The sequence below is a fragment of the Vipera ursinii genome (genome assembly GCF_947247035.1).
Source record: "Vipera ursinii genome assembly, chromosome: 1".
In the NCBI taxonomy this organism is placed as follows: domain Eukaryota; kingdom Metazoa; phylum Chordata; class Lepidosauria; order Squamata; family Viperidae; genus Vipera; species Vipera ursinii.
Genome location: NC_139512.1, coordinates 293893174 through 294131488, shown reverse-complemented (window position 1 = coordinate 294131488; position 238315 = coordinate 293893174). Strand labels below are relative to the sequence as shown.

The 238315-nt window shown below is 38.6% G+C and overlaps 1 protein-coding gene across 1 annotated transcript; it reads right to left on the bottom strand.

Moving 5' to 3' along the window:
• Positions 1-6298: 6298 nt before the first annotated feature.
• On the bottom strand, positions 6299-213861 carry LTBP1 (latent transforming growth factor beta binding protein 1). Its single transcript, XM_083349128.1, has 31 exons — positions 213263-213861; positions 208766-208836; positions 186199-186484; positions 151127-151302; positions 128821-128988; positions 112156-112380; positions 110157-110440; positions 96602-96704; positions 95717-95788; positions 88502-88624; positions 83752-83919; positions 82591-82824; positions 69486-69581; positions 68039-68164; positions 67185-67310; positions 66284-66406; positions 62151-62270; positions 56438-56560; positions 54048-54173; positions 51446-51568; positions 49828-49953; positions 45529-45654; positions 42650-42793; positions 36195-36374; positions 32394-32480; positions 30188-30316; positions 26785-26925; positions 24575-24745; positions 11979-12101; positions 8607-8756; positions 6299-7280 (listed from the first exon to the last, which is right to left on the bottom strand). Exons 1-31 carry the CDS (start codon positions 213727-213729, stop codon positions 7111-7113), a joined length of 4887 nt encoding a protein of 1628 aa, XP_083205254.1. The 5' UTR covers positions 213730-213861; the 3' UTR covers positions 6299-7110.
• Between the last annotated feature and the right edge of the window lie 24454 nt (positions 213862-238315).

Sequence of the window (238315 nt, the reverse complement as noted above, 5' to 3'; positions counted from 1 at the left end):
AAGAACTACCTGGACTAAATGGGTTTCTGTGGCTTCCTGGTTGACTAACCAGGTAAACATTTCTTTTCATGTCTGACACCTCTTTGCTTCTTGATAGTGCTTAATATCACGGCCTGAATATAGGTCTGTCATCTTTTAATAAGGGACTTTAAAGCACTGGTTGAACTCTGAACAAATTAAGCAGGTTCTCTTGCTTGCTTGTTTGAGCACTTTCTTCCTCGCTGGAGCTCAAGAGAAGTTCCTCCCCAGTGGTTCTTCTTCCTGACCTGAGGCCATCAGATATCTCTAACTGATCTCCTATATAAAGCTTTTCTCCCTCTTTTTTTAACTTTACCTTTTAAGGTAATATTTTTCAGCAGTCTTTGGCTAATGGGAAGGAATGTATCCCAGAGGACTAGCAGCACAATGCATTTTATGTTGCATTAGTCTCCTGTAGAATTTTCCACTCTGAAAATACAGTATGTAAAACAGGTACAATATTCGTAATATGCTTCAAATGCCTAATACAGGATTGGTTTTAATTCAGCCTATGATTCCCTAATGCCCTCATTATTTGCAGGCATTAAATGCTTTCAGAATAGTGTCTGTCTGAATGCTTTTAGTCATCAAGATGATCTTCAGTCACTCAGTGCTCATGCTTTGGCAGTTTATCCTAATGGCGGCCAATCCTGCTCACTTTTGTATCAAGTTGGCCATTCAGTGGCATTCTGCATAAAGCTTCAAGTGTTTTCCACATTAACTAGGATTGCTTTGCCCTCCTTTCACATAACTCAAAACAAATACAACTTCCAACATTTGTTTAGTGACTGTTTGAAGTTACAATGGCACTGACAAAGTGATGCGTGACCCTTGCACCATCCCCATGGTCCCACGATCCAAATGTGGGCACTTGACAGCTGACATGTATTTATGACAGTTGCATTTCCCAGCCAGTTTCCAATAAGCAAAGTCAATCGGGGGAAGCCAGATTCACTTAACAATTGCAGTGACTTGCTTTACAAACATGGCAAAAGGTTTGGAAAATGGAATGCAACTCACTTGGCAGCTGTCTTGCTTAGCAATGGAAATTTTGGGCTCAGTTGGAATCATATGCTGAGGACTACCTGTAGTATTTTAGCATTAACAATAGCACTCAGACTTATATACCTCTTCACAGTGCTTTACAGCCCTCTCTAAGTGGTTTACAAAGTCAGCCTATTGCCCCCAACAATCTGGGTCCTCATTTTACCGACCTCAGAAGGATGGGAAGCTGAGTCAACCTCGAGCCGTTCAATCGAACTCCTGGGAGTTGGCAGTCAGCCTGCAATACTGCATTCTAACCACTGCGCCACCACAGCACAGCACATTTTAGTGTTCTTCTCTGCGGTATGTAGTCACAGTGCATACATTTGGGTGTACATGTGTGTTTGTGTGTGTGCGCACGTGTATAAACAAATGTACAATGAAGTCTCAGCCTACACTAGTATATTGAAGCCTGAAATGTTTCCTGCCGCTACCAAATTTGAGTGGTATAAACCCATGAAAGGTGCATTCCAGAAAGCCTTGTAAAGCAGGATGCCATAGTAAACTTTGTGAGAGTTTGCACAAAAAACCCCCTCTCTACTGCCTTTCCCCAATACAGTAGCAATGACCACAATGGCATGGGTATGAAGCAGATTAAATAACTTCCTGTTCTAGAAACCCTTTGGAAACATTCTGGCCTTCCCCAGGATTTGTGAGTTAATGCCCCACCCACTTAGAGAATGGTAGGACCCCTGTTCTCACAGTGCGTTGGGAACCTTCAGTCCCCAAATCCATTCGAATGGCACCCTCAGTTTAGGCAATTGGGCAAAGGTGGCTTCCCACGCATCAGCGGTGAGGGTTGGAGGTGGCTTTTCTCAGGGCAGTGGTGGGGCTGAAATAGAGACCTGAGGATGGTGGGAGCCGGCTGAGACTGCTGAAGGCACCGGGCTCCTACTTTATCCCCACCTCCAGCATTGCTCTTGAGTGTCACCGTGCAGGGTGGCCAAAAAGGCATAGATGTGTATGTGTGTGTGTGTGTGTGTGGGGAATAGGCAGGGGAAGTTGCAATGCCTCCACGGTTGTAAATATGGTTGGACTGCCTGGCACCTGAATACGGGAGCACTGCAAGGGCCATAACGTCAGAGATGGGTCCATTTTTGTCACTGTCATTTCAAACTGACAATGAATGAAGGCTCTAAGCCTGCAATTGAGCCCAGAATTTCAGTTATATGTCATGCCGTCATTAAGCGGGTCACATGACCGCAGTTCAATTTGATGCTTCTTTCTTTCTTTCTCTTTCTTTCTTTCTTTCTTTCTTTCTTTCTTTCTTTCTTTCTTTCTTTCTTTCTTTCTTTTGCTTTCTTTCTTTCTTTCTTTCTTTCTTTCTTTCTTTCTTTCTTTCTTTCTTTCTTTCTTTCTTTCTTTCTTTCTTTCTTTCTTTCTTCCTTCCCTTCCTTCCTTCCTTCCTTCCTTCCTTCCTTCCTTTCTTTCTTTCTTTCTTTCTTTCTTTCTTTCTTTCTTTCTTTCTTTCTTTCTTTCTTTCTTTCTTTCGCAGCAGTCATTAAGCAAACACTGTGATTGTTAAGCAAGTGCTACGGTTGTTAAGCAAATCCATTGTTCACAATGGGCACTTTTTTGCCAGAAACCAGAAATAAACGGCGGTTTAAGGGGAAAGGTTATAAGTCATGGTCACATGACTGCAAGACACTGCAAACAGCTGTAAATGTGGGTTGGTTGCCGAGCACCCAAAATGTGATCACATGACTGGGGGACGGGGCTGGCTGGTGGAACTTTAAGTCTAGGTCATAAGTAGCCCTGGGCACGTCTGCCATAACTTTGAATAGTCGCTAAGTGGAAATTCTATTTATAAGACAGCCTGGAACATGCTGCCCAAATTTCTAGGATGTCTACTGCAGAAGAGAAGGATAGAAGAATACAGAGATGATCTTGAAGAAAATATGTGGTGTGCATTAGGAAAAAAGGACTTAGCTCAGGAAAAACAGAAGAGGAGGTGAGAAGGAAACTTAAGATAGGCCCACTTTGAGTCTGTTCTGTATAAGAGGACGGGCAGGGAAAAGACAGTCAGGCTTCAGGATTCTGTTTTTATAGCCTAGGGCAGATTTCTAGGGTTTCTTGTGGCATCTGTTTCCTGACATGGCCTTCCTCAAAGGGCTGACAATGGTGTTTTTATTTTTAGGTGATTCTTGCAATGGCAATACCTCCATTTATTGGGTGGAAGAAGCACAATTCCATTGCACAATTATATTCAGTTTTCTGGATGACAAAAGCATATTACTTTGCTTTTAAGAGAAGGAATGGCTGGCCAGGGAGTGTAATAAAGGTTTGATTTGATTTAAAAACTTTCCAGCCATTCTCTAGCCAGCTGCAGACCTGATAGCAGACATCACATTTACCCACTAAGAAATAAATGAAGGGTAATCAGTGTCTGAAAGTGGAGAGTTGGCACAGCGATAGAAGTCTGCATCCCTGTTTTCAACCGAATCTTTTGGCAGCTGTAAGTAACTACGGAGCAGACATTAAAGGGCAATATAAAAAGGAAACAGACAAGCCAAAGTTAAATTGTCTTGCTTGCAAAGGCACAATGCTTTGTGTTCAGATTTCAAGAAATAAAAACAATGAATGCCTCTGGTGAATGGAAAGCAGCCAGATCCATGCAACAGGTTCGGCACTGGCAAATGCTGTGAAAGGAGTACGGGTGGAACCATCCTTCTCACTTGACTATAAACCAGAGTCTGGATTTTGTTAAAAGACCACTAAGCATTATGCAGGGACCAGGAGACTGGGAGGTTTCTTTTCATGATATGTACATTTTGGAAGAAAATGCAAAGGATTCTTTCGGATAAATCCGTAAGTTTATGGTGACTACATGATTAGGCGTGACGTAAGAAGAGAGAGGAATTAGTGGGATCCAAAGTAGATGCGTCTGGAGCTTCAGAATGTTTTTTCCCCCCTAAGAATTTGACGACACATGAATGTTTACTTGATTTTTTTGAAGCATCTAATTCTAATGGAAGTTATGGTTTTGCCTGTCCTATTCACCCGTATTTATTCTTTGATGATGCTTTTCCTTCCTGTCTAATTAACTTGGTTAATTATGAATATGGACCTAAATATGTGGCAAAATTTCTGCTCTCTCTTTTTTTCCTTCTCTGTAATCAGGATAGAGAGAGTGGGGATTTTGCCATGTCAGTTCAAGTACTATGGTAATTGGATCTCAAACACTACGTGCTCACAGGCACCTCCTGCCAATTTTACAATTTATGAAAGAATCCTAAAGCAGTAGGTAACTCTGCAAATACACCAATGCCAGTTTAATATGCTGTTCTTCACTTAAGGAGAGTCAGGAAATTGGAGCATATGTATGAACATACAACACTATTCATTCATGAAACTGTGTGCCACACACTTTGCCATTTAATATCAGGCTGTAATGGCCGCTCAAGGCAGTGCTGACACAGTGAAGGAACAAGCGGAATATAAATCAACCTGTTTTCTTAAACCTTTCTTAAACCTTAAACCTTTCATATATGAAGGAATAGATGATCTCATTCTGTATCATGACATCTGGTTTTATAAACCACTGTATATGATCATCCTTTATTTTTTTAATGTAACTATTTGCTACTACTGAATACTATTATCATTAAACCTAGGAAACAAAAATGAATGCACATTCTTTCATTAAACCCACCTTTATATCCCTCTCTTATCTTTTATGTGCTTTAAAGATCAATATAAAACTGGATATCAGTCATATTAATCAATTTCTGAATATCAGTACAAATTAATGCATGTTTCTTATCTTACAGGATTGGGATACATGCTCAGTATTACCCAGCCTGAAATGTTATCAAGCCAGTTCTTTGTTCACTTCCAGTATTGTGTTTTCATGTCTTTCTGTCTGACTAGCATCTGTGGCTTTCTATCCTAGCTTAGTGTCAAAAATTGGAGGTCTGAGCAGGAGAAACATTTATGAATACTCTGGCCAGTTTGGCATAGATGAAGGGCTTACTGAGGAACAATAGAAACCTGTTATTCATTGTTGCATTACTCCACCAAGACAATACTGTAAAGGTCTAACATAAAACAATGTCCTTTTTGTATGCTGCCTTTCATCTGCTGATTGGACTTTTTGTTTATTATTCTCAATAAATGTAACATCCAATTCCCCATTCATGGGGTAGTGTGAAAATAAAATCAAAGCACTGCAGCTAAAGAATCTGACTTCAGTTGAAGTCACATCAATGTTACTAAACTGACTAGTACTTGATATTTTGATTGGAGAGAAATCTTTTTCAAATATTTAAATATAGCACAAATATAGACTTTACAGCAGCCAGGTATCTATTTGGCATTGCCCCTTTCTCTCTCTACTTCCAAGGTAGAAAGAGATTTAAATGCTAGATTTTTTTTTTATGGGATTGAGGCTGGAACTGTAAATGTTTCTATTGGAAAAATGCCTTATTAACTACGCATACCAAATTTGCTCATCTGAAACTGAGCATTTTTAAAATGAATAGAATTTATTCTTAAATAAGGGAAACAGCCTATGTTTGGGCAGTAAAACCTAGCTTTCTCTTTGGCAAACTGTTTTATTTATTGATTTTTTTTACAAACTATCTGGTATCTGTATTCTTATGTTTTTCAAATTGGGTAGTCTTTCTAAATCTGCTGCTTTGGGAAATGGGTTACTTTTAAAAATCTAGATAGGTCTGAAGATGAGCTGTTCATGAAGTGGATGAATTTGCAGGCTATAATGTGCCTTTTTTGTAATACGTTGTGTGAATTCAGCCTATGTAGCTTACTTATAAACCATTATTTGTGGTTTAATGGATGTACCTAATTGTGACTTACTTGGCAATCACACTTGAAACAAAACATGGTTTACTATTTTTGATCTCAGTGATAGTTTGCTTTTTACTTACTGAATATTAGGGTTATTCTAATAATGAATGAGTCATCCATTTCAATGCCCAATTGTAGAGTCTGTAATTGTGCATGAAACAACTCATCATACGCGAAGGTCTGCAGACTGCCCAATTTTCTGTATAGTGAATGAATCAGAATTCCTTTGAAAAACAACTGCAGCCCACTTTTCCATCCAAATAGATTGGCAAGGGATTAAATCTGCCATGGTCATGAAAGTATCAAGAAAGACAAACCCTACAATAACAAACTGCAGAACTTGAATAATGATTGTCACTTATGTCACGTTAATTGCAATAAAAACAGAGGGAATAAAAGGACACTTTAGAAACAGGGCACACTTTTTTTCCTTAAAAAACAGATTTTATTGAGCTTTAATATGTTAGGGTAACCAATGCAAGATCTGTGTTCAATTTATATATTACAATAAAAACAGGAACTCCTCTAGCAGCTTTGAAACTTGGCAAGTTTGGCTGTAATGCATGGTAAGTGCAGTAAAAGGCCTTGTGAAGTACAAAAGGAATACAAAAAGACATTTCTCTCCATGGACTGTACATTCTTTTAAAGAACAGTGCCTGCTCCACAGGGCAGTCATTTAGCAATTTTTAAAAGTCACTGGCCAATGTTCCAGACAAAGATGAACATTACTTTGTTTGTGTTTGGAAAATTGCTTATCTTGCCATAGCTGGATCGAAAGAGAAAAAAAAAAGCTTTGAAAGGAACATTAGGCAAAGATTTGCTAAATGAAGAAGGACTATAACATATTTTCACAACTAATTATATACCAAATAAATCAAGCAAGAGTAAAAAAAAAAAATCAACCCTCCCCAAAACAAAACAGAAACAAATCCCCAAACCCTTCTGTTCAAAATAACAGCATTTATTGCTTATTCCCATGAATTTCATTTATGAACACATAGTATATTTAATTACTTCTTCCACACAGGGAAATGTGTCCATTTGGTCTGCTGCTTTAGTGAAGATGGTATCTATTAAACCATCACGTTTCACTTTTAAGAAGATATTTTATTGCTTGTTTTTCATATATAGCCAGCCTCTGGATTAGGCACATCCTTAACACAAGTTAAATATGCTTTTCTCTCTGTTGCCTTTTGTTTATACAGTGCAGAATATACGGACTTAAAATCACAGGGCAGCTGCTCACTCCAGGTCACTTTCTGGGTCTGAGTTCAAAGGTGTGCAGTAGTTTGGCCTGTTCGAAGGGACGAAGCCCGGAAGACACACACACTTATAAGATCCTTCAGTGTTGATGCATTTGGCGTTCTTACACAGAGACATCCTATTATTCAGTTCATTGCATTCATTCACATCTGGAAGAAAATGTGAATAGGATCAAGTTTAGCACATTACCTCCAACCAGAGGACAGGTACAAGAAAAAAAATGACCTAGCAAATAAAATTAATCTAACTGAATTATTGCAATTTATCTACATACAAATTATGACACTTACAGTAAATACCACTGGTGGCAGGAAAAATGCTACTGAATATATCCCAACCATCCTTAATGTAGATGATTGAGTCTCTAACACAGGGGTCCCCAACCCCCAGTCTGGGGACCGGGACTGGGCCACGGTATGCCAGCAAACAAGCAAAGCCCCATCCGTGGGATGCAGGCAGCACACAAAACCACGCACTCTCCGGTCCATGGAAAAACCTTTCTCCATGCATTACTGGTCCATGGTGCCCAAAAGGTTGGGGACCTCTGCTCTAACAGATACTGATAGTATAAACATTTAAGTCATACATGCTTGGCATCCAAAGCACAGCAATATTCGGAAGACCTGAAGGCATAACAGGGAATACTTTGGGTTCCTTAAATTAAGGAATGCTGCCATATGGGACCTAGGAAGCATGCCTTTGGAATACCTGACCACTGGAGATTAAATTAATTCCAACCTATTGGCCTTCTGAAAAGACCTAGTTGTTTGCAGTGGCATGGGATTGGAAGTTAGCAATCCTCAGGTTTTTGTTTTGCTTTAAAATTTATTTTCAGCTGCAGTTTTTAATTTTTTGTCATTTAATGTTACATTTATAGTTATTTCTATGGTTTTAATTCTAAATTCTATTTGCTGTTGAGAGTTGCTTTGGCAAAAGGGCAGGCATACAATGGGGAATATACCAGACAGTTTGCATAGTGCAGGGGTAGGCAACCTTGGCTCTTTTATGACTTGTGGGCTTCAACTCCCAGAATTCCTCAGCCAGCATGGCTGGCTCAGGAATTCTGGGAGTTGAAGTCCACGAGTCATAAAAGAGCCAAGGTTGCCTACCCCTGGCATAGTGCATTCAGAGATACTGGGGCTAGCACATTGCTTTCAATGTGTATTCTACACTGTATGCCTACTTCCTCTCTTGTAACCCCTTCCTCTCCAATCTCTCTGCTCTGCAAGGGTTAAAAATAGAAAAACTTCAGGTCAAGTATAGGACAATATATAATGACTGTAATGGCGATCATGTGACTGAGGGACATTGCAAAGGTTGTAAATGCAGGTCTTGAACACTTGGAAAAGGACAAGCTATTTTTTTTACAACCAGTTGTCTGGGCCATCTGACACTCACTCTGAAAGATAGTGTAATTTTCTATCTTTGAATGTTATGGGGATTGCCTGGATGTGAATAGTGGAATACATTCTTACCAACACATGTCATTTTGGTCATGTCCAAATGGTAGCCATCAAAACAGTCACAGGTATATCCTTCCTGCACCCTGACACAACGTCCATTTTCACATCCATTCAGAATTCCACATTCTTCAGCTTGTAATTCCTCAAAGCTATTCAGGAAACCTGGATTTTTTAAAAAAAAAGGATTATGGAGGTAAACACACAAATTAGTACTCGTGCTGGTTCAAAGAACTAAGCGCTTCTCTAGTACAAAGTCAGAAGTTATGAGGTTGGGCTTGCAAGATTGATTTTAGCCTTTCCAAATAGACCAGACAGGAAACACAAACTGATAAACTAATTTTGCTTTACTGTAAAGCTATGTTAACAGAACCTTGCAAATCTAAAAGTACAATTCTCCCCCCTCACTTTTGTAGCCTGAGAACTAAGGGATCATCCCTTCTGAGTCTCTTGCTTCTCCCACTATGCAATGGTGGGCTTGTTGTGTCTTATCTGACTATTCCTTAGGTAGCAAGTCTTCCCCAAGATCTCCAAAGATCTTTCCCACATACCATTACAACCATATATTAGAGACACTGACTGGAAGTTAATGATGAGAGGACAAATAAAGTGGAGGAAATGGATTAACGTAGCCAGAAATAAGTAGATAAAAACAGCACCAATTGATAGATGACCATTTATGCCGCATACTTTTTTGCTGGTTCAAGATTGGCAGAAGGCATTTTAACTCAGCTATGAGGAAGCTGATCTTTGTGTAGATCTTTTCCAAAAAAAAATACCATAACTAAAGAGAACTGTAGGTGGCAGCCAAGCACAAGCTAAAAGTACAATGGGGAGAAACCTAAGATCTAAGGGCTTTGTAGAATTTGATTGGTCAAAGAAGGAATAATTCCATGAGGTCATTTTTGAAGATTACTTTCTGAATATGGGTGATTTCTAAGCCTGGCTGGGGGACACCACCCTTTTGTCTGCTGATCAGGAGGGGAACAGCAGTTGGTATTTTAAATACTAAACCTTTTATTTTATTTTATTTAAAAAAAAGTTACCACAGCTGGTTAATATATACAAAATCATTTTGATAACATGCAGCTGATTACTAAGATAAACATACGCATGGAAAATATAATGAGTTTCTATACTACAGGATTTTATAGGAGAATAATATGTGTAAGATTGTATTTATTCCTCTAACTATGTACGAATTAATGTTCCTTATATTTCTGGAAAGCAAACTGTAGCAATTATAGTATAGGATTTTTAAAAACATCAGTGAATGATGTTGACTGAAAGAAATGTAATTCTAATTGTTGAAAGATACGGATCTTACTGAAACGTGAGCAATTGCTCATTCGGTCTGTGAAAGTACACTGACAGTTGTTTAGAATAATAGTGATGAAAGGCAGGAGTAGGCAGGAACAAAGATGCAACTGAAGGTCTCTTGTACATATAGAATAGTCCAAAGTCCTTAGCAAATAATGGTATATAACAGAACAACAGAATAATAGAGTTGGAAGGGACCTTGGAGGTCTTCTAGTCCAACCCACTGCTCAAGCAGGAGAACCTATACCATTGCAGACAAGTGGCTATCCCGTCTCTTCTTAAAAGCCTCCAGTGATGGGGCACCCATAACTTCTGAAGGCAAGCTGTTCCATTGGTTCATTGTTCTCATTGTCAGGAAGTTTCTCCTTAATTCCAGGTTGCTTCTCTCCTTGATTAGTTTCCATCCATTGCTTCTCCTCTTAGCATGGTGATTCCCCCCACCACAAATGTTTGTACAGCACACACACACACACACACACACACACACACAAATACTAAACAAGAGATGCCTAGGATAATCTTCAGGAAAGCTCTGACAAGTTATGTTTTCTTCTGTTTTCAGGTTTAAAGTTCCAGAAGTGATCACATAAGGTAAAATCAGTTGTGCAAGTCCAGCCCTGGACAAAAACTGCAGTGCAGTCAACAATCCTGGATAGAATGTCATTTTAGCAAGATGTCATCTTTTCTGATGCAAGAGAAATTCTCCTACACAGACATTATTTTGGTGGCTCTTGTCAAAATGAAAACATTGGATGTTACTACATTCCATGGTCACTAATTCAACAGATTAATTGTGCTCTGAGATGAAAAGGCTGCTCCTAAGGATGCTGCTGGTATGTGAGAGATAACTGTTCTTTTACAGTTTCCGCAGCTCTTGTAAAGTATCTATGATAGCTAGCTGGATAGTACTCCTTGGGCCAAACATTCAAGAAATGTTAATGTAACTTCTGTGCTACCTTGCCACCCATCACTGCCAGGGGTAGTCTATCAGACCAGGATATGTAAGCCACAGGTTAGAAATATAGTGGAAAATGTGGTCAATTTTGATGAGATTTTTTCCTTATACAAATTGTTCATCATAGCTTGATACCAATGCCAATATTGTACATTCTGTCTCGTAAAATTGTTTTATTATTGTCCCAATCTTCTCTTTCTAGGTTTGAGCAAAGGCCAACTGTGATTTGGGTGCTTTTCTCATAAGATATTTCAGTTTGCAGGCCACAGACAGCTATTCTCTGGCTGAAATCTAGCAAATGTGGTAATCCAGTCTGTTTCATTATATCGCATTAGACTGCATTGCTTTATGCAGTGGCTCATCTTGAACTTTCTTTTAAAAGCTGAAGAGGTAAATTTGAGCCTTTGCACTTAAGTGTTTAAAATTGGCACTAGGGAGGGCTAGGTTCAACTTTAGAAAGAAAGTCATTGAGTAACCTTGGGCTAGTTTTGCCTCTCAGCCGAACGTAACAACCTAAAGTATTTTTGTGGGGATAAAGGGGAGGAGGGTCTGTTATTTATTTTGCTTCAAACAAAAAGCAGGATATAAATCCAACAAATAAATAGGTAAACAGATGTCAAGTTATCAACCACAGTGAAGCCAGCCTCTTCAGAATATCTCCTTTTAACTCTGAAAATAATTCAGTTATTGCTACAGAATCTCAGAGGTGTATCATAGCCTAAAAGAGATCTGGCAGGGTTTCTAAGCCTTTTATTTCACAGCTGTGTACTAGACCACATATTAAATCTGAATTAACGGCATTGGGGAAAAAAATCTGCACTTGCATAGTACATTAGAAAGCATGTTTCTTTACAATAGCTAACACTGTTCCAAAGGGACAGCTGTCTGATAACAACTACACTGAATATTCATTTAAGTGCTTGGACTGTCACGCTTATCTGCTTACTTCACTTTACAGAAATGAAAAATGTTATAATTTGAATATCCTTTCAAAAAAAAAGTATCACCCACAATAAGCATAGAAAGCATGCAACTCTTTGAATATTGTGAACTCCCAGGAGAAAGAAATAACTGATACATTCTTAGATTTAAGGAGTAAAAAAGTTGCTTACGGTCTTCCATGAAATATGGATCAGTTTCCGAAGTGTAGTGTTCCTGTTCAAAGTCAACCAAGGCGTCTTGTCCGTATGGCCGGGATCCAGGTACAGGAATGTTGCATAACTGGGCATAGTCCTCTGGAAAGAAACACATAAAAGTAGAATGTACTTTTAGTCCTCGACTTACAACAGTTTGCTTAGTGACTGTCTGAAGTTACAATGGCACTGGAAAAAGTGACTGACCATTTTTCACACGTATGGCCATTGCAGCATTCCTGTGATCACGTGATTTACGTTTGGATCCTTGACAACTGACTCACATTTATGACACTGCGTCCCGGGAGTCATGGGACCACCTTTTGTGACCATCTGACAAGCAAAGGCAATGGGGAATCCAGTTTCACTTAACAACCTTGTTGCTAATTTAACAACTGCAGTGATTCACTTAACAAGTGTGGCAAGAAAAGTCGTAAAATGGGGCAAAGCTCAACAAATTTCTCACTTAGCGACATAAATTTGGGGCTCAGTTTGTGGTCATAAGCTGAGGATTTGCATTTTGAACACAAATGATCCTATGCTCATTTTCCATCTTTACCCATACTGTATATGTTGCTTTCTTTTCTTAAAGATTAAAGTTGCTTAAACACCTCGCTGCCATGCCCCAACTCCACTGAACTGGAGCAATTCTGTTTTTCATTTGTTTCAAAATCACACAGAACAATTCCATGTGAATGTCTAAAGCCAATTAAATTGTGCTATTTAAAATTGGGGGGGGGGGGCACAGAGCAAAAGCTTGAATGTTTGGCCAGAGGTTTCTCATTTTGTTGCTAGATAGAGGATATACATGCAGAATGCTTTTTGTTTCACCAGATAATTGGAAGATGGGTTGAGCAAATCAAACATGCATTTTTTTTATCAGGCACCTCCTTTTCATTACAAATATAATATATTGTGGAGCGAAGCCATAAGTCTAACTATCTTGTGGCTTTTTCAGTTCTGTAGGAAAGGAAACACCACAGCATGCTTAAGGCTGAGTTGACAAGCACCTCCTCACTGAAATCTTGCTTTTAATATCAACTACAAAGCCTTCGGCATGTCACTATTTCACAGCCTCAACCCTCTATTCCTAATGAGGATATAGTAATATTGATCCACAGGGACATGGGATAAACACTAAGGATAATATGTTCAAACTACTTGTTCACAACCAAAAAGTAAGATTTTCACAGAATTTGAGTAGGCAGGTTTATTGCAAGCGAAAAGGCAGTTAGGTTACAGTATCTCTCACTCTGGATATCAATCTCATGGCTGTCATTAAAAGAATACATTAAGGTTATGAAGTTTTATTGCTTTGATTCTCTTTTTGAAAGAAACACAATTTCAGTTGCTAGGCACAAGGCAGTTGTTAAGTGGCTTTGGCCCATTTTACGACCTTTTCTTTTGCTGCAGTTGTTAAGCTAATCACAGCGTTGTTAAGTGAATCGTGGTTATTAAGTCAACTAGATTCCCTCGTTGACTTAGCTTGTCAGAAGTCAGCTGGGAAGGTTATAAAGGGTGATCACAGGATCCTGGCACACTGCAACTGTCATAAATATATTCCAGTCGTCTAGCGCCTGAATTTTGATTATTATCTTATGATATGGAGATGCTGCAACACGTGGGAAACAGTCATAAGTCACTTTTTTCAGCACGGTTGTAACTTCAAATGGTCACTGAATGAATGGTTGTAAGTCAAGGACTGCCTCTATACTCTCTATCTCCCTTTACCAATTCAACTCTTTAGTTCTTACTGATTTGACATCCTTCCCCACTCCCTCCCCCCTCCCCCCCCAAAAAAATTGCTGGTATATCTGACAACAGCCTCTGATTTTTAGGCAACTATAAACATACATTGCTGATTCAAATAAATGGCAAACTATGATTTGCCAAAGACTAAAAAAAACACCAACTAATTAAGCAGACTATATAAAAGGAAAACGACTACATTACATATGAAACAGCCCAGTCTATTAGAAACGTGGTCTACTAGGAAAGAAAAAGATCTTGATGGATGTTTCTAAGTACCATTTAAAAAAAAAACCTGTGTGATTATCCAGCCAAATATTTTATCAATACAATACAGTTTTGCATGGAATACTTTACCAAGGGAATTGCATACATTTAAAAAGAACCTTCAGCGCAGAAGAGCAGCCAGTATAAAGGAAAACTGGAATGAAAACATCTGAATGAAAGCCAAGAACAAGCTCATTTTGTAATTTTGGGATCAAAAGCAGAGAAATACATTGGTACTTTCCTAATCATGCATGATTTTCAGTAAAACAACTTTTGCTCCAAATACTTTTCTGTTTGCACAACTGGCTTTTGTGTTTCTCAAGGCTGGACATTTATAATGATTGATTTTGCTGTTTTTGTCTCTTACTAACTTAAAGAACATAACCTGCAGCAATATAAGCAAGGAACTATTCCAATAAAATAAACTGAGTATAAATATTTTCACAATAACTGAAGTGGGTATAACTTTTTGCAGCTTTTCCTTCTACATGGACTAGCCTAAATTATCTAACCTGGATGACGAAGAAACTGATTTGTAAGATTCATGAAACAGGAGATGTTGGTGGGGGGGGGGGAATTGGATGTAAAAATATCAGAAGAAAAATAAAAAATGTAAGCAATTTTTTTTAATTCACCCCTTTTCTCTTCCCAAATCCCAGAATATATTTTGTAAGAATTCCTGTAATTTAGTATCTTATTTGGAAGAAATGCCAACTATTTTTTTAAAGTAATTCAATAATAATCCTTTCCCATGAAAGGATTCTTTACAATTAATTCCAAACATTTATTTCAAAATTATTTGGACCCTTAATTCCTTTGCACTTTCAAAAATCAGAGTTTTAATCATATTTTTGCTCTTTATTCCCATTTTTTAAAGTCTTTAAACATATTTAAAACATCTTCCACTAAGGTTTAAAGGAATCTACAGTTAATGTTACTACGGTAGTACTGAACTCTGCAGGTAGTCCTCAATTCTCAACTTAGGACCATTCCTTTAACAGTGTGAAGCTATGACAGAGGTGAAAGAAGTGACCCATCCTCAAAATTATGACCATAGCATCATCTCCCCAGTCATGTGATCATAATCTGGGCACTTGGTAACTGGCTCACATATATAACCGTTTCAGAAGTGTCTTCTGATCACATGATCACATGACCTTTCCAGCTAGCTTCTGAGAAGCAAAGTTAATGGAGGAAGCCAGATATGCCATGTGATTCACTTAAGAATAGTACGATTCACTTAACAACCATGGTGATTTGCTTAATGACTGTGATAAAAATAGCTGTAAAATTTGGTCTGGCTATACCAGGGGTCAACAACCTAAAACAGTGAAAGAGCCACTCGGAAACGGTTCCCTCACAAAAGGAAAAACTTGGAGCCACAAAAAATGTGTACATGCGCGCATGTGCAGAACAGGGTTTGACTAAAGAGTGGAGCCAAGGCAAGATATGCACCTACCTTGCATATTTGAATTGATTGGTTGAACTTTTTTAGTCCCACTTTTTTTTTTGGACTGCACATGGCAGAGGACTGGGAGCCGCAGGAGACAGCTGAAAGAGCTGCATGCGGCTCCGGAGCCGTGGGTTGCAGACCTGTGGGCTATACGATGACTTGCTTAACAACTGCATTATTTAGTGACAGAACTTCTAGTCGTAAGGGTGGCTGTAAGTCAAGGACTACTGATGTAGACTAATGGTCTGATTTGGCAGTTTTCTGTAATTATGTGTTGAGTTTGTATTGTTTATCTGTTTCCTGCAGGATCTCTTAAGCTGTTGCCTGACTTTCTTCTCAACAATCTTCCATCCTTTGCAAGCTGAATGAAAATTGTCCAGAACTTTTGGGTCCAGTGCTGGTTTGTGGATGGGGTACACCACCATCTACTTTAAGGCTGGAGGGATGACTCCTTCCTTAGACAAGCTGATGTTACTATATGGAGCCAACCACATATCACTTCCTGAGCAGTTCCAGTAGGGACATGCAGCTTATCTTCAGATATATAGGGACCTTGCCTTTCATCAGAAGTCACTTCTTCAGGTAACCCCAGAAGACCATGCCCCAGGCATCTCAATTGAACTTGCCCGTTTAGAGCTCAATCTGAATGTATGGGAGTGATTTAATTCACCAGGTAGGTAGAATATTCTTCAGCACCCCTGAAGATGGTCCTGAACATTCTACATGATCAGCCATGGACAAATATAAGGGTAGAGAAAGAGTTATTATTTTTTCTGAACCAAATCTATTTTATTTATCTGTTGTGGGAAAATATTATTTTCTAACAAAGACATTAGAAGAATACCCACAATTCATACAATATGAATAGCAAAATCATCTGGATTTTCTTAATTTTTCCTGTCTTATGTTGCTTCAGTTGCTTAAGTGTGAAATGTAGTTAAGTGCATGATCCTAAGTACGGTTACTGGAAACAACTGGAAATAAATTTATTTAAAGAACAAGATAATTTCATTTGGCAATAAATTAAAAGTTGTAATACAGCATTTGAAAAAAAAGAATCCAAATGCTTATTCAATTGATTAACGCAATGTGGGTGATACCACCCAACCCTGTCAGTGTAAAAATAACTTCAAGCATCTTTGATTTCTCTCTCTTAAGTGCCACCTGCTTGTTTCTTATTTTACTTAGTGACAAATGAATTCAGTGAAGGTACAAAAAATGTCAAAACTTCATTGTACTTGATGTTATAAACTATCTTGGGCTACTGCTTTTTTTTAAAACAGGCATTGTAAGGATTATCAAAAGAACAGTGGGAAATTGCACTAATATTTATTGAGCCACTTTTTCAAATATGCTGCAGCAAATGTGACTGTTTACATTTTAGAAATAACATATTTTGATTGCTAAATGCACTAGATTTATGCTAAAAAATATGTGTTGTCACTGAAAATAAATCTTTAAACTCTAGCTATAAATCTTTTGTATTTTTTTGCAACCTGGTAGTCTTATGCAAAGAAAAGCAGAATTTACATTTTTAAACATTATTTATTTTCCTCCAACAATTGCAATGTAACTGTCTTAACAAAAGAGCCAAGTAATTCTTTAACAGCATTTCCACTGCCAACAGTTTAATTGCAAATGTAATATGGCATAATAAAGCATTTGCTGAGCCAGTTGCATCTATCATCCTGATCAAAGATTTTGGATCTCAAGTATTTATTTATTCAGCTGTGCTTATGTGGAATTGCATCATCTAGAACAAAAAACTATTAAAGGTTTTTCTTTTTCATTGAAACAAGCAAAGACGCTACTCAAGGGATGGAATATGTTCTTTTATGTGATTATTTTTCAGAAGCATCTATTATTTTGGCCCGTCAGACTATCACTATATTCAACTAGAAAGGCTTGTTTATTAGGTATCTCTGCCAAGATTTTAGCAGGTAAGGGCACCCAGCCAACTTTGGAAACCAAGTAAAGCTGATCCTGGTTAATAGGTGGCTCTCCATGACTGGGGCAGAGTCTTTGACCAGCTTTAATTGGTGTGCCAGCTGTTGCCCTTCCTGGTGCACCCCTTAATCATTTTGTATTAGCTATTGCAATTAAGTGGAACTTCATTTGAAGACTATGTGGCAATGTAATAAAAATTTCCTAGAATTTCTTAGACTCATTTATAGCCAGTTAGCTAAGATGGACTCTGTTTGTAATGCTTTTTCCCAGATGACTCCCAACTTTGAATGAATTGCCTTTTAGATATAATTTGTCAACTCATTTCCCCCAGCTTTCCCACAATCTCTCACAAAAAGTGACCCAATCAATAGGTCAAGACAGAAGGAATCTTTTAAAAATCCTACTCCAAATGAGATCAGCAACGGAAGATAAAAGAACATAATTCTTCCCAAGATTAATCTGACAATCTCACTGACAATTTTCTAGACTGTTTTGAAGGTTGAACAGTTTTGTAGAGTTTTTAAGGAGGATAATGATGACTTTCGTCGGGCTGGGCTGATTTTTCTTAATATTTGCATTATTTTGTAAGCTGTGGTAAGTTTTTGAAAGTCAGTATACAGTATATAATATAAATAAATAAATACATTTATCAGACATTCTTCTGTCTATCTATGTATCTACTATCTTTATAAAATGACACAATCTGGGCTACTCTGGAGAGTGTGTATGATGTTTCCCAAGCAGTGTATATGATGTTTCCTGGGCTAAGAATGCAGTAAGAAATAAAATTATGAATAACTTATTGCCTTTAACAATATTCCAAATCAAGTACTGTGGTAGCCACCTCAATTTGTGTAATAATATGGTCAAGTCTGCTCAGAAGATAATTTCACATCTATGATATTAGCAGACATTACTTTATTATGTTCTGCCCCTAATACAGGAATCTCCCCAGCCTAGCAGCTCTCCCTTGAGAACAATTAGATAAGGTTCCAAGGAATTGGGGAGGGCTGGTTCTGGCTCTTTTAGAGTTACGTAGTGACTCTAGACTCCTTCCTCCTCAGCAGGCTAGATGTTTCCCAACATCAACATTCATAAGAAATATCTTGGGTTTTTTCACATCTAACCTTCATAGACTATATGAACATATCTTTTCTTCTTCATGTGAAAAACAAACATCTTCCTGTGGCCTTTCTATAGATATTTATTTGCTTCCCAAATAAATATATGTTAACATATATTCACCAGCTTAATAATAGTTGATAATGTTTACATATATTAACTGTGAAGCATTAGTCCCTGTTCTGATAATTCTTGGATTTCTAACCAAAGGTTTCCTGGAAACATGTAAATGACAAGTGATTTCTTGGTAGATTATTTTACAGATGGAAAATTCCACTGATTCACTTTAACTGAGACAGGGCAACAAACAAAATACATTTCCAAATCACAATCTGATTTGTAATGTGCCATGGGTTTGCATGTTACTGGTATAATCTTCTTCTGGCATGTCTTCTTTTACACTTCCTGTTTAGCAGCATTCCACTGATGCAATAAAATTCCATTTAAAATGCTATATCTTGGCCTGCCGAATAAATTCAAGTCTGTAAACTATAATTTAGAGGCAAAAGGCTAACTGGGGAGAGCTGATGTAAATGTAAAAGAAAGTTACAGGCAATGATAAAGGCAAATCTCACACAAATAAACATTATTTAGTATTAAAAATAATTATTTAAGCATTATTTAGCTTTAAAATGATTAGTAAAAATAATTTACTAATTATTTTTAAGCTTTAATTCAAAGCATAGTTTAAAACACTGTGAGAGTTAAGTAAAAATGAACACAAGGGTTTAATTACAACTCTAAAGATAGAAGAAATGTTAATACTTTTTAAAATTATGTATGCTGTTCAAAGGCCCTGTTTTCTTTTATATGTAGAATTTGTATTTCTAAATATGAGAAAGTCAGACTGGAAAACAGATAATGCTATTCTGTAATAATACTAGTGTCATGGTTCTGACATGTTTTGGGAAATTTCAAAATATATTGCTTAAAATGGAATATCATCTTTAGCACCTGCTTTCCTGATACCATAATCATATGTTTAAAGTAACATGTCAAAGTGAGGTTCTAGTAGTAAATGAAGTCTAATCAATATACTGTATAAATCTAAAATTCAATTAGAGAGTAACTGTAGTTTCTCTAGACAGGAACTGAGCATATGATCTAGTGATTGAGAACTTTTAAAATTCTGTTTTGAGCCAAAATTACTACTTGAAATATTTGAACTTAAAAATTGGGTACTTTGTTCTTTCAGGCACCATTTCATCATTATTTGTCTTGGGGAAAGAATATATTCCAATGTTTGAATACTGTTTACTAAGCTATCCCTTTACTGCAATATTAGTTATGTAGGGAAAAGTAACTAACAAAACAAAATCAAGTAATAAAAGATCAAATTGCCTTGCATTAACTTGTGGTTCATCATTTAGAGTTTGATAAACTTCTTCTCTCCAAATTTAAATTAAAAACTAAAAGTAAGAGGCAATATCTTTCCATTTATGCTATAATCAAGCCTACTTCTTCTTAATGCAAATGTTAAATAAGAACTACAAAAACTGGAGCATTACATGGCTGTAGAACACACTGCAAGGTCTAAGTGATACAATATGTCCTCGCCAGGAGTGACAGATTTGTGGATTACACTTTCCATTGTGACGAGATAAAAGCCACAAGTTCCTTCTATAGCTGTGGTGGCGAACCTATGGCACAGGTGCCACAGGTGGCACACAGAGCCCTCTCTGTGGGCATGCGCACCGTCGCCCCAGTCCTAGGCCTTCAGCTGGGTTTTATAAAACCTTTTCGCTTTAGGCCTCCACTGCCTGTGCAAAAAAAGAGGTTCAATCAATCAATTTCAACTTCTCGCGGGAAGAAAAAATCTTGCAAAGTTGGAATTGACTGAACATTTTAGTCCCACCCAGTCTGCCATTACCACCACAGCCACGCCCACCCAATGGGCCACACCCACCCATCACCTGACGATACATAAGTGGGTTTTGGGTTGCAGTTTGGGCACTCAGTCTCTAAACGGTTTGCCATCACTGTTCTATAGAAAGACTAAGATCTCGGGCAGTGTTTTTCAAACTTGAAAACTTTAAGAGGTGTGGACTTCAGCTCCCAGAATTCACCAGGTAGCAAAAAGTTTGTTAGAGAAGTCTATATTATCTTTAATGCTTTTTATCTCATTTCTACGTCAATCAGCCACAAAGAGAAGGCAGTATAAGAAATCCTATTTCATAATGAGAGAAATCAAACTGAGATTGCTTTTCAGCCAAGCTAAAAAAATCAGAACTGATGATACCTGTATGCACCATGTTTCTGTATAAACTACAGTCACATCAAAGCAGTCACTACAGTTAATAAATTCTACGAACCTAATCAGAAACAAGCCCATCTTTGCTTTATTTTAAACAAAGCTGTATTTTTCTTTAAAGCTACATTCTGGAAACAACTTCTAAATCAACTTCCCTAGATGAGTTTGATTACATTTCCCATCTAATATCTGAAAGGGAACTACTTTAGAGAATACTTGGCCAACAGAAAATGCAAAACTCATAAAAAAATCAATAAATTCTTCTCATCAGAAAACATTATGTCAGAGATTAATATTTAAAAGGAAAATGATTAAAACAACTGCTTAAGACGCAGTCGGCCCAGGTTCGAATCTCAGAAGGGTATGGCTGACTGATGAGAACAAATAAGTTTGAAATGATCATATCGGTCTCCCTTTATTCTTTGTTAGCAAGCCCCCCCCCAAAAAATTTACATATATCTCTATCTCTATCTATCTATCATCTATCTATCTATCTATCTATCTATCTATCTATCTATCTATCTATCTATCTATCTATCTATCTGTATATATATATGTATATGGATCCTTGGTTTTTCGGGTTTTTCCCCGCGTAGAATTAAAGGTGTAGGCGCAACGTTTCGACGGAATCCCATCCGTCATCATCAGGCTTCTGCTTCCTTCTTCTGGGAGAAGCATGTGGCTGTTTGTTCCTCTTTTTTAAACTGCCAGAGGGGGTGTGTTCTGTGGAGGTGTGCTCTGATTGGGTAGGGGACCAAGTGTGTTCTGATTGGGTGGGAGTGTGTTTTGAATGGTGGGTGTGTTCTGATTGGGTGGGGGTGTGTTCTGAGTGGATGGGCTGGTCTCAGCTGCCAGCTCCAGACCTGAGCTGGTGAGTTGTGCTGCTTTTGTTCGGTTTCGTGTTTGTGGTGGTGCCATGTTTTTATAGTGGGTGTCAGTTTGTTTATTGTGTGGTTTGGAGGGGTTTAAAGTGGCTGATGTTGCAGCTGTTGCAGCTGTAGTTAGGTTTCTGTTTTGTGGTTGTGTGTCTTTATCGTTGTGGGTTCGGATTTGCTTTTTGAATGGTTGTGTGGTGGTGATGTCATGTGATGTTATCATGAGTTTGGGTCTGGTATCATTCTTGGTGGTTGAGCTTCGTCTGTCAATCAAGGCGGGTTTCCAAATGGCTGGTAGACGAGAGGTATCATCTCGTTTATTCATGCTGTGAATATTCAAGCAGAAGCCTGATGATGACGGATGGGATTCCGTCGAAACGTTGCGCCTACACCTTTAATTCTACGCGGGGAAAAACCCGAAAAACCAAGGATCCACATACAGGCACCCGCGAAAACCTCAGAAAACATATATGTATATGTATGTATATGTATGTATGTGTAAAGCATACAATGTATAAATCAACCCCTGCCATGAAGAAAAACAGCTACCATTCCTATTACTACTTGAAAGTATTAATCCCCATTCTCAAGTTTTATTTAAGGAGCCAGATAAGTGATTTTTCAATCAGAGGAACTAAGGAAAAAAAATCTATACAAATCTGATATTGGAACTAGAAAATAAAAGATATATTTGCGAAACATATTCAACTGAATATAAGCCTAAGATACATTTAAATCATCAAAGATAAATCATGTCCATTAGTCAGAGCTTAGTATTTGGTATACTATCTTTTTAAAATACATCAAAATAATATTCTACAAGAATTAGGTGGCATCACTGTTTTGAATCTAAATTTAGGGGTATGGATTCAGAGAAATAAATATTTTCTTTATCCAGAAGCGCAGTCATAGCACTGCTATCCTGTGTAGGTTCACAAGTCATTTGCCGATTAAATGGAACCTACACCATAATTAAGTTGGTTGGAACTACATAACAAATCCATTAATGAGATATTACATTAATGTTTACTAAAGTCCTATATATTTCAGTGGAATTAAAGCATATTGGGATCTAAACTTAAATATTTAGGACTGCCTAAATAATGCTTTAGAAAATATCAATACATTCACTCATCATATTACTGAGATACATTAAGTAATAAGTATATATTATTAGTTATAGCATATTAATTGTTTAATATCCCCCATCTGCAATTTTGGCAACTACTACATCTTTAAGTAAATTCACCTGCCATCCTTTTACCATGTTTTCCCGAAAATAAGACCTGGTCTTATATTTTTTTTGCCTCCAAAAGTGGCAGGTCTTATTTTCGGCGGAAGTCTTATTTTTCCCTGCCACCTCCCTCATCTTGCGGCATCCCTGTCCAGCCCACGTGGCCACTGGGCCACTTCTGTGGCCACTTGCGGAAGGACCCATGGCCTGATGTGCTGCCGCCACAAGGCGAGGCAGGTGGGGGAGGGGGTGGAACTGCCCAAGTGCTCCATAGGAGTTCAAACCCTTTTTGCCCAGAGGGAGACTGGAAGCGTTGTCTGCTCGCAAATGGGGCACTTAGAAACCAAGCGATTCGCTCAGTCTTCAAGCACCCCATTTACAAGCAGATGAAGATTCCAGTCTCTGTCATTTCTCCATCTGGGCAAAAAGTGTTTCTGCACCTATGGGGTGCTTGGAAACATAGGCGCCCAATCACTTTTCACCCAGAGGGTGACTGGAAGCTTCGTCTGCTTGCAATGGGGCACTTGGAAACGGAGCGATTTGCTCCGTTTCCAAGCACCCTGTTTGTAAGAAGATGAAGTTTCCAGTCTCCCTCTGGGCAAAGGTTTGCAGAGCGTCCGTATCACCTGCCTCCCTGCCCCACTTCTGCCTCCATGGTCAGATTTACCTGCACCACACCAAAGGGCCGGCAGGCTGAGGCTGCTGCTGGACACCATTGGCCCCTGAACGATCACCGCTGTTTGTGCTGTTTGCCACGCCCAACTCCCCGAGCTTATTTTTGGGGTAGGGCTTATATTAGGCCCACCCGAAAAAATCAGACTTATTTTCAGAGTGGGTCTTATTTTTGGGGAAACACAGTACTATGAATTATATCATGGATACCTGTATTTTATTCTTCCCATAATTAAAGCTCAAGATTACCTTACAAAATCAGCAATTTCCCTTCATTGTTTCAAATGTACTCTGATGCACTAACACTGATAGCTAAATTCAAAAACTGCAGCACTGATTTTGAATTACAGAATTTCTCAGTGCTAACTGCTTTATACTATTAATTTTTTTCAAATCACAATTGAAATAAATTATATTACAGCAAGATGGTCTGTGAATGCTACTGGGACACCTGCTTCTAACATTCCAAACCAATACGGATAATTTCAGAGGTAAGAGGAATGTAATTCAACAAGGAAATATGTCTTTACTGTAGAGGAATAGTGAAGAAATGGTTGGGCATATAAATTTAGATCTATTAGAACGATAGCACCTGGTGCCTTCTAAAATGATGAAATCAGCATCAAGATATCATGTAAGCCCTGATCCTTTAACACACGTGTGTGACATCATGATGCACATACAAAAATATGTGTAATGTGGGTGCAACGTTAGCTTTTGCATTTACCACCCAGGTACCTTTTGATAAGAGATCTGAAGTAATTCAGTACGTGGAATGATGCAGAAGATTCAACAATTCTGTTACTATGCAGATGACATTATGAAATAGCTAATCTGTGATCTTATCTGAAGATAATTTGAGTTCAGACTGTGCATAATGAAAGTCAAAATATTGCTGTCATCTGAACAGCAATGAAAATGTTTTGTCTTTTCACTAACTAAAGCTTTTGAATCGGTATTACTAAAAATATTAAATATTTCTCAACCTATGAATATGTGTCCTACCTGAGTTTTTCATGGGGCACAGGGCACATTGCATGCCCCATGCATCACCGTATAAACAACAGCATTCAGTATAAGTAGTCTGCTTCCCAACAAGAGGTTGACTGCAAACAAAATCTTCATTCAGATGTTGCCAGCAAAGATCCTGATAGACATCACTTTCTTCAGTTTGCTCTGAAACAAAACCCCAAAAGTATTTGTTTATTATGACATCCCTATCTGTAAAATAAAAATGCAATTCAAATGTGTGGAATTACACTGCAAAGATGTTTATTTTCTGCCAAATCAAATGAGATAAATTTTTGAGTACAAATATTTTTTTAAATTAACAAATAAGGCAGTTGGAATTATTATATCCATTTTATTGAATCAATACTCAGGTCTCTCTAGAACAATCTCTGATATTGGACAATTCTTCTGTTATTATTATTATTATCAAAAATTGATTAGTGTGGGGGAAAAACAATCACTTTTTTACATTACTCAGTAGCATGGAGAGAATTTGCAATTTTAGGATTCTTATACTGTTTTCATAGGGACGTGGTGGCTCAGTGGATTAGGGCGCTGAGCTTGTCGATCAGAAGGTCGGCAGTTAGGCGGGTCGAATCCCGAGTGCCGCGTAACAGAGTGAGCGCCTGTTACTCGTCTCAGCTTCTGCCAACCTAGCAGTTCGAAAGCACGTAAAAATGCAAGTAGAAAAATAGGGACCACTCCGGTGGGAAGGTAACAGCGTTCCGTGCGCCTTTGGCGTCTAGTCATGCCGGCCACATGACCACGGAGATGTCCTTGGACAAGCGCTGGCTCTTCGGCTTTGAAACGGAGATGAGCACCGGCCCCTAGAGTCGGGGGAACCTTTACCTTTACCTATACTGTTTTCGGATTTTATTAAAAATCTCAAGATTTTCACAATTCTCAAACTACCCAGCTGATGATACCTAGTCTAGTAACAAAATGTCTGTGGAAAACAGCCAAACTCAAGAGAGCATCAAACCCCTGAGTTATTTATATCTTCTGTGGTATGTGTTTACTTTCATGTGTGGAATGTAAATTTGAATGTCTTATTCTGGACATGTCAGGGTTCAGCCAAATTGGAGTCTGGAACATTTTGGTTGTTCTGGTGTTTCTCAACTCAGCAAGTTTAAGATGTGTGGACTTCAACTCCCGGAATTCTCCAGCCAGCATTCTAGGACCTGAAGTCCACATAACTTAAATTTGCTGAGTTTGAGAAACACCAATCTAAATAAATTCTGGAGGGGTCTGGTGGAATAAATAGGATGTGATGTCTTCTTCTGTATAGCTTGGGTGTCAGACAACACCCTAATTTTCTTAGCACATTCTTTTGCCCAAAAGGCCTGTTCCTCACTGCTTCCCTAAATCTTTCCAGTGCTTTATTTTCTTTATCATTCCTTACTCACCACCATCCTTAAATGTTGGGAGGCACAACCCAAGCAGCCCACTTGCTCATGTTCCCAGAACATTTCTTTCCTTTACCTCTATTTAGCCACTACTGTGCATCGCTGCTGCTGTGTTTGGTGTTTCCCCTCTATACCCCACTCGAGAACACCTATGCCTGAAACTCACATATTCTGTATCTGGGCCTGGCTGTAACACATGTTTTGGGGTAGTACCTGTATAGAACACACATTTTTGTTGGGCACAAACCATGTGAACTTGGCCATTCTGTATATAGAATGTTTTCTGTTGCAATGAATGTTTTGCACATCCACAGTAATTATCTTTGCAGAAAATTAGTTTTCCTATGTTTTGCAGATCTCTGCAACCCCAGGCTCTACTAAATAAAATGAGATAGGACTTAGCAATTATAAATTAAAACCACATTTAATACTATAATAATAATGATAATTCTATAATATTCTTTTTGATTCATGTATTTTGGGCTTCAACTTGAACACAGCCCACCTGTGTTGAACACCAGCTGCCTGCAATTAGTGCAGGTTCGAGTCCCACCAGGCTCAAGGTTGACTCAGCCTTCCATCCTTCCGAGGTAGGTAAAATGAGGACCCAGATCGTTGGGGGCAATTAAGCTGACTTTGTAATAATGCCGCTTGGGGTGTGTGTGAAAGCCCTAATAAGCAGGCATATACATAGAATGAAGGCTACTGCTAAGCTTGTAAGCCGCCCTGAGTCTTCGGAGAAGGGCGGGATATAAATGGAATTAAAATAAATAAATAAATAAATAAAATAATGCACACCACTAGATTCTGCTGGTCTGATGCACTGCTTTCCTGTAGAATCCAGAACCATTGGTTGTGTGCAGAAACAACTGTAGGAGCCTTCAGTATTGATGCACTGGCCATCAATACAGCTGCTGATGTCCTGACATTCATCTGTATCTGTTCAAATGCAAATGAAAAGTATTTCAAAGGAAATCTTTTCCTGGAAAATAGCTTGAACAGAACATCTGCAGTGATGTTCTGCACCAGCTTCTGGTCTGTATTTTTCATTAGCAAATATTTAAAATCAGGATAATCGTACTGAACATATTTGCAAATAGGAGAACTATAAAACAGATGTTTCTTCCTGAAACACCCAAATAAAATGTTGTTCTTGTGGATTTATTTAATAATAATAATAATAATAATAATAATAATAATAATAATAATAATAATAATAATAATAATAATAATAAAGTTGGAAGGGACCTTGGAGGTCATCTAGTCCAACCCCCTGCTCAGGCAGGAAACCTTATACCATTTCAGGCAAATGGCTGTCCAGTCTCTTCTTAAAAACCTCCAGTGTTGGAGCATTCACCACCTCTGGAGGCAGGTTGTTCCACTGGTTAATTGTTCTAACTGTCAGGAAGTTTCTCCTTAGTTCTAGGTTGCTTCTCTCCTTGACTAGTTTCCATCTGTTGCTTCTTGTCCTGCTTTCAGGTGCTTTGGAGAATAGCTTGACTCCCTCTTCTTTGTGGTAGCCCCTGAGATATTGGAACACTGCTATTATGTCACCCCTCACCCTTCTCTTCATTAAACTACACATACCCAATTCCAGCAACCGTTCCCTATGTTTTAGCCTCCAGCCCCCTAATCATTTTTGTTGCTCTTCTCTGTACCCTTTCTAGAGTCTCGACATCTTTTTTACATCGAGGTGACCAAAACTGGATGCAGTATTCCAGGTGTGGCCTTACCAAGGCATTGTAAAGTGGTATTAGTACTTCACTTGATCTTGATTCTATCCCTCTGTTAATGCAGCCTAGCACTGTGTTGGCTTTTTTGGCAGCTGCAGCACACTGCTGGCTCATATTGAAGTGATTGTCTACTAAGACTCCAAGATCCCTCTCACCTTTACTACTATTGAGCAAGGTACCACCTATACTATACCTATGCATTTGATTTTTCCTGCCTAAATGTAGAACCTTACTTTTTTCACCATTGAATTTCATTTTGTTAGATAGTGCCCAGTGTTCGAGTCTGTCCAGATCCTTCTGTATCCTAAGCCTATCTTCTGGAGTGTTGGCTATTCCTGCCAGCTTGGTGTCGTCTGCAAATTTGATGAGTTCCCCATCTATCCCCTCATCCAAATCTTTAATGAAGATATTGAAGAGCACTGGGCCCAGAACAGAGCCCTGGGGCACCCCACTACACACTTCCTTCCATGTAGATGCGGTTCCATTGAGGACCACACGCTGAGTACGGCCTGTCAGCCAGCTACGAATCTATCTGGTGGTAATGCTATCTAACCCACATTTTTCTATCTTATCAAGTAGTAGGTTGTGATCTACTTTATCAAATGCCTTACTGAAGTCCAAGTAAATTATATCTACATTTCCTTTTACAGTCCTGATTTATCAGTACAGCAAATATATTTTCAATAAATTATATGTATGTTCCCTCGCTAGAATAACAAGACTATTAGTACTACTGGATAAAATTAACCTGATCTTCATGAATATTCACACAAAAACTGACTCTTATCCAGACAGTTCATTTTATAGAAAAGAAACTACAATACCAGTTCAAGAAATTAAATGGTTTTATATCAGAAAAGTTATTTGGGCCCAAGATAATTAAACCTTTCAGTGTGATTTCCTTTCATTCTGTTATTCTATACAGAATGGCTTTTCTCTTTAGATTGCAAAAGACAAGACCATGACTAGGAATAATTTTCAGTTAAATGGCAAAAAGTGAATAAGTAGGCAATTCAGTGGATTAATGGGAATACATTTATGATAATCACAAATGTGAATTGCTATTCCATACTTAGGGAGGTAGTAGTATGCAAAAAATACTCATCTTCTCAAATGAATTTTTTATAAGCAGAATGTAACTCTCACTAAAAAAGAATCCAAGAGTATATTTGTGCATTATGCATAAAAAATAGGACTCTAGCTGCACAGAAGTCAAATTGGGTAGAAATGTAAAACCTGTAACTATAAAACCTGTTTCCTCCCAATTATCTTATTAATTCTGCCAGCTTCAGCTTTCTGGTATTGTTGACAAACTGTATCTTATAAAAACATAAGAAATATTCTGCTAGATCACATCAAAATCTCACTCAGCCTAGCAATTTTTACAGTAACCTTCTAGAACAGATGTGTCAAACTCGCGATGTCACGTGACATCGCACAACGTATCAGGACAGCTTTGCCATTGCTGGCAATGGGGTGGGCGCAGCTTCCGTGTGATGCGTCCGGCCATAGGCCGGCAGTTTGACACCTCTGTTCTAGAAGATTCCTGGGAAGACTACAAACTTAAATTAGAACGCTATGCTGTTTCGCATTTTATTTCCCAGCTGCTGTAACAGTAATATAAAATGCATCTATCTTTTATTATGCAAATCAGAAATTATTCTCCAAGTTAATTATATACTGTGTAATAAGGTCTCAGTAAAACCTTTACCACAGCAAGATGAAATTGAATATGATTGGGACTATTGTATATACCCTACCACAGAAATAATCATGTATTTTATTTCTTTGTAATGTTGTCTCCATGTTTTTCTTCCTCTGATTGTCTTAAGAGACCAAAGAATCTAGCAAAATTTCTGCGGCCACAACATTCTTTCTGGCAATTGCAATCAAGCAAATTGATGCTAGCTATTGTTCTATATTTCTCCAAATAAAAATTAGTCGCAGAATTTCGAAGGAATATTTGAGGAATACAGGTAGTCCTTGACTTATGACATACTTGAGCCCAAAATTTATGTTGCTAAGTGAGAAATTTGTTAAGTGAGCTTTGACCCATTGTACGACCTTCTTTGCCACATTTGTTAAGTGAATCACTGCAGATGTTAAATTAGTAACACCGTTGTTATGTGAATCTGGCTTTCCCCATTGACTTTGTTTGTCAGAAGGTCACAAAAGGTAATCACATGATCCTGGAACACTGCAACAGTCCTAAATATGAGCCATCCGAATTTTGACCACATGACTGTGGGGGAAACTGCAACAGTCATACATGTGAAAAATGGTCATAAGTCACTTTTTTCAGCGCTGTTGGTCAAATGGTCACTAAATGAACTGTTGTAAGTCAAGGACTACCTGTACAAGCAATCAGGTTCCATGTATCAACTACTTATATAATCGGTCAAGAATTAGATCTTGATCTTGCTGTCTTTCCCCAGCGAGAGGAATAGGATGCTAGCCTGAATACTTACCAAAGCAGTGAAGTTTTATAGGATCATAATATGTGCCCTGTTTGCAGTAACATTCATAACCTGGCTGTGTGTTTAAACAGAAGCCATTTTTACATATTTCTTGGCCAAAGAGCTGGCATTCATCAGCATCTGAAAAGGAAGCATCGACATTCTAAAACATTATTTGTTTAATTATATATGTGGAGTATGAATTTTCAGATCAAAGTTTTAGGAGAGATATTGTTATTCCTTATATATAAAAACAATAAATAAGAGAGCAGCGTTGAATAGTACCCAGTATGATGGACCCCAAAAAAGTATATATTTCTATAAAGTTATTCTAGAAGAGTTGCATTTTCTTCAGATCAATTTTTTTATTTATTTTATTTTAAAAAAAATTTCTATACCTCCCATTTCACCAAAGTGGCTCTGGGCAATTTACAACAACTTAATAAAACAATATAAACACATGAGTAAAAGCATAAATGAAAAGCAGAGTTCAGAACAAGTTAAAACTTACAAGTAAAAAGTAATGAACTGAGAACCATTTTTGTTTATTTTTTTTTTTTTTAAAAAATGTTATTTTCCACAAAGAATCAATTGCAGAACTTTGTCATGGGAAGTTGCATGATTAAAATGTTAAACAATCAAGAGCTCGTCTTTTTAGACCAACAGCCTCATCTGGAATGTTGGTAACTTATTCTTGTTGTTTATTTAGTATAGAAATAATATGTGCCAAACAATTTATTCAATTGAGCATGTTCTGCTTTTGCATTGGCAATTCCATTACATGTAGCAATCCTATTATGTGCGTATTGCCTTAAGTATAAGTTTTGCAAAAGCCAGCTAATGTTAACGTTTGGAGGACAGTTTGATCAAGTGTAATTTATGTCAAAATTTAGAAAAGTCTCAATGTTTACCCTATTTGTTGAATTATTTCTGAAATATCAATTTGCTATTTACACAAGGCAAAATAAAATTGGGTCCAATTACTCAGATATAAGATGTTTTGAACAGGATGATATCCATTCATATTATGGTAACAGTACCATACTAAGAAAACAATGCTTTCTATATGCTGAATACTGTAAAGATAAAATACTAGCATACTTCTCCAGAAAGAAATAATTGGCTATTCTAATATTTTTAAAGCATTTTTCCAGAAATTGAGCAGTACAGTAAAAAAGAAATTCTGGATGAAAAGTAGATACCCACATAATAAAGCAAAGTTTTTAAAAGATCAGATATCTGAAGAATGGCATGTCTAGAATTGCTGAAAGAGAATTATATGTTTGCAAAGGGAAATGAGCAGATCTAAGTAAAAAAAAACCAGTTATATTCCTATAAACCACGGGTCGGTAACCCGCGGCTCCGGAGCCGCATGCAGCTCTTTGAGCTGTCTCCTGCGGCTCCCAGTCGCCCGGTGCGCGCGCACCACTCCGAACGGGAGGAGGTGCACGCGCACCACTCCGAACGGGAGGAGGTGCGCGCGCACCACTCCGAACCTTTGGAGAGGTGCGCACGCACCTCCGCCCGAACACCCGTGTCGAGACCTGCTGGTTTTCGGGTGGAGGTCGGGCGGCAGTTTGGAGGTCCCGGGGGTGGCTCCGGCGACGCCCTGGCTGAAGGCAGCGCCGCAACCCAGCTCCTGTCACCACGGAGACCCGTCGCCGCTGGCGTGCAGGTGCGTCCACATAAAAAAAAGTGTAACCGTGCGCGTGTATCCACGCGTGCGCATGCGCAAAAACCAACATTTTGCACATGCGCAAAACATTTTGTTTTATGCGCATGCGCGTGCGTGGATGCACGCGCGCAGCTCCCACTTTTTTTTATGTGTGATGGAACCGGTTCCCAGTGGCTCTTTTGCTTTTTCAGGTTGCCGACCCCTGCTATAAACAAAGAAATTCAAGGGAAAACAAAAGCAAAACCAGCCATGATATTTCTTAGTTGATCTGGTTAAATAGTCCAACGGATACAACTTTACATTTTGAAACACTGTGTCACATACATCATAGAAATTTTAAAATATTTTCAGCAGTACCAAACCAACACATCACTTATCATCTATCTGCATTGACACTTTGGGGGAATTAAAGAATTAGTGAGTTTTTAAAAAAGGACAAATTAATTCAAATAAGCAGCAGTTGAAGGAAAACAATAATTATGAACAAATATTAAAACCATGGCATTAATTTGAGGTTATATTCAAGTCAATATCAAGGCTGACCTTTGTAACCATGTGCAACATCTCCATAATGTGGTTCTTCAGATGGTATGAACCCTTTCCCTTCAGGACACAGTTCAATAAATTCAGCTAGCCGGAAGATAAAATCAAGAATCCATTTAGAACTATATTTGTGCATTACATTCTGAAATCAATAGCAACATTTCTATAACAGGTATGTGTTAATGTATTTGTAAATACCACATTTCAGATTTTAGATCTCTAATGGTACATATATATGGATACTTGAAATAATGAGAACTCAGCTTTTTTCCTTTTAGTATCCATGGTTGTAAGATTTAAGTGCATGGTTTGCTATTGATGCACACAACTTAAGATTCTATGACCATGATAGATTTTCAAGATGAATATTTTGATTTTATTTTTATATTATATTGTATACTACATGTGTAACTTTATTTTGGCTTGTAATCTGAACTGTAATCAATCTAAGTTTAAATTTGGTTGCAGGGCTCAGCTTCTTCTCTTTAGCAGTTTTCTGCTACCCAAACTAATTTACAACTATTTATTGATTGATTTATATAGCTGCCCTTCTCACTTACATGTGACTCTGGGCAGAGTAGAGAATTAAAAGAAAAACTAAACAGTCAGTATAATGTATCCATTAAAGTGAATTAGAAACAATTGAAAATCGTAATAACATAAGGACAGGGAAGAATGCAATCAAACCTATGCTAACCATTTAAGGAGCTCCAGACTTCCATGGGATTCCCAGGCCCAATGGCAAAATCAAATTTTGAGGGCCTTCCGGAAGGCCAACATAGTTGGGGCCAATTTCATCTTGGGGGAAATGATAGTACAAAGGGCTGGTGCCATGGCAGAAAAGGCTCTTCCCGTCAAATAAAGCTCCTTGGCTGATGGACTGAAGGGATCTGATGAGACAGGTGGATCTAATTAGGGTGAGGTGGACCCTTAAATAAGGCATCCAATGCCATGTAGGCTTTAAAGGTCTTTACCACCTGGACCTGGAAGCAAATTGGTAACCAATGTGTCATTGTTGGGGCACACATAACTGAAGCATAACAGATATTCTTTTTTTTAATAAAAGTTTTATTATTACTTTAAAAATACAGTCTTTAGTGCTTAGTAAACAACATGTTGTCTGGGTTCAAATATTTAACATTAACCTTTTCAATATAAATCTGTTCAATACTACACAATCCAGTATTTTTTCCCTGATTCTCCTTTCCTCTCCATATTTTTTCCATTTTTCCTTCATTACACCATTACAATTTTTGGTACTGTTAATGTATATGAAGTTAGATATAAACATCTTCATCATATTTTACTAATATCATACAAATAACCACAATATCAATTCATAAGTCAATAATATCAATTCATTAATCAATATCTTGTTTTTTGTACTCTTTTTCAAGTTTGATTTCCCATCAGTATTTGAAATACCTTTATCAATTATGATTTCCTCAGTATTAATTACATTTATGTAGCTGAAAGTTTTATTCAAATCAATCCTCCTATCTTCATATTTCCCATATCAATAAAAAGAAAAAATGCTATCTTAATTCTAAATCATATCTTTCATTGTAAAAGTAATTATATCTAAAAGGCTTCCATTCTTTTAATCTTATTCAAAAAGGTATTTAAACATATAATGCCCCTTCTAGAAGGTCAAGTCTTCTGTTTTTTAAATCCGACTCTCGCTTTCTTTCTTTGCCAAGTCACTTTCCAAGCCAGGGCAATTAGATCAACCAGGAATTTTCTTTCTATTTTTGTGAAAATTGTTTGGCATGAGGAAAACAATTTGGGTAGGGTATTTTTTGGGGGGAATTCCACCCATTTATATTCCTTAAACAACTTCCAGTTCCTTTCTCTCCTTTCTCTTTTCATTTCCTGTCTCTCAAGTTGTGACATTTCCCTTAGCAACTCTATATTACCTTTTTAAAAATCTTTTTCTTTGCAATCAGATATATTTTGCAGACCTAAGGGGTAAAAGGTCTTTTGCATTTTCATTGTTATAGCTAAGTCTTGCAGTTCTTTTATCTCTTCCATCTCTAAATCCATTTCCTCTGTTTTGTCTTCTGATTTCTGGATTATTTGTTCATACTTTGTGGTCGTTAGCTGGAAGCTTTCTAGTTGTAGATTTAATTTGGAGATTTGCTCATTTATCTTGTCTAAATTGTTTTTAGTCTCATTATGATTTCTTTTTATATCCTCTGCATTTTCAAAGAGAAAATCTTAACAGTTATCTCAGTTCTCAAATTTATCAAAACTGTAGCTTTATGTTACTTCCACTTCAATATTGTATGTTTCTGTCCCCCATAAAATTAAAATGCCACTTCCATTTACATTTGGAGGTTTTTTTGCTTCTTGGGAGACTTTCCCAGGAAATTCAGTTGCAAAATAGCAAAGAAAGGATCAATATTCTCACCCAGTTCCAGACATGCTGTTTACTATGTATTAAGTAGTGCTTTTTTCCTCTTCGGTTGTCACCAGTTAATGGCCGGCCACAGAAATGTAGCCAGTGTTTCTTCTGTCAGTTTGGAGGGCTTTCCTTGGATTCAACGGAAAGACTGCCATCTCTCCATGATCAACAAGGCACCCGTCCTCTTCATCACCTTTTCAGGGTGATTTTAGGCCCTTTTCAGGGCCTACAGCAGGGCAAAATTGGGCGCAGAAGGCAGAACCCTGCCTTCCAAGTCCCATTGCGCTGCAACGCAAACCAGAAGTCGCAACATAGCAGATATTCTTTAAAGGCAGCCCATGTTAGAGGAGTCCATTTGGGGAGTAGCTACAGCATGAGTGACTGAGAGTAGGGTCTCCTGATCCAGTAAAATGTGCAACTGGCACACAACACAAACTGCACAATTCAAAGGAAATGCAAAAACTGAAATAATATTTCTTTTAGAAAGGAAGGATGAGTTGAACAATGCCAATTTTTCAGTATGTGATGGACTTCAGTTGGTAAGGGTGTGTGTGTGTGGGGGGGGGAAGTGATAAAAAAATAAACCTGAAACATCTTTTTTGGCCCTTGTAAAGCGTTTTCCAACCAAATATTCACATGAATACAAGTTACTCTGTAAAGCAAGTTTGTCGCAACAATTCTATGGGTTTGGAGTTGAAAATCTGACAACGTTTTTAATATACTTGTGAAGGATTACTTGCAGAGCAATCACATTCATTTCCTTGCCTCACCCCTGACAAATTACATACTGGAATAAATCAGAAACCTTTATCTTATTACTTCTAGCAAAACACTATTAGATTTTTTTTAAAGGAAATGCAGTAATCTTTCAATAAAATAATAAACAACTCAGAGTTATGAAAAGAACTAACAACTTGCAAACTGTTACTGGCACTTGTGTTCTGGGGCAGAGGTTTTGTATATTTAACTAATATTAGGCAAACAGAATTACTATCTTACACTATAGGTAGCACAAGGAAAATTTGAATCATGTAGTCTTTACAGTCACACGAGAGAGAGAGAAATTCTACAAAACTTCTAGCACTATTTAAAATATATATAAAAATATTTCTGAGATTTAGGTTTCCCTTTAGCACAAAAATGCAATAGGAAACAATACTTTCTTGATTCCAATTTAGATATCTTTCATGCAAGTAAAACTTTCATTTTATAGAAGAGCTCAAATATTCCAGTTTGCTATTCACATCTCTTTTACCCTATTAATATTATCCTTAACGATCCACATTGTTTAGGAAAGTAGGACTGCTAAGAACAAGAACTTCTTAGTTATGTAACCCCTGAGCCTCCTTGTAATGTTATGCACAATAATTGCCACTGAATGGAAAAGGATAACTCACCACTTCCAAGCACAGGACATGGGAATATTTCACAATTGTCACCCCAGCCGGCGCCCAAAGTACAACAGCATTCTTGCTTTGTAACATTGGATGTTAATACATTATCACAAAAATTTGCGTCATTTAGATTGTAGTAACATTCTTTCTTTTCCACTGTTTCTTTGGTTCTGTCTGGAACCTCTATGAAAAAAATAAAAAATAAAAGATACATTCAATATGTATGCAGAGAAATCATCAATGCAGTGCTTAAAGCAATTCACAATACCTATATAATAATAATAATAATAATAATAATAATAATAATAATAATAATAATAATAATAATAATAATAATAATAATAATAATAATAATATAAAGTTGGAAGGGATCTTGGAGGTCATCTAGTCCAACCCCCTGCTCAGGCAGGAAACCCTATACCATTTCAGGCAAATGGCTGTCCAGTCTCTTCTTAAAAACCTCCAGTGTTGGAGCATTCACCACCTCTGGAGGCAGGTTGTTCCACTGGTTAATTGTTCTAACTCTCAGGAAGTTTCTCCTTAGTTCTAGGTTGCTTCTCTCCTTGACTAGTTTCCATCCGTTGCTTCTTGTCCTGCTTTCAGGTGCTCTGGAGAACAGCTTGGCTCCCTCTTCTTTGTGGCAGCCCCTGAGATATTGGAACACTGCTATCATGTCACCCCTCACTCTTCTCTTCATTAAACTACACTAAACTAAACTACACTTCATTAACCTTATACTAAGCAGATGATGTAGATTCTGTGGGTCAATGTAAATATAATATTGGGCTCTTTGTTGGTTATGTTTCAGAGATCAGAATCAGACTATGAAATTACAACCTCAAGCTCTATCTTTCCCCTATTCAGGAATCCTTTAAAATAAAGATTTGCTCATTTATTTTATCTCCTGACTGAGGTAGCTGTAGTTGAGACTGGTTCCTCGATACAGAGATATATGTCTGTGGAGATTGTCAGTCATCCAGATCGTAGTTGTCTCAAAGGTGCTTTTTTCAAAAGGCAACTGGACTGTTTTTTTTTTCTTTGAGGAGGAAGAAGACGACATTTTGCTTCTCATCTAAGAAGTTTTATTGGTTCTGAACCGATAGTTTGAACTGATGAAACTTCTTGCATGAGAAATGAAATGTCTTCTTTTTACTCAAGGGAAAAAAAAACAGTCCAATTGCCTTTTGAAACAGCACCTTTTAGTATAGAGCAGGGGTGTCAAACTCAATTTCATTGAGGGCCACATCAGCATTGCGGTTGCCCTCAGGGGGCCAGGTGGGTATGACCTGGGTGGGCATGGCCTACTGGGTGGGCATGGCTAGAGTGCGAATGGCCTACTGGGTAGGCGTGGCCAGCTCTACATCGTTCGCATCAAGGGTGCCTATGGGGGCCTGGGCAGGAGTGGGACAGATCTGAGGGTCTCTGGCAGAAGGAGGGTCTCTGGGCCAGGGCCAAGGCAGTGGGGGCCGTTCCCTCACTGTTTCCAGGATGGCTTCATGGGCCGCATGAAACCACTTCGTGGGCCGGATCTGGCCCCCGGGCCTTGTGTTTGACACGTCTGGTATAGAGGAAGTCACTTTGATAGAAAGGTTGGGAAAGAGTAGATGGATGGTGAAGCAAAGTTGCTCTGTGGAAATGTAACAGCAGAAACCAAGAAAATTATGAGACACTTCTCATAAAAGAACAGCACCAGGTTCCCAGACTAGAAAGCTATGGTAGTTCTTAGGTTTCTACTTCTATTCTGACACAGAGTCTGAGCCAGCAGCAACTGTGAGAATCCTGCCTCTTCAACGTGGTCTCATATGGCTTCTGTTTGGCTCCAGTAATTCCCCCAAGATCTGGACATCAATTTCATAAAAATCCCTCAACATGAGCTTGTAAAATTTAATTTCAGCTTCATGCCAATGTGCTTACGTCAATCCAGTTGACAGAGAATCAATTTAATAGCACATTAAGCCTGCTGAACCAAGGCAAGAGATAATTCTTAAATTCAGACAGAACAGGATGGGGACAGATCCAGAATTATTGGGCTTGCCCTACCAACTGACATTTTCCCCACAGTCCTGCTAGTCTAGATGGGCATTAGGTGCTATAGAAATATTGTTTAGCTCAGTTCTTGATCTGCAGGTAACTAGATGTGAGACTTTTTGGTGGAAGTTGAGTTCTAGGGAGAACTGTGTTTGTTGAGGCTGTAGCCTGTTGTATATCAATATCCTTGCCTGAGCTGCTAGCAGTGGTGGGATTCAGCCAGTTCGCATTTTTTTTTGCCCAGGCCCAGAGAACCGGTTGTTTACATATTTGAATCCCACCACTGGCTGTAGGTCCTGTTATCAGGTTAGCGGTTGAGCCCCAAAGGCTGATTGTTCTGAGGGAACTTTCATTTGGTCCCAGGTGATGCAGAATTGGGATAATTAGGGAGCTTGTGGCCATCATGGCAATCTGACTCAGGTGATTTGGGGCTGAAGAAATCAAGGGTTGCATATCAGATCTGGAATAGTTGTGACATGATTTGGTAAGGATGGGGGAATAACTATTAGTTCATTTCCACAGTAATCATTTGTTTGCTGGTGTTGCTGGACTCTGCAGCGACACAGCACCTATTTAGATTGGTCCACTTTAATGATTTAATGAACCCTGATTGGCTCCATCCATGGGATTTTATTTTATTTTTTAGGATCTGAATGCTGGAACGGAGGTATGACAAGGCCTATAGCACCACTAATTAAAAATGAATAGCTCTAAAGAGTCCTCTGAGCTGCCCAAAACATTTAGATGATTGTGATATATAAAATAATATGTCATGTTAGGAAGTTCCATTTCATGTAATGGCTATTATACATTTAGATGTGTATTTTCTGCCTTCAGAAGAACATATGTTTCTATTAGAAGAAACAAATAATTAAAGCATCATGAAGTTTTTCAAATTCAATACACTTGCATTCTCATCTTGCTTTTATACTTTGTAAAATTAATAAATGTGCTGCAGCGTATTAGTACAGTCTGAGGTCTCTCTTTTTCCATTGGGTATGTATAGTTTTCAAAAATGTCTGAATTCATAAAATACATGGCTTGATGGCATTATCCACTGTCTAAGAAGATCAAAATTAAGAATGTTACATATCACACATATGTAGCTGGACTAATTTGGTTTTTCCAAGGTGAGAAAAGGATCTGTACATAATCACCAAAGCATACATTTTCCTTAACAAAAAGCCACTCAGAAGAGCAGGAGAAGCAAAATGGAGGAGGAGGAGGAGGAGGAGGAGGAGGAGGAGGAGGAGGAGGAGGAGGAGGAGGAGGAGGCATAACATGACTTTTGCAAGTGAAATGTGAGATGGTCTCACGAGGTCGATGGATCGTTAAGGTGCTTCCAAGTAAAAGGCATCACGCAGAGATGCAATCATATGAAGCTTTATTCAATGATAGATTAGAGAGAAAGAATTACTTGGCATGAAGGCATTCATGCCTGCATGTGAGAGAGAACAAAAGAAAAGAAAGCAAGCTAGCATAGCATAACTGGAACAGAAGAAGAACAAAACTGAAGAGGAAACTGAACAAAGAGCAGCCCCTTTGAGCAGAGGTATTTATGAGGGTCTCAGACCCTCCCCGACCATAAAACTCTCTCGCCAATGGGGCTGTAGGGATCTGGGACCCCTGACTCATCAGTGGAAGCAAAGAAGCCTCTTTGCTTCCATCTGATGACCTTTTTGGGGAACTGCCAATGGCTGGCACTAAACATCTAACATGAAATCTATCTCAATCACACAAAACAATCACCTATATGGACATAAATAATGAATATTGAGAAGATTAAAATAAAAAAACAAAACAAAATAACAGCTAGACCAAAATATTAGCCAATCGGAGAAATTAAATAAGTTTGGTTCATGTGTTGTGCAGAATAAAAATTAACACAGGCTCAAATTCATTATTTTTGCTGCCACAGAATGTGAAGCTCATGGTGATTTTTACATCCTTTTAAATTCTGTTTCAATTTCTCCTCCGTTTAGTGTCCTGATTTTTAAAACAGTTATTTACACAGCTGTGACTAAAGGTTAGACAGACTTTGTGAAAGTTTGGAAACTGAATGAGACAAAAAAACTTTTATGGAAAGAACAGAAATGTACACAAAATAAACCAGATTTACATATTTATGAGTCTTCTTTGATATTATTAGCATCTACATAGATGTAATAATTTATTTCATGCTGCAAATCTCTGGGGACATTTGAAAGATGTACCAATGTAACCTATTTTACAGATATAGTTATTTTAGGCTTGGTTAGAAGAAAAGTCTTTATGATGTCCAGAATAAATTTGACTATAGGATCTTTACTTGGAAAGGAGGCATAAAGTGTAGTTCTAAGCAAATATTTCAGTAAAGTAAGAAGGCAATGAATATTCACAAAAATAAACCACAATGGCAAATCATTGGCTTTCAGGGCAACAAAAAGATATATTCTTAGGTTTTAAGGCAGATATAAAAATTAAAATATTATTGAAGAGCATGGAGATTAATGCTAGTAAGTGTTTGGATCTGGCAATCAAATTTAAACAAATAACTTTCTTTCCTTCCAGCTGTAACCTTTGCTCTTTTGTTCTTGCCTTAAATTTTGTGTCATATTGAAGGAACGTGACATTATTTTCCTAGATTTCTGAGATATCAGCAGTCTGTGCTATGCTGGTCTCTTGAACAGAATTAAGCAGCCTTTCCAATTTCCAGTTTTCTTTTAATCTGGACATATACATAATCTTTATTCTGTAGACAACTAAGTAAACAAAAGGCATTAGACATCCAGCTTCCTTATTTCCTAGGAGAACCTATCACAAGGATGCTAAAGGTGATATGTCATGATGTTTTGAGCAACACCCCAGCAGAGTCAAGTTAGTCGTTTTCTGAATTTTTCACATGCTGAGCACAAAAGGTTCCCATTCACTGTCCTAAGATGACTTTTCCAAAGGACATAGGGATGTTATACTTGATACCAGAGAACTGGCAGAGCGATCCTACAAAGCATAGTTGTGGAGAATCTGTGACAGAATTGCTCAAGTTATGCTGCTCTGATTTTTCATCACCCAAGGGTTAGCATGTTGTTTCTAGCTGTAGGGAGGTATTGGGAAAAGTAGAAATCTTGCCTCCAAAGCTTCTCTTGTGGGCATCCTTGCTTAGACTGGAACATTAAAGACATGTGGAATGATAGAGGCCTCTTCCAAGTAAATAATTCCCTCAACCTCTGGAGGGAAAGATCTACAGTATCCTTTGGAACCTGCAATATTCTCCCAGGAACAATGAGATTATACCATATTAATCTTGCACACTAGATTTTTTTTCTTAGGTGAGAATAGTCAAATGTGCAAGAGATGGCAAAGATCTAGTCTGGCTGGTTATACATGCCTGCTTGAGAATAGATAATTGAATATATTAGGTTGATATCACAAAGATCTTGTACTTCAACTGCTTGCTCTACTAGACCTAGGTCATTAATTTTTTTATGCAGAGAGATTTTTCCACAGTATGGCTTTAGTTTTAGAATGATTTTATTGAGGCTTGCCTAGCATGCAATTTCAACATTAAATAGTTAGACAATATCCATCATTTAATCTTACACTTATATCAGCCTATGCAAAACTTTTAACAGCCATACTACAGCATTATTATTTTTGCTATTGCTATCTGTAATATATATTATGTGTTTTTTTACTCTACTTTATTCTGAATTATGAATTGGATAAAGAACATTACTGTATGTATATGTTGTAACAAAAATAATTGGTTTAATGTAATGTAAGCCTCTGCTTTTAGCTTCTCTGAAACTTTCACAGTCAATACATTAACAAAGGTGATTTAAGAACCTAATATTGGGATTGCAAGTTTTCATGGATTATATATTCTTATTTGTACTCTTCTATCTTTTTAAACCTGATCATGGTTTATGCATCAGTTTTTTGAAATGTGTAATTTTGAGATGTTTCAAGAATGCAAGCTAGAAAACATAATAAATATATGTATAAATGATATTTAAAGAATGGATAAGCATAAGAAACTGGCAGGAAATTTATACAACTTTCAAACCAATATTTTTTCAAACCATTCACAGTCATTGTTGTTGTTGTTAGTTGCGAAGTTGTGACCGACCCATCGCAACCCCATGGACAACGTTCTTCCAGGCCTTCCTATCCTCTACCATCTTCTGGAGTCCATTTAAGCTCACGCCTACTGCTTCAGGGACTCCATCCAGCCACCTCATTCTCTGTCGTCCCCTTCTTCTATTGCCCTCCACCTTTCCCAGCATTAGGCTCTTCTTCAGTGAACCTAACAGTCATTAGTTCATTATTATCATTAAAATTTGAATATATGACAGAACAATTTGGTACAATTGGCCTTTCTTTTGAGTTATGTCAGGCTAAAGATGTCTACATGTTAACCAACAGATACATTCAGAGTCACTGGACATTACCTGTTGAGGAGCGGAACTGACACAGACCACTCATTGGGTCGTATTCCTGGTTTTCATTGGAACACAGACACAGGAAGGAGCCTTCCACATTTTCACAGAGAGCTTCGCCACATACCCCACTTAGCATTTCACATTCATTCACATCTGAAAAATAAAGTGCAACATCAACCCAAACTTCCTTCATTTTGTTTTGCTCTGTTAAATTTAACATCAATATTAACATCATCATCATCATCATCACCAAAGAAAAGACTTTTATTTCTCTTTACATCAGTGTTATCAGCTGGGAAGCTGAAAATATTTATTTTTAAAAAAATTATTTGCATTTATTATATAACTAACATAATTATTATTGAAAATAACTCATATAATTATTTATTCCAAACTGTCATTAACCTTTCCACAACTGGAATTCAAGAATGCATCCCTAATCAACTTGGCAAACTGTAGGATAATACTAAAAATGTTGCATTTACTAAGGGTGGCTCTAACAGTACTGACTTCAGAACGTTATCAAAAACAAAACAAAAAAATCCCAAAGATGAATTCTTTGAGTGAAATGTAAGGTGTTCCATACTGCAGAATCAAAATGGCATCTCTTTCTGGAGCAAATTTGGAAGGAGCCATCTTGCCTCTTAGACCAAGGAAGAGGAAAAAAACAAAACAAAACTGCCCCTCAAGTCTTAAAAAAAAACACCTAGAAAACAATTAAAATTGTAATAAGTTTCAGTTATCAGTTTAAAGGCTTTTTAATGTATATCAAGGGTAGAAAAGAAAAGGAAATAAGAAACTTGGGGAAAACTCGTATCACCATATAAGCCCAGGGCTGGTAGAACTCCACATAAAAATTCTAATTCTGGAATACAAAGGAGGTTGAATGCCCTCAACTGATTTAGAGAACAGAAATTCATAGTAGGGAATTGTTATTTTTCTTCTGAGGCTGCCTTATGGCCTTTTATAACTCTGGGAGGATTTGAAATAACTGGCATAATGCAGGACTAATATCTCCCAACCATAAAAAATGATTATATAAAAGAAAATGTGTATTGTTTAACAGTTTTGTGGAATTTCTGGAACTTTGAAATTTAAAAATCAGGTTCAAGTCTAGTCATAGCTCATGAGATACATAGCAATGATCTGAGGTTCTATGGCATCATGGTGATGTTTTTTCCCCCTGTCATTCTGCTGGGTAAGTAAGTATGACATAGGATGTCAACAGTAGCCTTGTGGTGAGTTCTGAGTGATCCATATCGCATTGCTCTAAAGCCACTAGACAGAAATTACTTTGACTAAAAAGTTTCCATTGTCTTAAAAGTTTAGACTTAACCAAGCTTTTTCAAAATTATTAGCGTTAGTTTGACTAAGATTTTCTAAAGGTGCTCTCCAAATATGTTTTTCCCTACATGTTAGACCTCTGGATCTCAACCATATATTGGTTATCATGGCCCTGATCTTATATTAATGAAGAAATGAGAGTAGTAGGGCAGAAACTCTTCTTAAAGCTATCATTTACCATTTCATTTTGGAAAACTTTCTTGTTCTGAGATATTTTCAGTCCACACAAATAAACTACTTTGGTGAATGCAGAATTAGCAACTGATGACTTCAGTTGTTCAATGATTCAATTGTTTTCCAAAGAGCTTTAGTTTTGCCCTTTTATCACATGGATCTCTGGGCCCCCAGCCTTTTATCTGGCAGGACTGCAGCAGATAAATTAAACCAGCTAAAGGCACTTCTATCAAATATAATGAAAGCTGCCCCTAACCTTGCTGACAAGGGAATATTGTTTATTTGCTAAATGATTCATTTATTTAGTTTTGGCCAGGGAAAAGCAAAGTAGTGTCTTCAACCCCCTCAGCTTTGTCCTTCAACTATTTCCAGTACACAGAATGTTTTTTGGAGGGAAAAATGTATTTCTAGTGGGTAGGATTTTAATTCATTTTTCTTGTTATCTAATTTATTCTAAATCAAGAAAAACAGACTGGAGAGGACTTTTTGTTTTATTTTGTTCTCTTTATCCTTGGGTTTTTGATCTTGATAGATGCATTTCTTGGGGCCCCCTCCTAACTCTCAAGATTCCTTGTGTATCGGAAGAATGGTAGGAGGAGGGAGGAAAGATAGGGAAAGAACAGAAGGGTAACCTGGAGCAGGAATGCATCAAAGGTGAAACTTGATATTTTCAACAGGACTTAAGAATGACGGCACTAGTGTCACACATATGAATTAAGAAGAGTTTCTTCTTTTACTTGGAAGTTTTCTATTTTAGAGGATTTTCATCTGTTTCCAACTTCAAAATGAAGGGAAAGTATTTGTGCCACCAATGTTCAGGTAGTTCTGATTTCGTTCTCATTTTGTGATCTTGGTCCAAAACAATCCTATTCTAGATCTTGCATATTATTCTCACATCTCCATACAATGTAGCCTCCTTATTGGCGACCCAATTTGGGACAGAGTCAGCACATTGCCTCCAACAATCTGGTTCCTCATTTTACTAATCTCAGAAGAATGGAAGGCTGAGTGAACCTTGAGCCTGTTAAGATCAAACTCCAGGCTATTGGCAGAGTTTGCCTGCAATACTGCATTCTAACTACTGCGCCACTATGGTTCCTTTATCCCATTATCCTAATTGCTCTCTTGGTTTGTCATTTGTATTTCCCTTTTAAATTTTAAAAACTTTAAAAAGTTAAATTATGCCAATAATATTAACAAAATGTATGAACAGTCTGATGTTTTCACAAAAGGATTCTAAAAAGGTAAGATAATGGGTGCCTTATTAAAAAGTTGTTCATAAATTTATTTATTTCTGTACATAATAAAAATAACAAGAAACTTAAGAAAATTGATTTGTTAAGGAAAATTGTTAAAATTTAACAACTTACCCACACAACCCTGCCCGTCCTGCAGATATTGATATCCCTGATAACAAAGACAGCGGTAGGAGCCGGGAGAATTTTCACAGAAACCATGGTCACCGCATATAGTATTGTTTGCACATTCATCCATATCTGAAAATAGCAAATTATACTTGGCGGTTATTATTATTATTATTACTATTATTACTATTACTATTATTATTATTATTATTATTATTATTATTATTATTATTATTATTATTATTATTATTATTTCTGCCTTTACTCTAAGAGCAAGGCAGCCTTTTCCTAACAATAGCCATGTGAGACTGAGTTGGACTGAAAGAAAATGATATTGTTATTGTTTATGTTTTAATTTTGTAAGCTGCCCAGAGCCATGTATGTGAGATGGGTGGCTATAAAAATTGAATGAATAAATGAATGAATGAATGAATAAAGAATGAAAGAAACTTCTGGTCCTGCACAGCAGTCAAGGGGTTCGGGACTCCATGCCCTTCGGCTGAGTTTTTCCCTGTTAGGGGACTCTAAATGGGCCTGAAGCCACCCTGTAGAGGCTGCAAAGAAGGAAGGAAGTCCTGGGGACCTCGGAGAGATGGTGGTTGACCTGATTGGTCCAGGAGAAGCCTTCCAGAAACCAACAGGAGAAAGGCTAGCCTAACTTCAGAGTCTAGCCCAAGCTGCAAGCAATCAAAGTCAAAAGCACTATTTTAAGCTGATTGTAAACAGCACGTTTGAATCTGGGTAAGAACATTGATTTTCTCTATCCTATTTATCAACTTTCCTGAAGAAAAAAAAATCCCAAAAAGCAAAACACCTCTGAAAGTGAAGGAGAGGGGGAGATTTTTGCCCCAACCTTTTACTAATGGAAGTGGTGAATTAAACCTTTTATGGAGGACAAAAATGTATTGAAATGAAATGAAATGACTATAAAACCTAAATTTGGATAAGTTTGAAATCACTGAATGGTTAAGATTCTCATTTTAAAGGCATTTTGTTCATTTTGAAAATTTGAAAAATAAACCAGTGCTGACATCTAGTGGTGGATGAAGACTACGATAAGCTATGGCTTTCATAGAGGACTTGGCAAAATCTGGAAAAAAACTAATCTCTACTTGTGACCTTTAAAGCTCTAACAACAGAGAACAGCTGTGACAAAAAAGAAAACAATCTGGGCTCCAGACAAAGTGAGACTTACAAACATCAGGGAACAAAAAAAAAACTTTTTTGAACTTTCTGGATTACAAGTATCTATTTAACTGAGCTGAGCTTGTCGATCAGAAGGTCGGCAGTTTGGTGGGTCAAATCCTGAGTGCCGTGTAACAGAGTGAGTGCCTGTTACTCGTCCCAGCTTCTGCCAACCTAGCAGTTCGAAAGCACGTAAAAATGCAAGTAGAAAAATAGGGACCACTACGGTGGGAAGGTAACAGCGTTCTGTGCGCCTTTGGCATCTAGTCATGCCGGCCACATGACCACAGAGATGTCCTCGGACAAACGCTGGCTCTTCAGCTTTGAAACAGAGATGAGCACCGGCCCCTAGAGTTGGAAATGACTAGCACGCATGTGCGGGGGATCCTTTACCTTTACCTATTTAACTCTGACCCCAAAGCTATTTGCAGAGAAAAGAAAATTTGGATTCTTCACCATCATGGAAAATCAGAGATTTATAGAAAGAACCTATCAAGAAAAAATAAATACTTTTCAAGAGGAGACATATGATATGTTGCAACTAATTCAAATAACAATGATTTCAAACCACAAAGAAATCCAAAATATGTTAGAAAATATAAACCAATTCATCTCCAATTTAAGTTTACAACAAAAAAATCCCAGGAAACAACAACAGAGAAGGAACAGATAAAACAGACAACTGAATACAAATTTGAGGATAGAGACTTAAAGATAGAACCTAACAAAACAAAGAAGTATGATTTAACCCAAGTGGAAAAATGTTTACAAGAAATACTGGATTTGGAAAAGACAACTTATACTTTAACACCACAAAACAAATTTGAGGATAAGAAAAAATATTGGACAAAATGGACTGCAGACATGAGAGGAAAAACACTAGAACTGGAGAGATAAAAAATGATAAGAGAAGCAGAGAGAAAAAGAAAAAGAAAAAAAAAGATTTTCAACAAAAATGAATGGTCAAATGCCTCTCACAAAGATATTGTACTTGTCTTACCTTTTATATCTACAGTAACACCTACAAGAATATGGAAAGATTCTTTGATTCAGCAGAACATATTGATTAAGAAAGATACTGGGCAAAAGAAAAAGGCTAAACTGAAAGTTAAGAAAATAGATGATGGGGCCTGTTGGAGAGAATATTTAAAAAAGAAACACCTGTTCGAATATGGTTAAAGAAATAGAAAAATTTTGGGTATGAATTTGATTTTAAGAGGGAAGAGCCCCTCAAGTAACATAGTACTTTCTTTTTCTTCTCTCTTTTTATTTTATTTCTTGATATGAGTAATATAAAAGAGTTGGAATGGCTTATATAAAGGAAATGTTTTAGATATTTAAAGGTGATTGACTTTAAGAAAATTACAATGGATTAAAAAAATGTTTTGAATAAGAATTAAAAGACTAGAAGACTAGATTTATTAAATGGAATATTTAAAGATTAAATATATTTTTAATTATGGTAAAAAGAATGAAATTTTTTTGGAAATAAATATGTACTAGCTTATAAGAAATAGGAATTTTAAGTAGCATACTATCTTTTTATTTTTTTATTCTTCTTATTTTTTCTTTTTTTTTGTCTTGTTTATTCTTTAAGAAAGGTAAAAGTATTGGGTTGGCTTACATGAGAAAAAATAGACTTAAATAGGTAAAGGTAATTAACTGTGAGAAAATCTTAACCAGTAAGAATGTTTTGAACATTGTGGGAAAAACAAATATAAACAAGAACTGTAAACAGGATCTATGATGAAACAACCAGAATGACTAGATAGAAAAGGAATATTATATTGATGTATTATCTGTAGAAATATTAGAAAACTTTATACTCAATCATCATTCACTAAAATAACAAGAATTGTATTAACGTAAGGTTGGTAAAAGAGAACATTATGGGAAAAAGAGGAAATCAAGTAAAGTTATTATGTGGATTATAGACAATAGAAATCAACTGTTAGTGAATGTTTCTTAAATGTAAACTCAGAGAACGCACTGTTTACCGAATGTGAAGGTGATTATGTTAAAAAAAATTAATACAACATATGTTTTTTTAAAAAAAGAATAAAGAATGAATGAATCAATGAATGAATGGCCGGCCCAAAGTCAGCCCGACTTCCATGTTTGATAGAAGTTGAAAGTGAATATTCCTAATCCATGCTATCACCTTAACTACCATACAGCAATGACTTTCCTAATATTATATCCAATGCTTTTTTTGTAAAAGAAAAAGGTGCCGGAACTCACACGTCATACAGCCTGCCTTGCCTACCCTACAAGGTTCCATCCAAAAAAGGTGCCGGAACTCCGTTCTGAGCGTTCTATGACAAAAAAAGCCCTGATTATATCCATTGATATTAGTGGATATAATAAGCCAAATTGTACAGAAAAAACATTTAGAAATAAGTATCTGCTTATGTTGGGAATGAAACTGTTGCAAAGCTATCATTCTATGGTCAAAATATGAACCACATATTCTTCTGTAGTTTTCTTGGATTTGTCCAGACCATTTACCCCTTAATAGTGTTAGAAAGACGATGGTATTAACCTGGTTTAATAGAAGAGACAGCAATCTCATTCTTTTCTTCCTGTTGGGCCTCACCTAATAAAACATAACCTCCTAAACCCATATCCATTATCTAAAAGCAGTAGCTTATTCTTATACAGAATTGGGCTAGATTTGATTCTTGAGTGTAAAGAAATAAAAGGCTGGGCTGTTAGTTTGATCTCCAAGTTTGGTGATTTGGCTGCAAGCTCAGAGGTCAAACCAAAAGCCCATCTACCAATCCGAGCTACTAATATTCAAAGACATATTAAATAAAAGGCTTCATATAGATCTATATTTCTGACAAATATTTGGTATTTGTCATTTGGTGCCCTTAGGCAGCTCATACAACGTTATGAGCTGGGAACTACTGTTTGACACCCTGTTAAATTACTTCTTCTGAGAAAACTCAAAAAATTTCACTGTGCTGCTGTTAACTCATCTGAATCATTATGTGGGACAGTGAAATATATTATTCTGTCAATTTTGTAGAGCATGGAGTTCTATGAGAATCTTTTTAGAGAAAGAATGAAAACTAATGATTGGATATAAGAATCAGAGCTCTATCAAACCCATTTCACCTTCACATGTTCGGCCATCTCTAGAAACCGTAAAACCCTGTTCACAAATGCAGCGGAAAGAACCCTCAGTATTTAAACATTTTCCATGGGAGGAGCAGAGGTTGGATCCTGCACATTCATTGATATCTGGAGGGAACACAAAAACAGAAGCCAAACAAATTTATATTAATATGAACCCTGAACTTCTAACATGATCAGCAACATTTAAAATAGCCATTACTATTTCTGAAATACTCATATATGGGAAACTCCAGGAAAGTCTTTATTAACAAGTAATAAAAATTGCATGGTTGATAACTGTGCCATACTAACTAACTAGCCTCCAAGAGTGAAATGGGATTCTTCTCCTTCCCACTAACCTAACAAAGTAATGTTGAATCTTGGAAATGCAGTACACCTTATGCCAATACTTAAAAAAATAACCCGGCTGAATACAAAAAGGCTGCAGTTGTGTATCTTATAGCAGGTATTTCTTAGATGCTATAAGCAGGAACACAAATGTCAAATTGAGTACTGTATGTCCATAAAGATGCTGATTTTCGACAGTGACTTCTTGATGATGCTTGATCTCAGCATAATGCCAGCTGAAGTATACTGGAGACAGTACTGCACCATTTATGATGTTCACTGGCTCCAAAACACGTCTCCAATTCCCTTCTTGCTGCAAGGTTCCTTTCATCACTTGGCACCATTTTAAAAAAGTATTACATTAAATAAATAATTAAATCAGGACTGGCATTCTACCAAGGAAAACGCTAGCCTCTACCTTCATCTTTATTTATGAAAGTGCTCCTGGCTTTCACATAAACCATTAAGGGGGGGTGGAAGGAATATATTTACAGCCCAGTACTTTGAAATTTCAGGAAAAAAAAATACAAAAAAAGGATGGTGAAAGATTTTTCTAAGGAGTTAGAGGAGAAGTGGTAGTGAAACAGTTTACCAGGTTTGGTTTCTGAAAAACTCCTGAAAGCTCGCTCTTTTGTGAGTGTTCTCAACATTGCAATTATGCCCACTATTCTCAAGAACCTGTCTACTCCAGCACTTGTTGGTAAATGTTACAAATGCTAATAAAAGTGGGACAGAAAATTTCCTGGGATCAATTTTCACCACTTCAGGCAATTTTAACTGTTTTGCAGCCTTTTGGTTAAGGTCAAGTAGAGTTTGACATTTTCCACGCTGTATGCCTGCTTTTCAAGGTAACTATTCTAAAATATACAGAAGCAGGTAATTCAGGCTTTCCTTCCATCACACCAAATAACGTTGTCTACATACTTGTGGAGATGATGGATACTAAGATGAATGTACTAATTGGACTCATACTCATTTTCATAGGATTTTTTTCAGTCCATTTTTTTTCTGGAAAACTATCAACTTCCATTATGCAGGAACTTATGCAAATGAAAGGATGTATTAAATTTATAATTATAATATTAATAATTATAATTTTTAATTGTAAAATTTGAACTTATGGGATAATTCTTTTAAAACAATTGTAAATGTCAGGATAGTGCTTGACAAATGCTATGATGTCAAGAATACTCATACAATAATTTCTACTATACAAAATTATGTTTCTTAGCTTTTTTTTTAAAAAAGAAATCCTTTAATGATACTGTACCTTGACAACCTCTAGAAGGAATTAACTGGAAGCCCTCTGGACATGTACACTCATAAGACCCTTTGGTATTAATACAAGTTCCCCCACGACAAACATTCTTGTCTTCTTCGCATTCATTAATATCTGAAACAAATCCAATTTCAGATAGAAGATACTTAACTAACAATATCTCTCTATAGAAAAATCAGAGATAGAGGAATGCTTGAGTGATTCACATAAAAGTACGTTTTGGGGTACCATAAAGGCAACAAAATATTAATCTACCTTCAAATAATGCTAGAATGTTCTAAATTTCAAGCACTAGAAGCGAACAATTGGTGCTAACAATTTTCCAATTTGGGCAACACTGGAGCCCATATGTATATCATCATTGGCTGAACAGACAGTATTAGGATATAAATAGCAGTCTGCTGATAGAAATGGACTTTGTATGGATACGTAAGAAAATATAGGACTCATTTGTGCAAAACACAGTAAGTTAAATAAAGCATGTTAGTGGTATGTTTATTTTATACACACACAGAGACAAATAATATTTGTATTAGATAATTATATATAGAATTGAAATTGTTTATTGTTCTAACAATAAACAATACACATTATACTTTTGTATCTTGTTTTTTGCTGTATTTTTCACTTATTTATTAAACATATGCTACTGTTTTTTGATAATATATGTATTTTTATGTTTTGTTTCTTTTGCTGTTTTCTTTTCTGTTATATTAAAGGCAATAAAAAGGAACAAAAACATGCTCAGTTACTTAAATTGTATAAAGCACTGGCAAAATCCTTTTAAAAAATAGACACAATGTTTTGATAATAAATTGAGAAATTCTTGTACCATATTTATAGAAGCTAAATAATTTAATGTACGGCTCATCATATTACTTGATAATGAAGCTGAATTATGTGGGTGCTTGTATGATTTAGATGCTTTGCCCAGAGACCACTTATAATTTTGGATGAAAAAATTATGAAAGAACAGATTTAACACATATGTAAATGAAGTTCATGTTCATAAATCCAGACACTAAATATATTACAATGATGGTGATCCCATGCAATCCTACAGTTGTTTTACTTGACTTGTCTTGTAATTAAACATGAAGGGGAGGCAAATGTTATTTAATTTGTTAAGGGTTACAATAATATGAACATGGCTATAAGAATGCCAGCAAAATTTTAAAAACTATGACTTACATATAGCTTCCCCCCCCCAAGTATTTTAAAAATTGCTTCAGATTATTTGGAAACCACAGTTGGTAGACAACCAAGTTTAAATAAGAATATAATAGGGGAAAGACTCAGACTAATTCAAGTCTCTTTTTATTCTGGGCAAACCTATATATATAAAATCACTTACCAGCAGTAAAAAATTAAAGAGGCCATATGTAACATGTCTGACAGATGGAATGTCAACAAGAGAAGCATTCCCATAATTGTATTTCCACAGAAAAGAAAGCTTTTGAATGTCTATGTTCCACACAGCTGTTAAATGCTATAACCATTTGTCCCCTTATATAAATCTAAATCATACAAGAACTCAGATTTCATGAATTGCAAAAGCATTTATGTATTTTTTTTCAGCAATTGGTCACTGGCTAACAATACTACATTTAAATCAGGCACAAGTTTCTAAGAATATTTGTTTTAGTTACTAAGTTATAATGTTTGGTACTTTAATCAATTCAAGACCAACAAAATATGTTAGAAATGTGGGTGGAGGCATCAACTAGAGTCCAATGTTTCATATAAAATATATGCCCATGAAAGTGAATCAGCTACCTTCTCTAGTGCTGTGATGTTCCAAAATCACCCACCATGGAAATTAAGGTGAAAAGAAAGAACAATTGACTATATATAACAAGGATGAAATAATTGTGCATTTGTTACACCAGACATGTCAAACACAAGGCCCGGGGGCCGGATCCGGCCCGCAAAGTGGTTTCATGCGGCCCGCGAAGCCATCCTGGAAACAGTGAGGGAACGGCCCCCCACTGCCTTGGCCCTGGCCCAGAGACCACCCTTCTGCCAGAGACCCCCAGATCTGTCCCACTCCTGCCCAGGCCCCCATAGGCACCCTTAATGCCAATGATGTAGAGCTGGCCATGCCCACCCAGTAGGCCACACCCACTCTAGCCACGCCCACCCAGTAGGCCACGCCCACCCAGGCCTCACCTACCTGGCCCCCCGAGGGCAACCACAATACTGATGCGGCCCTCAGTGAAATTGAGTTTGACACCCCTGTGTTACACAATTATTATACTGTAGAAAGGCTGTGGTAGGGTAGCCCCAAAGAGTAAGAATTGGGTGGTTTTTTTTGTAACCTTTGCTTGAAGTTATTATTTAGGATGAGGGAAGGTGTCTTCTGCCCTCAGCAAGAGTTTGGACTACATGGCCGACAAATGTCCCACTCCCCTTGATCATACGCCTATGATTCTAAGTAATAATATTGTTAGGAAGAATGCTTCGCATTGAATGATATCATTTCATGTGTTATCTCACACAAACACACACACAGGGTGTAAAAATTGTAATTCACAAAAAAGCATTTGGCTGAATGGTTAATGAAAACATGGTAAAAATGAAAGTTACAATATACCTTCACAATAGTCTCTTGCATGTGACAACTGATAGCCTTGCTCACAAATACACCTGTAAGATCCAGCTACGTTTCTGCATTGCCCATTTCTGCAGAGCTGCTGCTGTTGCTGACATTCATCTACATCTGCAAATAATCAATAAACATTTAGGTATTTATTTAAACTCTGTTCCCCACAACTAACAGTTTTTAACTCTTTTAAAATACACTCATGTACTTATATTTTCAAAGAGCATTAAGAATTGAATCAAAACATATTAAGTTTATTAGCAATTTCAATATGGTTGCTTGATAGAGTAAGTTGTCTTTCCTGTATTAATTGCCCGTGTTGTAATCCTGGCAGGTTGCCAACAGGGAGAAATTGGATGGATGGATCTGGATACACAATATTATTATAATTTTTTTATTGAAATTGACTCCAATCATATTCAGCTGTTGCTCACCCATGAGCTTACAATAACTTTTTCCTTTCTCATACTTTAAGGATGCTCAGCTGTGCCAACATCTGGATTTCGGCAGGAAAAGTCATTTAAAAGTCACACAAAAAAGTAGAAAAACATATATTGCTACAGTGCTGCAGAATAACTAGTTGCAAATTCATTCCAGAAACAAAATGGCTCACACTCACTCTGAGTTCAGAATCTATAGAGATAACCCAGTGGTTCCCAACCTTTTCTATACCCCGCACCCCTAGAACACTTCTGATATATTCTCGCACCCCTTACAAAAGTTCAAAATAACGGCAACGAATTATGCATATACACTATAATTTTGAAAACCCAAGTTTTTGCACCCCCGGGAGTATCATCTCGCACCCCCAAGGGGTGTGAGCATCCCTCGTTGGGAACCCAAGATAACCAAAGTAATGCACTATGGCATTACCTGAGGTTTTTAAATCCCATGAATCCCATTGGCCATGGTCCTCTGCAATCTCAGCTTTGCCACTTGTGGACTGGATGCTTGCCCCACCTGGCTGAGCTAGAGCAGCTAGAGAGGGACTGCAAATTAGATGTGACTGTTCTCCTTTGAGGAAAGGGAGATGCCAGAGGCCTTTATAAAGCATTGGTTCATCTGCTTCTCAAGAGGAGATGTCTGTATCCAACAGAGTTAAACAGTTTCTATCCTATCTTTAACCATAACTTTCTGGGGGAAAATAATGGGGCTGCAATTGCACAGGGCCTAGCAGAATATGGATTACCTGACTCATGGCACTCCAGGTTTGAACCTGGGCATGGGACAGAAACTTAACTGGTTGCTTTCATAGATGACCTTTGGTAGGACTTGGATGAAGAAAGTAAGACAGTTCTTGCCCACCTAGATCTTTCAGCAGATTTCAGTAGACTACAGCAGGGGTCCCCAACCTAGGCAACTTTAAGACCTGTGGACTTCAACTCCCAGAATTCACCAGCTGTCTGGCTGGTGAATTCTGGGAGTTGAAGTCCACAAGTCTTAAAGTTGCCAAGGTTGGGGACCCCTGGACTACAGTATCTTTCTGGATTACTAGAAAGGCATGGGAATTGAGGGGACAATGTTACGATAGTTCCACTCCAACCTAAGTGGGCAGGTCCAGACAGTGGTTGTGGGATAGAAAAGTCATGGGCTCTTGGTCATGGAAGGTCTTAGGATTTAATTCTTTCCTCTATTTTGTCTAAAAATTACATAAAACTACCAAAGAATTAGGTTTGGGGTGAGGTATGATCAATATGTAGATAGGTAACTGAGTATTGTAACTCACGTCTCCATTCTGGACTTGAGAGAGACAGTGGAAGTCATGATGTACCATTTGGAGGCTATCAAAATCTGGATGGGGGAAATGAAGCTCCACTTAAACAGGATGGAGTGGCTGCTGAGTAAGGAGCTGACTCTAGGACAGTGCCATTTTTGACTCTTGATGGGGTTGCAGTCCCCTAGAAAGAGCAGGGGAAAGTGTAGCTAGGAGAACTTTTGCCTACTCAGAGCCTTATTTGGAACAAGAAGCAATAACGATGCTCATACTCTTGTCATTTTTAGATTATTGTAATTTGCTCTACACGAGGTTGCCTTTGAAAACCATCCAGAAACTTCAGCTAGTCCAGAACATGAAACTGCCATGTTATATCTCCACATACAATTCAAGGTGTTGGCCACTACCTACAGAGTTCAGTGTGGCTCAAAGTCTGAATATCTTAGAATTTCCTAATAGTCTCTGCCTATCCTATTCAATAAATGGTGGGTGCCTGCTAAGGGTCCACTCCTATGAGGAGGCATGGGAGAGGGGACCTGAAAGTGGCTGTTTCCTGTAGAAGTTCATTATCTTTAGAAAGCTTGCCACCCAAAACAAGGATGACTATGCTTAATAAATAGATTTCTTGCCATTAAATAAATCACATAAGTATTAGTCATGTTTTTACCTTCACACTGATCTCCTGCTGGGGAAAGTTGATAACCTTGGCTACAAAGGCATCTGAAAGATCCCTCAAGGTTTTCGCACTGGCCATTTGTGCAAAGACTGCTATACTGACATTCATTTACATCTGTGAATAGAAAAGATATATTTTAAACATTACTTGTTTGCTTACTATGATGCAAACATTTTCCACAGAATCTATCAATAAATTGTCACTGACTTCTTTCAATGCAAACTTTAGTCAAGTTTCCTTTTATTACTCACGTTTGCTTCCCCACTAGGAATGGATGAATCTGTTAATTCCCATTTATCTGACACTTGTTTTTATTCATTATTTTTAAAGAAATCAGAAGAGAAGAAAAGAATTAGAAAACATTTGTGTTATAAAGTTCAACTCTTGGCATGTACAGGGGTCCAAATTAGGGCATCTTTGACAGATGGGTATCAAATTCTGCTTCAGTATGTATATAATAATAATAATAATAATAATAATAATAATAATAATAATAATAATAATAATAATAATAATAATAATAATAATAATAATAATAATAATTTTATTTGTATACCGCCCTTCTCCCGAAGGACTCAGGGCGGTGAACAGGGCAATACATGTTAAAAGACAAGAATACAAAAATTAAAAGAGATTAAACAAGATGCCCAAGAACTATAACTATAAGTTAAAATACATAAAAAGCAATAAAACCAAACCCATCACCCATCAGGCCAGGCCGGCTTGTTCGAACAGGTAGGTCTTTAGGTTGCGCCGGAAGGAGTGAAGGTCGGGCGCCATCCGGAGCTCAACCGGAAGATGGTTTCATAAATCCGGTGCGCCCACAGAGAATGCCCTCCCCCTGGGGGCCACCAGTTGACATTCTTTGACCGGTGGCACCTTGAGGAGGCCCTCTCTGTGGGAGCGCACTGGGCAGAGGGAAATTGATGCCAGCCGCAGGTGCTCCCTGAGGTATTCCGGACCCATGCCATGAAGGGCTTTATAGGTCATTACCAGCACCTTGAATTTCACACGGAAGACAACTGGGAGCCAATGCAGCTCGCGGAGCAGGGGTGTAACATGGGAGTATCGGGAAACTCCCAACACAACTCTCGCGGCTGCATTCTGTACCAGTTGGAGCCTCCGAGTGGTCCTCAAGGGCAGCCCCATGTAGAGAGCGTTGCAGTAGTCCAAACGAGAGGTCACGAGCGCATGGGTGACCGTACGCAAGGCATCCCGGTCTAGATAGGGCCGCAACTGGCGCAGCAGGCGAACCTGGGCGAAAGCCCCCCTAGTCACATTTACATTTATTTAGTGAAAGGGAATGTATAATGTCACTGGTAATTAGTTTTATTCTCAAATATTTTTCATTGTTTTTTTTAATATTCAACTGCAATCTGTCTTCCAGTAATTTAAGTCTGTTATTTAAAGTCTTGTATCCAGGGATAATAGAGAACAGGTCTTGGACTTCTGTGTCATTCTTTCATATTCTTTCTGCTATATTCTGCCTTAAATATCTCTGCTCAAGGCTGCAGTTTCTTCAGTCTCTTCTTACAGATTTCTAATTTCTTTCAGCTTTCTAATTCTCCAATTACTCTTGTTCACTTCTTTAAATCTAAGATATATATGTACTATGGTATATATATATATATATATTTCTCCAAGCAGATGCATCTGTGTTTGCAAAACTCCTTAGTGTACACATATGTTTGCGATTTCGTATAATATAATACAATTGTATACATTATTTTTATACACATATACTAGATTGTTTCCATAATAATTTGTTTTTTAAGCTGGCAAAGCGCATCATGGAGAAATGAAGATTTTAAATTATTCCGAGAAATTCAATCTTGGTTTGTTATGATTTAAAAATATGAAATTGGATGAATTCACTCAAATGCAGAGTAAATAAATTTTTCTTCTATTCTTAATCCTAACTCTAATGCTAATTCTATCATCCAATCCATCTGGAAATGTACTGAGTAATAACTGAGTTGAAATTTATACTGGAAAAATGAATTACAATAGCCTGTACCTTTAGAGAGGCTAGTCTGTAATCTGAAAAGCTGTGTATGAGAAGTGTTGTCTCATAGGAAGGGCCTTGATAGGGCAATCCTGAGCCTTCAAGAAGATGTAGCTGTTATGTATGCAGGCACCTGCATAGCAACAGCCACCAGGGGGCGGTGGCCTGAACGGTTTCAGCGGGAAACCTAGGGCCAACCCCATTGGCTGTCCGCTTACCTGGCTACGTATTTAAGGAGGCCAGGTAACCCTCATTCCCCAGTTCACTACCCCCCTTCAATAAAGAGCTGAACTCACACACCGGCTGGCGTCTCTTCCTTGCGTCGGACCCACTACACAATAGTAGCAACACAGGACTTTTGAGGAAATGGTTCAGTAGGTGCTTTGGCCTTCTGGAAACGGTTCACATAACACTACTGTTTCTCATTAAGTGATATTTGTTTTGTATTGGACAACCATAAGAAAGGCAGGTTTGGGGCAGTATCTATTGCACTCAAAAACATGCTGCACTTTGTATCTGTTAAATGCAACTCTATCATTCCCACCCATGTTGACTTGAAGAATGCTGCTTAAACCACTGTGTTTACTCCTGTAGAAACCAATTAAATGAGTCTACCATTGTTAATGCCTCCTTTTGATATTCCAAGTGAAAACAAGCAAGAAAACTCCATGAAACCACCAGTGGAGGCCATTTTAAGTAGTCTCTATTGTAAAAGACGAAAGGTGTACGATGCAATCTCGGATAGTAGATTCAAAGCCAGCAAAAAGAACTTCAAATTTAACTATGCGTACGTGTTTTTCCCCCATTGAATGCAAGATCCAATTAGTTTTCCAGTGTTTCTCCCCCCCGAAATGTCCCTTATATTTACATTTTATCAATGCATTTTTTATTTTGCTTTTAGGAGAGGGAAAAAGGAAGGTTTTATAATGGATGGAAGTATACCAATAGGTGGAAGTTCAGAAAGACTATAAAAGTATGTCTGCTTAAGATCATAGAAAATGCTGAATAAGTCCCTCAAGGTTTGCCAACAATGACTAGCACAATGAAAGGCTGTACCAAGGAATGCTTGTCTACTCTGGTTGTCATTTTCAAATGTTCCATTTTGCCTTGAAAGCAGACATCACAGGAGAAGATGCCAAAAGGCAGAGTCAAAGCCAACATAATAAAATTATCTCTCCCTGCAGCCAGACGCTAAAAGCCACGCAGTAAGATTCTAGACAATACCGGAAAAATATAATTTCTTTTAGTTGGATTTTTTTCAGAAAACGATTTCTCATATGTTCTAGCTAATTTTATTCAATGATATACATTCTAAAGAAAATTTTAAAAAATAGCTTTATAAAAATAATAAAGGACATTTTCCTCAACTTATAAAAAAATATAGGAGTAGAGTGTTAAACCTATGCCGAGCTGACTACATTTATAATCAATAAGCTTCCACGCTCAGTACAATTCAATTCAATTCAATTCAAGGTGCTGGTTTAAAACAGATGGTTTGGCACTTGTGTACTTGCAGGTTTGTCTCTCCCAAGCAGAATCGAAACCCCATCCCATATAAAGTCTAGAGGTAGGGACTAGGAGGAATATCTTGCACTTTCAAGTATAGGGAGGACTTCTCCTTGCCTGCATTTCACAAAGCGGTGAAAATATCAGCACACCCAGGCTGACAATGAGTTAAGAGATCTTATTTTTCTATTCCACAAACTGCCTTGAGTCATGACAAAAATCTAACAATGTTTGAGATAGATACATAGATAGATAATGCTGTTTATGTAAACAGACTGAAGGAGCCAGGCCAAGCTCTTGAAATATTATTGTTCTTTTACTGTTATATATGAGCCTATGACAGAGCTGTGGAAAACTTGAAATGAAATGGGTGTGGAAAGGAGTCAAAGGCTCAAATATATTTCCTTGGTAAACTACAAATTACACTCTGGTTTTAGTTTATTATTAATGATGTCAAGCAAAGATCTTTTTAGACACACAGGGCCAATGTCAAAAGCATCAACCATGGGTTTTCTCCTCCACTCCTGGATAAACAGTAGCATGACAAGCAAATGACTCGGTGAAAATGCACATCAGATGAAACTGAGCAGGATCAGGGAAATTCAGAATGCAAAAATGCCACGACATTTATTTTGTTATGTCTTGATGTCTGGTTATTATGAAAGATGAGAAAGAGAAACAGTCTGTTATTGTTAGCAGCAGGCCAACATTTCCAAAAATTTAAGACTTATTCTGAGGTGCAGATATAATCTTTGCAAGACTGTCTTACATTTAGCTCTTTATGCATTAAAAATCCAATCATCTGCTAGGCAACTAGCCTTATTCTCCAGACCTTTACTGAAGCCCAAAGTCTGATGTCTGATCGAACATGGAGCAAGACAAGTAGGAGAATTAACTATATAACAGGTCCCAACTCCTATGATGTGACTCCATGCTGCCAGAATCACAATGGATAGATACTGCACATTACCTCAAATTTTACAAACTATTATAGGCTTATGCACAAGCACATGAATAATATGGCAGCTGTCCTTCACATACATGCATACATCATACATATATATGTCCTACTTTATTCACCAATATATTTGGAGACCAGAAAACTAGACAGACTTTACTACAAATTTCCCATCTCCAAACTTTCCATATACATTCTACTGAAAACTTGAAATATTTTCAGTAGGCTGCAGTTACTGTGCTTCTGGAGCATTTTGTGATGTTTGACTGCTAAATGTTATAGAACATAATTTATCTTTTAAAGTTATTTGAAGATTAAACTGTAAAAGTTATTGTTTGTTCCTATTTTTATTTTTGTGTTTCATGCTTATTATTATTGCAACTGTTTTTGTTTATTATGTTATTTTAATATTGTTAAAAGTTTTGCTAAAATGAAGGATACAGATTAAATAAATAAATGTAATTCCTGGTTGCCTCCTATTTTAACAGAAATACAAAAGAATGTATTTGCAAAGCTAAATTCACCACTAAAATGAACAGGAAAGGAGATTATGTAGGTGCAGGCTATGGTTTTTAGAATTTTAACGAAGCAATAAAGCTTTTGCCCACCATTAGCCAATAGCCTCAGAAATAGCATCTCACTAACTTAACAATAATATAGTTTTAATAATATTTTAATCTGTGTCATTTTAATCTTTTAACTATTTTTACTTGTTTTATAACTTGTAAGCAGCCCAATGTCACCTTGTAAACAAACAAACAAAAAATAAAGGCAACTAAGAAGTGGAAAATCTAGGTGACTTAAAACTGAGCTAAATTTTCATGCCAGAAAACTGGCATGAAAGTGTAACAAAATATGTTAAAGATATTCTGCATGACATATTGCAAGTATCTTAATATTAACTGTTTCAATCAGGCTTATACAGTGGAATTCTTGAATGTTCTTTGAGGTAAATATTTAATGAGAAAAGTAGCAAAGTCTACTCTTTTCATATTTTTGCAATATAATTCACAATCCAAACATATGCATAAAACCAAGCATGTTATGGAAAATTATAAGCAAACAACAACAAAACTTTAGGAAAAACAGTCTACCCAAAATGCAAATACCAGGAAAAAGTGCTTATATCCAGGAGAAATATGCACAAAAATCTCTCCCATAAACTGAGTTATGTGTACTTTTTACACTGATTTCAATAGAATTTTAGTGGGGGGAAAATTGAAGAAAACATATACCATGACACTTTCCATTCCATGCTCTGAATCCATCTCTACAAGGGACACATTGGTAAGAACCAGGAGCATTAATGCATTCTGCATCTGGACATGTATGTGGCACTGAGCATTCATCAAGGTCTATAAAAAGAAAACATCAGTGAAATTTTTAATTGTAATTAAAGAATAAATGCACATCAAAGCAATAATAGTATGTAGAAAGGTATCAAAAATTGGCGCTGTAATACAAATTGCATAGATCGGCTGACATATATTATGTCATGTTAAGTAGGCTGAGTTTGGCAGTTTGTAGGAAGTGCAAAACATTTTGAATCTGAACTGAGTCAAATTCAAAATATACCATTGTGAGTTTGAAATGATTCATCTTGATCACGAAACTCTTTTTCAAACAAAGTTCACAGTTAAAGTACCCAGTTAGCATTTGAAATTTCTAAATTCAAAACCAGGGGATTCCTCTTCAAAACAGTTTATATCCAATTTGTGTACTTTTAGTGCTTAAAAATCTCCATTAATCCATACAGTTTTCATGGTGGTGACAGGCAAGGAACTATTTCTTAATTTAATTCCCATACTCTCTAAAAGAATAAAGTTTCTACTTTGACTTCCATTGAAATAGGGTAGTAAATATGTTAATGGCTGAGTTATTTCCATTGATGGATATATTTACTTCTTACTATATTTAAAAGATTTTAATTACTTAAGGCAACAAAAAGATATCAATAGAGATTAATGATTGCATGAAACTAAGGAATAAAGATGCTGTAAATACATTCTTGTCTAAGCAATATTATGTTTGCAAATGTCCTGTTCTAAAAGCAAGCAGAAGTTTGTCCTTGGTGCTTCCTGGGTTTTTTTTTAATTTTGGTTTGTATTAGGAAAAAAACTTGAATCTAAGCCCAGTGGCTTAGCAATAATGCAGAGAAAATACATACCGGTAATAATGTAGTTTTTCCATAAGTATTAAATTATAGCCTTATCAGTTAAACCCTGCTTGCACCTCCCACAAAACTTATCTCCACTAAGATTTTTGTACAAAGCATAACTTACCTTGCAGCTAAGAGACTTATACAATGACACATAATAAAAGAACAGATGTAAGAAGGACAATGGGGAATGTCATGAATGAGAAACACTAATAAGGCACAAGTGGTTACCAGCTAGGATTGAAAAGGCAGATAATTCCAAGCAAAGCTACAGGCAAAGAATATGGTTGATAACTTCACATCTGCAACTTACTGCAAGAAGGATAGCTATCAGCAACTCAGCTTAGCCAATGCAAAGCCAATGGTACATTGTGCCTGACTTCCAGTGTCAGCTTTCCCAAGCAATTAACAGGAAGAGGCTAACCCATCTCTTCACTGATTCATTATTTAATGAATATGATATGTTCCTCCATAAAGCTGCAAGTTGTTTAAGTCTATTTCTTGGTGTCCATCTCTCTACTTCTCCTATTACAACTTTAATGGCAACATGTCCATAATTTTCATATCTACAACACATCTACAAGCTATTTGAACTAGAAATGATAGGTTTAAAAGATTATATTCTTAATAAAAATGATATTTTGTAGATAAGGACAATGAAAATATAAAGACTTGTATTTTAACGTTTCAAGTAAATTTACACTGATTTCCAATTCAAAACCAGAAAACTTCATGCCAAAAACCAATTTCACATTTTTTTCAGTTATATATTCTTTTCTTCGAAACTGATTTTTTTCTGCCAATGTTTTGTTCCAACTACAAATGGATTTTTTTTACTTAAATTCTTGCTGTTACATAACCATAAAGAAATTAACTTCATTGGAAATAGCAACCTTATAAACAATTCCAGGATAGCAGATCAACAAATTAAAAAGATAATATCATTTCTAAGGCAAAGCCATTTAACTGTTTATGGTTTTACAGGATTTGAAGAGTTTGTATGATAAATGAAATCTATCCCCAAAACACAGACATCAGTCTTTTGAAGCACTGAGGCTACTGATCTTGTTGGCTTCCATCCATGTTGATTCTGGAAGATCTGAAACTTGCTTTTGTAGGTGTGTCTCATATTGTCCACTAGGTTCTCAATCCCTCCAGAATTTTAAAAGATTAAAAAAACAAAACAAAAAGAACTCAGAAAATTGGCATGCTTTCAAAAGGAACACTGCTTCCAGAATGACTTTGAAAGAATTGGCCCTGGAAGCATTCTTCAGAAGTAAAAATGGCAGGTAGCTACAACTTAATACTTTATTTTGAACTATCTCCAACAACCCAGGAAAAAAGGAAAGGAAACCTGAGGCTATAGGAGCCAAGGAGCATTCTGATATGGAATATAGCCGTGGTGGCGAACCTATGGCACGCGTGCCACAGATGGCATGCAGAGCCCTCTCTGTTGGCATCCGCGCCATCGCCCCAGTCCTAGGCCTTCAGCTGGGTTTTATAAAACCTTTTCGCTTTTGGCCTCCGCCATCGTGTGCAAAAAAAGGAAAAGAAATGGCGATGTCCATTCTGCTCTATGAGTTCATGGTGAGATAATCCTAACCCTCCAATTTTGGAATTTTCCTCTAAAGGGATTTTCCCATGAATTTTACCAGGAAACATAGATATGGCAGCTTAGAAAACTAAGTGCCCTCCTAACCATACCTAAGCACTCTGAATTCGTCGGTGATGTCCTTTTTTCTCTATGAATTCATGGTAACCTAACCCTAATTCTAACGCTAAGTGGAATTTTCCTCCAATGGGATTTTCCCATGTATTTTACCAGGAAACATAGATAGAGCAGGCTAGAAAAGTAAGTGCCCTCCTAACCATACCCAAGCACTCTGAATTTGTTGGTGATGTCCATTTTGCTCTATGAGTTCATGGTAACCTAACCCTAACCCTAAGTGGAATTTTCCTCCAAAGGGATTTTCCAATGTATTTTATCAGGAAACATACATAGGGCAGCTTAGAAAAGTAAGTGCCCTCCTAACCATACCCAAGCACTCCCAATTTGTTGGCTATGTCCATTTTACTCTATGAATTCATGGTGACCTAACACTAACTTTAAGTGGAATTTTCCTCCTATGGGATTTCCCCATGTATTTTACCCGGAAACATAGATAGGGCAGGCTAGAAAAGTCAGTGCCCTCATAACCATACCCAAGGACTCCGAGTTTGTTGGCATTGTCCATTTTTCTCTATGGGTTCATGCTGACCTAACCCTAACCCTAAGTGGAATTTTACTCCCTATGGGATTTTCCCATGTATTTTACCAGGAAACATATATAGGGCAGGTTATAAAAGTCAGTGCCTTTCTAACCATACCCAAGCACTCTGAATTTGTTGGCAGTCTCCATTTTGCTCTTGGTGTTCATGGTGACCTCCGTGTTGTCCTCCCATGTCCTCCATTCTTGTTTCATGTTTTCCTTATTGTAGATGTGTCAACAAAAATGTTAGCATGTGCCAGAGATTTCTGTAGGTCTTTAGCTGACACTCTAGGATTCTTCTTTACCTCATTAAGCATTATGCGCTGTGTTCTTGCAGTCATTTTTACAGGACGACCACGCCTAGGGAGAGTAGCAACAGTGCTAAACTTTCTCCATTTGTAGACAGTCTGTCTTACCATGGACACATGAACATCAAGGCTTTTGGAGATACTTTTTTAACCCTTTCCAGCTTCATGTAAGTCAACAATTCTTGATCGTAGGTCTTCTGAGAGCTCTTTTCTGCAAGGCATCGTTCACATCAGACAGTGCTTCTTGAGACCAGTAAACCCAAAACAAGTGTGTGTTTTTAAAGGGCAAGACGGCTGTCAGCAACACATCCAATATCATCACACTGATTGGAGTCAAGGTTAGCTCACTCCTGGTTCCAATTAGCTCTTGGAGAAGTTATTAGGCTAGGGGTTCACATACTTTTTCCATCCTGTACTATGAATGTTTACATGTTATGTTCAATTAAAACATGACAACAGCTAATGTTTGTGTAGTATTATTTTAAGCAGACTGTGTTTTTCTATTGTTGTGACTTACATGACGTTTAGAGTGCATTTTATGGCCAATTCATGCAAAACTCCACATAATCCCAAAGGGTTCACATACTTTTTCTTGCAACTGTAGTTAAAGCTTAAGTAGCCAAGAAATTTATTTAGAGGACATTAAAACCTACCTTCACACTGGCCCCTTCTGTTCATCTGGAATCCCCTGTCGCAATATTCACATTTATATGAACCAATGGTGTTTACACAGAGCCCTTCTCCACAGGTATCAGGCCTGGCACATTCATCAACATCTAAAAATCCAATTTTGTGATAACTTTAATACAAACATTAAGTAAAAGATACAGAAATTTAGATAGATAGATAGACAAACAGACAGACACATATCACTCACAGAATACTAAATCCATGTTTTACTTTAGATCTTAATATTTTTAATTCAGAAGACCTAATTCCTTGCAAAAATATCATCATGTATTACCTGTAACCCATGGGTCTGATCTGCAGTATCCCCAATTTGTAAAAGTGTTTTTTATTGCTTGGGTATCAACAGAAGTTGCCATGACTGAGGTCTAGCAGAAATACTTTTATTTATATATATATAGATATACCTCTATATATGTCTATATAATGTATTTAGATGTCAATAACTCTTCAGGGTTTCAGACAAAGACTTTTCCAGCATATCTAGAAATATTTACATTAAACATTGTTCTTACTATTTAGAAATTATATTAACTTCAATGTCAACTTGAAGAAAAAGCTTTGCTTCTAACACTAACCCTTTTTCTATTCTCGTGTGCAGTCATTAGATCTTATACCATATTGTCAAGGAAGTACAAATACGTATTTAAGTCTATATCGTGAACAATAATTTTCCCTCAGTAACTGTGATCAAATATTAACTACCCTTATAGTATGGGGTGCAGCATTGTGCAGTATTTCTATTCAATCAAATTCTTTCCTGAATCAATCTAAATTGTTTTCAATCACACCAATATATTTCAGACTCAGGCTCTTGATCATTGGCTTTAAGGATTAAGAAGCTGCCTCATAAAGGAGAGTAATTACCAACACAATCTGTTCTTTGTTCGTTGGCCATGAACCCGGCCTCACAAATACACAGGAAGCTTCCTTCTGTATTTTCACAACGCCCAAGGGAGCAGAGATGAGGAGTCTCAGAACATTCATTAATATCTGTTAAAGAAATAAAAATATATAAAGACTCAAAAAACCCCTCTGTACTCTAACACTACCATCACTTCACTCCCCCTAATGTACTTAAGTAGCTACTGAAATTTTAAAAAACATTTTCAAATAGGTTTCCATATAAAATTTGATTTAAAAAACATATTTACCAACTTCAAGTTTCAGATGAAATCTACTACATTTGCTGATATTTTAGATGAACATATATATTTATAATAGGAGGATCAAGCATTGTATGCTTGTACAATCTTTTAGAAATCAGGAGAGGTAAAGATTGCTCTATTTTATTTATATAGATTTAATGTGAGATTACTGTATATAAGGAGTTAAATATTGAAGGTTTATTTTGCAAATATCTATCCAGGAAATCTATCATAAAATTGCTTAGGTTTGTATTAGGATTCCACAATTATGAAATTATGAAATTCTTGAGTGATTACTCAAGAAACTTCAATTTTCTTCATTTAAGTGGTTAAATAAAATTATAATTCTGTGTCTATAAAGGAAATAAACAAATCAGGCATTGCACATATAGAAGCTCAGGGAAGGAGAAGGGGAAAATAAATTAAAATTATATTTTGACTTGCATTATGTGCCTCAAAGAGAAGAACCATTCTTATTTGCTATAGTCACAACACAGAAATGAATAGTAGTATTTTTCCAGGACCTCCTCCCATGCATCATGTTAGCAACTGGCAAAAGGGAATGTGGATTACCAGAACATTTTGTTTGTTGATCATTAAGCCTATATCCATCATAGCATAAGCAGGTGTATCCCACAGGCAAGTTAATACAATGTCCTTGTCCACAGATGTCTGGATTTACTGTACACTCATTGATTTCTAAATAAATGGAAAAATACTTGTAGTAAACCATTTGAAACATTTTATGATATCATCAATTTTAAAAGACAGATTAAAAAACACAGAAACTAATTAGGATCAATTCAGTGATTCTACTGAATTCTACTGGTGTTGGAAAGTGGAATATAATGTAAGCATCCAGATAAAATTCCTTCCGGTTGTTGCATTTACACATAATGTACTAATGAATGCACTCAACTGCAGTTATTGTACACTGCTAGAAAATGTCATTGATCAGATTAGAAACAGACTATGCTGGACAAGGTCTAGCTATGATTCGTAACCTGGATCACTACATGACTGGACTCGTTCTTGTGACCCTTTTTTGCAACAGTCATAAAGCAAATGGTATGGTTGTAAAGTGAATGCTGTAGTCATTAAATGAAGCCATTGTTCACTATGGGGTGTTTTTCCCCCCAGAATTCAGAAGTAAACACCGGTTTCCATAAAAAAAATATCAATAATTGCAGTCATGTGGGCCGTTTCAAATGGCCATAAATGCAGATTGGTTGCTGAGCATCCAAAATGCAGTAACATGACTGCACAAGGGGTCTGGCTCATCGTAAGTAGTTTCTGGGGATCTGTTGTAACTTCAAATGTTCACTAAGTGACCAGTCATAAATTAAGGAATACACACACACACTATAATTACATAGGTTTTGAACATGCTTCTCAATGTTCAATTAAGTTCAATTTTTCAGTGAGTGATTTTTTTATACTTCATTTAATTAACCACTGAATTTAGGAAACAATTATCCAGTTGTTCACTTTAGAAGTATGTCTTAGGCATTAGAGGACAGTGAGATTTTGTGAAATCTTAGGACAGAATCACAGAATGGTACAATCACTTTCTGTACCATTTCTTACATGCACATGTTAATAAAATAATTTGGAATAATATGTAAAATGAACAAACTGCATTGCAATGCAAGTCCTAATTCCTTGAGAAAAATATTAAAATAAACTACACTGCTAGGTATGCATTTTTAAAGGACAAACCTGAAACCTCTCATAAACAGAATAATTGCAGGTGATCTAGGCATAACATATAAACTTGTGAAATCACTCCAGAATGTAAGAACTAGCAGAAAACATTCTCTCCCTGTCTACCAAAAATCCTTCACTGTTTTGAAGCACAAAAGCAGACATTTACACAGAGCATTCTCTCCACCCAAAACTGAACCCTGTGGTTTCATTATTTTCTTCTGTTGATCTGTACTTTCTAAGACGCAATAATAACATTCCATTGGTTGTTGTCATATGTGCCAGTTTGTACCACCAATGATTTTTTGCATCATACCTGTAACTTGAGTTGGTGCTATCACTTGACTAGCACTTGAAGTGGAGACATCTGGTCCAACTTCTACGGGCAGCGGAGGAGAGGTTTTCTCCACCACTATTGAGTGAAAGAAAAGTATTTCTGCATGAGATAGGCACCCCTAAAAATATAGACAGCTTACTAAATTAATAACCACTTCACATTTAACAGTTCTAATAATGCATGTTAAAAGCACCATTGAATTTCTTCCAAATCATAAAATTGAAGTGAAGAGGAACCATCTAATCTATCCTGCTAGCTGCATTTACCCTCAGAAATATCCATATAAAATTCCAGATGGGTATTAAAGTTTAAATATGAAAATTCAGGCATAGTTATTAATAGTAAAAAAAATCTAAAAATTGTCTTTAAAGAAATTTATTTTAAATTTGAACCTTTACTATAGTTTACCCATTTGTTATTCTGCCATACATGGAAATATCTTAACTGACGTACAGTACATATAACTGAAGAAAGCATGACAATCAACTTCATTGCTTAAGCATCACTGGAAAAAGATATTTACAGCAGAAATGCTAAGCATTTCTTCATGTTCGCCTTCTAATAACCCTTCCTATTTATTTTGGGGTAACAGACATCCCCCACATTCAAATAGATGTAACTGTGTTTTCTAAGACGTTTACCCCTGTAATACAATATACTTTTAAAATATGCACATGGAGATTTATTTGCCGATACACCTGTCTTGTTCTTGCATATAACATTTTTGGGCATAATCAACCAGGCACAGCACCTGCACAACCTCCACAGATGTCAATGGGCTCATCAGATCTAAGACTACAACCCAAAGCTTCACTGGATATCACAGGTATATTATATGAACACTGAAATATATACATTTTCCAGATCATCTTCCCATTCTAGTGGACAATATTCTTCAAAACATGGAAAAATTGAAAAGGTTTCCTAAAATATAATTCACCTGCGATCTAAGGTGCTTTTCTAGATTGCATAATATATAAACTGTAATGAATTTAAAATTACAAAAACCAAAGTAATACATTGAAGCTGACTAATAAGTGATTAATATTGTCACTGAACAAGAAACTGAAAGAAAGAAAGAATGGGCAAAGTAAATAAATACCCAATTAGATTTTTATGTATAATTCTAGTGATTTTCCTTCTTATCCCCTCAATTGCATGATTTCGCAATTTGCACCTCAACACCTCATCTCCAGTCTCCAAGGTTCCCCAGAGTAGGAAGAAACTCTCATTTATGTTTTATTTTGATGGAATTAGGGATTTTAAGGTAGGGGACCCAACCTCTGGGCTGTGGCCTGGTACCATGCCATGGGCTGTTCGGAACCAGGCTGTACAAGCAGTGGGCGAGCATGTGCACACACCTCTACTTGCATGAGCAGAAGGCAAGCATGTGTATGTGAAAAGCTCCATTTGTGTGAGCAGTGTGCATGTGTGCCCTCCGCCTGCACAAATAGAGCTGTGCGTCTGGGCATGCTTGCCCTCCACTCATGTGGAACCATCCCTTCCCCCCTGCCCCCCCGGTGCACAAAACTGGAAAGGTTGAAAACCGCTGTTTTAAGGAGCAAAACGAGTGCTTAAACACTGAATAAGCTTAAAACATCCCAGATTACCTAAAATCCCTGAAAACCAGGCTGTTTTTAAAAATCTTTTATGGGTTTGAACTAAAACCAGTCAAAATGGGAGAAAAAAAATATTATCCCTGCCTACTTTTGTAATATCACAAGTTCACCATTTGTGCTCATTATTGGCTTGTGGAAAGGTGGGGAGGCACAAACTGCATCTACATGGAGGGAAGTATGCAGTGGGGTGCCCCAGGGCTCTGTTCTGGGCTCAGTGCTCTTCATCAATGATTTGGATGAGGGGATAGATGGGGAACTCATCAAATTTTCAGATGACACCAAGCTGGTAGGAATAGCCAACACTCCAGAAGATAGGCTTAAGATACAGAAAGATATTGACAGACTTGAACATTGGGCGCTATCTAACAAAATTAAATACAATGGTGAAAAAAGTAAGGTTCTACATTTAAGCAAGAAAAACCAAATGCACAGGTATAGTATAGGTCACGGGTCAGCAACCCGTGGCTCCAGAGCCGCATGCGGCTCTTTGAGCCATCTCCTGCGGCTCCCAGCCGCCCGGTGCACGCGCACCTCTTCGAATGGGCAGTGGTGTGCGTGCACCTCTCCAAATGGAGAGTGGCACCGCCTGTTCCGAGAGTAGCGCGCGCACCTTTCCAAAGGGCGGAGGTGCGCGTGCACCTCTCCAAGCCGCCGCCGTCCCGTCCGGAGACCTGCCGCGTTCACGGCAGCTGTGCAAATGGGATGGCGGCAGTTTGGAGAGTGCGCGCGGACTCGCCAAACCGCCGCCATCCCGTCCAGAGACCTGCCGCGTTCGTCAAACATTGACGAACACGGCAGCTGTGCAAATGGGATGGCGGCGGTTTGGAGAGAGCGCGCGCACCTCTCCCAAGCCGCCACCGTCCGGAGACCTCGGAATGGGTAGCGGCTCCGCTTGTTACGAAAGCTGCCGCGGCCCGTCTGCAAAGCTGCCGCTTTCGGCAGCTTTGCAGACGGGCCGTCGCCGTTGCACAACCGGGAACCGGTTCCATCACACATTAAAAAAAAGGCAACCGCGCGCATCCGCGCATCCGCAAGAAACTTTTTTGCACATGCGCGTGCATGGACGCACGCATGCGGCTCCCACTTTTTTTTATGTGTGATGGAACCGGTTCCCAGTGGCTCTTTTCCCTTTTCGGGTTGCCGACCCCTGGTATAGGTGGTACCTTGCTCAATAGTAGCAACTGTGAGAGAGATCTCAGAGTCCTAGTGGACAATCACTTAAATATGAGCCAGCAGTGTGCTGCAGCTGCCAACAAAGCCAAACATAGTGCTAGGCTGTATTAATAGAGAGATAGAATCAAGATCATGTGAAGTGTTAGTTCCGGTTTGCCATCGCAGCCACTGCAGACGTTGGAAGGTGAGCTCCGTCTTCCATGTTCGCTTTCGCTCGGTTGGGGAACCCTGAAAAGGGTCAAAAGTCACTCTGTAGGGGTGACGAGCAAGGAGGGGACCCCTGCTTAATCACGGGAGGGCGGCAGCCCTTCTGCTTGATCTGGGGCAGCCCTCCAAACCAGCGGAGGCAAGATTGGCCATAGTAATATGGCCCGTCACTAGGCTTCAGACAGCCAAAGTCAAACTTACCACCAAGTACTTTGAAAGCAACGCGGATGAAACTGGGTGAGATCCGATCTTCTCTTTGCCCTAAGTACTGTACTTTCTGGCGTATAAGATGACTTTTTAACCCATGAAAATGTTCTCAAAAGTTGGGGGTCATCTTATACGCCGGGGATCATCTTATAAGCGCGCCCTGGCAGAGGAAACGAATGTAGCCCACGCAAGCCAATGAGCTGGACCCAGATGCGATATATCCTCTAGGACAACAACTGCTCTGTTCCTCCTCAGATCCACATGATGCCATTTACTTTTGCTTTTGCGGAGAGATCACCCCGCCTCCTCCGGAAAGGAGAAGAAGGGGGAAAAAAAGAAAGAAAGAAAGAAAGGGAGGGAGAAAAAAAAAGCCAGAGAAGGAGGGGAACGAGGGAGCAGCAGAAAAATGCCGAAGCTCTTAGAGACCAGATCTCAAACCTGATTTTCTGCTTTAAAGATACAAGCAGCAGCAGCAGCAGAAAGAAGCCGCTAGCAATCCCCGCTGATTTTTTTCTCCTCTCCCCTCCCCTTTAAAACAACAGCAACTCCCCCCCTTTTTTTGTAATCAGCAAAGCTGCCTTGGGAGAGAGAGAGGGGGGATAACACGCACTCACGTACAGCACACAAACTCTGAAGAAGCAAGCAAGCAAGCAAGCCACCGACCACTTAAAAAAACAAAAGAAAGAAAAAAGTTACGCTCCCTTACTTTTTCCTATATGGCTTACGACTTGTTATTTTTCCCCTCTGGAAAAGAGTGCAAGCAGAGAAAGAAAGAGGGAGGGGGTGAGCTATTGCCCCCCGTAGATAGGGCACGCAACTTGGGGGTCCTCCTAGACTCACAGCTCTCTCTAGAAGATCATATAGGAGCTGTGACTAGGGGGGCCTTTGCCCAGGTTCGCCTGGTGCGCCAGTTGCGGCCCTATCTGAACCGGGATGCCTTGCGTACAGTCACTCATGCGCTCATGACCTCTTGTTTGGACTACTGTAATGCTCTCTACATGGGGCTGCCCTCGAAGACCACTCGGAGGCTCCAACTGGTGCAGAATGCAGCCGCGTGAGTTGTGTTGGGAGTCTCCCGATACTCCCATGTTACACCTTTGCTCCGTGAGCAGCATTGGCTGCCGGTTGCCCTCTGGGTGAGATTCAAGGTGCTGGTAATGACCTACAAAGCCCTTCATGGCATGGGTTCGGATTACCCATGGCAGCACCTGCTGCCGGCGTCAACTTCCCTCCGTCCAATGCGCTCCCACAGAGAGGGCCACCTCAGGGTGCCTCTGATCAGAGAATGTCGACTGGTGGCCCCCAGGGGGAGGGTGTTCTCTGTGGGCACGCCAGACCTGTGGAACCACTTGCCGGTTGAGCTCCGGATGGCCCCCGAACTTCGCTCCTTCCAGCGGGATCTAAAAACCTATTTATTTGAGCAATCCGGCCTGGTCTGATGGGTTTGGGGTTGGGTTTTTAATATGGTTTTAACTATTGTATATATCGGGCATAAATTATTTAATTGTTTTTTAACTTTTGTACTTTGTTTTTTTAATATTTATTGCCCTGTACACCGCCCTGAGTCCTTCGGGAGAAGGGCGATATAAAAATTTAATAAATTTAATAAATAAATAAATAAATAAATAAATAAATAAATAAATAAATAAATAAATAAATAAATAAGAAAGACTCCCAAGTTTGCAGTGGATTTTTCCCTTCCCACCTTGGTTTAAAAGCAAAACATTTCGATGCTTCTGGCTTACATTCTCGACTCGAAGTGAGTTTGCAAATGGAAGCTTTCCTGTTCTCTTTTTTTTGTACTTATGATATCAGATGACGAACAGGAGGATTTTGAAGGCTTTTAAAGGGAAACTGTCACGCCAACAAATCCTGTAAAAATAGCTTGGAGTTATAATGGGCGTTGCTGACTCACCAGGGACTTGCCCAGCACTTGCTCTCTCTCTATTGTTTGTTATCTTCCTCCTATCATCATCAGTTCCAGTTTGGTTGACAGCTTAGAAAACAAACAGCATGGCAGCTCCCATGGGTTTATTGTCTTATCCTTCCTTTCAGCTTTAGAGTGAATTAGGAAAAGTTTAATCCACTTGCACTGTTTTATGTTTACATGTTTGATGACAAACAGCCTTATGTTTATAAGTGACAGTTTTCCTACTAAGTACCTGCATGTCATAAGCATTTGAATTAAAATTACCATATTAAAATCAAATCTGATGTTTTTTAATTTTTATTTGGTGTGCGTTGGAAGAGGGGTAGTCTTATATGGCGAGTATAGCCCAAACCCTATAATTTAACAGGAAAAGTAGGGGGTCATCTTACATGCCCAGTCGTCTTATACGCCGGAAAATACGGTACTTTCTTTTCCTGTAAAAGCTGCCTGACGTATCTTTCCCCTCATGAGGAGAGAGGGAAGGGAATTTCTATCCCACCCTCTAAGAATAGCGGCGACTGACTACACAGGGGAATTAAAGCACTAAAAGAACAACTTTAATCTAATTGGATTTATATGTTCCTGAAACTTGGGGACCAAAAATTTTCCTATTTTTATTTGAGACTTTTGCTTTTATCCACAAAAAAGAAATAACATTGGAAAAAGGATTATAAAAATTTTGGACTTAAAAAACCTTAAATAGCATCGGTGACATCTTGTGGCGAGGTTTGGTATTACAACTTGTTATTTTCTAAAAGAGACTTGGCTTGAAGCGCAGACCTTAGATAAGACTCTTCTGATCTTGGCACCACCTGTGAGAAACTCAGCTGTAAGAGAACAGCTGGGCAGCATAACTGGCCTACATGAACTGTGAATGTAACCTTTACTGACTTTCAGAGTTTTATGTGGGGAATTTCCTTCCTATCTCTATTAGAGGAATATTGGTTACTATATGAGATGATGAAATATCTTGGACTATAAAATCTTGCTTTCTACTATAAACGATTTCTACTATAAAGACTATTTATAAACACATGAAAGAGATGGATGAAGACCAGGAAAAGATCCTTTCCATGTTGAAAGCAATACATGAAACCATTCTTTCAGCTTGTGATAAAATAAGACCTAACATAAAAGATCAAGATGCCAGCCTAGATACATAAACCCAGACTTTGACTACAACCAAAGAACTAACAATGCAGAAGATAACAGAAAAAGTGGAACAATCAAATATTAAGACAGAGGACTCAATTGACCAACAAATACAGTAAATGGGAAATCCAGAAAAGGGAGTGACAACACTGAAAATGGAAAAGACTTTCTATATAAATCAAAAGAAATTTGAGAAAGAAGACGAACAACAGATTGAATGGAAGATAAACATATCAGGGCAATAATGGGGAATTGGAATAATAGGGAAACAACTTAATGAATACAAATGGGCTAGTCCTTCCAAAAAATGGCAATTAAATGGTCTCCTTTATTTCAGATAACATATATAATAATAGAAGGTGATCTATTTGATGATCTAAAAGCATTGATATGGAAGCCTAGTTGGCAAAGGAAGAAAGCCAGAATAAGGCTGAAGAAAATTGGGGTTTTGATTTATTAGTGGGGATTTCAAATTACTAACTAGAGGGTTAAAGGGAAAAGTTGAGATAAGGGGAATTCTGGTCATTAGATTTAAAATATTTGGAAATTAGTTGAAAATAAGGGTTTTAACTGTTTAACATTTAAAAATTAGACCTAAAATTAAAAAAAATGATGAATATGTTTGATTTATTGATTAACCCAGGTAATATATACAATGGTTTTGATTTATTAAAGGGGACATTGTATTATTAAGTAGATGATTTAATATGGTGGGAAATAGATAACTTTCAGGAAATAGAACAAGATTATATTCAAATAGAAAAAATGTGTATTTTGGATATTAGATTCTGTTATGAATTGAGATAAGGGAAATTTGGTTTCCTAAACCCTGAAAATTATAAATATTAAAGGTTAAATTAGAATATTGATGAGAAACTAAAAATTGGGAAAAAATTAATAATAGGATATGGATTGTTTATGAAGATTGAATGTAAAAAAATTAAGATACGTATAAGCTAAAATTTATTGATAAATGTAATAATGATGTTTTTACTGAGTTGATATAATAAGAACTGTATTAGCTTAAATATGAGACAGTAAGGGAAAAAGAGGAAATATTTGATGTTGTAACTCGAGATTTGTACTAAAGATTTTGTTATCAAACTATTGATTAACCCAGCCACCACATTGCTTTTTAAATACTTAAATGTAAAATTAGAAAATTATTATTATTATTATTATTATTATTATTATTATTATTATTATTAGCCATATAGCAGGTTTTAAGCATTAAATTACAGATAGGAAATATTGCACTATTTCTAATCTTCATTAGATAGTATATCCCAGATGACTTAATATTGTCAATAAAATCCAAATTATCCACTCTAGTGCCTTGCGCAATAAGTGGGATATTTATCACCATCCAATATTTATTTCAATCCACAAGATCTATAATTTGTAGAAATGATAGAGCACTATGGTCACGCTTCCTTTACGAGTAGATACTACTAACTTTTTACATCAAATTTATAATAAAAATGATCTCCATCTTTTAGTACAGAGATAATAACAATACAATCACCTTTATCTAAATTTAAACAACATCAATCTATAAAATATCTTTTTGTCAGTTTTGTTTTGTTACTCCTCTTCCCTTTTATGTTAGTTGTATTCTAACATTTGATATTGAAAATTAATAAAGATATTATTTAAAAAAACCCAAAGCAAGTAGAAAGTAGTAACTTTTTGGACTCAGCTTCTGCAACATAATACAAGCAAGATAAGAGTAGAGTAAATCTGTATTAAAATGACTATTTGGGGACAAACATGTTTATCCAATATGAATTTAAGTTATTTTATATAAATCGCATCAGTTGTCTGGATTAAATTTTAATTTACCATTTACCATCCTTGCCATTGAATGCAGCTGAAGTCAGATTTTGCCAGTTAAATCTGAAAACTGGTCAGTTTTATTGTACTACAAAAAATACATTAAACTACACTACACTAAAAAAAACTACACTAAAAAACATTTTTTGTTTATGGAGCCCTGGTGGCGCAGTGGTTAGAATGCTGTATTTCAGGCTAACTCTGCCCACAGTCTGGAGTTTGATCCCGATGGGCTCAAGGTTGATTCAATCTTCCATTCTTCCAAGGTTGGTAAAATGAGGACCCAAATTGTTGGGGGCAATATGCTGACTTGGTAAACTATTCAGAGAATCCTGTAAAGCACTATATGGTACTATATAAACTCCAAATGCTATTGCTATATTGTTTTTTGTATAATCTTAGACTGCAACAAATGGAATCCATTTAACAATGACTTACATTTATCTGTTCATTGATTCAACTGTATAACATCCAAGTTAAAATGCATATGAATAACTCTACAAATAAACCTTTCTTCATTGACAGTATTTTATGCCAGCATTTCCCAACCTTAGGAACTTGAAGATGCGTGGACTTCAACTCCCAGAATTCCCCAGCCAGCATAGCTGGCTGGGGAATTCTGGGAGTTGAAGTCCACGCATCTTCAAGTTCCTAAAGGTTGGGAAACGCTGTTTTATGCAATGATTAATCTTATGTATCTATTCTAGTTGGTTATATATTCAGAATAATGTGTCATTTGTTTCTGAGAATTTCTTAACCCTGAGAACTGAAAAGATTGTTCTCTTGAACAACAATGCCAACTATTTGACTCATCTCCACCAAAGAAAGCACCAATTGCTCAGCTGGAAATTTCTCAAGGTCTCTGAAGAACTCTGCAAATTCCATTCTAATTAGAGTAAATACTATTCCAGGAGTTCCAATAAATTTAAAGATGGATGCAATGCAGATAGATACCTTGCACTGTAAGATGCCACTTTTGCAGCAACTCAACAGCAAAATAAAATCTGCCAAATAACCAATCTGATAACATACTAAGAAAGATCAGAAAGGCTGGGAAAGCCATTAAGGACAATATCAGCAGAGTTTCAAAATATCAACAAAACTGTTCGTCCAGAACATCTGAGCCAAATAACATCAGAGCTAAAATCTAAGTTTCAATATAGGTGTATAGCTCATTGGTCAGTAGAATGGTTTTTAGTATGCCAACTTCATTTTTTTTAAAAGAAAGAATGAATGTGTTTTTAATTTAAAAAATTCAGGTGAAGCAGAGAGGAAGATGTCACATTAGCCCACCCAGCGAATCAAGAGAAGAATGGAGTTTTAGCTTAATAAATAATGATAGTATTTATCATTGTAGACCAGTGATGGTGAACCTTTTAGAAACCGAGTGCCCAAACTGCAACCCAAAACCCACTTATGTATTGTCGGGTGCCAGGTGGGCGTGGCCCATTGGATGGGCGTGGCCCATTGGGTGGGTGTGGCTGCGGTGGTAACAGCAGACTGTGTGGGACTAAAAAGTTCAATCAATCAATTCCAACTTTGCAAATCTTTTTTTTCCTGCGAGTAGTTGAAATTGATTGATTGAACCTTTTTTTTCTGCACACGGTGGTGGAGGACTAAAGTGAAAAGGTTTTATAGGGCTGGGGCGACTGCGCATGTACACACAGAGAGGGCTCTGTGTGCCACCTGTGGCACACGTGCCATAGGTTCGCCACCACAGGGTTAGGGTTAGGCCAGCATGAACTCATAGAGCAAAATGGACATCACCAACAAACTTGGAGTGCTTGGGTATGCTTAGGAGGGCACTGAATTTTCTATCCTGCCCTATCTATGTTTACTGATAAAATACATGGGAAAATCCCATTGGAGGAAAATTCCACTTAGGGTTAGGGTTAGGTCAGCATGAACTCATAGACTTCCTGCAGTTAATATTAACATAAAAAGTAGAAGGAATTAACCATAGAAATCCACAACTCTTTAAGTTGCCAAGATTGGAGACCCCTGATTTAGTTCATAATCTGCCTAAGCTAAGAGAGAGTGTAGATGGATCATAAAGATTTCAGACGGATCATCTATAAATAGGAACATACACATCTTTCACAGCAATAGTATGGAAATGATTGTCATTGCCTTCTTTTTGCAAGATTTTTATTTACTTCTCTGACTAACCCTCTAGTTCAAGATTTTCTAACCTCGGCAATTGTAAGACTTGTGGACTTCAATTCCCAGAATTCCCCAGCTGGTGCAGGGAGTTGAAGTCTACAGGTCTTTAAGTTGCCAAAATTGGAGACCCGTGCTCTAGTTCAAAACCCTGGCAACCCTCCCATCCCAAGCTCTCATCATTGGGGCTGAAGTGTACTTAGGAGCACAGTCCTACTAACTAAATGTAAGTCTGCTAACTTTTTGACATCACCCGAAATTGACTTAGGTGCTTGATGAGGTTCATGTAAACTTTAAAATTAATATAGAAATCAAACAAAAACTAAATTTTGGAAAATAAGGAATAAGAAGAAACCAACATGGATTTGCTCACTCCTACTAGTCCTAATTTATAACTTGTGTTGCCTCAAACTGAAAAAGCCAACATGTCTACACATTGAACACATGACTAACTGCAGGAAGAAGCAAACATCATTTGAGTGACTTCAGCTGGGTGACCAGAGATTACTTAGAGTGTTCATTGTGTAATACCTGAATAGGATTACAATACAGTTGGTTAGCAAGGCATATAGAATAGCAAAATTAAAGCATTTTGTATAGTGCTTAAATTCTTTAATTTGTACTTGGAAGTTATAATAAAGGCTAGTGGTTTAGATATCTTCAAAAGATTAGCTAAATTCAGAGGGATGTATCTGTGACAACAAAATGCAATTCCAGCTGCCAGAAATCAAAAGAATTGTGGTGTTCATTCAGAGTAAATTACCAAATGTTTTCTGTGATCTGATGGACATTTTAGGGCTTGTCAATACAATTTTTACAAAACACAATGAACTCTATCCATGGGAGGAAAGAAACTAGAGACTTGGAAAGAAGCCAATATAGTATTAATACCTAAAGAAGGACTAGATTTGACTTTAACAAGACACTATAGGCTGAAATTATATAATAATGACTACAAGTTGTTTCACATAGATTTTAGCTGATAGACTAAAAATAATTTTGTAAGAATTCATTCATGAGAATTGATGTGGATTTTTATCTAAAAGACAGTTAAAAATCAATATTAGAATGCTGGACATTTTGGAATATTTGGAGCAATATAATGAAAAAATAAGCCACACTGATTTTCTTAGATGCAGAAAAGTGTCATGGATACTTATAATAAAGCTTCATATGAGAAGTGGTAAAAGGCCTAATTATATGCAAAAAAATATTCTTACTCAGAGGGTAACATCAAAGACTATTAAAAACTGAATGTGCCCCAGAAGTGTTACTTTCAACTTCAAATCAGATACTCATTTCTACATACCCCAATAAAAACTAAACATTATTTTGATTCCATGATAGAGCAAAAGGACAACTGGTAGTGAAGTCAGGTGTAATATTTGATATGTTGGTCATCATGTGGCTTAGTCTCAACTTTATCCTCCTTTTAAGAAGTATTTTACCTTTAGTACTAGCATCTTCTGGTACAGTTTGTCCATTCCCATGACTTAAAAGGACAAATAAATAAAGCTTTAATGAGATATTCAATACAGCATTCCATCTGTATATCAAAACATTGCTCTGTGTTTTAAAGAAAATTCCATACAAAACATCTGACAGGAAAATAATTTTTGATCAGTTGTTATTAACACGGAACCCATCACGAACATTTTAAAATGAACAAACACAATATAAAAGTTAGCATGAAAAAAAATCACATTAATTTAAGCTGTTTTTATACAAATCTTTGCAGCTATATACTCTTTTTAAAAATAAACCTCATCTTACTGGATTTAAATCAGTTCATGATGCTCATTAGGTTGACAATGTATTTTTCAAAGGTTAAAAGGATAACCACAATGTATGAATATGATAACTAAAAACAGAATTCTCAATTTAAGTGGCAATTGAACATTAACAAGTATATGCAAAATTAGACCCAGTCATTCTAAATTAAACATATTCAGGCATAAACTTCCAGCTCAAAACAATTTATTTTATAGGTATGATGTAAGGTTTCAAAGTCATTTCAGTGAATTTGTGGTTTCTGTGCTTTTTGCATCACTTCGGTGCCCATCCAAGACACACTGGCATACAACCACATATTAGCTACTCCGGAAGGGCAACAATTCAAAATCAAAATAATCACAACACTCTGCATATCACTCTGTATCTACCAGTCTATGCTCTGTTCACCAATAGCGTGTTGGCAATGCACTTATTTCTGCACATGCAGCAAGCTCTTTGCTGTTGTTTGCATTGATGTTAAGCATGTTAAAAAAACAGGACACTTAGAAGCAGCTGATTTTAAAGGCATTTGCAGGAACCATGCAAAGACTGAGACATAAAACTATGAAACTGACATCTAGAAATACTTCATGTAACAATTGCAATGGTGAAAAGGTTTGGCAAAGGTGAAAAGCTGTGTTTCATTTGGAAAACTTAGAAGATTCCAAACATTTAACAGGAAACCAAGAGAATTCAATTTCAGATTGGGTGGGTGGGTGGAAAAAAGGAAGGACGAAATTGAGATTTACTCCCATGCATATATCTGCAAGAAATGTATAATTTACTGGGAGTATGTCACCTGATCCAGTTCTTTGCCCAAAGGGCTTAATATTTTTTATAGGCACAAAGTTGTAGAGTCTGAAACCAGTTCCTATAATACATGACACAATCCAATACTTAATAGGCTGCTGGTACACATCGCTTTTGATACAAGCACTTCAGACTGTAAGAAATACACAGGAAATAAGAAACACATGAACATACTCAGAAACACACTAAACTACATAAAGAAATCCTTTTCCACTCTCACCTTCTCGCACAGCAACCTCGGGCTCACTTTTCTGTGAGATGGTCAGTGCCTCCACTGGCTCTTCCTTTGCTGGGAGAGGTGGAGGAGAAGGACCTTTAGCAACAGGATGAGTAATCTGGGTCTTGCCAAAGACAGGTGGCTGAACTCTAACTGCAGGGTGATGATATAGCTTGTTTCTATGAGAGCCAGAAACCGTATAGCCCATTCCACCAGGGCAGATTTCCTTAAAAGCAGCTATATTTGGGATGGGAAAACATTCCTTTTAAGAATCTAAAAATGTAACATTTTTGACACATTGGAAAACATAATAAAGAAAATCTGACATGAAGAACATTTTTATAAATGTTATGTATTCTATTGTTAAGCAAAATCACAAATTACACGACAGTAATATTGCATAAGTTACTTGGGAAGATATTTTGTTCCTTCTAGAAGAATAAATTCAACCAAACAATGGCATTTTTAAAGTAAATTCTAAATTCTGGATCAGGACCACATGAAGCATTCTGAGACTTGAAGCTTCTCTCTCCTCTCTAGTGCAGTCTTGAATAGGAGATTGGAAGCTAAATTAGTTACTCAAAATCAAATTTCCAAATATAAGTTTACTGTTCCAACATATTGTTTGGTTGATTGGGCAATTTATTATTTAAATGACTTGAAAATTCCTATTTCTGTTACACAAAACTTTTATTCAGAGGCAAAAAAACAAACTCCTTTAATTCCATCCGTTCCATCATCTACAATAAACTTGTATCCCATTCTTAGCATCATAGCTTCTTCCCACCTTAATTTGTCTCAGACACCTAACACAGCCTTAGGAATGCCACTTTGGCGATAATTACAAAGGATATTTTGAAGTCTAAACATGAAAACAAATATCACTTTAGAAAATGCTCACAGACATGCTCATTTTAGTGTGTTTGCGACCATCTTGTAAAATGAATTACACGGTAACAAACATTATTACTCAACAAATGCTTTGCAATTGGAAAGCTGGTCATTGCAAAATACAGAAGAGAAAAAAAAACCCTCATCTATTGTGGTTTCCAATGATAAGGGATACAATTATTACAAGAATATGGTGAATGATATTAGGTTATTATCTATGAGGTATGTTAAATACATGGGTGCAAATATATCCGTTTTCTGGGAACCTCTTACCTGTTCCTGGAAGGGGACATTTTTCACAGTGGGGGCCCCAGGCCTTGCCAACACTGCAACAGCAGAGCTGCTTGCTGAGCTGAACAGAGAGAGGGTGCATACACTGCTTTCCTGCACTGACATACCGGTAGCAGGGCCCTTTCTCTTCAATGACCATGGGATTATCAGCTGCAGCAAAAAGGGAAGGATGACGCTAAAGTTTACTTGAGAAACAAAACAGAGAAACACCACAGGAGTTCCACCACCAAATAAGAAAAACAACAACAACAACAACTTCAACGCATCAGTAGAGAGAAAAGGATGCTGATGTCTGAAAAACATTTCTCATACCTGACATCAATTTGATACAGTTCAAAAGTAAAGCCCAAATTGTTTAGAAGTAAAAGCCAGTGTTCAAATTAGATGCGGCCATGCTCCAATAACACAAAATTAGGAGAATGCCTTATTCCCATGCAGAAGCAAGCTTAAAGCAGGTGAACAGTAAAAATACCGAACGTTGACAGATCACACACTCACTTCCAACACTCATATTACAAAGCTATGTCACAAATGAATTACAAAAATGACAGTTTTGACTTGATAGGTAAGATCATTCCAGGTCACCAAGGAAACTGCTTTCTTTCAAGTCATTACTAATCCATCAATGCGCATAAATGAAATCATTGGCAAAAAGATCAGCTAACAGCACTATTCTTTCCCAAATCCTTTGTTCTTTTTCTGCAAGTCTTTCCAAATTCACATCACCCCAAATCTGAAATTCCTTCAGTTAACAGAACTACTGTTCTATTTTCTAAAAAAAAAAAACATAGTTATAAGATAGCAGATAGCAAGGAGTTAAAGTGAAATTAGAACATATCGTATCTCCTTCTGATATTATATATAAAAAACAAGCTATATTGGAAGGTCAAGAAATTTGAATTATGCTAAAATATGAAAAAAAATATAAGGAATAAGAATGCCAAATCAGGTATGATAATAGCTAATCAAAAGTTTAAGCCATGGTCATCAAGCTGGATCAAGTTATAAATTATATTTCACATGAATAAACAAGACACTTACCAAGACTATGGCTGAATAGTTATATTCATTTTAGTTTATTCCTTTTGTTTTTGCAGATTTGGCGTGGCTTTAATTTAAAAGACATTTTGCCTTTTCAAAGAAGAGCCCAGGTGGTATTACCAAGACTTGCCTAGATCCCAAGTGTTTTTATTGATTTTTAGCAGAATACATATTTAATTTGTGAATGGTTCAGAGGTTCTGTCCTAAGCCCAGAGGAACTATTAAGAATCAGCCTATCAATTATCCATCTAAATTAACAGACATTGCACAGCAGCATTAATTGGTAGATTTCACCCATATTCTGATATATGATTACACACAGGACATTAAAGAAATAATTGCTGATGTTCTTCAACTTGATAATCAAAGACCATTTTTCTTTGTAATTCTTCAAGTATAATCAAACCTAGAAAAAGTTCTTTTACTTCATCTATTTGCATAGAAACAAAAATAGGAAGAAAACATTTCAGCCTGAAACAATTTTTTGCAGATGCAGCCTAATTATAATTCAATTAAAGTACACGATCAATTTAAATACAGCTCCTGTATTTCAAGCCAACTGTGTGTTTGCATTTGTACACAATTACTTGTCTCTCTTTTATTCTTGGAAATGAGAAATCCAGAAAAAAGTGACAATATATTTATTGGGCTTCAAAATGTTTTAAAACAGCAGTGTATCTATAAAGGAACACGTTGTATTATTCCAGGATCTTGTTAAATTATTAGGTGCCTAGGCTGAAACAACCTATAATCTTTCTACTGAGCATGAAAGTCAGCAATGCAATACAGCTATGAAGTGACCATACAGTGTCAGGCCCATTCCATCACATATAGTTTTCTTAAACCAAATCTGCCTACAATCTGGGGTTAGTTTTTTCTCTTGCCTTGTTTTTTGGGGGGGTTGGTGGTGGTGACAGGAAACTGCATTTGTTTTAGAATGTTGCTTTTATAGTTGAAATCAGTTCTTGCAATGTAAACATTCATGTGTTGCACTCCATTTTACAATTTTTTTTAAACAGGCTAGTTTAAACAGCAAAACAGCCCACCTCTAACAAAGAGGTGACTTTTAAAACACAAAGATTCCCATAAAGACTCTTCTCCCAATCTCGGTCTCTCCAGTAACACATAAAAAGCAAAAAGATTTAAGGAATTCCGTAAAAAATCTATTCAAGATTCATTATAAATTTTGTCCAAATAGGAAAATGTACAGACTTCATTATGTGGTATTGCTACCTTCTCATATAAATTCCACTCCTCTACTTTCCCCACTCAAATAATATCTCCTACATTTCACTGTATCATTTTTAAAAAGAAATTTTCACCAAAGCTTTTCCATATGCAACTGCATGACTGCTCGGCTATCACCTCTATTACTTTTGTAAAGTTCTATATTTTCTGGCTTTGGGAAAAGAAAGAAAGCATCTTTTATTATATATTTATTCTAGGGCTGAGTTAAAAGAAAGGGAACCTTTTAGAGTCTCCAGCACAACAAGAATTCATAGGTAAGAACTAATCTGCAGTAGCATCCAATAAGTAATTCTTCTGATTTTTTTTTAAAAAAGGTCTATGTGTGTGGAAAACTCTTCCAATTACAACCATATAATCCAGAGGTGAGCAGTTATGGCCCCTTTACAACCTGTGGGCTTCAATTCCCAGAGTTCCTGAGTCAGCATGGCTCAGGAATTCTGGGACTTGAAGTCCGCAAATTGTAAACGAGTCATAGTTACCCACCTTGCTATAATCCAGGCATGTCAAACTGCCAGCCTGTGGGCCAGACACGTCATCCCGAAATCGTGCCCACCCCATTGCCGGCAATGGGGAAAGAGTTGTGATACGTCGCGCTACGTCACGTGACGTCACAAGTTTGACATGCCTGCAATGTTTTAATAATGCCAGAGACCAAACAATGATTTATTGGCAGAGAAAATGAGAATGCAGCAACTTTACATCACTGAGAGCTGATACAATATCCTTGCATGTGACACCACACAACTTGATGCTTATTCTTATTTCCAATAATTAATTCATATTTTAACCTTTATAAGAAATCACGCATGAGTTAATAAAGTGATTCTCAATTGGGACTAATCAGCGGCCAACTTTTACATTCTACTCCTCAACCACTTTTCCAAGTTTCAAAGGCAAACCACATCTTCTTATGTTTCTTTATACAAAAAGATCCCAAGTCATCCCCAGGTGTGTATTATGTTGGCAAAAATAGCATGTGAACTGGCTGGTCAAAGATATGCCCAATAACAGTTTCCATTAACTTGGCAGATAGGAGAACGGATCACTTCAACTATGGAAAATATACTTATTTATCTGAAAACAATGAGGTCAGAGATTGCTCGACTGACTTATATTACTCCATGCAGGCAGACATCTAAGCACATTTGAATTGGGCATGTGAGATATTTATGAACCATTTGAGAGTCCCGTCATGTAAAAGGCTTTTATTAAAAATGTGACTGCAACAAGGAGAACAAGGCTCTATTTTATTTAATTTACAACTCTTTGCAAAAGTTCTCACAAATGGGACTTGTAACAAATTGTTGCAGTTTGGTTCATTCTTCAAAAAAAAAAAAGTTTCAGCCAACCATCTTTTCAGAATCCTCCTTTACGATTTCCCCTCTCAGTGTTTCTATTTTTCTCCTTGCAATAAATCACAAACATGCTTTAGTTATTTAGCACAATCAGCTCCTCACTGGGTTATTAAAACATTAGGAGGAAAATAATGTATATATATGCAAAGCTAAGGGACTACTAACAGAGAATGGATTTGATTTTTTATATATATAACAGGACTTCGCATGATTTGAAAAGGATCCGGAAGAAATATTTTAAACTTTCCATGAGCATAATACCTCTTCCCTTTTCAATCAAGTAACCCTTTAAAAAGTTGTGGCTGCTGTAAGAGTCTCCTTAGCAAAGTTAGGAAGCTTTAATAAATGGAAAAGAAAAGCTGTATTCATGTAAGATCCAAAATACTTCTTGCTAATAATTTCTGAAGCATTCATAGCATGGCATAAAGAATAAAATAACAGACCTAGTAAAGTAATTATTAAGGGTGAAGGAGAATGATCCTTAATAACCCAGCAGTTCTTGAAAATGAAAAGACCAAATTAACAATGTAATGTCTGAGATGCTTCTTGCATAAGTAATAATAACCCTTAATTTCATGAGCCCATAGGCATTTAAGTGCTGATAAAATCATAACATATTAAAACATACCCCAATAACTTATTTTGTTTTTGTTATTTATTTGGAAAAAATGAGCATATGGTTGTTTGTTTTAATCAGACCCTATTGAGATCAGTGGGCCTTAATTAAGCAATTTTTTAAAAAAAAGTCAGTTATCTTACTCAGCCACTGATTAAGCTTCATTCTGGGGGGCAGGGAGAGTTGGCAAATGACCCGCTGGTGCATACCCCAAGAACTTATTTTGTTTTTGTTATTTATTTGGTAAAATGAACAATCTGGATCCTACTACAACATACAATCTGATTAAAACTGTCATTTCTCATTAACTTTTAAAGCAAAACAATTCTAAACAGTGAACTGAAACTTCTAGTCAGAATAACTGCCACAGGGACATTGAAATCAACAATGACTAAACTATTTGCAATACAAATTTTAAGAAGGCCAGGAGAAAACGCACAACTAAATGGTATTGATTGTTTTGGTTACTTACGGATACATCTGGAAAAAGTAGGATCTGGTACAAATCCCAGTTTGCAGGTACACCTATAGCTGCCCATGGTATTTAAACACTCACCATTGGGGCAAACCCCTTGTAACTGGCATTCATTAATGTCTGAAAAGGAATACAACTGGGTGTCAGTTAAATAAATCTATATTAGATTATCTATAAACAATTATATTAATCACTACTTATTACAGAATCTTTCAGTTCTCAAATCTGATCCCCATTTTTCTCGCATCTCTTTAAACAGAGAATGCCCATAAAATGCCCAAAGTGGCATTGATTTGTAAGATATAAATGAACCAATTTTAATATTTATTTATATCCCGCCTTTATTATTTTTTAACAAATAACTCAAGGTGGTGAACATATCCAACATACTTTCCTCCTTAAAAAATATAAAATCCTCCTAATAATTCAACTACTGAACAAATCTACTTGCATTATATTTATAACAATGAGTTTACTTCACATGTGATACTCAGTTTTAAAGTATTAATTTAAGAACAAGATACATCAAAAACTTAGCAGTATGGTTTTCTGGTGGTCTGGAAATTTAACAGTTTTGTCAAGCAAGGGCTGAACCCATAACCCTAGTCCTGTGTTGGTTTCATTAAACAGTGGTTGGTCTCTATTGAAATACACCCACAGAGTGGGGAAAATCCTGAATAATCCTGGTATTATTCTTTGAACCTTCTTCTGTGCTTTGAGGGAACAAAAAAATATTTAACTATATTTTATCTATCAAATTTATATTTTATCAGTGTAGTCACTATAACCTCATTTTACTCCATATCTTGACATATGGAACAGACGATCCCCTTGGCCTACTTTAATTATTTGTCCAAGGACATTGTATTGCTCTTAATGAAAAACAGGCATGCCAGTCTCCTGTGATTATATTGCACAATATAATGTACATTGTAGTAATGAACTATAATACCAGAATGTGCTGTGATCATAACTGTGTAAACCTTCCCTTAGGACTTAGGAAGAGAGATTTACAGTTTGCCCACTAGATGAACAACCAACTGTGTGAATTCATTTGTATTCAGTTCCTACATAATATGGCAAATCATCCCTCAGAAATAGGAATAGGACAATTTTTCATTGATAAATTGGTGTATTGTTTCAAGCATGTTGGCGAGGCATAGCATACTGTAACTCTATTAAATCCTGTAAAGCTATGATGGTGATATATGATATCTGCAATCATGACTATCAAACTAATAACAACTAATCTCCCATATGTATAGTATAAGACAAGTATCCTATAGCAATCCAAAAATAGAATTTCATGGACTTATCTACTTCCTATTTCTCCCCTATACTCTTTAATATAAAAAGAATATTAGCAGTTATTGATAGTTGCATGATAAACTCCTTAAGAAACCAATGTACTGATATTATCTTGCATTAAGCAATTGTATCCAGAGACCTAAATAACAAATCTTAACATGGGGAAGGGGAAAGCATTTGGAAATCATTGTTTCTTCAAACTTTGGACAAAAAGCCCTGTATGTTTTCTATTTGTTGCATGTTAATTAGTTAGTTAGTGATCACCTACTTGAAGCATCTTGTCCAGCTGCATATATTATATTGAAACCAATCTGCTAAAGCAGTTATGAATGGAATGAGATTAAAATGAAGGCTCTGTGAAAATAGCAGTTTTAAAATGCTTTAACAAATAAAATTCATAGAATAAATTTGTTATTTAAAAGCAGTTTTAGTTTGGTCTAGGACAGTATATAAATATATGGGCAATGAAAATCTATCTTAAAGGACACTAAAGATCCAGTTTGTGTCTTTCTGTTTCTATACTGAGAAACAATGTGGCACATAATATTTAGTTTTATAGCACAGATATTCTAAACAATTTGAATCCAATTTCAGACCATCAGCACCAAAGACGATGATGAAATGATATCTGACAGTTATGGTCACAACCACAGCAATCATAAATTGTTTAGTTTGATGCAGAAATGAACCCAAGAATCTGCCATATTCAATTTTATAGCATAGCCCACACAAAAAAATGTAAAGGCCTTGGACACTTTGTTGGCCAGGTGAAATTTGGAGCAAGTTAAAATCAATTCTTGAATTTCATCAGCAATTTGGTTTATCAAATACAATTCCAAGTGAGACCTATCAAGTTTAAACTCTACCTGTTATCTGTGAACATATCCAGAACCCAGACCTGATTATCAGACCTACCAAGATCTAATTTTTAAACTAATAGTCTTCATAAAAAAAATTATAGGATGGATATTATGGAACCCAAACCATTATATGAACTCAAATGGAAGGACAGAGATCTTTGATGAGATAATGTATTATTATAGACAATGAAACTATTAAATAGGACAGACAAAAAATGTTGGCTGACTGTGTCAGCCCATACATACAGCAGTCCTGAAGTTCAACGCCTACATATTTTTTTCCCCTGTTGATCCTAGCAGGCTGAAAGTGGGTGGGTCAGTGGGAAACAAGAAATAATCAATATGTTACATTTTTTCATTTTGGCTGGACTGCAGTCTGCCTAGAGCAACTGGATTAAATTTGTGACCTACGTACAATGTGTTCTTTTGTGCATCAAACTAAACAATTTATGATTTGGATGATCTTTCTATGACAAAACTATTTAAACTGAAAAACTGTATATTATATGTTATTTGTTAATTCAAGGTTTAAAAAGTAAATATTTCTAATTATGTTACTTCCACAGAATTTATTTTTAAAGAATTAGTGTTTGGGAAGGTAAAGGGCATTGGAGATTTGAAATAGATATTTCATTTATTTTCAATCTCAAGCTTCAGTCTTCTATATATATATAATTATCGTGAGCTACCCAGAGTCATTGGGATTTGGGTGGCAAACAAATTTGATAAATAAATTAAAATATTTTGCTCTACATAATTGTCAACAGGCATTGGGTAGTTCTGGTTTTTGTTATATTGCGTTTTCATTCCCTTCACTGAGCAACTAGTATACTGATTCTTTTCTCCCTATTTTGAATATATACAGTATTTTAAAAGTCCTTTCTGTTTTTCCTTAGCATTATTTAGCTCTCCTGATATCCCAGTTACAGTTCTGGGTTCCATGTCTTCACTCTTCCATAGCAACCTATTCCCCCCCCATCTTCTTGTATGCACTCTTACTTGTTTTTAGAGCTTCACTAAGCTTTTTGTAAAGCCACACTGCTTTTTTCTGCTGTCTTTTATTTCTTACCTCACCGAATTTGTCTGAAAGAATTTGATATTCTTTCAATATCTCATTTTTAAAGAACTACTCATCTTGAGTTCTGCTTCCAATTACCTCTTCTTGCCCTGGACTCTCATTTATCATTGCTCTGAGTTTATTACTATAAGATTTAATATATACATTTGATTAGACTCAGGGTACTTTCTCTTAAAATCGAGAGTTCAAAGATTACATAGTTACCTCCCCCCAAAGTATTTGTTACTTGAATTTTCTGAATTCAGTCTTCCCTATTGGTTAGCATCAAGTGAAGAGCAGCTGATTCTCTAGTACCTTCCTTCACTTTCTGAAGAAGAAAATTGTCAGCAAGACAAGTCAGGAATTTCAACTGGAAAGATTATGCCTGGCAGAGTTTCTTTCCCAACAGATGACAGGATAATTTAAATCCCTCATCACTATTGCTTCAGGCCTCTTGGAAAAATCTGTAATTTGCTTTTGAAAGGCATCACCATTTTCCCCTTTTTGAGGTGGGAAGTTACTAAACATTAACAACTGCACAGCTTTTATTTGTTCCTTTACTTTAACTCAGGTTCTCTCGATAGTATTAGTATGTTCCTTCACTTTCTAAGCAGAGGGAGATCTGCACAGTACATGTATGCTTCCCTTTCTGTGGCTCCTTTAGAACAGAATACCATATACTGTGGAAACCCCACCCCAAAACCTCTGATGAACTCTCTCAGCACTTTCATTTAGAGGTTCAACAGATGTTAAATGTGTTAAACAATGAAAGGAAAGAATGGATCAGTGGGATGCCAAGAGACAGAGTCTATGGCATTGAATAAATATCTCCTAGCACCTACATAATGGAGCAGTGGGCTAATGCCTCCTTAAGTAACACCAGCTGCCTGCAATTAGTGCAGGTTCGCATCCCACCAGGCTCAAGGTTGACTCAGCCTTCCATCCTTCCGAGGTAGGTAAAATGAGGACCCAGATTGTTGGGGGCAATTAAGCTGACTTTGTAATAATGCCGCTTGGGGTGTGTGTGAAAGCCCTAATAAGCAGGCATATACATAGAATGAAGGCTACTGCTAAGCTTGTAAGCCGCCCTGAGTCTTCGGAGAAGGACGGGATATAAATGGAATTAAAATAAAATAAAATAAAAAATAATGCTCCTGTCTTAATAAGAAGGCTCATCTACTGTGGCCTTCCACAAAATTATAATTTAATAACCATGCAAGAAACAAATTGTAGCACAAATGTCTGAATGGAATATGCAGGATGCACCAAAATATTACATATGAATACTCTCTCCTTATCTCTTCCTCTTTCAATCTATTAAAAAACAACAAGATTTGCTTCCATTTTTTATTTTATGCCAATGGATATGTTTAAACATAAATACATGGTTAAAGTTTACTAACAGTCAATTCCAAACTTCATTTAACAATCCAAGCATGTATCAACTAGCTATAAACAATAGTTGCAATGTGTAGTTCAGATGAGAGAGAACTCTGACCTGATCACAGATAAGCGGAAAGATGAATAAGCAGCTTATGACTTTAATACAAAGAATTACATGTAGACCACTGTAAACAACAGAGTTAAAACAGATTTTTCTGGAGATACATTATTTCACCATAATAATGCAGACATCTAGTTGCAAAGAAAAAGCTGTCCCCTGTTCAGCGGAACCACACTGAATGAAATAAAAGATGTGTTCACTTCAAAAAGAAAACCAACTGTAGTTGTAATAAAAGGATTAAGATTCACAAGAGGAGCATAAAGCAATTATTTTCCTTCAAAGCTTAAGTCTTCTTGATTCTATTATTCAAATCCAACCATTTATTTATTTGATTAATTTCTGTAGCCACCCATTTTAGCCTACTGACTCTGGGCAGCAAACAGTTCTAAAACACTTACTGTACACCGCCCAGAGTCTCTGATTGAGGGAGATGGCAGTTCAGAAATGTGAAATATAAATAAAATTATAAATAAAACAAGTAAAAGCAGTACAAAAATAAATGTATCCAGTAGCCAAGAAAATTATAACAGTTGACAGTTTAAACAAGAAATGGGGCTCTAACCCATTCAGGTCCCCAGACCTAGGAACAAGAGCAGACTTTTCAAACTTTGTGAAAGGTCAACAGGGTCAGGACCACCCCGTTTTCTGAAGGGAGGTGGTTCCAAAGGGCAGGATGGGCTACATGTCTCCTGGTCTCTGCCAGTTGACATTCCTTGATTGAAGGGACTTGCAACCTACCCAACCTACCAGACCCAATTGGCCAAGTGGAAACTATTGGGAACACGGTTCCTTAGATAACCTAGCATACAGGTCTTTAAAGGTGACAACCAACACTTTGGATTGCATCTGGAAACACACTGATAACCAATGCAACTCATGCAGTGGTAATCTTACACGTGTTGTATATCTGACACCATTTACTACCTATGCAGCCACAGTTTGCACCAGTTGAAGCTTCTGAATGCTGTTCAAGGGCAATCCCATATACAGTATATTGCAGTAGTCCAAACCTTATGTGAAATCAATAGACCTTTTAAAGTTGATGAATGTATGAGCATTTGTTGTAAATACACTTTTTATTTATTAGATTTTTATCCCACCTTATTAGTTTACAAATAACACAAGGCAACATACATACATAAATACTATTTCTTCTTTCTCATTCCCCCACAATAGCAATAGCAATAGCATTAGACATATATAATTTCATAGTGCTTTACAGCCCTCTTTAAGCAATTTACAGTCAGCATATTGCCCCCAACAATCTGGGTCCTCATTTTACTGACCTCAGAAAGGCTGAATCAACCTTGAGCCGGTGAGAATCAAACTGCTGGCAGTCAGCAGAATTATCCTGCAATACTACATTCTAACCACTGTACCACCTTTGTTAGGTAGGCTGGACTGAGAGCGAGCAACTGGCTCAAGGTCACCTAACTGGCTTTCATGCCTAAGACAGGACTAGAACTCACAGTCTCCTAGTTTCTAGGTCAGCACCTTAAGCACTATATCAAACTGATATTTTAATTTAAATTTAATGAAGGAAATGGGTGACTGTATAGAATACACAACACTTGAAGAACCAATCTGCTGCTTCAAAAGTCTACTTGACCTTTGGGCTAAGAATGCTTTTTGTAATAGCATTCACACTGTGGAGTTTGCCTATTTAAGACGTCTCCCTAGGCCAGTGATATTTTGTGGCCTCCAGATTAGTTCTAGAGCAGGGGTCTTCAACTCGGCCCTTTTATGACTCATGGACTTCAACCTCCAAATTCTTCAGCCAGCGTGCCTGGCTGAGGAATTCTGGGAGTTGAAGTCCATGAGTCATAAAAGGGCTGAGTTGAAGACCCCTGCTCTAGAGTGTACATGGCCAAAATATTTAGCCCAGAGTTGGAGAAATTATAGACGAAGATAGTACATTAAGGCTAGCAAAAGTTGTTTCTCCAGAAAAGAACTAGATCAACAAATTTATTTTCTTCTGATAAAATGATGTCATGTCTCCATAGGCTAGTCTCCTAAGGTCTTTCAGAGGTTAAATACATTTAAAACAAAATATATGTCCTCTGTCCTAACCATTTTCATAATCAAATTAAACTATTTTACCATGATGGATTTTCTTAACTATTAGTTTCTATAAACTCCCAAGTTAAGCTTTTAAATTATTTGATGTTACTGTATAATACTAAGTATTGATATAATATGATTTTAAATTATGTTGAATGTGAACATACTTAGGCAGTGGGAATTCATACTATATTAAGACAAATAATATAATATATAATTATTGTACTTACTGATACACATACAAGTAATGCACTTAAAATTGTTTTTGCTGCTGATAATCATATAATCCTTGTTTTTTAGTAGAACTTTGTCTTTTTCCTAATAAAATGGTTAGGTCAAATGTATCCCTCTAATTCCAATTAAATAGAGAAAAAAAATTAAATCAGAAAAATTACTCAAAACAAATGCTACAAATGTCTTACCTTGACAAAAGGTTGCATTAATTCTCTTGTAACCTTGTGGACAATCCACTACCTGGCTATATCCAAAATAAGCTAAATTTGAGAGGAAACAAAATTAAAAAATGAAAAATGATCCATCTATTATCATCCAAATGTTTTAATATCACACCTCTTTTTTAAGGGTGGAATTCTGATCCCAAATAAAAAGTTATACAACATTTAAATGTGTCTTAATACTGCTAATTTGCTTTTGGGAATTATTTAGTCCCAATTAGCATTAAAAGTATTTCAGTCTTGAAGGCAGCAGAATTCAGGACACCAGAAGCCACAAAAAGTCTATTTTCATTCAACAACTATTACTATCAGATCAGCAATATTCCTCTTTTTTTAAAAAAAAGTAAAACTATTATGGAAACAAAGTAACTCTGGAATCAGTTTCCTGGGAATGAGTCAACCACCACCTAAATGTCAAAAATCTGAATGTCTTGTTTAGATGTTTTCTCCTTTATTCTTATGGTTTGTTGGAGATCTTAGATGCATCACTTCTATTTTCCTGTAAAATTAGTAGGCGCCTGAATGTTTTCTTTTTCTCCTCATGAAATAGTGAGCTACACTGCAACCAAATACAGGAAGGAGAAATTCTCTACTCCTTGGAGTCTCGTTATGAATAGATCCTCTTTAATTAAATAGACTAATTAATATAAATGGGCTCTATTTCCTCTTTCTTCAATGCAAACATTAATGCCATCTGAAAAGATCTTTGAAGCACATAGCACAGACCCAGCTTTCTTATTGATTTTCAGATTAGGCTGGAAAAAAGCTTCCAAATGCTTCCACCACTTTCTCTGAAAGAAAAATATACATATACTGTGCAAAATAACAGAAAACATATTTTTAAAAGCTTACCTGGTTTCTTTGGACATTTTTGGCACTTGTTAAAACCCCAGGAAGTTCCCACAGTCCCACAGCAATCTTCTTGCTTGGAGAGGCCAGGAAGTGCTTTGCTACACTGGAAAATGTTGGAAAATCTCAATTTAGTCTTTCTGAAAGACAGATGTCTTCTTCCATGTTGCTAATTCAGGATCACCCCGGACCAGGTGGCTTTTAAGATTCACATGAATGTAAAAATTTCTGTTTCAGGTCTTCAGTTTTTCCAGTGGGAACAAGCATTTTGTTTACAATACATTTCTCAAAACCCTTTTGTAAATTAGTCTTCACTTATTACTATGGCTGCCCAAGACTTCTTATCCTGTTTGGGGTTCCAATTTTCTTTTCATGCTGAAATCACATGAGCCATTTGCCTTCTCCCTGTATGCCTGACTTTGAAATGTGTGTATGTACGTATATATGTAAGTATGTATGATGAATTCAGCTAAAGGTGACATTTGGTATGCCACTAAAAATGCTGTATTTTCAATGGCATACCAGAAACCAGTGAGGCAACAGCCAACAGCCTGGTTAAAAGGATGAAACCTAAGAAAAACAATCAAAAATGTTATTCTGGAACAACTGAAAACTGCAGAGAGAAAAAAAAACCCTACTCTATATTGGAGAGGAATTTTTAAGAAGATGCATATCCCAGAGATACAGTACTAAAACATTGACCTGTTCAGAAGAATCCTGGGCCAAATGTTATGGAAAATGCTAATTATTGTCAAGACGATTAATGAGAATTAGTAAGTACTACCATCTGTCCTGATTCAGGAAGGAGCAGGAGCCCTCCTAAACTGCAGGATAGGTGAGTGATCTAATGGCTTTTCTAAAGGTAAAGGTAAAGGTTCCCCCGCACATGCGTGCTAGTCGTTTCCAACTCTAGGGGCCGGTGCTCATCTCCGTTTCAAAGCCAAAGAGCCAGAGTTTGTCTGAGGACGTCTACGTGGTCATGTGGCCGGCATGACTAGACGCCAAAGGCGCACGGAACACTGTTACCTTCCCACCGTAGTGGTCCCTATTTTTCTACTTGCATTTTTACGTGCTTTCGAACTGCTAGGTTGGCAGAAGCTGGGACGAGTAACAGGCGCTCACTCCGTTACGGGGCACTCGGGATTCGACCCGCCAAACTGCCAACCTTTTGATCGACAAGCTCAGCGTCCTAACTCACTTCTAGCATACCCTTAAATGTACAAACCTTTCCTTTCAGCATCAGTAGAGTGAGCCAGCCTTAGATAGAATTGCTTTTTCTTGGGAAAGATGTGAAATTTACAGGTGAACAAAAACTTTAGCACCTATTTATCCTTCTTTATACCAACAACTCAAATGTTTCTTTATAAATATATATATATATATATATATATATATATATATATATATATATATATATATATATATAATGCTTTTCCTCACTGTTCTCATAAGGAGAAAGTAGTGCTAGTGCTGCACAGAATCATTTCTGCCAGTCCCTATGTTACATTTATTAAAAAATGTTTCTAGTTACTCATCTCATTGCCGAATTGACGCTCTGTTTATTGCTGGAACTGAAAAGATAGACACGCCCTTTCTTCTCTCTGGATAACTTACACACAGAGCTAAAACAGATCTAAAAATTCCATTTTGAGTTGACCACCCCAGATTTGTAACACAAACATTCAAGAAGAAGCTGTTCTTGGTTTTTTTTAAAGAAATACAAACCTTTTAACAAAAATGTTAACTATTATCACAAAATTCAAATTTCACTCCCAATTTTTCAATGTCTCAGACAAGCCATATTCAAAAATTAGCCATTAAAACATTAAACAGAGACAACATATTAACTATAGTCCAATTATATCACTACATTTGTGGGATAATTGAACACTGATTTCCAATGATAATTGATTTCAGTTTATTATAAATCAAATGCTGCTGTTTAAACAAGTCAGAAGCAATAAGATAGAACTGATACAAAAGCAGTATTTGAATGTTGACATTCTACTAGATTCAACTTTCCATACATATTCTTCAGAATTTGAAAACTGATCAGATGTATAAAGATCATAACATTCCAAAAATCTTTCCAAACATTATTTAACACACCAAATCATGAGTAAATTTAAAGTCCTGAGTAAAGAACTACAACTGTTTTTACAGATTAATAGCTGACTAATACACATATGCATAGACACACATAGTTTTTCCCATCTAGGGCCCTAGAGCCTCCAGATGCTGGTACAACTACCAGTGATACTACACCCCAAACCTATTGCTGAAATTTCCCAGCACCTTCATGTAAGTGTTGAACAACAGAGGTTAAAAAAATATATCAACACCTGAGGTATGCCATATATGAGAGGCCATGGGGCTGGCCTTTCCTTCCCATCACCACTGACTGAAACCTCCTGCTAATGGAAATATATACAGCTCCTAAGGCCATAGGAGGTCCAGATACTTTATCTATTATTTACAGTATCAAAAGTAGATGAGAATTCTATCAGGACCAGAATGGATGCACTACCTTTATCTAAATCCAAACAAAGATACTGTAATTCACTGTGACCAATGGCTATGGTGGCACAGTGGTTAGAATGCAGTACTGCAGGCTACTTCTGCTGACTGCCGGCTGCCTGCAGTTTGTCTGTTTGATTCCCACCGGTTCAAGGTTGAATCAGCCTTCCATCCTTTCGAGGTTGGTAAAATGATGACCCAGATTGTTGGTGGCAATATGCTGACTCTGTAAACTGCTTAGAGTGGGCTGCAAAACACTGTGAAGCAGTATATAAGTGCTATTGCTATTTCCATTCTGTGACCATGCCTTCATAGCAACTAATAGGAGCCTGAATAATCCATTTCCTCCAGGGTACTCTGTAGCAGAATTCCCACAAGCCTATCAATTGGACAATAATGATAAGTGGTCCAGGAAGGGCTTCTTTAAGAAGAGTTTGCACTTTTTCAAGGTTACAAGCATCATCTTCTCTCCTAAAGAACACTGATAATCTCCCACCAACTAGCCTTCTGTTTGTTAAAATGGATTTAAAATGGTTGATTTTAGTTCATTTTGTCCTAAAGAAGGTGTGATTCCAATTTTACTATTTCAATCCCCCCCTCTGATTTAGTTTACATACTATGTTGCAACTGTGTGTCTTATGTTCATCATCAGTCATGGAACTCCTGTTTCACTACTGGCATTATCAATAACCAGACTTTGTTCTGGCCACATCATCACCTTTTGTAATAGGTTTGACACCTCCAGATCATCTTATGATATTCTGATGTATTAGTAACTAATGATGTTTCTTTCATACTGGCAGACTTATTATCTGGCACCCAAACTGGATTAATGTTATATCTATGCTCATACAATTTTTAAGAAACAGTACCCAAGTGGTTTTCCATTTCTTTCTGAATTTGGAACTGCTTTTCATAAATTGCTTGGCTTTTTTCACATCTAAATGTCTTTAACCCCTTTATGGATTACTGTTACTTTCTCCTCTCTCTTTGACTTTACCAGCAAGAGTGACCCCCTCCATCAGAATCTTATTCTGCTGCTGGCATCATTCTAAGGATCACTGAATTACTGAGTAATTCTATCATACCAAAGTGGTGACATACAAGAGTAAAATACTATACTCTGGATATCAAATGGAAAGTAAAATAATGCAATACTTTCTTATTTTCTCTGAAGTATACAATCTATTGTATAATTTGTTTACTCCAAACTATGCCTTACTGAATGCACTGGATATCTCTGCTATTCTGTTATAACTCCAACCTGCGTGTAGACTAGATATTATTCATATTAACAGCTAATATAGGAGAACACCAAACTGAGAAAGTCACACGCCAAATACAATGCCTCAGTTCCATAATCTATAGAACTGAACTACTGATATATCCTCCTGAATATAAAACAGCATATTTCATAATAGTATGAAACTCTTATGAAAGTTACATCTAATGTACAAACCCAATAGTTATATCACATATGGTATGTTGAAAATTAAGGAATAAAAAATACAAACAAATGCTTAACTTAGAGTCATCAGGCAATTTACTGCTCTGAAAATAAAATTATTATACAGATGCCATAGTACTGATGATACACTGATGATACACTGAATTAAAAAAAATGGCCAGGAGTTGATTATCGTCCAACATAACTTAAAACTCAAATAACAGACAATAATTATATGAGACATTTTCACTTAGTGCTATTGGTGCTACAAGCCAGGGGAATTAAGGAAAAAAATATAAACCTATTATATCTAGAAACTAGGTGCCAACTCTACAAATGAGCATGGCTGTAGCCATTTTTCCTATTCATTTTCAGTTGTCAGATAGAACAGAGGGAGGGGGGGTTGCCCAGGTGCTTCGTTAGTCTAAATAATCTTTTGTCCTGTGGGAACCAAGGTCATCAGCTGCTCCCGAGACTGCAGGCTGGGCATTGCAGTATTGGGGAACGTTACGTATTGGGGAACGTAGTTGCTTGCATAGTTTTAGGGGAGGGATTTTTTAACTTTGTATTGGGGAATTGTTACATGTGTCTCCAGACTTGGTTTCACTTTTTACGTGCCAATACTTTGTAACTAATAAACATGTTCTTTGAGGAATTTGCAAGCCTTGGAGTTCTGCTTTATTCATCTCTGTCTATAGGAACCGTGACACAAGGTTTCTAACCTGGACTGGGCAAGAAACAGAAGTGCCTAATCTTTAGTTTAGTTATCTTAATTAGACTCAATAGAAGATTCCCAGAACATGGTTCAGTAAGGCTATAAACTTCATTATGGACAAGAATATAGGCTCTAATACTTGAGTTGATTGACAACTGCAAAGCAAAAACCTCAGAGATTTATGTATTGTTTCCTAGAATTTACACTCTATTTGTTGCAATTTAATTGATTCTTGGAAGATTCTTGGAGGATACAGGTGGAGGTCTTAGAAGATTGATATGTATTTACATGAGGGTCCTCCCTTGGCTGAGAACTTCTAGTTCTTGCTTCACAAGCCTCAGTCATTGCATTACCTTGGGAACGTGGGGTGTTTCTGCCACCACATTTTGTGCACACCCTCATTTTCACTTCCCCCTTTTTACTCTTCTTGTATATTTTGTTTTATGTGGCCTCTAAGATATGTAAACATGAACTCCTAACCGCAGGGTAACCTCAGCAGACAGCAGTATTTAGCTTATCTTGGCTAATCTCAGAAGGCAAATAGGGTCAGACCTAGTTAGCATATGGATGGAAGAACACCAAGGAATTCTGAGGATGCTTCTAGACCAAAAAGTTAACAACAACAACAAAAAATCCCATAACGGTAGAATGGCAAGCTGTTTCCACATCTGTCCTAACAAAATTGCTTGGATGCAGATACCAGGAGCTGAATTCAATTCAAGGGTGCTTTTACTTAACTGTAATTCAAAATCTTTTTTACAAAATGCTTACTATTTTCCTTTGCTTGTTAACACTCATGTTTTCAATCATAATAATAGAGATGGACTTGTAAAGAGACAGTGATTAATAACCATAATTAATAGAATAATACTGATTCATAAAAGAAACACATCTTTCCCTTTTAATCAGCCCTGGATCAATCACAGTGGACATTATGTATTCTGCTTGTTAGATTTGTCTCTAAATGTGAGCAAATCTGTTCTTGTGGTTCAGACTCAATGAAGAAGGCCCTTCCCCAACTCTCCAAAAGTGAGAAAGGGCCTTGCTCACCATCTGTTTCAACACTGTTGAGCTACTGCACATACTTGATCTGAGCCAAAAGGCCGAGAAGTGATCCATGCACATAAGCTACTTCTACAATAAAATAATAGAGCTCTTAATGCAAATGACAGCTTCACAAGCAATGCCAAATGTTGCTGATGTGAGCATCTGAAATACTCCCATAATTCTGTGAATCATCTGCTGCCTTCTGTTGGGATTTTTCATTTTAAAAACAATGTGTCCAATAAAAAGGGATATTATAATATTGGGAAATAACTGAAATCAACTAATGTAATCTGTGAAGTCATGGCTTGGATTCTGCTGGGAAGCAGTAATTTTGATTGCCAGAATTTTGTTCTGAGATAATGACTCCCTGCAAGTCATTGGAAGGACACAATACTCCTCTACAATACAGGTAGTTGTGGCTTAATGGCCCTAACTCAGTGGTGGGATTCAAATATGTGAACAACCGGTTCTCTGTGTGGATGCTGCTCCTGGAAGCAGCAAAAAAATTAGCTACCAGTTCTGCCTTAGTGGTGCGAACCGGCTGAATCCCACCACTGCCCTAACTGGGATGTGAATTTCCATTTCCAAGTGATTTAATCAGCAGGTGAAACATCACATGACCGCACAGCTTTGTCTCAGATGCATTTGTTAGGCCAGGACTGTGTTGCTTTTAGGCAAGGATTTTCTCCTCCTCTGCTTTGCTCATCTCTGCTTCAACTCTCCCCACCAACCTAGGTACCCTAAGACGGCTAGGTAACTCCAGCTTGGCTAGAGAAACTTGTCCAGCATTTGGTTTGGCTTCCAGTATTTTCTTAAAGGATCAAAGATCAGTGCATTGACTTTGATCAATTAACTGAATTTGCATTTGAGGCTTTTTCTATCTGGTACACGTCTTCTGATATTAAACAATAAAAATGATTACTTTTTTATTTCTCTCTTTTTATACAATTGCCAAACTGCAATATCTGTGCACTGTAGGAGATTATATTTCCTGTGCTGCCTGATGTGTTGTATGTATGGGAACCATTCTCACTTAAATTTAGTTAGATTTCTATTATGTCTATATACTATTAGTTTTGCTATTGCTGTGTATTTTCCAAGTTTAAGTTCCCAACCAGATATTGTCAGAATTGTCTTTTATTCTCATTGCTCAAAGCATGTATCTCATTCAATTCTTTTCATTGTTTTCTTTTCTATTTGTTTATCTATTTCTACCTTTTTACCTTTCGTTGATACACATACACACAAACACACACATATAGATACCAATTAACAATACAGTGGAGATTTTAATATCAAGTAATTTAGCTTAAGACTGAAACCTTTACTATATTACAAATATTTTGATACAAGTTGCAGAGTATTCTTTATTTTTTCCTTCCCAATGTTATTTTTAACCTTGAATGAAAAAGCCAAATAATTTTAATGTTCATATCTTAAATTATAGCTAATATTAAAATACTTATTTTGTTTTATTTCCAATATTCTAAGTAGTCTAAATAATAGAATGCCAAGAATTTGTAGTTATATAAATATCACCATCTTAAAATAGAAAAAGACTTCAGTGCTGTAAAATATTTTAAGCTATTTATGAAGAAAAATACCCTATACGGAAAAGCACAAAATATGTGACTTTAACATTGTTTTAAATTAATAATGCTAAATTATCATGTGGTGGTTTAAAATGTAGATGCGAGTTAACAAAATGTTTTTTTTAACTTTTCTAAGAGCTATTTGTAAAATATCTGCAAATGGAGAAAGCATTTCATTATCAAATCCCTCTGACTTACAGTTTAAACTGTATTATTGCTGATTCCACATGCTATTATTTCTATGTATCCATGCCAATTCCTACTTGAGAATTCACTTAAATAAAACAAACTAATGAAACTGCTCATAAACAATTACTGAATTGAGATGGATTCTATCTTTTTAGCAGTATCAAATGTTCCAGAGCAGTTTACAGACAATCTATTAAACAGAAAACTGCCATCAATCTGAGGGAATCATTTTTAACTGTCTTTGTCACATAGTTGCTTAAATCAGTTCCTTTCAATATCTTGAAAAAGATGAAGAATGAAGTGCGATTTTTTTTAGACTGAACTGATTCTATTCTTAACTTCTATTTTAGAAAGTCAATGTTACCAGCCTTGCATTTAAGCAACAGCCAGATATGCATATAAAGGTGACAGAGTGGAATTTCATAGGTAAGGTAAAGGTAAAGGTTATTATTATTATTTTATTATTATTATTTAAATTTATATACCGCCCTATTCCCGTAGGACTCAGGGTGGTTTACAGGGAAAATTAAAAAAACATAGCATACAAAAATTAAAATCAGTTAAAACTATTAATTAAATTCCAGTCCCTGAAATTAAAACTAAAACTCAATTAAATTAAATTAAATGAAAACCCCTCAGTCTGGGCCAAACAGCTCGAAGAGCCAAGTTTTCAAGTCCCGGCGAAATGAGCGAAGGTCGGGGGCAATCCTGAGTTCCGTGGGAAGTTAGTTCCATAGGGCCGGCGCGCCCACAGAGAACGCAGGTTCCCCCGCACATGTGCGGGAATTTCATACAGGTGTCCAAACAAGCTGAAATTCTCCATCTCTCCTGTGTGTCCAACAAGAACATTCAACAGGACTATTGCAGAAGGAAAGAAGCTCTCTGCCCCTCCTCTAACAGTCCCAACCAATACCAAACAAACAAACAAGAACTCCAAAACAAAAAAACCCAGGGTAATAGTTTTTGAGGTCCATGCATTCTAATGTTGCTCAGGTTGAGAAACACTGGGTTAGAGTATTTTATTTAATTATTTGGCAGTAATAACTTCTGTGAACGATAAACCTATCAACAATGGTTAGTTTAGCAAATGCATCGCATAGCTAACACATTACGTGTAAAATTGTGTAAAGATTATATAGCTGTATACATTACATATGTAGCTAAAATATGTAGAAAAATGCATTATTTTTATGAAAACACATACATTAAGTAACTTAATATATGATTTAAACCGCAGTGACTACATTAAAATATAACAATTATAACAAAACAGATGTAACAATGGGAATCTATGTTTTTTTCTTTTTTTATATAAACCCCTGACACATGGTCAACATATGCATTAAATTATATTAATCCTACTTTCAAAATATCCAACAACTATTTCAACACTCATTAGTCATAAGAAAAATTAATAGGGTGCACATTAGAAATACAAAATTTACTATATTAATAACACTATAAAGCTACAATATTTAAGTCATATCAAAAGCATTTTTATGAAAATAAAATGTAAAGCAGCTGAATGGAGAATGAGTCAAGGAAAAGGAATATAAACTTGCTACTCTGCTTGCTTTTACCACTGTTGTTGGCTTTCAGAAAGATCCAGGATACAGTTTTGTTATGAGGGTTACCATTATTTTAAATGGTACAAAAAAAGGCCAAGTGTTACAGCTGAATTAATTTTGGCTGCTGCATGTAAATTCCATAATACTAAGAAAATATATACATAGGCCTAGAAATGTAATGTCCAAATAATAGCAATAGACTTATATACCGCTTCACAGTGTTTTATAACCCTCTTTAAGCGGTTTTACAGAGTCAGCATATTGCCTCCAACAATCTGGTACCTCATTTTACCAACATCAGAGGGATGGAAGGCTGAGTGAACCTTGAGCTGGTGAGAATCAAAGTGCTGAACTGCTGACAGCTGGCAGTCAGCAGAAGTAGCCTACAGTACTGCATTCTAACCACTGCACCACCACGACTCATACAAAAACATGAAAAACAATACATACCAAACACCATTTAAAAAACAGCTATCCTTTCCTCTTATCCATTCTTCAAAAACCACATTCAGCCTTAACTTTTTTTCTTTCTTCAATACTAAATGCATACTGACAAAAACACAAATACAATCCAATAAGTTTCAAGATGTTTTAAGCTGGCATGACCAATTTTCCTCTGATTCTTTAATTGCTGCAGAATAAGGAAGCAAGGCTCTGATACTTCAGTTACTGCATAATTTGGGGGGAACACAGCCCTCTTGTACTATCTCTCATCAGCCTTAATTTCACTGGGTGCCCACTTATTCCTAGACCCAACTTAAAGTGGGGGTGCTTATAATTCTAACAAAAATACATACCTGTATTTTGATTTGAACCCTAACTCTAACTATTCTAAAATTTATATGTCCTACATATACGGAGTATTAGTGTCTTTAAATATGCAAGCATCTGTTCAGACTTACACAGAGATTATTTTTGCTGACACTGGAAAACAAGTGACTGGTAAAGTTTCTCAAGCCCTCTTTTCCTTGAGGCGTTCATTGCCACCTCCCACCCACCCCGCTATCTGAGGGTTCAAAAAGGGAATCAAGAAAAAAAAATGCTACCCTGGATTCTCCTTCCACTGGGAAGCCTCCATTGGAAGGTTCTGTGGATTAACCGGTCCTTTACAAATAAAATAATCTCTTTGTAAATTATTATTTAAGAAAGGTAATAAATATAGCACCTTTGAAAACCAGTCTAAAAATAAAGGCCAGAAGTTACAAGATAATCAGTTGCCGCAGCAAACTCTGTAGCTTGCCAGAGAAAAGGCTGTATATACATGTGCATTACATTGTCGGTCTCATCTGCAGATAGTAAAATCACCCCTAATCCCAAACTAATTTAATAAAAGGTTTTAGACTACTAAGCCAACATCAGAAATCCACTGTGCAAGAAAATATATAAACAGTGACAACTGCTGACTGAAGTAACTTTAGGGAGATTATTTAGAACAGACACAATTATTTAAACTGCTTACATTTAAAAAAAAAACATCCAGACAAGGCTACACAACTCTGAATGACGATTCCATTCCCGAATAAACATAAAAAAGAAACAAGAAAATCTATCCCTTTCACCTAAGATATCATGTAGCTTTTCAAGATTTTAGTGTTAAAATTATCTTGAGATAACGCAAATCTTTAGAGTATTTGCAGAATAAGCCTGGAATAAAACGTTCTAGAAAGCCACACAGCATATCCTATAAATATTACTTTTGATTAAGTAATATTGAATGGATTACCCAAGCCCCATCAGCCATTATCCAGATTCATATTTTAAAAATAAAATGCCATCCATTAAAGAGAAATGCATGTGTGCTAAAGGATTTACTGGCTATTGGAAATTTATAAGGATGTAGAGGTCACTGCAAAAAAGAAAATGAAGGCAGAGGATGGTCTTCAAGTGGGAACTACTACATGGGAAGAATATTTATTCAGGATATTGTTTTGTTCAGACTTTCCAGAGCTGGGACTCCAGTTAAGAATTCGACTGTCTTCTGATTTTAGGCTCTGAGCAAATTACGAGTGATTGTTTATGCTTGAAATTTACTGTGAAGGATAAAAACAAATGCTATTGATATTTTATGCCCTATATTCCAAAACAACCTGACTGGCTCTAGTTATTCTCAGCAGATGCTCTGCTTCAACAACAAAATGTCTTGGAACAACCCCACTCTCTACGACAGTATTTGAATACATCACTCAGGGTTTAACTTTTATGTAACCCTATGCATTTAAGATTTCACATCCATCACTATTATTTTGCAAACTTAGTATATAATAAACAAAGCATTTTTTAGATATGAGTGCCTTTAAAATAAGGGTGCAGACCACTTCATCTTTAAGGGATGTGTCTGCCATATTACTTCAAAAAACTGTTAGCCCAGAGAAGTTAAATTACTTTGAATTAATGTATCTTTAATTTGAAATTAAATACAGGTAGTCCTCGACTTACGACCACAATTGAGCCCAAAATTTCTGTTGCTAAGTGAGATATTTGTTAAGTGAATCACTGCAGTTGATAAGTTAGTAACCCGGTTGTTAAGTGAATCTGGCTTCTCCATTGTCAGAAGGTCACAAAAGGAGGATCACATGACCCTGGGATCACACAGCAACAGACATAAATATGAACCAGTTGCCAAGCATGATCATGGGGATGCTGGAAATGTTGTAACTGTGAAAAATGGTCATAATTTACTTTTTTCAGTGCTGTTGTAATTTTGAATGGTCACTAAATGAACTATTGTAAGTTGAGGACTACCTGTAATCACTATTAGTATCAAGCCATACATACACACACAAAAAAAATAGAGAGGGAGAGAGAGAGAGAGAGAGAGAGAGAGAGAGAGAGAGAGAGAGAGAGAGAGAGAGAGAGAGAGATATGAGAGAGATGTGTGTGTGTGTGTGTGTGTGTGTGAGAGAGAGAGAGAGAGAGAGAGAGAGAGAGAAGAAAGATTTCTGCATGCAAAACTAACTCCATTTTTAATATTAATTGTGATAAAATATTAACAGAATAACAGATTGGAAGAGACCTTGGAAGTCTTCTAGTCTAGCTCAAGCAGGAGGCTCTTTATCATCTCAGACAAATGGTTGTCTAATCTCTTCTGGATCAATTGCCATGTGCATAGGCTGGAGGAAGGGAATATTCTCTGATTTTTTTTAATATGAAAGTGTCATTGTATTATTGGCACTTTAACATTTATCTAAATAGGCTACAATGGAGTTCATTAATAACCAAGGTAAAATGCAAAAATTAAACACACAAAATTAATTCTCAGATAAAGAAGATGGTATTGAACACTCAGGTTTTAGATCTACAATTCATATGCTTTTTAAAATAACATTAATAGGCAACCTGGAAATAGTAATACAAAAAAAATCAAAAACAGTTCTTTTTCTCCATCTTTATAATCTCTCCTAGTTTTCCCTATTGTAGCCTCTTTATTCTTTGCCACTTTTTTGGTATTTTCATGGAGCCAACATTGTGTCCTTATTTTGTGCCAGACATATTCCATAATCATGAAAATGGCAACTGGACTGTAGAATTATGGCAGAGATTAGTCTGGGACTTTCCAGTAAATCTTAGGCTGTTTCCCAGTTCAAACATCTCCCTTTCTCCCTGTCTCTCTTGAATAAATGCTCATTTCTGAACAGTTATTTCTTTGGTTTACAATCTCCAACTGCAATGTTTAAGATTTAGTATGTTGAGCATTATAATACATTTCAGCTTAAAATGATGGTCTATGTGATTTAAAGTGGTTCACAGATCTGTTAGTAATGAGATCATATAAATCACAAAATATAACTTTCAAGATACCCCATTGGTAACTAAGAACTAAAAAATGTTATTTGTTTACCAACGTTCAAAAATAGTAATAGTATTCATGAATGTTCTATCTAGAATGAAGTCTACGGATTAAGAGTTGATATGCAAATATACTTTCAATGTCTAGGCTTTGAATGAAGAAGGAAAAGTCTATATTTGAAGAAAAAGGCCAAATCTTGAGTTAAAGTTCCATCCCCAAAGAGGTGTTTTATATACTACTCAAACTCACATAAAATCTGAATGCATTTCAACAAATTGTTAAACAAATATTACTAATTTGAACTAATCAACTACATTGCTAACATATAAATTAATAGCTTAATCAGGAAGCTGTTTTTATTTATTTTATTTTTAATCAAAAAAGTATTTAGATTTATGGCATTTGTAGGCAAATGAGAAGAATTGTACTTTTTAAAAATATACACCTACATTGGAAGGTAAATATGTGGAGGTTATTTAGGAACTCCTTATTTTCATTTAACAGACAAAGCAGGAAACTTAAAAGGATGCAAAGTGCAGTGCCCATATAGCAAAAACTTATTTCTGCCCAAAATTTTAACTCTTAACAGATTTGTAAAGTCATTTTTATAGCACAATGTCTACTACAGAGAACAAAACAAGTTTTTTGTTTACGAGAAATTCATAGTTACTTTTTAAAGGCATTTCTAAAAATTACCTGGGTCCCAACTGTCTCCTGGAAACATCGTCCAAGTTGTGCTTTAGCAGAAACAGGAAAACTATGAGTGATAGGCTGCTGGTGAATGTAGGTTGAATGAATTTTCTGGGTCTTCTGAAATGGTAGGTTTTGATAAGGACTCTGGGAATGTCCTGAGGTAGGGGGCTTTGGTTTTGGTTTTTGCCCTGCTGATGTGCTGTCAATCCTTGAAACTTGATGAAATTGCACTGAAGCTTCAGGTGGATGTTTAACATGGATATTTACAAAGTTAGGAGGAATTTTTACTGCAAAAGTAAGAAACCAAGCATTAAAAAACTTCAAACAAGAGGAGACATTGCTCACTTTGGAAATTATGTATTGATTTTCATAGCAGCAGTCTAAACACCTTAAAGTTTGCAAAGACTGCTGGGTTATAAAAATTACAGGGCAAAATGTTACAAGCACACATATATATGCAAACTTTCTCTTCCCTCGGGAAAAGTTCCTCATGATTTAGAATCCAGAATTATAATTAAGTGCACACAAATGTACAAGGATCATTAGCCAATTTTAAATCCAATTTTATTCTTATATAAATATTGGTAAAGGTACACTTAGACATAAGCCTTAGCTTAGATGATGTGTGAGCCACGTACACAGTGAGAAAAGAAAAGATGTTCAAAATGATTGGGAATTGTAGATTAAGACCCATTTTGGGCATAAGATGACCTGTGAATATGATTATTAAATTCTGGGTCAAAATACAATTTAACATAAATGACACTGAATTACATTGGAGAAAAAATATCTTAAAAGCTGGTCATCAAATTATTTTTGAAATACTCAAGATTTTCTTGTGTATTCATTTTTTTAACATTTAGCAAAGTTATGAACTAGTGATTCAACTTTAAGTGTGGAATTAAATGTTTGCAACATCTGAGAAAAATTGTTCCATCCCCAAAAAATGTTTCTCAGACATTTTAAGGCAGGGGTGTCAAACTCAGTTTCATTGAGGGCCTCATCAGCATTGCGGTTGCCCTCAAGGGGCTGGGTGGGTAGGGCCAGGGTGGGCGTGGCCTACTCCCTGGGCGTGGCTAGAGTGCATATGGCCTACTGGGTGGGCGTGGCCAGCTCTACATCGTTCGCATCAAGGGTGCCTATGGGGGCCTGGGCAGGAGTGGGACAGATCTGAGGGTCTCTGGCAGAAGGAGGGTCTCTGGGCCAGGGCCAAGGCAGTGGGGGCCGTTCCCTCACTGTTTCCAGGATGGCTTCGCGGGCCGCATGAAACCACTTCGTGGGCTGGATCTGGCCCCCGGGCCTTGTGTTTGACATGTCTGTTTTAAGGAATTTAAGAATAGATTTGATATTTTATAGAACTGTTTAAAAGCCCCTCTTTGAAGAAGGTGGGCGATTTAGAAATATGAAATACAAATAAGTAATAAATAAATCTGTCAAGAAAAAAGCTAATATTTCCATATCTTGAAATCTAATGTGAAAAGTGGATACAGTATGTGACTTTAGAATATATTGATGAAGTTACAGGGTTTGATTAATTGTAATGTCCAAGTGAAAAGGATGAACACATGATTTCCATTAAATTAAAACGAACACAGAAGATACAAAATGTACTCATGAAAACCACAAGCTCAGAAATTAATGACACACACTTCTAAACTGCTGTTGACAACACAGATATGAAAATAGTAAGGAACACCCTACAAGCATTGAAAGATAGGTCATTTTCATTTGAAAATCATACTTTCTTAGCTTCACAAAGAAGATGAAAATCATTTTCAAATCATTTTCATTAACATTTTTTCCCACAATTAATGATTGTAAATGCAAGAATGCAATGAATGCAAGAAAGAACATTCTGTCATTCCAGTAGGTTTGAATGCCAGATTACAGCTATTTGGGGAGACGTTACCAAAGCTTGGCAGGTTAAATGATAAAGTCTCACTGCAGCCAACAGAGAAATCTAGCCAGAGAGAAGAGATATATATAAAAAAAAAACATTTACCTTTGGCTCCTTGCTGCCCAGGCACAGTCAGTGGTAAAGTATGAGTGGAATGGATGACATGAGATCCCACAGTTTTGCTTGCTTGTTGCGAATTATGATAAAGTTGCGAAGTACTTCCACTCTGCACAGGGATCTGACAAAGTTTACCAGTGTAATTAGGAGGACATTGGCACTTGTCTCTTGAGCTGCACTGCCCACCGTTCATGCAAGGAAGGTGGCAAATAACTGAAGGGGAGAAAAAAAATCCCAGAGAGACTAGTATTAATTTTTTTTCAAAAGCACTGTTAATATCATTACCAACTGAATTATTTTTTATAGGGAAGGCTTCCTATGACCTTTATTGTTGCCACAGGTTTTTATTATTTTTATTTATTTTTACTTTATTTATTTTTTATTCAGATGCAAAGTAAACCTGTTGAAATCAATGGGACATTTCCGATTGGTCTAATTATAACCCAAGCTTAGGTTCAACCCAGTGATAAATATGCAATATCACATTTGAATACAATGGCACGATGCAAGACTAAGGTTTACTGACGTATGTATATATCTGTGATATAGGCAAGAAAACTGAAATGAGATCATTATAATTAGGCTTCTTCTCAAAGAAGCTCTGTTGGTGCCATGGTTAGAATGCAGGCAAACTGTGCCCACAGCCAGATGGGGCTCAAGGTTGACTCAGCCTTCCATCCTTCCGTAAAATGAGGACCCAGAATGTTGGAAGCAATGTGCTAACATTGTAAACCACCCAGAGAGTTCTGTAAAGAACTATGGAGCGGTATATAAGTCTAAGTGCTATTGCTGTTATAATTAACCAGCTGAATCTTCCCGAAATTGTCAATAATGTAATGGGAATCATATTTGGATTCTCCAATTTATAAAAAAAATAGCTATGGGCATCTTATATCTTTCCAGTTCAAGATGGCAAGCAGACAGATGTAAATAAAGTATAATTCTGAGCATTACAAACAGTTAAATGCCTAAAGTGCTGTTATTAGAAAGATGACTGTCCCTAGATAACACAGCAAGGCAATGCATCAGGCAATTTCACAAGAGCAACAAAGCCAGAATCCAACTCCAAGAATTTGAGTTACTAGAATAGTCCTTACAACCCTCCTGCAAAGGTTGCCTTGGCCACTCCTCACCAGGAGGGATCAAATTACATGAAATAGAGTCCTCAACTGGCTATCTGCAGATTCAATAAGAGATAGGCTGTAACATTCAGGGTAAACTCTTGCTTAAATCTCCGTCCAAGTACAAAGCAAAGAAGATGGCCAAAATGGTTAGTCTTCTATGTGGCTGATTATATGGTCAGTGATCAGTGATGTGATCAGTGGGGGACAGAGCAGGTTGGTGATCCCATTAGAGAACCAGTTTGCACCCTGCAATGATTATCTGATTTCAGTGCCATATTAAACAGCACTTTTTTTGGGTACTTTTTGTATTATCGCCAAAGTTACTGAAACAAATTTATAGCCCATAAAAATGGGAACAAAACTGATGGTATCAGTACAAATAACTCTTGAAGTACATTGCTTTCAGTTTTTTTTTAAAAAAAACCTACTTTTTCCCCCCTCATAGTTTTTAACCAGTATTTTATATGATGATTGTTAACCTACATACCTGGAAGATAGAAAATAAGGAAAAATAAGCAGCGAAGAACTTTGCTTTGCCAAAGACCATCTGTTCTTTGCATGCAAAGTATTTCACAAATGTTGATGGAGTGGACCAGGTGGCCACGTTCTGCAAGACAGACCCAGAGATCGCCCTAGGGTATGAAGAAAAAGTATCTGTGCCCTTGATGGAGGGATTTTTCATCTCAGCCCAGAGGAACTGCTTGTAACAACTTACAACATATGATGACTGTGGAGATGAGCCAAGGGGAATGCTATAGGGAAATTCAAAAATCCTACTAAGGATTAGCTGGACGAATGAGCAGATAGTGATACTTCATGAACAGTGTCATCCTATCCAAATTAAAGAGGAAGACCTATGAAAATCCAGGCTCAGACTAGGGGTATCAGCTTCCAGATCAGAGGAAAACTGGAATGACAACATCTGTTGTAACCTCTGAAGTCCAAAATGCCAGATCAATGTGCAACATAACCTGATGCTAAGATAAAGAAAGAAAATGAGCAATCTAACATAGGCACAAAGCTCATCTGCCAATTTTATGGTATCAGAAGCAAGAAGCTTAAGTAAATTAATAAACAAAGATTCAAAACTCAAACAACAGGTGTGAGAGAACCTGTTGTCGGTCCTCAAGCCAGACTAAACCTCTTAATTAGTATATTAAGATATTAGTAAATACTAGTATATTAGTATATTACGGTATGTTAGTATATTATCAGAATATTAAGGCATTTTTCAAAATGCAGCTAATGGTGAGGAAAAGAGGGGGATGGTCCCATAGATGAAGGGGGAAAAGTATCATTGATTTGATGACTGATAATGGAAAGACTGAACCAGCATAACTCAACAGCAGTGTTATTGGGTTGGGCTGAAGATAACACTGAAACTGTTTTCCTGAGAAGCAAAAAGCATGTTCATCTTCCCAGTTCTTATCATAGTGTAACCTTTCCATTTCTTTGCACCGAGAACTTCTTAACATTATCTAGATCAGAGGTCTTCAAACTCGGCCCTTTTATGACTCATGGACTTCAACTCCCAGAATTTCTCAGCCAGGCATGCTGGCTGAGGAATTCTGGGAGTTGAAGTCCATGAGTCATAAAAGGGCCGAGTTTGAAGACCCCTGATCTAGATGACTACTTACAATATATATTTAGGTTCAAAGCCACCCTACAAGAGATTAGTTCTCTCTTCTGTTAAGACCTGTTAATTAAGTAACAAAGATGATCAGCGGACTGGATGCTAAAACATATAAGGAACGGTTGCTGGAATTGGGTATGTCTAGTCTAATGAAGAGAAGGGCTAGGGATGACATGATAGCAGTGTTCAAATATCTCAGTGGTTGCCACAAAGAAGAGGGAGTCAAGCTATTCTCCAAAACACCTGAGGGCAGGACAAGAAGCAATGGATGGAAACTAATCAAGGAGAGAAGCAACCTAGAAGTAAGGAGAAATTTCCTGACAGTTAGAACAATTAATTAGTGGGACTGCTTGCCTCCAGAAGTTGTGAATGCTCCAACACTGGAAGCTTTTAAGAAGGGAGTGGACAGCCATTTGTCTGAAATGGTACAGGGTTTCCTGCCTAAGCAGGGGGGGCTGGACTAGAAGACCTCCAAGGTCTATTCTATTCTGCTCTGTTCTGTTCTGTTCTGTTCTGTTCTACAAAAAACTATCAGGAATTAGGAGCATAGAGAGAGGAAAGAAAGAGGCATCAGAGAGAACTGGTAATTCTCTATTTATTGTACTGCTCCTCGCTCCATCATCCCTACCACAAATTATCTTATCTTATGAGCCCTGGTAGTACTGTAGTTAGAATGCAGTATTGTAGGGTAACTCTGCCCACTGCCTGGGGTTCGATCTTGATGGGGCTCGAGGTTGTCTCAGCCTTCCATCCTTCCAAGGTCAATAAAAGGACGATCCAGATTGTTTTATACCACTATGGAGTGGTATAAAAGACTAAGTTGTAATGCTAATGCTATTGCTATCTCTGAGATAATAAAATCCTAAACAGAAAAAAGGCTATATTTAAAAACCTGTTTCATAAACTGAAAAATGCTAAGCAGGAATCTACTTAGCTTTTCCCACCATACTGTCTTGAAGGTGTATTGGGATTGCAACCCTTAATCATATTGTACCCGATATAATTGGAGGCATGAAAGGCATGAAGATGAAAGAGCTTATAAAATACTAAAAGAAGTAGAACATCCTTCATATTTGCCGGAGAAATATCCCCATTAACAATGTTCCTTGAACTTTCACTAAAACCGATTTTTAAATAGTATGGAAGACTTTGTTCCATTCTTTGAAGCACAGAGTGATGGTTTATCTGGAAACTAAATAAACAATAAAAGAAGTAAAGTCAGTGCAGTAACTAATGCATAATTATAACCTGCAAATAACTAATCTATATTATCACTTCACTCAAATGAGTCCAAGACAGATATTAAATATCCTGTGAAACTGAAAATTATTGTTATTAAATTGTTATATAAAGCTATATTATTATCTTTCTTGGTGCTCTTTGAACTTGTTTTTTTGCCTGAAGACGTTTCATTACCTGACTAGATAACATCATCAGTGCACTGAACATCTACAAGCAAGCAACCAAACCCAGAGAACACCAAAGACTCCTCAGTTCAATCCTGTGCTACATATATTCTCTTCTGTTGAAAGTTATTTGAATATCCCCCTCAAATAAAATATTAAATTGAAGAGAGGAAAAACTTACTTCACAAAGAAAAGTCCATCAGCTCTCTATCATTACCTCTATATTCAGAGAACATGGCGGGCAATGACTTCCATCAATTACCCATGTAAGACTAAAAAGGCAAGTTATTTGACATCGTACAGATAAAATCCTACAGAAGCTTGATTCTGCCTGGTAATAAAATATAAACCCTAATTTAATTTTAAAAAAAACAAGATAAGTTTCTATCATTCAATGGTATTTAGCATCTGTCTCCTGAATGACTGCTTCAGTCAACTGAATTTACTTAATCTGTCATCTTCAGGTACCAAACAGTATCTGTGGTATTATTACAGAGAAGATCAAGATCAAGATCAAGAAGATCAAGATCATATTATGGCTGCACTAAAGTCACAGGTTAAAATCAGAAAAAGAATGCATGTATTTTCTGCTGAAACAAGAATTCTAACTGAACGTGCAATTCAGTGCACATGTGAAAAGCATGGTGGAATTCCCATGCTACTTGCAAGACAGACCGAGTTGCCATTTATGAGACAAATTATACATGAGTTCTTCTTCCCGTCTTGGATCTTATATGTCTAGAATTCCTTCCACTTCTTTCCAAGCATCTTCACAACTTCTTATAATCTTACTTGGTATGACAGTCCCTGATGCATTCCAATATATCACACTATATAGGGCTTTAATCTGGGCCTGGAAGTCTAGTCCAGTGACCTCAGAATTGGGTAATGTTACAATAAATACATTTAGAAACAAAATCTTTTCCCATCAATCATCACATCTCTACGTAATACAATTTTCCTCTTCCCATTTTTCTATGGAACATCATCATGTTTTAAAAGATGATGAAGGAATGGGAGAAGATACAGATCACTGCCCAAAGATTGTTTCTACACTTCCAAAGCAAGAGTTGCACATAGATTTATGGCAGTAGATAATTAATTTCTTAATGAGACAAAGTATTGCCCTAATAGAAAGTCTACTGTTAACTCAGTTTGTAGCCACTGAGCATGATTAGAATTCCTATTGTGCCAATTTATTATTTTAACTAAGGAGACATGTTTCTAATTTAGTATCCCCAATCCTCCTTGCACTGAATACTGTTTGCCTTATGTTCTCATGTATTCTCATTTTTAATCAATTAAAATAATTATTAGCCTACCCAGTTGTCAATCAATCAGAAAAGAGCTGGAAGGGACCTTGGAAGTCTTCTAGTCCAATCCCTTGCTCAAGCTGGAGACCCTATACCAGGGGTCTTCAAACTTGGCCCTTTTATGACTTGTGGACTTCAACTCTCAGAATTCCTCAGCCAGGCATGCTGGCTGAGGAATTCTGGGAGTTGAAGTCCACAAGTCATAAAAGGGCCAAGTTTGAAGACCCCTGCCCTATACCATTTTAGGCAAATGGCTGCCCAATCTTTTCTTAAAAACCTCCAGCGATGAAGCACCCACAACTTCTGAAGGCAAGCTGTTCCACTGGTTAATACAGTAGTTCTCACTCTTAGGAAGTTTCTTCTTAATTCCAGGTTGCTTCTCTTTTTGATTAGTTTCTATCCATTGTTTCTTGTCTTGCCTTCTGGTGGACAGTTTGTTGACCCCCCCTGTCTGCCATCTGTGTATTTAAGCATTTACTAATATGCATAAATCCCCACATCAATCAATTACTCTATTAGCAGCAGCTTCTGCATATGCCAGAAGCCACTGTTATCTCAATGAAGTGAGGATCATCAGTCAGTTCTATCTAAGTGTTCTGATTCCAGGCTAATGTGTGATGATAAGAGTCAGCAGGCATCTCTGTGGTATGCTCTCCTCTCATTTATTCCCCAAACAAATTCAATGTGGCACCTGAATGTAATCCTCAAAGACTTTCATGACGCCACCCACATAACTGGCTGTTCATCATTGGGGTAGAATGTCATGTGGTAAGTCATCATTACTGTAAGTCAAGTATTAGTAAGAAACAGCCACCCATGACTAAGAGGAATTTTAATTATCAGTGATGCAGGTTTTTTGGCTGTAGAAAGAACAGAAGTTAAATCCTAAAAGTCCTCATGCTCTGAATATTCTTTTTGCTCAAAGAAGCATTATATGAAATTCAAAAACTTTCACAACTTTTATCATTTAATTCAATGAAAGATTTTTCCCCCTTTCACTTGTTCCTGTGGGGCCAAGTGAATTATTAAAATTTTACAAACTATGTGCTCCTTGAACAATTATGTGGCTTGGCCTAAACAATGAAGTGCATGGATCATTCTTAATCCATGAATGTAATTAATCAAAAAAGTGAACAATATTAATGATCATTCAACCTTCTTATTAAAAAAGGGCATATAATCTTATTGGTATATTAGGTGGGGGGGAGAAATCTGAAGCAGAATTAGGGTATTTTTTTTAGAAGTTCAGAAAAAGGTATTACCCTAATTCTGCAGGAATTCCCAATGGAGGATATCTTTAGAATGTTCAGCCTATATTGTGTAGGTCATTTCAAAAATGGTCAATTAGAGTTATAGTTACTAACACATTGCAAACAACTTCTTGATTGCTTTCAATTTTTGCAACCTTCCCCACCAGCTTCCCACATGCAAATATTTCCTGCCACTTTTTCTCCTGAGGAGCTTCTCTATAGAGTATGAGACCTCAGGGATCTCGTATTCCACTTGGGCCCAGCACCCCTCCCCCACTCATCTGCAGTTGCCTCCATCAGCACCACCCTCTTCCCAGCCCACATGCACTCTTATGGCAGCACACCACCATTCCTTCCAGCCTGCACAAACTTGAGCTTCACAGCAGCACTCCATAATAGCCCAAACTCCTGCCTGCCTGCTTGTGACTTGCCCAGGACTTTCAACTTCCTGCTAGCTTCCCCAATGACTTTGTGGGACAAGTTAGTTAAACAGCAAGACCTTTGCCAACATCATAAACTTCTCAAGAGAGCTGGCCTTCATATGATGTGATCAAACTTTAATCTGAGCCTAGTCATTTGTGAGAAGACTGACTGATTTGTTCTATGATTTATTTTCTGGGCTATCCATGATATTTTCAAAAATGTGGTTTTCTTCAGTATCAAACTTCAAAAACATCAATGCTCTTTCTATCCTGCCTTTTCAAAGTTCAACTTTCACTTTCCACAGAGTGTCCCAGGAAGGACCATTGACTGCACATTTCTAATCTTCATAGCTAAAGACACATCAAGGAATCTGAATAACTTTTCCAAGGCCTTTATTACTACCATGTCAAGTGCTAGTCTTGGACTGTTGACAGTTGATCCTGAAATGCAAAAGCTACGTACACCTTCAATATCTCCATTTTCAATTCTAAGGCTAGTTACTGTATATGCTATCATCTGTTTGGTTTTTTAATATTTAGTTCCATTTTTTTCACTCTACTGCTTCACTTTAATTACTAGAGCTCTCAAATCATTTGCATTTTCAGTTATCAGAGTAGTATCACCTAAATAGTACAGATGGCTTGGTTTTTTTCTTCCAATTGTAAAACCACCCTAATCTTCTTCCAATCCAGCCACCCTCATTATTTAATCAATGTAGGTTGATTAAATAAGGGGAGAAGGTGCATTATTTTTCATTCCTTTGAAAACCTGGAACCAATCTTTTTACCATGTCCTGTAGCCTTCCTATTTGGTAAAGACCAGAATGCTGATTTAACTTTGTATTTTGCAAATGGGTTTTTTTGTAAATAAGGAACATTTTTAATTAGCTTGGATACTGACATCTCTACTGTAGAGAATGTCCACCTACTCTTTCCCTCTTTCTTTGATCTTTATATTTGTTACCATTTGATCATTGGCATCCCCTAATATACCATTTTGTTGGAACCTTCAAAACTTCTTCAGAATTCAGAGAACTTTTGGAAGACTTTCCTTGTTTTTCCATGTTTGTTTCCATCTCCACTATGTTTATAGATGTCCCTGTACAACTGCTTCTGGTCTTTTCTAATACCTCTCTGAGATTATTTAAGTTTCTTCCTGTGAAAGCTTACAAAATGCTATTTACAAAAGTTATGGGATAAATTCACAAAGAGGAGGCTAAGAAAATTATCAACTGTAACTCTGTGTAAGTCATGACAATTTCCTAACACAACAACTATTATACATGGAAAATATCAACAAAGTGGAAGTCACTTTCCCTATAGTAATGCCTTTGCTGAAAGATATAATAAATAGCATGTTTCTTGCGCATAATTCAGTGGAAACACCCCAGTTTTATAGGATGCGTCCAGGAGTAATATTTTCTCATCCATGCCATTTGCACAATTGCCTAGCTGTCATCTTACTGGCAAGCAGATTTTATAATTAAACCTGTAAAAACAGACAGAAAATTGATCCACTATATGGCAAGAAAACAGTAACAATTTAAAATCTTTCAAAGAAGTTGTCTTCCTACACGAGGTTGTAGAATTGGGTATTAAGATTAGACCCAGAGGACTTGCTCAAGCACCCCAGTTAGAGGACCTGATCACATACCTATGTTACAGGCTGCGTAGCTCTCAGGTTGGTAGATACAAACAGCAAAGTCTTTTCTCTGTCTTGAAAAAAATCTGTTTTCTATTTTGGGATACATGTGTGACTCTTCCCTTGTTTATTTTTAAAGGAGCTTTAAAGACATGACTATTCCATTGCTTTTCAAGTAAATATCATTTTTATTAGGGCACATCAGTCTTAATCAGTGAAATAGATTCTTGTTTTTTCACTTGTGAAATCTATCAAATCAAGTTTGACTATTTTTTCAACTTCCTGATCTATTCTATAGTTCTGAGATTCCCTGGGAATCCCCATCTAAATACTAATCAAGTCTAACATCTGCTTAGGTTTTCACAGCAGTTAGGTCATTCAAGTGCTACCAAATGGAAGTCCAATGTTGGATTATTCAAAAATATTAAGCTATTTAATAGCTAGAAGTCACTATGGAAACACATTCTTTTGTTAACTAGCATGGAATAAAATTTTGATAATGTCAAAATGTCACAGCATAAAGAGAAATTCCAAATCTTTTAATCAAATAAGGTAAATTAGGAAATTTTGAATTGGGGTATAGATGCAGATGACTTAGTACTAATTCCATAAAATTTTAATGTATGCACCGTACAATTATGAAAGATGTGAACCAAACTCTGAGCCACTTATCCAGAAGTAAGTTCTTGTTGGTAGCTTGATTTTCCATGTCAATTTCCTAATCACAAGAAATTATATCTTTATAATACTTATATAGTAAGATCATACTTGTGCAGCAATTTGCTATTTGATAAAAAATGTAGTTTCTTGTGAGTACAATACTATAATCTTATTTGTTATTTCTTTTAATAATGGCAGACACAATGCAAGCCAAACTTTGTCAGATTTCAGTCTATTTTAAATACCTGTACTGAAAAAGAAAGAAAAAACGACTGAGAAAACTTGGGAAATTGTTGTTTGTCAACAAAAGTTTACAGAGGCAATGCACACAATTCTCAGTTGCCAATTCAGTAATAGAATATAGCCAGTTTTTCTAAACATGAAGTCAACTCTTTCAGCATCCGGTCTTAGAACTTGAATACTAATTCAGTGTAACATTTTCTTAATAAATTACATTACCATTAAAACACAATAATTAAATGTTCTATTAAAGCTTAAAATGTTTGAAGAATCAAAGAATATATGTTTGAAAACTATCAAGATAGATAGACAGATGGCCAGACAAAGCCAAAAAGATACATACATGAAGATGTAACATTAATTTTCCAAATCCACTTACTATGCTTAATGTTCTAAATGTCAGTGTATGAAATTTACCTTATTCCTGTGTTTAAGGTCAATAGGGAATAGTCTAAATAAAGGTTTTGTATACTGAAACATTTTGAAAGCTCAGTTCAATCCTCAGAATCTTCAAATAAGAAGATCTGGTAGCAACTGATAAGGCCATCCTTTAAGCCCCTGGAGCGACATTTCTTAATCTTGACAACTTGAAGATGTGTGGACTTCAAATCCCAGAATTCCTTGGGTAGCATGGAATTCTGGAAATTGAAATCTATACGTCTTAAAGTTGTCAAGTTTGAGAAAGACTACCCTGAATAGTCACAACAAACCAGACTTAAAGTAAGGCCATTTCACAGTATTTTTCTCAACTTGTCCATAAAGATCTCTGTTCTTTATTCCCCTTTTCAAAAGATCACTAAATGACACAGCAGAACTGGTGCATATCTGCTCTGAGGGATGAATTTATCCATCATATAGTGCTAGATAACTGAGTACCACTGGGAAAGAGAAAAATGTTTTAAATTTTTCTGCTTTGCTTTTGGCAGTATAAAGGGTCATATTGCAACACAAGGGGCAGGATGCACAAAGAAACAATTATAAGAACACCAAGCACAAAGTGACTGGCACAAGTTGCCAAACATTTTTTTAAAAGCTTTGTTGCACTTCTGTCCAAATACTTCCACAAGCTGTTTTGTCTGACTATGCTTTTCATTAATCTGCTTTCCCTGGCACTGGATCCTTTTATGTCATCAGGTCTTTCTCCTGTCCAGCCTCCCAGTGCTATTTAAAGTATATATTTGTCTAAGATACTGACATATTACCCACAAATACAAAATTCTTCAAATATCAGAGTTTTAATGTTGTCCCTTGCATTTTACACGATTCCACTTAAAATATGGAAAAATTGAATAAGGTGTATAATGGTAGCAATGCTATTGAGAAAACATGAGCAGAAATGAGGGCAGAAGTATCGTTCAGCATTCTATTTTCATGGAACATAAAATTGGTGCTCATTTTCTTTGTTCTATGTTAAATTATTTCTGCAAAAAAGAAGAACCCTTTAAACCAACAATCTACTACTGAATAAGTTTCTGATACATGAAGAATTTGTCTGTTTACAAGTCACATCCACATTTTCCGCATTTGTGAGGAAAACAGTACAGTGTATGTTGCCTTGAGCTCCTGATAAGATTGTTAGATTTTTTAATTTAACAAATATAATTGAAACAATAGAGATTGTGTCATTACATCCTTCCATTTTGTATTAAATGGCTTCTGTATCATTATTAGAAGTATAATGATTCCATCAATCCCATCTTTTCTCATTTGACCATTTTGCATGTGGCAAGTAACAGTAGCCATGCATTGTTAAAATAAAAAGGGGGGAAAAACAAGAACACTTTTACTTACTTTGGTGTGTATATTGCAAACCCAGTCCAGGATGAAAGGTGCCACTGAGGCAAGTTCTACCCTTGGAGAAACTCCATGTTGACTAGACTCTGACAATATTTCATTATTCTTCCAAGGGCACTCTGGCAATCTCTGTATCTCAAACTCTACATCTATCTGTTGTCTTTCCCTTCTTCTACTTCCCTTGTTATTGTGATTGTTTTTTAAAGGTCATAGCTACAGCTAGAATTTGGCAGCCTTATTGGATGTTTTGGTACAGCGAAACAGACAAAGAAAGAACAACCAGTGAAAATACCAAAGAAGGAAGAACCATTTCTGAATGATAACCACACCCAGCATTTGAATGTGCACTAAGAGCTGCAATGCAAACGTAGTGCACATGATTATATCTCCATATATGTACTTTGTAGTTTTCTTCCTATCGCCTTAAAATTGCAATGTGGTAACAGTTTTTGGAGGTCCCTGGAAGCCACATCGAAGATTTGGGAGGATTGTATATGCCTGGAAGCCATGCACCTCTGGAACATAAGATTATTTTACTTTGTTTCAGATGTGTAATGCAAAAAAAACCAAAACAAAACAAAAAAAATACCGTGGATGCTAAACTTTAGATGCACAAGAACAGAGTCATACCATTTTTGTCAGTACATGAATAGGAACCAGATTAGACTTCTGTTGTTCAATCTTCCTCAATCAGAACAGATTTATAAGCAAGAATGAGTCATATAATTACAAAAGTTAGTTGGGAAATTTTACAACATTCATCATGCTATTCCTTTTTTCCATTTCCTGTATTACTCAGTTCCTTGCCAAAAAGTAAATAAATGAAATGAAAATTATGAATTCTTTGAAAAGCAGATTCTATGATGGAAAAAGTGCTTATAATGTAAAAAAAAATCTATGAGAAAAATTTATCTAGTTTCTCCCTGCTAACAAAAAGCTTTCATCAGCATACCAAGGGTGGGGCTAATATTCAGCAATTCTCCCTTTCTCTGCAACCTTAAAACCTTTTGATTCTTCAAACCTCCAGAGCAGATTTTAGATGTAAAGGAGTTGGAGTATAACATAGAAATCAAGGAATATTTTCGCCTTCTCTGTTCACCTTTGGCTGATAGAGGGGACTTACTGCATATCACCCAATTTTGATATGATTAAGGTTATATTCAGAAGATCAACAGGAGTGCTAGCTTTTCTATTCCTCAAACTTGTAGCAAACAGTGATTGTTTTTAGTGCTCAAGAACAAATAAAGCTAGATATTATGCTGAAGGAGTAAAGAGGACATTAGTCTTAGGAAGAAAACCAGACAATGTCATGAAGACTAAGGACTTTTCAAGTAATAGAACCATTAAAACAGTGGTCTTGCCAGTGAAAGCCAGAAACTAAGAAAAAGAAGATAGAAAACTTTGATTTACAGATTTGGTGAGAGTTGTTAGAAATGTCACAGAGGGTAAGAAAAATGGACCAATCAATTCTTGATTAAATGAAGTCTAATATTACTTTGAGATAATGAACAGCAAGCAGAACCTCACATACTGTATTTTGGACATGTGATGCAAACAGGGGATGGACTAGGAAATTTAAAAAAAACAATCACAATAACAAGGGAAGTAGAAGAAGGGAAAGACAACAGATAGATTTAGGGCTTGAGACATAGAGATTGCCAGAGTGCTCTTGGAAGAACAATGAAATATTGCCAGAATCTAGTTGACATGGTGTTTCTCCAAGAGTCACCAAGGGTAGAGCTTGCCTCACAGGCATCTTTCATCCTGGACTACACACCAAAGTAAGTAAAAGTCTTCTTGTTTTTTGTTTTTATTTTAATAATGCATGGCTACTGTTACTTGCCACATGCAAAATGGTCAAATGAGAAAAGATGGGATTGATGGAAAGAATCATTATACTTCTAATAATGATACAGAAGCCATTTAATACAAAATGGAAAGATGTAATGACACAATCTCTATTGTTTCAATTATATTTGTTAAATTAAAAAATCTAACAATCTTATCAGGAGCTCAAGGCAACATACACTGTACTGTTTTCCTCACAATTGCACAACTGAATAGAAATTGGGTTATCACAGAGAGACTGGCCTAAAGTCACCCAACGGGCTTTCATAAACTAATGGGAAAGTTAAATATCTCATGCAGAAATATTGCAACTGAGTTACAAAATTTTCCTCATCATGTAAAGATTGCTAGCATCATAGAAATGATCGCAAGCATGTTATTTGGGCATTCATCCACAATATATATCCTGATATGTTAAACATTTTAAAACAAATATTTAAAAAAACAGTTTTGTATTTATATTTTATATACTTTCCCAATTAGGCGATTAATAATCTGACCCATTGGGATCCCTCATTATGAAAACATGGCATAATAAATGCTGTGGTTTCGAAGGTTAGGCTCTTACTAGCTCTTGAGAATTAACAACAGAACTGAGCAATCTAGAGCTAGGAATGGGATTGAAAGACTACATTTCAATTAATACTCCAGATGCTAACATGGATTCTGAAAACTGCAGATGCTTTCACTGTAGACTAAAGACCCTTTGTTTTCACAGCTACTACAGCTGGATGCTGTCCATCCCAGTCCTTAATCATCTACAGGTTTTTTGCTTCTAGGACTTGCAAACAAGGCGGTCCTACTTCTCAATGATAAAATCATGTATTTTTGCTCCCCATCCCAATTTTAATCTTTATTTCAGTCTTGATGTAACTCAGATTTGTACCTACTAATCATAAATATATAAGTAACATAAATATATCTGTTTGTACCACTTATTGCTTCTTCTTTCTTTTATAAGAAGCTAATAATCTTACTGCTTCCAAAATTTGCAGGGCATTACAATGAAATAAATGTAAAATATCGTGTGTGTGTTTTTAAAAAAAATCGGCTACTGAATTTACATTCTGCTTTTCCATCTGAAAATTGATGTTCAAGGAAGCTGAAAACTAAAATAGAAACAAAAATTAAAAATAGTGCAATAATTAAAATAATAAAACAATCATACAAAACATTCTTTGTTCAATGTTTTCATTCATTTGTTAGACAAACACATAGATGTATAAAATAAATGGATAATTTTCTTATCATTGTATTTCTTCCTACCTATTTAAAAATAGGTATTCTGAACTAACTTATATTTTAGGCCACTTGGTATATGTCTTTTAAAACAAATGAATACATTTAGGCTCAACAATGATCACAGCCACTGAGTTCCTTAGTAGCATTCATTCAAAAATTCTCCACTTTTTTTTCAACACTCCATATTGTCAGAATCCATTTATATCACATTCATAAATGTATGTTTAGAACATTATCCCCCCCCATGGATTCTGCCATCTCCCGAGGAAGGAGGAGCGCATGTGGATTCAGACTGCCTTAGGTTATTTCAAAGACCAAGGGAAACCTTTTGAACTGGGGGAACAAAAGGGAGGGTTAGGGAAGAAGGCATCTGGCCTGTGTCTCCATTTGAATCTGTAAAGGAAGAAGGCAATAACCATAAAGATTCGAAGTTCCCTTTTTCCCACGAAAGGGATGACACGAAGTAAAATGATGGGGGGCTGACCAAATGGGGTTGAGGGAAGGGGGGTTGAACCGGGAACTCTTTATAAAGTTTCAATTTGTAAAACAATACCAAGTCCAGTCTTGTATTTCCACAACCAAGCATGTCCTAGTAAAAATTCCTTTTGGACTAGAACTGACTCCAAGAGTTTTTGTTTTCCTAAGACGTGGATTGGGGTGGGTCCTGACACATATACTACCATATACTTTAGAATCTGAATTCACACAATGGAAGGTTACTAATATAGTTTACAGTCTATTTTCACACAAGATTCCATTCATATGTAATGCCAAGCCAAGTCTGATGTTACTAGAAAAAGTTTAGATGGTTCTTCAACTATTGGACCCATCTATTTTCCTTATCTCAAATAATGTCACTACTCCCATCCACCCACTCACCACAGCCACAAACACAGAGACTCTGTTGTTTTACACAAGCATCTTGGCAGCAGGAATCCCAAACTGGATTCTCAAATCACAAACAAGGAATCACAAACTGCTTCATTACACCCAAATTACCCCCAGTTTAAGAACCACTGCCCTAAAATCTGATTATATGGCCAAGACACAATCTAAACTGAAAGCAATATTTAAAGCATGGTTCCTAACTTTGGTTTGTCTATCAGTAGTTGGGGAAGCCACGTGTTCTATTTAGCAACCACATTTGATTACTAAATTGAAACTCAGGAAGCTTCAATGTCAGAGAAAAAGATACACAAGCTTAATTTTGTTCACCATAGTTTAATGATAGGACTAGCCAGTCAGCTCTTAGTGTTCAATCTTGGATGCCTCTTTAGACTGACAGTGACAAGTATTTTATACCACCCATGTTGTTAGAGGTACTGAGAACATGTTTTCAAGCACAGCTCAGCATATTATAAAGAAAGGCAGTGAGACTGTCTTTCTCAAATCTGCCTTATATCCTATAGAGGAATAGCATTATTCTATTTGGAAAGAGATTCGAAAAGCAACGAACAATATAATTACACTGCAATATATTAAATATCAATCATCTTTGAAGACCAGTTATATAACAGCTGACAGATATACTGTTTGAATGTTCTATTTGGAAGCAGACCCAGTTCATTTATCATCATAATAACTTTCATTACATTTTTAAATGTTCAGTTTATGTGGATATCGGACATAAAATCTGTGGTGTTCTTAGTGCATTCAAAGCACATGTTTTACGCTGGTGCCCATTCCATTCATAGGAATACAGAGTTAAACAATTCCTAGACAATGTTTTTCAGGAATGTTTCATTTAACTCCAATGAGTTTTTGCATTTACTTACCCAAACATTAAACTATTAAATTCAAAGAATGTTATTATTATTCAATTTTGCCATTGCTCTATCCAATTTTGTGGGTTCCTATGAAAATGTGTGGGTCCACACGAAAGTACAGTACTGCCATACTGTGCACATAATCATAAGCAGATTTTGAATAATTCTATTTCTTTCCTTTTTTTGCACTTTAGAAGAAAAATCAAGAGCAATGAAGAAGATATCTAATAGTCTGGAAAAAGGTTGAAACAAAAATCCCAAGTGCATGAACAGCTAAGTCTAACAATAGCAAATAAGGATTCACCAAACTTACCTACTCGGAAGTTGGGAGCTGTCAAGGTGTCAGCAGCATGCCCATTTTCACTAATCAGCGTTGTTGTATTTCCTTTCTCACAGCTGTTCTGACAGGTGCCTTTTTTACAAGTCACTTTACAGATGCTGGGTGTAAAGACCACCTTTATGCGTCCTGTGTGATTTCCCACTGGGAGCAGAGGCAAAGAAAAAAAGAAAAACAAATAGATCACTTTGGTAGCCATTGATTTCTTTCCAATGATTTACAGATACAGAGTTCTGAAAAGCAACAAGTTCTAAATGGAACAGGGCAGCCGTCAGTGTTCTCTCCTCAACATCCAGTGATGCCTCTGAAACAGGAGTAGGAAGCTGAGCAAACAGGATGCCGGGATTCACTCCAAATCCACATTTAAAATCAAGTCACTGGAGTGGGATTAGAAATCACAATGCTGTACTTTATTCACAGTCAAAGAGCAATACCAAGGATCTGACAGCTTCAAAAGCCAATCCTGACATGCAGATGTAATGTAAAATGACTAAGTATGCACCTAGAAGGTGAATAAACTCTTGCGCCTTTCTCCCCTGCATACTTTTCCTGATTCTACACTTATTAAGTCACTATTTGTAGCCCGTCCCCTGGAAATGTTTCAGGCATGCCGCATGTCTGAAAACATCTGTCTCAAATCTCCTGGCACCCTGGCCTGAACAAATCCTCTGACGCAGCTGCCGGGACCCTTTATTTTTTATTTTTTCCACAGATTCTTGGAACAGTCACTCCATGTGGATGTACGTATTCAAGGTTTTATTTTATTCTTAGCTTCTAATGTGCACCCCAGGGTTTCAATTGTAAATGAAGGTGGTGGCTCAACAGCATTTCAGATCAGGAATGGACAAATCCTATTCATTTTGCAAAGTTCAGTTCTAAGCATTTTCTGACTAATTATGTCATTTTTTAAATACTGTACAAAACCTGACTTTACTTTGTTAAGCGACTGTTTTTGGACAAAGCAGTTGATAATAATAATCATGATTTGAAGTAGGCATATCTTTTTCATCACAGCACAAGAACAAACTGAAGTTATGTTCATTGCAGATGAATCACACATTTATTGAATCATTTGAGGCATTTCTCACACTTTTTTTTTTTACAAAATGTATTATACAAAATTACTTGAAAATTAAAGTCAATACTAACTTGAGGGGATTTAGCTGCTATTATTATTAGTAGTATTTGACTAATCAAGTCAATTATTCTGAACAATCATATAGATTTACTGAACTATTGTTGTTATTATTTTCAGAAGTATAGCATGTATTTTGCATTTTTACCAGTAGCCTTTCTTCAGCCTAGAGTGGGTACGGTGGCCTAGCGGTTAAGATGCCGTGTGCCCCAACGTAGAGTCATGCCAGCCACATGACCACAGAAGTATCTTTGCACAATACTGGCTTCCTCAGCTAGGAAATGGAGATGAGCACCGCCTCTTGAGTCAGACAGGACTGGACAGTGAAAAACTTTACCTCCTACTTTTAAAAAAAATATTCTGCCCTACAAGGGAAAATGGCTGGCTAATCTGCTGTTTGAATGATAACAATACTTAAGGAAGTAGAGAATGTTTCCTAACTTCAGAAGAATATCATTTTATATTATTTTTGGCTGTGAGTAAAGAGCAAATGCTCCATATAGAAGACCTGGAGAAAATCCCAGGGATAAGATTTCAGTTGTCACTGTCTTTTTCCATGAGGCAGAAAACTATCCCTCATAGTTAATGGGGCAAGGCCAAGAGGGGAAAAGGACAGTCTAAGCCAATAGTTGAGTATGGTATCCATACTCTACCTTCTACTTTCATAAGACCTCTCTCTAATCTCAAGGTGGCATTAGAGACCCATCTGGGGGCTTGAAGAGGCTTAGGAATTTGGACTGAACAAGTTCTAATGGTGTAAAGTTGGTGAAAGGGCCCAGATGGGGCACCATTGAGAAGTTGTGCTATTGGCTTGACTTGAAATAATTTGAAGGCTGCAGGAATATAGTGGGATCTCTTGTCTTGAGGAATTTAACCCTAACCCTTTCAGCATTTTCAGTGACGCAGTACCATGGGGATTCCTACTGTTGGCAGAATATAGGACAACTCCTAGATATTTGAAATTGCTTGGTCTTGTGAACATCTGTCCTCCATGAGTGGTTTCGATTTTCTGAATTCTAGCTGGTCTTCCTTGAAATACTGTGCTCATGCTCTCCATACTCTTTTAAAGCCAACAGGTTTTCTTGAGAGTACTGCTGCATCATCCACATAGAGTAAAACAGAATTGTGATTTCTAGCTAATTTTAGAGAGTAAAATTTATGTCAAGTAGATGGCCCAGCATGGAGTTAATATAAAAGTTTAAATAAGATTGGGGGCCAATATTCAGCCTTGCTTTATGCCTTTCTCAGTTACAATGGCATTAATGAGATTGCATCTTTCTTTCAGTGATGTCCCTTCATGAACCATACATATTAGATGAAATAAATGAAGATCAATCAAGGAGGCTTCCAGTTTTTCCCAGTTTGGTTTGTGATATGGAATCAAAGCTGCTTTGAAGCCTGTGAAGATGGCATAAAGGGAGGTAGTATTTTTCAATTATATGTGGAATACTAAGCATTCGTTGATGGTGGATTGTCCTTCCTTAAATCCAGCTTGCTCTTCTTTAAGTATGTTTTCTTGTTCCAGCCAGTTCTCGAATTTCCATAAATGTATAAATCCATAAACTTATGCACCTTTCCATCTTGCATGAAGTTTGCTGATTGTATTGAGAAAGCTAATTGATTTATTATTGGCAGCGTCATCCTTTTTACCCTTTTTATATACTGTATAGGGAGAAAGATCATGAGCATCTAATCCTTTGTGCTCATTCATAAGTGTTGATGCAGGTAAACAGCAAGGCCAGAGTAGGGGCCCAGAAGTCCAAATTGTTTTTAATAGCATCTGGAGGAAGTGGGTCTTCTCCTGGGGCCTTTCCTGATCTTAATTGAGCAACAAGATTTTTGACCTCTGTCACTGGTGCCACATTGGCAGATTTTCTATATTTTGGCTAGGCCCTCCACTTTTGCAAGAGATATCCATATAGAGTTCCTGAAAGTATGCCTCCCAGGTCCCTGGGATAGGATGTGACAATCAATCATGGTTGGGCCATTTCATTGGGAATTTGATGTGATGTGCCAGAAAGAGGCTGAGCCATTGGATTTGACTGCTTGAATGAGTTGTGTCCAGATGTTTTTCATGGTTTTCTTTTTCTTGCATGCTAGCAAGTACCTTTTCTGCTGAGGGAGGTCCTTTGTAGCTGTTGGTATAGTATTGGATACGCAAGTCTGATTAGTGATAGCAAGAGCTTTGTTTTAATATTAACATAGTTCTTGTTGAACCATGGCTTGGAGTGGTGCTGTTATGTTTTGGGAGGGAGGGGAATGCTGATATTGCTCTTGAGGGAGGGTGTTACAATTCTTTAAGAGTACATCAGGGAATTCAGTGATGTCAAGGCAGATTGGAGGCTCTGTAGATGTTATCATTAGGATATCATTTGATTTAAATGTGGGCTCCACTTAGCTTACCTGTATGGTCTTCCTGCTGGCATAATAAGGACTGGCAGCATCCTTAATATGGGTTTCTTGAGTGAAGGCATTTAAATGAAATAGGATTGGGAGATGCTTGCTACTGAATGCAGTATTGCAGGCTAAATATGCATTTTCACTGCCAGGAGTTCAATCCTGACCAACTGAAGGTTGACTCAGACCTCCATCCTTCCAAGGTCAGTAAAATGAGCCAGATTGTTGGGGGCCATATGCTGACTCTGTAAACTGCTTAGAGAGGCCTGCAAGCACTGTTAAGCAGAATATAAGTCTAAGTGCTATTGCTATTGTTACAGCAGACAGTATTTTTCTTAACATTTAAGTCTGTTTATTAAAAATCACACAGTTCTTAATAGCTGAGGAAAATAATCCTTGAATTTTTTTTTATGTTTGTTATTTTTTGACTTATCTTTTGCAATCATTTTTTCCTTGTAGGAAGAGATCTAATTAAAGCATGCCAAAGTGAATAACCGTTATCAACAATTCAACAGTCATTCTGTGGAGATTCAGCTACAATTCATCAGTGCCACAGCATGTCAGTACAGATGGGATGAGCTCCTAAATCATTATCAGCAGCAGTAGCAGCAGTAGCAACAGCAGCAACTTGAACAAAATCAATTGTGAATACTAAAACACAGGGGGGGGGAAGAAACTATTTTGTTTTTTGCTTTATATGGATAACCTAAAGCTACATTGTAAATCAAATTCTGAAACCTAAGTTTGGTTGGTCATTATCCATATTTGGCCTAGACAAATAATATTTGGCCTAGACAAATGTTCTAGTTTTGCAATTACAGGAGGCAAGATTGTAAAAGAAGATGGGCTACAACTAATGATTGAAAATGCCATTAGACATCTGGCACCCGAGCAATACAACTAATTATAACTAATAGAAGCTACTGATTTAGAGCACAATGAAGTAAAAAAAGAGACTGTATCAAATGAGTCTAAAATGTTAACATCCAAATTAAATGATGAAAGTACTTTTAAAGCAGTAAATGTTTGGGCAGTCCCAGCAATTAGATATATTTCAAGGAAGTCCCAGCATTTAGATATATTGCAAGTATAACTGATTGGTTCCGAGCAAAAGTGGATAATCTTGATTGAAAAATAAGGGTACTAACGACCATACATTATGCTGTATACACCACTCAAGAAATGACAGTCACAGATTCTACATATCCAAAAATAGAGGTGGTAGAGGCCAAACTGTGAAAAAAGGAAGTCTGTAAAAAAAATTACATCAAGAAAAGTAGAGAGACTGTGCTTATACAAGGATAGAAATATTGTAAATATGTATTGTTATGGTTTTAATGCTTTTGATGCTGTAAGTCGCCCAGAGTCACTTCAAAATGAGATGGGAAATAAATGAATAAATAAATAAATAAATAAATGCTTTTGACAACACAGAAACTAAACTGGAATACAAGAAGAAACTAATTCTTAGCTGGATTAACATTTTAAAAAAAAAAACAAAGGAAACAACCAAAGCAGCTTAGAACAAGCCCTTCAAACTATGCCGTCAAAGCCAAAGTCATACGTATTTCCAACAATGTCAAATGCAAATTGCATGCAGTTAAGGATGAAACTGTATGCGAACATGTTCATGGCTGAAGTAAAATCAATCAAGTCAATAATACTATCAAAGAATTGCAAAAGTTGTCCATTGGAATTTCTATAGCAAATTTGGCTTTACTGTTTGCAAAACTACTGGAGCCAAGTACCTGGAAAATCAATTTACAAAATGGGGATATCAAGATTTTGTGTGATCTCAAAATTCAACAACCCATATATTAACCCATATATTACAATCAAAGTAAAAAGAATGGCTCATTGATATAACGATATTTGAAAATAGTCTAAGTGATGCAAAACTCTAGAAAAATAATAAAATATCATATTTTACAAATGGAGGTAAAAAAGATTATGAAGGGAAAAAATCAGTTGTCATATTAATTCAATGCTGGTGCAATACCAAAAGGATTAATCGAATATTTAGAAATCTTACATTTATGACACCTGACACCATTATTTCTGCAACAGACTATCCTATTTGGAGCAGCATACTTTTTATAGTGAGACTTCCAAAACCCTTACATCCTTGGCTAATTCACCATTACTGGTGGCCTGCCCTGTCAACAATCAAGAAGCAACAATATCCTAATCAAGCAACTTTCAAACAAGCTAACACTAAGCAACAGCCCAATCTAGAAATTACCAAGTCCACTCCCAACAACACTAACAGGGCAAGAATGGGCCATGCTTTTGAGAATAATTGCTTCTTGAAAAAGCACCTTTGGGACAACCATGACCTGGATGACTGAGAAGCTCCATAGGCTTTTGAGAATAGTTGTCGGGTATTGCTGCATGCTGAAGTGTCACTCAAAACGTCATGGCATGGCACCATTGACACACATGTCATAGTTTTGCCATCAGTGTTGTAGTGCAAAATAACTGGGGCAAAATGGGGATCTGGCAAGAGTTGTCTGATCACATGATTATGACTGCTTTAACCCATATCTTGTTTAGGTTATATAAGGCAAAGGCATTCCATATGCTAAGTTTGTAAGTTTTTTTATTTATAACAATGTTATTCCTTCAAGGGAGGACTCCTATTAGAATTCCTTCAACTTTAATGTGATCAGTTGCTGTTTTGTTTCTCTTATTAACTGAATGAACCTTAAGAAATGCTTTCACGCCATGGCTGTATTGTGCAAGATTCTTGACTCTGAAGATAATCTGCATCCCCGTGGATCCTTCTCCACTTGGAATATGATCCTACTGCCACCAAACTCAGGAGTAATTTTTATACTGAAATCAAAGGAAATCTATTGTCTAAAGAAGGCCATATCTTGCCTGAATTAACACAAAATTACAGACAAAGCAGCATGGTACTGGGCAAGAAATGCCAACACTAAAATTACTGAGCTATTACCAACTATTTAAAAGAATAAATGTATTTAAATGAGTAAAGGTTTTTTTTTTTATCCAGATGTAACAAAAAAAGTTTACTTAAAAAAAGTGCTTCCATCGCAATCATACAGTTGTGTTTTAACATGATATTTCTTTTCATCTAAAGACCATTTCTATTGTGGTGCTAGTGGTCTAATATTACTTAATGAACAACAGATAAATAGCCTACCCAATCCAATATTGCTATAAGATACGACAGAACCTTTATTTTGTACATAAAAGTTTTAGTGATGCTAAAATCTTTTGATGTTCTGGAACTGCTTGCCTCCAGAAATCATGGACACTCTGTCACTGGAGATTTTTAAGAAGAGGCTAGACAATCACTTGTTTGAGATAGTATAGGTCCTCCTGCTTGAGCAGGGGGCTGGACTAGAAGACCTCCAAGGTCCCTTCCAGCTCTATTCTATTCATCCTATTCAGCTAGATTTTTCACCTTTTAATCCACCTTGCTGATACTTAACACTCAAGAGGAAATTACTTATTTCCTAGTATGGGTCCATCACTTATTTGTCCTATCCAAATTAGCTTGCTGGGAAGAGTCATCTAAAAAAATCTGATATTGCCAAAATACAGTGAAATACATCTTTTTTTTCCTTTGAGAACAACCTTTTCACCCACACAACTCTCCAAGAAAATTCCTTCATAGCATTTTTCCACATCATTTTTTTTAAAAAAATAGTTTCTTCTTGTTAGTCATACACACTATTAAATACACTATTACCTTTGTAGATTATTATCTACATATAAGATTTTCATCATATTTTTGTCTTAACCATTGATTATCTATCTATCTATCTATCTATCTATCTATCTATCTATCTATCTATCTATCTATCTATCTATCTATCTATCTATGTTCCATAGAAATTCACTCAAAATTTTTGCAGTCTAACTAACATGGGGTTAAAGTAGAAACTCACAACATCATTTTCTATAACAGACTTGTTGAAAGAAGTAAATCCATAGAGAGTGACTTGAATTCCTTATCCAGAAGACCTTTCCAAAATGTATTAAATGTGATGATGTTCAGAGTTATTAAGAGATCCAGTACAAATAATAGAGATGCATTCAATCTTCACCTTTGTTTCCATCTGTTTCCCTGTATAACTTATTCATCAAGGCAACCAAGATGTTTTGAGTTCAGAAAATAGACTACAATCCAGTAGTCATTGCACATAATCAGTTTATATCATGGTTTAGAATTAGCCAGCAATTACTCACTCAACCTTTTGTTCAAGAAAACAACTTTCATGTGCAATTAGTAAATATTATGTTTTCTAAATATAATAACCTTAAAACGGTCATCAGATTAATAAGTTACAAAATAGAATTCACAGTAAACTGGCCTGTTCCAAGCAATCCTGTCAAAACAAATCAATCTCAGTTCACAAATGTAGACTAAATAATGTACTGAACATTTTAAAATGCTGATATAAGTACCATAAATTTTGTTCTTTAATTTGTTAAAAGTGTCTCAGAATGGACTTCAGGCGGTTCTTTAATAAATTCTATGGAGGATTAAGACAGCTATCATGGTAGATTTCTTGAGGTGGAAGTTGAATTTCATGGTGCTAAGACTATAGTTCTGGGGTTTTATGCCCCAAATGAGGACAAGGTGACTTTTTGCAAAAACTCATAGGGAGATTAGTAAGTCTTTTTTATGAACAACGTTTTTTTTAATCAGATGAACAATCTAAGGTTAGTGGATGCATGGAGATAGAAAAAGGAATATGTCTACTTTTCAGAAAGACATGGATTCTTCTCAAGAATAGATATGATTTGGATTTCAAAGAATTTGGCCATTAAGATTTCTAAAGTACAGATTATCCTTGTGATTTTAGTTTATAAAAGAAAATCTACTTCATCTAGATGAAAATTAAACATTTTTACAGAATTTATTAATGCAGTGTGGGTTTTTACTTAAAAGATATTTTTAAGAATGTCAGATGTGTTGGACATTCCAGAATATTTGAACAAAACTGTGTGTCTCTACATAATGAAAAACAAACTGCATTTTTTTAGATGTAGAGAAAGCTTTTGATAATCTGAATTGGACTTTTCTATTTCAAGTTTTGGAGGATCTGAATCTTGTAGACAATTTTACAAAATGAGTAAAGTTGAACTATACTTCATAGAAAGCACTAATTATTGTTAATGTAGATCTAACAAAACCTTTTGAGATACAAAAAGGAACAAGACAGGGTTGCCTACTGTCTCTTTTTGCTTATTTCAGTGTTTGAAATTCTGAACAGAGACATAAGACAGGAAGAAAAGTTTGTGGGAGTAAATTTTTTTAAAAAACTTCCAAGTTGAGAGCATTTGCAGATGATTTAGTGCTGGTTTTAGAAGATCCTTTAAAGCACGGGTGTCTAACTTGCCATGTCATGTGACATATCATGACATATCGTGACTTTTTTTGCATTGCTGGAGCTGGGGTGGGCACAGCCTCCGTATGATACAACCGGCCCATGGGCTGGCAGTTTGACATCCCTCCTTTAAAGGGACTTGAATTATTAATGGGAAAACTAAAGGAATTTGGTGCATTAGCTAATTTAAAGAGTAACAAACAGAAGATAATAATGTTAACAAAAATATGAGAATAAAAAATGAAATAGAATTGATAAATAAACCAGTTTTGAGATTGAGAAAAAGATGAAAGACTTCAGTATTCATTTGACAAACATAAATTGCATGTTATTTCAAAATAATAATATTAAGGCACGGAATGAGGTTAAAAAATATATGTTAAGATGGGAGACAATATAGCTTGCCATTGTTGGGAAGAATTTCTGTAATTAACATAAATGTTTTACCTAGAATGCTATTTTTGTTTCAGTCAAGTCCCATTTTGATAACTGATGTATAATTTAAAGAATGTCATAAAGATATCTCTAATTTTGTGTGGTGGGAGAAAAAAACAATGAATTAAATATAAGGTGTGTTACAAGACGCAAAAGGAAGAAGAGATGTATTGAAAATACATATTGTACATTCATGGGAATATGATACATGGGTATTGTCAATTATTATCCTAAAAATGCAAGTAGGAAAATGGTGGGAACATTGTTTTTGTGTTTTAAAAAAAGGGAAAACTAACATACTAAGAATAAGTATGCCTAATTCTTATCACCCTTTATTTTTGAGGAATTCATTTTTCAACATGATATCCTATAGTTTTTTATTCATTATGCCACTAAGATATATAACTCAGTTGTCTAGCCAGATTATGAGACAGTACCTATATTCCATAGAGTTAAGAATTTAATCTGCTTTATGCTCCTACAAGGACAGCTACCTGCTGTCACACTTTCTTCAAATGTGACAAGATGACAATTTCAAGAAACCCTAGTCAGTATTCTAATTCAAGTTCTACCTTCGATTTTGTGTATAGTTATCAAAAGAACTAATTGATTTGTGTCCTTTATCTGTGTCAATATGTATGTATAAATATCCCACACAGATTGAGGCTTTATTTTTTTTAAACTAAATCATACTTTCTTCATTTTTTTTAACTATCAAGCTCTTGTTGAATAATCCTCTCACTGGGAATGCTGTTTTGGATTGTTGCTGCTGCATGACATGCTTAACACATGTTATTTCTTGACAAGCTCTTTCAGCTTTTACTGACAAAGAGAATCAGAATCAGCAGTGCTTTTTTTCTTTAAAAAAAAAGGTGCCAGAACTCAGAGGTGCTGTCACTGGGAGCGATGCCCGTGTCTTGCTATGGCGTCACCGCCCGTCCTTTGCACCCCTGCCCCTGTGGCTCAGAGCCACATGCTGTGGGGATTCCCCTCCCCACAGCCACCGTGGGGATTCCCCTCCCCACAGTTGCCATGCCGCGGCCCTTGCTGAGCCCCCACCCAGAGCTGCCCCGACCCCCAACCCAGAGCTGTGTTCCTCGTGGCAGTGGTCTCTGGCGCCAAACAGCCTCTTTCCAACCACATCCAGAAAAATTTGTAACAAACATTGGAATTCTCAAGGCCATGTCTGGTATTTCCCAGCAATCTGTTACTGGAAGGAAAAAGCAATCCCAGAGAAGCATTTGCATGTATGCAGGTATCCTTAGGGTGCCATAGTTATGGATGAGAAATATTGGTTGCAAAGTTGGCTTTTCTGGATGTAATACAGGTATTTTGGACTTATTTTTGTTTCTTTCCATGTTTGATATTTTAAAAAAGGCATATGCTACTGACTACGCTTATGCACATATGTAACATCTTTTGCTAGGATACATGACCACTGCTTTTCCAGAATGTGAAAAGTGAAAGATTGTGACTAAACAAAATTTTAATGTACAAATAATACCACCAGAAATTATTTTAGCCTTTTTAATAAGTGTTGTTAATGATGTTAAGCTCACCATGGAAAACATCATATATTGTTGGTTTAGTTGTAATAGATGGTTATAGATTAAAAATAGTTTTCAAGAGTGTACAAAAGATACTATTTTTTTTCTAGCTGAAGTCCATGAGTCATAAAAAAGAGCCAAGATTGCCTACTCCTAAAGCCAATAGAGGGAGCTTTCCCCCCCCCCAAAAAAAGGTGCCGGAACGCTGTTCTGAGCATTCTATGAGGAAAAAAAGCCCTGCTTTTACTTACGGAACAATCTCTGGGGCCATGTATCATCCTGTGAAGCTGTGGCATACTATCTAGCATGTTGTGAGTAACTCTCTACTATATCTGTTCTTTCGTATGTGTCCAGGACAGTTATGGGAAAAAAATGCATTTTCAGCTTGATGCCATCCACAGACCCTTTACCTAACCAGCACTAGCTATAATCTTATTTATCAAACACCTTAGCAAAATTTTAATTTATTAGGCCAATGGTACCCTACATTTTGCTTCTACCTTTAAAAAAAATTACAATATCCAAGGAAACAGTAAAAACATAAAATAGTATTGACAGCCCAGATTAGAGCTAGCCATAACAATTGGCCTAATGAACACACTAACCCTAGGCCAGTGGTGGCGAACCTCGGGCACATGTGCCAGAGGTGGCACTTGGAGCCTTCTCTGTGGGCATGTGCACCATCGCCCCAGCCCCACCTCCCCCTGTGGCCCCCTCAGGACTTCAACTCCCAGAATTCCTGAGCCAGCATGGCTCAGCTTGGAAACCTCTCTCTTTCCCCTCAGCATGGCTGGCTCAGGACTTTTGGGAGTTGAAGTCCACGAGTCATAAAAAAGAGCCAAGATTGCCTACTCCTAAAGCCAATAGAGGGAGCTTTTTTTGCAAAAAAAAAAAAAAGGTGCCAGAACGCCGTTCTGAGCGTTCTATGTGAAAAAAATCCCTGAGAATCAGAATAGAATAGAGCTGGAAGGGACCTTACATGTCTTCTAGTCCAGCTCCCTGCTCAAGCAGGAGATCCTATACCATTTTAGACAAGTGACTGTCCAGTCTCTTCTTAAAAATCTCCAGTGATGAAGCACCCGCAATGTCTGAAGGAGGGATTTAATACAACAATAACAGAGAGGAAAAGAGAATTTCATTTTTGATGTGCACCATTGTGCCCACAGTAAAAAATAACAATAAAGATTATCTTCTTTTATCTTATAATTTGAGGTAAAATTTTGATCCTGAACTTATTATGACTTAAAATATGCTTATAAAAGGAAAACCTTGTCCATATGAGGACCAAAACAACTTATTAAAACTAGCCTTTATTTTTAAGAAGCCTATTTGCAACTAATAAAATTGTTTTTCTCAATAAAATAAGGAATAGCAGCATAAAAAATTATTTGACCCAGCTAACTAGCCCAACAGATTAATGGAGAAACAAAGTTAGGGCGCATGCTAAAAAAAAACCATGAATCCAATTAAACTGAAATTATACTTCATAAATAATTAAAGTTTTGTTACATATTTATTAGACCACTAGGTGTCTATGAAGTGTGAGGGACTACAACTTCCAACAGCATGATCAATGGCCGTGCTGTAGGGCAGGGCTTTTCAACCTTTTCACCCAGTGTACCACTTTTAGGATATGGCAACATCCGAGTACCACCAGTCGCCTAGCAAGGGGTCAAAAACATGATAAAAAAAGGAAAAAAGTGATGAAGTACAGGTAGTCCTCGACTTGCAACAGTTCGCTTAGTGACTGTTCGAAGTTACAAATGGCACTGAAAAAAGTGCCCCCCAAGCCACAGCCTGCTGGGCGGTGCTCTTCCTCCGGGCGGTGCTCTTCCTCCGGGCGGTGCTCTTACTCCTGTCCAAGGTTTTCATAGTTGTGAGCAGTTGAGGATTGGCAGCGGGGGTGGGGTGGGGGGGTATTTGTTTTTTATTCCCCCGGTCTGCTGGGTGGTTGAAGCAGGTTTTGGTCACTTCACATGACCCTGGGACACTGCGACCATCATAAATATGAATCAGTTTCCAAGCATCTGAATGTAAATCACAAGACCCTGGAGATGCTGCAACATTCCAGATGATCGGCACTTCTTCTGGGCTCAGCAAAAGTGCCAGGATCAGCGCCGAGCTCCAGCTGGAGCCTGGCACTGATCCTGGTGCTTCCACTGACCCGACAGCCCTGAAGAAGCGCTGATCCTGGCGCTTCCGTTGAGCCCCAACAGCCCTGCAGCTCCAGCCATCTTTTGCTCAGGCTTGTGCGCTGCTGCCACCGGTACAGCTCATTTTCCTCCCCCACTACCACTTTTCTAGGATGGTCACGTACCACCTGCCAGGTGCCAATGTACCACAGGTGGTACCCGTACCACTGGTTGAAAAGCCCTGCTGTAGGGAGTTCTAAAAGTGGTAGTCCAACTCATCTGGGAGGCTGCTATATTATAAATTGGTCCTAATCATTTGGAATTCAAGTCACTCTTTTACTCTATCAGTAAAATCCTTATGAAAGACAGTATCAAAGCAGCTGCCATTCTTAAAGATTCAAAAATATAACATCACCACTATATGCTATTCCTGCCACATATCAAGAACTCAGTAAAACACTTAAGGCCAAAGAAGGCATCTCAACCATGACAAAATAAAATAATATACGCTATGATATTTTTCTTGCCTTTTTCTCCTCAAATTCTCTTTAAAACTACTTAAATCAGAAATAGGCAACAAGTGGCCTTCCAGATGTTACTGAATTACAACTTAAATAGTCCAGGCAACAAAATTAAGAGTAAGGGATGCTGGAAGTTCAGCAACATCTGGAGAACAGATTCTTGATTTAAACTTCAATTAGCTTCAGTCTAGTTTTGGAGTAGCACTGGCTGTATACTGTATGTTGTGCTAAGCTCTGGTTTGCTTAGCCATAAGCTGAATCAAACACAAACCATAAGCTACAGTGACAGAGTTCACATAAATCAAATCCAAACAATCCATGTTTTGCTTGTCCTGCAGAAAGCCTGGCATGGATGCTTGGCCTGAAACTCTTACTGAAAAAATACATCTTTATAAAAGCCCTAATTACCTTATATGCTTGCCACAGCTGTCCCAGAGCTTTTCTATTAGCCAAAAGGCTCATTATGTTTGGCTGCTATTTGCTTTTCTCTATCAGGTAAAGTACAATTCGCAGTAGTACTACCTACACTGAAGACAGTTCTTTTCAATTAGCCTCTTATGTCAGTTGCCTTCATGTAGTTAATTTCTGAACTGCCTTTACTTAAACCAGACATTCACAAATTTGGAGAAATGATATGCCGGAATTCCCCCACTTTGACGGTGGGTATATACAGCAAACAAGAAATCAAATCTACAGAACCTATTATTGTGCTTTGAAATCTTATACTTCTGTAAAGCCTGCCAAAACTTAGTAACACCTATACTAAGCAAATCCATTTTATTTTATGCCAGTATCTTTAAAAAATAAACATTTCAAAGGTCATTCCATTAGTGACTGTTTCTTTCAGTGGCTACTACAATAAGGAAGCAACTTTTGGGGAAGGACTACCTCATAGGTCAGGGGCTAATCTGGGTTCTTATGTTGTATTTATGTACTATATTAGTACAGGTACTTCTTGACTTACCACCACAATTGAGCCCCAAATGTTTGTTGCTAAACAAGAGAGCTGTTAAGTGAGTTTTGCCCCATTTTACAACTTTTCTTGTCACAGTCATTAAGTGAACCACTTTAGCTGTTACGTTAGTAACATGGTTGTTAAATGAATCTTACTTCCCCATTGAATTTACTTATCAGATGGTCACAAAAGGTGATCACATGACCCCAGGACACTGCAACCATCATATCATTTGCCAAGAATTTGAATTTTGATCATGTGACCATGGGGATGCTGCAATGGTTGTAAGTAGGAAAAAGAGTCATAAATCACTTTTTTTCATTTGTAACTGTGAACTGTCACTAAACGAATTGTTGTAAGCCAAGGTAGTTCATATATCCATATTTTTATTGTATTTAATGTTTTTTTATCTAGGTTCTGGCCTAATGATGTAAACATAAACTACAGGTATACCATATGGCATTGTCTTAATTCAAAGACTATAATGAAATCCCAATGGCTGTTATAAATTCTTTGCCTTAATTTTCAGAATGATGCTATCACAGAACACATGAGTTTTCTGCCACAATAAACTTGTTTTCAAATGCAATACAATTCTTTTTGTTGCAATACAACAGATTGACACACACCCCCATCTCCTAGAAACTGTTTAAATCTAGTCATCTGGATTAAATGTATATTATTATAATTGATTTGGCTTAAGATGTCACCTGATGCAAAGAATGGACCAAAGAATACTGAGGCATTGAATGACTGCTGCTGATCTTCCTGATCAGGTAATAGACCTACCTGGAGAGCAGCAAATACTTGTGCTCTAAACAGTTTATAAGATGAACTAGTGATGTTGAAATGAAAGTAGATGAAAACCAGAGAACTTTGGATCAGATTAGCTGCAGTCACAACTAAGCTGGGAAAGGAAAACCAATGGCCCTGTTCCTACTTGACTCAGTTACTGGAGAGAAGGGAGAGTGGATAGTGTGATAGAGGAACATCTGAAAATAGTTAAATTTAATGCAGAACATACTGAGTCATGAAGACGGTTAAACTAAACTTCCCAGAAAATGAACTGAAGAGAAAGCTGCTATAAAGCAAACCTTGGTATCAGGGAACTCACTACAGCAGAGCATGGATCTCAATTATTGACCAGCTCCAGTGGCCAAACTATACCTCTTGCTATCAGCCCAGTGAATGGACAAAGTTCCAGTGATGTCATGAAATCTTGCTTGTAATCTCCTGGTGTGACAGCATATGGGATACCAGGATGCCCTATGTCTATGACATGGGTGTCAAACTCGTCACGTGATGTGTCGTGACGTATCACAACTTTTTTTGTGTTCCCAGAGCTGGGGTGGGCGTGGCCTCTGCATGATGCAACCGACCTGCAGACTGGCAGTTTGACACCCCTACTCTATGAGAAAATGGGTATAGCATGCCAAGAATTAATACAATTACATACATAATTCAAGTATGATTATGTGCTGTTAGAACAACCGGAAAGAAGCTCTAACTGGCTTAGTGATTGACTAAATTAAATATGTTGTAGAAACAGGGTTAATGAGTAAGTGTTGTTTTTTCCAAACTAGCTTTACTCTATGAGGCTGATGTTGGATTGGTGTTTATAATTTCTGCTAATAGTAAGCGCTGGCTCTTCGGCTTTGAAACGGAGATGAGCACCGGCCCCTAGAGTTGGAAACGACTAGCACACATGTGCGGGGGAACCTTTACCTTTACCTTAATATATAATACAAAAATACAAAAGAAAAATGCAGGGCAAAGGGGAAAAAAGAAAGAAAAGGCATTGACTTCCGATTCCTTTGGTGCAGTAGAATAAGATAATAACATCAAACCTCAACTTTTTACTTTTACGTAATAATAAAAACTAGCCATTTCTATAACAACAAACCTATTAATTAGTAAAATCCAAAATTAAAGTTTCATTTTTTTCCACAAAGTCCAGAAGCAGTTTCCAAGTAGAAGCAAAAGTAATTGTATTTTTTTTCTGTAATCAAAGCAGTCAATTTGACCATCTCTGCTAACCTCCTCTTCCTAATTTCACCACCACAACCACAACCCTGTGAGGTGAGTTGGGTTGTGAGTGAGTGACTGGCCCCAAATCACCCATATGGTTTTCATGCCCAGGGCAGGATTAGAACTCACTCTCTTAGTTTCTAGCCTAGTGCATTAAAACTACTAATAGACCAAACTAGCTCATGGATTAAAAAAAATGTGCTGTACCGCTAGAAGGTGATAGGCACTCAGTGAAACATACAGTCTATTTACTGAAAAGATGTGGGGGAAAAATATTCATGACTTCAAGGATTTTTTACAATGCTATCATAAATTGATATTAGAAAGTTGTGTAAGTTTTCTCTACTCTTGGTTGTCTGCATCCCTAATTCTCAAAAAAATATACCGAACAAGTACGTCCATTCTATGAAATATGTAGGGTAAGACTGTCAATTATCACTTTTCAAAGAGATGTTGTCAGCTTCCATATATGTTTGTTTAATGTAAATAATGTCAATAAATAGTCTTCTTTCTTTAGATTATTCATGAAACAAGAGATGATGGCATATGAAGGAGAAGCATAGTTCAAAGAAGAATCCAACATTGTCCATGAAAATCCTCCCTCCCCCTTTGGCTGCTGAAAAGCTAAAATGGACTGGATAATGTGATGTTCTGGAATTTCCATTTTTTAAAAACATATTCCACAGCTTGACATGTAGGCCTTTCTATAGTTGATTAGGCACATATTGACTCCTTTTGATATTCTTTGGCTATTTCCATTATTCAGGTTACATTAAAAATAATGTCTGGCACCTCTTTTTCTACATAAGGTACTAATCTACATTGGACGATCCTAAGCATAATTTTGGGAGCATATGAAATTAAAAATATTATATAATAGTTGGCACATTCTGTTAAGCTGCCTTTGTTTTTGCAACTGGAATGCAGATTGACCCCTTCCAATTGGTTGGCCACTGTGTCATTCACCACGTTTGCTGGTCTAGCTTGGTTAGGGATTTTACTTCTATTTCTTATGTTGTTTGGTATAATTCTATCGGATTTCCATCAGTTCCTGTAGCGTTCTGACTTGGTAATGACCAGAATCCTTATCTAACTTCATCTTCTACCGTAGTGCCAGAGGTTCTTGTAAGTATAGAATATCTTCTGAGATATCTTGAATTTTTACATCTCTCTTTACAATGTTTCAGTGCATCTATCTGCCTTTCGATATATGATGCTAATTAAAAGATTCAGATTTTAAAGCCAGACTGTACATTCAACATGTTCCATATTCTTTTAAAAAGTGCTTTATGCTGATGTATGTTATAAATCATGGAACTTTTTGTAAGGTCCGAAAATACGTATAGAACAAGTTGGTGACTTAAATACAAGTTTTTAGTTCCAATGTATTATAGTAACATTTTATCCTTAGAATAATGTAAAATGTAAAGGTTCCCCCGCACATGTGTGCTAGTCATTTCCGACTCTAGGGGCCGGTGCTCATCTCCGTTTCAAAGCCGAAGAGCCAGCGCTTGTCCAATGACGTGTCCGTGGTCATGTGGCCGGCATGACTAGACGCCAAAGGCACACGAAACACTGTTACCTTCCCACCGTAGTGGTCCCTATTTTTCTACTTCCATTTTTACGTGCTTTCAAACTGCTAGGTGGGCAGAAGCTAGGACGAGTAACAGGCGCTCACTCTGCTACGTGGCACTCGGGATTTGACCCGCCAAACTGCCAACCTTCAGATCGACAAGCTCAGCGTCCTAACCCACTGAGCCACTGCGTCCCTTCTATAGAATAATGTAGACAGTATGAAAATGCTAAGTATGTTTTTAAATTATTAGAGTCTGTATTCAGCATGTATTATGGGAGACATATTGTAATAATTCAATCCCTAAACAATATATCTTTCTTGATCCTTTGTTTTGATATGTAGAAAAAAATGGAGACTGGCTAAAACAGTCTTGAAAAATAAATCCCTGGTAGATTGACCTCTACATTTTCCAGGGCTTTAGGAACTAAAAAAACTCAAACCCATATATTAAGAATGCTTGCAAAGATAAAAAGATTAGTTCACAAGAATCCTGGGTTAAAAGTTCTCAGCTACTCTATGGTCTTGAATTAGATCACATATTTGATTATTCCTCCATGGAGCCCATAACTTATTTTCAGTGCACAACATCAACAATGGGCCATAATTCAGACAGCTGTTCCATATTTATTTTTAAGCATATCTTCCAGTGTGCACCCTCAATCTATATTTACTGCTTATTGTGCAAACTCTACACTTTTTAATTTCACCTGTTGTTTCCTCTAATAATTATTAGCATGGCTCCAACTAACAATTTTCCTTGTAAAGGATCAAAACTGTGACCTTAGATTCTACCTAGGAAAGTAAGCAATCCCAGCGTTTCAGCCTTTTGAAAGATGGAGGTGTGTCTGTGTAACATTTTCTGCTCAACTGTTTAGTTGAGAAAATAAAAGACAAGCAAGAATCTTAGGCCATTTAGTGGCAGGCTCAAAAAATTTAAAATATGGACTTCTGGCACAATCATACTTCATACTGTAGGAAAGAACATTCTAGGGTGGTGTTTGTAAATTATGATCTTAGCATTCTTAGTTCCAGAGTGCCAGAACTTTGTTTTTTCTTAAATTCTCATACATGTAATTCCTTCCTGAAACTGAGAAAGCTGATTTCAAATTGAGACCTATTAATTAAATACCAGATCTAGAAGAATATACAGTAACATTAATTTAAATTGGCTTTCAATCAAAAAGTTCCAAATTCAAGTATCATACATGTAGACAAGCCATTCTGTCTTCAGTCTCCATTTTCTCTCTTTTCAAATATAATAATCTGATGAGGATAAGGTTTCTTGTTAAAATACATGTGAAGCAGTCTGAAATAAGGACACAAGCCAGGTAAAAGCAATGGAAATCTGCTTCCTGTGAAGCTGTATCAAACACAAGCTATCTACAGAAATCTATGCCAATACTGAACCAACTCATCCCAGATCTATTTCCAATATCAATCTCAGTAAAAGTCTTCCTTAAAAACAATGTGCATACATGAACATATTTCATCATTTGCAAGTTCAATTATTTCTGGTGCTGGGGTTTACTTCATCACATTAAACACAGGGCTGGTAAAGTTGTTGAAGCACAATTTACACAAACCCTTTAACTCTGCTAGATACAGTTCCAGGGAACTATAGCTTAGAACAGGCTGGCTGAGCAATATTGGGGAATTGAAGTCCACAAATTTTAAAGTTGCCAAGTTTGGAGACCCCTGGCTTAGCCTTAGAATATCTGGAGAGAACGATGGTTTCCTCTCCTGAATTAAGGGGGAAATACTACATGAGGGCCTCCTAGGACTTGCCAAGACTACCGCAGCTGTTGGCTGCTTGTAAGAAAGGAATCATAATTCCCAGTTCAACATTTAAAAATATCTTAAGTGAAGCACATCCTCATCTACCGCTTTACTTGTTTAAGAAGTGATCTATTAATTTCTTCGTATCACAAGTTGTTGCTCTCATCATCTACAGATTTTGAGCAGCACATGCATGTGAATACAGCATGCTTTCTAAAAACATTTTTTAAAGAAAAAAGAGGAATGAAAACTGGAAAGTGTGGAAGTAGGCAAGCTAATCTTTTATATGCAAAAGTTCTATATGCAAATATATATGCAAGAAATAATATGTTTAAAGGAACATTCCCTAAAGAAGGTTGGTAAATGAAAGAACCTTGTCATGTAGATGACATTTGTTATCCATTTCTTGAGCTCTTCTTGTTAAGCTCGGAACCTGGATAGGAATTCTGGAAAGCAATTCTTGGGAGAGACTGCTATAGATCAAATGTTTTATAAAACATATAAAAATGAAGTTGATAGATCACCCAGTAGTTATCAACATGACAACAAAAATCTTGGGTTTAGTAAGAGCTTCTAATGGAGAAAGGAACCCATTGAAACATAAAATCTCTTGTTCATTACATTTAATATTAAGGAATCCGTATCCTGCAATATACAACTGAAGTTTTTATCACTATCGGCAAGTAACTTCCGCTGCATATATAGCATGAATTTTAGCATCCAACTCAACTACAATTAATCACTGAAGTTGCTTTCTTTTAATAAAGCTAAATGGCCGATATTATAATATATCTTAATAAAAAGCTAAATACAATGCTATATTGCCAACAGTTGAAGTACTTACTGCTGACATGTAATGGTATGTGGAAAGGCCCTTGGGAGATGGGGAGGGAGAGATGTTGCCTAGGGAATGGTCAGATAAGAGCTATCCTGCAGCTGTATAATGGGTGGAGAAAGAAAGGACCAGAAATAACTTCTTAGACTCTAAAGGAGACAGGGAGAGATTTGTCATTTCAGACTTCCAAGATTCTGTTAATGCAGCCTTACAAAAAAAGTTGGAGCAGTTCATTTGGTTGTGTTTCCTGTCTGATCTAGGCTGACATGACAAAACTGGACAATGCATTTTTCTCCTCCTCTTTGGATTAAAGTAATCAAAATCAGCTCTGGAAGTTCCACTGTCTATTGGAGTGATTTTGAGGATTGTAATGGAGAAAGGAGAAAATGAAATTCTTGCAAATGGGCTTTTGTTCCCGAACAAGCATTGAGTCTGCTGCTATTCAGCTCAAATTCATTATTACCATTGTTATGTATTGGGCTTGTGGTACCACACCATGTGCGTTGCTAGAGAGCTAACGGCTCTCCAGCAACCCAAACAGGCCATCTCCGGTCCTGCAATTGGTCAGCCTTAGGCGGCAAGCGAGGGTTCAATCCTATTGGCTGCTACTGTAGGGCTAGGCTATATATTGTGGATGGGTGCGGCCCAAGCTCAAGTACAGTTCCAGCAAGAATAAAATAATGAGTTTCTCTGTACTCAGCCTTGTGTCTTCGTTCCTGCTCACCAGAGCCCACGACTTAACCATATTATTATTATTAAAATTTATCTAAATCACAAAATCGATAGACAGCATTTTGTTACCAAACATTCTAAAGTCCTTGTACCAGTAGAAGAATCATGAAGACATCATCTGATCCCAGAGAATCACAATATTCTGATACAGGACTGTGCAGAAATAGTATATAGAGTTTTGAATCAATCAATTCTGTAATATCACAAAACCAATGATAATCCTAATTATAAAATTGGATTGAGTCTTAATAATTCTGAAGGATGGATATTTTCCTTTTCAGCAGTTATGCTTTAGAGATTCCCTGGAGATCTATCTGATCTTCCATGCTGCTCAGCTTTTTACACAGGACCATCTGGTATTGCAAACTGAGGTTTTCACATCTACATTCAGCCCACTTTTTTCATGAAATCCAGGAGAATTCTATGATTATTTGTTTTGTGCATAATCATGGATTGCATTTATTAGATTTAAATACTACTTTTTTCCCTGGGAGCCACAGGCAGATCACATGGGAATCTCCCTTCATTCTTTCCCCACAAAAAATCCCATGAACCTGCAAGAGAGAACAACTGATCCAGTTGCCCAGTGGATTTCCATGGCTAAATCTTCAAATCCATCACATCAGATCCTTTTTTGCTGCAAGACAAATAAGACCTTTGCATTTTGGATTCCAAATTAATGTCTCTTTCAAGCTGAACTCAACCGCTAGTGAATTCCCAGATATGCTCATGTAGTGATTTTGTCAACAATACAGAAGACGTTTACTATTGATTTTTACTTATTATAATAACATACCTTCTTTTTAACTTTTGTTTATTTACTTCACTGCAGCATTCCAGCCATACTTACTCTGATATGATGTAGCAAGCTGATCCTGGCTCATTCTTAGAGGTAGAGAGCTCTCTGTGGACTGTTCTCCTGAGAGCACTTTCTTTGATGGATAATATTTAGGCTTGATAACATATTCATGTGTTTGGCCATGATGTACATTCATCATCAAACTCTGGGATGAAAGAGGGATAATTCTATTCAAAGAAATAAGAAAAACAGAGAAATTGATAGCAAAACATTATGTTGGTCAGAAATGACATTAATAACAACATAACAAATAATAATTTTTAAGACTATGGCAACATATTTAACTCTTGATGTTAAAAAAATAAGCCAAGCAAACTTGCTATGTGATAGTTGCAAACTTACAAGAAAATCACTGTCCTTCCTTCTTACAATTGAACTCTAGTAAATGCCCATCCTTCCTATGATTTGGAAGACTTAAAACTTCAACTCACCATGATGCAGAACATAATAAGTATGTACTTCAGCTCTAAGCTTAGTGCAATTGAATAAAAGGAGGGGGGGAAAGACAAGTCCCATATTCTACTGGAATAAAACCAATCTTTATTACAATTACAGTAAATTCTGAAAGAGATTCAAATATTTAATTAACTGATCATTTTTACTAATGCAACATCTTTGATTTTCAGAGATAACAAAGAATAAGTTACATCCAATTCCTGGTGTGGATAAAGCCTGCAACAGATCAGTCATCTACCATTTAAATCAGCAGCCAGGAGCACATAATAAAACAAGGATGGTCAGAAGTAGATTTACTTCTTTCAGATGTTTTATTTAATTGCACAAGAGCTTTTGCCTTCCACAGTGTAATAACAACCACAATTTAAATTGCTATTTCTTCCTTCTAAAAATTATATTACTAAAATGAAGAAAGCTTGGACAGCTAGGGATGGGTGTTTAATGTAAAAGGATTGTGAGTGTTTTTCAGTTTTAGCATTCAAATAAATTTGTGAATTCTGATTTTTCAAATTTTAATTCTCTTTTTTTTCCACCTATCTCCAGCTGATGGATCTTGGAGTTCTAGAAAAAAATAAAAGATTTTGCAAGCACAAAGCCTCCCAATCTTTCCCAAACAATTTAGATACCTTTCTTTTTCTTACTGATATCATTAATATTTTAGAGGGCGTTTTTTGAGGAGGAGGTTACAAGAAATGTAATAAATATCATCATCTTGATCACTCAGTAAAAATTTATGTTTATATATTGGTTCCATTCATACATAGCAGTAATGATTGTCGGCTTGTTCTCATAATCTCTTCTCTTTTCTTGTGAAAGCCACTACCAAGGTATCATAGTATACAGAATAGCCTATCCAAAGTTGAACACTGTGGAGGCCTATTGGTTTCATAAAAGTTCACCATTTATTGTATAAGTAAGTTTATACAGAGACCTTTCTGATTTCAAAGTGCTTATATTTACAGGAATGAGCTATTAACTAGGAATTGTTAGCAACATTTTGACATACAACTTGTAATAAGGAAACCACCCATTTCAATAGTCAGCCTTTGGCCAATTTAAAGTTTCAGCTTTCTCTCTATATATGTGAATAGACAAAGGTTTAAAACTTGCTCTTAACACCAAAGGCCATGTTAAAGCCAATATATGGGAACCAGCAGTGGCCAAACACAATCAGTGGGTCATGAAAACCTAACACTCCATTTGTTGCTTTTATGCAGAAAGAAATGACAGTGGGAGTTGTGATGGCCTCTTTGTTGAAACAAATTTAAAAATCATTACAGTTTATAGTATAAGCTCAAATATCACTCACTCTAGAGCTCAAGAAAATTATCCTGATATATAAAAAGCTTGGACTCTCTTTATCAAACAGTTATGACAGGCGGAGTTGAGAAAAATAACTTTTGGCAAGGAAAATGATGTCTAGACTAAATAAGCCAGTCCTAACTTGAGCTTTCTTTTATAAATGAATGCTATTTATTGGAAGCCTTATACTTCCTGTGCAGCCAACAAGTGCTTAAAGAACCTGATCTTTTTTTCAAATCATGGCTTAAGATTCTAAGTGACAATGTGCTGTGTGTTGTCTAATTTAAATTTGCCAGAATATATTCTTAGTATATCTCTTTTCCTTACAGAATCTAGTGATGTCATTCTGCTCTTGTGCAGCTATATTTACATATAACAGACAATGAAAGTGTATCAAAAGTAGCACATATTGTTCCACAATAAACTGCCAGTATAACAAATTCAGCCAAGAACCAGAAACATCAGTTGCATAATAACAAACAGAGACGAACTAGTAGCTATTATTGGCAACTATCTGAGAAGGTATCTACTAACTGGGTCAGTACTATTAGTTCTGCAGCAAAATGGGAATTGTCTGTCCCGAAATACTGGCAAACAAGCCTTCTTGCTACTAAAAGAGGCTGTCTAGGAAAGATATAAATCTTGTTCCTGCCATGGACTGCCAGGTTCTTTTGCTTTAATCAGTAGAATTGTTACTGCTCTCCCCAGTTAATATAATAAATTGGGGCTCAGTGGGTTAGGACGCTGAGCTTGTCAATCAGATCGGCAGTTTGGTGGGTCGAATCCCGAATGCCGCGTAGCAGAGTGAGCGCCTGTTACTCATCCCAGCTTCTGCCAACCTAGTAGTTCGAAAGCACATAAAAATGCAAGTAGAAAAATAGGGACCACTCCGGTGGGAAGGTAACAGTGTTCCGTGCGCCTTTGGCGTCTAGTCATGCCGGCCACATGACCATGGAGACATCCTCAGACAAGCGCTGGCTCTTCAGCTTTCAAACAGAGATGAGCACCGGCCCCTACAGTTGGAAATGACTAGCACGCATGTGCGGGGGAACCTTTACCTTTACTTACTACATTCATTCAAGTCACCCAACAATTAGTTTGCTAAGTATGGTACAACAGGGATAGAAGTTCACTTAGAATGACAGAAACCTAGTTTCAAATCAGCTTCAATCATGAAAACTCTCTAGAAGTTCTTGGGCTGGTTGCTGAGAGAGGCCCAGTTTGAGGGAGCAGTTAAAGCACCAGGCTAGAAACCAGGAGACCAGGAATTCTAGTTCCACCTTAGCATGAAGTCAGCTGGGTGACCTGAGGCCAATCCCTCTGTCTCAGCCCTGGGAAGGAGGCAATGACAAACCACTTCTGAAATATAACCAGGAAAGCTGCAGGGACCTGCCATGGCAATCACCAAGAGTCAACATTGACTTGAAGGCATGCATAAACCCTCTTCTTGGTGTTGGGGCCTTGAAACATTCCAAAACAAAACATTCCAAGACTATTCAAAACCAAGAGGTTTCAACAGTCCATACTAAGTAAATCCAATATTGTTTCTAAGAGTTCCACAATACTTCTTAAAATATATTCTTACAATAACTGTATGTGGACACTAAAGTACGTGCATCCATCTGGGTTATTAAATCTGGATTGAAACAGTGCAGTGACAATAAAGCATTGAGGTTTCTTGCGTTTTTTTTGCTGCCAAACAGTGGTCATCCATCATTTTTTTGTGATCGAACCTGGGAGTCCTAGCAGGTGTATTAACTGAGATAGTTAGAGTTTTAAGAATATTTCTTCAAGGACTTTGGACCAGTGAGGCTACAGCTGAAATTTGAAAAAAAAATATGAGTGCTCTCACAATGTAGCTACTTTGGGGAAGAGGAGAAAACCTGTGCAAAGGACAAAACTGGTTAGGATGTTGCCTTTGAAGTTTTCAGCCTCAAGGATCCTTCCCACTCCCCATCATTATTTTATTTTATTTTTCAAAATAAAATACTGGGGTGACCCACCATTTTACATTTTTTAAGAGTGCCTATGAAGCAATGTGGGGAAGAGAGATGATGCCAGCAAAATGCAAGCCTTTGCATTTTTAAAATTAGAAGAATATAAAATTAATAAAATTGGATATGTTAGAAGAATCGACAGCTGTTTGGAATCTTATACCAAAATACTAAGAAAGGAAACTGTACTTTATCTCTGATAGCCTATTATGTAACATTAAAAAATATTTTACAATAGAAACAATTCTAATGTAATGGATGTGATGCACCTGAGTACAGATACAAAATGCTGTGACACTCTCATTATTGAAATATGATAAATACTCTGACATTCCAAGTCATAACTATTATAAACATGATAAAAGTACAGGCTCATTTTAACTGTTTTTCATTAGAAGTGTATTCCAAATGCTGGTGATAGGTATATAATTTCCACTGAGGTTCTATTTATTATGCTGCAGCCAAACATTTTTTTAAAAAATCTCAGTTTTTCTACTTGGCCTGGTCTTTCTTTTTCTTTTAAAATTCTGTCTAGTAAAATATATTCATTTAAAAAAAAAGCCCAGATGAGTTTTAGTTTCCAGGTACAAGTAGTCCCCAATTTACAACTGTTTGTTTAATAATGGTTCAAAATTGTGATGGCCTCAGAAAGTGACTTACGGTCCGTTTCAAAATTATGACTGTCATACCCACCTCTGCAGTCAAGTGATTACAATTCTAGGCATTTGGCAACCAGCTTACATTTACAGCAATTGCAGCATCTTAGGGTCATGTGATGGCAATGTCTCAATGTAGTGTGTGACCTTCCCAGCCAGCTTCCAACAAGTAAAGTCAATTGGGAAAGCCACATTCGCTTAACAACCATAGTGAAAATGGTAGTAAAATCAGGTCTGGTTATATTATACCTCACATTATAACAACTGCACTGACTAGCGACGAAAATTCCTGTTCCAAATGTGGTCATAATTTGTGGGTTATTTGTATTTCATTATTTAGATTTCTAAGATTTCGTTAAACTTTTAATTATATCTAATTCTTGAAAGGTTTACGTTTAGCTTAAGGGTATGTAAAATTTACCGATATAGGTTCTAGGTGTCTCCAGAACCAAGCAGGACTAGAAATGATCAATCAAGAAACAAGCTTCTCTAATCTTTGATTACCGGTAATAAGTTACTGTAAGGAATATTTGAAGACAACAGGGCTTTTCAACTTTTTTACCCATTGTACCACTTTTAGGATATGGCAACATCCGAGTACCACCAGTTGCCTAGCAAGGTGTCAAAAACGTGATCCAAAAAAAAAGGAAAAAAGTGATGAAGTACAGGTAGTCCTCGACTTACAACAGTTTGCTTAGTGACTGTTCGAAGTTAAAATGGCACTGAAAAAAGTGCCCCCCAAGCCACAGTCGAGCAAGACACCTGCCTGCCCGCCTGGCGCCGCTCTTTCTCCTGTCCGAGGTTTTCATTGTTGTGAGCATTTCTGTTGAGGATTGGCAGCAGGGGTGGGGCAGGGGGTGGGTGTCTGGTTTTTATTTTTTTCCCCTCTGCTGGGTGGTTGCAGCAAGTTTTGGTCACTTCACATGACCCTGAGACACTGTGACCATCATAAATATGAATCAGTTTCCAAGCATCTGAATGTAAATCACAAGACTCTGGAGATGCTGCAACTTTCCAGCTGATTGGCGCTTCTTCTAGGCTCAGCAGAAGTGCCAGGATCAATGCCAAGTTCCAGCTGGAGCCTGGTGCTGATCCTGGCACTTCCACTGAGCCCTGACAACCTGCAGCTGCAGCCGTCTCTCGCTCAGGCTTGTGCAGTGCTGCCATTGGTTCAGCTCATTCCCCTCCCCCGCTACCACTTTTCTAGGATGGTTGCATACAACCTGCTAGGTGCCAATGTACCACAGGTGGTACCCGTACCACTGGTTGAAAAGCCCTGGACTAGACTGCTTACAAAAATCTTGCTTTTTTTCTCCTTCCCCTTAAAGAGTAGAGAGATTGGAGAGGAAAAGATTTCAAGAGCATACTCTAAGTTGTTTGCATAGTGCACCTCTGGCTCTCAGTCCAAGCTGCCAACATAATCACATTGCTTTCAATGTAAAGAAGAGGAAACAGCTTACTCTCTTACAGAGCCTTCCTCTCCAATCTCTCTGCTCTGCAAGATAGAAGTGGGTGGGTGGAAGAAAAAAAAACAAAAGTTAGGCATACAATAATACAAACTGCTTGTAATGGTGATCATGTGACTAAGGGAGGCTGCAAAAATTGTAAATGGTAATAAATTAGCCATAATTTTTTCCAGCATCATCATAAGAATGAATGGTCACTGAATGGTCATAAGCAAGCAATACCTGTAAAGTAGAAAGTGATCAAGTCACCAAGAGATTAGTAGTTTTTTAAAAAGTGATTTTTTTTAAAAAAAGTATCAAAGTTTATTTGCATAACAAATTATAGTGTAAAAAAGTACATATTCTCTGATAAGAAAACTTGAATACACACAGTAGCAACTGGTAAGCTGTTGATGACCAAACACAAGGCTTTTCTAGCACTTTCTGATCCTCTTGTAGTCACAGATATATGTCCTGTGTGCCTTTTAAACAGAGGAGATATGACATTGCACTATTAAGTGCCCATGCAGAACTATATTTTGAACCAAGCACTAACTTATACTAATAACCAAAGAACTTCACTTATAGAAGAGGCTCTAGTGTAGATCTTATCCAATTCAATTCTCATGTGAGCAACTTGTTTACAGTCCCAACAACATAATCATTTTCTAATTTTTGAGAATCAGTAATTGAGTGCCACATATTCTTGGCTCCACTGACATGATTGTTTGCAAAAGTAGACACTTGGGACTATTTGCATAAATGAAAAATGTATTTTTGGAATTCAGCCTAGGAGTTTGCTGCTTGTCAATCAGCTGCTGAGGTCCTGTGTTTGTACAATATACAAATATTATAGTTGCCATCTTTTAACATTATTTAGGAAAATAAATGGTGTACAGCCTGTTTTTCTCCAGATTTGTCACCCTTTAATGAAGGGATATACAAACTAATCTAGGCAAGGAATACTGTATCACTGACCTCGATCTGGGATCAACTCAGATAAAATATGTGAAAAATAATCTAGCTGTTCTGCTGTAAAAATGGGTAGAATTTCAGTCCAATATCAGCTTGCAAGAAGCAACTATAAGCTATTTCAGACACAAGCTTGAACCAACAATGTCTGGAAGAACTTGGCATTCTTATTCCAAAACTACTTTGCCTATATATATTTTTTTTAAGTGCTCTGGACCAAAAACTCAGACTGCATACCAGAAGTCTAGGAATAGGTTTTCTTATTTGCATTAGGTAAATGTAAAGTCTGTAAGTCATTCCTCTGGCTGTTTAGAAAATCTCTAGTTTCTTCTACAAATGCATTTTGTTTGTCTTTTTTTTATTTGTCTGGCTAGAAACTCTGTATTTGAGGAAACTAAAAACCCTTGTATTTCAAATACTCACACACATGCACACTCACTCGCACAAACACGCGTATACACATACACACACACACACACACACACACAGTCCAACCAAGAGCACCTGTAAATAGGACACCTCCCGGGATGTTGCCAAATTTGAAGCAGTTCAAAAAACCAGTCACTCAAAAATAAATACATAAATGAAAAGCACAAATTCCATGGGGTATGTCCAGTTCTTAAGTCAATTTACTCTAAACTGCTCTAAACGAGTGGTCTGGATTTCTGTTGATATGACTAAATATTCCATATTTATTTAACAATACACTTCAGATCTGTCCAACTGTCAGAGTCAACAAAACAATTCCACTAAAAAACACAGATGGAAACAGATTGGCATTTATTTAATGGCTTGGTTTTTCTACATAAAAAAACATAAGACGGTAATCTTTCTCTGGGAAGGCAGAAAAGTTCTTTCTGTAAAGGCAATCTAATGGCTGCAAAAGTGTTTGACTGATGTCTGTGCCTATGTACATAAATATAAGGTGTCTGAAATTGCATCCCTAAACTTTGAGTTTAATTCTTTTTATTTAACATGCTCCATTACTGGAGGTCTGCTCTAGGCTTTTTTTGTTCCTCCCACTCCTACAGACTTCAAAGCAGTCCATGCTTGAATTCCCAAATATATTAGCCTAGTTCAAATTATCATCTTAAGCAGCAGTTACTGCCCATCGATCAAGAGGAAAAAAGCCCAGCCACATACACACTGAGGCCCCTAATAAGATTAAAACAATATCACAAGAATTAAAGGCACTAGCTGTGCCTCCTTCAACTGAGCATAATATCTTTATATACAAAGAGATTACCTATTGATTCTCAATTGTTTTGTCTCCACAAAGATAAAAATAACTGTCAATATTGATTTCACACCAACAAAACAAACTAGAAATTACAATCTAATTCAGCAAATGTCTATGGAGATACTTAGTCATCCAGGTCATAATTGTCCGAAAGATGCTTTTTCACGAGGCAACTGGACTTTCTTAAGTGAAAGTACAGTTGTTAAAAAGGATCTTTGGGATAGTTCAGCAAACCTATTTCCTCCATTTCAATGGTGTAATAGAGCTTCATTAACGTAAATTAAATAATCAGGCACACAACAGCTACAATTATATCATGTTGGTGGCATGGCTATTCTTGCTAACCAACCACTAAAATATTAGTTGAGATGAGACAACAGCAGAGGGATCTGATTGTCCACTGTGTGAAGACTACACCAGTCAAATATTGCCTCTAAATTCCTGGCCAGCATTGAGTTGATGCAAACTGAAGCATGTTTTATTTTATTTATTTATTTATTTTAATTCCATTTATATCCCGCCCTTCTCCGAAGACTCAGGGCAGCTTACAAGCTTAGCAGTAGCCTTCATTCTATGTATATGCCTGCTGATGGTAATCAGCAAATGGAAGCAGGCTATCTTAAAAACCCCTACAAAATCCACAAATTATAATTAAAAATAAACTATTTTAGAGTTATATCTAATTTATACATTTCTATCATCTTTATTTCTGCTCCAGTTCCTCATTTTTAAGTGTGATATGACATCCATTTTCTATAGTTCAACACACTGGCCACTCACATGTCCAGCTCATAAGTATTTAAGCAACCTTAACAATGGGACTAGAATGGAGGAGCAAAGATATTGAAGTAGTAATTTAAAAATGGCTTAGTTTACACTAGAATGCAACATGCCCTATCTGGCTTGTTTTAAGTAATATGTGAAGTTAAAAAAAGTTCACCAATTAAAGTAGCATGTTTTTAGGGAAACATTTGCGGAAAACTGTACAGATTGATAAAATGCTATACAGAAGTATGTACCAAAAATGTTTGCAAAAATTGCGTACGTTGGGAAAAGTGCAAAAACACATACATGTATGCATATTTTGGTGGCAACTTTAAAAAAGCACTTTATTAAATTAATACAGGAATGGGATGAACAAGCTGTCATTGCAAAAGATGAGAAACTTAAGAAGCCAAATACATAGATTTGCCCATACTACGTCCCCATGGCACTAACTGCAACAATATATTTGTTGCAGTTATTACCTAACTCTCTTCCAATAACTCAACGGGGTTTGCTTGGGGCTTGTTCTTCATATTTGCCGCATAGCAGCAACCCTGTCAGATAGGGTTGGCTAAATGAGAATGGCTGTCCTAAAGTCATCCCATGTATTTCCATGAGATGAAGAAGAATTTATTTACCTACTTTCTAGTCTGACAATTTACCTACCTCACCTCAGCAGCTCATTTCACTGCTAAGAAAGATCAGCTGCCTGGATTGGCAGAAAAATCATTATTGATCTGCAAATGCGGATATGCTTCATAAAGAAAAGCGCAACATAAATGTCCATTTTAAGACGAATAATTACACAGGATTATCGCCTATAGCTTTAATCTATTTGTTGTTTGTTAGGCACTGCACATCCACTTGAGCGTGTTCTGGAAAAAGCGATTATCTCGGAAATCTAAAAACTTTTTTTCCCCACTGATTCTTACTTTCTCCTTGCAGCAATCTTATCACACTTGCATAATATAAACAGCTCCAGTTCTTGCACAAAGAAATAAGTCAGTATTATATATATTAATACCTATATCTGCTCGCCGGCAAAGCCTATAAGCTATACACTGGACAAAATGACATCTTAATAAAATAGGTTGAACAACAACAACAAAATTGATTTCCCAACACATTGTTTGAGGAAAACCTCAAAAACAAAAATCCATTCACTTTCATGTCTATATACAAATTACAAGCTTGTGTCCCCCTCTTAGATGAATCACAAAGTGGTAAGATTTTTAAAGCCATATTAGATCAGACCTGTAAAAAAAATCAATAATAAAAAAGCAAGACATTTCCCCCCTCACCAATATATTGTACAATCAGCATTAAAAAAGTATGTAAATGTTAAGTATTTATTTTTTTTCATATTAGTCATCAGTTCAAAATATCCATGCCATTTTAATACAAACAATAAAAAATTGAAACTAAATATAATCAAGCAAGATTGAAACTAAATGTCAGAGGTTACAATTGTGGGGAAAGCAAATATATTTGCATCATACCTAAAAGCACTAAAGCAGGCAAGACTTTTTGGAAACAGAAAATTCCAAAGCATTTGGTGGAGCAATGCCTCCTTAAGTAACACCAGCTGCCTGCAATTAGTGCAGGTTCGAGTCCCACCAGGCTCAAGGTTGACTCAGCCTTCCATCCTTCCGAGGTAGGTAAAATGAGGACCCAGATTGTTGGGGGCAATAAGCTGACTTTGTAATAATGCCGCTTGGGAGGGCCCGAAAGCCCTAATAAGCAGGCATATACATAGAATGAAGGCTATTGCTAAACACATTGATTTGTGCTTCTTAGATTGTAAGCCACCCTGAGTCTTCGGAGAGGGGCGGGATATAAATGGGATTAAAAAAAAATACTGCCTAAGAAAGATCCCCTAATTTCAGATGATGGGAACTCACAGTGAAAGACCACTGAAAAAAAGAGGCCTTTCTTCATGCAAGCCTCCATGACAACTTAATGCAAGCCTCCATGACAACTTAGGGACCATAGAAGGGACCTTCAACTTCCACAATTCTTAACAACAGACACATTGGCGGGGAAAATCTGGGAGCTACAGATGACACATCTAGAAAGTACCCAGGTTAAAGAAGAATGTATTTCCAGAAGCAGAGCACCATCTTTCTCAAACAATGACCCAGCATTCAACAATTGTGCCTTGTTACAACTGACTTTTAAGTTTCTAAAGTTCAAGTTATTTCCTCCCCCACCTGTCCATAAATCCAGCTCATTTCTGCTTCAAAGTGGACTACAGTGAACCATTATGTCTTTCAAACAGCTGAAAAGCCTCTCTAGCAAGATACAATGGTGAATGATACTGAAAATCTGTCATAATCACCATCTGTCACCAACCCATATCAGTGGCTTTAAAAACCTTATCTATTAGTGTACTTTCATTTTCCACGATCTTATTCTTCTACCAGGCCTATAAAATTAAACAGCTTCTTCAGATCTCTAATGCAGTAGCTGGACAAAGCCTCATTCAGGGGACTATGTGAGAAGGAACGAATAATTCAGCGATAGATATTTTTTAAAAAGTGCCTTCTTAAGTTTTGTATGAGGTTCACACGGTGGGGTGGGGTGCTCCTGGGAGGGATCAGCAAAGTATTCCAGGAGTTTAGATCAAAAATATATTCTTCTAGCAAGATTACTCAAGGTGTGACAGTCATTCTAGCTAAAGACACGGACATCTATACTCTATTGGGTAACAGCAATCAATATAGGAAGATGCTGGAGGTAGATGATCAATTGCAAATGATGATAAACCATTTCTCTATTTTATCAAGAAGATTACATGAATAGACAGGGTAAAAGTAACTGACAATATAACGATGAATCATGGTCCTCTCGGGCTGGTTGGCACTCATCATGCTGAGGAATAGCTAAGAATCTTTTGGAGTACTAATAGTGTTTATGACACAACTAGATTAAAGCCTTTTGGATAACTAATTCTTACATTACTCTGAAAAAAAAGAAAATCTGAAGCTGCAAAGATTGAATTATAGTGGGAACATGGAGACATCATTAAAAAGGTAAAAAATTACAAAGGAGAAAAACTAATCATAATCAACAACAATATAAAGCCAAATACCCATCCAGCAGAGGCTCACTTGTTATTTTGTCCCAGGCCCTGGGAAACTAGACAGTCTTTAATAGCTTCCTAAACATGATCAGAATGGGACCCATCTGGATCTCCAGAGAGTAGGTACTATGATAGTGAAGACTTCCCAGGTTCCACAAGACAACACTACTTAATTGATGGGCATGTACATAATGTCCAATCACACTAGACAAGCAGAAAGAACCAGAGATGGGTAGTTCCTCAAATAATCAATCCCATACCACAAAGAATTTTGTAAAGATAACCAGTACCTTGAACTGCACATAAAAGCTAATTGGTAATTAATGCATCTTGTGGAACTATGGGATTAGGCATGACAAGGTATGCACACCACTGCCCATGCTGTTGCACTCTGACCAGCTATTTCCAAGTGGCCGTCAAGGTTAGCTTCATGTAAAGTATGCTATAGTAATCCATTTATGAGCTATCTAAGGTGCGAATGACTGTTTGAAGGCCCACCTAGTCCAAGTAAGGGTACAAGTGGCATACTAGACATACCTACGCAACAGCCCTCTTGGCTACAGCGATTACCAGCTCTTTGAACAGGAGCTGTGAGTCCAGCATGACCCCTCAAGAATGTACTTGGAAAAGCTCAACACAGTAAAAGATGAATGAATCAATTATACATGGTATCTTAGGCATCAGCAAATTGAAAGAGACTGAAATTGGATACTTTCAATAAGAAAAATCACACTATTTACTTATTAGGCCACAAAAAACCAAAAGCAAATAATAGTATTAAGAGAATACTGGAAAAAATGATACTTGGCACAAGACAGTCAACAACTGAATAATACCAATTTCATTTTGCAAACAACAGATAATCCAAGTTTATGCTCCAATCTCTGATGCAGAAGATACTAGAATTTATTATACCAATTTATGTAGCAGCCCATTTCTAGATAGATAGATAACCTTTATTGTCATTTTTATTGTGGACACGTGGCACACATTAAAAATGAAATTTTGTTACTTGCTCTCAAAAGTAGGCAGTCAATATAGAATTAAATCCAATAAAAGCAAAAAACAGAAATGAATATAGGAATACAATATTAGCATAATGGCCCATGAGGACACTATAATCCAAGTCATACAACCACAGTTTTGTCAAGAAAGAAAGAAACACTGACAACCTCATTCAATTTGTAGGCCTTAGAAGTTCTAGAACTAAGAAATGTTGACAGAATTGGAGTCAAACAAATTAGAATACATTGCTGGGTCTCAGGTGTCTTTTATCCAACCGATCTAGCCAATTTCTAATGCAAACGTCAATACAATTATACCAGCATAACATTTAGAAAGTTTATTTTTTCCATATTTTTCCATAAAGTCCCCCTGAAGAACAGTACTAACAGTACTAAAGCCAAAGTAATATGAGTCCCTTCCATCTGTTACCATAGTAAAATATCTGCTTTCTACACAACCTTCAGGTTTGACACGTTTAGTTAATCTTCTACCCAGAAATACACAAATTGTTTACCTTCCACATATGCTACCCAATTTACTCCCCAGTAAGTATATTACAAATCATTATTACAACTGATACAGCAGCATGACCCCTTGGGGACTGACAAATCTGTTGTATAAGAATGTGGTCATCGGTTTGTGGGTAGCCAGAGATAAGTTGATGGTGAATGCATCCATTAATTCCAGTCCTGGCATTTTATTTCATTTTCACAGTAAACAACTACATCAGAGACTACACGAAAAAGCCATTTAGCAGAAGGGTCTTGCAATGAATATGGGAAAATAGATAACATACACAGCACAAAATAGATGGTGTATAATTAAAGGGCTGGTTCTGGATTATACATCATGCTCCTTTCATCGCTGAGCAGAGATCATTATCTCCTCATAATGGTGCATCATGACCAGAATTCATTTAAAAAGTATTAAAATACAGTACACTGAAGCATTCTCTCTGAAAAATATTGGAAAAAGGAAACTTACAGTACATCGCCATTAGTGCAAAGGAGCTTAACAATCCTGGAGTTGGCCTGGTAATATACACATGGGCTGTAGTATTATTTTAAAAAATTAAGAGCCTGTCCTGGGATGTTAAATAGGATTAAGCCCTTTGTTTTCAAAACAGCAAGGACCTAATGTACAAAGGGGCAATAAAGCAAGGCTACATAACTATTTCTTAGCTGAACATAGCTGTCATTATATGAGGGGAACTGCTCCAGCCTAGCCACTCCAGATGGCAACAAGAGCTTAAAAATGGATTTTATGTTTGTATATAACAAACTAATTTGCTATTTTGCACATGTGTAAGAGTCTTCCTTCAAACAGAACTACAGATCATAAAATGTAGATATATGAAGTGTGGGAAAATATATGTGAGATGAGGTCAGCTGTTTTTTGTTGTTTTTTTAAAGAAAATCTGGCTGTTGAAGATATCAAAGAAGTAGCTTCCCAACTACAATCTCTTTGCCCATGAAATGGCATTCTCATTTTTAAAGAGATTCAATTCATATCCAGAACTAATTAATATCCAACTACAACAGTGAAAGATACAACCAAGAAGACGTTCAACATAGAATTTGGAATTAGTGACAGCTGAATTGCTGAATTAGTAGCAGGTCTCTACAGCAAAGCAAATTCAGGAGATTCAGTGGAAAAATGTGCATTAAATGAGATAATGTACCTATTTTATCATTTGACAATCCAAAAAAAAACAAATAGACAATCTGCACTATATGCTAGAAAAGAAGTACATAATTCTATTGTCAACAGATCTGACCAAATATGGTAGGCTATGTCGCTCAATGTAAGTTCTCCAAACTTCATTTCACAATTTTCTGAACCAAATCCTATTTCTACACATTCCTGCAGACTATTCCATATTACACTATTATGTGAAAGCAAAGCCAGTTGCTCTGTAAAACATATGCTGCTGAGATTTTAAAAAACAGTAAGTGAAAGCATCTTGAAAATAAAAAGATGCTTTCGGCATAAAATCTAAAAATCCCAACAATACTCTACAGAATTTTGTATTATTCCTTCAATAAGAAATTTACAACAGAATACAGGTCACACAATTGGGCATTCATTTAAAGTTCAGGCTAGCTTCAGTGTTTTCCATATGAAAGAAAAAGAATGAATAGGCGTATTGTAGTGAATTCTCGAATACATTCTTTATCTTGATAGTTAACATTTGTCAGTACATATAGATAAAACCTAAGTGCTTATATACTAACTAAAATCACTAGAAAACAGTTTACAAAGAAATTGATCCAGATATTTAAAATGAACCAATGACATGGATTTCAGCTATATTACATTGCATATTACACAGGATATTAGATAAAATCCTTTGTGAGTCATCCCTAATTTAAAACACTGGGACTATTATTGAAAGGAGAAAACCACAGTGACATTCATAATAAGTTAAACAGCTTGGCAAACATGATACAGTAACTTTCAGCAATTTGCCCCTTTCAGCATCAAAAAGAAGTTTTGCCTTTGAACTTCACTTATAGTGCAAGAAACATTTAACAGGCATTCCCTAGAAAGCCCACCGACGCTAAAATAAAAATTAACTTGACAGTTTTCATTACTTCTCCATTGGCATAGAACTTCCCAACACATTATTGTGAAAAATCAAGAGCAGCTTGTCTTAACCATGAATTTATATGATTTCAATCAAATACAATTGATATGTATGCTATGTTTATTAATTTTCCCCTTTCCTTTTATTAAAAATTATAACGTTCCATAAACTTTGTGATTCACCAAACTCAACACAAAACATGGTCATTGCTTCAAAAAGCTTTCGCACAGAAACATTGCACACTCCATTTTCTAGATTCTGCAAAACCAAGATTAGTAGATTCCCACAATGAAACAGGAGCTAAAACCTTCCCTAGCTTTGTAACAACCTCAAGTTGGATCCACGTCTCTAAATCTGTCACAATTTGTTTTTGGATAGATCTCAACAAGCAAAAAGCAATTTCCCCACAGGACATAACGGGCCTGGGTGCTAGCCACGGTGGCAGAGTGGCTTGGCCTTACACCTGCAACCCCATAGAGGTGAGAGCTCTATGGGGTATGCTTCACCCAGAGTACGTTCTGGACCACCTCCGGAAGCAGAGACACAACCCATCGTGAGAGGATGAGGAGTGGCCTGCTTCTGGGGGTTCGCCCGGCCAAGTGGCAGTGGCAGGGCGACAATCCAGAAACCCACCTACCCGACTCGACCCTCCTGCAAATTCGCCATCCAGGGGACTGCCTTCCCGGAACCACCTGTGACTATGCTTGTTCAATACTCTAGCACAGTACTGCACGCCCTCAGGGGTTCCCCCCTCTCCTGGGTGCGACCCGCCTGCACTACATCCAATCTCGATGACGGGCCCAACCACTGGGCCTCTGAGAGATGGCCGGGCAGGGTCAGGGGCCTCCAGCATAAGCCCAACAAGAGGCCCCTGATTAAGTTCTTAGTTAAGTTTTTTGTGGGATTAGGGAGGGGGGTGGGAGACTATGGTTGCGCGGGAAAGGCACGCCTTCCAGCCACCATAACACATGCCAGGCCTACGACCATTCACGACGGTGTGCAATGAGGACCAGTCGCCGATAATGCCCAGTGGCGTACTGACAAACAGCCCATTCCCAGGATGGTGGGGAACGGCAGAAGGTGCACAGACAGAGGGCCGTATCGTCACCGGGAGTGTCATCTCCGCTCTGTACAAGCGGTGAGATGCTCCGACCCTCTGTACTCCCCCGGAGGACCCGGGAGCGAAGGTGTGCAGCCTCCCATGTTAAGGCTGGTCTACCTGAATGCAAGGTCCGTAGCTAACAAAGCTCACCTCATTCATGACCTAATGGAGAGCGAGCATGCGGACCTGGCTTGCATCACTGAAACCTGGCTGGACCCAGAGGGTGGTGTCCCTCTGGTTGACCTCTGCCCGCCAGGTTTCCGGGTGCTGCACCAGCCTCGGGCCCATGGGAGGGGCGGGGCAGTGGCAGTTATCATCAGGGAATCCCTTAGCCCGCGAGAGACCACCGTCCCTCAGATGGTCGGGTGTGAGTCTCTCCTACTGAGATACGGCCCAGGGGCGCAGTTGGGCCTGCTGCTGGCGTACCTACCACCTAATCGTGCAGCGGCGGCCCTGCCCGAGCTACTCGATGTCCTCTCAGGGTTGGTGGTTGAATTCCCAAAACTTATGGTCTTGGGCGACTTTAACCTACCGTCCCTGGGAGGATCGTCCGATCTGGCTCGGGAGTTCATGGCTTCCATGGCGGCCATGGACCTGTCGCAAATAATTTCTGGACCGACTCATGAGAGAGGCCACACCCCAGACTTGGTGTTCTTGTCTGGACGGTGGCGTGATGATATCGGTGGGGGTGCCACAACTGTTACGCCCCTGTCATGGACCGATCACCACCTCCTGCGGCTAGACTTTCCCTTTGCCACCCCCCACCGTGGGTGTACGGTGCCAGTCAGATGGTACCGCCCTAGGCGCCTAATGGACCCTGATAAGTTCCAGGCAACGCTTAGGGACACACATGCACTCCCTGTTCACAGCTCGGCGGATGCCTTAGTGGAAGCCTGGGAAAAGGCAGCCACGGAGGCTCTGGACCGAGTTGTACCCTTGCGGCCTCTGACCCGGCGCAGATCCCAGCGAGCCCCATGGTTCACCGCGGAGCTCCGGGAGATGAAGCGTCGGAGACGGAGCCTAGAGAGCCGTTGGAGATCCAGTCGATCCAAATCCGACCGATTGCGACTAAGAATCCTCACCAGGTCTTATCTCGCTGCGATAAGGGTGGCAAAATCCAACTACTTTTCCACCCTCATCGCGTCCGCAGATAATCACCCGGCTGCCTTGTTCAGGGTGACTCGCTCCCTATTAAACCAAGAGGTGAGGGAGGAACCCTTGCAAGGTCGAGCCGAGGAATTCGGTCAATATCTGCTGGATAAAATTGCTCGGATTCGAACTGGCCTGGACTCCAACTGGGCTGAGCTGGAAGAACAAGACATGGACAGTCTTGTCGACGTCATCTGGGAGGAATTTGATCCTGTAACTCCTAAGGAAGTGGACAGGATTATGAGAAGGTTGAGCGCCTCCACTTGCTTACTGGACCCGTGCCCTTCCTGGCTAGCCTATGCAGCTCGAGAGGGGACACGAGGCTGGTTCCTAGCGGTCATCTCTGCTTCTCTGAGTGAGGGTCACTTCCCCACCGCCTTGAAGGAGGCGGTGGTGAGACCTCTCCTCAAGAAGCCCACCTTGGACCCATCCTCTTTGAATAACTTTCGTCCTGTCTCCAATCTTCGCTTCCTTGCGAAGGTTGTCGAGAGCGTGGTGGCGCACCAACTTCCTCAGATCCTGGATGAAGCGGTTTATCTAGACCCGTACCAATCGGGTTTCAGGCCAGGCTACAGCACGGAGACGGCATTGGTCGCTCTGATGAATGATCTCTGGAGAGCCCGGGACAGGGGCCATTCCTCTGTCCTAGTCTTATTAGACCTCTCGGCGGCTTTCGATACCATCGACCATGGTATCTTGCTGCGACGCCTCAGGGGACTGGGAGTGGGAGGCACGGTTCTGCGTTGGTTCTCCTCCTTTCTCCAGGGTCGCTCGCAGTCGGTGCTGGCAGGGGGACAGAGGTCGACCCCGAGGCCTCTCGCTTGCGGAGTCCCTCAGGGGTCGGTCCTCTCGCCTCTCCTGTTCAACATCTACATGAAACCGCTGGGTGAGATCATTCGCAGCTTTGGAGTAGGGTACCATCAGTATGCTGATGACACCCAGCTTTTCATCTCAACTCCAAACAATATCAGTGATGCCCTCGACGTGATGTCCCGCTGCCTGAAAGCGGTCCGGGAATGGATGGGGAGGAACAGGCTTCAACTGAACCCGGACAAGACTGAATGGCTGTACGTACCGGCAAGCCAGGATATTCAGAACGTTCCATCCCTTAACATTGGGGACAAGTTACTACCACCTGTTGATAGGGCCTGCAACCTGGGTGTCCTCCTAGACTCGCAGCTCTCCCTGGAAGATCACATAGGAGCTGTGACCAAGGGGGCCTTCTCTCGGGTTCGACTAGTTCGCCAACTACGGCCTTATCTGGACCTGGATGCCTTACGTACAGTCACCCATGCCCTTGTGACCTCTCGCCTAGACTACTGTAACGCTCTCTACATGGGGCTGCCCTTGAGATCCACTCGGAAGCTTCAACTGGTGCAAAGTGCAGCGGCACGGACACTCCTGGGAGCCTCCCGATACTCCCATATCACACCTCTCCTCCGTGCGCTGCACTGGCTTCCGGTTGCCTTCCGTGTGAAATTCAAGGTGCTAACAATGACATACAAAGCCCTACATGGCATGGGTCCGGACTACCTACGGGAGCACCTTCTGCCAATGTCAGCACCCCACCGTCCTGTGCGCTCCCACAGAGAGGGCCTCCTCAGGGTGCCACCGCTCAAGGAGTGTCGGCTGGTGGCCCCCAGGGGGAGGGCATTCTCAGTGGGTGCGCCAGCCCTCTGGAACAGCTTACCAACCGAAATCCGGATGGCCCCCGACCTCCGCACCTTCCGGCGCGATTTAAAAACCTTCCTGTTCCAGCAATCCGGCCTGGCATGATAGCTTTAATTGGGGGTCCCAGTTTGTTTTACTATTGTTTTTATTGTTCAATCTGTATCTCTTCCTTCCTCTGTACACCGCCCCGAGTCCCTCGGGAGAAGGGCGGTCTATAAAAACAAATAAATAAATAAAAATAAATAAATTTCAATCGCTCTTCTCTGTAAGTCACACTGGTAATGCCAGCTAAGAGCTTTTTTAATAGTTCTAGTAGGGAGAATGAGCTTAAATGGACTCCAGAAGATGGTAGAGGACAGGAAGGCCTGGAGGAACATTGTCCATAGGGTTGCGATGGGTCGGACACGACTTCACAACTAACAACAACAACAAAGTAGGGAGAAATTATTTATGACGGCTGTCCATCATCTAGGCTGACCTAGGGATAAAGGGTTTTGAAATTCACAACTATTTCACCTCCATGCACTTAGCAAACTGTCCCTCCAGCAATTCACAGGTAGGTATAACTGGAGCCCCAAGAATACAGTTCTTCATAACCTCTTTGTCTCTTAGATGGCCATCTAATGACTTTGGCTATTTCTCCTTTGTTCTGCCAATATTAAGATTTCCTATTTTTATATACAGGTAGTCCTCAGCTTACAACCACAATTTATGTTGCTAAGTGAGAAATTTGTTAGGTGAGTTTTGCCCTATTTTACGACTTTTCTTGCCACATTTGTTAAGTGGATCTGGCTTCTCCATTGACTTTGCTTGTCAGAAGGTTGCAAAAGGTGATCACATGACCCCGGGACACTGTAACAGCCATAAGTGTGAGTCAATTGTCAAGCATTTGTGTAAATCATGTGACCATATGGATGCAGCAATGGTTGTAAGTGTGAAAAATGGTCATACAGTAAGTCACTTTTTCCAGGGCTGTTGTAACTTTGAACGGTCACTAAGTAAGCTGCTGTAAGTCGAGGACTGTCTGCATTGTTATTTACTGCATGTCAAATGAAATTCACTGCTAAATATAACTTTAAATAAAAACTGAAAAAATTCTTTTCTTCTCTGAGACTTTAGGCATGTGTGGCTGGAGCCCCTCATAGGGCATATGTTTGTTGCTGTTGGCCAGATTTGCCAACACTTCTGCAAATACTATTAAATTGGGGGTAGCTGCTATATACAAAGAAAGAGTTAGGAATTGGACTGGACTGAAGCAGAGAAGGTGGGGCGAGTGGAATCTGGAGGTTCCACAGGGGCAGGGAGAAGCAAAAAAAGGCACATGTGCAAGTGAAACAGCTATGTACATGACACAAACAAAAGATGAATGGATGGGCTAGGCTAGGCTAGGGAAATAGAAAAGGAATATGTTCCTATATGGTGCTAAAAATTCTCATCCAAAGAAAATAGCATATTTGTCCAGAAAATCCAAAGAAAATAAAATACCGCCCAGACTGGATCAAAAGGATACAGCTGAATACTGCAGCTTTTTCTTTCATTGTGTAGCTTTCTATCTACAAAACTATTTCTTAGATATGAGCAACAATGGGATGGAAACTAATCAAGGAGAGAAGCAACCTGGAATTAAGGAGAAACTTCCAAACAGTGAGAACAATTAACCAGTGGGACAGCTTGCCACCGGAAGTTGTAGATGCTTCATCACTGTACATTTTTAAGAAAAGATTGGGCAGCCATTTGTCTGAAATGGTATAGGGTTGGACTAGAAGACCTCCAAGGTCCCTTCCAGCTCTATTCCGATTGATATTATAAAATTTCATTCCGCCTTTTATCAACAACAGGCGAGTAGCATAAAATTAATGAATTAGTCAAAGAGAAAACTAAGAGTGGTTTCTACACACGCTATTTGTATTACTTCAGAATGCTCCCTAGCCCTCTGTTCTCATGATCTGTGTTCAACAGAACGAATGTATTTCTGCAATAACTAAACAAAAGTTTTTTCTATTTGCAGCAATGAGGCCCCCCCCACCGCAGAGTTTGCAAATTGTCTCTCTTCCCACCAACAGCAGTAACTCCTGTCCCACCCAACTTTGCACTTTCAATTCACCTAGCATTCGATTCACAGGTCCTTAAAGGGGAAAGGTGCCTTGGCAAATTCGTTGGTCATACTTCACAGAAACAGTTTAGATTATTTTTGCATATCATCAGGCACTATCCTGCTGGTTTCACTTTAAAATGCAACAGGATTTAAGTTGGACTGTTTTGTCTCTTTGCAGATGCTTGCATCTGTTCCCTTGGTGATAGACAGGCAAAAGGAGCTGAGGGAAAACTGACAAGGATTCTGCCTCCCACCCCTTTTCTTTTATGGCAATCATCCAGCTGTAAAGAGCACCATGCTGTCGATTGGGAAGGGTTTTTTTTTCAAGTGGCTCTATTTTATGCATGGCTGAGGATGATGGGATTTTTGTTCTTTCAGAACCACCTTTTCTCCTCTAAGGCAACTTTTACTATTCCGACCCTGGTGTCCATCTATCTGTAAGCCTACTTTAGGATTTACACCCCTCCCTCCCGATTCCAGCCACTTCAATGTGTCACTATGGTTACAGTTGCTGATTGCAAAAGTACCAACAGCTTGCTGTCTTTCACCATCACAGGTAAAAATAGGTTTGTTTTTAAATGCAACGAAGTAAGGGTGGCTCGATGGATTTGCAGTTATTCTTTGACAATAATCACTGAGGGCTTTGGTTTATTCCTTGCCTTTTTCTTGCTTTCCAAGATCTACAGTGGTAAAGATGACAGCATTAGTTGGCTTCAAAAGAGTTTGCAGGGATTCAGAAATGGAAAAAGTGCCGTGTGTAAATTAAATAATAATAAAAAAAATCTCTGCAGCTTAGAGCTTGAGACCACTGTAGGGCACCAGGAGAAACTTTTCATCCAGAACAAATGAAATAACCAGCTGCTTAAAGGTCAAATGAAACTTTTCTCAGAAGCAGAAATATACAAGGCTGACACCAATCAAACAAGCCATATTTGGGGCATACCACATATCTCCAGGACCCCACCTGTCAAAGATTAGAAGGAAAGCTTATGAGAAGCCACTTTGCTAATGATCTCAGTCAGCTGCAGGACATGATCCATTTAGTAGGAAACAATTCTTTGATATGTCATTTACAGCTCAAAATATTATCTCCAACTTCTTAGAAACCAATTGGGTACCCTGTAAAACATGCCAAAGTAACTCTTGGCTAATTAGGGATAAATAAGCTTCTTATGACTGTGGGTCACGTTAATATTTATGGGGGGAGGTGTACAAAGGGAGTGCAGGTGAGAGCACTGAGAACTTTTATTATAGTTTTCATCTGTTCTCCAGCTCAAAATAGCACAAAAAATGTGTCATCCCTTTTCAGTATAGAAGCATTGACCTTGATCATGTGTCTTGCCACCTTCCCAGATAAAAAGGAAATGGGACAAGCTGAACTCTTTCTACTTTACTGTAAGGCTACATTGACAGAATCTTGCAAATCTGAAGGCACAGGCTTCTCACTTCCACTTTTAACATCTTGATTCATTAAGATGGGTATTTCCTAAGTGTCTTTCTCTGGCCATTAAGTGACTGTGGACTCCTGCCTCTCTTGACTGATTGTTTCCTGGACAGCATTTCCCCAAGGTCATCCATATATTCCATTATAGAACCCTGCAGACATAGAATTATTATTTTTGGTCCATTCATCTTAGAGCAATACTACACCAGCTATGGGCATTTATGAATGATATGAAAGAAACCTTCTTAGACCAGTTCATTGATTTACCATCAGATTTGCTCACAGAACTATCCTACAGGAAGAACTAGAACAGGAATATTCCCAAGTGCCATCTTTCCTTGTAACTGGCATTTTTTTAAGCCAGTATTTCCTTCTTTTAATTTCCTTCAGCTGAGTATTTTGTTTGTTAATTGAATGAATTGAATGAACCTTTATTGTCAAAGTACAACCATGTATACACTGAGATTGGCTGAGCCTCCCTTCATGCCCCCCCACCCCCAACTCACAGTGACACAAACTCTCCATCTTATTACATCATGTGAGCTAATTGCACAACACACCGGCCTCACAAGTCAATCATGCATAAAGTCTATAAAATTATTTCCCGTTCAAGAGCCTAACAGCCCATGGATAAAGGCTGTTCTTCAGCCTGTTGGTACAGCTGGCTATACTCCTATATCTCCTACCCAATGGTAGGAGAGTAAAGAGATACCGACCAGGGTGTGAGTCATCCCTGAGAATTTTCCTCACTCTTCCAGGGCAGAGAGCCCTTGCAATGTCATCCAGTGGTGTCAGGGGACAGCCCACAATGTCTTGTGCTGTGCTCACCCCCCCTCTGTAATACTTTCCTATCCATGGCTGTCAGGCCAGCATACCAAACCACAATACAGTGCAAGAGGATGCTCTCTATAGTAGACTGCTGGCAAATTAGATGCGATAAACTGGAAATTGATCTTTCATAAGACACCTTCATAAATAGGGGAGATGTATATGACACAGCCCCATGACACAAATTAAATAGGACGGTATTTGGCAGATACTTATTCATTTGCAATGTACTAGCTATATTAGTAATATTTTTGTTAAATCCAGTCCAGAAACAATAATTTATGCATTTATTCACATTTATTCTACCCTCTGAAAGTAGAAAAAGCCTATCTACTCAAAATTCAAGTTGAGCAAAAAATTCTTTCTGCCAAGAAATGACATCTTGCAGACAACTCAAATAAGTCTCTTGAAATTCTGGCTATCTGTAGTATGAAAATAAATAGAAGGAAAAAGAAAAGTGAAGTTTGCCACCTACTGCTCAACAGCATAACAGTAAATACACTGTATTAGCTTTGTATTTTCAAAACTCTAGAGGTGATTTATCCTTTCATTGAATATTACCGGTATATATTTTCAATTACTAGACTCAATATACTTTCCACTTTTTCTTTTCTTCTCCTTGAAAACACATTAAAATATTATTTCAATTCATCTGGTCAAAAGAAACTTTATTAAATAGAGTATGATATGAACCCTGCATAATAAATGTGATACGATTACAATAAAGTTTATTATAGCATACAGCCTAGCAAGGAATCCCTTTGAAAAGAGGCCAACAATGTCATATGTTCAAAAAAAAAGTCTGCCAACAAATTAGACAGAACAGAATAATAAAACAATAGTTCAGTTTCACATAAAGTTGAATAAGATTTTTTGCATTTTCAATTAAAGGCATCAAAGAAAAGTTATGCTAGGCAGAGATCTCTATACACAACAATCTTGTGTATAGAAGCTACGTCTCAGTGGACAAAAGGATGTTAGTGCTGTTTCAGAGCTCTTTCTTGCAAATGTCTATAATTCAAGATAAAAGACAGGGTTCTCTAAAGCTTTTCTTTAAAAATAGCAATTTTGATTTCTGAACATTTGAAAAGGGGCTCAGTTTTCACGAAGTATCATTGAAAGGCTGTGAAGAATCCCTTATTCTATTTAAGCCATGCAGATTAAAGGTAATCTGAACTTCAACACTCAGAATTTATTTGAATGAGAACTCTTTAAGCAGGGCTCACTGAATCCCTTTTTGCATTCTTTCCACATTCTGAATATCAAACTCCTTGTATCCCGCTTATGAATACACATACTAACTTCTGATCAATTTAAGTAGTGTTCACAAGACCAGTAAGCGATCAAGTAAAATTATCAGATATCCTCAGCTACAGCCCAGAGTGAGTCAGCTAACTCACATAAAAAGGATCTCAGCTCAGCCTGGCATAGGTTGGCAATTTAGGTTTCCACAATCAATTCAAACCGATTTTCATCTGTCCATCCTGCTAGGCCACAGAGATTCTACAAATGGAGAAGAAACAGTTTTCATTTAATTTTGTTCTTTCTGAAAACTCCTTTAGGAGACTGAGGGATACTGGTAATAGACAGCAGAGGACAGGGGAATGTCCTACTTAGGAGAATATAAAATAAAGACATTACCCCAAATCACTTCCTGTTCCATTAACACAGACATGTCAAACACAAGGCCTGCGGGCCACAAACGGCTCGCCAAATGATTGAATCCGGCCCGCACAACTCTCCTGGAAATTACAAAGGTCCGGCCCCCACCACCTTGGCGCCAGCCCGGTAGAGCACTTGCTCAGTAGGAGGCAAATGCAGGTGGGCTGGTGGAGCCCAGCAACATTTGCAACTCATTAGCCCCTCGACAGCTCATTGGCCAGAGCCGTCTCCTGCGGCTCCCAGGCAGCCTCCTCCCAGTTCCAAAAAAAAGTGGGACTAAAAAAATTCAATCAATTCAAACTGCTCACAAAAAAAACCCTCTTGAAGTTTGAATTGATTGATTGAACTTCTTTGGTTTGTGGGACTGCCCACAAACTTCTTTGCTTTTTTGGACTGCATGTGGAGTCAGCGGAGGAAGAGACTGGAAAGGTGAGTGGGACCTTTTTCTACTTGCTGCGCAGGTGGGGGTGGACAGGCTCTGGGTTCCCCGGGCCTGCCTCTTCCCTGCCCGACAGGTCTCCCCTTGCCCTGCTCCACCGCCCCTTCTCACTCGCTGCGGAGTGCTGGGGCCTCCTCAGAGCTGCGGAGCGTCACCTGGCCCAGAAACGCAGGGAAGTTGTGTCCGAGTCCAGCCAGGCCGCCACCCTCCGTAGCTCACGCTGGACCAACTGGATGTGGAGGTGGCAGGAGGGAGTGAGGCAGGACGCTGGGGGGAGGATGAGCAACGCCCAGCTGGTGAGGAGGTGAGGCGCCCAGTCAGGAAGGCGGACTTGAGGCGGCCAGAGAAGGAGCCACGGCTGGCTCCTCTGCCGGGCTGCTTTGGCACGTGGGCTCCTGTGTCGGGCACTGCCAAGGGTGAGCGGAGGTTCCCGGCCCAGATCCTGCAACACCCCGGCCGAGGCATGCCCCCAGCAGCAGAGCCGCTCCATCTCCTCTGCCGGGCTGCTTTGGCACACGGGATCCTGTGCCGGGCGCTGCCAAGGGCAGAATCCTTCTTTATACAAAGGGAGCCTTGAAACATACACACACACGCGCACCACCGCACAATTCTGAATGGGTCTGACTCACCACTTACGTGGCAGTGTGTCACCCGGCAGCATTACATGGGCCCTGGTCACCCGGCACTAAATTAAATCCCTGATGAACAGCACTTTGCGGCCCTTTTCATTCGGTGACCTCAGCTTCCCTGGGAAGCAGCCAGAAAAATCGGCTTTTAGGGCTGGGTACAGAGGAAGGGGCATTGTGTTACGAGGGCCCCTGACAAAAGCAAAATGCTTTTGACAATTTTTAATTCCAGGCTGTGTTATGGGTAATTTTGCAGCTGCTGGGTTTCTGCTGCACGAGGTAAAGCTGTAAATTTAATGGAAACTGAAGTGGGATCTCCTGCTGCCCGTGTGGTTTTGAAAAGCTGGCATGGGTACAGAAGTGAGATTATGTGTTGAATTGCTGTTTCTTGGGACGGGGGGGGGTGTACTTCAGGGGCACTCCTAGCCTGGGAAAAGTAAGTCTCTGGTCCTTTTTTAGGAAGGTTTCCTGAATTTATTTATTTTATTATTTAGACCAGGGGTCGGCAACCTGAAAAAGGAAAAGAGCCACTGGGAACCGGTTCCATCACACATAAAAAAAAGTGGGAGCCGTGTGCGTGCGTCCATGCATACGCATGCGCAAAAAACGTTTTGCGCATGTGCAAAATGATTTTTTCTTGCGCATGCACGGACGCGCGCGGTTGCCATTTTTTTTATGTGCGATGGAACCGGTTCCCGGTTGCGCAACGGCGACGGCCCATTTGCAGAGCTACCGCCTTCGGAAGCCTGCAAACGTGCCGCGGCAGCTTTCTCAAAGAGCAGTGCCGCTGCCCGTTCGTGCGGAGGTACATGCGCACCTCTCCAAAGGTTTGGGGAGGTGCGTGCACACCTACAGTCATTCGGAGAGGTGCGCGCGCATCTCTCGGAATGGGCAGTGGCACCGCTTGTTGGGAAAGCTGCCGCGGCCCATCTGCACAACTGCCACTTTCGGCAGCCTGCAAACGTGCCGCGGCAGCTTTCCCAAAGAGCGGCGCCGCTGCCCGTTCGCGCGGAGGTGCGCACGCACCTCTCCAAAGGTTTGGGGAGTTGCACGTGCACCTCCGCCCATTCGGAGAGGTGCGCGCGCACCTCTCCAAACGGGTGGTGCCAACTCTCCATTTGGAGAGGTGTGTGCACACCACTGCCCGTTTGAAGAGGTGCGCGCGCACCGGGCGGCTGGGAGCCGCAGGAGACGGCTCAGGGCGTAGGACCCAGGGCGGTTCACAAGGCGATTAAAACAATATAACAATACAAAAGTTAATAACAAATTAAAATAAATTAAATTATCCTTAATTAAAATCTAAAACCCTTAACTCTAATTAAAAAAACCAATTACAATAGGTTAAAAATTAAAAGTTCTCAGTCCTGGCCGGAAAGCTCAAAGAGCCAAGTCTTCAGGTCCCGGTGGAATGAACAAAAATCTGGGGCAGTCCTGAGCTCTACAGGTAACTGGTTCCAAAGGGCAGGCGTGCCCACAGAGAAGGCCCTTCCCCTGGGTGTCGCCATCCGGCAATCCTTTGCCGGTGGCACCCTGAGAAGGCCCTCCCTGTGGGAGCGCACAGGACGAAGGGAACTTGATGCCGGCAGCAGGTGTTCCCTCAGATATCCCGGACCCAAGCCATTTAGGGATTTATAGGTCATCACCAGCACCTTGAATCTCACCCTCTACCCCACCAGGTATCTGAACTCAGCTGCGCTGAGTGAGCAGCATTGAACTGGCCATGCCCACCTGGCCACGCCCACCCGGCCACACCCACCCGGCCCCCCAAGGGCAACCATAATGCTGATGTGGCCCTCAATGAAATTGAGTTTGACACCCCTGCATTAACAGGAGCTCTCCCATTTTCAGAAACACTACTTGAAATCTGGTTACATTCTCTAAATCAGTTTTTCTCAACCTTGGGAATTGTAAGATGTGTGAACTTCAACTCCCAGAATTCCCCAGTCAGTTCCCAAGCTTGAGAAAAACTGATTTAGAGAATGTAACTGGATTTCAAGTAGTGTTCCTGCATTATTCTAAATAAACCATATGTTCCTGAAAATAAGACTGGGCCTTATATTAATTTTTGCTCCAAAAGACGCATTAGGGCTTATTTTCCGGTTAGGACTTATATTCGGGGAAATACAGTACTAAATGTATCTGTCTGGCTGACAGTCTTATTGGGCTTATTTTTGGGGTGGGGCTTATATTACGAGTGTCCTGAAAAATCATGCTAGGGCTAATTTTTCAGTTGGGTCTTATTTCTGGGGAAACACGGTATGTAGGCTTTAGGATGTCATTAGGAAACCACTCAGATATGAAATGACTGAAGGGGCAAGGGTGTAGAATTGTAACACACATCAATCCCATCCTACATAGCAGCCAGGAATAATGGAAACTGGAATCCAACCCCCGAAGGGCCACATGTTGCCTATTCATAATCTAACTGAAGCCTCAGAAAAGATATAAAGCATTTAACTATAAACACAATCCTATTTACATATTTTCAACTTTTAAATTTTTATGTACAATAATAGGGATTGCAATAACTAAACAACCTATACAGAAGAGAAGAAACACAATGACTTATACATAAAGCACTACTTTGTATATATGAACTTTTACCATTTTTCTAAAGCAGTCAATTTCCTCCAATTGTGCCGTGCTTCGATAACGGCATATATAAAGAGATATTTTTAATATGGGAAGATGAAACTGAATAAGCACATAAATTAACTAATTGTCCTAGTAATCATTCTGACTTTAAAAACTTTGATAAGATTACTTTTGACAATGGCCAATCAATCATGACCTTTCATTGCCATGCTTTTTAAAAAAATCCTCTGTTATTCCTGCTTTTAAAAATCCACTGCAGGTCCCTTCCCTTCAATTTTGCCATCAAGGCAAATTCTGGTCCCAGTTGTGCCCACTGTACACACTGACAAGTAGATGTCATAACCCTACTTATGATGACATCAAGGGAAAATTTTCTTCATGGCAAAAGAGACCAAGCAAGCGTTCCTTTTCCTTTGCCCTATAGAAGATCCTCCCCTTGAGGTCCAGCAAGCCCTCGTCCTTTTAACCTTCTGGAAAACACTGAAGAACTGGTTTTCCTGAGTGTAGGAACAGGGCGAAAGCAGAGTTGGAGGACAGTGTTGTGGATTACATTGGAAAAGTTTGGTTGTGGTGCCAGAGTTCTCTGTTTCTGATTTATTGTTTTTTGTTCTTATTTTTTGTGGGATATTGCTTTATCCTATGGTTGTGAATATAGTGGTATGTTTGGTCTAGTGATTAAGCTAGATCTAGTGGTATAAGGCAGTTTGGTCTAGTGGTTAAGGCACCAGGCTATAAAGCCAGAGATGCTGAGTTTAAGTGCCACCTAAACCATGAAAACCAGCTTGGTGACCTGGGACGGTAACTCTCTTTTGCTCCCAAATCACCTCACAGAGCTGCTGTTGTGGGGAAAATAGGAGGTGGAAGGTGTGTTGAATATCTTCACTACCCTGAGTTATTTGTAAAAATGATAAGGGCATGAAAAGAAAAAGGAAGGAAGGAAGGAAGGAAGGAAGGAAGGAAGGAAGGAAGGAAGGAAGGAAGGAAGGAAAGAAAGAAAGAAAGAAAGAAAGAAAGAAAGAAAGAAAGAAAGAAAGAAAGAAAGAAAGAAAGAAAGAAAGAAAGAACAGCTTTGTGAGACAGGAAGAAGAGCCACTGACTGCATGAGAAGCATTTCAGAAGATTCTATTAATATAACCTTACAAAAATGATAGAACTAGTACTCATAGTTGTGGTTCTTCTCTGGACTGCCTCGAAGGGCTAATATCAATCCTCCAAGACTCAAAGTATTTCTCCCCTCTTCTCCTTTTAATCTCTGGAAAACTACTCCTTTCTGAAATGTTTCCCACCCTCTTCTGTGACCAGAATTGTCCAGTCTGTGGCTCTTCCTCCTCTCTCTCAAGGTCATTCTCACATATAATTACAGTGAGCTACCCAGAGTTCTGGTTTTAAGATGGGTGGCTATATTTTAATCAAATAAATAAACTTCAGAGATGGAAGTTGTCTTGTACACCATTTGATCCAAGATTTAGGCAATATAGGAGAGCCAAGGAATACCATCCTAACAAGCGATTTCCCAAGAAATAGGTTTCATTAAAACAAAATAGTTTTTAATAGGCCAGCTCTCTGCTCCCAAAAAAGTATTGATTCTTGGTAACAATAGCTTTGCTTGGAACCCACAAAACTGCCAGCTTGTATGTTATCCAGACTCCTTGACTAGTAATGGTCTTTGTATGGATTTCATTCCTGAATGTTACATGAAACTTTTGTCCTTCTTAGGCTTTTAGAGAAAAGGCAAGATCAACTGCTTACCAGCAAGTATGTGGGGGAATTGTTGTAAATGATTATTATAAGAATGTTATTGTGGGTATCTAGTACTGCCATGCCTCACCATTTCAAAGTTTTCCAATGAAAAACAGTGGTAACACATTTGACATATTACATATTACATCTTCTGGAGAAAACACAAAATGATAAAAGACCACATTAAGAATTCTTTTAAATTGCAAGGTGGTGTGATGTAGATTCCAGAAGTAAAAATTTAAAAACAACTTAAATGTTGGTGAGTGCAAATGAAGTCAGTAACTCTGTTTACCTTCAAGTACAAACCAGCATTTTAAAAGTGGGTTTCTGGTATGGCCAGTTGCAGGTCCTTATTTTCTGTTCAAGTCCTTCCTGAAGGAGATGTAGATGACAATAATTTTCTTAAAAGCCCTAACCTGAATCTCCCTTCCTCATTCTGGTAATATCCATGAAGTCAAATCACTGGCAGAAGACATTTTAACTTTCTTCTGAAGCAATGTTAGTTACTTTAAGACAGGCATGTCCAAAGTCCGGCCCGCGGGCCATTTGCGGCCCGCGGGGCGGTTTAATACGGCCCTCAACAGCCCTCCCTGCTGTATGTAAATACGGCCCTCCCACGGCCCTCCCTTCTGATTGAGGGCCGCCCCTTCGGGAGCTGCTCCCGCCTCCCCCGCCGAGGGGCCGCCCCAGGAAGCGCAGGCTGGCCCAGCTGCTGCCAGCCAGGCTCCGGGGCTCCACGCGGCTTCCTCCGCCTCCTCCTCCTCCGCCGCCAGGCCTGCTTGGGGCCCGGGGTGGCTCCAGTGCGCAGGGGAAGCGCGCGGAGAGCGGATCGCGCCCTCATCCTGGCCAGAGCGCAGCCCAGAGGAGGAGCCGCTGGGCCGGGCATGCCCTGAGCGACCGGGGGTCTCCGGTTGGGCCATGCGGCGCTGTGGGCGAGGTGGGGGTGGCCGGCAGGGGTCTCGGCCTGCCCGTCCGTCCCGCTGAGCACCTTCCCTGCGCGCCGCGTCTGCCCATGGCGGCGGCTCCGGCAGCGCTGGGGCTCCCGGGCGCGGGGGCTCTGGCGGTGCCGGGCTGGCTGCTCTGGTACCACAAGGACCTGAGCCGGGTGGCGGCCGAGGAGCTGCTGGCGTGGGCCGGGCAGGCCAGCAGCTTCCTGGTGCGCGACAGCGAGAGCGTGGTCGGCGCCTTCGCCCTCTGCGTGCTGTGAGTCCGGGGACCCGCGGGCGCCACCTTGGGGACGGGCCGCGGGAGGGAGGGAGGGGAGGGGGCCAGGGCACGCCTGCAGAAGACTCCCCCCCCGAGGCTGGGCATTCCGTGGCGGTGGCCCCAGAGCCTGGAGTGGGGTCTGTCCAAGCCTCCGATTTCTTTCTTTCTTTCTTTCTTTCTTTCTTTCTTTCTTTCTTTCTTTCTTTCTTTCTCTCTCTCTCTCTCTCTTCTCTTTCTTCTTCCTCTCTCCTGCCTCCATTCTCTCTTCTTCCTTCCTTCCTTCCTTCCTTCCTTCCTTCCTTCTCTCTTTCTCCTTCCCTCCCTCCCCCCATTCGTCCTTTCTCCTCCCTGTCTCCTTCCCTCTCTTTCTCCCCCCCCTCCCCCTCTCAGCCCTGCCTGGTGCTGGAGTCCCGGGGGTGACCTTCCGCCATGGAATCCGAGACGACTTTTTCGGCTGCAGAAATGTCAGCCTCCCGGGACGGGCTGGGCGACCCCCCGGCGGGGAGAGGTGACTCCCCTCCCCCTTCTAGTGGCTTTCCCGACTCCGGCCGCGCTGATCTGCCACTCCTCCGGTGGGTTGAAGGGCCGGCTGCCTGGCCGAACCGCCACGCTCCTTCCCCTCGCCCCGGGCTTGGCGCGGCGTCTGTGCCGGTGCAGCGAGGCTGACGGTGCGTGCCTGGCCTGGCTGAGCGCGTGGCGGTTCGGCCAGGCAGGAAAAGGTGCAGGAAGCGGCCGCCGCCTGGTAACGGCCCCCGGGATCACAACGTGGAGGCGGCGAGCAAGCGCACGCTCAGGGCGAGGCGGCCACGGTCCAGTGAGGGAAGAGCGCCGAGGGAGTGGCTGGCCGGGCTGCGCTGCTGCCGAGCAAAGCTCAGCCGAGGTGCCCGCTCTACTCTGCCTGGCAGCACCGTCAGCCTCGCTACAACGCCTCCACGTTGTGAGCCCGGGCACCGTTACTAGGCGGCGGTCGCTTCCCGCACCTTTTCCTGCCTGGCTGAACCGCCGCGCTCCTCCCCCCCCCGCCCCAGGCTTGGCACAGCGTCTGTGCCGGTGCAGCGAGGCTGACGGTGCGCGCCTGGCCTGGCTGAGCTGGAGAAGGGCCTGGCGGGCGGAGTCTCTGAGCTGGCGCCAGGCAGAGCAGAGTGGGCACCCCGGCAGCAGCGCAGCCCGGCCAGCCACTCCCTCGGCTCTCTTCCCTCACCGGACCGCGGCCGCTTCGCCCTGAGCGCGTGCTTGCTCGCCGCCTCCACGTTGTGAGCCTGGGCGCCGTTACCAGGCGGCAGCCGCTTCCCGCACCTTTTCCTGTCTGGCCGAACCGCCACGCTCCTCCCCCCGCAAGCTTGGCGCGGCATCTGTGCCGGTGCAGTGAGGGCGCGCCTTCTTTGCCGCCGGAGCTGCCCCGGCTTCGAAGCCCTCTGGCTCCCCTGGGCGAAGGTGACGTCCAGGGAAGGGCGGGTGTGTCTGTGTGTGTGTGTGTGTGTGCACGTGGGCGCATTCTGTGTTTCACAGCCATTTTATGGGCTGGGATGTGGGGAGCTGGACAGGGGTAGGTAGGGCCCTGGCCTAGCAGAATTTGTGAAGTGGTGGAAGTGTGTGAGCTGTTACCAGAGAGTCTGACCTTGTCAAAGTTTGACAAGGTCAGATTCTCTGGTAACAGCTCACACAGTAAGTTTTTTTTAAAATTTATTTAAAATACATTGTGAAAACTCAGCTGTCAGTTGATCTTATGTTATAAAATGAAAAGTATGCCATTTGCAATTAACTTGGCATAAAATAATTCATTTGCATTTAATTGTAATTGTTCAAAGAATGTTCGGAAAAATGTTCGGCCCTCCAGCATGTTCACTTCATTCAATCTGGCCCTCTTTGAAAAAAGTTTGGACACCCCTGCTTTAAGATGACTGATGAAAGATACTTGGTTACAAAAGGCCCTGGTTTTCCTCTGCAGCAATCATGATATATCTCAGGGTGGAGGAGCTGCACGTACACATCTATATCTATCTATATTTATATTTATATCTATGTCTATGTCTATGTCTACATCTATGTCTATATCAACTATTTATGAAGGGGGGCATTCATTTACATGTTTATATACAAGCATGCTAAAGAATATGGGTGACCTCTGATCTATACAATATTTTCTTTTTGAGATTCCACAGCAGCATTTATATCATTATACAAGAATCCACTTTATTTTTATTATAATAGACACTTCATTCACATTCTTAGGTTACTCCTGATTTTCCAGCTCTCAAGGCAACCAAATTTGAATCCAAGTATTAATGCCATGGCTCTCCAATGGGCTCCAGGGATGCGGTGGCTCAGTGGGTTAGGACGCTGAGCTTGTCGATCAGATGGTCAGCAGTTTGGCGGGTCGAATCCCGAGTGCTGCGTAACAGAGTGAGCGTCTGTTACTCGTCCCAGCTTCTGCCAACCTAGCAGTTCGAAAGCACGTAAAAATGCAAGTAGAAAAATAGGGACCACTACGGTGGGAAGGTAACAGCGTTCCGTGCGCCTTTGGCGTCTAGTCATGCCGGCCACATGACCACGGAGACGTCCTCGGACAAGCGCTGGCTCTTCGGCTTTGAAACGGAGATGAGCACCGGCCCCTAGAGTCGGAAACGACTAGCACGCATATGCGGGGGAACCTTACTAATATAAGCCCATGTCCACAAAATGCCACCAAACCAAATTCCTTGTTACCATTCAATACATTTTCAAAGGCACTTATTCTACCAACATTATTTTTCATTGATGTAATATACAAAAAAAGAATCAGACATATTGATTTTTTTTAAAAAAATGATGTCATGACCTTTAATTATAGAAAAATGTTGGCCTTATGAAAATGCTCCAAAGTGTAGAAAAAGTTCTCTATGTAACAGCCTATGTGGGAAATTGAGGACACTCATAAATTTGTCATATAAGCTACAGTCCCAAGTAGCTCATTCGGCAAATTTAAAACATGCTCACATGCATACAGTAATGAAAAGGCTTACTGTGGCTGTGTCTGCTGAGATAATCCAGGAGGTTTCTGCTTGAGTGTGAAAGTCATCTGAGCCATGGGATTTGATTTCTGCTGGACCTGCACCTTCTTTGAAAACATCTGCTGAACTGACCGCTGAGGGATAGGCCAGGGTGGAGTAGCAGGATTTGATCCCCCAGGTGAAACAGTTTCTTGCTTGGTGGCATCTTCACAAACACTTCCTTTTGTACCAGACTTACAGACACACAACTGTGGTCGTAGACACATCCCTCCATTCTGGCACGGTGGTGAACAGTTAGCTAAGGGTGGGGGGAAAAGGACAAGTGAATAGAAAGATAAAATATTTTTGTGTTATACAATCGTCAAGCAAAATCAACTCTTTGGGATTAAATTCTATACAGTGCAAACAGATCCCATATATGAAGTCATTGAACTCCTTGTTGAGTAACAGACACAAATATACTTGAAGTTGTACAAAATAGGTAGAATTTACAACGTCATGAAGTCCTCCATCTCATGCTGTCTACTGGAGTTATCTGAAGAGTTAAAGCAGGTAAAAGCAGTTATTATGACTATCAAATTAAGAGTTTCTTCAGGGTGAAAATAAAAACCAGATTTCCCCATCCTGCTGCTACCTGGTTGCAGCGATGCTGCCTGGGAATTAAAGAAATTGAGCTGTATAGCTGAAGGGCACTTTCACAGATCACGCGTTTTCACAGATCACCACAGTAGCCTGCTTGCCTTAAGTGTTGGGGAATATAACAATTTGGGCAGATTTCAAGACTATGAAAAGTCAGGACAAATCAATCATAAAATATAAGTCATCAATCTACAAGAACTTATTAGACATGAATTATGGCCTACTAGTAATCATGATTGCCAACCATATGAGGATAGGTAAGCCAGAAAAAGAAGAGAGAGCCAGTAACTTTAGCCTATTTTAATTAACAGCAAGCTAACTATGCAGATATTACTATGTGGACCAGATGTACATAAGAAAGCCTATGGTGCAACACTGCTGTGCAAGAAACACATTTTGAGAAAGAAAACTTGTTTGTTAATTATTTTTAAAGATATCACTTGAGAGTTGCACTTTTTCTTTTGGTAAATATTTTTGCTGAGTACTGTGGAAAAGGGTTGACACAGAAATGCTGCATATGTTTTATGTATTTGTTTTGTCCTGAAACAAAAAGAGTACACCCTCTGATACACATCAAGTGCATTTCTCACTTTCAAATCTGCTCCATACCGTAAACTGAAATTGGCAAGCTGCTTCTATCTGGACTAAGAACTTACTGTTATTTCCAATTATCCAATTGCTTTCAGATCTCCAGCGAATGCAAAACAGATCCACCATGTTCTTTTGGGCTCATGGGACCTTTAGATGCATATAATACACCACAAGGAAATGACAGACCAAAAGCAGCCTGATATTTAACCATAATGATTAGTTTAGGTGAGAGAATGACTGAGTAGTTGAGACAGATTTCCTACAGGCTTCTTGAAGACTTCTACTGGCAAAGCCAGGGGTCTTCAAAAACTTGGCTCTTCTATGACTTGTGGACTTCAACTCCCAGAATTCGTCAGCCAGGTATCTGTTCATGCATGATTTCAAGCCACCATCAAATTTGTTAGCACCGCATAACTCACCTCTGCTCATAAACTGGCATTGGGCAACTGAATGCAATGAGCAGATCCAGCTGTTGCATTAGAGCAGATAATTGTCAATAACATACCTAGACTATCATCTGTAGCATGATGATGATGATGATTTACCTAAAGAACTTTGGAAGCTCACCCTTTTGTATATATCAAGCCTCTAAAACTCTGGTACTTCTCTTATCTGGCTTGAAAATACAGAACAAGACACAGCACGTTTAATTCACCTATTAGGAAAACACCCTTCAGTCAAATAGTTTTTATGCAATTGCTGGCAATAGTGAGAAAAAGCTGTTTTGTGTCACCAGGGCCATTTCCAGCTGCCTTTCTATTGAAGCCACAATAACAAACAATACCAAATTGTTTCAAGGACAAAATATCAGGCTTCACTTCTAATTCAGAATAAAAAAATTACCTTTGAATAACATTTCATAATGGCAGAAAGTGAAGAGGAACTGAAGAGTCTCTTGTTGCGAGTGAAGAAGGAGAGTGCAAAAGTTGGGTTGAAACTAAACATTAAGAAAACCAAGATCATGGCATCCGGCCCTCTCAATTCCTGGCAAATAGATGGGGAAGAAATGGAGGTAGTGACAGATTTTATTTTCCTGGGCTCCAAGATCACTGCAGATGGGGACTGTAGTCAAGAAATTAAAAGACGCTTGCTCCTCGGGAGGAAAGCCATGGCAAATCTAGACAGCACACTAAAAAGCAGAGACATCACCCTGTCAACAAAAGTGCGTATAGTCAAGGCTATGGTCTTCCCAGTTGCAATGTATGGCAGTGAAAGTTGGACCATAAGAAAGGCTGAGCGCAAAAGAATTGAGGCCTTTGAACTCTGGTGCTGGAGAAGACTCCTGCGAGTCCCTTGGACTGCAAGGCGATCAAACCGGTCAGTCCTAGAGGAGATCAACCCTGACTGCTCTTTAGAAGGCCAGATCCTGAAGCTAAAACTCAAATACTTTGGCCACCTAATGAGGAGGAAGGACTCACTGGAGAAGAGCCTAATGCTGGGAAAGATTGAGGGCAATAGAAGAAGGGGACGACAGAGAATGAGGTGGCTGGATGGAGTCACTGAAGCAGTAGGCGTGAGCTTAAATGGACTCCAGAAGATGGTAGAGGACAGGAAAGCCTGGAGGAACATTGTCCATAGGGTCGCGATGGGTCGGACACAACTTCGCAACTAACAACAACAACATTTCATAAAAAATTATTTTAAAAAATATCCAGAACAATGTTACAAATGGGCTCTGTATCTACCGTTCCCCAAGAATGAAATCCTCCTGAATGTTGCAGGCATTATGTGCAAAGAATAAGCATTGAATCCTACTGCTATTACGGAGGTGAGAGGTTGTATGAAGGCTGGGAAAATAATGTAAGGTAGTCAAGAAACAGAAGGCAAGTCCATTGGCAGCTTATGTCATAAACAGCAATTCAATCCATGTGGCATTCATAGAGACTTTTCTTTATGAAACTCACTATAAACAAGAGTAGGAAATCTTGAAGTTTCCAGGATTCTGTATTTACCTTAGTCTATGCTAGTGTTTTTCAAACTTGGCAACTTTAAGATGTGTAGACTTACTATTTACCTTAGTATAGACCCAGCAGGCTGGCTGGGGAATTCTGGGAGTTGAAGTTCACATAGAGTTGCCGAGTATGAAAAACACAGATCTACATTAAATATTCCTTACTGAAATACATGTTGTTCTTATTTCCTTGGCCTTGTCCAGATGCATGGGGCTTGAAACCTGCCATCAAATCCCACAACTTTCTTTAAACCCCAAATATTTTAATATCAATGTCAACTCTACAATGAACCTAGCTGAAGCCATCTTGCTCATTGCCACACGAATGGGAGGGGTCCGGAGGATTTTGCTAGTTTAAGCAATTCTGTGTCCCATGGGAACCAAGGTCATTCTATCGGTTATGTTGGAGGGTTGGGCATTTTGTTAGAAAGCCCACCAACCTATTCTATTTGGGAACGAGGATGACTACATAGTACTGGGGTGGGAAGTTTAACTTTATCATAGTATAATTCTTTGGGGAGACTCTCAGACTTGATTTCACTTTTGACAGTGCAGATATTTTATAATAATAATAATAATAATAATGAAGTTGGAAGGGACCTTGGAGGTCATCTAGTCCAACACCCTGCTTGGGCAGGAAACCCTATACCATTTCAGACAAATGGCTGTCCAGTGTCTTCTTAAAAACTTCCAGTGTTGGAGCATTCACCACTTCTGGAGGCAGGTTGTTCCACTGATTAATTGTTCTAACTGTCAGGAAGTTTCTCCTTAGTTCTAGGTTGCTTCTCTCCTTGGTTAGTTTCCATCTGTTGTTTCTTGTCCTGTCTTCAGGCGCTTTGGAGAATAGCTTGATTCCCTTTTCCTTGTGGCAGCCCCTGAGATACTGGAACACTGCCATCATGTCCCCCCTCGTCCTTCTCTTCATTAAACTAGACAAACCCAATTCCAGCAACCGTTCCTCATATATTTTAGCCTGCAGTCCTCTAATCATCTTTGTTGCTCTTCTCTGCACTCTTTCTAGAGTCTCAACATCTTTTTTACATCGTGGTGACCAAAACTGGATGCAGTATTCCAAGTGTGGCCTTACCAAGGCATTGTAAAGTGGTATTAATACTGTATCCAATAAACTTGATCTTTGAGGAACCCTCTAGCCTCGGAGTTCTGATTTATTTGGCTCTATCTATTGGAACCATGACAAATTAAAATGCAGTATGCTGTTTTTTGTCACTTGCATCTTCCAAAAAGCCCCTATGCAACTTCATACAAGGCCCAGACATAGTACAAGTAACTAACAGTTGCAGAGTTAGGGGAAAACATAATGAATTAACCTTTATTAACCTTTTTAACTCTTAACCTTTGGTTAAGCTTCCTTCAGTTGTTCTGAATAACATTGCCTCCATAGATTCCCACCCTAGATGACCTCATTATTTTGTTTATTTTCTAAATTAAAACATAAAAAGCTGAGATGCTGCAAGGCATCAGGCTTCTAAGCATTATTTTACTTTGTAAAAATCTCAACATGCTCCCATTAGAAAGTCCATTGCTTTATTAGAATGGTTTTGCCTCCTTAGAAAAAAACTAAATAAGCTGGGAGAGACAGATAACATCTTACTTGCCTGGAGGAAATGAAAAGAATAACATCAACAGTTTGACTTTAGTTAAAGGGGTATTTTGTAACTAATTGTCGTCATGTGAGAGCATGTTGTAGAACTCCTGCAACATGTTTTCTAAAATTCCAGCTGTGACCAAATTGTTTCCTATCCCCAAATTACAGCATTTGGAGGAAATTATTTATGCTAGCCAAATGCATCATCACGGTATTCTAGGATTCTAGCATTCTCTCTGAAAAATTTCCAGCATTATCTTCCATGGTCATTGACAATCATTCTGCAAGTTAAATTATCTGCTGAATGACCAGTATGGGGATTGTCCCAGTTTTATTACAGAATAGAATTCTTTATTGGCCAAGTGTGATTGGACACACAAGGAATCTGTCTCCAGTTCATAAGTTCTCAGTGTACATACAAGCAACAAGTGATAAATCATGATCATAATCATAAAATACAATCGTCATAAATCATAAGATACAACACTCAGTGATAACCATAGGATATTAAATAAGCAATCAACATAAATCATAATAGGATACTAAATAAAAACAACACAAATCATAAGATACAAACAACAAAATTATAGTCATAAGAAGCTAAGGAACTAGGTAATAGGAAAGATGAGAAGGATAAGGATGCCATATCTGAGTGGTTATCAGAAATAAGGTTTGATCAGAGGAATTGACTAGTTTATGTGGATTTTACTAGCTCAAGCTAAGCATGCGAATTCTACTAAATGAGTTGCAACACTCTTACCCCTACCCCTAACTCCAATTTAGGGCTTACAGAAGAAACATGTCAATGGAACATATTTTGTATAATGCCTGCTGGTGCATTTCTTGCAGTTATGAATTATTTCTTGTGATTAAGATTATCTAAAGTGATTCTTCTTTCATGATAAAATAAAGAAGGATGCAGTGCCAGTAATTATTCATTAAAATAATTACAAATTTCTAAGCAACAGGAATGCAAGTTCCCTAATGAAACAAAGCAGCGGTCAATGAACAGAACTTTTTCTAGAACATCCCGCATTTAGAAAACTGAACTCAGGTGAAGGTGATCTATTTGAATTGATCTCACATTATTTTGTTCAAATGACATATAGCTAGATCTATCCTTGAGTAAATCCCAAGAAAGGGGATCAAACTCCTTCACTTCTAAAAAAAATAATGGGAATTATCAAGATACTGAGGAGACAAGAAAGGAAGCTACTTTGCATAGCATCCTGTTTATTGTTTTCAGACTGCATACACATGCATGCAATATTTGATTTCTCATTTCAATATTTTCCATTAGCAGGAACAACTAAACTAAGGGATCATTTTAAAAATTAATATGCTATCTGAATGAGGATTCTAGCTTTCTCTTCTCAAACAAGCCAGAAAGTATAAATCTGATTTGCAATTCTTCAGTATAAGAAAGGTAACCAGCTAGGAGACCCAATTCAGAGGAGAAATTGAGGCTTTGTGAATGATAAAATAGGGCCCACCCTAAGTTATTTGACCATGTTTATTTATTTGATTTTTAACCCCCCCTTTTTAACTTTATAAATAACACGAGGCAGCAAACATATAATACTCCCCTTCTTCCTCCTGTTTGCCTCAGAACAACAACGCTGTCACTATGTAACTTGTGGCTCCTTAGGAATTGTGCAGCACACCCTCGAAGATTAAAGCAGTTATGCATGACCTCCTGAAGAACTGTAAATCACAGCTGTTGCTCTCAGTGGCATTCGGATGCCACAACCTGAATGGTATATGGGTGACTCCAAAGAGTTATGCTAGCTTAAAAACCTCCGTGAACCTATCCTGTAATGCACATTACAAAACAGTTAATGTAGCCATTAGTAACTTATGGTCCCCAATATCCTTAGCGGTCAAAGTTCTCAGTTACAAAACAAGCACTGAGTTTCCGTGCCTCAGAATGACATCTCAATCCTTTTGTGCATGAGAAGGAATGCAATAACACAGAATTACACTACATCTTAAAAACAACACTTCGTACCTTAAAACTACATCTGACACAGATTTCAGCTCAAACAGGAAACTATTCCTAGACTATAACCTAATGCATGGATTAGTACATCCCAAATTTGAGTTTATCTATGCATACAAGTTACTTAATCCAGAATAGCTTCTTAGTAATATGAATCAAGCTTATTATAACATATAACATTATTCAGTGATATGTTAACATGGTTCTTGATACTCATTTCTAATAGGATTTGAATGTGATTAAATATATACTATATGCTTAACTCAGACATGTCAAACACAAGGCCCGTGGGCCACAAACGGCCCACCACATGATTGAATCCGGCCCGCACAACTCTCCCAGAAATTACAAAGGTCCGGCCCCCACCACCTTGGCGCCGGCCCGGGTGAGCACTTGCTCAGTAGGAGGCAAGTGCAGGTGGGCTGGTGGAGCCCAGCACCATTTGCAGCTCATTAGTCTCCTGAAGCTCCAAAAAAAAAGAGGAGGAGGTAGGAGGGAGTGAGGTGGGACGCTGGGGGGAGGACGAGCAACACCCAGCCGGTGAGGGGGAGAGGTACCCAGGGAGGAAGGCAGACCTGAGGCGGCCAGAGAAAGAGCCACAGCCACTCCTTTGCTGGGTGCTGCTGAGGGCGAGCAGAGGCGCCCAGCCCGGATCCTGCAAGGCCCGGCCAAGATGCGCCCCCAGCAGCGGAGCTGCTCCAGCTCCTCTGCCGGGCTTGTTTTGCATGCGAGCTACTTTGCCTGATGCTGCTGGGGGCGCGTCTCGGCCAGGGCCTTGCAGGATCCGGGCCAGGCGCCTCTGCTTGCCCTCAGCAGCACCCAGCAAAGTAGCTCGCACGTGAAACAAGCCCAGCAGAGGAGCTGGAGCGGCGAGCAGAGGCGCCCGGCCCGGATCCTGCAAGGCCCCGGCCGAGACGCGCCCCCAGCAGCAGAGCCACTCCGGTTCCTCTGCCGGACTTGTTTCGCGTGCAAGCTACTTTGCCGGGTGCTGCTGAGGGTGAGCAGAGGCGGCCGGCCCGGATCCTGCAAGGCCCGGTCGAGACGCGCCCCCAGCAGCGGAGCTGCTCCGGCTCTTCTGCCGGGCTTCTTTCATGCACGGGCTCCTCTGCTGGGCCTCTTTCGTGTGCGAGCTACTTTGCATGATGCTGCTGGGGGCGCGTCTCGGCCGGGGACTTCCAAGATCCGGGCCAGGCACCTCTGCTTGCCCTCAGCAGTGCCCGGCAAAGTAGCTCGCACGCGAAACAAGCCCGGCAGAGGAGCCAGAGCGGCGAGCAGAGGCGCCTGGCCCGGATCCTGCAAGACCCCGGCCGAGACACGCCCCCAGCAGCGGAGCCGCTCCGGTTCCTCTGCCGGGCTTGTTTCGCATGTGAGCTACTTTGCCGGGCGCTGCTACTGACTACGCTTATGCACATATGTAACATCTTTTGCTAGGATACATGACCACTGCTTGTCCAGAATATGAAAAGTGAAAGATTGTGACTAAACAAAATTTTAATGTACAGATAATACCACCAGAAATTATTTTAGCCTTTTTAATAAATGTTGTTATTGATGTTAAGCTCACCTTGGAAAACATCATATATTGTTATGTATATACTAGGTTAATTATTTAAAGACTGAAGTGCAACATAACTAGATTCTAAATAATCTATTTTTCAAAACACACAATAGTCCAAACAGTAAAAGTAAAGTCCAAATTAAGAATATTTCATTCTTAAGAATTGTTTAATTTAAAGTGGTTTAGTTGTAATAGATGGTTATAGATTCAAAATAGTTTTCAAGAGTGTACAAAAGATACTATTTTTTTCTAGCATCAGCTAAATTAGACATATTACATTGAGAAAAATGTTTCTCATTTCTTTCCTGTTACCTTTATTGATTTCATTGCAGAGATGTTAAAGGAAATAGATTATTTTGTTATTTAATTTTACCTTCCAAAAGACAGAAGCAGATGAAAAATGTGAGGTTCTTTCCTGTTGGCTTTTTTGAATTAGCTGTTTTAGATTATAAAAGTTTAGTTCCTAAAGAAGTAACATTGTAAATAATTTTAATGTCCTCCTCTAGTGCAGGGTAGGCAACCTTGGCTCTTTTATGACTCAAGGACTTCAGCTCCCAGAATTCCTGAGCCAGCATGGCTCAGCTTGGAAACCTCTCTCTTTCCCCACAGCGTGGCTGGCTCAGGATTTCTGGGAGTTGAAGTCCACGAGTCATAAAAAAGAGCCAAGACTGCCTACTCCTAAAGCCAATAGAGGGAGCTTTTTTCTTCTTTTTTTGCAAAAAAAAGGTGCCGGAACGCTGTTCTGAGCGTTTTATGAGAAAAAAAGCCCTGCTTTTACTTATGGAACAATCTCTGGGGCCATGTATCATCCTGTGAAGCTGTGGCATGCTATCTAGCATGTTGTGAGTAACTTTGTACTATATCTGTTCTTTTGTATGTGTCCAGGACAGTTATGGAAAAAGAAATGCATTTTCAGCTTAGATTAGAGCTAGCCATAACAATTGGCCTAATGAACACACTAACCCTAGGCCAGTGGTGGCGAACCTCTGGCACATGTGCCAGAGGTGGCACTCGGAGCCTTCTCTGTGGGCATGTGCACCATCGCCCCAGCCCCACCTCCTCCTATGGCCCCCTCACCAGCAGCCCCCCAGAGGACCTTCGGCCCTGGGCACGGCCCACACAGAGGAGCACAGCCAAGAACATGGTAGCCGGGCAGCGGGGACATATGCAGATGATGCTGTGGGCAGAGGGCTTGGCTGCCATGCACTGCTGGGCTGCCTGGGTGATCTGCTGCAGCAGGCCATGGAGGTGGTGGATGGCCCTGAGGGTAGGGTGGGGGGCGGGGGGGGGCAATTTTGGGGCACTCGGTCTCTAAAACGTTCGCCATCACTGCCCTAGGCCCACTACCAGAACCAGATCGTCAAGGCTTTCTGGATCCCAATGAGAGTGCGCTCCACTTGAATTTTTTTTTGGTAGGGGGAATGCTGTTTCAGAGGGGAGGGGACACAATAGAAAATGTATGTTTCCTTGGTTCCGTAAGATGACAACATTTAATAGAGGGGTCCTGAAGCACATCCATTCTGTCAGAACATACCAAGTTGGCAGAAACCATAATCCGTGATCCATCAAATAATCAGGCCCTATACCATAAAGGGCTTTATGGTGACAACCAGTACTTTGAACCGTACCTGGCAGCCAACTGGCAGCCAAGGCTGCTTGTTTTGCAATGGAAATACCTGGACATAATGTAAAGTGATCATTACTGCTCATGCCACTGAATTTTGAATCAACTATAGCTTCCAGAGCTCTTCTTCAAGAGCAACCCTGAGTAGAGCACATTGCAATGATCAGTCATGAGGTGACCAGACCATGAATAACTATCTGAACAGTCTCTATGAAGGTGACAGCTAAGTTCTGAAAAAAGGGTAACCAAATTGTGGAAATACACTTAATAGTAAGTTCAAATCAATGTATGGACTGATTTTTTCTTTTTTCCAACCATATTTTTGAAAGCACTCCATTCTCTATCACCTCCTGTTTGTTACCTACTGCAGAGGTCCCCAACCTTGGCAACTTTAAGAGTTGAAGTCCACAACTCTTAAAGTTGCCAAGGTTGGAGACCCCTGACCTACTGCATACAACTCCCAGTTTCCCCTGGTACTTCTTTACCTCTTTCTTTTTCTGCTTTCAAAACAGAATTTCTTTCACTCATCGCCATAATAAAAGATTGCTTTTCGGTTTCTTCTGCCCCGTTTCCTTCTGTTCATGTGACTAAGCCAGCTTTGGCTGCACAATCTTTCCATTTATCTGTCCCCGCTACAAACATTAAGGATGAGATAAATGAATGACTTCTGCACAAACACAGACTTACAGCTCTCACATGATAACAGCTTGCTGTCTGTCAATACAATTTTCTGTATTTTGGCACCATATTTGGGAGGGGGGAGCTCTTCTACAATTCTTGGCAGCACCCGAGGGTTAAATATGCAGTGCTATGTTTTTTCTATAGAGACTATGACTTTATCATATTTGTGAAAGCACTGGGAATTCTAATAAAAGTGTGTGTGTCGTTGCTGGAATTCTTGGTTGGCCCATTTAAAAACATCTGATGCATTCCTGTAGTGACATCTACAGTTGTGTAAACATGACCTCTAGAAATAAAGCAGAAGCCATGCCTTCTCTTTGCCAGTCTGAATCCTGCCCTCCTAATCAAATCTTAAATTTTAGCTTTGAGCAACATAGCCCATAAAGATCACGGTATCCTTGCCTCTTTGTAATTTGTTAGTGAAATGCAATTGCGATCTAAGCCACTTCAAATGTAGTATTCTGGAATGTTTCTGGTACCTAATAACTGACTTTACTAAGCTGAATACTAAAAATGATCTCATGTTCCTATCATGAAATAGTTTTTTTTCCCAGTTAATGTTTGCATTCTTAGCATCATTGTGTAAACCTATCACATTTGCAATGAAATACATTAAGGCAGAGCAGAATAATTTAGGACTCGCCAATTCTTGGGTCTTGCAAATCCAGACAGTTGATAAACAGGAAAAAAAAAGATTTTTGGGTCTCATGAATTATCCTATATCACTAGAAGCTACATTTGGCCAGATGGGGTATAATTTATGCAGACTTGTACTTGGACCAAGTGTATTCTAACAGTGAATCAATAAAAGCATCTCCCTTCTGACCTTGAGTGGTAAGCTCTGTGAAGCCAGCTTGATTTTGTTTCTAATTTAAAAAACATATATTCAAACTATATTTTTGCAAAACCATACTACCGTTATTAGCCAGCTGTTATATTTCGACTTGGTTCACTCAGTTCAGACTGGCCTCTCCATTTTCTCCATCCAGAAATATTTTAAAATACCACCACTATTGCAGGAACTGTAAACTGGAATATGGGACATACCACGGTCGCAGTGGGAAACAGAACAAACACCTCTTCACAGTCTTGTTTAAAAAAAAAATCAAATGAGCATGTAAAGTTCCACGATATCCATTCATCTGATTTATAAAGCCGACCAACTCCACAGAGTCTCTGGACAGCTTACATCCATAGAAACAATCCAAAAACAACAACCAAAGAGAAACAACAATGCACATCCAGGAGAGCAATAAAACATCCAACCTAATATGCAGGGCCCCATTAGAGACTCACCACCCACCTAGATCAAAGCCTGGGAGAAAAGCCATATTTTTAAACTTACTTGGTGTCACACAAAGCTGTTGCAGAGTTTTGCATATTGTAGTGCAAAAATCTGCCCAATACTACACAATTTATGATAGAAAATTGTAGAGGGACAGGTTACTCCAACATCCCCTTGCAGCAGTGGAAAGCAAATCTATGGTGACAAAAGCATCTATGAGTGCTTACCATGACAGTCACAGTCAGTGACCACTGAAAGCAGTGTACATTTCCATGTAATCAGAACTCAAATGCAGTGATACAAACAGATTAAAAATGTCTAGAATATCAGGAGAGGAAAGTGGAAATTAGCTCACCCACAAGCCTAAGTTTTACACTTGCAAAGAAATAGCATAAAATTGTCACAGGTGTAGTCAGCAACTTGCTTCTTCTCTTTCCCCAAACTACATAAGAAAATAGAATCTTGGTCAATTCTGCATCAACTATTGGAATATTATCAAAACCAGGGCTATTGTATCAGAATTGGTAAAGTCCAGTTGACCTCTAAGGAGTAGCAAAGACATGCAGAAAACGCTAACCTTTTGCTGCCACCTAGCAGCTGTCCAACTTTCTGCACACCAAACCTGGTAGCCCTACCAGAAATATATGAAGATAGCCCTCAACTTATGAACACAGTTCAGACCAGAAATTTCCATTGCTAAGCAAGCTGGTCATTAAGTAAGTCCTACCCCATTTTACAACCCAAATTTTTGCTACGATTGTTAAGTGAATCACTGCAGATATTAAATGAATCACACCATTGTTAAGCAAATCTGCCGCCCCCGCCCCCCCGGCTGACTTTGCTTATTGAAAGTCATCTGGCAAGGTTGCAAATGGCCATCATGCATGACCCCCAGGATGCTGCTGCAACCATGATAAATATATACCAGTTTTCAAGCACCCAAATTTTAATCAGGTAACCATGGGATGTTGCACCAGATGTAAATCATTTTTTCAGTACTGTTGTGACTTCAGTCAGTAAACGAGTGGTTGTAAAGTTGAGGATTATCTGCTAACCACAGTGGATTTGTTCTTCACATTATCAGGACAGCAGGCCCTTCTACATCATTCATGGACACATGAAATTTACATGACAATAAACTGTCTATTGAATGGCCTCGGTTTGGAAAAATAAATGCAGCTTCCTTCTGAATGGCATTTTGCCAAAAATCTAAGTAGATATGCATTTTATTTGGGGTTTTTCTTCAGCATACTAATACTTAAGCTGATCGACTGCTATAATCTGATTTGTTTATCTCTTTGCTGGTTTGTTTGTTTTTAACTTTGTGGGAGTTTATTAAAAGGTTTTGTTAATCTTTAATGAGTTGTCTGGAGTACTTCGTACCAAGACATAACATGTAATACAAATGTTTTCATCTTTCACAAGTTATGTATCTGGAGCCAAAGCTGCTTGTCTCCATGTCTTTAGAAACAGGAACACACAAGAAGAAGTTAGGTGATGAGATGCTTTGAATAAACATACGGCTGCTGGAAACGAAAGAAAGAAATGAAGAGAGACTGCAGAAACATATAGCTTCCATAATAGGTACTCTGCCTCAGTAACCTCAGGCTTAAAGCATAACCTACAACTGCAGGGACAAAGAACCACATTTAGAAAAAAGGAATGAATAGGAATTCACAGGGATGAAGAAAGCAGGCTGCAAAACCAGAATTCTGCAATCTTCCATCTTCTCTCCATAAACACCAGTTCAGACTTTTCAATTATTGGCATGTACCCATATTTTTCAATATGATATATCATACAGGATTTAAGATAGCCTTTTATTTTCAGACCAAATCTGGGAAATCCCCCTAACCACAGATTTCTACTTTCAAGAGATATTAGCATAATTATCAGATCTCGATTTTCCTTTTCACATAACAAATACTTGATAACTATGAAGCCTCAACATGGTGCATGCAGGCCTCCCACTTTTTGGGCCTTCAAGCCCCTCCCCATATGTTAGCATTCTTAACAAGTTTATTTTCTAGCAAATGAGTATGACCGGCCACATCTTCAGTGGCAAACCTTTTACGAACTGGCAATTTTCTCCAGAATAGATAATGATCAGCACCTAGAACCTGTTAGTCTACATTATATTGTTTCTCAGCCTCAGCAGCTTTAAGATGTTGGCTGGGGGATTCTGGAGTAGATGCTCACACATCTTAAAGTTGCTGAGGTTGAAAAACGCTGCTCTAAATTATAGTAACCTAGCGAACGTGATCCCATGTACAGTCATGACTGTGTCCTATCTACAACACAGTACCTTAAATCCCCAAAACCTTCAGTACTTAGATCCAAGCCTGGATACAATCTGATCCAAAGAATTTCCAGAATGCCCTGGGTCTACCAGATATCCCTGATTCGTCCATTGTTGAGATGGGATTGCCAGAGATCCACAAGTATCTGTACCAGCAATACTAAATTTCTTTTTACCTTACCCACTCTTATATGATTAACATAATCAATTCAATCATTCAATCATTTCATCATCTTTTCTATCTCTCTGCAATCAGCATCTGCTTGGAACTGAAAGGTTCTTTTCTTGCATTTCTGCTATATTATAAGTCAATCCTTTTAGCCTGTACTTGCTGGAAAATAATAACTGAATAAACTGATTTTTAAAAAAAAACACAGCATGATATCTGACAGGATCCATATCTCATGAGGATACAAATAGAGAACACTCAAAATGCTCTCAAAATTCCAAACGTGTCCATTGATAAAAAGGCTGATTCTACAGTTAATGTGTATGCGGAATGGATTAGCTTACAATTAGCCTTATTATACTAGAGAGGATTTTCATTCTATTACCAAGGACAGGTTTCATTCATGTGGAAAATTTCCATGCTGTTGAAAGAATCACATGTGACTATGTCTATATATTATAGCAGCATAAAGAACTCAAAACATAAAGGATGTTTTTAATAGCTTCTGCATTATAAAGATAACATGTGGACTGCCTTCTCATTTGACCAACATCCGATATATGTAACATGTATAGAGTTCCTGTTCCCCAACAGGACTCAGTGCTTAAGGTCCAATGTTTGCTTTACATTTAAAGTGTCAGAGTCATTTTCATGTGGTAATTCTTAGGAATGCATAGCCACAAGGAATTTACCACATCCTGGAGAAGTTTATCTTTCCAATGGTTCTTTAAAATATGGTGAACAGCATACCTTATTTTTAAAAAAAACCTTACCACATGAAAACGATAAAGAAATTTTAAGTCATGTTGATGTCACAATCTAGAGGCCCAACCAGTTCATCCTTTCCCACATGCAAGCTCAATGCATGGGAGGCATACTGATCCTATCCACCCAGAGTCACTGGGAGTCAGGCAGCATATAAATTTAATATATTATCAGTCAGCCAGATATAGAGACTGAATTTGACATTTTTGTCTACCTACTGTTGTTGTTAGCTGCAAAGTTGTGTCCGACTCATCGCGACCCCATGGACAGTGTTCCTCCAGGCCTTCCTGTCCTCTACCATCTTCTGGAGTCCATTTAAGCTCACGCCTACTGCTTCAGTGACTCCATCCAGCCACCTCATTCTCTGTCATCCCCTTCTTCTATTGCCCTCAATCTTTCCCAGCATTAGGCTCTTCTCCAGTGAGTCCTTCCTTCTCATTAGGTGGCCAAAGTATTTGAGTTTTAGCTTCAGGATCTGGCCTTCTAAAGAGCAGTCAGGGTTGATCTCCTCTAGGACTGACCGTTTTGATCACCTTGCAGTCCAAGGGACTCGCAGGAGTCTTCTCCAGCACCATAGTTCAAAGGCCTCAATTCTTTGGCACTCAGCCTTTCTTATGGTCCAACTTTCACTGCCATACATTGCAATTGGGAAGACCATAGCCTTGACTATACGCACTTTTGTTGGCAGGGTGATGCCTCTGCTTTTTAGTGTGCTGTCTAGATTTGCCATGGCTTTCCGCCCCAGGAGCAAGCATCTTTTAATTTATTGGCTACAGTCCCCATCTGCAGTAATCTTAGAGCACAGGAAAATAAAATCTTTCACTACCTCCATTTCTTCCCCATCTATTTGCCAGGAATTGAGAGGGCCGAATGCCATGATCTTGGTTTTCTTAATGTTAAGTTTCAACCCAACTTTTGCACTCTCCTTCTTCACTCGCAACAAGAGGCTCTTTAGTTCTTCTTCACTTTCTGCCATTAGAGTGGTATCATCTGCGTATCTTAGGTTGTTGATATTTCTTCCGGCAATCTTAATTCCAACTTTTGATTCATCTAGCCCTGCCTTTCTCATGATGTGCTCTGCATATAAGTTAAACAGGCAGGGCGACAGTATATAGCCTTGCCTGACTCCTTTCCCAATTTTAAACCAATCAGTGGTTCTGTGTCCAGTTCTCACTGTTGCTTCTTGACCCGCATATAGGTTTCTCAAGAGACAAATAAGATGGTCTGGTACTCCCATCTCTTTAAAAACTTGCCACAGTTTGTTGTGATCCACACAATCAAAGGCTTTAGTACAGTCAATGAAGCAGAAGTAGATGTTTTTCTGGAACTCCCTAGCTTTCTCCATGATCCAGCGTATGTTGGCAATTTGATCTCTAGTTCCTCTCCCTCTTCGAAATCCTGCCTGTACTTCTGGTCATTCTCGATCCACATATTGCTGGAGTCTAGCTTGTAGGATTTTAAGCATAACTTTACTAGCATGTGAAATGAGTGCAATGGTGCGATAGTTTGAACAGTCTTTGGCACTGCCTTTCTTTGGAATTGGAATGTAAACTGATCTTTTCCAATCCTGTGGCCACTGTTGAGTTTTCCAAATTTGCTAGCAAATTGAGTGCAGCACTTTTACTGCATCGTCTTTTAAGATTTTGAATAGCTCAGCTGGAATACGGTCACCTCCACTAGCTTTGTTGCTGCTCAGTTTTTCTAAGGCCCACTTCACTTCACATTCTAGGATGTCTGGCTCGAGGTCAGTGACCACCTCATCGTGGTTACCAGGGACGTTAAGGTCATTCTTGTATAGTTCTTCTGTGTAATTTTGCCACCTCTTCTTAATCTCTTCTGCCTCTGTTAGGTCCCTGCCAATTTGGTCCTTTATCATGCCCATTTTTGCATGAAACGTTCCCTTCATCTCTCCAATTTTCTTGAAGAGATCTCTGGTCCTCCCTATTCTCCCTATTGTTTTCTTATATTTCTTTGCACTGTTCATTTAAGAAAGCATTCTTATCTCTTCTAGCTATTCTCTGGAATTCTGCATTCAATTGGGCGTATCTTTCTTTTTCTCCCTTGCCTTTCACTTCCCTCCTTTCCTCAGCTATTTGCAAAGGTTCCTCAGACAGCCATTTTACTTTCTTGCATTTCTTTTTCTTTGGGATGGTTTTGGTTGCTACCTCTTGTACAATGTTGCAAACCTCTGTCCATAGTTCTTCAGGCACTCTATCAGATCTAATTCCTTAAATCTATTTGACACCTCTACTGTATATTCAACAGGGATATGATTTAATTCATACCTGAGTGGCCTAGTGCTTTCCCCTACTTTCTTCAGTTTAAGTCTAAACTTTGCAACGAGAAGCTCATGGTCTGAGCCACAGTCAGCTCCTGGTCTTGTTTTTACTGACTGTATAGAGCTTCTCCATATTTGACACACACACACACACATACATACAGTATATATATATATATATATATATATATATATATATATATATATATATATATATATATATATATATATATATATATATATATATGTGTGTGTGTGTGTGTGTGTGTGTGTGTGTGTGTGTGTGTGTGTAAATGCTTGTTAACTAGAGGTTAAAACAACTGCCTAATGTGCAATCAGCCCAGGTTCGAATCTCAGAAGGGTATGGCTGACTGATGAAAACAAATAAGTTTGAAATGCATATGAGTCTCCCTTTAATTCTTTGTTAGCAATCTAAAATTTATACACACACACACACACACACACACACACAAACACACACATTTTTATTTCCTGCACATTCAGTAAATTCCAATTTTTAACTTGTATCACTTGTTGTTTTTGGCCATCTTACAAAAGCAGTCAGTGCATGCTTTTCTTCTTTAACAGTTTATTTGACTTGAACTAAACCTCTGCCTCTATTTCTTCAGGACAGGTATAATTTATCAATATCACTATGGGGATTCTCTGCCACATCTCTTCCAGTCTGACATCTGAAAATAGGTCAAATGCTTGCACTTGTTAAATGTATCTGGTAGTAAAGATAAAACCAATAGGAAGAACTCCAATGTTCTTTTCTCAATGATCTATTTGTATATGTGGGAGAATGCACCCCTGGAGTGAAGATTCCAGATTGCCACATAATGTATAGATTGGCCATCTACTTAAGCTGCCATTCTGCTTTGTCAGTGTTTAGAAGGAAAACTCCAATTCAACCAGTTATTTTTTCTGAGTGCTAACAGAATTAATAAAAACAAGCTAATATGAAGCAAGATAGTTTTATTTACTTGCTATATTTTAGTGTGACAATATTTCCCAGGGACTCAGGAAAATACAGTTAAAATCAAAACCCACCACAACCACTCACTAAGCCAATATAATAAATGAAAAAATATAAGACCATATCAGCAATAGCACTAAAAGTAATATAAATAGGTGTCCAATGACCTGCTATTAACATACACATATATGAAATTTCCAAACACAAAAAATGGCAGAAAGAAGTTCCATACTAGTAGTTATAACAGTGAATAAACCAACACAAAGCACTAGTGAGCTTTTGCAGCTGTAGGGAGAGGGATCACTACCAGTTAACTACAAAAATAAGCTGCTTCACTTCTTAAGAAGAGGAAGGAAGAATGATCCATTAAGGCAGGCCCTGAGAGATGAAAGCTTCCAACATGGGACCTTAAGGAATGCATATCAAAATGCAAATGCATTGTTGTAATAACATATGCTTCAGCAACAGATGCTCAGACACATAGAGCCATTGCTTTGTTGCACATTAAAGACAGATTATTTTCTGTCTGGGATGGGAATGTACTAGATTACAGTGTGTCCCAATAAAGCATTGCTACTTCTGCATGCATATTGGGAGACAGACATTCTCATCAGGAATGTATTGGATGCGTTTCCATATGTAAATGTGGAATGAAACAGAAGCATTTATTTCTGTCTATGTAAAATCAAGGTCTTTGCAGGACATCTGCAAGGCAGACTGATGAAAACATTTCAGTAGTAGGAACAAAGGAAACAGCATCCTATGAAGACCAGGTGGGCCAGAGGCAATTAGCTTTTCCCCACCTGCCACCATTTTCCTTTCTTTAATTTGAATTTGAATTTTGAATTTTATTGAATTTATATACCGCCCTTTCCCGTAGGACTCAGGGAGGTTTACAGGGTATATAAAACATCAATACAAAAATTAAGAACAATTAAAAAAGATTAAACTAAATCCCTGAAAAAATACAAAACCCCAGTTAAAACCCCAATTAAAACTCAGCCTGGGCCGGAAAGCTCAAAGAGCCAGGTCTTCAGGTCTCGGCGATACAATGTTGATTAATTCTATGAAAATACCGCATGAATAGAGACTTCAACATTAACAGCACAATTACTGTGAAAATCACAGCATACCAGATATTTTTAAAAAACTTTTCTATCCCTTTGAACTGAATATGTGAATTATTCATTAACTTATTAATATAATTAATATTAATAAATATAAACATTAATTGATAGGATGTTGGAAAGAGGAAAGGAAGTCATCGATTTCACTGGGATAGGAATGGGGCTTCCTTCTCTGTATTCTTTTAAATTTTTTCATTGATGTTTTAGCCAATGAAAGGTATTACAAATGAATAACAACTCATAACATACTGTCTAAATACCATGCTTGTGTGCACAGCATAAAAACATTGATTTTCTATTGTAAGACACACATGGATTTGTCTCCTGTCAGTGCTGGAAAAAATGATAAAATTCCTATTAAAATTAGAACCAGGATACTAGAGGCTCCCAAGGGTTATACTAAGCTGATACACACACACACACACACATACATACATATATACATACATATATATATACATACACACAAACACACATACACACACACACACATATACATATATATACATACATATATACATACATATAGGGACGCGGTGGCTCAGTGGGTTAGGACACTGAGCTTGTTGATCAGAAGGTTGGCAGTTTGGTGGGTCGAATCCCGAGTGCCGTGTAACAGAGTGAGCGCCTGTTACTCATCCCAGCTTCTGCCAACCTAGCAGTTCGACAGCACATAAAAATGCAAGTAGAAAAATAGGGACCACTACGGTGGGAAGGTAACAGCGTTCCATGCGCCTTTGGCCACATGACCACGGAAACGTCCTCGGACAAGCACTGGTTCTTCGGCTTTGAAATGGAGATGAGCACCGGCCCCTAGAGTCGGAAACGACTAGCACGTGCAGGGGAACCTTTACCTTTACCTATACATACATATATACATACACACACACACACACAAAGCATACAGCAGAATTGCTTCATTGATCTTTCCAGGGGAAGCTGAAAGTAGCCACTGAGGATGCCTTGTGCTTACATGATATATTAAAGATTTAAAACTGAACCTGAGCAATTATTTTATTTTTATTATTATATTATATTATTTATCATTATTACTTTATCTTCTACAATGGATTTTTGTAGAATGAAAGGAGGTGATTGAAACAGAGGAGAAGGTTGTAGGTAGAAGATGACAACATTTATGCCTACAATAAAATTTCCTGACTAAGGTAAGGCAGTACATAATAAAATCCTTTAAGAATCCTGAGATAACTTGGGGGACAATTTGGATGTTTTTCCTAACTATACTGGGCACACCCCCTCCTTTCTTTCATACAATTGCAATATTTGTGTACCAGTTATTCCATAATCTATTCCAATTCCATTATAGGTCCAGCCAGTGACTGAAGTAAGGTTTTCTTCACTGACACTAGGTAGATTTCTTGCTGGGTGGATAAAAAATTCTGGAATATAAACTGTGTCAAAATTCAAAACACCTAATTTTGAGTTCCAAATGAACTTTCCAAGGCTGCTTTAATAGTTTTGGAAGTATTCCAAGCTCAGAACACCTGTTTTGAATGCAAAATCATCTGTTTGGAATGTGAAACATATTCAGAATAATCAAAACAGCCTATTCCATGTTTGAAACAGTTGTTTCTCACTTAAGATAAGGTGTTTCAAATTGAGAATGGTTTTACTTCATGAGTACCCCATGGGGTGGCAAATGAAGCATGTGTGCAGTGACATCATAGCATGAGTACCATGGCTGCATACTTGCAGCAACATACATAATTGCAACATCGGCTGATGACATCATGAAGTACATATCAATTTAACTGCAGTCTGACTGCAGTCTGACACGTGCCACTATTCAAATTCAAAATGTTTTGTGCGTTATTGTTTCTTGCTGTTGCAAAATCTGAAATGTAAAGAAAAGACTCAATAAACCAATCTTTCCACTCCAGTCCTTTTTGCTGAAATATTTTCCTTGTATCAGTTCTACCATTATGGGAAGGAGGGAATGAAAAGAGGACTTTGAATTTGCATATTTTCAGAGGGGTTTTTTTTTTAGAAAGCTGAACTTGCTTTATCTTAATATAGTTTTGTTTTTATCACTTACCCAAAGATGACTAAGTGAATGAATGAGGTACCTGCCCCTTACCTCCAGCAACTGTTGTGGCAATATACTATGTGCTGAGGAAGAAACTTTGCTTTGCACATCCCAGGTCAGAAAAAAACTACTACCTCTCTTGGCTTTCATGCAGGACAGACCAAACAGACCCCCCCCCATCCCACATCTGCTACACAGAAGTTCAGTAGAGAAACCTCTGACTGCAAAATGTTTTAATAGCCTACAGTTGCTGTTCTGCATAATATCTGCTTTTCGTTCAGGAACAGTCACACTCTTGAATTTAAGAGAAGCAGCCATTCCTATTTTGAACCCCAGTGACTTGGAAAGTGGGGAGGAATTAAAGCAGTGAGATTAAAGCTCCTACAACTCAAAAGCGACATCAAAATTTAAACCTCTTGAGAGATAAGTTCACACCAAAAAGACCCTGCTTCATTTTTGAGCAAGTTATGCAAATCTGAACCAGAAATAGGAAGCCACTTACAGGTCATTAAAGATGGAGCGATCTACATGCAGAGCAATCCAATATCCTGAATTCTTATTTTCTTTGAAAATGAGAATTTAAAATATTGACTATAAAAGCCATTTGGGCTGTCATGCTCGCAAAATAATGCTGTCAAATCCCAAAGGAAAAGGGGAGGTGGGAGGAATGTTACATTTCCTAGCACAAAAGTATTTTGTGACCTAGTACGGAAGTCTCCTAGATTTGTATTATTCATAAAGGGGGTATTATTTCAATTGCAGTGAGCTGGATGGTTAAACAAACAAACAAACAAAAATCTAAGTAGGTCTGAATATAAAGTTAGGCCGCTAGCATGGTAAATTTCTAATGAGAAGTATCTTCAGGGCATCAACTGATTGCATACTGCAGGACTATCCAAGGACCAGTAACTATTTTTATACTTGGAGAGGAGAGGCCTTTGTTTCATGTTTAAAAGCTTATCCTTCCACATGGCTACTTACGTTTGGTGCACCTCTGGGACCCAGGAACTTTGCTCCAGCCATGACAGCATTGCCCACCACAGACATTCACCCTGCCAAAAAGAAAAGAAAAAAAGACAGTAGGGATCAACTGCCAGGTGCAGACATCGCCAATAAATTCTGCTGCATTTCAATAGCTCACTATTTTTCTCTCATTGGGGACCCTTTAAAGCAGGGAGGGGGAGGGGGAATGAGCTAAAAAAGCTAGCAACTATAACAAGAGACTAAAAGAAAAAAATAATAATGAGGAGGAGAGATTGTGGTGACACTTCAGTGGAATGCTAGGAGTAGGCAGGAGGGGTGGAGTATTTCAGGCCTGAAGGAAAGTAATTATAAGTGTTCCAAATAAGAATAGATTCTTCGGTACTTAGAAGGCAATAGGTCTTTCCTGACTGTCTGTGAGAGGCCTTTCTTTTTTCTTCTGCGGTTACCTCACTTTCATTGTATGTGACCTAGAGGCACATCTCTCTTGGCTGTGTAAGCATGAAAAGGAGTAGAGGCATCCAAATGCCTCAGCTGTTTACATTCTCACCACCTTCTCTAAGATTAAGGTCCCAAAGCTAGATGTCTCTGACCACAATATGATGGAGGTCTCTAGCTAAATCTACCTCCCACAAACCAAAGGAAAAAGGAAGCAAAAAAAAAACCAACCTGAAACCAAATTGGCTAGTCCGCCTCATGCCAGGTGAGAAACCAATATCATCAGGCAGTTTTAGGGGCACCACTAAGGGCCAGCTGGGAGCAAACATATTCTGTTTTTACAATCCTTATGGACGATTTTTGGCTTTTCTGCATTAAGATAGCAGATGGGCCATATTGCGATGGGTTCCGTCCATGAAAGTTTGAGTACTTATCCAAGCTTAAATGGAATGCTCTTGCAAATGTTCCTATATTATAAAATAGTGAGTGACTTAAAGCATGTCTGAATTTTTCCCTCAAAAATTTAATCAGTGATCATTATAAACGGTATTAATAGTAAATAGTAAAATATTAATAACACTGAATATGTTATATGAACCGTTACATTTTTTACAGAAATAAGAATCATATACAAATTCAAGCAACATATTTTTAACACAAAGACTTTCAAAACGTATTGTAAGAAGTGTGCTAATTTATATAAGAGACATTCCCTGTTTGTCCCACATAGAACATGCTTCTACTGAAATAGGCTCAGTGTGATTTTTTTCATCTAAAAATAAAGTTGACTTTTTCTCTTTAAAACTATGGTTGGTTACTGAAAAGAATAAAGATATTTAATCATACTAATTACTTAAAATATAATCAACCAAAACTTTAACTGGACCATTACTGTATTTGAATTCATGATCTTAAGCAAGGCAAGTGCTTCTTAAAGTGTGGTCCTAGGACCCTTAAGATTTCCCCAAGGCTCTTTCAAAGATTAATTAAATCAAAATTATTTGCCAAGCTATGTTGAAAAATATCACAATATTAAAACCCCATCAAACAACAGTGAAAAACACAGGCGGCAGTGAATGCATCAATTTTAATTTTTAATACAGTGAATATCTATTAATTCATGCAAAGAAAAGATCTTTGGGGGTCCTTCATAATTTTTGAAATGGAAAGGGATTCAAGAGAAAAGAGTTTAAGAAACATTGTCTTAGAACATTGCTTCAAAGAAGAATCTGCTTTCTATTATAACATTCTTAAACTAACCATATGAGCTGGGTTTATACATCATATGAAACTAGCTAAACACAGTTTAGTCTACAGCAGGGGTATCAAACTCAATTTCATTGAGGGCCACATCAGCATTGCGGTTGCCTTCGGGGGGGGGACAGGATGGGCGCAGCCTACCTGGGTGGGCGTGACTGGAGTGGTGTGGCCTACTGGGTGGGCATGGCCAGCTCTACATCGTTCGCGTCAAGGGTGCCTATGGGGGACTGGGCAGGAATGGGACAGATCTGAGGGTCTCTGGCAGTAGGAGATGGGACCGGGACAAGTGCCAAGGCATGGTCTACTGGAGGAGACTCACTGTTCCTCTCAGGCCATGCGGGGGGAGGGGGCTGGACGGTGACACGGAGGTCAAATGCCCAGCCCAGCCCTCAAGCATCCGTGGCACTGCTGCTGTGCTTGCTCTCCTTAGCCAGGTTGCTCATGATGGGTACAAGGGCAAAGTAATTACTCCCTCTCCATGTGAGGAGACCTGGCTTTGTTAGCAATAGGATGGGAGACCCCCCAGGATAGGCCAGGAGGAGGGGGCAAGGGGATGGTGAAAGGGTAGCAGGGCAGGAATAAGGCAGGACTTCCCTCAGACCTTCCCTCTCCTTCCTTTCTTCCAAGAACAGAGTGGTGGGAAAATATTTGAGATGAGGGAGGGAGAAAAACAGGCTGGGGAAGTGTCATCCTTCATGAGGAATGAAGAAATGCACCATCGCCTGGAAGTGGCCAGCACATGGCCCTTGCCTATTTCACATATCCGACTTGGTGGGCTCTGGGGGAGGGGATGCCATGAGCAGCATGAGAGTTGATGTTACCTGTGCAGTGCTGTGCAGCCCCCAGTCTGCCCGGTTTTGGCAGGCAGCGGGGCGCTCTCCTCACAGTGCCGAGAGGCTGAGCTGGGTGGCACGAATCTGAAGAGAAATGCAACGCTGCCCAGTCCCTAGCCTGCCCGAAGTAGGCAGGGCCATGTGCTGGCCACTTCCAGGCGATGGTGCATTTCTTCATTCCTCACAAAGGGTGATACCTCCCCAGCGTGCGCCCAGGGGGCAGTGCCGATGCAGCTGGGACCGGTCCCTCGCTGTTTCCAGACAGCCTTGTAAAGCTAAGACTGAATGTATTTCAACATAGATGACCACCATGAAATTGTACATTGGCTGCCGGTTGGCCTGGGCTGGGACCAAGGCAGCGGGGGCCGTTCCCTCGCTGTTTCCAGGGTGGCTTTGTGGACCACATGAAATCACTTTGCAGGCCGGATCTGTCCCCCAAGCCTCGTGTTTGACATGTCTGGTCTACAGTATAGGTCAGGGGTGTCAAACTGCTGGCTCGCAGGCTGGACGCATCACGAGGAAACCGCGCCCACCTCTTTGCCGGCAATGGGGGGAAAGCTCCAATACGTCAAGCGACGTCACAAGTTTGACATGTCTAATATAGGTAGTTCTCAACAGATGATCATAACTGAGCCTGTAATTACAGTTGTAAGTTGTTGTGTCATGTCATTGCATTTCAAGTTCTGAGCATTTTGTAAAATGGTTAAGTAAACAGGAGGCCATTAAATGAATCCATTTTCCCAAATAGGCCTTTTTGCTGGAAACCAGAAGTAAATGTCAGAAACCCATAAAAAAGGTTCTAAATCATGGTCACTTGATACAGGATGCTGCAAATGGCTGTCAAAGTGAGCCAGTTGCCAAGTGCCCAGAGTGCGATCACATCATCGCAGGAGTTTATGTGGCCATCATAACTCCAAAACCAGTAGATCTGGGGAGGTCTGTTGTAACTTTAAATGGTTAAGTGACCAGTCATAAGTAGGGGACTATCTATATTTGCATAAACTATGGAACTACCAAGCCCCCTTTTTTTTTTCAAAATTCAACAGCAGCACTTACATCAAGCATAGTGTTGATAATGAACTCTTTTACCCAAGAAAGGAGTGGAGATTTATATGAACCTTCAGAAATAGCTCCAGTTAACATGTATTCTCTACCAAAACCTTGAACTCAAATGACTTACAACATCATGTATTTAAATTCTTCTTTCCATTTCTATAGCTATGGTTGATTTACATGAAAGATAACTAAGCCAAAACTTTAGAAGGGAGATTCTGCCGTTGCTCCTTTTCAGTGTTTAAGCCTTTAAGTTACAGTCAAAGCAGCTTTTCTTAACTTGCTATCTTCCAGATGCTTCTGGGCAGGGCTTTTTTTGTCATAGAACGCTCAGAACGGAGTTCCGGCACCTTTTTTTGGATGGAACCTTGTAGGGTAGGCAAGGCGGGTTGTATGATGTGTGAGTTCCGGCACCTTTTTCTTTTACAAAAAAAAGGCACTGCTTCTGGGCCTTAAAACTCCTAGAATTCTCCCAAACGCTGGCTGGTTATTCACTCCTTCTTGGAGAACACCTGGCTTTGGAAGTGACTCTTAAAGAACAGGAATAGCGTGATGCTGTCCAAAGATATTACGCTACCACTTTCACAATTCCTAATCACCTCAGTCTCTGCTGGGTCATTCTGTTTGAGAATTACAGGGACTGCAGACTATGCACTCTGGAAGACAACAGATCAAGGAAAACTGGAAAGAAAGAAGAGAAAGAGAGGGAAAAAAAAGTCCCAAAATCGGGGATGGGCGTGAAGAGAACAGCATTGTGGGAAAACCCTAAGCAGTGTGAGCATCATGCATCGGATTACGGGTCGGCCAGTCCAGAGGCATGCGCGATTTTTTGGGGTGGGGGGGTAGAGAGAGACTCCCGAATGGCGAGAGCACCTGGGCCAGGCGGGAAAAAGCACCGTGGTTGTCGCCTTACCCTTGCAGCTGCCGCAGATGGGCTTTAGGGTAGATCTTAGCGCTGGAGGCGCTGCTGTTGCTCTGGCGCTGCTGGCTCTTGGAGCGCAAGACGACTTTTCCAGCTTTGGCGAAGGAGGAAGAGGAGGACGCCGTGTGGATGCCGGCAGGTTTGTGCTGAAGACGCACGGTGGGACCCACGCGGAGCTGCACGCCGGCATTGCTCGGTTTGCTCATCCGGCGAGTTCGCTCCAAGGTGCTGCTACTACTGCTGCTGCGCCGAGAACTACCGTAAGAGGAATCCACCAGCTCCAGGTTGAACAGGCGCTGCTGCTGCCTTCCGCTCTGCCGGCGGCTGTGAGACGCGCCGGGCTGCTCGGGCTGCAGCACGTAGGTGACCGTCCTCACCTTCGCCTTTTCGGAAGCGTCAAGCGTTGGGGACCCAAAGGCACAGAGGCAGAGCAGGAAAGCCCACCTGATCCAAGCCATCGCCTCCAATTCCAGGGGTTTTTTTCCTCCGCAGCCGGGCAAATTCACACCAACTTTCGGCGCAGACAAAAGAAACGCCAGGAGTCTCCTTGGTGCTTCGCGAGTCTCCCCACACACACACACACACACAAACACACAGACACACGCACACACCCCTCCTTCTCCGCTTGCGTTGCTCAGAAAGGGCAGCTCCTTCACCTCACCCGCCCCACCAAAAATCAAAGTGCTCTAGGTTGGGGGGTGTCTCATCCACCGCCTTCCCGCGTTGCCTTTCAGCCTGCGAGGCAAGTTCAGTCCAAAAGTTTCTGCCCCGAATAAGAAAACATCGCTAGGCGAAGGAGCGCGAAGAAGATAGCTGGGAGCTTGCAGAAGGGGGCGGTTTTCTAGCTCAGGGGTTTTTCCCCTCTTGGGAGAAGGGGAAAAAAAAATCAGGCAGGCTGAGGAAGCTGGTAGTACCCATAGGTTAAGAACTAACCTTTTTAAGGCAGTTCAGACTGGCGGGGAGGGGGGTGAAATCGGTCTTTTTAAAAGTTTCTCTAGCTGTGTGGCTCCCCTTGAGTGTCGGATCCGTACGACCAATCCCAGAGAGCCGTGACGTCAGGCAGCCGTTCCTAATTGGGAAAACTATAAAGGGGGCTGGAGCTCCAAAGTCACAACCCAGTTTCAAAACCAGAATTGATGCACATCTGCCAGCCTTCCCTACCTCCGCCGATGGCAAGACCAAAGACCTCAGGGGATAGTCTTACCTAGCGATACTTTTGTGCACACACACACACACACACACCCGCTGGTATGCGTTGCATTTCCCCCTAACTGCTGGGTACTGTAACAGAAAGTGAGAAAGGAGCTTTCCTGATCCAGAGATAGGGAATTTCCTTCAATTTTGTCCCTTGTTCCCGTAGCGCTTGCTCTCCTTGTCTGGTTCCCAGGCTGTGTTTTAAGCAACTTTTTTCTGGTCGGTTTGGAGTCACCAGCGAGACAGTTGGGGAAAAATATTAGGATGGCATCTCTTTCAAGAGCTGGTTCTGCAAAGAGCAGCTTCTGAGGAAAGGTTCCACTGCCATCCATAAAAATTGATGTCATCATAAATGTATTAGTCTTTTAAGGTATCACAAGATTCTTTGGTGCTGCTGTCAAGAAGTGATCTGAAAAGTTCTAGTGTTGAAACATATTCAAGGGCTGCTTTTCATAGGGAACTCAAGAATGGCCTTCTCTATCAGGCACTGTCCAGATGTGTGAGATTACAAACCCCATTATTCCTTGCCTGCACACCTGTTGGGGACAATGGGAGTGGTAATGCACCGGTGGGCTCCAAGTAGGGGAACGCTGGCTATGTTTATCTTGCCTATTCTGATTTAGTTAAATAAAATAGGGAGAGGAATGAGTGATACGTTTGCTACCTTGAGTTATTTATTAAATAAGATGAATTTGAAAAAAAGGGTTTTAATTCTTTTATTCAGACATTGGGGAAGCCATTTGGTAAGTGTGAAAAGATCCCTGGCAATCAACACAGTTGTTCACAGCAGCGAAGTTACACATGTGTATGATGTGAACAGATTGCTATGACTAAAAATAATAGAAATGCAGACTAGAGCTTTACAACCATGGTGTGTTTAACCCTGGCTTATTGTATAAACTTCAGGAGGATAAATTCCCAATGATTAAGCCTATGTACCAAACAAACCACATCCTGAGGGTCCTTGGTGCTCTCTGAGTTTGGGTTGTTTTCTTGCAGATGTTTCATTATTCAAACTAGGTAACATCATCAGTGCTAGTAAACAATGGGGTTTAGTCTCAATGTATATTCTAGTGGCTTGACCTGTCATTGTTGGTGGGAGTGGTCTTGGAGCTTCTTGGGGTGTTTATTGCAGCAACCCTGAACAGAAGAAAAAGGAAACAGATCATTTATACAACATCTTCCCACAAAATGGATATCCGTGCAACTTCGTCAAAAAGTGCCTGACCACTCCAAGCCAATATAGCACAACCAACACAAGCTGTAAAAAGGATAATGCTGCCATACATCAAAAACATCTCAGAAACCACCAGCAGACTATTACAATCATGTGGAATCAGCATAGCACACAAACCATCTAACCACCTTTAGAACATCCTAAGTCAACCAAAGGACCCAGCAGCCCCAGAAGAAGAAAAAACAGGAGTCATGTACAATACAGTGTAAAGACTGCAACATCATTACATAGGACAAACATGGAGGAGACTAGCAGAGCGCATCCATGAACATGATGAAGATTGCAATTTCACAACATATGGATAGACTTAGCCATCGTTTCAACTGGGAAACTGTGACCGTTCTAGACCAAGCCAAATCCAAAAACACTAGAGAATTCCTGGAAGCCTGGCAGGTTTACAAATTGGCCATCAATTGACACATAGACATAAACTACATCTACACACTACGCAAAAGAGATGATCAGCAAGCCAAAAAGGGAGTAAAACGACAAAAACACCTTCCCACCAGCAATCAACATTCAGATGAGCATAGATGAATACCAAGATTAATATCAGACCAATAGTCAAGAAGTAAACAATACCCCAATCAAGGACCTGCCAAACAAGCTAACAGTAAACAGTCCAATCAAAAATACTCCAAGACCACCCCCACCAACACTGACAGGGCAAGCCACTAGAATGTGAAGTGAGAGCAAACCCCACTCCTTACTGGCACTGATGATGTTACATAGTTTGGGTAATGAAATGTCTGCAAGAAAACGGCCAAGCTCAGAGAGCACCAAGAAGCCTCATCTTAACCCTGAGCTACAAATATCTGCCTTTATCAAACCACACCCTGTTATAGGTTTCCTTCGCACTGAAAAGTAAGCTGCAGAAACCAAATAGAAGCCAATGTGTTATGGTTCATAGTAGTCTATGGCTTAGACTCGAACCTGAAACTTCATTGAGGCCAGCTTCCTGTTAAAGCAAGAAACCTATTCCCACAGCATCCCAGATAGATATAGATCATGATGCTTAAGCATTTGTCATAAAGAAACATTAATCTTCTGAGGCAGCCTATTCCATTATCAAACAGCTCATATAGCTGGACATTCAGTATACGGTAATTCTGTTTCTTGAACTTTAAAACTGTTGGATCAAGTATTTTCCCCGTGATTAAACAGCATTCATGTTTTTATTATTATATTGCTTTATTAAAAGAACTATGTTTTAGTTTTCATATTTTATTGGCTTGTGGAATTATAACTGTTCTAGGTTCCGTTGGAAAGAAAAGTGTGTTATAAAAACACATCTTCGACAATTATGTACCATTATATTTAAGACCAAAAGTAATGGTAATCACACAGGTAATCTGTGCAATAAGGCTAGAAGATTTGTGGCTATCCAGATGTTAAATTAAAAATCTTGTTATCCTTAACTATTGGCCATGCTAGATGTTGGCAATTGGACTCCAACATCTGGAAGACTATAGTTATTTCAATCCTCCTAGAATTGCTTATGGGAAAATAAGCCCTGCCTGTATTTAATGAATGTATTTCCAGATAGTTATACAGACATTTATAAGGTTTAAACCCTAAAGAAATTTAAATTTATTACTGAATTCAGTAAACTATTTCTGAATCACATGCCTGAAATGGTACCGAACACCAGAAGTTAATGCTATACAATTTTATGTACATGTGTTCCACTGAAAAGTTTTAAAGCATATGATACAAATGTAATATCTCACGCGTTTTCATATATTAAATATCAAAATATTGATGCTTCAAAACTATTAAAAAATATATTACAACCTTCCTAACATATAAAGATCCTTTGTTTATGCTGTTGCTTCTCACTGAAAGTTGTCTTATAATGCATTTAGAATCTCCAAATTATTGTCAATAGTGTTTATTTTACATCATATAGCTGGCTAAAGGAGAATACCTTTGCTGGCAATTTTATCAGCTTTAGCATTTGTGAAGTCCATGCACAGAACAGAATTAGAACATGCCCCTATTTTTTGAACACTAAAAAGAATAAAATAAAAGACATCAATCTAGGCAGGCCTTTTCTAGTATGGTATCCTCCAGATGTATTGGGACTTCAGTTCCCATAACTGATAATCAGGAGAAGCAGAGAGAAATTCAGTACCACATGAGTATATTGCTCCTACGGACTAGAAAAAATTGACAGCACTACCAGTTTGCAATACATCAATCAACAGTCATCTCTCAATATAGTGTTGAATAAAGCCACTTTTGCCCCTTCTTTACCAGCCTTTTATTTTGATATTACAACACCCTTGAAAACTTGATTTCCCAATACAGCCCTTCTTTTGCCCTTTAATTGGACTTAATACTGACTGCATTCCAGAAGATAATCAACTTTTTCCACTTCTGGAAAAAGTATGTGCATTTTATGAACCCTCTCAGTTCAATATTTAGGGGGTGTTCATGTGATTAAACAAACCTGATCAGGCATCACTAGAGAGATCCCTTTTTAGGAGGAGACTGTGTTATTCTATACTGGTAAAAGATAAAAAGCATGGTAATACCTTTTTTAACTAACACATTTAATTAAAAAGGCATAAGCATTCACGAGCTGCCGCTCACTTCATCAGATGCATAGACTCAAGTAGGATTTAAATTGGGGTGATGCAGGGTGAAGACAGGGTATACATGCAGATACAGGTTACAAGTGAGACAGATTACAAGTGCTTGCAAAAAAGATCTTGGAATAGTAATTGATTGCAAGCTGAACATGAGCCAGCACTATAATGTGGCTGTGAAGAAAGCAAATGAAGTTTTACATTGCATCAGCCAAAGTATAAGTCCCAAGTGCTGGAAAATAATTGTTCTAGTTTATTGCTTAAATTTCACCTTGAGTACTCCAGTTCTAGGCATCATACACCAAAGATTCAGACAAATGCAAAACAGGATCAAACAAAGGCAACAAAGATGACCAATGGACTTAACGATCATCCATATGAAGATAGACTGAAAGGTATGTTTAGCCTTCAGAAAAGATGGCCGAGGGCAATAGGACAGCACTTTTTCAAATACCTAAAAGGAAGTCACACAGAAGAAGGTCAAGACCTGTTTTTCCTTCCAAAGTGCAAGACAGACTTTATAATGGATTTAAGTTACAACAAGATTCTGAATGAGTGTTAGTTAAAAAAAATAACCTATAACTTGCTCACAGCTCGGCAGACGCCTTAGTGGAAGCCTGGGAAAGGGCAGCCACTGAGGCTCTTGACCGAGTTGTACCCCTGCGGCCCCTGACCCGGTGCAGATCCCGTCGAGCTCCATGGTTCTCCGCGGAGCTCCGGGAGATGAAGCGTCGGAGACGGGGCCTAGAGAGCGGTTGGAGATCCAGCCGATCCGAATCCGACCGATTGCTACTAAGAACCTTTACTAGGTCTTATCTCGCTGCAATAAGGGAGGCGAGGTCTAACCACTTTGCCACCCTTATCGCGTCCGCAGATAATCGCCCGGCCGCCCTGTTTAGGGTGACTCGCTCCCTCCTGAATCAGGAGGTGAGGGAGGAACCCTTGCAGGGTCGTGCCGAGGAGTTTAACCAGCATCTGTTGGACAAAATCGCTCGGATTCGGACCGGTCTGGACTCTGGGCAGAGTCTGTCGAGCAGGACACGGGCGGTCTTGTCGATATCACCTGGGAGGAGTTTGATTCTGTGACTCCGGAGGAAGTGGACAGGATCATGGGGAGGCTGAGCACCACCACATGTTTACTGGACCCGTGCCCTTCCTGGCTGGTCTATGCAGCCCGGGAGAGGACACGCAGCTGGTTCCAGGTAGTTATATCGGCTTCTTTGAGTGAGGGCAGCTTCCCCGCCATCTTGAAAGAGGCGGTGGTGAGGCCTCTCCTCAAGAAGCCTGCCTTGGACCCAGCTGTATTGAACAACTTTCGTCCTGTCTCCAACCTTTGCTTTCTTGCGAAGGTTGTTGAGAGTGTGGTGGCGCATCAGCTCCCTCTGGTCCTGGATGAAGCGGATTATCTAGACCCGTACCAATCGGGTTTCAGGCCCGGGTACAGCACGGAGACGGCATTGGTCGCGCTGGTGAATGATCTCTGGAGGGCTCGGGACAGGGGGCATTCCTCTGTTCTGGTCCTATTAGACCTCTCAGCAGCTTTCGATACCATCGACCATGGTATCTTGCTGCGGCGTCTCAGGGGATTGGGAGTGGGAGGCACGGTTTTACAGTGGTTCTCCTCCTATCTCCAGGGACGCTCGCAGTCGGAGTTGGCAGGAGGGCAGAGGTCGACCGCGAGGTCTCTCATTTGTGGAGTTCCTCAGGGGTCGGTCCTCTCGCCTCTCCTGTTCAACATCTATATGAAACCGCTGGGTGAGATCATTCGTGGTTTTGGAGTTGGGTATCATCAGTATGCTGATGATACCCAGCTTTTCTTTTCGACCCCAAACCACCCCAGTGATGCCCTCACCGTGATGTCCCATTGCCTGGAGGCGGTTCGGGCCTGGATGGGGAGGAACAGACTTCAACTCAACCCCGACAAGACCGAGTGGCTTTGCATACCTTCATCCCAGGTTTATTCAGACATTCCACCTCTCACTATGGGGGGCGAATTATTACCCCCCGTAGATAGGGCTCGCAACTTGGGAGTCCTCCTAGATTCACGGCTCACCCTGGAAGACCATATAGGAGCTGTGACTAGGGGGGCTTTCGCCCAGGTTCGCCTGGTGCGCCAGTTGCGGCCCTATCTAAGCCGGGATGATCTATGCACGGTCACTCACGCGCTCGTGACCTCTCGACTAGACTACTGCAACGCTCTCTACATGGGGCTGCCCTTGAGGACCACCCGGAAGCTCCAACTGGCACAGAATGCAGCCGCGAGAGTTGTGTTGGGAGTTTCCCGATACTCCCATGTCACACCTCTGCTCCGTGAGCTGCATTGGTTGCCAGTTGTCTTCCGGGTGAGATTCAAGGTACTAGTAATGGTGTTTAAAGCCCTACATGGCAGGGGTCCGGAGTACCTTAGGGAACACCTGCTGCCGGCGTCAACTTCCCTCCGCCCTGTGCGTTCCCACAGAGAGGGACTCCTCAGGGTGCCACCGGTCAGAGAATGTAGATTGGTGGCCCCCAGGGGGAGATCTTTCTCTGTGGGCGCCCCGGAGCTATGGAACCAGTTACCGGTTGAGCTCCGGATGGCGCCCGATCTTCGCTCCTTTCGCCGCGATCTGAAAACATACCTGTTTGAACAAGCCGGCCTGGCCTGAGGGGGGATTGGTGGGGTTTTTTATTATTATTTTATTAGGGTTTTTTATGAATGTACCAACTGTTTTTATGGGCATGTATTTAATTACTTTTTAATTTTTGTAACTCTGTGTTTTATTCTTGCCCTGTACACCGCCCTGAGTCCTTCGGGAGAAGGGCGGTATAGAAATGTTAATAAATTAAATTAAATTAAACTCTTAAGAATAGTTCAACAGTGGATCAGTTACTCAGAGTTGGTAGGCTTGCCTTCTGTTTCAGCAAACATAGGCATCTGATTGCACTGCTGTATTTTAAATTCTTGCATTCAGCAAACTGTTGAATTCAGTGGTTTAAATTGCCTCTTCCTCTTCTTATAATTTTAAATATTAGCAGTAGCAGTAGCATGTACTCATAAATCACCTTCTGAGCAAAGCGCATACGTGAACATCTCACTGATACTGATGTATTACAGTATTGCATTTTTATTCTCTTCTCTGATGTCATATATGTTGAATTTTTGTAAATTCAGCAGGTTTATAATTTGAAATTACCAATAGAGTTAAGAGTTCAGCTGCAGAGGAGACAGTCTACACAGTTCAACTACAAAAGCATATGGTTATTGTTTTCTGGCATTGTTACATGAGCTAATTATTGGGAACTTTTTTTTGTTTATAGTAAATCTGTGGTAATGAGATGCAACTATATGTCTGTCCAAATGTCTACAGCTTACATTCTAGCAAAATTCCAAGAACAAAAAGTTCTAAATATCTCCTGTTCGGTTGTAGCAGAACACTCCAAAAGAACACATATGCATGTTTGGGATGGTTTCACTGTTCTGAACTTTGTCAGAATGAGATCATATCTATTTTTTAGCTGCATCTATTCCGTAAGTAGTAACAACTGAGCCTTCCTCCTCCAGCAGAATTAGTTATTTTTAAGTAGATGCAACAAGTTACGTCGTATCAAATAAAAATGTCAGTTAAAAGACAAACCTGCTTATATTATTTATTATAAAATATTTTATTTGCTTCTTGCATTCCAGACAACAAAGCATCTTGCAAGTAGCTTTAAAAACTCCAGAAAAACTCCAAGAAGCAAGATTTAAGTATAAAATGTATTAGGACTCATAAGGCTAAAGTCATGGGATAATATAGTTCATCTGAACAACACCAGTATCTCCTATTTTGTTCATCTAGATCTCTCATTATACTGAACTCCTTCTCATAGAGCAACTAGCTGAACACAGGTCTATTGGAGAAGAGAGAGAGTCATGTTAATGCTGGCCCTTATATGTTTTCTTTGCTTGCTCTCTTGGGGCCCTTCCTACACAAAATAGTTCTTGGTAGAAATGGACCTGGTAGAGGGTGGGGCAGTCCAGTGGGAATTGGGGAATGCACTTGGCATTTGTCCATGTTGCAACAGGCCATAGGAAAAATGCTGTTACTGTTGCCAAAGGGAACGTCTCTCTTTTCTAAAGCTTCATAGGAGAAATTATTTTTATGGAAACTACTGTACATGAAAGAGATAAAATGTTTTTTCCCCTCCTGCTTGCATGCACAGTTCAGCAAAATACAAAGCCTCCTGTGCCTAGTATTAATTGTTCTAAAATCCAGAAGAAGTTGTATATTACACTTTAGCTCACGGGTGTCAAACTTGGCGTGTCACGTGATGTATCGCGACTTTTTTTGGCATTGCCGGAGCTGGGGTGGGTGTGGCATCCGTATGATGCAACCGGCCCACGGGCTGACAGTTTGACACCCCTGCTTTAGCATAAGACAGGGGATTTTTTTTTACTTTTTCCCATTCTGTATGGAATAGATATGCAATAAAAATGGAACTGGATTATTGTTGCCAAGCCTGGTTTTGATTTCGGCCTGATTTGAACCCTGTAAGTGCACATAAGTCAGAATAATTTTTGCTGTAATTTTGTGCACTCTCTATGTCTCATTTTTTCATCCTAGACAAAATATCCCCCAGACCCAGATCTGAAGTAACAGAATGAGCAATCCCAATAGGATGAATCGGTGAAGAATATTGTATAGATAACTACATAAATTGGAAAAATCTCCAAGAATTTTATGCTGCCATTTCTTCGTGAGGTTTAAATACACACTATTTGAAAGACTATGTTAAGCACATATAATTACATATATTGATCTTTAGAAAGAGATAATTAAAAAAAACCCTAGAGATCCTGTTCAGTCTAATGGTTTAAGGCACTAGGCTAGAAACCAGGAGCCCGTGAATTCTAGTTCCACTTCAGGCATGAAAGCCACCTGGTCAACCTTGGGCAAGTCAGTCTCTCAGAAGGCAATGGCAAACTATTCCTGAAAAATTTTGCCAAGAAAATTGCAGGGATTTAATCAAGCAGTTGCCAGGAATCAACCATGACTTGAAAGCATACACACACATATTAAAGACCTGGGTTCTGAGCTAATTTTGCTTCCCCAGACTGTTGTGATCAATCATGACCCAGGTCTTTCATACATTGCATGAAAATGAAAACCTTGGAGCAACATGACAACATTAAGAATTCTCTCAAGCAGATTAATTCAGAATTAAACTGCTCAAAAGCTGACTCCTGAAAGAGAAACCAACGGTGACAGGTTGAGGTGGTTGTCCCTTTCTCCTTTTCTGCTGCCAGAAGAGGTGACCTTTAGGAACTACATTGTTTACTATTTGATTTTTAGAAGAATTAAAGTTCTTTGGCCAACGTCTAATTGTTTCATCCATCGTTGACGTTTGCTGCCAGATACAATGAAGCTGCTTGCCTCAAGCCAGCTGGATTGAGCTACCTTCTGTGAAGTGGTGCTTTGCTGTCAGAGCAAAAGAAGGTTGTATGCATTTTCAGCTTCTTTGAAACTCTATCCTAACCAGTAATTTTAAAAGGAATTATACAGGAGCCATGGTATGTTACATTCTACTTGTACACAAAAAAGATTGACATGGACATTTGCCTATTGGAATAGCCATTGAACTATAAAAATGAAATATTTTGTTTCCTGTTTCCATGGGTATATATATATATATATATATATATATATATATATATATATATATATATATATATAGCTCAAAAAAATAAAGGGAACACAAGATAAGACATCCTACTATTAAATACAGTACATTGTGTTGTTTAAGTGTTCCCTTTATTTTTTTGAGCAGTATATATATGTGTGTGTGTGTGTGTGTGTATATGTATATGTATATGTATATATATATATATATATATATATATATATATATATATATATATATATATATATATATATATATATATAGGGCAAGAAGAAATATCATAGGAAAGAAACTGAGAGATTGCTTTCAGAATTTTTCAAACATACCAATTCCCTTTACAAAAGTTATAAAATATAATATTTAATTAGAACTACATATAAGTATATGCAATAAGGATATATAATACAGTGATGGAACATCGGTGACAAGGTTCATCCCAAAACTACTTGAGGACAAGCTGGCAACTTTTTAAAACTGAAAATCAACCTTTGCACCCATCAGAAACCATTGTACTGATAGTTGGGACACATATTGTGAAGCTACAAAGAACTATCTGTATTAATACCTAGCACTTCTAGGAGCCAGGGAGAGAATAATATCTGAATTAGTTAAGTTATGTATTGATACCAGAAGTCTGGATTTTCATACCTGAAAATGCAAGAGAAAGAATCTTTCCCATTGCTGTATTCAGCCTAAGATTCAGTCAAATGGTTTTGATGGCCCTTGAAGAAGAAAAAAAGACACCATTCTTCCTTACCGCTTGTTCTGTCCTTTGAAGAAGGGAGAAGACAGGATGAAGAGAGTGACAAGGAGCAAACCCAAGAAGTGCCCAGTAAGTGCAACCTCTTCTACCAGCAATGAGATTTTTTCCTTCCAACCCAGACTTTTTTCTCTTGCTGTGGCCACAATCCTCCTGAAGTTTCCTTAAAGTGCCTCTCTGAACCTATTAATAACCATAATAATAGTGCAGAATGCGGCTGCACGGGTTGTGATGGGAGCGTCCCGATAATCCCATATTACACCCCACCTGTGTGAGCTGCATTGGTTACCGGTTGTCCTCCGGGTGAGATTTAAGGTGCTGGTTCTTACCTATAAAGCCCTACATGGCTTAGGTCCAGGATATTTGCAGGACTGTCTACTGCCAGGAACGACTGCCCATCGCCCTGTGCGCTCACACAGGGAGGGCCTCCTCAGGGTGCCGTCGGCCAGACAGTGTCGACTGGTGACCCCCAGGGGGAGGGCCTTCTCTGTGGGGGCACCTGTCCTTTGGAATCAACTCCCCTTGGAACTCCGGATGGCCCCGGATCTCCGTTCCTTTCGTCGCAACCTTAAAACATGGCTTTTTCAACAGGGCGACCTGGACTGATGGAAGGGAGGTTTTCTTAATTTTGTTTTATTATGTTTTTAATTGGACTATTTATGGGATAATTTGATTTAATACTTTTAAATGTTTGTATTTTGTGTTTTTATTGTTAGCTGCCCTGAGTCCTTTGGGAGATAGGGCGGCATACAAATCCCATTAAATAAATAAATAAATAAATAAATAAATAAATAAATAAATAAATAATAACAATTGCTAATAGAACAAAGTTCATCAAAGTCGACAGAGCTAAGGTTGCATTTCTAACACATTAGATTAGACACATTAAAGTCAGTGGAAGCTACGTCAAGCAGGTGTATCCAAGAAAACATGTTTAGGCTTGTGACAACTGTCAAGTCAGAATACTTGTGATATTTTGCCTTAGGACCTCACTACCATTTTTGCTTATACTGTGCCAGACTCTTAATATTTCCTCTTTTATGGAATATCAGATATTAGTTTAAGATGGTGAAATATGACCTTGAATTCAGGATTTGCCTGAGTGGAAACTGGCTGATAAAGAGTTTTTCTTGCTCCTTCTTCTGTTGCAGCCCTCCCTGAAAATTCAGTACAGGCTTCAGTGAAGCATTTTAACCAGGCAAACTGAGGATTAGTGTAAATTCTGCCCTATGTAACCTAACCTCCATATTTTAAATAAACTGGGATTTCTTACAGCAGACTTGCACATTTGAATTAGATGTGCAGACTTTTACCAGCAAATACACATGCGGAAAATTATGCTTCCCCCAGTCAAAGTGGCATTTAAACCAGCTTCATGTTAGAGAAACCTTTCCCAACCGTTGTGTAGCTGAGCTGGATTTAATTGACTATTGGCTAGAAAAGATGGGAGTTCCTGTTCAAAACATCTGGATGATGCCAGGTTGGTAATTGGGGAGACCTTTTATGTTGGCTTGGGAGGCTGAATTAAATAAGAAAGTAATATTGCTAATAGAGAAAGTCTGTTTGTTTTTTGTTTAGCTAGACAGACTCCCAGAGGTGTGATTGCTTTGGAAAGAAGAGATGCTTTTTGAATTTTCATCTTGTCTTAGACAGTCTGCCCTAAATTAAATATCCCTAACTGCCAACTATAAGTTTTTCCTCCTCTTCAAATATTGCCATAGCAATTTTGCTGTGGTTACCTAGGCCAACAACTCCAAACACTAGGCTGTTTGTGGTGTAGGGAATGACATCTTCCTGTGCTCACACATTGCTCTCACTACTACACAGTGATTCACTTTTCCCACTGTCAATTCTTAATCTAAGCCATCCCAAGGAAAGACCACCTGTAGGATCTGTTCCCTGATTCACTGATGTCTTCTGTTATAGTTAATCCTCTTAAATATCTATACTTTTTCCACTTATCTGTAAAGAAGCAGTAACGTCGGTTTGGCCTAGTGGTTTTATTTTTATTTATTTATTTTCACATTTCTGAACTGCCTGTCTCCTTCAAAGAGGAAAGCTAGAACAGAGGCTAGAAACCAGAAGGGTGTGGGTTCTAGTCCTGACTTAGGCATGAAAATGGGCTGGGTAATTTTGGGTCAGCTATTCTGTCTCAGCTCAACCCAACTCACAGGATTGTTGTTGTTGTGGGGAAAATAGGAGGAAGAAAAGAAATCCAGTACATTTGCCTTTACTTATTTATAAAAATAATAAAGGCAGGAAGTACATACATACATACATACTGACAATAGGAGAAGCTTGAAGGCATGGAGGCACAAAGAGTACAGGTAATCCTTGATTTACTACCATAATTGAGCCCCAAATTTCTGTTGTTAAGTGAGACATTTGTTAAGTACATTTTGCCCCATTTTACAACATTTCTTGCCACAGTTGTTAAGTGAATCACTGCAGTTGATAAGTTAGCAACCTGGTTGTTAAGTGAATCTGGCTTCCCCATTAACTTTGCTTGTCAGAAGGTCGGAAAAGGGGAATCGCATGACCTTGGGACACAGCAACCGTCATAAACATGAGCCAGTTGCCACGTGTCTGCATTTTGATCACATGACCATAGTGATACTACACAGGTCGCAACTGTGAAAAATCGTCATAAGTCACCTTTTTCAGGGCCATTGTAACTGAACTAAACAAACTGTTGTAAGTCGAGGACTACCTGTACTTTGTTATACCGGTCCTTGGTTCAAGCTTTAAGCAACCATCTTGAATGAAGGTAGGCCTATTATATTTGGGCTGCAAAAATCCAGGTGACCTTTGGGTGGCAGCAGCTACAGTTTATGCATCTCTTTGCTGTCATCCAGTGGTGATATAGATTTTTGCAGCTTAGACAAGTACAGTAGGCCAAACCAGGAGCTCCACTGCTGTTGCTACTTCCTCTTCTGCTCTCCAAGTCATCCATCACTTCAACAGTACAAGAGGCAAGGGAAGCAGAGTCTGCAGAGCCCTTTGCCCCTCCTATTCTTTTCTTTCTCTTCTTGCAGCCTCTTTCTTATGGAGATAGAAAAAAGGAGAGAGAAAATAGTACCATTTCTTAGCTGCAAAATGCTGAATGATCATTAAAGGTAAAGGTTCCCCCGCACATGTGTGCTAGTCGTTTCTGACTCTAGGGGCCGGTGCTCATCTCCGTTTCAAAGCCGAAGAGCCAGCGTTTGTCCGAGGACGTCTCCGTGGTCATGTGGCTGGCATGACTAGACGCCAAAGGCGCACGGAACGCTGTTACCTTCCCACCGGAGTGGTCCCTATTTTTCTACTTGCATTTTTATGTGCTTTCGAACTGCTAGGTTGGCAGAAGCTGGGACGAGTAACAGGCACTCACTCTGTTACGCGGCACTCAGGATTCGACCCGCCAAACTGCCGACCTTCTGATCGACAAGCTCAGTGTCCTAACCCACTGAGCCACTGATCATTAGTTGACAGCAAAAAGGTTACGATATCCCTTCAAAGGCATCTCATCGTTATCCCAATATTTGGAGCCCAAATGTGGTATGTCTGAAAGCGAAAGATTTTCAAACATTCGAGTGGAGTGAAATTTTCAGAGAAGAAGGAATGTGAGTGTAGTCACCTGTGCAACCTGTCCAAAGAGAAGGAAAGAGAACTTTAGTTGACAGAGGAGCTAAGTGAAGATCTTTACATTCCTCAGATCTGATGCTAAAATAGAAAGGAAGGGGTGTAGGAACTGTCTCCTCTCCACTTTTCTTCAACTGCCTCAGCCCGATGGATGGACAGTGCCTGAGTTCTCTCACCATTGTGGGAGAGCCAAGTCTGAGAGGTTGGCCTTAAGTAGCATCTCTAGTTAAGTCTCTGCCAAATAGAGTATCATAACAATGTCTGAGCTACTGTCTCCATCTATTTCAGGAAAATAATTTTCCAAACCAAAGAACAATATATTTAATACTTCACATGCCAGGCTCTTTTAGAATACCATTTTTAGAAGAAATGATATATCATAACCACAAATGCATCATTTATCCAAAAATGCAACTTTCATGATCAATAGCAACTGGGCCACTTCTGATATTTATGTTGTGTACCACATACAGACAACTTCTAAGAAACAGCAAAAATAGCCTCCAGGTTCAGGTTTAAAGGAGACCAAGTTGACTTGTATTATCACATTTTCCAAAAAACCCAACCCAACCCAACCCTATAAATATTCTGGTTCATATAGTTTTGGATGTGTCTTTGGAGGCCTGTGATGGTAAATGCAACAGAAGAAGAAAATATTTAACATGTTTGTGACTTTGAAGAGAAAGGTCTTCGATTACATCCAAAATTAATAAATGAGAAAACACTCTCAAATTTAATATCTAAAGTTAAAGTCTCAACCATATATATATATATATATATTCCATAGAAGGATTATGTAGTTACATGGGCTATGTAACTGTAAACAATTTTATACAATTACATTAGTGATTAATGCCAATACTACAGAGAAAAAGTTGTAACAATAATGCTTTTCTTTAAAATGTCTACCCTTATGCTGATCCTCCAGCAATCCTAGAAAAGAGCAAACCACAAAAATATTTCACAATAAAGAGCAGGAGTGATGTATATTAGAATCATACTTTCAATCTACATGTTTGATTATTCTGCTATAACTATAATAGAGAAAACACCCACCCAGCCACTGTAAGTTGGAGAAAACACAGCTATAAAATGGATCTCTTTCTAGTTTTTAAACATGATCTTCCAGTATTGCCTTTTACTTGATCAGGTTTTCAATCTGAAGATCAACTTCATCTTGGCAAGTTTCCCAAGCCATTTTATTGGAATTTAAAAAGATACTGTAAGTATCACCAACTTTCACGTTGATAGATCAAACCATATATTTGTCAAGAAAGCTCTGTTGCTTTTTCTTTATGGCAATAATCTTTATGGCAATAAGCTTCACAAAGCCTGAGCTTTTAGATTTTGACCTATTTTTTATAGATCTGGCTCCTAAATTTGAGCAGGTAATTGGCTGAGATATCAGGAATTTCTTATAAGACAATCAACTGGCAAATTGAGGAGAGTGTACTTTAAGCAGAACTGATTAAAAAGAAAGATTAGAAAATAAAATCGGCTGACATCTGTTGTTCCACTTGAAAGTATATGCCCTTGTTTTTATTTAAATCTGATCCAAATGAATGCAAACACTAGACAATATATTGTGGCTTTGTAATTTTTCTTTTATAATGTTCCAGAGAATGAGAATATTTGCATTAAAAAATCCCTTTTTAATGGACTGAAAATTCAATTCAGGGCATCTAAGAGACATCCTAGACATTTTTTTAAAAATCTCAACATTTTTTTAGTTAAATAGCATTTTTCCTCAATTAAACTGCTCAATTAATTTTTTTGCCACTGAATTAGTGACAGAAGAGAGAAAATAAATACTTTAAATGGGAGTAACCCTTAAAGATGATGACATATGTTCAGCTATTGCCTCTTTGCCCTTTGCATGAATTCTTGGCCACCAAATGTTGCCAGATGATGTTCTAGAATTGTGTCTAACCCTTCTAATATCATAACTCCCAGTTAGCATATCAGAAGGCTTTACATTGGGAAAAGCCTCTGAACTCTTAGGTAGAGAATATATGCTGCTCTGGAATTTCCTTAAATGTAAGGAATGGACCTCATTCAGTATAAATACACATGATAGTAGAAGCCACTTGGGACAATTTATTTATTTTTATTAACTCTGTTTGATGTAATGTCAAGATTGGATTCCAATAGAGAATATAATCCCAAGACTTTTAAAAAGTGTATTTGTAGTTTAAGTTTCCAGAACGTTATTGTGAGTATTAATTTTGAAGTCTAGTCAGTTGTGACAGACCAAAAAATATAATGTTGAGCTTTAGGGGAAAAGTCTAAGCCAAAAGTTACATATCTTATGGGATCTTGATGGAGCTAAGGTTTAATAGCTTAACTGGCCAGGTGGTGATTTCAAGGATTTGTAAATTAGTTTGGTGGGGGAACTGTCTGAAAGTAAGAGAGAAAATATAAGGTATTAGTTAAGGTATTGTATTTGGGCTGGGGAGACCCAGATTCAAGTTCCTACTTGAGCATAAAGCTCATTGAGTGACTTTGGGACAATCCTTCTCTTGTAATCTAATCACCAAACGGCTATTTTTTATAGAAACAACAATAGAGGTGATAGTCCCTCCCACTGTATGCTACATTGAGTGCTAATGAAAACGTAAGATTTAAATCATAATTTTATCTCTAATTAGTGGTTTATAGCTAATCCAATAGTTATGCCTACTTTCAAGGAACACCATTCTATTAATCAGGTGCCAGCCTACTTTTTCTTATCTATCATCACCCTTAATATATGCCCTGTACAGCCATAACCCTCAACAATTGAGAAAGGGACATTTTCATGTTGCCCCACTAGGATTAAAAAAACAACCTCTAAAACGTATTCATTTCTCTTTGGCTCTACAGAATCGTTGCTTAACACAAAACCAGCTTATGTTAATGGTTTGATGAACAGATATGCAGTATATGGACATTTCATAGAACCAAGTCTCTTGATAAACACAAAATGAATACTTGAAGTGGTGCTGTGAAAACATTGAGATTGGTATTCACCGAGTAACAAGCAGCTGGTTCTGAGAAAATGCAGAATGGTTAATAGATGACAACTCTGTCATTTTACAAAGATACAAGAGCATCTGAGTTGCCACAAAGTATTTTAGAGAGTTAGGCGGTTTTCAGAAAAAGCATATTACAACTATGTTTACACAATGTACCAACCCATATGCAATTATACAATCTATTTGATTAAACCAAATGCTTGGATTCATGTAACATATTGAATCATAAATCAACAACATATGTAAACAACCAACATTCTATCTAGCCTAATACTGTATATCATACAACCCAGCCAATGTGCCTTCACTCACTAGATATTCTTGGTAGTTCAGTTATAACCCACTGCTTCTTTCATCTTTTTACAAAAAGTGTGTAGGAGAACTGAACAAGTGCTATATATTGGCTAGGTTCACATGTGGCACCAGTTCACCATGTGGTTTGTCTATTTCTGGCTTGGTATGTTGTGCATCAAAAGCTCAACATAATTGTGGACCCAGTTATAGTGGGTCATTCAAGAAATTATAATTAAAACCAACTATGGCATAACATGAGAAATAATTTCCCTTAATGCAGGGGTGTCAAACTGCCGGCCCATGGGCCAGTTTCATCATACCTAAGCCACGCCCAAATGATTGCTGGCAATGTAAAAAGAGTCACGATACGTCGTGACACGTCACGTGATGTGGTGAGTTTGATACCTGTGCATTAATGACTAAGGCATCAGGCTACAAACCAGGAGACTGTGAGTTCTAATTCTGCCTTAGGCACAAGCTGGTGACCTTGGGCCCATCACTGTCTTTCAACCCTAGGAAGAAGTTAATGGCAAATCACTTCAGAAAAAGACAGGCCTCGAATACTGCCTGGGCTTGTCCAGGGAATCTCTGAGAACTGGGCACAAATAAAAGAAAGAAAATAAAAGCCATAAAATGATGCATAAACACGGTCATTTTCTTTGAGCGGTGAAAGCACCAGGAGCTTTCCACGGAAGGATCTTTAATGCAGGACCTTTGCTATAGCTCAGCATAAATTAGGAGTGTCTTATTCTATGGATCTTGAACCAGGCAGGAGTACAATGATTCCAGAAATGTTTGGTCAACTGAATTTGGGCCATGTGAGCTTTTATTATGTTAATTAACATGCTATTACACAAGAATCTAAATTAGATTGCAAATGGAGAGAATCTGAAAGCAGTTTCTGATTTTTTTTTTAAAAAAAAACACAACTATATAATGTGCAAATTAATTTTAGTGTGCGACTGATTTTACAAAACCATGGCAGTTATGTCTAACAGTCATGATGGTAGGAATAAACTTGTTAAATACATGGATGCCCACAATATCATAGTACGAAAGCAGTAGAATATTTGCAAGGATGTTAAGAATGCAGTTAAGCTAGAAAGCTTTTTCTAAACTTAAACTAATACATATATACTAAACATACTAAACATATCAGGGTGCGTTTTTTTCAGAACTAGCAGAATCTTCCACAAGTTTATGATATATTTATAGTGGTAAAATTCTAGAGTTGGAAGGGGCCATTTAGACCATAAAACCATAAAATTCCTCTCTTGGTGCAGGAATCCAAATTAAAGCATAGTTTCCCAGGCTGATAGATGGGGGAGCCCACTGTTTTCTTTGGCTAATTGTTTCCACCATGAAATTGCCCTTATTGAACTTGCGGAGTTTTTTTTTTTGTCTCTTCACATTCAATTGGAGTCTGCTTTCCTGTAATGTCAATCCATTACTGCATATCCTGCACTTGATACAATGAAGGTCAGGACCTGTTCTTTTGTGTGACATCCTCTCACACATTTTAATGTGCTATCATATCTACCCCCACCCACCTCTTTCAGGCTTTTCTTCTCAAGGCTAAATGTTTCCAGATCCTTCTATCTCTCTCCATAGTTGCTAGTCTGCTGATCATTCTCACTGCCCTTCTCCGACCTTGTTCCAGTTTGTTTGAAACCCTACTTACAGTTCTGGAGTGTTTTTATCTTGTACTGTGCTATAAAAAAGTCAAAAGTCAATGCCTTCCCACCCACCCCCTTGAACCTCACCCCTTCTTTTCCCCTTTCCTTTTCCTTCCCTTAATTTCCTATTTCTTTTCTCTTTTTTTGGTATTTTATATGTTAAATAAATAAATAAAGACTTTAGAGGGTGGGAAAAGAAACCTACTTATAGTTCTCATTCTAAAATGGGACCCAATATTAATAATTAGGTTTGTCCAACAGAGAGTAAAGTTGAACTATTATTTCCTGTGATTTGTGCATTATATTTCTGCTGCTTAACAGAAATAAATGCAAACTGCATTTGTCTTTTTTTTGCAGTCACATCACACTGCAGATTCATATTTTATTTACAATCAACTATAATTCCAAGATCTTCATAACTATTGTCAGATATCTTCCATTCTATTTTTGTGTGTTTGATTACTGTTTCCTAAATTAATATCTTTGTATTTATCTATTAAATAAGGTAAAGGTTGCCCTGCACATGCGTGCTAGTCATTTCCAACTCTAGAGGCCGGTGCTCATCTCCGTTTCAAAGCCGAAGATCCAGCGCTTGTCTGAGGACGTCTCCGTGGTCATGTGGCCGGCATGACTAGACACCAAAGGCGCACGGAACGCTGTTACCTTCCCACCGTGGTCCCTATTTTTCTACTTACATTTTTACGTGCTTTTGAACTGCTAGGTTGGCAGAAGCTGGGATGAATAGAAGGCGCTCACTCTGTTATATGGCACTTGGGATTTGACCCGCCAAGCTGCCGACCTTCTGATCGACAAGCTCAGCGTCCTAACCCACTGAGCCACCACATCCCAATTATGTTATTTTTTGTTCATTTCTTTAACACGATTTTCAATCCTTTTTCTACTCTTTGGCCTATTAACTATTACACTCATTTTGTGTCATATCCAGATCTTATAAGCATCCTCTGCATCTCTATTTTTAACAATAAGATAATATAACACTGAACTGAGTGATTTCCAACTTGATATCTCATGTCAGTTTCATTAGATGCCACTGACCAGTATTTTTTTCTGTAAAGTTTTGAACCATCTATTTTAAAAGTCATGCCATCTAATACATGCATACATAATTTATTTAGCAATTATTTTGTGTGCTACTTTGTCAAAAGCTTTGCTTAAGTCAAAGTATCACATCTACAACATTCCCACAATCTACTAAAAATTGATCCAGCCAAAAATGGAAGATTAATCAAGTAATGGGAATTGTTTTCAAGGTTGTTGATTATCAGCTGTAGATTATATAGTATCTGGCCTGTGCAAAGTTCCCTGGAGTTTGCTTTCATCCTGTTTACTGACAGGAATGACTTTCACCTTCTTCCAATTGCCTGGCATTTCATCCATTTTTCCGGATTTTTTATTTTTATTACGGTATTTTTATTTTTATTTTATTATTATTATTATTATTATTATTATTATTATTATTATTATTATTATTATTATTATTAATATTAATATTATAATTAATATTAATAATTAATTCCTGCCTCAGCAGGGGGTTGGACTAGATGACCTCCAAGGTCCCTTCCTTCTTCTTCTTCTTCTTCTTCTTCTTCTTCTTCTTCTTCTTCTTCTTCTTCTTCTTCTTCTTCTTCTTCTCCTTCTCCTTATTATTATTATTAATAATAATAAATAATAATAAGGAGAAGGAGAAGAAGAAGAAGGAGAAGAAGAAGGAGAAGAAGAAGAAGAAGAAGAAGAAGAAGAAGAAGAAGAAGAAGAAGAAGAAGAAGAAGAAGAAGAAGAAGAAGAAGAAGAAGAAGAAGGAAGGGACCTTGGAGGTCATCTAGTCCAACCCCCTGCTGAGGCAGGAAACCCTATACCATTTCAGACAAATGGCTGGCCAGTCTCTTCTTAAAAACCTCCAGTGTTGGAGCATTCGCCACCTCTGGAGGCAGGTTGTTCCACTGATTAATTGTTCTAACTGTCAGGAAGTTTCTCCTTAGTTTTAGGTGGCTTCTCTCCTTGACTAGTTTCCATCCGTTGCTTCTTGTCCTGCTGTCAGGTGCTTTGGAGAATAGCTTGACTCCCTCTTCTTTGTGGCAGACCCTGAGATATTGGAACACTGCTATCATGTCACCCGTCACCCTTCTCTTCATTAAACTACACATACCCAATTCCAGCAACCGTTCCCTATATGTTTTAGCCTCCAGTCCCCCAATCATCTTTGTTGCTCTTCTCTGTACTCTTTCTGGAGTCTCGACATCTTTTTTACATCGTGGTGACCAAAACTGGATGCAGTATTCCAGGTGTGGCCTTACCAAGGCATTGTAAAGTGGTATTAGTATTTCATGTGATCTTGATTCTATCCCTCTGTTAATGCAGCCTAGCACTGTGTTGGCTTTTTTGGCAGCTGCAGCACACTGCTGGCTCATATTTAAGTGATTGTTCACTAGGACTCTGAGATCTCTCTCACAGTTACTACTATTGAGCAAGGTACCACCTATACTATACCTGTGCATTTGATTTTTCCTGCCTAAATGTAGAACCTTACTTTTTTCACAATTGAATTTTATTTTGTTAGATAGTGCCCAGTGTTCGAGTCTGTCCAGATCCTCCTGTATTTTAAGCCTATCTTCTGGAGTATTGGCTATTCCTGCCAGCTTGGTGTCATCTGCAAATTTGATGAGTTCCCCATCTATCCCCTCATCCAAATCATTGATGAAGATGTTGAAGAGCACTGGGCCCAGAACAGAGCCCTGGGGCACCCCACTACACACTTCCTTCCATGTAGATGCAGTTCCATTGAGGACCACACGCTGAGTACGGCCTGTCAGCCAGCTACGAATCCATCTGGTGGTGATGCTATCTAACCCACATTTTTCTATCTTATCAAGTAGTAGGTTGTGATCTACTTTATCAAATGCCTTACTGAAGTCCAAGTAAATTATATCCACAGCATTTTTCTGGTCCACTAGTTTTGTCACTTGGTCAAAGAATGAAATAAGATTTGTCTGGCATGATCTGTTTTTGACAAACCCATGTTGGCTTTTAGTGATAACTTTGTTCGCATCAAGGTTTTCGCTGATTTGTTGTTTGATTATCTTTTCCAGAATCTTCCCAGGTATTGAGGTCAGGCTGATAGGTCTGTAGTTTCCTGGATCTATTTTTTTCCCTTTTTTGAAGATGGGAACTACATCAGCTCTCTTCCTGGAGCACTGGTAGCTCTTTTAAAGTCCAAGACTCTAGTTTGGCTGTATTCTATTACTTGTGCTTCCATAATGTTGAATTCCAATATTGCATGATCACTTCCCCCAAGATTCCTGTGGCTTTGACACTTTCTATCATTTCATCTCTGTTAGTGAGAATGAAATCCAATATGGCTAATCCCCTAGTTCCCTTCTCTACTTTTTGGGAGACAAAGTTGTCTGCTAGGTTTGTCAGGAATCTCTTCCACTTGGTGCAGAATTTGTCTCCCAGTTGATATCAGGGTAATTAAAGTCCCCCATTACTATTGTGATGCGCTTCCTACATACCTTAGTTAACTGACTAGCAAAAAGTTCATCTATTTCCTCTGCTTGGTTGGGCGGCCTATAGTATACACCTATGGCAATGTCATTTTTTCCCCTTTTATATTGACCCAAATACATTCAAGTTTACAGTTTTCATCATTGTTGTGCTCTATTTCTGTAGAGATAAAGTTATTTCTTATATATAGAGCAACTCCACCTCCTCTTTTGTTTAGTCTGTTTCTTTTAAATAATTTAAATCCCTCTAGCTGTGTGTTCCATTTGTGGGTTTCATCCCACCATGTTTCCATAATGGCAACAATATCATATCATAACATATAAAGGTATGTGACATCACCAAGAAACTAAGTATTCTCCAAAGCAATTCTAGCCCTGAAATTTAAATTAAATTCAAAATAAAGAGGTATTTTCTGACCATATTTCCATTAGCCCTAAGCTTCAATTCAAAGTGATTTCTCCCATTCCTTTTTGTCACAAATAGCAGTGAGGCTTTTTAGGATTCAACCCAGACAAACCTCAGTTGGCAAAGACCTTGTAAACCATTTTTTTCTTTACTCTTGACCCAGCTCAAGAGAGGAAAGTCTTCGTTTCTTTTTCTACTATGTAAGTTGAATCATATAGATCGCACTCAGCTTAAGCAGACCCTGTTTTTCCCTCCTACTGAAGACTGCAGAGTGGCAGTCTGCAAAAGGATCAGAAGAGAAGTTGGAATGCGACAGCTCAATGTATCCCTATGCTCTTTCAAACTTAGTTATACCCCTGTCTGTAAATGTAACCCTTCTGCTACTATTATAGTGAGTGTGGCTAATTTAGAAGGTAATTTTGTATGTAGGAATGAATACATATAGTCCTTGACTTACAACCATTCATTTAGTCACCGTTCAAAGTTATAACGGCACTGAATAAAGTGACTTATGACTGTTTTTCACACAACCATTGCAGCATCCCTATGGCCATGTGATCAAAATTCAGATGATTGGCAACTGGTTCATGTTTATGATGTTTGCAGTGTCCTGAGGTCATGTGATCACCTTTTGCGACCTTCTGACAAGGAAAGTCAATGGGAAAGCCAGAATCACTTAACAACCATGTTATTAAATTAACAACTGCAGTGATTCATTTAACTACTGTGGCAAGAAAGATAGTAAAATGGGGCAAAATTGACTTATCAATTGTCTTGCTTAGCAACCGAAATTTTGGGCTCCGTAATAGTCGTAAGTTGAGGACTACCTGTAAGGTCCCCTTTAGAGTTAATCATGGGTGTCAGATAAACTTCGTTGGCCATCCCTGAGGGCTAACAGAATCTTGATTTTATTCTTTTTGCAATTCTGTGCTTATAAAGATGATCCTTTAAAGTCTCTTCCTCCTTTATCTTTAATGATCTTCCCTTCACCCAGGACTCTCTAGAATGATCTCCAATGATTTTCAGTTCATCCTGGAACGTGCGTTTCTTGGGCAGATAAATCCACCCAAGATCCAATTTAAATTTGCCA

What these genes read in the sequence shown, in the direction of transcription:
- LTBP1 (XM_083349128.1), bottom strand. Translation starts at nt 213,729, where the DNA reads ATGGCTTGGATCAGGTGGGCTTTCCTGCTCTGCCTCTGTGCCTTTGGG. An exon ending in GCTTGCTACATCATATCAGA is followed by an intron (nt 128,989 to 151,126) that starts GTAAGTATGGCT and finishes CTCTGCTCCCAG; the next exon opens with TGGGAAATCACACAGGACGC. An exon ending in AAAATGTCCAAAGAAACCAG is followed by an intron (nt 95,789 to 96,601) that starts GTAAGCTTTTAA and finishes TCTCAAATTTAG; the next exon opens with CTTATTTTGGATATAGCCAG.